This window comes from Aulonocara sp. 'chitande type north' Nkhata Bay, linkage group LG10 (assembly GCF_057382095.1).
Source record: "Aulonocara sp. 'chitande type north' Nkhata Bay isolate Kocher_YH1m ecotype deep benthic linkage group LG10, A_spYH_male_GT1.1, whole genome shotgun sequence".
Classification (NCBI taxonomy): domain Eukaryota; kingdom Metazoa; phylum Chordata; class Actinopteri; order Cichliformes; family Cichlidae; genus Aulonocara; species Aulonocara sp. 'chitande type north' Nkhata Bay.
The window spans coordinates 24,876,963-25,106,302 of NC_141353.1; the positions used below are offsets into that span (position 1 = coordinate 24,876,963).

At 38.6% G+C, this 229,340-nt stretch overlaps 11 protein-coding genes and 3 long non-coding RNA genes across 26 annotated transcripts; 10 read left to right on the forward strand and 4 right to left on the reverse strand.

The window, feature by feature from the left end:
• Positions 1 to 1,028: 1,028 nt before the first annotated feature.
• LOC147320965 (uncharacterized) lies at positions 1,029 to 8,273 on the reverse strand. The gene is made up of 6 exons (XM_086307536.1): positions 8,186 to 8,273; positions 7,267 to 7,587; positions 6,661 to 6,927; positions 6,067 to 6,333; positions 5,701 to 5,826; positions 1,029 to 2,459 (listed from the first exon to the last, which is right to left on the reverse strand). Exons 1-6 carry the CDS (start codon positions 8,271 to 8,273, stop codon positions 2,359 to 2,361), a joined length of 1,170 nt encoding a protein of 389 aa, XP_086163662.1. The 3' UTR covers positions 1,029 to 2,358.
• Positions 8,274 to 15,530: 7,257 nt separating this feature from the next.
• On the reverse strand, positions 15,531 to 36,210 carry LOC147320966 (uncharacterized). The gene is made up of 5 exons (XM_086307374.1): positions 35,991 to 36,210; positions 34,615 to 34,893; positions 16,361 to 16,627; positions 15,888 to 16,019; positions 15,531 to 15,622 (listed from the first exon to the last, which is right to left on the reverse strand). The coding sequence occupies exons 1-5, from the start codon at positions 36,208 to 36,210 to the stop codon at positions 15,531 to 15,533; spliced, it is 990 nt and encodes a 329-aa protein (XP_086163500.1).
• Positions 28,646 to 30,452, forward strand: LOC147320967 (uncharacterized). Its single transcript, XR_015131160.1, has 4 exons — positions 28,646 to 28,814; positions 29,174 to 29,323; positions 29,418 to 29,532; positions 29,670 to 30,452. It is a non-coding gene; the product is annotated as an uncharacterized LOC147320967 (long non-coding RNA).
• Positions 36,211 to 36,815: 605 nt separating the features above from the next.
• On the forward strand, positions 36,816 to 44,619 carry LOC147320968 (uncharacterized). Its single transcript, XR_015131161.1, has 3 exons — positions 36,816 to 37,522; positions 44,185 to 44,393; positions 44,487 to 44,619. It is a non-coding gene; the product is annotated as an uncharacterized LOC147320968 (long non-coding RNA).
• A 1,768-nt stretch (positions 44,620 to 46,387) lies between these two features.
• Positions 46,388 to 55,768, forward strand: LOC147320969 (organic cation/carnitine transporter 2-like). Of its 2 annotated transcripts, XM_086309247.1 has the most exons (11): positions 46,388 to 46,638; positions 47,654 to 47,836; positions 48,377 to 48,480; positions 48,917 to 49,071; positions 50,544 to 50,715; positions 51,529 to 51,655; positions 51,915 to 52,015; positions 52,380 to 52,594; positions 54,548 to 54,730; positions 54,862 to 54,997; positions 55,506 to 55,767. In XM_086309247.1, the coding sequence occupies exons 1-11, from the start codon at positions 46,432 to 46,434 to the stop codon at positions 55,573 to 55,575; spliced, it is 1,653 nt and encodes a 550-aa protein (XP_086165373.1). In that variant the 5' UTR covers positions 46,388 to 46,431; the 3' UTR covers positions 55,576 to 55,767. The 2 variants fall into 2 exon arrangements, with proteins under 2 accessions (XP_086165373.1, XP_086165374.1); XM_086309248.1 differs by lacking the exon at positions 50,544 to 50,715 and having other exon boundaries at positions 51,525 to 51,655; positions 55,506 to 55,768.
• A 156-nt stretch (positions 55,769 to 55,924) lies between these two features.
• On the forward strand, positions 55,925 to 66,114 carry LOC147320970 (organic cation/carnitine transporter 2-like). The gene is made up of 11 exons (XM_086309249.1): positions 55,925 to 56,293; positions 57,798 to 57,980; positions 58,108 to 58,211; positions 58,933 to 59,087; positions 59,183 to 59,354; positions 62,715 to 62,847; positions 63,042 to 63,136; positions 63,707 to 63,921; positions 64,101 to 64,283; positions 64,441 to 64,576; positions 64,832 to 66,114. The coding sequence occupies exons 1-11, from the start codon at positions 56,087 to 56,089 to the stop codon at positions 64,899 to 64,901; spliced, it is 1,653 nt and encodes a 550-aa protein (XP_086165375.1). The 5' UTR covers positions 55,925 to 56,086; the 3' UTR covers positions 64,902 to 66,114.
• LOC147320971 (organic cation/carnitine transporter 2-like) lies at positions 63,200 to 78,310 on the reverse strand. Its single transcript, XM_086309246.1, has 10 exons — positions 76,753 to 78,310; positions 76,233 to 76,336; positions 74,885 to 75,039; positions 74,610 to 74,781; positions 74,248 to 74,374; positions 72,282 to 72,379; positions 69,636 to 69,850; positions 69,218 to 69,400; positions 68,574 to 68,709; positions 63,200 to 67,641 (listed from the first exon to the last, which is right to left on the reverse strand). Exons 1-10 carry the CDS (start codon positions 77,230 to 77,232, stop codon positions 67,578 to 67,580), a joined length of 1,734 nt encoding a protein of 577 aa, XP_086165372.1. The 5' UTR covers positions 77,233 to 78,310; the 3' UTR covers positions 63,200 to 67,577.
• Positions 78,311 to 81,171: 2,861 nt separating this feature from the next.
• slc22a5 (solute carrier family 22 member 5) lies at positions 81,172 to 86,365 on the forward strand. Its single transcript, XM_086309250.1, has 10 exons — positions 81,172 to 81,874; positions 81,967 to 82,070; positions 82,614 to 82,768; positions 82,866 to 83,037; positions 83,156 to 83,282; positions 84,231 to 84,319; positions 84,475 to 84,689; positions 84,776 to 84,958; positions 85,228 to 85,363; positions 85,622 to 86,365. The coding sequence occupies exons 1-10, from the start codon at positions 81,485 to 81,487 to the stop codon at positions 85,674 to 85,676; spliced, it is 1,626 nt and encodes a 541-aa protein (XP_086165376.1). The 5' UTR covers positions 81,172 to 81,484; the 3' UTR covers positions 85,677 to 86,365.
• A 5,559-nt stretch (positions 86,366 to 91,924) lies between these two features.
• On the forward strand, positions 91,925 to 99,526 carry slc22a4 (solute carrier family 22 member 4). Of its 4 annotated transcripts, none has more exons than XM_086309252.1 (10): positions 91,925 to 92,408; positions 93,736 to 93,839; positions 93,913 to 94,067; positions 94,440 to 94,611; positions 95,553 to 95,679; positions 95,926 to 96,026; positions 96,129 to 96,343; positions 97,225 to 97,407; positions 97,966 to 98,101; positions 98,212 to 99,526. In XM_086309252.1, exons 1-10 carry the CDS (start codon positions 91,980 to 91,982, stop codon positions 98,288 to 98,290), a joined length of 1,701 nt encoding a protein of 566 aa, XP_086165378.1. In that variant the 5' UTR covers positions 91,925 to 91,979; the 3' UTR covers positions 98,291 to 99,526. The 4 variants fall into 4 exon arrangements, with proteins under 4 accessions (XP_086165378.1, XP_086165377.1, XP_086165379.1 ...); XM_086309251.1 differs by having other exon boundaries at positions 98,209 to 99,525; XM_086309253.1 differs by having other exon boundaries at positions 92,269 to 92,408; positions 93,678 to 93,839; positions 98,209 to 99,524.
• Positions 99,527 to 99,987: 461 nt separating this feature from the next.
• Positions 99,988 to 125,008, forward strand: LOC147320974 (uncharacterized). The gene is made up of 3 exons (XR_015131162.1): positions 99,988 to 100,086; positions 100,391 to 100,456; positions 123,964 to 125,008. It is a non-coding gene; the product is annotated as an uncharacterized LOC147320974 (long non-coding RNA).
• Positions 125,009 to 126,092: 1,084 nt separating this feature from the next.
• irf1b (interferon regulatory factor 1b) lies at positions 126,093 to 130,089 on the reverse strand. Its single transcript, XM_086309255.1, has 10 exons — positions 129,934 to 130,089; positions 129,223 to 129,315; positions 128,643 to 128,742; positions 128,377 to 128,544; positions 128,198 to 128,238; positions 127,851 to 127,977; positions 127,646 to 127,747; positions 127,481 to 127,509; positions 127,170 to 127,293; positions 126,093 to 126,956 (listed from the first exon to the last, which is right to left on the reverse strand). Exons 2-10 carry the CDS (start codon positions 129,307 to 129,309, stop codon positions 126,847 to 126,849), a joined length of 888 nt encoding a protein of 295 aa, XP_086165381.1. The 5' UTR covers positions 129,310 to 129,315; positions 129,934 to 130,089; the 3' UTR covers positions 126,093 to 126,846.
• Positions 130,090 to 141,066: 10,977 nt separating this feature from the next.
• On the forward strand, positions 141,067 to 180,956 carry acsl6 (acyl-CoA synthetase long chain family member 6). 4 transcript variants are annotated; one of them, XM_086309257.1, is made up of 22 exons: positions 141,067 to 141,384; positions 141,575 to 141,699; positions 152,930 to 153,165; positions 154,433 to 154,547; positions 156,128 to 156,192; positions 158,909 to 159,010; positions 159,167 to 159,266; positions 159,870 to 160,048; positions 165,517 to 165,549; positions 167,407 to 167,458; positions 169,005 to 169,078; positions 169,285 to 169,362; positions 171,997 to 172,131; positions 172,532 to 172,666; positions 173,478 to 173,573; positions 173,758 to 173,830; positions 175,453 to 175,541; positions 177,195 to 177,311; positions 177,427 to 177,570; positions 177,757 to 177,858; positions 177,960 to 178,031; positions 178,526 to 180,956. In XM_086309257.1, exons 2-22 carry the CDS (start codon positions 141,654 to 141,656, stop codon positions 178,664 to 178,666), a joined length of 2,184 nt encoding a protein of 727 aa, XP_086165383.1. In that variant the 5' UTR covers positions 141,067 to 141,384; positions 141,575 to 141,653; the 3' UTR covers positions 178,667 to 180,956. The 4 variants fall into 4 exon arrangements, with proteins under 4 accessions (XP_086165383.1, XP_086165382.1, XP_086165384.1 ...); XM_086309256.1 differs by having other exon boundaries at positions 141,067 to 141,699; XM_086309258.1 differs by having other exon boundaries at positions 141,070 to 141,699; positions 152,930 to 153,150.
• Positions 180,957 to 182,421: 1,465 nt separating this feature from the next.
• Positions 182,422 to 186,914, forward strand: LOC147320977 (uncharacterized). 3 transcript variants are annotated; one of them, XM_086309262.1, is made up of 9 exons: positions 182,422 to 182,698; positions 183,043 to 183,146; positions 183,683 to 183,983; positions 184,068 to 184,202; positions 184,536 to 184,593; positions 184,682 to 184,737; positions 185,823 to 185,854; positions 185,981 to 186,198; positions 186,330 to 186,914. In XM_086309262.1, exons 1-9 carry the CDS (start codon positions 182,602 to 182,604, stop codon positions 186,418 to 186,420), a joined length of 1,092 nt encoding a protein of 363 aa, XP_086165388.1. In that variant the 5' UTR covers positions 182,422 to 182,601; the 3' UTR covers positions 186,421 to 186,914. The 3 variants fall into 3 exon arrangements, with proteins under 3 accessions (XP_086165388.1, XP_086165386.1, XP_086165387.1); XM_086309260.1 differs by having other exon boundaries at positions 185,981 to 186,914; XM_086309261.1 differs by having other exon boundaries at positions 184,554 to 184,593; positions 185,981 to 186,914.
• A 348-nt stretch (positions 186,915 to 187,262) lies between these two features.
• fnip1 (folliculin interacting protein 1) lies at positions 187,263 to 226,453 on the forward strand. 4 transcript variants are annotated; one of them, XM_086309266.1, is made up of 18 exons: positions 187,263 to 187,438; positions 202,063 to 202,192; positions 205,597 to 205,734; positions 206,066 to 206,166; positions 206,472 to 206,546; positions 206,703 to 206,794; positions 207,774 to 207,857; positions 209,789 to 209,860; positions 210,956 to 211,091; positions 212,401 to 212,602; positions 212,976 to 213,061; positions 218,984 to 219,130; positions 220,917 to 221,086; positions 221,908 to 223,615; positions 223,750 to 223,915; positions 224,269 to 224,469; positions 224,604 to 224,719; positions 224,965 to 226,453. In XM_086309266.1, exons 1-18 carry the CDS (start codon positions 187,347 to 187,349, stop codon positions 225,041 to 225,043), a joined length of 3,795 nt encoding a protein of 1,264 aa, XP_086165392.1. In that variant the 5' UTR covers positions 187,263 to 187,346; the 3' UTR covers positions 225,044 to 226,453. The 4 variants fall into 4 exon arrangements, with proteins under 4 accessions (XP_086165392.1, XP_086165395.1, XP_086165396.1 ...); XM_086309270.1 differs by lacking the exon at positions 187,263 to 187,438 and adding an exon at positions 193,135 to 197,865; XM_086309267.1 differs by lacking the exon at positions 187,263 to 187,438 and adding an exon at positions 193,135 to 197,796.
• Positions 226,454 to 229,340: the final 2,887 nt, after the last annotated feature.

Sequence of the window (229,340 nt, forward strand, 5' to 3'; positions counted from 1 at the left end):
AGGCTTAAGTTACTGTTACTCCACCTGGTGATATATACTGAAGAACAGCGTGGCAGACAGCCTGAACCTGTGCTCTTCATCACAGGATTAATGTCAACTGTTTATTTTGCTTTTTTATGTCCTGCAATGTACATTTGTCAATATAATCTGCATCACAAAAGTTTGTGAAAAGAAGCAAAAGGAAGTATCAGTTAACAGCCTGGTGTGAAAACCACATTAGATTAAAGTCACAACTCTTTCTTTTTTTAGTGTGTCGGTTAAAGACACACTGACATGTATGTTCTGATGTACTGCGTGGGAGACAGCACGAACCTGTGATCTTCATCTCAGGATTTAGGTCAAAAGATAGAGAAAAGTCTGTTCACACACATTTATGTATAAACATTTGCTACCACAGGAGTGAAACAAAAATCACATGTAAAATGTGACAGCTGCAACTGATGGCTTGTCTTTTTTCTCAGCAGCTTCAGAAAATCAGCCATTTCTGTGCACATAGTTACAGATTTGTCTCCACATTTACAAATCATTTACTTTTAAATCTGAGTGAATTTCACAAGATCTTGCAGATCACGTGCTCTGCATTTTCCTGCTTTTAGTTAACTGTAAAAACTTTGGCTCCACCATGTGATGAGTGCTGATACTATGCGTTTTTACATTTACTACTAAAGGTTACAGCTTTTACTAGATCATCACAGAATTATCACTAATCACCAAATAATACATGTAAAGGAAAACACCGATTCTTGTTTAATGTAAGGGTTATTATAGCGTTGTCCCTTTCTACATTATGCTTGACTTAAACGTAATGGTTTGTATGATTGAGATACATACAGAGAATAAATGTAACACTTTGAGACAGATTTATGTAAAACATGAGGAGAGCACAGATTTTATTGTAGTTAAAAATTGGCATGGGATCACAAAACCTGACAAATATTACTGGAAATCTAAATGTTGGTCAACAAGCTTCAAAGCATTTATTATCATTGCATTTGAAAAGACAATGAATTTTAATTGCATCACCAGGTTGCCGACCAAACACACATTGTTATACGTGTCTCACAAAGTCCATTTACTGACTTTTTCATACATGTCAAGCATATAACATAAATTATTGATGAATTTATGTCACTTTACACAAGCTATTCATATCAATCACACTTTTCATTAAAATACTGCTTAGAAGAACTGCCTGCAGGGGAGTTTGTGCCCTTCATGTTTTTGTATTGCTTGATGTCTCTGTTGGTTCTCAGTCATCCAAAACACAAGCCGAGCAACAAAGCATATGCTGTGCAGTACAGAGAACGTGACACAACATAGAGGAGCCACCACGACAGGTCAAGACTCAGCTGTACCTCTGCACCTAAAGGACAAAGTCACTCTTTCAGGGATACCAATGTTCATATTTTGGACTGAAAAGACAGATGGTTGGTTTGAAAGAGGAGCAAAAGAGACCATCTATGTCCACTGTGAACGACCACCTTTGAACAGAGCGAGCAGCTTATGACACCAACTGTCAGCTACCCACAATGCAGTCCTGAGATCCCTCAATAGGTCACATGATAGGGTAAAGGTCTTTCAGTGGTTTCATCCAAAACCTCTGATGGTAATGGCCCACGCCTTTTTACACACTATGGCTAATGTCATGTCGCAGATGATTAATAGTGGGTCAATGATCACCTCCTAAGGGTTAGATAACTGGGACTTTCCACCTGATGAGAGGTAAAACGTCTTCAAAAAAATTTAAAGCTTCTTTTCATGATCTTAGATCTCTTAAGTCTCTGATTAACAGCTGTGAACAAACAAGCCAGTGTTTTATGCATTATACAGTTTTCCTTTCTCGATGACGTCTGTGCAGTTTAGGTAATGTCACATGGTTTAGAGGTTTAGCAGCTCAGTGAATACAGGATATAGTTTGTGGTTTTAATGTCATGACAACACAGAAAAAAGTAACCATGATGCTTCACTGTGTTTTTATCTCAAACAAAAGGCACAGCCCACGTCTGCTGAACACAACACAAGGAAAGCACCATCACTGACCAAAGCCTTTTATTCAATCTCCAAGGCTAAATGTAAAATGTTGGTTGGAACTTTTACAGGGTTGTTGTAGTTTATTTAAATTATGTTAAATAAAATGTAGTTCGAATATTAAGTATTAAGTATTTAATTTAATTTAATTTAATTTAATATCTCATTATATTAAATGCCTTCTAAATTCCTTTTTTATCCCTTTATGTTTTCTTCAAAATTAAAGTAATCCAGTGAGTACTTGTAAAATATGTTTACCTTTACATTAACTGCACAGCTGGAACTGCTAAACTGGCATAGTTTTATTAGCTACTTGACCAAAAGTCAACGTTAACTTTCATCTTGATTTGAAATAGGTGGTGTTTCTCTTGTTTCTCTTCCATCCTGCTTCAGTCTAACATCTGAGTAGACAACATCCACTTCAGCATCATCTGAAAGAAGTAGAAAGAGAAATCTGTGTCTTGTGTAATCAAAGGAGATTAATATTGTACATCAAAAACCTGTAGCAAGAAAGTTTTCACAAACATTCACCATGACACAATATTTGTAGCTTTGGCTCTGTGCATTACCACAGTGGATTTTAAATCAAACAAAAAACTGTGATTGAAATAAAGCATTTAGTTTTAATTACCTTTAATTTAAGGCATTAGGCCCAAAATTGGATAATTATTAGGGGTGGCAATTTAACGCGATAATTGTGATTAATTAATTAGAAAAAAAAGGGGGAAAACGTATTTATTCACACTTTGCATTTCAAGCAAAGAGGAACTTTTGTTAATGTTGGATTTCCTGGTATACCAATTACACTGATACACACATCAGAGCTACGAGGAATCAGAAGAAAGCATGTTGCTAGGACTGATCGGAGGCAAATTTCATTTCAAAAGACTACCTGACAGAAGCCTTGAAAAAAGCGTGGTTTTGTGCAAACTGTGCAAAAACCTTATGGTACCATCTAAATGCAAAATATGTTGCAGCGAGCACAGAAACTGTGGGAGCTGCTAGCTCCAGCAGTGTCAGTTTGAGTATCAACAATTTAACCTTAACTTGATGAAATGACTGGCTTCAGGACCAAAATTAGCAAGTCAACATCAGACAAACTTACAAGTTCTCTCGCAAAATGGCTTGCTCTGGACTGTAGACCACTATCAGTGGTAGAAGATAGGGGGTTAGAAAATTTGCTACAGTTAGCATCAGGTGATCTAACTTTCCAGCTACTTTTACTTGAAGACTATTTCAAGTAAAATTCAACAGCTTCATGACACTGAAAATCAAACAAAATTAGATGCATTACAGACAGCCCTGCTAATGTGGAGGAACTACACCAGGAGCAAACAAGACTGGGGCAACAGAAAGAGCCACTTATACAGGATGTTTCCACACGGTGGAATTCAACAGTGGATATGGTTTCTTGTCTACTAAAAAATCAAGAGGCTGTTTTTGCTGCTTTGGACAAACAAAAGCACAAGCTAGTGATTTTAACTCCATCAGAGCTGGTAAACCACAGTCCTTGAGCCATGCAGGTAAATAAAACTATTTTTTAACTTATTGTTACTGTTTCTTCAAAAAGATCCATAGTTAACAGTTATTGTGTAGATTAATAATTACTTTCTTGAGCTGTCTACTACAGATTTGTGACTGAGCTTCTTGGAGGTGAGACATATGTCTCATGTTCAGTGGTTTTACCTGCTTTCTGCCACCTGCATCACACCGTGGAGGTCTCCAATTATGACTCAAACTACATGGTGAAATTTAAGACTGCCTTCACAAAGGACCTATCCCAACGTGTAGCTACACTCAACCATCAGTGGCTCAAGATAGCTACTGTGCTTGACCCACGCTTTAAGGATTTCAAGTGTGTTGCGAGGGGAGAGTGAGAAGAGGTTTGAACCAGCCTTGAGGCCCTGCTGCAGGAATAGTGTAAAGATGCCACCACAAAGGAGCCAGCAAAGACAAAGTGCCTCCTCCTCTCTTCATTGTCTTTAGACTCTGATTCAGATGAAGAAGCCCTGAGTAACAGGGCCCTGAGTCTGTACAGAGCAGAATCCACCATCAGCGACAGAAAGACTGCCTGCTGCAGTGGTGGTCAGTCAAGCAGGGACCCACCCACAGCTGTCTGTCCTGGCCCACAAGTATCCTGCCACTTCTGTCCCATGTGAGAGACTGTTCTCACTTGCAGGTCACACGTTTCTACCTTATTTTTTTAAGAAGAAAAACTGCACTTTATCTTGAAATTTTTATTATTATTATTATTTAAAGACAATACCACTTTGAAAATGTATGTAAAGGACTTAAAATAGCACTTTCTTTTTAAGTCTGCCCAATTTTGGCCAGGGATATTATTTTTTGTTTCTCTGTTTTGAATTTAAATGCAGTTTAAACCCTATTTTTTCTTTCCAGAAATTAAAAGAGGTGGAGTTTACAATGTTAATGTCCATGTCTATTATTTGATTTGGTCACCTAATAAAACCCCTTTAAATGAAAAAGTATGGCGCCTTGGGGCAAATTTTCTTGTGCAATTAAATGCGATTAATCAAGATTAATTACAAAGCCTCTAATCAATGAATTACACAATAGATGGAAAAGTAGCATCATGACCAAGTTCTGTTTCTATTTTATTTCTGGAAAAATGAAGCAGACATCATATCTAAAGTCATAACAAAGCTCTAAATTTGTATTTTATAGCTTTTTGATGTAATTTTAAATATAATGCTCAAGTAGATGTCAGTATAAGTAAAGGAGGCCATCATTCTGTGGAAAAAGCACAGAAATAAACCAGAGAGATGGCAAAACATTTAGGAGTGGCCAAACAACTTTGTACATTCTTAAAAATGTACAAGGTTGAGCTGCAGTTGCCATCTCAAATATACCATTCTTCTTCTATCCAAGAGATATTCTCTGACCCCCACCTTGATCCCATCTGTGATGTGTCACTCCAAAGAACACGTCCCTGCTCTAGAGTTCAATGGTGGTGTGCTTTACACAACTGCTTGCAACACTTTGCATCAACACTTTGCACTGGGGCTTGGAAACCCATTCCATGAAGCTCTCTATGCACTTTTCCTGAGCTAAGCTAAAGGCCATGGGTTGAAGGCAGTCTTACTGCAAGACTGAAGTATAAAACTGATCCTTACACTTTAAATCATTTTAGTTTTCTAGTAAATTTTGGTTCTCTGAAAACAAGAGACTGGAAAAAAAAAAAACCTCCACTGGCCAGTGGTACCCTCAGCGTCAAGGTAGATAGACCTATGTTCTAACTTTCCAAACACGTCACTTTGTTCTCAAAAGTTATGATTTTTTTTGTAGATACACGAAAGATATCAATTGCTTTATTCTCGAGTTATCACAATGATAAACCCACCTGCCCACTGCTTGTCAGGATGACAACAATAACCCATCAGCCTTTTACAGCTGAGGAGAAAATGACTGTAATTACTAAACATTTAATAAAAAGTTTTGTAAAACTCATTGAATTAAAGGTGAAAATCAGCATTTCAATCACATATTGATTATTTTACTAAAATTTTACTAAAATCCCTTGTGGTCCTGTACAGAAGCAATACAAATAATGGCGCTTACTGTAAAGGTTTTATAACAATTTGACATACATTCATGTGTGGTACTCACTGAGATAAAATTGATAGCAGCAATATAGTTAATTTAAAATATTACCTTCATTAACAGTCATAGTGCCAGTCTTTTGGAATTTCCGGACACCAAGAAACACAGCCAGAATGAGTAGAATGGCAATGCTTCCTACCACAGCCACAGTCACGACACAGTGGTCAGAAATATTACCTAGAAATTGAATACATTAAGAAGAATGTACTGAGATAATGGGGATATAATGGCCTCAAGTCACTTGCAATTTATGCTTCAGTATCTATAAGGTAATTGGTCTATAGACATATAAGATTGATTTTTTTTAACTCAAATAAATAACTTAATTAGAACAATGCCTATGAATACATAAACTAAACAAAATAATTAAAAATATAAAATAAATGAATATCTAAGTAGAACATTTTTTTATATTACCTGTACATCTTATAAGGTGGATGATGGTTTGTTGTCTGCTTATATTGTTCTGGACAATACACATTAGCTTTCCCAGCAGTTGACCATGTAAGCTGATGGTAACATTTGAAATGTTGTGGTTTTCTGAAATGTTGGGTTGGGTTTTTATCAACAAGTTATCATCTAATAAGAAGATGAACTCTACGTCATCTCCTTCAGAGGAGCAGCTGACTTTCCTTTGTTCTGGCGACGAACACACCTGAGATACAGCTGGTTTTGACACAGGAGCTGAAAGACAAACATGTGGTCACATATGTATGCAGTACGAATTGCAATTTAACATCCACTGCCAGCTCTGCAAACTATCATATATGTCTTCAGAAACTCTGTTTTTAGTGGTACCTGGTAAGTTATTCTAGTTTTTACAAAACTGAATTTTGCAAAAAAAAGAATTATCTTTGGGAGACTTTGTCAGCATAGATAACTTTTAAAAACAGATCTATGCTACTTTTGAAAAATGTTACAGGTTATTTATGTCTTTGATTATCCAAAGATATATTTTAGCTTTACAACACATTTAACATGTTCATTTCTATTACATATATTTTACATTACCTGTACAGCTTGTAAGGTGGGTGATATTTTGTTTTCTGCTGACATTGTTTTGAGCAACACATGTCAGGTTTTCCATCAGTTGACCAGGTAAGTTAATGGTAACATTTGAAATGTTGCAGTTTCCTATACCGTTGGCTGTAGTCTGTATCAACAACTTATCATCCAAAGACAAAATGAACTCTACTTCATCTCCTTCAGAGAAACAGCTGACTGTCATCTGGTTTGGTGACAAACACATCTGCGTAACAGCTGGTTCTGACACAGGAGCTGCAAAAACAAACGCATAGTCACATATAGACACAGTATCAACTGCAATATGACATTCACTGCTACTCTAAGGAGTGTAAATACATATCAATACAGGCTTTATGTAAGTGCTTACTCATAGCTTACTTATATAAAATGTGTGCATAAAATGAATGATAATTTTATAACTCACTTACTAATATATAACCAGCAATAAGAACAACGATAAATGCAATCTATAAACTGTTCATGTAACTACCTGCTTTTTAAATTTCTGGTTTTAGCTCTAAACCACATTTTGACATGTACATTGTTATTACACAGATGTTATTCAATAAGTCAATAAGTTGTTGGTCTTACCGAGTATATGTAGATGGATGTTAACTGTGTGCAATAACACACCGTCAGTAGAACTGTGTGTTTCCATGCTGTACTCTCCAGAGTCATGTTTTGTTGCTTTGTTGAGCTTCAATGTTCCATTTGTGGAGACTGTAGTACGATTCTTGTATTTTTCATTGAGACTAATTAATGTATCATTTATTAAGGTTAAAAAATTTTCTGTACTCTTTTTCAAGCTTGTCTTCATATGTGGTTTAGTAGGTATGTAAAAAACGAGTGGTTCTCCTAAAACTCCAAAACACGTCTGGGGTCCAGGTTCAGTTAGATTGCATTCTGAAGACCCTGGTAAGAAAATGAATAAACAAATGTATACAAAGAGGGAAATTAATAACTATCATGTAATTGTACTAAACAGAAATCCATAAACTTTGTATCTATGTAACCGATTAATAGTTACTGACAAAATCCATGTGTATGGAATTTGAGCAATAGTATTAATGACACTGTTGTCTGATGTACTGTTGTACAGCACTATATCAAAGAGAAATGTTCTCTCATCAGACAAAACATTTAAATGCTTTAACCTCGTAGGACATATGTGGACATCATTCAACATTTGGGTTGTCTAGACCAAAATGCTGAATTTTACTCTACAAGGCCTGATATCCACTTACGAGGACATTAGACTGCCACTGAACTATTAAAATTTAAAACGAATGTCCTCATCTGTGGATCTCATTTTTCTCAAAAAAAAAAAAATCAGGTAAAAAATAAAAATTTGGTAATTCTTTGTTTTTACATTCATCGGGTCCCAATCAGCCCAAATAGCAAAGAGAAATTAAAAATGCATGCCATGAAAGAGTTCTTAGGAGGTTAATAATGACTTAACATTGTAGATTTGTTTTGTTCTTCTACGTACTGTTTAATAGTTGAAGTGTACCTTGTGCCACAGCGGTCATTGCTGGAGTTGCGATGATGATGTAGATCAAAATCATCTTCTGTTTGGACAGAATCAGATTATTTTGCATGTGTAGTGTACTATCAAACGTGTGGATTATCTACATAATGGATAAATAGAAACTATTCTTACTTTGGAAAATAATGCAACAACTATTGACATACTAGACATTTGCATGCTTTTTAACTAATGTCGCCATAACAACAGTCACTCACCACATTTAAAAGAAGATCACTTCTTACTCTTTGGCATGTGAATTCACCACTGGCACCTGGATGGTATATTTCTGGTCTTTTTTCCCTTTCATGAAGAAAATCGAGGAAGACATTATTTGCCTTCAGCACAACCAGAGCATTAGACTCAACGTAAATATTAAATAAACTTGTTTTTATATAGCACTTTTCCACTTGAGCACTCAAAGAACTTTACAACATGTTTCATACACACACAATTTTTTGATCTTACTATCTTACAGTTGCACACACATTCCAACTCTGACAAACACACTGGGAGAAACTTGGGGTTCGGTATCTTGTCCAAGGATACTCTGCAGACTGGAGCATTCACCAATGTTCCAATTAGGAGATGACCTGTGCTACAGCTAATCCCGTGAGAGCAGTTACCAAGCTTTATGTCAGATTCAATGGGTGTTCATGTTAGCCCACAATGAATTAACAGGAGTCACTCTCTGACATTAATCAACAATGCTGCTTCTTGCTTTTGTTTGTGCACTTTTTATTTGCATGTACCAAGACAAGAATGCACATGAACATGATGATGAGAACTGGATGATTAAAAATGCAAATATCCAAATTAGATTATAAGATATAGTTGACATGTTCATCAAAGATCTTCCTGAAACATTTCCACAACATAAAGTAATTTAGCAAATATGTAGTTACGAAACAGAAGGATAAGAACAACATGACATGTTTAGAATCAAGTGCTAACTGTAAATACCCAGCGGTACAACAGTACAACGTTTAGTTAAAGTTCTGTGTGCATATGTGTGGGTTGTACCTGTATGTCAGACACCCACAGTATAAAACTTCCTATTATTTTAATAAGTCAACAAATATAATTGTTATATTAATTGTTATATGGCTGATAATTATAAATATCTAGCTTAGAAAAACATTTTTATTCTTTACTTTGTTTTTTTTCTGTGCTCGCTGGTTGAGGCCACATTTCTTTTTTTGAACACCATATTAGGGCTATCCTATCAAACAAAATATTACTACTTTTAAAATCTTAGTCTGTTTTCAAATCGCTACTTTAAGCTTAAATTTTGTAGTTCTGGTCAACAGATTTATGACATTGTTTGAACTGTGGACACCAAAGCTATGGTGACCAATCAAAAGGGTTTCGTAACATTTCTTCTTCTATTATCTAGTATTTTTTACAATCATAATCAATGGATCTTTGAAATCTTTTTAAAATTGTTTTTATAGTACAGTAATTTCACCGATGAGAATTAAGTTTAGCATTACTTACCAGCACCTGGAGTTCTTCTCTGTGGCGGCAGGCATGACGGGCTTTGGGCTGCTGTGCTTGTCTTGTGGTTTGGACAGAAATGAGTAAGCATGTATTTAAAGTCATGTTAGTCAAGCATTTAGTGTCTCATCATACTTGTCTTTAATTATGCAAACATGTCAATATAGTAATTAGACAAATTAGAGTATTACTTTTGATGATATTCAGACATTTTATTTCTCATGTTCTTAATATCAAGCATTTTTGAGCTGCTATATGGATGGAATTTAAAAAGAGTAACTTTAACTGTAGCCCAGAAAATCATCTCAAGGTTAAACTGTTGGTAACAGAAGAGAATGCTTTAAGGTGTGCTTTAAAATATATGCAAAAAGACAGCATTGAGGGTTCATTTAAATCATGGAAAATCATGGAATATGTCCCAGATAATCCCATATTATATTCTCATTAGACAGACTGTGATACCGCATGCTTCTCTGAATCTCTGTAAACATACCAATGAAGCACTATATGCCTTTAAAGGGATTTTATTGTCACGTCCTGCAATTTGAACTCATCAACATGGTCTACAGCAAGTATCGGTTGACACCCTAATGTGGGATGCTAAAACTATGTTAGGTTAAAACCACAGCTCTTTCTATTTTATATTTGTTGCAGATGCACTGACTGATTGAAGTTTATGTTTAAAAATACAAAGAAAATCTACTAGCACACCCACACAGAGTGAGAAAGAGAGGGGTACAATATCATATAAACTACAAGGAGAGAGATCTGATTATAATATATTAAGGTTAGTTAAATGAGCGGGTATAAAAGTAATAGAATAATATTAGTGTAGTTAGAGTTGTTTATACTTTTTGGGAAATTACTTCACAAAGACACAGTGAAGCTCCTTCCGATCGTCTCTATACTTTTACATCAACTCCCTGAATGCAAACTGTATCTGTAGTGCTCTTTCTTGGCATTGCGCTTAACTGTTGCTCACTCGTCATTTTCTCTCTTATTAACCTAGCTTCAAAACTTTCCTTTATCATCATGGTATGGCTCATCCACTTCATCCTTCTGTACGTTACTAGATTTATTAAAAGACGGTACCAGTGCAATTCTCCATTCCTCAGCCATCCTCTCACTCTACAAGATTGAGTTAAAAAAAAAAAAAAAACTAGTTAAAAAGTCTATTTTTTTCTGTCTGTCTTACACGGATAGAATCAAATTATCTGCAACACACTGCTTTAATGTTTTACTATCAGTTTCAGGTGCATCACGCTGGCTGCTAGATAGGTGCTGAACCTACCAGTTAGCTCATTTCTGTCACTTTGTATATGTGTTTGATAGCTGAAGCATAAACTGAGCTAGCAGTTGTTGCATTAACAATAAGAGTCCAGCTTTTACAAAGCTACACTATACTTAGACTAAAAAATGACATAAACATGTACTTACAGCATACATGTGTAGTCTCCCCATGTAAGTCTGCTTTGTATGTATGCAACTAGCACTTGGTGCATACTAGGCAGCTGGTGGCTAAAGTCACTGGTACTGGCGCCACCTGGTGGTGAGCCTGTAATGCTTCATCCCAGGGTTAATATTAACAGACAGTCTGTTGAAAGAAGCTGTAACTGAGGAGTTTTCATGTGTTTTCAGTGCTTTGATGTCATGTCAGCTAGTAAATTATTAATTTCCATTTTATTTTATTGCTTCCAGTTATTTGTACATAACACTGGATTCATGAGTTGAGTGCTGATCCCTGCATTTCTTGCAGCTCAAACTTCTCAAACTGTTTTTACATTTACTACTAAAGTTTACAGATTGTTCCAGAATATGACAGAACCACTAATCAGAAGCTAATATAAGTAAAGGAAAACAATCATTCTTATTCACAAGTTGCAGGCTGATACATACAATACTGAGACTCTAAGCTGCAAGCAAAAAGCTGTATGCACTGAAAATACATGACTTAAATAACAAACTGTAATAGAAGCACAACTACAACTATTTCTAGAGTAAATCTTTCATGTTTTTTGTATTGTTAGATATAATAAGTGGACATTTTGTCATCTGCTGTGATTCTTAATAGTAAAAAAAACAAGCCAGTGTTATGCAAGACACATGTATAGTATGCACTTTCTCACCGTGTGCAACTAAGTTAGTATCACATGGTTTCATTGTTTTACGGTCATGACAGACACAGTGAATATTAGCTTAAATGCTCAAGCTATGAGATGATGGTTGATGCTTGACTCAGCTGTTGTCTTAGAGAGGCACAGCTCACCTTTGCTGTTATCTGCTATATATACAAAGCACAGCACAAGAAAAGCACAAACACTAATGACCACAGCTTTTTAAATCTCCAGTGTTATATGTAAGATGTTGGTGAGAGCTTCTAACTGAAACTGCTAACTTGGCATGAACAGGTTTAAGACTGGTGCTAGGTCAGAATGCATTAGGGACAAGCTAACTTGCATCTTGATTTGAACGTGGTGTTGCTTTTCTTGTACGCTGTTTCACTTTAACATCTGAGTAGATGATGTCATCTTCAGCATCATCTGAAAGACATAGAAACAGAAATTGATTTTTAGGTAGTCAAAAGATTTTACAATTATATATGAAAGACTTAACAATAATGTTAAGATACTGTCAGATTCAAAATCTTTTGGACAAACAGTTTGTGCTGTGTGCACCACCACAATGGATTCTAACAAAACAATCAAAATATGACTGAAGTCTAGATTTTTTATGAGTTGGATCTATTTAACCCTGATGTTAGATGGCATCCCAAAGACCCTGATGACAGTATAAGTGATGCATACCTCCACCTCAGAGGCTCAGAGAGATCCCTCATGTAATCCCACCCCCACTTTGACCTCCTTCCTCACACTGCACTACTGTCTCACTGTCTTCGTACATGTCCTGCACCACCCTCGTGTAGTTCTTGGGCACTCTTCTTCCTCATACAGTGCCCTGTTTTCTCTTGATCCACCAAGGTGCAGTGCACCTCCTTCTGGCCATCTCTATACTTCTCCATCAATATTGTCTCATTGGCTGTATCCCAATTCAGGGTCTGCAGCCTTAAAGTACGCAGCCTCAACGGTCCTCAAGGGCCGCGTACTCAAAGACCGCTAAGGCCGGAAGTGTGAGGCTTGTGAAATGGGACGGTCTAGCCTCCGTCTCGCTGCCCAGGTTGCCTAGCAACCATGATAGCGGGAAACGTGTGGTTGACAGAAATGAAGGAGAACATATTTTGTTCGTTTGTTTCTACATGGGCTTTGTGTGATTCAATAAGTATCTGAGGCTGAGACCACAGGACTGTAAAACATGATTGTTGGGCTTCATTTCTGTACTAGTAAATAACAAATAGTTAATGTTGTTCATGAGACTAAAGTCAGTGTAAATATGATATGACCAATATTATAGTTATTATATTAATCATTATTAGTTATTACAGCAGTGAGTTTGAACTCTCAAATCAAATGTGCAGGTACACTGGTACAGCACATGTGAGTGAAATTCATGTGAGTGAACTCTGTGTCAAATACTGAGCTTCAGTAAAGATTCAAGTTGCAGCTATTCATATGTCCTATCACCTTAAATCTTCACTCAAAGACACTCAAGTATCTATATATAATATAGATGTATTATATATGAGTCAAATGTTCCTTCAATATGTTGGCATTACTAAATTTGGCTCAATGCTTACATATTTGTGTAAAAAGCAAATGTACGAGCTGTGATAACTGTGTCTGATAGAATGAAGAGTAGACTGATATATGAAATATTCTTTTATTGGGTGAGAAAATCAGACCATGTCATAACTGCTTTAAGTCATACAGAATAGATATCAGAGCCTTAAACAGGCTGACTTCTGCTAAATGGGTCAAACTGGGCAGAAAGTATACAAACACATAACATCCTTATAGAATATGATGTAACACTATAGATCAATTTACCTCAGAATATATAAAGCATATAAACAATTACAGCAATATGATGCAACAAACACAGCAGTGCTACTAATCCAAAATACTCAAAGCTTCATAGAACTGAAACAAACATTTATTTTTAGCTCCATTCTGCTGCTGGTACATACTTTAGGTTTCTGAATATTAAACTTGTTGCTGCCTTTCATAGTGTGTAACTTGAAGGCCCTGAGTACTTTCTCCCACACTGAAAACACTGGGACGACAAAATTATTTGAACATTACCTAATAAGACTGATTCAGCACAGACAGTTAAACTTTCCTAGCAGTCCTTCACAGACAGGGAACAGTCTGTCTATTCTCTAGATCTGTCAGCTGCTGCTGGCTCTTCCTCCTCCTCTTCCTCACACACTGCTGAGTTTGTCCTGGTGGATCATCAGGGGTGCAAAGCCTCACAGATGATGTGCAGCAGTGGGTCCCTCAGTCTGTCCTCACTCTGGACACTTGCAGTTGTCACACATGGAAATCAAATGTGTGATACATGTTCATACTTTTATTACACAATCAGAGAGAGATTTTACCTTTTAACTTTTTCTTCTTCCTTTTTCTTCTTCCTTTTTTTTTTTTTTTTTTTACAAAGTTCAAGCTCTCATTACAGATGCAATAAAAATATTGTATAAACATGTGAGGAACTAAAGGGCCTCAAAAGCAACTGCAAAAATTAAGTAACTGAAAAAAAAGTTAATTTCTAATACTTGCTGAAAACCCTTTGCTGGCAATGACTGCCTGAAGTCTTGAACTCGTGGACGTCACCAGATGCTCGGTTCCCTCGTTTTTAACGCTCTGCCTGGTCTTTCCTGCAGCTGCTTTCAGTTGCTGTTTGTTTGTGGGCCTTTCTTTCTGAAGTTTCATCATCAACAAGTGACATGTATGCTCAACTGGGTTAAGGTCAGGTGACTGACTTGGCTATACAAGAATATTCTACTTCGTTGCTTTAATAAGGGCCTGGGTTGCATTGACTATATGTTTTGAGTCATTGTTCATCTGTATTATGAAACGCTGGCGAATCGATTTGATTGCATTTATCTGGATTTGAGCAGACAGGACATATATGGGGGTTGCAGTCATGGTGCTCTCTGTCTGACTTGGCCTTTTGTATCTCGTTTTAAATACACTGTTCTCTGACAGGAACAACCGATAATCATTTTGTGTTTAAATTTCAATTTTGAATTAAAAAAACACATTGCAGTGCCATCCTTTCATGTTCAGAAACACGTTCTGCAGTAACCACAGAATTCAAGTGTCACTTGTTTCCTGCCATATCTTGCTTGTGCAGTGTGCACAACCTCTGTTGTTATATTTATAGAAACCCTGGTTAATGCAAAAACATGCATGGATATATGTGTAGAAAGGTGTAAATGAATGAACTTCCATTAGCACTGCGTCCCCTGTGTATATATATAAATATAAAGCAGAAAGTTTTTGTTACCAAAAACAGAAAAAATGTCCTGTGTTATTTATTTATTTATTTATTCACTTTACTGTGTACACATTGTTTTTTTTTTTTTTTGGGGGGGGGGGGGGGGGGGGTTTAAAGACATTTCTATTGTAAATAGGGAAAAATAGTGAAAAAACAAAAACAACAACAACAAAAACAAACAAACAAAAACAAGGTAAATGTGCTGGTTCTTATATAGCACTTTTCTACTCTATCACATCACTTTATACAAGTTGCCTCATTCACACACAGCACTTTCCATTCACAAGATTCATACTACGATGCATCACAGAGCAACTTGGGGTTAGCATTTCACCCAGTGATATTTTGCATGGAAAGGAGAGAAGCCAGGGTTTAACCTTAAGCATTTGCTATGTACAGAGAAAATATATGTAATTTAATTTTCTCATGTTTCATTAGAAAATTAATTTGCATTTTGATGTGAAGTGGTTGTTGTTTTCTTTGTTTGTTGCTTAACTCTGACATCTGAGTAGACTACCTCCTCTTCTGCATCAACTGAAAGAAGTAAAAAAAAAAAAAAAAGACATTTTAACTATGCATAGTTAAAGAATAATAATATTGTTTTGTTGTTTTTTACATTATACAGAATGGTAAAATAAGGTACATATTCCCAATACATAAATGCACACTTTCCAATTTCTATTTTTTTTTTCAAATATTTGTATTAATTATTATTGTTTTCAGAAATGTCAAGAAAACTGTCCAGGTTTTTATACTAGTTTATAAAGACAAGAACATTAAGTGAACATGTATATTTTACCTTCATTAACGGTGATGGGGTTAGTTGTCTTATTGAAACATTTCATACCAAGAAATAGGGCCAAAACCAGAAGTAGAATGGAAATGCTTGTCACCACAACCACATTCACAACAGAGAGGTGAGAAACTGTATCTAGAAGATATAAAAAACAACATTAATACGGAACTGAGATAATGCACTCTCATTTAGAGGGCTACACGACCTCAAGCCCAAGATGCATACTTGAATTTGGTGCATAGTAAGTGAAAATAAAATAAACTAAAATAAACAAAAAAAAAAAAAAAAAAAGAATTTGGTGCATAATACTGTAAACATCTATAAACTAAAAATGCAAGCTAGATCATTTTCTTTCTTTTTTTCTGTAAAATGAATCAAAGCACACACTTATACCAAATAGCTACAACAAAATACACAAACCAAAAAAATATATATTTTAAAAGATATTCAGATAAAATAAAATGTCATGACTCTACCTGTACAGCTTCTAAGGCGGATGACTCTTTGTTCTCTGCTGACATTGTTTTGAACAATACATGTCAAGTTTCCCATCAGCTGACCATGTAAGCTGATGGTAATGTTTAAAACGTTGTGTTTGTCTGTTTTCTTGGGTCTGGTCTGTATCAATGAGTTATCATGCAACGACAAGGTGAACTCTACTTCATCTCCTTCAGAGAAGCAGCTCACTGTCTTCTGTTCTGGTGACAAACATGTCTGTGATATAGCTGGTTCTGACACAGGGGCTGAAAAAAATATATATAGTCACTTAAAAATGTGATGCCAACTGGAAACTGTTGCCTAGAAGAACTAGAAACTATTAAACAAATTACTTCTTTAGAGACATTAGTTGATAAATGTACTGCATAACTGTAGTTTACAAAGTATGTTTAAGAGCTGTCTACAGTAAAAGATGCAACACAGCAGTTGTATATGTCATCTATGCAACTAGTTATTAAGTGTATAAAAAAATAAAGAGTAGTATTACATCAAAATAATTGATATAAAAATACTATAGAAACTCTGCTTCCAGGGACTTTGAAAACTCACTAAAGAAAATGCAGGTGGCAAATTTTAACTTTTAGACAAACTGCTTGAAAACAAACATTTTTAATCTAGGCAGGAAACATTTAAAACGAATGGGGATTTGTAATGTACCCCAAAGGGTTGATTCTGTTCATCTGGACGGAACGTTTTCAAATGTTTCTCCCACTGAAAACGGTGAGCATGCATCAAGACATTTGTAATGAAATTTGTTTATTTTCTCCTTTACAGTAAATCTATATCATATGCATTATTGCTGTTACACATATATTATATGAAGAAAATGGGAATTGTTGTCTTACCTAGTATGTCCAATTCTACAATTATTTTGTGCAATGACAAACCATTAGATGAGTGTTTTTCCATCGTGTACTCTCCAGAATCATTTTTTGTTGCACTGCTGAGCATAAATGTTCCATTTGTGAAGAATGTAGAACGACTCTTGTATTCTTCATTTATATTTAGTAAGGAGTAATTTTTTAAGCTTAAAATAATATCCGTATTCTTCTTCAATCCGGTCATTGTGTTTAGACTAGTAGGTAAGTAAAAACTGAGTGGTTGTCCCAATATTCCAAAACACTTATGGGATCTAGGCTGAGTTAGATTACACTCTGAAAACCCTATAGAGAGAAAAAAGAAAAATATTAAAGAAAAGTAAAAACCTAAAAATACAAAAAGGGAAAACTGTTGTTTTTAGTTACTTGTGATATACTTTATGAATACCAGCAACTATTCACTAAATTGAAAACCAGATACTTTGGATAACTTTTAAAAAATGAATAACAGCAACTGCAAATGAAAGTTATTTATTTATGTATGTATTAATTTTTGCATTCATTCGTTCGTTATATTTTAAATGCCTGAGGCAATGCTGCGTGAGTATCAGTATTAAAGACATAGTTATCTGGCGTTACATAATACAGCACTGTATTAAATATTGGTATCTTTTTTTAATGTTTATAGTAATTTTGATGAATGACATAGTAGTTTGTAATTGTTGAAGCATACCTTGTGCCAGAGGAGCAGTTGTCAGAGCTGCAATGATCATGCTGGTCAATATCATTTTCTGTCATGGCAGAATCAAACTCTTATCAATAGTGACATGTATATCGGACAAACTACGAGCGTTAGGACCACATTAAAAAATATATATTACTGATAATTTTGAGAATAAGTTGCAATTCTATTTTGATTAAAGAGTCGAAATACTATTGCAAGAAAAAAATCAAAATGTGGAGAAAACAGTTGTTTTTCAAGACAAATTGCTACAGCTGCCATACCTCTACAAAACATCTTGTGTAGATGAGTTTGAGTTTGTAACAAATTGATCAGCCGATATATTGTGTCTTGTGATATAACATACATCCTTGGTCATTTTCCAGCCAACTCTTCCACATTTGTATATGTTTTCCCTTTTCCCCCTTAGTAATTCAACTTTTTTTTTTCTCAATATACTACTTGGACTTTTTTCTTGACATTTCGACTTTATTCTTAAAATGATCAATACATTTTTTTTTTCTTAATGTGGCCCTAATACTCAGTCAACCAGATTCAGGTTTACTTTTGTCTAAAAAACCACTTTCATATTTGCAATAATAATATAGAAATATGGATAATGTTATTCATAATTTGTGGATTATCTCCATAATTAGCATTTTTGAAATACTAGAATTTTGTTTGTTTGTTAATTGATGTTGTAATTGGAACAGTCAAAACTGTAAAAGGTACTCACCATATTTAAAGTACGAGGTCCTTTTTGTTGCTAGAACGGACAGTGAATTTCCCACTGACAGCTGGGTGGTATATATGTCTTCTCACTGTCTTGTGTAGAGATAATTGAGGAAGCAGCTATTTTCGTGCAGTTCTACTAAAGTCCTGAATGTGTTACTGTCATTATGGTGACAGTGGGCTGTTGTAATATTCATGTAGTATTCAGAAACAGTGGGTAATCATTTTATAGTATCACAACTTTACAAAAGCCTTGTGAAATGGTTCTCTCTCTTTATTATCAGTTTTGCAAAATTATTATTAAAGTTATTTTCCAACAGCATCTTTATGTTTTCTTTTATTCTTTCTGCAAAGAAAAATAGCCGAAGGACTCTGAGCCATGAGCAAATGAGAAAAACACAGATATCCAAATCAGATAGTAAGATATTCCTGATATGGTTATCAAAGATATTTTTGAAACAAGATCATGTCCATTCTTGTTTTTACTGGGAATTCAACTTGACATAATGTTGCTAGCATGTATTTACAAAACAGAGACAAGGGAATGACTGGATGAACAAGCATTTTTAACAAAACTTTGTTTAGTTTGTAAAATATGATTTAACAATAAAAAAAATAAATTTAAGACTTGTTTGTGGTTGATGTAATACTTGGTCCACACTATCAAGTAAATGATATTATGGCAACATAATTAGATATACATTTAGAAACATATAGATTATGAAATGAGCTAGTTGTTTGTTTAATTGAGATTGTGTTGAAAGTGTGTTAAGTAAGCTGTTATAACTACTTATTTGTAATAAGTATTTGTAATTCTTGGTTAAATATTTTGTGACCACATTTAAAGTCAGGATCTTCCATGCCTCAATAAAATTGAAAACTAAATAGGACCTCAAGACTTAAAGTTTTACCTGTCTTCACAAGAGAGTGTTACTTGATCAAAGTATCAGCTGACCTGAAAGAGAAGATCATGGCTAATGTAGTACAGGAACATTTCTAAGCACAAGATCCATACAGTCTGGGGTCTACCACACAGACAAGACCCCAGGTGCAGGCTATGCAAAGGTGCCCCTGAAACAATCCAGCACATAACAGCAGGATACAAGATTGTAGCAGGCATGGCATACATGGAACATCATAACTAACTGGCGGGCATGGTATACAGGAAAAATACCATGGCGAGTATGGCCTAGAAGACCAAAGGTCAAAATGGGATGCGCCCTTAGGGTGGTTGAGAATACCCATCTAAGATCCTGTGGGATTGGGGACTTCCAGATACAGACAGAAAAATTGGTGATCACTAACCAACTGGACATAGTTTTACTAACACAAATTATTGGGACAGAAACCAATATTAACTTAGAAGAAGAAAAATGTATGGAGAGAAAAGATGATCAAAACCATGCTACCCTGAGTCTGTGCTTGATTGCATATTAGTATATTAAATATAACAACAAAGCATCAACTGTGTGTTGTGCAGTAAGAGTTGTCTTATGCTCTAGGTGTATAAGAGGGGGTTCATGTCCTGCATGTGAACTCAGCAACATTAACAAAGTTTGCTAAAACAAACAAACAGGAAGTAGACAGTAGAAAAAACAATGCATGATAGGATCTATTTAAGCCACAACTTGTTCCATTCTTACTGTCCTACAACGGTAACAAACGACGGTGTTTATTTTTATCTACATAGATACAAAAACAACAGAACCGCTACACAGGATGAAAGAGAAAGAGATGTGGTTACAGTCCCTTATATAGAATACTTTTTAGCATGTATGTTCCTTATGTGCTGGACATCATTTTCAGATGTACTCATTTAGACTGTCAAGGTAGGCATTAGCAATACTGACTTTTAGATTTGAAGCAGTGCTATGTACAAGTCTAGTATCTAAAGGAAAAAAACACCATTATAAAAGGGGAAACAGGCTGTAAATTCACAAAACTGCCTTTGTTTTATTATTACAAGATCAGGCTTTATGATAGGTAGTAATATATGGCCTGTATTTATATAGCGCTTTTACTAGTCCCTAAGGACCCCAAAGCGCTTTACATATCCAGTCATCCACCCATTCACACACACATTCACACACTGGTGATGGCAAGCTACATTGTAGCCACAGCCACCCTGGGGCGCACTGATAGAGGCGAGGCTGCCGGTCACTGGCGCCACCAGGCCCTCTGACCACCACCAGTAGGCAACGGGTGAAGTGTCTTGCCCAAGGACACAACGACCGAGACTGTCCAAGCCGGGGCTCGAACCGGCAACCTTCCGATTACAAGGCGAACTCCCAACTCTTGAGCCACCGCTCCAAGTGGCTATATATGAGAAATAAACATGATTTTTAACCCTTTCATTAAAAATTATCCTTCTCGTTTTTCACTTTCATCTCCATTTTTTTATTAGCCACAGCAAGTTTCCTTCAAAGCTTTGTTTTAGTACATTAGCACTATGATTAATGATAAAATCGATGCAGACACTAAAAATCGCTCATTACTCATTAACAGCATCAGCGACAACAACAATAAACTGCATTTTGGCTATTAGTAGAGGTGTTAGCTAAGTACACTGATTAATATGAAGTCTAGTCTTACTCAGCCAACATGGGTAAAGCAACATTTAGGTACTATGCTAAAAGGAAATTATATCAACTACTGTACATGTTATGCATGTAGTTGATATAAATTGGTTTGATAGTTAATGGATAATCCATTAACAATCCGGGAGAAAGACATGCTTGGTGGAACAAGACAGACTGGGGAGACAAAGGGAGGAGACACATAGAATTGGGAATAGGAATTTATAAAGGTTATTTTTAGAAAAAAAATAAATAAATAAACACAATTTCCTCCTCATGTAAAAATGTAAAAGTCATTTACCACGTTTAACAAGGTTACTGGCTGGCTTTTGAATTTAGCATTTAGATGTGGGTGTTTCTGGTCTCTTTTGTTTTGTGTTAAGAGTATTAAGAAATCAGTCCATTCACTAGTACTAGGGCAATTGTCAGGACAAATAATAGGTTTTATGTAGTGTTTAGCAACAATGAGTAAAATGAGAAAATTCCTTCTACTCCGCTGAGGGTGCCTGTGGCCTGGCCTTAGGTCTTTGGGCCAGGCTGGGCCCAACATGAAAATTGCAAGCCCTCCTGTAAGCTTCAGTCACAGAAGAGAATGTAGGTCTTCAGTGCTTTGTAGATCTGTCAGGGTCCATGTGGTCCAAATCGCAAATATTTTTATAGGGACATGGAATGTCGCAATGATTGCTATACAAAAAACACGTTGCACTGCAGCATGTGACAATGATTAAAAGCTACACTTTGAAGGCATGGTTATGGCGCTGAACTGAACATCCATATGTTCCATATGTGTTCCGTATATTCACTTTTTGTGAGCTCCTGAAAATCTCTACTCTAACTCCAGAAAGAGTAGAAATTTAACACCTGTGGAGATTTATTATTGTAACCTGCGAGAATATGCTGGCGAAGAAGGCACATAACAAAGTTAAACTAACTTTTCTCCAAATGAGGAAGACGGCGTCTTGTATGCTAGCAGCCAAGCTAACTCAGCAGATGATGCTAGTCCCAATGTTACTCTGCCACTCGACTAGATCAGAAATGACTTTTCCAATTGATGTGGTCTTGAAAGCAATTCAAGATGTTAAGAGGGATGTGCAGGACTTCTCGGCACGCATGGATGAAGCTGAAGTGCAAATTAGCAACGCAGTAGACACAATTAACTCAGAGAAAAACAAGTCTGATGCGCTAGTTAAACACACAAATAAACTTGACAAGCTCGAAAACCGCTCTCGCTGATCCAAAGTGCCGGCGAAAATGCAAGGACATGATGCGGTGGCTTTCCTGGAGAAGTGGCTCCCTGAGGTTCTGGGACCTGAAACATTTCCGACACCACTCTACATTGAAAGAGCACATAGGTTGCCCGACTGGACACATTCTAATCGACCCAACACTGGGATAAAGTCCGAATGATGCGAGCAGCCAGGCCCATAGGCAAAGTTACGCATGACAGGCGGGAGATTTTGTTTTTCTGTGATCTATCGGCAGAGCTACACCACAGAAGGAGGTTTTTCGACAGGGTAAAACAACAGCTGAGTTCGATGAACATACGCTACAGAATAACTTATCCAGCTAAACTCAGAGTGCTGTCTGATGGACAAATACGTGAGTTTGAAACCACAGCAGAGGCTGAGAAGTTTGTCCAAGGATTAAAGAGTGTAGCGGTATCACAAGGTGAACTGATGACTTCTTGAATGTCCGTCAGTATCCGCTAGAATTGGTTATCATGGGGATTATGAGCCAATGACATATTTGCTGAGGGGTTATAATATGTTGTCAATTCAGAGGGACATTTCAATGATCAGGCAGTTGTATGACCTTCTCCATTTGATTTGAAAGACACTGATTTTGGGCTAAAACGATACGAGAGAGCTCAGGGTCATTGGGGTTGACTTGGGAGTAAATGTGCTGATGCCCAGTGGGGTGAAGGGGATGAGGTGGCTCCCACATGTTTCAAGGGCCGTGGAGACTGTTCTGAAACCAGGGTAGTGTGAGATTATTCTGTTATCATATGCTATCTTATATCTGTAGTTAAAGTAGTTGAATTATGTTCTGACTTAAAAGAGTGTGAAAATCATTATATCTATTGGATTGACCTGTATTATTTGACACTGTTGAATGTGTTACACTGTTTCTTGACATTTCATACTGCTGAATCATGAAGAGAATGTTGTGTGCAGAGGACCTTGTGCCGATAATAGAAGAGACAGACCACATTCCATACCCCCACCTTTACAGAGAGCAGAAAGACAGGGAGCCGAGGTCATAACTTAGGCGCCGTAACAGAGAAAGAATGTGAATGTTTAGGCTTTTACGACTAGGTGGGGGCCACTAGAGGGTATAAGAAGCTGTGAAATCTGCCACCATGTTGAGAAATGCGGCTAACCCTCTGTCAGCATCTCTCCCGTCCGGACGTTTTAATGCTCTTTGTGTTGAATTGTATGGAAATAAATGATTGTTGATTGAGCATTTATACACCGAGTATTGTCCTTCCTTCAGCCCAAAGATTAAAAGAATTGGGAGATTTCAACAACTTGGTGCCTGGTGACCCGGATCTTTGGTGTGCTGAGGAGGGGCAGATTTGGCCTGCGGTGAGATCGTGAGGCGAGGCGAACAGAGGACCGGTCCAAATATAAAAAGGTAAGCACAGCCTGTTGTATTATAAATACCAAATGTGCATATTGGGCTTTCCAAATTAATCTGTTCGCTGAGTTACACGTATTTTCACATTAAATTTGTCGGTGTCTGGTTTTTGGCGCAAGATACTAACAACATAAGTTGAGGCTGAATTCCAGTGTGTTAAGATAAACTGCTTCTACCAAGAATACTAATAATACACTACGTTGAGCTAGTTGCAGCCACTTTACCTTCCACATTTAACTTTGTCTAAGACTGGCTTCTGTAGCAATAATACATTAGAATCTCTTTTGGAGATGCGGTCATAAGTCCAGTACATTGAATAGAGGTTTTGAAGTTGGTTTATGGCGTCGGTTGAGTCTTCGTTGATGCGGTCATAAAATAAGTATAGAATTAAGGAAAAGCAGATGCTGGCTTACGGTGCGGTTAAGCGCTGGCAACGCGTAAAGCGAAACACGTCCGTAGGTTTTGGTTTATGATACGGCCGTGTTCTGGTGATGCGGCCGTAAGTGCAGCAGTGAGGGGTTGCTGAGTTCAGCACATTGAATAGAGGTTTGACGGTGATTTATGGTGTCGGTTTGTGCATCGAGGGCTGCGGTCATGAAATTAATAAGTAAAAATTTTTACTTGGTATGAAATAAAAGTAAAGCAGACGCTGGCTTATGGTGTCGGTTTTGAGCATCGGGGACGTGCATCACTTTTACGATGCGACTTTGCCCCGTTGTGGCGGTCATAAGCGCAGTGAAAAGGGTACCTGGTGGTGGTTGTGCTTCGGAAGAGTTCTAACAGTTGAGCTTAGAGGTTTCTGTGTAACTTTCCGCCGATGAAAAGCGCTCTCTGTGGGTCTCACTGTTGGTGAAACGCGCTGTGTGTGGGAGGCGCGCTTTGGGTGTGTTTCTGTGTGTGAAGCGTGAACACAGTCACAGTGACGGTTGATGTGTGAATAGGGGGACATTAGTGCGAAGAAAATGCTTTAAGATCAAAGGTTGACGCCTAGTGTACCTGTGGAAATTAAGTTTGTTCATGGTGTGGCAACCCCCCTGGGTGCCGAGGTGGTGACTTGGGGATGTGAGAACCCCCGCATAGCTACAGAATAACACTGGAACGGCCGTGTAATCACAGGTTCACATTTATTCTGGAATAGAACAAGAAAATGCTTTCACATCTAAGGTTGAGTTCTATCATAGGTGAAATATAAAAAGGTTGAATTCCTCGCTTCAGTGGTTGAAATTGCTGTTTGCCTGTCCCCTGACGAGTGTGAAATTAAATAAAGAGGGAATTTGGAGCCACATAGAGATAGACGGGCAGAATTGGGTGTATTACTCTGTGGTGTAATTTTAAAAAAAAAGAAAAAGAGGAGTCAAAGCAGTAAGAGGTGAGTAGTGGTGTGAAATATGTTGGGTTTTAAATCTGACGTAGAGAAAGGTGAAATGGAGGGAGAGTGGAGAATTATTGAGAAGCAGAGAGAGGAGTGTGTTGGGAGACTGGCATGCAGTCTGCACTGAAAAGCTGGGCGTGTTGCCTGCTGGTCTATTTAACAGTGATGAAAATGATATTAAATAAATCTCTTAGTGTGTTAATACAGGTGGCTACGGGCCTGGACCAACTGCCCCCACAAGCACAGCGGCTGAAGCAAAAGTATAGTAGTGGTAACCACACCCAGCAAGAATCAGCAGCTGTGGAAAAGACAGCAGCGAGGAGAGAATTAGAGGAGAAATTAAGAGAAGTTTTAACACATAAAATTGGGGCCAACAGACTTGTGGAGGTTGGGAAGGCGTCCGGAGCATCACAACAAAAGGTGAAACAAAAACACACACAAGCAGAGAAATGTAAGAGAAAGGCTCCTTGTAAGGTAATGCCTTGTTTGAAGAAAAAAAAAAAAGGTGTTGGGGGGGGGGGAGAGAGAAGGCTGACACAGGGCCTGTCCCGGTGTTTCTCCCCTCTCTTTGTAACACAGCCAACACAACATCATTTTCCTGTTCGTTTGTTTTTGTTTTGTTTTTTGTTCTTTCTCTTTATGTTTAATTACAGGCTGCTTTGCCAGCCCTGGAAGCCGAGGCTTACCTGGACTCCTGCTCTCCCCTCTACCATCTTCGATGTGACCCTGACCAAATGCCGCAGCAGCTAGACACACCACAACAACCTGAAAATGTCAACAATGCTGCAGGAAAGCGATCTCATGCAGCAGAGACGGAGAGCGTTAAAACCAAGGCCCATTTCACTACACGGGGGAAAATTCTCAGACAGCTTCAGCTGACAGAGCTGTGACGAGACGCCCGCCAAGCCCGAATGAAAAGTAAGGCCGAGCAAAGGAATGCTGACCTTAACAACTCTACCTTAACATGGTGCAGGACAGTGATGGACCAACACGGATGATCGGGCAGCAAAAAGGGCGTGACCGAGACAGGAGGAGCAACTGAGGTCAGAAGGCACCTCAGAATGAACAAAAACACAGAAGAAGATGCAGGTTTCACCTGCGGTGAGCATGGACACTGGAGAAAGGACTGCCCCAATTGGGGTCAGAACCAGGATGGACAGAACTTTGAGCAGCAGCAGCAGCAATGGTCGCAAACAGACTGAAAAGGAGGAGGGCAGGACCCCAGGGCACCCCAGGGCACGCTTCTGGTGTCTTGTTTTACCCAAGACACCAGAACAGGGAAGTGATGAACACACACACACACGTCTACACACACACCGATTCAGAATGAAGTGAAATACACACATGAACACATGTGCACTCGTTGATTGAGTGAGAAATGACACACACACACACACACCTAAATTGAAATGCTGAGTCACTGAGAAGTGATGCACACACATATACATGCACACGCTTGTGCAATGAAGAGTGATGCACACACACACACACACACACACACACACACACATGCTGATGCAATGAAGAATGCTTTGCTAACAAATGCTTATGCTGATATGCAAAATGCTGCACACAAACATCCCAATACATAATTTTTATGAGGAGCCATTGATTACTTAGAATGTGTTTTATGACACCCAGAGGACATTTATGTAGATTTAAGGAATAAGGTCTAAAACAGTTTGGTTATGAAAACAGTGTCTGTGCGTGGTGTCTGTTTATGGCTCAAGGCCTTGATTGAATTGTTTATTGTGCTTCACATAGCCCTGGGGAGGAACAGTGGCACAGAGTGAAAATGATGAATTAATAGAGTAAGTTTTAGGTCGGAGTACGGCATTTTCTGTGATTGAGATTTAATTCAAGGAGGAACGAAAGGTGTTACGGCACCTGAGGTTCTTGTTCCCATATTGTCCCAGGAGAAGCAAAAAATTTTCTGTGAATTTCTGGTTGATTTTTGGGTTTTTGCTTGGCGCTAGCTTGATTTTATCAGTGAGCTTTGGGTTGTGTTCTTTCTCTAAGAGAGAGACATGTCCCGTTCTCTAAGAGACGGGACATGTCCAAGCATGGCCCTAGTATGTGTTATTTTAGTAGTATTTTGTTGGTTACGTCTGTTTTCGTTTTTGTTACAGTGCACTGAGATAAGAAAATCTGAGAGGTGTGATCCACCGGTGATAAATGTTGATATTTTGTGAGTCCATGATTTAACAATCAGCTCTTTAAACCAGGCCTGGAAGATTGAAATTTAAAGCGCTATGAAATATTCTTACGGAAAACAGTTGCAAAGTGTGTTTCTCCATGATTATAATGGGCTTGGGAGAAATTCACTTATATGGGACACTGATCACATGAGAAGTCCTGAGTCTAAAAGGATTGCAGCGAGTCAATCCAGAACAAAAGAACAAAGAATTGTTTCCTTTTAAAATGATGACATCATCTTGCTGTGTACCACCACATGGACTATTTGGCAGGTTCCTCTGCCAATGCAGACATTGCAGGCCGAGCTACAATGTTCAGTGCATTATTTCAGAATATTCTTTTCATTACAGCCACTTACGCAATTTTTATTGACTTTATATTTTTTAAGAATCTTGATCATCAATGTTCTAGGTGACTAAATTTTATTGTTGTATCATACAGGTTAAGAAATCAATGGAAGATGCCACTTCTGTGGCCTTTTGCTATTTTATTGTAAATGTGTTCAGTGGCATTAGTAAGTTTAGCCTCCTACTTCAGAGGAATGATATTATCCTACCACAGGTAAGGGAGATGAAGTAGGATGTGTAAATTAGAATTGTGTTTGTGGTCATCTTCAACTGTTTTAATAATACTGCACTGTTATACCTAAACTGGCTGTTTGCAACCTGGAACAACTGCTGGTGACCACAGAGGAGATGGTTGCAAGAACAAGACTGTCTGTCGGGAACTGTTTTTATCATTTAATATTTCAAAACTCAGACTAATGGTGTCAAAGTCTGAACTTATTCATGCTTTTATTTCTTCCCGTTTAGACTACTGTAATAGTCTTTTTACTTGTTTTAACAAATCATCCTTAAATCGTCTTCAGACTGTGCAGAATGCTGCAGCACGTCTCTTAATCAAGCACCAAGAGAAGGTCTCATATTACTCCAGTTTTAGCCTCATTTCACTGGTTGCCTGTAAGTTTTAGGTTTAATTTTAAAATTTTAGTTCTAACCTTTAGGGCCGTACATGGTCAAGCTCCCCAATATTTATCTGACCTACTGAAATCGCATTCATTTTCCCGAGCTTTATGGTCGCGCACTCGTTTTAAAACTCGTGGTGATTGGGCCTTTCAGACAAGGCAAGGCAAGGCAAGTTTATTTGTATAGCACAATTCAACAACAAGGTGATTCAAAGTGCTTATAGACAGTGGTACTACGGTTGTGGAATTCTCTTCCACTGTCTCTACGCTGTACAAACTCCATTGGTTCTTTTAAAAACAGCTGAAGACATTTTTATATAGAAAAGCTTTTGATTAATTTGTTCTTACGTTGTTGATTTTTTTTATAGAGGAGGCAGCAGCATGAAGAGGGTGAAATGGCAATCTACAAATTCCAGGTAGGCCTACATGTGGCTGTGTCTTTTATATAAACAGAGAACACTATTTATTACTTTATTATTATTTTTGTCTATTTGTACAAATATTTCTAATATCAAACTCACAATCCCTATTCATGGTTTATGCATTGCACAGACAATAACACTCAAAGGTGGCAAAAGATGGTGTTACTTCCACTAAGCTTAAAAAAGTAATGGATGCAACAATCTAATCCACTGTGAAAAATCTCAAAGCAAGATTCAGTAGTCTCCTAGGCAAGTGTATTAAATACATGTAGATAAGAAATGTTGTTATTATTGTTAACAGGATTGTTATGTTGTTATTTTCATTTACTAAAATGTATTCGTTCTGACAACAGAGAGTGCTTCTGAGTCAGCCACAACCAAAGCTGTCACTTGCTTCAACATTTTCAATCATGATAGCTGCCCAGAGAACCAAGAGATTTAGTGGACCATGGTGCTGATGACCTTGCATTTCTCCTGGATCACTTCTCCACAGTCAAGAAAAGGTAGCTGGTGGATTACTACAATATCATGTGTGCTGGTTGTAGATATTTTGTTCATGTGAACACTGATTAGCTGTGTAATCCACATCATTTTCAGAAATGGTGTAAACACAGAGCTTGCAAAAGAAGAGTTTATAAGTTTGAAGCTGTTAATTGCCAGGATGTTTTGGGAGCTCATGTTGAGCAGAGAGCCGTACTGCTCAGAGTACAAGGTCAGTTTTTGTTGGTGTTCTTTCCTAAGATTGTGTGAGTTTTGCTGTGTAACACACTGCTTAAATAAATCTCTTGAATTTATTTTTCTCTCTGATCCTGCATCTTGTAAACATTATGCTGGCCCTACCTGTCTCAGCTTCGGTATGTGAAAGAGGGTTCTCTGCACAGAAGAATTAAATCAGACACAAGAACATCCCTTCATTCAGAGACAGTGGATGACCTGATAAGAATAAGTGTGGAGGGGCCAAGTCTGAAAGATTTTGAAGCTAGAGAGAGTGTGGCAAGCTGGTTCACCCAAGGCGAAAGATCAAGAAGGTCAAATTACAGGAGTTGGCCATCTGAGGGGCATGTGGCTGCAATGGAAGAGAGTCCATAAGATATCAAGCTGTTCAGATATTGAAATGTTCAGTGTGAAGCCTTTGACACTTTGAGGGACTTTTGATTTTTTTTTTTCAATTGAATATATCTTGCGATGTTTTAAGTTTAAATTTCAGCTCAGTGAAGCACATTTAAAGTTATCTTTCTTGTAGAACTTTGCTACAAATAAAGAGCTTTGTGTTGAAAGGTTGTTAGTTAATCATTTACAAATCAATATTGTCTGTATGGACAGCAAATTTTCTCATCTCGACCTCCTTCTCCAGCCAGCTGTGCAAGTCAAGGACACGGTGGTTGCTCCACGGCCCTCCCCCAGGGAGCCGGAATGGGTGTGGGCTCCTGCTGGGCACCAGGCACTTCCACCCTGTCATGGTCTCCGTGGCAGGCCATGGCAATGTGGAGAATGTTAATACAATAAATCCCAGTGCGTTCCCTCAACTCCTGTGTTGTGTCTTCTGCCAAAAGTCCGTGTTTTGTGCTCTCCACTTCTTTGTTTCCGCACGCCAGTGAGAGTGGTGGCGGTGTCGGCCAGGACCGGATCTGAGCTGCCAGACTCGCAATCCACTGCATCCAGCGTCATAACATAACAAAAATAACCCCAAAAACAGTCCTATTGAGCTCAATATTTCAGTTGTCCTTTTTTGGTCATTATTCAGGTCAGGATTCGTTATTAGTCCAGTTCTTTTTTTTCCTTGGTTTTGTGATTTGTGTGTTACCACTTTGATGCCTCTCTTAAGGGAGAAGAATGAGTTCTTCAGCAACAGTTCAGTCTGGGCACAGGTGATTAGGAAAAGACCTTCAGAATTTTTTGACATTTGGAAGATGTTTTTTGGAACTATTAAAAAATGGGGAAGTTGACGAAGTGGAGATAGAGTGAGGTAATGAAAACTATGTAACTAAATTTGGGAATGTACGCAGTAACCTGTACTGTTTTTGGTTTTTTTGTTTGTTTGTTTTTTGAGTGTCTTGTGTTTTTATTGCTTTTATCCTGCCATATGTGCCATGGAATGTATATGAATACAAAATCCAATGAAAAAGGTGTTTGTTTTTTTTAAAGCTACACTTTAGCTGTTTGACGTGGCTCATGGACCAAGTAGCCATCCATTTTACCTGAATCCTTGAATCTCTCCCTTCCTAATTATGTGACTCCCTCTATTCAGTGGCCAGGGTTCCTATGGGTCATTCAGTGGGTTGTTCAGCAGGTTGTAAAAGTGGGCCCATTCATTTCTTATGGCGGTCATGTTGAACCGGAAACACCACAGATGTAACAAAGTTGAGTGAAACACTCAAAATTCAACGAAAGAGGTGCTCATCACTTTTATATGTTCAAGTGCACAGTTTGGAGGATGTCGTAAGGCTTTGAGGCAATCGGATATAAAACACTATAATTATGAGTTTTGTTAATTTGTCAGTCAGATTTGACCCTAAAATTGTTTCTTTACAGACCTTTACAGTAATGTCATTACTTGTGAATCAAAAAATTGCAAAATCCTGAAAACATAACAAAGCTATGTGGCATGCTGTACCAGCTAGTGTACCAAAGTTTGGTAGAAGATGCTAACAGGAAGTTTCACATTAGACATGAAAACCAAAGACGTGTTTGTGTGCGATGTGTGCTTAAACCACAACTTGTTCCATTCACACTATCTCTGCTTCAGGTGTTTATTTTGATCTACGATGAAACAATACAACACAGATCTACTGATAGAATGTAAGAGAAAGAGATGTGGTTACAGCAAAATCTCCAGTGTTAAATTAACACTAGAGAGTGTCTATATGGGTCCACACCTCTGAGTGTAAAATACAACACTGTTGAGTGTTAAATTAACACTTTTGACAGTGTTATATGTTTAAAAGTAACCTAGTCAGTTTTGAAGATTAACAATGGCTAACACTGAGCAGTGCTGGTTTTCTAACACTGGAAAATAACTCAAAATGTTAGAAATATTCCAGTGTTAGAAAATCAGCACTGCTCAGTGTTAGCCATTGTTAATCTTCAAAACTGACTAGGTTACTTTTAAACATATAACACTGTCAAAAGTGTTAATTTAACACTCAACAGTGTTGTATTTTACACTCAGAGGTGTGGACCCATATAGACACTCTCTAGTGTTAATTTAACACTGGAGATTTTGCTGTTTACACTAAGATTGACTGAATGATTAAAAAAATTAAAAAGCATATGCAGAGTTTACTTTTGAACATTAAAGCTCCTCATGTTACGGACAGACTAGAGACGCAAACAAAATAACACCACAGTAAAATGAGGCAAAATGCTGTAAATTCACAAAAATGCCTTTTAATACAAGATCAGCCTGTCATCTAGCAACATGTAGGATCCCCTGTTTTTCATGTATAAAAACTCTTTCATCTTTTTGTTTCAAAGATAAAAAATAAAGGTTTAGTAATATTATAGAAGATACATACATGTATATGTGTATATATGGGGAAGAAAAGCATGCATTTGTAGATACATCTGTAGAGACAATAGTAGAATAGTGATACTGAAGATCTGTATCCCATTCTGCAAAAATAAAACTTATAACAAAAAACTAATTTCTTAAAAGTTATTAATTTTCAGTTTACAAGTTAGATTCAACCAAATAAGTATTTGGGATAAAGTTTAAGAGGTTTTTTTTAGTTCTTTTTACAAATTATTTAGATTATTTTATTAGAGCTAGTGAAAGAAAATATACTTTAGAGCCTACTAATAAACAAAGGGTGTAACAAATAACACAATATCTAATATCTTAATCATTTATTAATGAAGGAGAACATTATGGAAAATTTTTAAATAAAATTTGGATAAAGTGTGGTGTTACTTGTTAAAATGAATTAAAATTTAAAAACAACATATGTTTGAAAAAAATAAGCACTCATTCTGTCACTGTAACCGGAAGGTCGCCGGTTCGATCCCTGGGCTCTCTGTCCTGGTTGTTGTGTCCCTGGGCAAGACACTTTACCCTACTTGCCTACTGGTGTTGGCCAGAGGAGCCGATGGCGCGATATGGCAGCCTCGCTTCTGTCAGTCTGCCCCAGGGCAGCTGTGGCTACAACTGTAGCTTGCCTCCACCAGTGTGTGAATATGAGAGTGAATGAATAGTGGTATTGTAAAGCGCTTTGGGTGCCTTGAAAAGCGCTATTTTGAAATGGACCACACAGCTGTCCAAAACAAGATAAGAAATGCCACTGCACTGCTCCAGAGCTTACCATTTATTTGCTTGGAATAGTTCGGCACAGTCTGGACTGTCTGCTCAGATCGGCTACAGTGCTACTCTGCACAGCCAGCAACCAGCAGCTAGCCAGTTTTCCATGTATTAGAACCAGCTGAGCATGCTGTGGCAGAGCATAATCTGCTCTGGACATAGCATAATCTGCACTGCCATTGCTCAATATTCTTTCCATGACCTCCAGTCCATAACATTTGGCCCATGTGGCTATCTGATAACTGCTAATAGCTAATGTTAATGTTGCCGCCAGGTTGACATTCATGATAACTGTTTAATACTTCAGTGTTGTTGAAACAGAAGCTTTACAGGAACATTAACTGTTATGAACATTAACTATTTCAGCTGTTAGTGAGGAGAGGAGCTGTGTGTCTCTCTACAACGGTGACAAACGGTGGAGGTGGCAAAAGATTACACTGTTTGTTGCAAATGAATATTGTACATTGATAGTATTGATTAATACACGAGCACTGATTTTCTTGAAAACTCTAATGTCACAGTATGACAACACTTTCAGACCATGTCCACAGCAAATTTTGTGAGTAATTACCAATAACAAAACAAAATTTGAAAAAACCCACCCATACATCTTAACTACATAACCACTTCAAGGTCAGGGCTGGATCCTCTCCCAGCTGATTTTCCTGAGTTGGGTTTATTTCATTTGATATTTCCTATCGTGCTAACATTTGTGTTTGTTGCAAATGAATATTGTAAATTGATGGTAATATTGTAATACATGTCCACAACAATAAACATTATTCATCCTTGTTACCTGTTTTAGTTGTTTAAATTGCTAAATTTTAGAGTAATTACCAATAACAAAACAAAATTTCGAAAAAAAAACAAACCCATCCATACAACTACTTAACCACTTCAGGGTCAGAGCTGGGTCATTTCCCAGCTGATTTTCCTCAGTTGGTTTTATTTCATTTGTTATTTGCAATCACTCTAGATAACATCAGTGCCAAAGTTACCTGCGGAGGAAAATAAACAAAAAGTGTATTGTGCTTTGGATGAAGCTATGTTGTTTAAAAAAAACCACATTTTTCAAAGCAAGGTTTTAGATACTTCACTTACCTTCATTAACAGTTGTCGGTCTTGCTTTCTTACAAAAATGTTCTATAACCAGAATCAGAACCACAAACAGCATGATGACATTGGTTACCAAAGGTACTGTCAAGGTTGTAACAGAACCTAGAATGCAAAAGCAAATGTCAAACAATATTGAATATCATGACAAATTCCAAAATACTAAAATGCTTCCAAATAGTTCCATTTGCCATCCATTTCTTCAACATACAGTAACATCTGAAGTCACAGGAGATGTGTACTAATTTTTCCCACAAGAATTCACAGGCGACAACCAAAACCATATGGTAAATTATTTATTTTACTCCATATAAATTCAAATCCAATTTCCCTTTGAAAGAAAATATGTAGTGTTGTCCCAGAAAATCTTACGTTTAAATACTCTACCACTGCAGGCTGCCAGGGGAATAACGGTTTCATCTCTGCTGACATTATTCCAAACTTGGCACATAAGGTTTCCAGTCAGCTTTCCATCTAAGATGATGGTAACATTTGGAAACTCGGCTGTCCAAATGGTTAGGGACTGGTTGTGGTCATTGCTTTGTATAAGTATCTGACCATCCAAACTCAAAATTAATTGTACTCCATCTCCCTCAGAGAAGCAGCTGATCTTCATCTGTTCTGGTGACAAACACATCTGAGACAGTGTTGGCTTTGACACTGGAGCTGGAAGACATGTAATCATATCATGTAAGCAGTGTAGAAGACAAATAAAATATAGTATAAGTTAATTTGCACTGTATTTTTTAAGTCACAAAAAAGGTTTCTAGGGAAATATCACCAAGTATTAAGAGAAATATACATTTAATTTGTCCCACATTTGGGGCAATATTTTTTTAAACAGCAATTTGACTAATAATAATAATAATAATAATAATAATAATAATAATAATAATAATAATAATAATAGATGAATAACATTCAAGGGTTACAATTTTGGATTTCCAGGTTTAATTTAGTTATATGTATACAGCATCAAATCACAACAGCAGTTGCCTCAAGGTGCTTTATATTGTAAGGTAAAGACTTTAATATAATAATGCAAAGAGATGTTTCAGTGTCAGATATTTCAGTGCCATAAGGGTTTTGTCATGCTCCTGGGGCCTTGACCCCCTGAGCAGGGGTTGGGACGTGCATCTGTAACTGGAAGGTCGCCGGTTCGATCCCCGGGCTCTCTGTCCTGGTCGTTGTGTCCTTGGGCAAGACACTTTACCCTACCGCCTACTGGTGTTGGCCAGAGGGGCCGATGGCGCGATATGGCAGCCTCGCTTCTGTCAGTCTGCCCCAGGGCAGCTGTGGCTACAACTGTAGCTTGCCTCCACCAGTGTGTGAATGTGAGAGTGAAAGAATTGTAAAGCCCTTTGGGTGCCTTGAAAAGTGCTATATAAATCCAATCCATTATTATTCAAATTTTGATTTAGTATTCAGGTTTTCTCTCAAATATTTGTTTTGCTGTACATTGCATGTACATTTACATTACTTTTTAAATTTGCACAGTAAAGTATAAAGGAGTAAAATATTTTTGCTTTTGCAGATTTGAAGATTAAAGCAATGAGGTTTTTTATGGAATTAACATTTAATTTAGTCTCATTTATATGTATATATGTAATATCCAATAAAAAAACAACTATACAATTAATGTACTTGGTTTACAACATCTGCTTTTTTAAAACTCCTTTTAATAAAACATAGCCATTCATATAAATCAATAATAACGATTAGCTTGAGTTTGAAGCAAACAACCGAATAAAATAAAAACTTACCATATATTTTTAGAGATACATTCGCTTTTTTCAGTAACTTTCCATTAGAGTCATGTTCTTCCAACTGGTAATATCCAGAGTGTTTCTTCATGGCTTTACCCAGTTTCAGTGTTCCATTATTTATGCCATTTGGTTGATTTACATATTCATGATTTAAAATCATAGCCCCATTATTGTGAGTTTTTACAACCCAGTTTTTGTTGTCCTTCATAACTCCCATTGTAGTATCAATTTTATGTGACAGATGAAAAATTAGCGACTGACCTACGGCTCCAAAACAATAATGGGTTCCAGGAGATTCTGAGAAAATGCATTCAACTGACCCTAAAAGAAACAAGAAATAAACAAAAATGTAAAATATGGAATAAAATGAAACAGATTCTATAAACAAAACTGAAATTTACAAATTCAATCAACATTTTCTGTATTGAAAACAGTACAATATACTATAAAATTAAATACCTTTTGCCAGGGCTGTTGTTGCCAGAATTGGGATGCTGATGTAGATGAAAATCATTGTTTCTGTAACACATAGGTGAACATTTGGAATCATGTCACACTTTTTTGGAAGGTATGCCTGCCCTAGTTTATTCTACGGATTCTACTTCTACTTATTCTATTGATTTTGAAAGTCAAAATTTCTATATAAAAGTCGAAATCCTATTTTGAGAAAAAAAAAATTTAATGTGGAGATTAAGACAAACCTATACCCTACCCTCTATAAAATGCCTTGTGTAGATGAGTTAGTAAAATCATACTTCATAATCTGTTTTCTGCACACTAAGAATTTATCACATAAACACAGTGTGGTGATCAGTGTTGGTCAAGTTACTTGAAAAAAGTAATCAGTAACTAATTACTGATTACTCCCCCCAAAAAGTAATCCCGTTACTTTACTGATTACTTATTTTCAAAAGTAATTAATTACTTAGTTACTTAGTTACTTTTTAAAAACACGATTTACAACCTGAAGAGGTGATAAAGTGATAGATCTTTCAGCCCAATTCTACTTTTTCTACATAATCCATCATACAAAATGTAATCAAATGGAAAAGTCTCTTTTTTTTAACTTGTTTTATCAGTTTTAATCTTTTAACTTTATGCATCAAGCAAAACATTTAATTATATGCAACATTCTCTGACTTGAATAAATTAGTTTAACATTTAAACCTATTTTCTACACATTCCAGCACATAAAATAAAATATTTTTTGTGTTTTCACTCACTCTTTCAAACAGATGCAAGTAAAACACAGCAGAAAATAAATAAAGTCAAAGACTCAGCGGTCCTTTTGCTCTATTTTCACCTGTAAAGCAGGAGCAGGGTAGGCGGAGGGTTACCCTGGTGTAGGTGTGCTGCGGTCAGTTGAAGAATCCGCGCGAGTTTCTCTGTGAGTTTCCCATCACGTCGTAGCTACTCGGTGCTTGCTCGGAAGTTTAGGGGTTTTTTTCGCTGTAAAAAGAAGTTTTCTTCCCACGCACGATGGACGCTAATGTTTTTGCCACTTTTTATGGAATCAAACTCAAAGTAAGGTCAGTACTTCCACACTTTAAACGCTGCACGCTCATACTCTCTCCCGCACTCGATATATTATCCATTGTTGATCTGCACACAGCTGCTGTCACCAACGTCGCACTTGCTTACGTCACTGTCATGAGACATTCTCGCAAAAAAAATCACGGTTTTAGTAACGCAGTAACGCAGCGTTCCTACGGGAAAGTAACGGTAATCTAATTACCGATTTTGCAATAGTAATCCCTTACTTTACTCGTTACTTGAAAAAAGTAATCAGATTACAGTAACGCGTTACAAGTAACGCGTTACTGCCCATCTCTGGTGGTGATAAGTATAAAGGATGTAAAAAGATGACAGAAAAAGGAAAAAACACATAAATGTTGAAGAGTTGAAAGAATGAAATGCCTCCCAGTGGACAGATGCAGGAATATCGATGACTGCAACCTCGTGCAATGAAGAGGATGTATGTTGTATCACAATACACTATAAGACGGCTGATCAATTTGTTTCACTAATTCATCTACACAAGGCATTTTGTAGAATGTATATAGCAGTCATGGCATTTTGTCCTGAAACACCTGTAATCACCAAATTTGACTTTTTTTCTCAAAATAGAATTTCAACTTTGATCTTGAAATTCAACTTTATTCTCAAAATGATCAATAATATTAGTTTATTCTTAACACGGCCTTAATTGTTCTTTGTATTATTTAAACATTTGCCACACTGCACAAAAGGTTGATTTCACAAATTAAAAGTTATACAGTCTCTATGAAATAGTATACATGGATTATTATTTATAATTTGATTAAATAAATTTTTACAGATTTTTAGTTAGTTTTAATCAATATCAGCCTGCATGGATTAAAATTATAAGCTTTCACTCACCGCATTCAAAAGGGGATGTTTTCTATATGGCAGTGTAAGACTGCACTGTGAATGTTTTACAAGCAGAAGGCTGGTTTATGGTCATTACAGATGGGCGGATCAATCTAAATATCAATAGTATTGATACCAATGCTGGTTTTGGTATTGGATTGATAGTAGCATGATAGAATCAATACTTTGTTTCTATCCTCTAAGTTCAGTATGTTGCCAACCTAACTGCATAAATTATTTATGGGGAAATACAAAGAAATATTGTATGTGTAAACCTCGTTGTACTGAATGTGATCTCAATTTGATTTATAGCCTACAGCACATTTAAACAACAGAAGAGTTGTTTAGAAATAGGCACATTTATATTTTAGGTTTCCACAAAACCCAGTTTCAAAAGTATAACCAATTATTGTGAATAGTAAAAGTCACTGTGATTTAGTGATCATTAAAATGTGTTCAGAATTTGCTAATCGATCATGAATCAACTCATAGGTTCAAGGTTCAAGGTTCTTTATTATTTGTCACATGCATAGTTATACAAGTATAACACACAGTGAAATGTAGCCTGACACGCTCCTCGACACGTGCAAAAATTGGGGGGGGGGGCTGTAGAGGAAGAACATTATATATATATATATATATATATATATATATATATATATATATATATATATATATATAGTATATATATATATATATATATATATATATATACATATAGTATATACACTGGGTGAATGTGCAGTAGTAGCAGCAAGCAGGTGAATTCTGTACATTAATATTTATTTATTTATTTATTAACCTTTATTTAACCAGGAAGATCCCATTGAGATTAAAAACCTCTTTTTCAAGGGAGACCTGGCCAAGATAGGCAGCAGCAGATGTCTCACAGTTACAGAAATTACTCAAACACAGGCAGCAATAACACACATGCAACAATAAGTGAAAGAATACAAATAAAATAAAAATAAAATTCAATAAAATTCAAATAAAATAAAAAGTCAGTTAAAATGACAATCAATCTAATTGAAACAGTTGCATGTTATGGACTTGGCCTCAAGGATTCGTAGTTTAGATTTAAAATCACTTAATGAAATGAATTCAGTCATTTTCCATTCCTTCTGCAGTTTGTTCCAGGCCGAGGGTGCTAAATGGACAAAAGCTCTTTTACCAAGTTCAGTTCGGGCAAATGGAACAGAAAGCAACAAGTAACCATGCGGACGAAGAGAATACCGACCAGCATGTTTCATTACAAGCAGGGAACATATATAAGAAGGCAGCAACCCAAGTATCGCCTTATATATAAAACTGTATAAATGAGAGTTCCTCCGACTTACCAAAGCAGGCCATCCTACCTGAGAGTATAACTCACAGTGGTGAGTCTGAAATTTACAGTTAGTGATGAACCTCAGAGAAGCATGATACACAGAATCAACCATTCGAAGACATTGAGCAGAAGCATTCATATATAGAATATCACCATAATCCAGCACAGGCAAGAATGTTGCAGCAACAAGCCGCTTCTTTGTATTAAAAGAGAAACACAACTTATTTTGAAAATAAAATCTCAGTTTTAACTTCAGGTTTTTCACAAGATTCTCTACATGTGGTTTGAAGGTAAGCGAGTCATCAATTAAGATTCCCAGATATTTATAGGTGTGAACCAACTCTATTTTATTACCTTCAAGAGTGGTTACTGATGGGATTGTTTGGGCTCGTCTCCTTGATTTAGAAAACAACATGAGCTTTGTTTTGTCTGCGTTGAGAACAAGTTTAAGCTGATGTAATGAGTGCTGGACAGCAGAAAAGGCTTTCTGCAAGGAGTCGATGGCTTGGACAAGAGTTGAACCACAGCTGTAAATAACTGTATCATCAGCATAGAAGTGCAAGTTTGCATCTGGCACATGTAGACTAAGATTGTTTACGTAAATGATAAATAGAAGGGGACCTAATACAGAACCCTGTGGCACTCCGCTGTGCACTGTAACAAAGTCAGAACATAGACCGTCAGATTTAATCCTGTTACTGAGGTAGTTTGAGAACCATGCCACTGCTCTCTCAGAGAGTCCTGACTGGAAGAGTCTAAGTTTTAAAATACAATGATCAACAGTGTCAAATGCTTTTGACAAATCAATAAAAAGGGATGCACAGTGTTGTTTTTTATCAAGTGCAATAGTAATATCATTTACCACTCTAATTGCAGCTGTGATAGTACTGTGATTCTTCCTAAAGCCTGATTGATATTCAGATAAAATGGCATTGATGTGCAAAAACTCCTTTAACTGCTCACACACAAGAGCTTCAAGAACTTGAAATATGAATAGATATCTGACTATTTTACAGGATAGACAATATAAACATATTTAAAATTAAAGGAATTGAAATGTACATTGTGCCTTGGTTTAGTGTCTGGAAGAGTCCTGTCTCAGTCAATTATAGATGATGTGAGAGGGCGGGTGTGTGTGTGTTTAGGGCACGGATGGCTTGGGGATAGAAGCTCCTCTTGAGTCTCTCTGTCCTTGCCCGGAAGATGCGGAACCTTCTACCAGATTGCAGAAGTTGGAACAGTTTGTTGCCAGGATGGGACGGGTCCTTCAGTATCTGCGCTGCTCTAGTCCGGCATCTCCTGGTGTAGGTGTCCTGAAGCGGGGGGAGAGCAATCCTGCAGCAGCGTTCTGCTGTACGGATCACTCTCTGGAGAGCTTTTTGGTCCTTCACACAGCTGTTCCCAAACCACGATGTCATGTTCTGTGTGAGGATGCTCTCCACAGCGCCTGTATAGAAAATCCTGAGGATCTTTGGAGAGACCCTGAACTTCCTCAGTTGTCGTAGGTGATACAGGCGCTGCCTAGCCTTTTTGGTCTGGACCTGAATGTGGGCAGCCCATGTCAGGTCTGAGGAGATGTGGACACCAAGATACTTGAAGGACTGCACCCTCTCCACTGGAGCTCCATTGATGATAATGGGCTTGTAGTCTCTGTGCTGACCCCTTCTGAAGTCCACCACCAGGTCATAACACACTGCTCTCCTCTACATTAACTTTCTTTATAAGTTAAAAGTGTTGTTTTTTGCATTGTGTGGGGAATACTGGCCCCACATTTAGTTGGTATCTGATCGATACCAAAATTTAAAGTATTGCACAGCACTGATGGTTATCCTCCTTTCTTCTTCTCTGATAAGAATTAAGGAAGGAGCTTTTGTACTGGTTCCCACAACTGTACAGTACAAATTGGTCATACATGCTTTAGTTTTTAGCCCCTTTTGTCAGACTGGTTCTGGCAAAAGGTGGCTATATTTGCTAAGTGTCTATTTAGAAAAGCTGCAAAACCGAACCTCACTCAATCATGTTTGTGGTGCTGGTGTTTTCTGTCGTTATCAGACCAAAAGTATGGCTTCACATTTGGTTAATTATACTAACAGGCTTTTCAAAAGTTTTATGCTCCTTTTGTTTTGTTCATTTGTTCTGTTTTTGTTGTTGGAGGTTTTTTTTATCTATTCTTTTTTTTTGTCTGCGGTCAGGGGGACCGATATTGTTCTAAGCCAGGTAGCTTTAACTAGTAGTTCAACAATTCAGGTCCTTAAGAGAAACAAGATATAGACGGTTATTGTGACAATCTTGATCTAAGAACAGCACAAACATATAAATTATTTGACTTTTTGTGAATGCTGTATTTTTATGCGTGAAATTATTTTTAGCTTTCACACAATCTAAAAGGATCCAGAAAGTTACAGTTTTATTTTATTTTAGAATCAGAATCAGATATTTATACATATTTCTTTCATTTATTTATTTATTTTCACAAATTGTGATACTAGATTAGTGAAGTTATACAATGTTATGTATTTTCTTTGGTGACACTGGTGTATTTTTGTTTTACCTTTTAATTTTCATAAGGGCTGGCATTTCTGATGACCATATTGTCTCTAAAGAACAGCTTGCTTATTAATGCTATTATTGTGACCTTTATTTTATTAAAATCCCCTCTGGATTCAAAATGTTTGATAAAAATTGTGGAGTGTGGGCATTATAGTTTTCCTCTTCTACTCTAAAGGGCAGTGTGAGGGTTTGGGGCTTGCCAGCAAAAGACAAAAAAACATCACTCACACAATTGTTCAAGTTTCTCACCGACAACAAAGGCAATAACAAATTAAGCCAAGCGTGAGACTGACAGTTAAAAACCACAGCTCTTTTTCTGTTTCCGTCACTGTCTCATCTGTAGCTTTTAATGTGAAACTCTCAGGGGAAACTTCTGAGTGGGGAAGACATACGGCATAGGGCCGTGGGTTGGACTCGAACCCAGGCCGAGTCCAACCCACAGGCTGTGTGTGTCTCTGTCTATCTGTTACTCTGCTGTGACGGATACGTGTATGCTGCCTCTTTCCCAAAGTCAGATATAGGTTACACCTCCTGCAACACTTCATTGGATAAGCAGCTGAAAAAATGGACGTCCTCCAGAACTCTTTATCAAAGAAAAAAAACAAGTTGTTAATGCAATCCCACAACTGTCAATGATTTATTCTCAATCTTTTTCATAATCTTTTTTCATAAGATCTAATGTTGGCATTCCTTATACCTCACTGCATATAACGTACTGATTACCACATATAGCAATCAGAGTCCTTTCTATTTCAGCTTGATTAAACAAAAGCTAACTTGTTTTACATGTGTCAAACAGGTGAAAATGCTCTAATTGCTTAAATTTGTGTTTTTGTTTATGGGCCACTTTGCAACCAACTTATCCACATTATTCAGAGACTGACATGTTGCTTATTATTTAGTTTCTATCATTTTCCTCATTACATTCTAAGTCAGAACACTCAAAATTGCTCAGTCCTCTTTGTTTTGTACAGCTTTCATCAGTCTCTGGGTTCTTGCAGTTCTGCTTCAGTTCATCTCGTCTCTCAGGGTTTTCCATAATTCTCTCCAGCGATGTAACTGGACTATCATTTCTTTTTAAAATGCAGCCTAGAAGCAAAAATAAGAACAGAAAACAATGTTCACATAAACAATGAAGGACTGGCTGAAACTGGGAGTAATAGAGTTAAGATGATAGTAAGATGATAGTAGTTGCAGATATCCATTGCCTGCACCACAAAGTCATTCCAGTGTTATTATTGTCGGGTCTACCTTACAATATAGAGCCTTGAGGCAACTGTTGTTGTGATTTGGCAATGTATAAATTACACTGAATTGAATTGAAATTAAATTGAATTGAATTGGTGATGAGGTCATCCAGTCATGTTTGGTATTCTAACTGGCAAACTGTCAGGTCTGCGTAACCAAAAACTGTTAAATTTTGCAACGAATATAATCATTGTAATGACTGGTTCCCCAATCCCTGTAATCGCCTTCCAGTTAGCAATAGAGAGAGCAAACAAGAGGGAGTGCAGTAGCAGAAAGCAGAAGAGGAGGTACAAGACAGCAAACCAGCGATACCTGAGTAGGAGCGTGTTATTTGTTTTTGTCTTAGTGACTGTATGGAATACCACAGCAGGATACCAGTGAGGTTAAACAAAAACAAATATATGCGTAACAATAAAAGAGACCACTGAGAGAATGTGCACAAGGAGAGAAATTAGAAGCATTGCTAACAAATATTAGCAAACAAGTAAAACCTGTGCAACTGAAACAACATAAGGTATTTTCTCAGGGAAATGTAACACGAGCAGTTTTCTTTCAGACATGTCTTCACACAACCTGCCTGAGGGTTTACACTTAATTCTTTACATTTTTCAAATGTAAGGATCAGACATTTAAATTTAACTGTCAGACTGAACTATAATTAGTATTTTTCTATAGTCTGTGTTACAGAGTATAGCATGGTGGATGTTGGAGGGAGGACTCATTCTTATTGGGATGTGAGTGGATGTGCTGGAAGGCAGGAAAACAAACACTGGACTGGAGACTCTCTGTGCCCCTGACAAGGAAACTGGACCAGTGTTGGGGAAGTTCCAGCTCCCAGGATGTGATGTGGAGACCCAGCCTCGAATGAAGTCAGGCCTGAAAAGGTGGGTGGCAAGCCTTTTTGAGGAAGATGCAGGATTGATACGTTTTGGCTGCTTGTTCTTCCAAGTGACCACCTTTCCCCTGTTTGTAACCAGGCTAACAACCCTGACCGTGGTGGCTTTGGGCCTTGGATTCCTGGCCAGAGTTGTGTCTTCAGCCAGTAGTTTTACCCGGAGAAAGAACAAATAAATCTTGTGTAACCCATTACAGTGTGCGTGTGGTGGTTCGTTACTGGTCAATATTAGAGCTACTACTTTCTTGTACGGAGGCCATTTTGGGCCTTACGTAACATTGCACAATTTTAAAATATAAAGGGCCTTAGTCCTTATACTGAGTAACTAAGATTAAACAGGCAGGACAGGTTCAGTATTATGATTGATATTGTAGCTGCACCTTCATGACTGACATGACACCAGTGCTTCACCAGACTCTTGCTTCTCACACTTAGCATATTATAAAGTTATAACTGACATTGTTAAATCATTTCATAACGTTAAATTTGTTTAATAATGTTAATGATTATTATCAATCTTATTTTCTTAGTTTAAGCTAGGGCATTATGTCCCTACTGTATTTCAGAGTATTTGCGTCACTTAATTATGAACATACAGTGTAATGCACACTGTGAAAAGCTAGAGGGGGCAGTTTTCAAATTGACTTCACTACGTTAGAGCAAATTCTGTTTTGTTTTCTTTTATTTTTGGTCTTTTTCTCAGTCTCATTGGCATGACAGCTTTTTCATTCTTTCCAACCTGCTGTGGAATAATAATGCAGCATTAGTTTATATTAACTGTAATGGAGCTACAACATTATGATTTACAAATAGCAGAGAGAACATTTATATTTTACACCTCAGTGAATTTTAGATTAGTAAAAGAAAAGATTTGGACATATTTAGGATCTCTCAGGGATGCCTGCCTGAATTATATTTAAGTCAGTGGCTCAGTCACAATTTTAAGACATTCCAGGGCTTCTTCAGCACTGCTGAGCTGTAGTGTGTCAACCACAGCGCTTGAGGCTGACTGATTAGCCTTATCTCGCCAATCCAATTGCAGCTTTGAGTGAGAGAAGTGTCAAGACAGACAACAGGTTAAAGTCATGAACTATAGCTCTATCAAATGCTCGAGAAAACCATTGTAGCATTTATGACATTATATTTTAGATAAACATGCATATAAACATATGGCACATAGGATATAACTGTACCTTTCAAAGTGTTTTCACTACCCAGCCTACATTCGAGCAACAATGCTATTAGTCACTGGTGTTCCAATATTAGAGCCCATAATGATAGGAATGGCTGATTGCACATCTAGATCTAGATTAACTTTTAGTAACAGCCATCTTGTTTTGCTTCCTAAATTTAGCCTCCCTTATATTGCTCTGCATACTGGAAACTCAACCCTGCTTGATGTGCCTGGCTCCAGGGTGCACTCTCGCAGCAACAGCTCGGGTTTCTTGCCCAGAGCTGTGCAGCTGACACGGCCACGCCTATATGTGTGTGTTTGTCCTATGAAACGCACACAAGGTTCTCCTTATTATCCTATAGAATAAAGACCGGTTTGTTAGGCAATCCACACCCTGTGTGGCAATAACTCCACTAGGCGCTGATTTCTGCACTGCACCCACTCCTCCTACTGCAGCTAAGGCAAAACTATACCCTAGCCACAATGATACAGTTACTTATGTATACTCCTTGTCCAAATCTCAGTTATATTATATACAAGTATGTTATTAAATGTGTATGTTCACGTATACAGTGAAAAGTTAACTGGAAAAAAAAAAACACAGATGTGTCATTATGATAACATTAGTCACTCCTGGAAACACAGCAGCTTGTGAAAGTCACAGTTTAAAAATATATAAATAAAAGTTTAGAAGGTTATTTTGAACAGTACAAAAGAGGTAATAGGAGCCAGGATCTGTGTGTGTTTGGGTGGAGTACATGTAAGCACAGCCAACAGGTGTGGCTGGACACAATGCTGTTTCAGGAGGACAGAAGAGTCAGCAGCTTAGAAAAAGGGTTATAATTATTTGACTATGAGAGATTATGCTGAAACCATTGGTTTTCTGGGGCAGTGGGGACGTTTCCAGCAAATTGTCTTCTTCTCGCTCGTTGCCACCATTATGCCAAATGGATTTGGTGCTTTCACTCTCGTTTTTCTGACTGATACACCGAGTCATCACTGCCTGGTATCTGGTATCAACCTCACTGAAGACTGGCGTAAAAGTGTCATCCCAATCAAAGTAAGTGACTGCGAGAGCCCCAACTCTGTGATACAGCACATCAAAGAAAACATTTAAACTACTGATGCAGTTTTTCAGTGATAATTGAGTTTGCTTCAAATATTATTCCAATAATGTAACTCAAAACATTTGTATTTATTCGAACACATTTATGCTTATTTCAAAACAAAAAAAACATGCTTGGGAGAAGTAGAAAACTACTTTTGGGAACTAAATGAGTTTTTATGTTGCTGGTAGTTGAAAGTTTAAAAAAAGCAGTGTAAACAATACATTTAAACTAAAAACCATTAAATCTTTATGAAATGCAATAAAATATTGCAAAACAGAAATAGGAAAAAGCACAAAGTTCAAGTTCCCTGGTCGTCAGAAGATCCACATTTCCAAGAAATAGAAACCGGTAATTGTGTATTTTGTGAAACAGAAGAGGAGGATTTGGACCATCTATTCTTTTTGTGCAATTTTATACAAATATTTTGGTTGGAAAAAGCACAAGGGAAGTGTTTCTGGGGAGACAATAACCCGATGTACCAGTTGCAGGAACCCAAAAAATAATAGGTGTGTTTTGTCATGATTCATATAATAGTGATGATGGATTTTTAGGCTAATAGTTAGGCTAACACACTTTCCTCTCATCTTTTCTTTCCTTACAAAACCATAGATCCTCCACTTCTTGGGCTATTTTGGTTCCTGCAACTGGTCCGTCAGGTTATTGTCTCCCCAGAAACACTTCCCTTGTGCTTTTGGAAATCTGTTTTTTCCTATTCCTGTTTTAGTTATTCCTATTTCTGTTTTCGTTTGTACTATTTCCGTTGTATTTTGTGTGTTTTCGCAGCATTTTTGTTATTGCTGGTGTTTTTTTAAGTTGCAGTCCATTTGGCCTCTCAGGGCCACCGTATAGGCCCATTGTTGCCTCAATATTACATATTTTTGTAAACACTATGACATCCTACTGAGTTTTTCTTAAATGTCTCAATACTAATAACCCTAAAACTGTTTGTATCCTTGTGACTATGAGGAGGTGGATGGGAAACAGGAGCTGAGCAGATGCAGCAGATACAGGTTGGATGTGGTCAGAAATCTCTCTGCTCAGGGATACATTCCTGGCAGGGATGTCAACCTTACAGACCTGGAGGAGGAGGGCTGTGTAGATGGGTGGAGCTATAGCAAAGACATCTATGAATCCACTATAGTTTCTGAGGTATGGTCAATCCTTCTTCTACATCTACTTATTTTTCATGTAGTATTTTTTAGCAGCATCAGCTGTTTTTTCTTGATGTTGCAGATATATCATTAAGTCCTTAGTCTATGTGGCTCCTTTCCTCCTACCCTATCCAAGACAGGGGATTTCAGCCCATCCATTTATTCAACAGTTAGGACAGAACACACCTGTGAACATACAGTAGGTGCAGTCAGTCAACATAGGAACATGATATAAATTCCTCTAGAAAACTCTTTCTCTACTGTTATCAACATGGCTTATTTCTCATTATCTTGTTGTAATCTTGTTGACCTTTGAGTCTTCAGCTTGTCATTATTTTGTCAGTGCTTAAAGTTCAAGGTGCTCTTTGGGGATTAGTTTCTGCACACCAGGAAAGACGCACCCTTTTTCTTTCTACTTAGAGTGAAAAGACATTTGAATACAGCCAGCAACAGTCAGCACAAATCACACTGACTTTAACATTGTTATTTCCTGCATGCACATATTCAGTCATTCAACTGTTAATATCTCATTTTCCAGTTTGACTTGGTGTGCAGTAACCAATGGAAGCAGCCGTTCACATCTACTGTTTTCTTCGTGGGAGGACTCCTTGGATCGTTCTTGTCAGGCCAGCTGTCAGACAGGTACTGACATGAGATTCATGTGAAAGAGACCAAACACCACACCATTCTTTAAAGGTTCAGGAAAGGCTTCCGTGTTTCGATATTAAGATTGTCTTTATTGTAAAAAGAAATAAAAATGAAAATCATTTAAAAAGATCATGTTACAGTATACACTTATAATAGTCAGTAATATAAAAGACATGTATTATGCCGCTGAAAATGCTACATCCAGACGAACTTTTCTGTGATTTTAATTGATGATGGAGTTGTATTTTTACCAGTATAATAAGAAATAGAGTGGTAGAACACAGTTATTATTTTGAGATATGTACTTATTTATTTTCAATTTGTGCTCCTTCCATCCAGATTTTTAGATGCAATTCACACAACTGTATAGGAAGTACAACACTTTTTATGCATGTATATGTTTACTAATATATTTATCTTCTCTGTCTAGATATGGCAGAAAACCCGTTCTTTTTGCAGCTTTGGCACTACAGACAGTTTTCACCTTTGCTCAAGTCTTTTCTGGTTCATGGATTATGTTCCTCATCATCCTCTTCATCAACGGTTTGGGACAGATGTCCAACTTTGTGGCTGCTCTTGTGTTGGGTAGGATGGAACATTTATTTAGCTATGATGCAAAACTAAGGGCCAGATTTATAAGAGGGTGTCATGGTCCTGTGTCAGTGACCCAGTGTTTTTGAGTTTTGTGCTTTTAGTTTTTGATTTCTTGCTCACTTTAGCTCCTCAGCCCTTTAGTATTTCTTGAGTTCTCATTTCAGGTTTTGTTATGTGGCTTCCCTGTGTTCTGCGTTTCCTGTTTTACTTTTAAGGTCTGTGTCTCTTGTCTCGTCATGTTAATTAGGATCAGCTGTGCCTCCCTCCTGTTTGCTGTCCCTTTTTCCTTTTGTGTGTGTATTTATAGTGTGGGGTTGTCTTTGCTCACTGTCTGTGTTACTCGGTGTATCTCTGTGGCTCTCTGCTCTACATTCTCTGTGTCATCCCTGCTCATCATCCCGTGTAGTTATGGTTTCAGGTTAGTTTTGGTAGCTCCCCATTCTGCATTTCCTGTTTTTTGCCACTACTGTAAATAAAGCTCACTCGCATCTCAGCCTGTACCTGCATCTTGGGTCCTTACTCTCACACACCACATGACTGCTGCCGCAGCCGTGACAGAGGGACAAATTGTAATGACACCACAATCCTAAAAAGTGCCAATGGGAGCGTTAGGTTCTACTGCTGATCTACTAACATCATGCCAATTAATAAATGATGCAGTTTGAAAGATGCATTTTGATGCAATCTAACACAAGGAGCATAAACTAGGGAGCCAAGAATAGAAAACACCAGAGGAATGTCTAAGTGCAGGTTTTACACGTGTGCTTTGTACAGCAAAAAGAGCAGCAGATGTTTTGATATAAGTGCAAAATTAGTCAGAAACTGAAGTCAGGTGACAGCTCAAATGGAGTGAAGGAGTCATTCAGAAGACAGCTGCTTTATTGCAGATCATTCTGCTGTAACTCTCAGCTAACCTGTCAGGTGTCACATCACTCACATATTTCTGAGTAGTTTCTGCAGCCTCTATGCTTTTATTCAGTTTCTTAATGCACACTGTGTGCGTTTAGTCTGTGTGCCATATATACCCAATGGCAAGGTGCATTTAATCCTCACAAAAATCACTCTGAAACACATTTTGACAAGTCTTTACTGGCAAGCCCCCGCTGCCTCCAGCACTTTCAGTCTTTCCAGGGGTCTCAGCACACTTTTACATAAAATAACAGGCAGTGATTGGCAAATTTGCTGCAGATGCGTGAACCCTCTCAGTGGACAGTGCTTCTAGAAGCACTCTGTCTCACGTGTCCCTTTGCAGCTGAGCCACAAACCACACCTCACTGCCATAAACAAATTCAGATGTTAAAAAAATATACATGAAAGCTTATTTATTGTGGGGTGGCACTCTGCATGGTGATGATAACATACAAACAGAGTTTTTTGTGCAATCTTCAGTTTGTTTCCTTTTTTTGTTTTGTTTTTTGTAACACATAAGTTTTTATTCATCATTACCCCCTCTTTTTTTGCAGGTTCTGAGGTCTTAACTGGCAAAGTGCGTGTCCTTTACTCATCTTTGGGCACATGTCTAGGCTTTGCTATTGGATACATGATACTTCCACTCTTAGCATACTTTTTAAGGGACTGGAAATCACTGTCATTGGCTTTATCTTTGCCTTGTGTGGCCTACGTCCCCTTTTGGTGGTAGGTGGCACTAGCTCTAGCATATCTATCTCTCTACATATCTTTATATAGCATTCCCTGTAGGAACTGAATCAAATGTATTGACTTGCTTGAAACTGTGGTGGACATTAGTCAGGGGGGAGTTTCCATAGACTGTGACATACACAGACGATATTGTTATCTAAAGAAAGAGTACGGTGTAGGTGCAAGAGAGCCAAGCCAGGTGGAAATATGGACTGCAGGAATGATAGCCAGTAGAAGAATATGTATGTGAACGAGAGGGATGCAGTTGGAATGGTGAAGATGCAAAGAGAGGGTAGTGAGGCCTGCTGTAATGTAAGGTTTTGACACAGTAGTGTTTACAGAAAGACATGAGGCCAAAATGAAGATGGCAGATTTTTCAGTTACTAGAAGCAGACAAGATTAGATATAAATATTTCCTAGGGACAGCTCAATATTTGGAGAGAAAAAGAGGCAAGGTTCAGGTTGATATGGTTTGAAGATGGACAGAGGAGAGATAGCTGATACACTGGGAAAAGGATGTTAAACATGGAGATGGCAGACAGGAGAAGAAGAAAATCACAGATAAGGTTTATGGATGTAGTGAACGAGGAAATGCATGGGTCAGTGTGATAGAAGAGGATCTTAAGGATAAGGTGTGACAGATGAAGATGATCCTCTGTCACAACCCCTAAAGGGAGCAGCTGAAACAAAAAGAACAAACTGTTCCCACTAACAAGTTTATTGACCTTATTTCACTGTCTTTTTTGCTTTGTCTCCAAAATCCCTCTGATTAAGTCTGCATCCTTCTGTTTGTGTTAAATATTAAGCCAGGCTTATGCCAGAGTCTCCCCGGTGGTTGCTTTCTCGAGGCAGAGTTGAGGAAGCCGAGGCCATTATAAGAACTGCTGCTAAGTGGAACAAAGTTCAAGCTCCGAGGATCATCTTTGAAGACTGTGGTGTAAGTGAACTTTCACTTAAACATTACTGGATTAACCCAAGATGCAGAACACAGTTGTTATCATTTGAAAACAAGTTCAAGTTTTACAAATAAATAAATATATTAATATATATATATTTTTTTTAATATATTTGACATTTGACTGATATTATTAGTATAAAAATGCATGAAAAAAAAGAAATCTTAAACATTTTTGTGTTTTAATATTTTTTGAAAAAGCCCTGCTCACACAGTCAAACTAATTTTATGTGTCTTCCAGACAGAAAAGATGCAGACACACTCCAAGGAACATTACAATGTCTTTGACCTGCTGAGGCAGAGCAGCATCAGAGCCACAACACTCATCCTCTGCTTTGTGTTGTGAGTAAACAGTGAAGACAGTGTGGTACATAGCGACTTAATGAGACATCCTCAGATTGAGAAAATAATGAAACAACGAGAAAATTAACAAACAAGGAATTTGCCGGATTCCTCATGGAAATCAAAAGGAGAATTAGCAGATAAACAGCTAAAATGACCTGTCTCTTAACTAAAAATGATTTTTTACTAAAAGAAAATTCATTTTTCTTTTGGTTTTTCATGTATTTCTGTTTCCATAATATAAGATCTGCGATAGACAAAATGATTACGATTTGCATTTGAAAAAAATGCATGCATGCAGAAAAATCTTTGGAAAGTTCACTTAGATGAAAAAAACGCTTTCATTTCCCTTTGATTTTCCCAGGTTCACTATGATTGTTGGCTACTATAGCCTGTCTTTCAATACAGCACAACTCCATGAAAACCCCTACATCAGTTGCTTCATCTCAGCAGTTGTAGAGATTCCAGCATACATTTCCAGCTGGATGGCTCTGCTATACCTTCCACGACGCCTGTCTGTGATCCTTACGTTGGTCTTCGGAGCCGTGCCACTCTACCTGATTCAACTTGTTCCAGATGGTAAAATTTCTTAAAAGCAAGCTGCAAGAATTCACATTAGAACAATTGATGAGTCATATATAACTTACTTATTGCTTAAAGTGCCCATACTATAATTATTCCTTTTCCTTTGATGAGTGATACACACTACTGTGATTTTTTTTTAAATTTATTTATTATGTGCTTTCAAGGACCCAGACTTTCTTGTTGGTTTTTTTGTATTTTGTCTTGGTCTTCTAAATTTCAGTCATTGTAATTGTCCATTTTAGGGAAAAAATGTTGTTAAGCCACTGTTAAGCATTGATTTATGAATCATTCAAGCATAACAGGGCACCTAGCTCAAAGCATGAAACACTGTCGTGTCTACCTACAACTCATAACAAAGAACCTAAAGTATTGCTTTAGGCATTCGTTACTAGCAGCCTGCCATTGAAACGTGTAATTTGTTCTCATTTCTTCAGTGGAATCTATAAAATTTCAAAGATAACAGTTTGACAAGGATGAAATTATATTTTTACAACAACAAGATGCAAAGAGTGATGTTTGCTGAAAATGCAGCATAAACTGGGATGGTGTGCAATGTATGGCTGTCAAAAAAAAACATTCCTAAGGAGGGTAAACAAAAAGGCTGAGATATACCAAAATCCTCAAGAACTGGAACAAAAATCATTTTTAAAACTTTTGGTTTAAAAGTACCTATTATCTGAAGGACAACAGCTTCAACTTTTAGCATGCCAATATAGTAAAAACATACCTATATAGAAAAACACGCATTGGCTTCCTTACAGCCTGGACCCCAACATTATTGAAACGGTCTGGGATCGTCTTGACAGAGAACTGAACAAAAGGCAGGAAACAGACAAAGATGTGCTATCTGGAACCAAATATTGACTTTAACCTCCTTTGTACTATACAAAGGAACCTATATTCCCATATGGGTTTGCACATGTTCTAATAAATCACTGCACCTGCTTCCCATCTTCCAGGTAACATCTAAAGAAAAAGGGGACCAAAAGTCCCAAAAAATTATTTTTGGAAAGCACTGTAGCTATTTTGCACATAAAAGTTCTTCCAGTTACAAATTATAAAGCCTCTGGCAAAGATAGTTATTCTTTCATACATATAAAACACTGAACCTTTCTTTGCCTGACGTAACTGATCTATCATCAGTTATCTGCATGCAGTGACGTGTCTGCAGAGCAGCTGTTTGGCAACATTTTCTTCAAAGAACAAGAAATTGACTCAATCCAAATGCAACAGCTGCCTTAGAGCCTGCTAAAATTTTCGCATTAGAGCCCCTTCTGCTAACTCTAAAATGTCTCAAAGCATTACAAAAGTTTAGGATTACTTTTTTTTTTGTAATGTAATGTATCCTGGAAAAAGGTAGCTTCCTGTATCTTTAGTTCTAGCCTTGTCCATGGCTATTGTTGTTTACATTAGCATTAGTACTGACTGGGGGATGATTATTACAGTATCTTTCGGCCCAGAGAATGCATGAATGCATTTCTTTCTGACTTTCTGCTGGAATCCACAGTCTCTTCTGGTTCATTGTGTATCAGGAAACTACAGGTGTATGTTAAGGGCAGATAGCTTTCAGGAGACTATGCCAAAGTTGCCTTTGATGAGCTGACAAATCACAAATCAGGCTTTTCTGGAGGTGGGGCCCTTAAAGGGACAGAGGTTGAAAAGAGGATGGAAAAAAACCCAAAGCATCAGTGTGCATTGTGCGAAATGTGATACGTTATTTAACATTGTAGGATGTGAACCAACAAAAATATGAACATGTAAATAATCATAATAGAAGAATAGAATTTGTTTTTGTGATCTTTTCGTGTTACTAGGCAGGAAGTGACTATATGATAGGTATATGCAGAATTACCATCTTATATAAAACAAGTTTCACAGACTTGATTAGAGTTTTGTCTCTTACTGTTTACTTATATCTACAAACTAAACAAATGTATTATTCTTTAGATCTATCAAATCTGGCTCTTGCACTGGAAATGCTGGGTAAGTATTCAATCACGACCGGTTCCTCCCTGATGTTCGCCTACACCGCAGAGCTTTACCCAACAGTGCTCAGAAACACAGCAACGGGGATAAGCAATACTGTTTCCAGAATTGGAAGTTGCATTGCCCCTTTATTGTTAAGTCTGGGTGAGTGCATTGATTAATATTCATTTAGCATTAGTACTAACTGTTTCTGACTGTCTGTTTTACCTCATTTGATTAATGCACACTCATAAAGGAGTTTTCTCTCATCCTAACTTCCCCCTCTGTGTCTTCAGGTATGTATTATAAGTATCTACCTTATATTATATTGGGGAGTCTGGCTGTTGTGGCTGCCTTTGCAGCTCTTTTCCTTCCAGAGAGTTTTAAGAAACCTCTTCCTGAAACTATTGAACAAATGCAAAGACGAGAAAGGTAAGCTACTTTCATTCACAGTTTATTTTACTTTCTATGAAGTAATAAAGGCAATTGTAATTTTACATTCTTATACAGCAAGTTCTTTAAACATGGTACACAGTATGCAGAAAAGTATGTTGTCAGGTGAGTATCTGTCATTTAGGGAGTTAGTGAAAGTGACTGAGTAGAAGTGAAGTAGAAGTTTCAGGGTGACTCTAAATGTATCATCATGTTCAATTTAACTTTAAATGTTGGGTATGTAAATTTAAAAAATCATTGACTATCACTGACTATCATTGACCTGAACACGACAGGAAGGTTAAGAAGTGAGATTGCTATTTATTTCCAAGTGAACTTTACTGCCACCAAGTGGCCAAATGTTTTGTTTTGGGGGTTTTTTTGCAGATTGAATGAAAGCCCTTAGCCAATAGTACAAAAAATAAGTGTTCACATCTTATAAGTAATAATGATAATGAAGTTTATCGCTGAAAATAAAACTCGTGTTTGTCTTTCCTCTTTAAAACAGGGTGAAGTGCCCATGTCTTACAAGAAATATGACGCCTGTACCTGTGGTACCAATGGACAGTTCACTATGACTATTTGTTTGTCCTGGTCTAGACAGATGTTGTTGTTGTTTACAGTCTTTTATATTTACATTTTGTTTGGCTTTGTTGTCTGTTAAATGACTGAAAGCTGTATTATATATAAATAGTCTCATAACAAAGATAAACCTATAATTTTCTTTTTTTTGTCTTATTTAACCAATAAATCCTCAATAGATGGTTAATAATAAATGCTGTCTTGCACAAGTTGGAAGTTTTCCCATATTTCTTGGAAACCTATTATGCAAGTGATGGTCAAAGATTATCTTTCAACATCTGAGCATTTTGTTATTGCCTTTGTAATCTATAACCCAGTGGTGACTATAAAAAGTCAAATTTGGAGTTGATACCTTTAAGAATGCACACTACATAAAAGCTCTGCAGAGTTTCTGGAGTCCTCACTTTCAGAGTAGCACTTGTTTATTTATGCAACTTTTTCTTTAAAGAGTATTTTTTACTTTCACAATAGATGAAGAAGTGATTTAAAAGACAGAATTCCAAGAGTATGCAGGATTATGATGAAGTCACAGCATTTCTTGGTCACTGGGGACATTTCCAGCAAAGTGTTTTCTTCCTACTTTGTGCCAGCGTGTTGCCAAATGGATTTGGTTCTTTTTCCCTCATCTTCCTGACTGACATTCCCAGACACCACTGCCTGGTTCCTGATATTAACTTGACAGAAGACTGGCATCAAGCTATCATTCCAATGGAGGTAAAGAAGTATATTAATTAAAAGAAACAAGAAGAGCTGCATGTAATCTTTACAACACCAATACAGATAAGTTGTGTCAGTGTTGCAATCAAATCATCTAAATCTAATATTTTCTTCAAAGGTATTTAATGTATTTAGTCTGAAATGTCAGTATGAAATTTGAGTCGTGAATTACATAACCACAAGACCAAGAAAAACTTCACATAAAGCAAAAATTTAGGTGAAAAAGAAATAGTATTTTCACTCTGCAGCTTTGATACACAAACTGGAACATCATTATAAAAGTCTGGCTTGTGCAAGATAACTTCTCGACAATGCGTTCTGTAACTAAGTCGTTATGACAGATGAGTCATGATAACAAAATTTGAATCATTTAAGGTGGGGCGAAATCTGCTTTGGATTTGTATGACAGTCAGTGGCAAAGGAAATGCTGCATGGCTGGAAGGAATGATAGTTCCCACTAAAAGTCTGTGAATGTCACTCAGTCATTCAGCCAGCACAGCATAAACGAAAGCTACATTTGAAATAGCTTCCTTCTTTAGAAACAGAGTTAGTCAAATGCAATACCAGCCCAATACCAACACTTTAAAAGGCATATACAGTAACACACAATTATATATTATTTATAATCACACTCAGACCCATTTAATGGGCAGGACAGTTAAAGCGAATTCACAATTACTTGTAATTACCTACTTTTTTTCTAAGACAACATGTTGTATGTTTGAATTAAATGTTAATGTTGGAGGATGTGCAAATTTTTTAAATGTGTGTGTCTGATATTTACTTTAATGATCATATTTGCAGCTTTGTAGATGTATTTTCTTTGCATTCTGCAAAGCCAGCTTTAGCTTTAAGCTCAATAAAGTAGAATGGCCATATTTTATGATAGGGTATATATTTATATGTGTGAAGGGTTATTATGAGCACTAAGTGGTCAAAATACTGTCATGGTTTGGGGTTTTATGATTTTGGGCTTTGCATTCTTGTTTATTTTTAACCATTCTTTATTTTAGCTTTAGTTTTGAGTTGTGTTTTTTAGAGTTCTTACAGGTTTTAAGATTATCTTTACAAGAGTAATGCCTCTGTGTCTAATCTTTAGTTGTTGAAACTTTGTGATCTTGTTTCTGTTGGTTTTTTGAATTGTATTGTGATCGCTTGTGTTTTACTTTGATCTGGCCCTTCCAGTGTACCCCTGTCTCTTTTAGGTAATTCCCCCCTAGGTTACTTCCTGTTTTATTTTGAAAGTATTTTGTTTCTTGTTTAGTTTCGTTTTTTTTTCCTCTTTTGTCAATAACCTAATTCTCCTGTTATCCAGTTCTACATTTCAGTATTTGTTTGTTTGTTTCTGTTTGCTTGCTTTTTTGTTTGTTTTGTTGTTGTTGCAGTTACTTTAGATTTGTTTTTCTTTATCTTTCTAGAGCATGCTATTTCCTTTATAGTATGGTATTCAACACAATTTCACAGAAAAGTAAATAAATTAATGCATTTATTTACCTGCAAGATGGTGAATGGGAAGCTGGAGCTGAGCAGATGTCGGAGATACAGGCTGGATGTGGTCAAAAATCTTTCAGCTCAGGGATATATTCCAGGCCAGGATGTTAATCTTACTAACCTGGAGCAAGAGGGGTGTGTTGATGGGTGGAGCTATAGCAAAGACATCTATAAATCCACTATAGTCTCTGAGGTAAGTGTGTAATACAGACGATATTTGAACAATGATTGACAATTGAAAATTAAGATCTGACGAGGCATAAACAGCACCTGAAGTCTTTGTATTGTTTTATTCAATTTTTTATGCCTGGACGTTTCAGTTTGACCTGGTGTGCAGTGAAGAGTGGAAGCAGCCGTTTACTTCCACAGTTTACTTCATGGGAGTTTTAGTTGGATCCTTTTTTTCAGGACAGCTGTCAGACAGGTAAAGTTAAAAAAATAATACTTGTTTCCCCCTTTTAAGCAGCACAAACTGTATATTGATCTTTTAAATTTTTTCTAGCTATCATTACATATTAATACTTTATAATATGGCTTCCTGTAATTAGACTTAATTTCAATTTATTTTATTTGAAATTAAAATGTACTTATATTTACCTACAAATACTTAAAGTTAGGTACACTAGAATACGTACAATTCTTACAAACAGTAATAAGTACTGTAATTTTACAAAATACAATTTAATTTTGTGGAAAAACAAACAATATTTATTCATTGTTTATTTCTTTTTCTTTTTTTCCCTGCAAAACCACAACTTGTTATCGCCTTATTCTAGTGTACATACATTTAAGACTGTAAGTCAATGTAATTCTTAAAAATATATATATTTTTTAAATATTTTAATTATTATAATTTCAAATAAAATGTGTTTAAATTCAATTTAATTACAGGCGAATTAGACTCTTATATAGTTAATAGTTTCAGGCCGTATTATAAAGTGTTTTTAATTTCTACAATTGCTCTGTTTAGCATGTAATAAAAGTCCTCATTACATTTTTACTTTATTGCAGAGTATTATATTGCTATTACCAATAAACACACAAGTATACTTTTTAATAAATACTTTATAATAAATACTTTATGATACGCAGTATGTCTTATTTGTTTTTTTACACTTATTTCATCTTTTGACTTTTCGTTGTAGATTTGGAAGAAAGCCAGTTCTGTTTCTGACCATGGCACTTCAGACTCTTTTCACTTTTGTTCAAATCTTCTCATCATCTTGGACAGTGTTCTGCATCCTCCTGTTCATCAGTGGTTTGGGACAAATCTCTAACTATGTTTCTGCTTTTGTGCTCGGTAAAGGCATATTTTTGGTTCTTTGGTTACTGCAACAATGTGTCCAATAACCTCCATTACCTCAAAACTTCTGTTGGCTTTCTCTGTGTGTGCAGGCACTGAAATCTTCACTGGCAATGTGCGGGTCCTTTTCTCATCCATGGGTGTATGTCTTGCCTTTGCCTTTGGCTTTATGATGCTTCCTCTCTTTGCCTACTTTTTAAGGGACTGGACATATCTCCTGTTAGGTATATCTCTCCCTGGCCTTCTCTACCTTCCTCTTTGGTGGTAGGTTGTTCTTGAAAAAAATAAAGCTGCGTTTGTGTTAAGTTTATCTTCTCATGAATTCATTAGACAGGGTGGGCCATTTATGGATACACCACAATAACATGGGAATGGTTGGTGATATTAAAGTCCTGTTTGTGGCACATTAGTATATGTGAGGGGGCAAACTCCTCAAGATGGGTGGTGACCATGGTGGCCATTTAGAAGTCAGCCATCTTGGATACAACTTTTGTTTTTTCAATAGAAAGAGGGTCATGAGACACATCAGACTTATTGGTAATGTCACAAGAAAAACAATGGTGTGCTTGGTTTCAACGTAAGGCAAGGCAAGGCAAATTTATTTGTATAGCACAATTCAACAACAAAGTGATTCAAAGTGCTTTACAGAGACATTAGAAACAAAAACAAATAAAAAGCATGATTTAAAATTGATTAAAACAAGCAAACAAACAAACTAACTAAACACACACATTTCACACCTGTTCGCGCGATCTGAACCCTTATCGTAAGGGGAGCTACCAGTCCTTCTGTGGACGAGCTACTTTCTATTTTAAATTCCCTGAATTTAAAATACTCTCTAGACCCAGTCTAGACCCAGTTGGGGAGCTACCCAGAGCTCTAATCCCACACCTGTTCGCGCGATCTGAACCCTTATCGTAAGGGGAGCTACCAGTCCTTCTGTGGACGAGCTACTTTCTATTTTAAATTCCCTGAATTTAAAATACTCTCTAGACCCAGTCTAGACCCAGCTGGGGAGCTACCCAGAGCTCTAAACCCACTTAACAAACAAACAAACAAACAAAACAGTATATAAAATCAAAACAGATAAAATCAGAACAGTAGATAAAATCAGTTTTGAAATTTAAGCTTAACAAACAAACAAAACAGTATATAAAATCAAAACAGATAAAATCAGAAATAGATAAGATCAGTAGTTAGTGTAAGTTTTGAAATTTAAGCTTAAAAGTGTGGATTTGGTGCTTTATTCAAATGCAGCTGAGAATAGGTAAGTCTTCAACCTGGATTTAAATAAACTGAGTGTTTCAGCTGATCTGAGGCTTTCTGGGAGTTTGTTCCAGATATAAGGAGCATAAAAGCTGAATGCAGCTTCTCCATGTCTGGTTCTGACTCTGGGAACTGATAAAAGACCGGATCCAGATGACCTGAGGGATCTGGAAGGTTCATACTGGGTCAGGAGGTCACTGATGTATTTTGGTCCTAAACCATTCAGAGCTTTATAGGCCAGCATCAGAACTTTAAAGTCTATCCTCTGACGGACAGGCAGCCAGTGTAAAGACCTCAGAGCTGGACTGATGTGGTCCACTTTTTTGGTCTTAGTGAGGACTCGAGCAGCAGAGTTCTGAATGAGCTGTAGTTGTCTGACTGATTTTTTAGGTAGACCTGTAAAGATGCTGTTACAGTAATCAAGCCTACTAAAAATGAATGCATGGACTAGTTTTTCCAGGTCCTGTTGAGACATCAGATCTTTTATCCTTGAAATATTCTTGAGGTGATAGTAAGCTGATTTTGTTATTGTCTTAATGTGTTTTTCTAAGTTTAGGTCTGCATCCATCACTACACCCAAATTTCTCGCATGGTTTGTGGTTTTTAGATGTATAGATTGAAGTTCTCTGGTGACCTGTAATCGTTTTTCTTTGGCGCCAAAGACTATTACTTCAGTTTTGTTTTTGTTTAGTTGGAGAAAATTGTGGCACAACCAGTCATTGATTTCCTCAATGCATTTACCAAGAGCCTGTACAGGGCCTCGGTCTCCTGGTGACATTGTTATATATATTTGTGTGTCATCTGCATAGCTGTGATAGTTTATTTTGTTGTTCTTTATAATCTGTGCCAGTGGGAGCATGTAAATGTTAAACAGAGGGGGTCCCAAGATGGAACCTTGGGGAACTCCACATGTGATACTTGTCTGCTCGGATGTGAAGTTACCTATTGATACAAAGTATTTCCTGTTTTCTAAGTATGTTTTGAACCAGTTTAGTACAGTTCCTGAAAGACCTGCCCAGTTCTCCAGTCGTTTGAGTAATATGTTGTGGTCAACTGTATCAAATGCTGCACTGAGATCCAGTAAAACTAGGACTGACATTTTTCCACTGTCTGTGTTCAGACATATGTCATTAAACACTTTTGTCAGAGCGGTTTCAGTGCTGTGGTTCTGTCTAAAACCTGACTGGAAGGCATCGTAGCAGTTATTCTGTTTTAAGAAGTAATTGAGCTGTTGAGAAACTGCTTTTTCAATGATCTTACTTTAAAATGGGAAATTTGAGATCGGCCTGTAGTTTTTCATTTGTGTCTTGTCAAGATTGTCCTTTTTCAGTATAGGTTTGATTACAGCCGTTTTTAGTGGTTCTGGAAACACACCTGACATTAAGGAAAAGTTGACGATCTGTAACAGGTCTGACTCTAAAGTCTTTGAGACCTTTTTGAAAAAATGTAACTTTATTCTTTCATGAGTTATTTACAAGTTTCTCTTTGTTCACAGCCATTGACATGCTGTGGGTCCATTCTTCATCAATGGAAACCTCAAGGCCACTGGATATTTGAAATTGCTACATGATGATGTGTTTCCCTCTTTATGCACTGAAGCTGGCACGTTCCCTGAGTTTTTCCAGCAGGATGGTGCACCACCACATTATGGGTGCCAGGTCCGAGCAGTCCTAGATGAACAGTTTCCTGGAAAGTGGATTGGTCGTCGTGGGCCAGTTGAATGGCACCCAAGGTCTCCTGATCTGACCTCCTTAGACTTTTGTCTTTGGGGTCATCTGAAGGCAATTGTCTATGGTGTGAAGATACGAGATGTGCAGCACCTGAAACTACAGATACTGGATGTCTGTGCTGGCATTTCTCCTGCGGTGTTGCTATCAGTGTGTGAAGAGTGGGAGAAGAGGGTTGCATTGACAATCCAACACAATGGGCAGCACATTGAACAAATTTTATAAGTGGTCAGAAACTTGTAAATAACTCATGAAAGAATAAAGTTACGTTGAAACCAAGCACACCATTGTTTTTCTTGTGACATTACCAATAAGGTTGATGTGTCACATGGCCCTCTTCCTATTGAAAAAACAAAATTTGTATCCAAGATGGCCGACTTCTAAATGGCCACCGTGGTCACCACCCATCTTGAGGAGTTTGCCCCCTCACATATACTAATGTGCCACAAACAGGACTTTAATATCACCAACCATTCCCATGTTATTGTGGTGTATCCATATAAATGGCCCACCCTGTACAGTATATAACTTCTGGCCAAGCATCAAAGAGAGTAATAAGCAATACTATAACTTCTGTTCCACCAGATCCAGGCTAAATCTTTTTGTTTCTTTGTGTTGAATACTGATGCAGGTTAATCCCAGAGTCTCCTCGGTGGCTGCTTTCACAGGGAAGAGTGGAGGAAGCAGAGAACATAGTGAAATATGCTGCCAAGAAGAACAAAGTAGAGGCTCCACAGGTCATCTTTGATGATTATGATTCACCAGTAAGTTGGCTTTGAATTAAATCATTCAGGCACGTAAAGAGAATCTGAGGAAGACACATAAATATCTCTCGCACTACGCACGACAATACCCAAATGATCAGAAATATTACTGTTACCAAAAAAGGGATAGAACCCTGGAGCAACAGATATTGCCATATGTACAGATGCTGAGACTGGGATTTTGTGTCTTTTAGGCAGATAAGACTCAGGCTAATGAACGTCACAGTATCTTCAGCCTGCTAAGGACTGCAAACATCAGAAACACATCGATCATTCTCTGCCTTGTGTGGTGAGTAGTAATTCAAAGCACTTATATTTTGGGGATGAATAGAATATCCTATGTGTATCGCTGAATTCCCATAAATGATGAGAGAACAGAAAAAAAGACAGTTTTGTTTAGAAGAGCAGTGTTTTGCTCTAAGCCATATTTATTCACATTATATTTTTACAAGCACTTGCAGCACCATCACCCACTGCAGGCCCATAATCACCAGAGAGCTGGCTGCACTGGCCTTGCAGACACATAATTCCTGCTGGTTTGGCACTCATTGAACACAACTAGCAGTATTCACTGGTGACAAGCGTTTGAAGGTCTTTTTCAATGCAATCCCAATAGTCTCCCAGAAAAGCTCCTTACTGGTAAGTCACTGGGAAGAGTTGGAGTGTAATGCATTGTAACGTAACACATTACAGAGATGTGATTATTGATTTTGGTAGTGAGAAGTGCAGTAGTAATATGATTAATAACAAAAACCTCATCGTTCAATTGCATGAATAGATAATATAAACCCACTACTGCTAATTCCAAGCAGATTCCTTTTCAGATTGCTACCATGTTTTATTTGACATATGTTTACAGGTTCACTCTAAGTACTGGCTACTTTGGCTTATCCCTAAATACATCTCGACTCCATGCCGATCCATTTATCAGCTGTTTCATCTCAGCAGCCGTGGAGGTTCCAGCATACATTACCAGCTGGCTGGCTTTGCAATACCTTCCACGACGACTCGCTGTCGTAAGCATCTTGCTCCTTGGAGGAGTATCACTGTATTTCATTCAACTTGTGCCTCATGGTAAGCAGAAAAAATGCACCATATTGTGTCCATAGGAGTGTCAGAGGTTTTATTTATTTATTTATATGTCTGAGGTTTTTTTCAGGCAAATCTTATCTCAAATACCGACATTAGAAGTAGGTACTGAAGCAAATTAGTATATAGCCTTATACAAATCTTTAATTTTTTTTTCCCTTCAGGTCTATCATATCTGTCTATTACTCTAGAGATGGTGGGAAAATTTGGTATTACCACCGGTACTGCCCTGATGTTTGTATATACAGCAGAACTGTTCCCAACAGTACTCAGGAATACTGCAACAGGAATGTGTACTACTGTATCCAGAGTGGGAAGCTGTATTGCACCATTTTTGTTAAAGCTGAGTGAGTGAAGGAATGTTTCTCAAATCTTCATAAATAAGCATTTTATCAAGTATATCTAGTGGTCTGTGTAGACTACAAATTCCCACACTACATTACGTTGCATAAACACAAGGCCAAGGCCTTTCTCCAATCCTAATTGCTCCCTGTCTTTGTGCAGGTCAGTACTTTAAATATCTGCCTTATATTACACTGGGGACTCTTGCTGTTGTGTCTGCCTTCGCTACTGTGTTCCTACCAGAGAGTTTCGGACGGCCTTTGCCTCAAACTATTGAACAGATGCATAAAAGAGAAAGGTGAGATCAGTTGGAAGAACATATGTAATATTTATTGAATGTGAAACTTGTCATAAAAACTTGACCTCAGACGTAGATCTCAGACTTGTGATAACGTAGTAACTCTGCAACTACAAAAATTGACTCTTAGTGTGTCTTAAAAGCACCAAAATAGCAATAACTAATTTGGCAGTAAACACAAAGATGGTGACACTTTTACAGACGTCCTTTCTGCAAAAACAAAACTGTGTTTTCTTTGTCTTTTGTCCCGCACAGAATGAAATGTCCCTTCATTACTAGAAAAGGACACTCAAAACACGTGAAGATTTTTGAAAGTCGACTATGATTGTTTCCAACACCGATGACTCACGAATATATTGTTTTTACTTCCTGTGTCTCACTGCTATGTTTTTGCTGTTCTTTGCATTGGAGTCAGTAATAACATGGTAATAAAGTTGAAGAAAACGAAGTAATTACACAATTTGAATCCAGACGATGTTGTTTTAACAGTGTGTATGACTGAAGGTAAACTTAATGTAACCAATATTTTTGGAGCAGCAGCTTGAATGTCCTTGTTGGTTAGCAGAACAGGCTGTCAGCAATTTTGCTATGTAATTTGGTTAATCTTGAAACATAAAGCATTATTTCATTACATGTTTGCATTTGTTTAATATGCAATATTTTCAATAGGGCACGTTTGACAAACTCATAATTACTTTATTACTTTATGAACAATTTTCTGTAACTGAAGTCATAATTTGTGAAGAATTAGTGAATTTGTTGTTGTGTGTAAAGAGTGAGTACTGAAATAATGATTTAGTAATGACAGAAAATCTATCTCTTCTACCTACCCTTTCTTCATTTATTATGCTACAGCCACAGAAAGCACAACTGTGATTGGAAACTGCAGCATGAACAAAGTTACTGCAACCATGTGCAATAAACTTCATTTCACTTCATTTAAATGGTTGATTTAACCCTTTCATGCATGAATTATAACAACCTCAATCAGGTTTTTTTCTTAAATATTTATATTCATCATCATGAATGAATGAATAATGAAACACGTCATACATCTATAGTAACATTAAACGTTCAGTGGGTGCCAGGGTATGGAGTGACACATCAGTGTCCAATGTAGTGGTTTATGTGCAAGTATACCATCAACACTGACACACATACAAGAAAACAGCCTTTGAATAGCTGTCCACTGTAGTGACAACTATGCATGAAAGGGTTAAAGACCAGGAACCATTCACATTCAATTGCCTTCAAAGCGACCTTGGTGCATCAGGATGGTGAAATAACAAAAATAAAACAGAGCCAGTCTATTACTTTGTTATTATTTGGTGAATGAATGGGGTTCCTAAATTAGACAGCAATTATTTTCAAACCTTCACCAGTTTGCCTCTGTCAGTGCGCCCCAGGGCAGCTGTGGCTACAGTGTAGCTTGCCATCGCCAGTGTGTGAATGTGTGTGTGAATGGGTGAATGACTGAATGTAGTGTGAAGCGCTTTGGGGTCCTTAGGGACTAGAAAAGCGCTATACAAATGCAGGCCATTTAGTTCACCTGAGAAGGACTGCAGTCAGTCTGAGTCAGATGGTGATTGTTCATGACAGGTTGGCTTGTAGGCCAGCTGTGCATTCACCTTACTCTTGAAAGTGGCCCCCAAAGGCTAAAGGCTGGCTGACACAGTTACTTGTAGTCAGTTCCCAAATATAAAAAAAAAAAAAGAAAAGAAATCAGTGCAATCACCAGAAAACCAAACATGTTTCCTAGTCACAATCAAATTGCTGCCCTATTTTTACTCTAGTGCACAGGTGTCAAACTCCAGGCCTCAAGGGCCGGTGTCCTGCAGGTTTTAGATGTGTCCTTGATCCAACACAGCTGATTTAAATGGCTAAATTAACTCCTCAACATGTCTTGCAATTCTCCAGAGGCCTGGTAATGAACTAATCTTTTGATTCAGGTTCGTTGACCCAGGGTGATATCTAAAACCCGCAGGACACCAGCCCTTGAGGCCTGAAGTTCGACACCCCAGCTCTAGTGTGACTGAGTAATTAGTTAGCCTATAGAACACAGATGTCGAACTCCAGGCCTCGAGGGCCGGTGTCCTGCAGGTTTTAGATGTGTCCTTGATCCAAGACAGCTGATTTAAATGGCTAAATTACCTCCTCAACATGTCTTGAAGTTCTCCAGAAGCCTGTTAATGAACTAATCATTTGATTCAGGTGTGTTGACCCTGGGTGAGATCTAAAACCTCCAGGACACCGGCCCTCGAGGCCTGGAGTTTGACACCCCTGCTATAGAACTTCTTCTGACCTGCAGCACCATGTAATTGGTTGCATCTGATTAACAGCTGAATCCAAAGAAAACATTATTTTTATTACATTAGATTATAATGGTTACTTGTTTGTGTGTTTGTTTTTACAAGTCCCCCTTAAGTTGTGGCCTTGAGCTGATCTACTATTTTCTACTATCAATCTACTACTAGCCGGTCTACTTCCTGGTGTCTTATCATCACAATCAGAATTACTTTGTGGTATCTGGGTATTTTATGGCATACTCATGTATGATGTCATTCAGAGTGGCAGATCATGGTCAGATCATGGTTCATGGTAAGCAATTAATGAATAAACCTTCCATTAAGAATGCATTAAATGCATTATGTATTCCCACTATATTCTAAGCAAATTACTGAATTTCTACAAACTTTCTGCAAGTTACTCTTTCAAGTTTCCTACTGTACATCCTAATGTTGTCAAATTGGTGGTGAGTATAAGCTTCCTTTTATAATATTTTTTTTGCTATAATGTAAAAAAATATTTTCCAGTTTTGTAAGGAAATTACCTCTCTGGTCCCCTTGAACTGATATAATTTTATACATCCAGTGACAACACAGCAATAATTTTACCTACGTCCTTAAAGAGGTCACTTAGTGGAAACGAGTACACAATCTCTGCTCATCCAGTGATTCAAATCAAGTCAGATTTTCACTTTTCTCCTTGTTTATGTAGTCTTTCATTCAGGAGCATTTTCCTCTTCTCTCATGTGTGTGAGAGTATAAGGCTTTCTCTGACAGCATCTACAGAGAAGGAAGAAAAAATAAAGTCATAATCAAGCATTTTCTGTTGATTTTCTGTCCTGGACTAAAGAGGAAGTGGAAACACTTGTCAAACAATTATCTGATTCCCACTAAATGTTTTAATATCTGTTATATGGGATTGGCTGACCAGACTGGGCGAATCTGGGTAAATTTGCGAGTTACTAAATGATAGTGACACCAATAAAATATTGTAAACTATGGTGCAATTGTTTTGGTTATCATTTCAGTATATTGCATACACTCACTGTCCACTTCAATAGGTTCAACTGCTCATGAACACATATATCTAAGCAACTCAATGCATTTAGACATATAGACATGGTCAAGATGACAGCAAAGCACAGTCAGTCTTTTATGCAGTGAGCTTTTTATCATAGTTTTTTTTTTTACCTTTTCTGATTAAACACAATTGTAGCTATGACAAATATATTGAGAAATATATATTACATGACGATAATCCCTGATACTAACTGCATGTAGGCAAGATGCAGGGCAGATGAGGGTGTTTTCAATATATGCAAATAGACATTACTTATTAAACAAGCAAGAATCTAATCTTTGCACATTCAGTTTAGCTGTTGTGAAAAATAATCAAAGGGCAAATGTATTTGAGCTTGTGAACTAAATAACACACCAAAAATTAACAGAGTTGGGTAAAAGAGTAATCTTTCAAATTTAAGCAAACACATTTTTTGAAAAAAAAAATATAATGGCATAAAATTGTGATACAAGAAAAAAGAAATTTAAACTTTATGTTTAAAACTATTAAAAATCGAAAGATTGGCCCCTCTTTATAACACCGGAAAGTAAAACTACCAAACTACAACAATTGTGAATTTAAACTACACTGAAAAAAATAGCAAAATAATATTTTTACCTAATCTCACTCTATAATGAAACTCTTTCTTTACCCGGGAAAGTGCTGCATGTGATCAATGGTCTCAGGCAAAGGCATTCCAAAGCTCTCAGGCAGCAGGAGACTCAGCAACCCTGCTAAGGCTGTAAGGCTTCCCATAAGGATGTAAGGCAGTGAAACGGAATAGCTTCCTGTGGCAACATATCAAAGGAAGTTAAGAAAGTCAAAAGCAACCTTGCCTACAATGGTTACAAAAAAAAAATCCCTTAAATGCTAAGAAACTTGTAAATTTTAACTGAAGGCTGTTGTTTCCTTTCTGATTGCTAATCAAGTCTTCTATTATACTTCAGCTGGTGGTATTTCTTGTTGTTTAGTTCTAGTTGGGACATTTCTAAGTTGCTATGTTCTCCTTGGACGTGTGTGGTCTGGTTTCCTTGAGGAGTTAGTTTAACTCCAAACTTCAAAATGCCAAGTTATCTGACTCTGAACGTCTAAATGATCAAGCCCTGTGACAGAGTATTTACTAAAATAGATGAAAAGAAATGCATAAACACATCTTCATTTAACGAGAAACTAAGAATAAGCTAGATGTAATGGCAGGATGCTTAGCATATGTTCTCCTCACTTTAAATGTGTTTCTTTTTCATCCTTATGACCAGTGATTAACACAACTTTAAAGAGAGGACAGAAGATCCTTACTTAAGTAAATGAAGAACGGAGCAGTAATGCTTCCTATTCTGGAGGCCATAGAACAGGCACCGAGAGCTGTATTTCTCAGCACAGTTGGGTAGATCTCAGCTGTGAAGGCGTAGACCAAAGAATACGCTGTCGTCACTGCAAACTTCCCTATCATCTCCAGTGCTATCGCCAAAGAGAACAGATCTACAGGGAAAAACACATTAAATTGTTCGAGGTTTGATGTAAGTTATTTGTTCAAACAGCGGTATAGTTTTGCAAAAGATTGAAAATGACTGTACTTAATCAATAAATATGAGAACAACACTCAAAATAGAACATGTGAACATAATATATAATGATATAAAAAAAACTAGTTAAAGATTGCCAGAAATTACAGCTATAATAAATCAGTTTTGAACAAAACATTTAAGTGCCATACGTGTTGGAATAAACTGAATGAGTAGCAGAAACAACCCTCCCATGGACAATGATGAGGACAAAGTCAGCCGTCTGGAACACCAGCGAAACATAGTCCATGACAAAATGTAGGCTGGTATCTCCACCAGAGCTGACAGGAAACAGTTGAAGTGCACATTCCCATGAAGGTTTGCCGTGTTCAGGGAAACAGCAAAGTAGGCAATGGTCAAGGTGTTCCTGTGAGGATATAAAGTGTCCTTTTTGTATCCTTATTCTGTACATCTCAATAGTATGGCACTACAAAGTAGTCAGAAACATAACGAAACATTGTATCAACAACAGACTTTAGTTTTTTGGTGGTTTGACACTGTAGATCAGGGCTGCCCAATCCCAGTCCTCGAGAGCTACTATCCTGCAGCTTTTAGATGCATCCCTACTCCAACACAGCTGAATCAAATGGTTTGATTACCTCTTCAGCATGCCATCGTGTTTGGCAAAGGCCTGATAACAAGCCATTCATTTGATTCGGGTGTGTGGGAACAAGGATGCATCTAAAAGCTGCAGGACGGTAGCTCTCGAGGACCGGGATTGGGCACCCCTGCTGTAGATGTTGTGATGGCAACATCTACAAAACCTCCACTAAAAGTGAGAAGTGGTATAGATGAAAGGCTAAATCTAGTATTTTAGGTGGTGTAACATAAGTTTGTCATAGCTTTTTAGAGCTTCATAATGTTTTAAGAACATCCATTTTAGAATTTTGTTTGACTTTTAAAAGTGCAGATAAACACAGTTAGTGAGTGTCCAAGTGGTTCCTTCAAGTGCTGAAAAACAAAGCCAAGATGAAATTTTCTAGGGTCAGTTGATAATGGCATCAAAAGCCCTGAAGTACTTTACTACTGAAGCATAGAGCTGCCAGCCAGGCAAAAAATAAAATAAAATAAATAGAGCTATATCACGTTATAACGTGAAAAGTTTATTTTTCTAACTATATACTTTTCATGTTTGTACAATATCCTATAAAGTATTACAATATACATAATTATCACGTTATAACAAAAACCTTTCACGTTCGTACAATATAAATATTATATTGTACAAACATGATAATTATGTATGTTGTAATAACGTGATATTATGTTGTTCAAACGTGAAAAGTATTTTGTACTAACGTGATAGTATATTGTACAAACATGAAAAGTATATTGTTAGAACAATAAACTTCTCACGTTATAACATGATATAGCTCTGTTTTTCTTTTGCCTGGGTGGCTGCTCTACGCTTCCGTACTTTACAGTTTTTATGCCTAGAAAGAAACAAAATAAACCTAGAGCTATTTTTTTCCTTTTATATTGATAGGGGACTTAGTTTTATTTTTGTCTTTTTTCAAAAGTTGCCTTAAGCCTCAAAGTTATGGCAGATAAGGAACATGGTTACACTGAGTGAGCGGCATAGACAGTTTTAAGATGGCTGCAGCTACTGCAACTTCATCCATTGATTTCTGAAGAATGTAGGCTTCAGTCACTTTTGTATTGGCAACATTTTTTCAAGCTACATCTATGTTTTAAACTCGGTTCCCAGCTCTAGGTTCCCAGTTCTGTGCCACATTTCATTTAAGCTAATTAAAGTCACTGAACTGAAATTCTTTTTTTTTTAGTATGTTAACACTAACTAACAGGTATCTTTGTGTGTGCAATGCATCTATAATGTGTATGGATATGCCTTGCTAACCAAGCTAGCTAGCATTGCTAGCTTGTTTAGCACATCAACGTCCAAAAATTGACAATTTTGGCTAAAATAATAAGACTGCAACACATAAAACCACAACTTCAAAGCAGATAGAAACCATTGCAGTCTTTGTCCATTTTTTAGTTTATGGTAAATGGTAAATGGCCTGTATTTGTATAGCGCTTCACCAGTCCCTAAGGACCCCAAAGCGCTTTACACATTCAGTCATCCACCCATTCACACACACATTCACACACTGGTGATGGCAAGCTACACTGTAGCCACAGCCGCCCGTTTATATACAAGGTGACTAGCTAAATATTATAACAGCAAGCCAAACAAGAACCACAACTCAACCTTATCTTGGGTTTCCCCTACAGGAACCCTAAAGCACTCAAAACAAGTTTTTAATAGAAAGAGAAATGAAAAATTTGAGTTTTATAAGTCAGTTATTTGTAATATGCAATGTGTGAATACATATTTATTCCAATTGATATTTTCAGGATATGCATCCTAAAAATATTTTCATATTAATATTTTTAACTTCAGAGGTTAAGAAAAATATAATCTTATCCACTAGCAAAGACTTAACTGTGTAAAGCTAGATTGAATTGTTTCCTGATCAAACAGAAATGCAGCTGCATCTGTTTTCGGACTCAGCAAGGAAGCGTGCACAGGGCGAATACAGGCATACTGTGCAGTTACGCAAAACCTGATTTTGATCTTAGTTGCAGGCTTCACAGCACCCGACAGGTCATTATTTGTTGTTAGTGAAACAGGCTGACATGTGGTTAAAGTGATGCATGAACAGGTTAAAACTTTGTATGTGAATGTGAGCAGTTGTGTGTGTTTATGCCTACATGTGAGTGCTTGAATGTGTGTAGCTGTGTGTGTAGGGTCACGGTACCAAATGTGAGGGTCAGGTGGGACAGCAGGGACTCACCAGATCAGCCACAGCGTGACAGAGATCCAGCGGATGTTTCGAGAACGAAGCAGGTCACAGATGTTGCGGGCCCTTCTCTTCTCAGGCTTAAGTTGTTCCTGCAGGGCATCGATGCATGTGGAATAACAAACACTTAACAAGCAGAGCCATCAGTCTGGAAGTAATGTAACGAGAGAGAAGCTTGTGGGTTCAGGGTCAGATTTTCCATATATATGTATATATATATGTGTGTGTGTGTGTGTGTGTGTGTGTGTGTGTGTGTGTGTGTGTGTGTGTGTGTGTGTGTGTGTGTGTGTGTGTGTACAGTATATTCAAATGTGAGGATTTTAATTTAAATGAGCCAATATTTATGTGTATAATAATAAAGTTGGGGGAGGGAATGCATTTATATCCCCTAAACCGCATATTATACTGCCATTTGCAGTAATACCACATTTGTAAGCTAATCATATCCCCATGGATTGCTTGAGACAGATGTTTATAATTTGAAACAGACAGCAGTCAAGTATTCCGCTTTTTATTCCCCCCAAAAAAACAATCCCTCAAAAACCACCATAATCCACTCCCAGTTTCCAGAAATGACACCAAATAAATGCTAACTCTACACATTTTTTAGCAGATCTGTTCACAAAAATTAAAAAAAATGTGCATCCATAAAGACATTGGACGTCTATATTGTTCTAGACCTAGTTACAATAAACAGATAGAGAAAAAAAAGCAACATTTTGTAACCCATGCAAAGGGTACATTATCTCTAAGGGGGAGAGATTGCTGCGCAGGATAAAGTTCATGAATGTGGCAATTTGGTTTCTTGAATAGAGTTCAAGAAACCAAAGTTGAAAAAAATAACACAGAGGTCATCTGAATGGAGGAATGCATTGTGGAAAAAAACAGACCCACTTTTTAAAGTTCTTTTGTAGAGTTCAACTGGTAATTTTCCATTATTAAGCATGTGATCTTTTTTTTTTTTTTTAACAATGAACACTATTACTGCAATTAACAGTTTGATTTATTTCATGTTTCAATCTCGGAAATCTACCATTTTTTTGGATTTAAGGGTTCTTTTCAGTTTCTTGGTAATGGTGTCTTTCATTTTTAATAGACAGTTGTCTATGAAGTGAATTCAGGTAGACAAAAACCAAGGTAATATTAAGAAACATGTTGTCTTCACAGCTTCTTTCATAAACTTACCTTTATTTGCAGTTACAGGTTTAATCAGTTCTTACACAATAGACACTTTTGTTCAACTGCTGTTAAAGTTTAGGCCTTACAGGTTTAACCATATACTCAACCATTTACCAGCTAACCTATCTAACCTATGCACATTTAGGCTCATAACACATGTATAGCTGTACTCAAGCACAATATAACAGTGCTTGGTGTTCTTTTCAGCACGTTGAAAACTCCTTGTCGATTAAAGTCGACTTCCTTCAATAGTTAAAAGGCACATTATCCAGTGCAAGAGTGCAAGAAGGAAAGGTGTTAATTGAACCTTGACAACATGTCTGTCTGTTAGCCGCCAGATTAACGTTCATTCATGCAGAAAACAGGAAAACAGTAAATGATTACCTCTCAATGCACACTGAGCAGTGAACCTGAAAAGGTTCATGCTTCTTGCCCTTTCACCTAGAAATACTGAAAATTCAGTTGGAACATTAAAAAACATAGTGACATGGTTTAATTGTAGGTGTATGCATTGTAATTTTCCTGGAAAAGAAGAAATATTTACCGTCTTACTATCTTGTTCAGTCATTAATATTATAGTGTCTAAGTGATTTCTGAAAACAAATGAAAAACGGCAATCCTGTCTCCAGTAAAACAGCCTTCTTTCTAAATTATTTGTGTAGTGACAGTAACAGATTTTCAGTTACAGAGAAAACACTGACAGATAAGGCATTTTTGTCTTCCCTAAATATTTTAAAAGAACTGCCGCTTCTCTAGCACTGCACCCAAAAAAAGGTCTCACCTGCAAGAGACTAAAGATGACTGATGGAGGCTCCACCTTGTTCTTCTTAGCAGCGTCTCTGATTATGGCCTCAGCTTCTTCTATCCTTCCCTGAGAGAGTAGCCACCGAGGAGACTCTGGGATAAACCTTTTTCATTAAACAAAAGAGGGGGCAGAAACAGAGGCTCAGTCTTTTCAAACCAAAGAAAGCGCAGTCAGGACATCATGTAAATGTTTTGTCAATATTTTGTACTGGCTTCATTAAAAAGGATCCAAGGGAAAATAATTTGATTACCCTAAAAAAAAATCCTAACACTCCCCAGATGTACAGCTGTGCATTATCAGTTACCGTAACATGTACAGTCACACACACACCTACCTACCACCAGAGAGGCACAAAGAAGAAGCCAGGCAGTGAAATGCCTAAGAGGAGCATCCTCCAGTCCCTGATGAAGAAACCAAAGAACGGCAAAAGCATGTAGCCCCCAGCAAAGAACAGATTCACACCCGCCGTGGTATAAACAGTCCGCACATATGGGCTTAATATCTCCGCTCCTTGGAAAATTATAAATAAATAAAAAACATTCAAATTACAAGTTACATTACATAAAAGTTTTGTATTATAAAAAACATATCTGAAAACTTTTGAATAGAGTACCTAACACAAACGCAGCCACATAGTTGGAAATGTGGCCCACACCAACGACAAAGAACAGGGCGCAGAACGCCGTCCAAGATGGAGAGAAGACCTGGATCAATGTGAATACCGTCTGAATTGCCTGAGTAGCAAACAGAACTATTTTTCTCCCATACCTGAAATTGAAATACAGCAAGACTGAACAAATCAGCATGTTTTATAAAGTGGGAGAGTCAGTCAAATTCACAACAACAATAAGGTCTCATATATTCTTTTTTTCTACGTGTACTTCAATGAGATGACATGTGCACTTAATGACTACCAATACCATATAGACTGACCAATCCCCTGACACTGCATCTCTTTGCTTCTTTTTAATTACAATTTTGTTTTACAGCAACTTTACTGGATAGTTCATCCTCGCCCCAGCCATTAGCTTCCGTCCAGTACAAATGAAATAGTCTGAAATTGTGTGGTTTTCTGAGACATAAGCAAACAATTAATTATTTAAGTTTGCCCCCCCCCCAAAAAAAAAAATCTTACTCTAATGAGTAACAATGGATTTCCCCTTTAACCCAACTTGGCTTCTGAGTTGTGCTGGAAATGTGTTTAGACTTTGTGAGGGATTATGCAAGAGCTGCTTTCAATAAAAACAAAATGCAATGAGTTATGAATCATCTAAATTTGTTCTAAGGCCTGTTTTTCTTTTTTCTTTTTTTTTGCAATACTTGCAATAGTTTGAAAAGAGAGATATCTTGCCTTGCATAGGGTCCTTTCTTGTTTTATTTTTTTTGTTTCATAGTACAGCAGAGCTATAGATAGCTGGTCTCGACTGGAAGCTGACCAGTTTAGTATCAGGACACGTGGTAAAACATTTGTAGCATGTGGTTTGACACTGTTTTGCTAATAAATATAAATTTATGTGTTTTTAAAAAACTAATCTGGATGATTAACATGCGGCTCAAAATTTTATCATTTTGTGATTCACTGATGCTGTGACACGGAGTTGTGGAATGAAAAGTGTATAATTAACTTGAGCATCCTGATTAGCCTACTGTATGCAGTGACTTTTGTTCAACAGCTTAGTTCTGTAGCAATAGATATGAGCTTAAGGGCATTTATTTCTATATCATATCTAACACATATTGTGGTAGGATTAGCTATATTAATATACAGCTGGGCATAAAAGTTTTTTTAAAAAACTATTCCTCAGTAAATACTAGATTAGATGTGCTAGGTCACATTACTCCACATGTGTTCATTCAGTAGATCAATAGTACTCTAGCTCAACTTTGAAGCATAGGACTAGAATTTAAAAATTGATAATAATAAGTAGAATTTAACTGAATTAAGCTATCTTGTCCATAACCTGTCAGAGAGCTGTCCTGAAATGAAAGAACCGGTGAGAACTCCACAGAAGAAGAAAGAAGAAGTCAGTGGTTTCTTCCAGCTTTCATCACAAACCAGGTCCCACTGAAAAAACACATAGAAGATATATACAGTGCAGATCACACTCTATATACAGTGCAGACAACAACAAGTTGTTGTTGTTGTTGTTGTTGTTGTTTTCTCTTCAAGAAAAAACAAACAGCCCAGTGTGTTTCAGATGTTAAACAACAATCTAAAAGCATAAAACAGCATTGTTCCTGTAAACCACACAACCTAGGGCCAGTTTTCCACGAATTAGAGATTTTGTGTTATTTGAGAAAATGTTGCCACATCTTGTTTGACTTTGTGATGAATTCCCATAATAACACGAGTTTAGCTAACACACTTCCTGTATATCACAACATTTAACCTATACGGCTATACACAGTCGCCTAGCTCTACCTCAGCATAAAAGCAGAAGCAGCCTTTTCCGCATTTAGAAAAAAGGTGTGTATATATACCTCCGATATGATTGTAGAAATGTAGATGCTCTGGTCATACTCCCATCCGTCCAAGCAACTTTCTTTCGGCACAGTAGACAGATTCACATCAACGTCGGGCAGCAAGCCTTTTTCAGAGAAACTGAGGATATCAACAAGTTTGTATCTGGAACACCTGCTGCGCACCAACGCGCCACCTTGGCTGCTCTCTTGCTCCAGCGGGATGCTGCTGTTCCTCCACGCGGGGGTGAGGTTGAGTTGCGCGGGTATGAGGCAGTGGTGGGACGGCGTGTCGGCTAGGAACACCGTGGAAAGGCCAGTCAAACCGTTAGGGATGACGGTCAAAGAAAGGAGGAAAAACACCTGCTGCTGGAAACATCCCCACTCTCCGAGGAAAGCCGTTGAAGTTTCATAGTCCGTCATCTTACTGGTTTCTGTCGGCTCAGGGTTCACACAGTGGGCCAGAGTTAAGAAAAATGAAATGGTGACTGGAGTGGGCATTTCTTAAGCAGAGCTTTTGTTTCAACTACTAAACCATCCCTCCCACCTCGCGCCGTTTTAATTATTGTCCAAGTTCCCCAAATTAACTTGTCTTTAAAGGGGCAATCCGTGATTTAAACTGCATGACGCAATAATACATTGTTAAGCCCCCAAAGGTCTGCTTTTATCTGTACTGAACTAAAAGAGGCATACGTTGTTATTCCTAATATATGTATAGAAACTGTAGCCATATCGATTTTTATTGCATTTTAGTCCACGTGCATTATGACAGCTACAGCATCTCTCATTTCTATTTCCTAATACTCAAAAGCACAAATAAAACATTACTGATTTTAAAATAATTTCAAAGTAATAATGACAGCAAAATACTTGATTCGATTTACACAAGTGTCCTTTTGTATATGCTTTAATTAGCTGCCATGATCTATGCTGATTTACATCAGCCAAAGCTTTTTTCCTGAGGTACAACAATAAAATGTGCATTGGATTTATCTGCTAAGACAGCTGTTTCAAAGAGCAAGCAAATCACTGTGACGGAAAAGTCCATCATTAGGGACAGTCCAGAAAGGACAACGTCTTACCCCTGCACTGGAAGTTGTGTTTCCAAATTCCTTACTTTAGTCTTGCCATACAGAATGCACTCTGGACTCTTTAATTATCGTAATGACACGTATGAGAAATTATCTTTAGTCCAAGGCCAGATAACGATGCGCGGTATTCTCTTTGGTTATAGTTCCCTAAAGTCTTCCCTCCCCAAAGACCAGACACCTTTTTTGTTGTACTGTGTCTTTCTCCTGAATCGAACTGCCACAAAAAGACCATGAAGTCGAACACTCATAATTTCCTAAACATGATTGATTACGTAAGCATTATGACCCTTGTTCAACATTTTAGGTAACAGACTTATAGAAGGTGGATACCACTAGATCAGCAAATACGGTTCCAGCCACCACTCACTTACATTCCAGCTTAAATTGTACACATTGTTCTACATTAGTACCAAAAACCAATGAAGAATGAACACCGTGTATCAGAATGTCTGTCAATTATTAAAATTAAATGAAAAAAAATTACAGCTAGATAGAGGGTAAATGAGAGGGGGGGGAGAGCGCATTGCTCTTGTAATTTTCCCTCTGCTCAAAGAGTAGGATAGTCTTACCGCCATATCTAATCTTTATACAAACCATTATCATGAAAGAACTGTCACATGCATGTAATCCCAGCCTCTGCATTTACTGATTGTGTAAAACATGATCTCCTCAATGAAAACCTGCTTGCCGGTAAAGCTTGGGTTAATGATTGTGTACACTGCTTTATGCATTTGTTGTAAAAAAAAAAAAAAAAAAAGACAAGGAATATGCTGTTTTTCACCCAAGCATTAACAAGGAAATCATGCAGGCTGACACTGGAGACACATGCTCTTCATTAACATCGGTGACATTAATTGTTTATGAATTAGATTAGAAAAAGCCAGCAGTATATTTACTATTATACATGATACATGTTTTAAAAGCCTTATTTGATGTTGCATAAGTGTTTGTGTTTTCCAGGCTTTATTAAGTAGAAACATAACTGTTCATTGCAATGTTTCAAATGCATGTTGCTGTTTAATCTATGTGGTCTTTTCAACATGTGTGACCTGAGGAGCTGTAAGTCCCTTTGTTAGAGCTGTTAAGCAAGACTCTTTATTCCACCTGCTGCTGGACTCTCACGTGATTGTTACAACTTGATATGTTTTTAAATGTTGTTATGCACTTAGAAGGAAACTTGTCTGTAGACAGTAAATAATTTCAGCTTTAAATTTTCATCTATAGATGAGTATTTTCACTTTGGGAAACGATTTATCTGTATACTTTTGATCTTTTTTTTATGTATACAGGGGAACCCCGACTTACGAATACCCCATGTCACGAAAAATTCAAGTTACGAAGGCGCTGAACGGCAATATTTCTGCCCGTGTAATAAAATCTGCTGGCTCTGATTGGCTAAGCCTACAATCCCCACAATGCCTTCCGAATCATGTGACAACCCCTTGCCTTTCGTAATTGCGCTTCGCTGTTCCACTTGAACGACGTATTGTTGTTCTAGTTAGCAATTAGCCTATAGCCTATCGTTCAGCATCGCCTTACTCAAAAGGCGCGATGGGTGCTTCGACTTACGAAAATTTTCGACTTACGAAAGACCCTCGGGAACGAATTAATTTTTTAAGTCGGGGTTCCACTGTATAATGAATAAAGACCAAACAACCTTTCTTATGTGGCCTGAATTGAGTAAGTGGTTAAGAAATTGAAGACTGGCCCAGCTGGAATATTCATTATTATTTTCTTGTACTTTATTTACTGTCTTCACAATATATTGTTTCACATCTTAGTTTGGTTTCTATGCATGTCAAATATACAGCATTTGGTTCAGAGACAGCCAATCAAAAGATCCAGTTCAACCCACTGGGGGACTAAACAAAGTGTTTTTCAAAGAACTTCACAGTCAGTAATGATTTGTCCAATAGGATCGTGCAGTCCTATTAAGACTGGCAAGCTGTCTGATGGATGCACATATTATATTGGCTATATTTTCATCCAAACTCAAAGTCTATATCATTGTTAATATTCAGACTCGCTGCTGAAAAATAATAAGGATGTTGGTTCTGTGCCACGGCAAGGATATTGCCGTTCAGCGCCTTCGTAACTTGAATTTTTCGTGACATAGGGTATTCGCAAGTTTGAGACGAGGTGCCGACTTGTATTCATACAGCAGTTTTAACAGTCTGACCCGTTAAGGATCAAACTGGGTTGTGTGTGGCCTATGAACAAAGATAGGTTTACTGACCTAATTTCTGAATGCATTGACTCAACAACATGCTGAAAACATTTCTCAGAGTTTTTGTTGCATATTAAAATGCTGTCATGCCTTGGCTGCAGAATCGTTGGCTGCACAACCATAATACACGTCCTATTCAACAACATCTCAAAGGTGCTCTATTGGATTGTGATCTGGTGACACTGGAGGCCACTTGAGTACGGTGAAGCCAGTTTGAAATTATTTGAGCTTTGAGCGTGTTATCCTGCTGGAAGCAGCCACCAGATGATGGATACATTATCGTCATAAAGACAGCAATTCTCTGTAAACCCTGGAGATGTTTGCATGGGAAAATCCCAATAGATCAACGGTTTCTGAAATACTCAGATCAGCCTCTTTGGCACCACCAACCATGCCATGTTCACAGTAAAAGAAAACACTTAGAGTTTGATCATCAGCGGTTTGTCAGTAGTGAGTGTACATTAGATGGATATCAGCAGCTTTAGCTCTAAAATTAATTACGATAATGCAGGTGGTGCAATTCTTAGATGAGCTAAAAACATACAAAATTAATCACTAAAAATTGTTTAAAAAGAAAAAGCACTCTCTGCACGATCTGGGTTTTTGTTCTTAGAGTATAAAGATTTTGCCTGTAGGTTTTGTAATTTTTTTACTTTAATCATTCCTCTTTATTTATTTATAAAGAGGAATTTATTTATTTATTTATTTATTTATATATTTTATGTCTTATTAAAAATGCAATTGAACTTAAGCTGCAATACAGGACCCCAATCAGTCTCCAAACCATGTACATGATGTAAAAGTGGCTAAATATAAAAATCTGTAGTAAATTTACAAAAGCATGATCAATAGGTGCACACAAAAAATCTTTAATCTACATGAAGTCATGTCTGCCTTAACAGAGTTTCTTAAAATAGTCCAGTGAGAGACCTAATTCTTCTTAGCAACATTTAGAGTACAGGCACGTGGACTTCTTGGGAGTATTTAATAGAGTGGAATGTTGTTTAGAGGAAATTTCCACAGTAGTGAGGGGGCTGGGTGAGGGGGCTGGGTAACTATGAAGCTTCTGGTTATTCTTACTTACAGTAAATCAAATCCAATCAAATTACCGCATGAGCTGTCTGTCATTCTTTAATATTCGATTCATTTTCTGCCTTGACTGCTTATAAGAATAGAGGATCAACAAGAAGTTTCACATTGCGATGAAAATTTATCCTTTAGAAAGGAGGTTTAAAACTCAGCACTTAAATTTAAAGTTTAACTCCGTCCCACCAAGAGACCGGCTCACTCTGCCTGACAAAGAGCTCAGCTCTAACACTCTGACACTAAGCTGAAGAGTTTAAGAAGAAAGCCAGCTCTGAAGAATTTTACAAGACTTTGCCTTTTTCCCTTCAGAGCAGGGAGGTATTTTTTGTAATATACTTATATATAAAGAATGGGAGATTATGATGACGATACAGCATTTCTTGGACAGAGCGGTCCTTACTTCTGGACCACATTCTTTCTCCTAAATGTTGTTTTTGTGTCAACCGGATTCAACGGGCTTTACATTGTCTTTGTTGGAGCAGCTCCGAAACACCACTGTTTGATTCCAGACGTCAACCTGACCGAGGAGTGGAGAGATGCCATCATTCCCTTTACGATAGTGGATGGTGAGGAAGTTCAGAGCCAGTGCAGCAGATATAAGATAGACGTGGTTAGAAATCTTTCTGCACAAGGATATATTCCTGGAAGAGAAGTTAACCTGACAACCCTGGAGCAGGAGGGATGTTTAGATGGATGGAATTACAGCAAAGAAATCTACCAATCCACTATAGTCACTGAGGTCAGTATTATATTATTATGATTACTAACATGAAATTCCAGTTTTGAAAGCTTTAAGCTGTCTTTTTATTATGTAATTCGCATCTTTTACAGTGGGACCTTGTTTGTGACAACCAATGGAAAGTTCCATTTGCATCCTCGAGTCTATTTGTGGGATATCTCATTGGGTCCCTAGTCTCAGGACAGCTTTCAGACAGGTACTTTACTCCTAATTATCCTTTTTCTACTTACCCTGAATCCACCCTGTATAATTATACCTACATTGACTTAATTATAAGACATTTTCTGTCATTTACTATATACTACAAGTCTGTTAGTTTCTCTAAATCAAGTCTGTTCATACAGTGCTGATTACAGTAGTGTCTGAAAAATAAATAGCTGGCAAATGACACTGATTTCGGAATAGTTAAAAAAAAAACCTATAGCCACACTATATAGTGGAATTAATGACAGCAGCCCCATCTGCTGTTATAAGAGGGATGGTGCTAACACACGGGCTAATATAGTTTTGTATTTAACATAAATTTTTATTTCCTTATTCAGTTTCTAATGTTTCCAATTTCGGTTCATTTCCAAAGAAGGTTTGTTCATTTAGCTGTGATGTTTGTTTGTTTTTTTAAACCTTAACTGTAGCTATTTGATTGCATTTCCTCACCAAACGAAAACAAACCACATGCATTTATAAATGCTCTGTATCTGTGAATAAATATCTGCGATATATATGATTCCTTTCTAATCAGGTTTGGAAGGAAGAAGGTTGTTTTTATGTCTCTTGGGGTCCAGTGTCTCTCCGTCCTGCTTCAGTCCTTTTCTCATTCGTGGAGGATGTTCTGCATCATGTACCTCTGGGTTGGAGCCTCTCAGATATCCCTCTACATTTCTGCATTTGTTCTAGGTTTGAAATATAATTTAAACATGTGTTTGGTATGATTCCTCTGTCTGCCTTCAGTAACAAGCTTGTCACTAACGATTTATGATTTCATCTTGGATAGGAACTGAGGTTTTGAGTAAAACTATGCGTGTGCTGTTCACAACTCTCGGAGCCTTCCTTTTCTACTGCATTGGGTACATGACACTTCCTTGGATTGCATACGGCATCAGAGAATGGAGGACTCTGGTTGCAGTTCTGTCAACAACCTCTCTGATAAACTTTCCTCTGTGGTGGTATGTTTTTTATGATATCCAGTGATTTTTATTCCAATATTCATGCATAAATGCAAAGTCAATTACACTGTCAATAACTGTGAAGAAAATAGACTCTAAAACTATGTTGGTTGGGCAGGTTTATCCCAGAGTCTCCTCGATGGCTGATGACTCAGGGGAGAGTCAAAGAGGCCGAGGCCATTGTCAGAGAAGCTGCAAGTAAAAATAAAGTTCAGGCACCACCTGTAATCTTTAAAGAATCTGAGGTGAGGTTCATTCATTGTTATTAATATTAGTATTAATATATGCATTTGTCTAACATTCAGGTCCATATCTAGTATTTTCTAAAAATGGAAAAACAAATTTAGGGTTACATTTCTGGAAATTTGACACACAGAATGAGCCACAACATTAAAACCACTGACAGATGAAACAAATAGCATTTGTCTTCTCATTCCAATGCATTATTTTGCCGGAAAAACCTTGGGTCTTGGCATTCTTGTGCATGTTACTTTAACATGTATCACCCACCTAAATGCTGTTGCAGACCCACTCCCCACATCGTAGCAACACTCTCTGACGGCACCGGCCTCCCTCTGCAGGACAGTGCACCATGCCACACTGCCAAACCTGCTTAGGGGGGTACCACAAAGAGCCCAAAGTGTTGACCCAGATCTGAGTCCGATCAGATATGTGGGATGCAGCGGAACAAGCCAGATCTACAGATGTCCAACCCTGGAACCCAAAGGATCCACCGCTAATGTCCCAGTGCCAGACATCACATTCAGGCCTTCAAGGGTCAGAGCTGTTTTATTGGCATGAGGGGCACCTGCACAATGCTACATAGGTGGTTTCAATGTTGTGGCTGACAGGTGTACGCTGGTAGTTTTAATATTCACAGACTAAATGTAAAAATGTGACTCTAGAGGCCACATTGAATATTTTAGTCATTTACATTTTTTTGCCCCATAATGTTTTATTATAAGTTGCTTTCTTGAATAGAAATCTAGTGCTAGTGTTTGGAATTAAGAATCATTCCTCAGATTACTATAAGATTAAAATACAGTACAATCTCACCCATTCATATCCACATAATGCTTTTTCCTTGGACAAAGCCCACATATAATCTGCTTATGATATACTGACAATAGTCTATGTACAAAAGTAGAAGTTCAAATCACATAAATTATATTCTGTCTCCATTTAACACCCAGGAATTGCCTCTTTTCAAGACATATACCATGCTTGATATTCTGAAATCCAAGAATCTGAGATGTATCACACTGATGTGTCTCCTTTTATGGTACGTTTTATGGTTGCTTTCACCTTTTTCTGACATTTTAGGTTTTTGTAATTCAGCAAAAATAGTCAGTGTGAACAGATGGCTGACTTGACCTTTATATAATAACACAAATATTGGTAAATAATGACACTGTACTTTTCTTTTTGTATTTTCAGGATGGCAATAAACATTGGGTATTTTGGTTTATCGCTGAACACCTCCAACCTCAGTGGCAACCCATTTGTGAACTGTTTTTTGTCTGCTACAACCGAAGTCCCCGCTTACATAGTCTCTACGTGGCTGCTAAAAACATGTCCCAGAAGAGTGCTCCTTTCATTGTTCCTTATCATTGGAGGAGGAGTTCTTCTGCTCATCCAGTTCATCCCTGACAGTAAGGTTTCCCTTCTTACAAAGTAAAGCTCTAATATCATGAAACCAAAAAACAATTAAGTCTCTCTCTATTTCTTCTCTCCTCAGCCCTTCACAATGTTGCTCTGGCATTAGAAATGACTGGAAAGTTTGGCTTCACTATGGCCTTCAGCATCGTGTACATCTACACTGCTGAGATTTACCCCACAGTACTCAGGAATATTGGCATGGGGATGTGCTCCTCAGCTGCACGTGTTGGCAGTATCACAGCACCTTATGTCATTTTTTTAGGTACACAGATGTTAGATATCTCACACAGACACTGCATTGGCTTAGTCATACAATGATATAGCGTAGGTACCTAAAAAACCAGCACAGAAAAACAGCAGTGGTATGTAAAAATATTAAATAGTCAGGTAAAAGTATGTCTTGCAGCATCTCATGTAAACTTGAAGTAAACATAGATTTGTAGATGCTTAACATTTCATGAGGTTATACATTTAGGTATCTAAAAGTATGCCATTTTCTAAAGTTGACTTTTGTTCCTTTATTATTTCTAGGTACGTATAATAAAGTTCTGCCTTATATTTTAATGGGAAGTCTCACAATTGCTTCCTCTGTGGTTAACCTCTTCCTTCCGGAGACCCTTCATAAAGATCTTCCGGAAACCGTGGAGCAGATGCAAAAATGTCAGGGGTGAGGGCAGTTCACGCATCACATGTAGATATGATCAAAGTGCTAAATGTCTCACATGTGGGCTGTAGAACACATCAGAACTTGATTTTAGTATTTGTCAATGCATAATTTCTGAGAACACTTAGATTGATTGACTTCCTGATAAGGTGATGTGCATGTTGTAAAAGGGCAATATATTTTTTTATGCTACATACCTTCAAATGTGAAGAAATAGAAAATAACATTTTTCTCTTTTTTTCACTTTTTTTGTAATTTCAGGCTTTGCAGTGGACCAAAAGAAGAAGAAATGCATAACAAATGCAGCAATAGTTAACCCACCCATACCATGTGAGGCCCATTCTGATGGGCAAGCTCTTTCTCTTTAGTTTATTTGATGTTAAGCGTCTTTTGCGTGAAAGTGACCATCTGAAATCCCAAAATAAAATCCCACAAGCATGCTAAGATTGTGAATTCAAGAATTCCTATAAGTATTTAGACATATTGAAAATAAAAACATTATTCATTTTTTACGGAATTGAATGGTCACAAAATTCAAGTAAAAAATTAACATTTGAACCCTATTAGCGCACAGTTCTGGTTTTGTGTTTTAACAGCTAATACCACATTTAACATCATTGTCTATTTTATTGTTTTTACTGCCAGTGAAAAGTTTGATTTACTGTAATAAAAAGCATCATGCTACCATACTAATAAAGAAAAGGGTACAGTCAGCAGGTCTTAAGCTTAGTTAACATAAAATCTGGAAATGGCTAGCAGTTTGCTTGATTATGTCCAAAGGTAGCAAACTTCACCTGCCAGCATATCTGAAGCTTACTAATTAACTTGTAATATCTTGTTTGTTTAAGAGAAGACAGAGCAAGGAGTTCTGGGATACCCCAACCCCCAATATTGAAATGGGGAGACTTGAAACCATTTAAGTGTTACAAATCTTTGACTGAATCAATGCACAAGATGTTAATAGATTACATGTTTGTTTTACTGTTTTTTCAAATAAATTGTCATTGAATATTTGTTGTTAAATGTTGTTTGTTTATTTTTATGTCTTTTTTAAATATATGCTCTCTATTAATTCGTTGGGCCACTTCAAGCTGTTTTGAAATGAGAAATATAAACCACATATTGATACATACCACTTGTTCTACAATACTGTGATTATGAATTGCTATAAAATGCAGCGAAGAAATCAGAGGTTAACGGGAGATGGAACCAAGCAGTGCTGTTAACAATGGTGTCTCTCTAAGCTGTCATATGCTCCAAGCCTATTTAGTGAATTCTGTCATAACTGTATCAAGATAAATTCCTCTTGAGTTGCTGTCCCACATTAAGCTTTTGAAGCTCTAGCTTTAGCTTTAGCTTTAGCTTTGGAAATGTCTCAGCTGTCATTATGTAAAATGTATTAAAAACCTGTATGAAACACAAATAGAAGAGACCTAAAAAATGACACTTTACATAACTATCTGACCTCCTAGATTAAATGAGCTATATATAAATTCTGAGCTCTAAGTACTAAGAAAACGTTTTGCTTTAAATGTTAAGAAATTTAGTCACAAAATGGACAGCATAAAAATCATGACACCTTCGCAACTGGCCATCAGTATCCTCCTGAACAGATTTTTTTGGCACCTTTTATTTTATGTAATTGAATGATTGCACAAAGTACATTACTGATCTAATAACTAGAAATTCTAACTTAACCCTTTAAGACCTACCATAGAACCAAGTCCGCCAGAGCTTATAGTATATTTTTACATGCTGTGGAGCCATTTTTTGGAGCACTTCAAGTTGCTATACATCAATACAACCATTATAGCCCACATTTTAATAATATGTCTGCATTAAGTGCATAGTAATTACGTAAATTGCAAAAAAAGTTTTGCAAAAAAAAGTTTTAAATCGTTTTTGATTTTTTAACATATATTTCTAGTTAGAGAAATGTAAGAGGCTTATCCCTCAAAACTGTAAATACAAAAAAGTTGCACAAACTAGTTTCCCACCAAAGGAAATTTATTTTAAGTGTCTTCATAGTTTTATTTTTGAGATACACCAATTTTCATATACTGCAGGAAAAACAAAAAAATATATTATAGTGCAAATTTGCAAAATAACAGCATATGCATCAAAATAAAATATTTCCAGCAGTGCAATATGAGTCCTAAGCATCCCAGAAACGACACAGAAAGTCATAAAGTCAAACATAACTTTTAAAAACACAAGTATAGGCTCATAAGGCCACGATGGTAAAAAACTACATTTCCGCAAAATAACGTCACTTCCGGTTTCGGGCAGGTCATGCCGGACATGTGATAGGAAAACCTCCTGTGTTGTACCAGTGCCAAAGACTTCACGCGTCAAGGACCTCAACAGCTATGGGCCGGTGGCTCTGACATCCCACCTGAAGACCGTGGAGCGGCTGGTCCTGGCTCAGCTTCAGCACCTGGTGAGCTCATCACTGGACCCACTTCAGTTTGCCTACCAGCCTGGCATTGGAGCGGATGATGCCGTCATTCACCTCCTACAGAGGGCCCGGTGGCTCCAGTGTCCGGCAGCCTCGCCTCTGTCAATGCGCCCCAGGGTGGCTGTGGCTACAGTGTAGCTTGCCATCACCAGTGTGTGAATGTGTGTGTGAATGGGTGGATGACTGGATGTGTAAAGCGCTTTGGGGTCCTTAGGGACTAGTAAAGCGCTGTACAAATACAGGCCATTTACCATTTTACATCGTTCCCTCGCTCACCTGGAGACCGCTGGAAGCACTGTGAGAATCAGGTTCTTTGATTTCTCCAGTGCCTTCAATACTATTCTTCCCTCGGTCCTGAAGGACAAGCTGGAGAACTCAGGAGTGGACCATCACCTCACTACCTGAATTCTGGACTACCTCACCGACAGACCACAGTATGGGAGAACTCAGGGCTGTGTGTCGGACAGGGTCGTCTGCAGTACGGGGGCCCCACAGGGAACGGTTCTGGCTCTGTTCCGCTTCACCATCTACACTGCAGACTTCTCCCACAACTCCACCCAGTGCTTCCTGCAGAAGTTCTCTGATGACTCTGCAATAGTCGGCCTCATCACTGATGGGGACGACAAGGAGTACAGAGGACTGACCCAAGACTTTGTGGACTGGTGCCAGCTGAACTACCTCCAGATCAACGCCAGTAAAACCAAGAAGCTGGTGGTAGACTTCCGCAGGCACAAACATCCTTGAGGCTGTGGACAGCTACAGGTACCTTGGTGTTCATCCGAACAACAAACTGGACTGGACTCATAACTCAGACGCCCAGGAAAGGGCAGAGCAGGCTGTACCTGCTGCGGAGACTCAGGTCGTTTGGAGTAGAGGGCCCACTCCTTTACTCAGTTGTATACAGCATTTGTATTCTATTTTATCCTATTGTATATTTTATTCTATTTATTCTACTGTATATAGTATTTTATTCTATTCTGTACAGTTGTGTACAGTATTTTATTCTTATTGTATTCTAATTTTGCTATATAACTTTTGCACTGTCCACTTCCTGCTGTGACAAAACAAATTTCCCACGTGTGGGACTAATAAAGGTTATCTTATCTTATCTTATCTTATCTTATCTTATCTTATCTTATCTTATCTTATCTTATCTTATCTTATCTTATCTTTAGAGAAACTATAATTGTCAAGGCAGCATCAAGATATTTTCCAGGGAAACTGGTTGTGACTTGATGCTTAAGAAGGTTAGATGATGCAACAAATCAGTTACACTGAAGTCAATCAGCAACAAGATGGTTGAATAATATTTAAAAAATCAACGTGTATGGTCGTGGCTGTAACTCAGGAGGTTGAACTGGTCATCCGGTAACTGGAAGGCTGGTAGTTTGAGCACAAAGTTTTGATGTCAAAGCATCTTTGGGAAAGTTAATGAACCCCAAGTTGGCATCTGAAATGTTAATGTTCAATAGAAAGCATTTGGTTATAAAAAATAAAAAGTGCTTGTTTGAATGGGTGTCAACGCATGAATGAGACATGTTGTATAAAACACGTTGATGCTCCAGTAGAACAGAAATACTGTATAAGATCCAGTCCCTTTTCCATTTACTAAATAAAGGTAACACAATCATATGAAATTAATAAGCGATGGTGATGGCTTAATTTGTGACTGTTTTAAAGTGATTTTAAAGTAAACTTTAACATCCTATTTAAGTTTTTCTTTGATGTGTCCAGGTCATCGTTTGGTTACATTGATATTGTCAGATATTGTAGTTATATTGTTAGTATTGTTGTCTTCCCATTGGCTGCTCTCTCAGGGAAGCGTAAAGGCCATTCTGGAAGAAGCTGTTAAGAAGAATAAAGTAAGAGGCCCCTCAGAGGCTATTTCGACCCAAGCTGAAATAAGAGTCTTGGAAATATGTTGTTTGTTTGAATATGTGATCTTCACAATCTGCAAAGGTGCTAAAAAGGTCAAAGGTTCTAAAAACTAGATGAAAGATAATTTAATTATGATGTAGTTTCATTGGCTTGGCCTTTTTATCATCTGGAAGTAATATAGCAGAAGAGGCTAGAAAAGGCTGTAGGAGGGCTTTGTGACTTTTTTTTTTTTTTTTTTTTTTTTGGTTAAATCACTTTGTACCATGTGTGCAGAAGTCGTGTTTCATTTACAGATCTAGGATCCAAAGTTTAACTACAGTTTCATCTTGTTGTTTTCCTCCCCACACCTTGAAGATTTGTTGTCTATGAAGAAAAAAACATTACATTTCTGTGGTATGTGTACAGTTTCCACATATAATGTGAAAAGTATTAAAACCAAGAGATGAAAATGTAAACTTTAGTCATATGCATGAGCTAGATACAGTACAAACGTTTGGTTATTTAAGTCTCGAAACTGCACCTAATTCGTTTGATATTTGGTTGTGTATTTTGCATTTCCAGTCTTACAATTTTACTCTGAAGTCTCTACACTGTAAAATCTAATTATTTCCAAGAACTTCAAAAAATAATGTAAAACTCATTGCCTCAAAAAAAAAAACTAAGCTTTGTAATTGAAATAACTAAATTAGGGTAACTCATTCGTTATGAGTATCTGTCTTAGCAGGATCGCTGTCATCATCATTAACTACTACACTTCAACCCCTAACACATCAAACCAGCATGTCAACCATTACTTAAGCTGCTTCTCATCTGCTGAGGGAGGTTCCAGCTTACAGAAGTGTCTTGGTACTGCTTCAGTAATGCTCCAGAACCTTCTCCGAGTCTTCAGCTCTCCTCCTCCATCCTGATCCTCTGTGTCCACGCCATCCCAAGAGGTAATGCTTCAGAAAAATGCATTGCTAGATCATCGTGTTCCAAAGACCCTATTTTCTTAACTTAATAAACAGCATACTCACTCTTGGCTTGCATTGTGATTTTACTTACTGTTCCCGACCCATGTATCTACGCCTTCCTTCGTTCGCATGCAAGTGATGCCTTGGGTGCACATTATCAGATTTGCTTGGTGCCCCGGTTAAAGTGGCACCATCTCTTAGCTAACCTTTGGTAGCCCACTCTACAGAGAGAGTATGTGCAACCTGTTCAATTTGCTTCAAAAGCAAGGCTCGTTCCTGCCTTCAGCTCTTTTGCAACCACTCCTGTCAGCCACCTCTGTATTCCAACTGCATTCCCTCACACATTTTCTCAGACAGACAGACATTCCCAATTTATATATTGTTTTTGCGTGAAGTACTAGGCACAAAAGTTAGCTTGTTCTCAGGATTCTAGTTCAACAATCAAAAAGAAAGGGCTAATCGGGAGCTTAAAGCTGCCCTGTGCTGTATCACTACCTCAATCCCTCCTTCTGAAGGCCCCATGGTCCTTAGGTTAAGTATGCTCACTAACCGCCTCACCATTTGAAGCTTCATTGGGATGTCAACCGTCTTTGCTTCCAGTCCAGGAGGGGGAGACTGTGGTGCTCTCTTTACAACATCCCCAGCATCATTAACACATCAGCTGTCTATCTCAAGCTTCCAACATCTTTTAAGATCCAGCCTACTTTTTATGTTTCCCAAATGAAACCTTTTCTTCCAGCCCTTTTTGCATGCTGGCCCATCAGCATGTACCCGCCCAGGTAGTGGACAATAAACCTGGTTACATGGTTCACAGGTTTTTGGGCATTCAAAGATAAGGTCCCACCTCAATCCTTTGCAATATTCTCTTTGTAATGAAAATAAATAATTCTGAAATATTCTGAAATAATCCAATTTATTAAGTCATGGTATCTGTTCTATTTCAAAAGTTCTATTTTACTTGTTTTTGTTTTGAAATTTTATTCTGTGCACAGTATTTGGTATGTCTAATTTACCTAACCTACTGTGAAGAAAACATCAAAGTCATTGAAAATATTAAAATCTAAATAAAATACTTTTCAAAATCTTGTGTAACTGTGGTCATAATGCGCTAGTCTCCTCAGCTACAGGATATTCACTTGTTTAGCACAACAAAACATGTGCTAAAGCTCAAATAGTGTTGTAAAAAAAACTTTATGTAACTGTGTAACCTCCCATATCAGGTGAGGCATATAAAACCTGAGCTCAGCTTTACAGTTCACAACCTCTGAAATCTCTTAGACCAATAGTGCTCATCCAATCTTCTGGCTATTCAGCACTGACTCTTTTAAGTATGAAGGATTTTGGTGAAGTAACGAATACGGTAAAAATCAGAGACTATGACACCATCACAGCTTTTCTTGGATCTTGGGGACCCTTTCAGCTCAGGATTTTTTTAGCACTGGCCATAAGCATTCTCCCAAATGGATTTATTGGCGGCTATATAGTATTCATAGGTGCTATTCCATCTCACGAATGCTATATTCCTGAAAACTACAACATCAGCGAGATGTGGAAAAACGTGACAATCCCATTGGAAACTGTTAGTGGCAATGCAAAGCGGAGTTCCTGTTCAAGGCTTAACTTGGATGTGGTCAGGAACTACTCTCAGAACAATATTATCCCAAATGTCGATGTGAACGTTAGTGAAATACCTTGGGAGAGTTGTATAGATGGGTGGTTACACAGCAAAAGCATCTACCAGTCAACTATTGTTACCGAGGTGAGAAATTTGTCATGATTTTATTTAGCATCATAGATTTATCTAGAACATGCATGCACAAGGTATAGCATTGATCTGCCAATCTGGTAACTAGAAAGTCTTATCAGTGTTACCAGATGTGCTTTTAAGTGAAGTGCCTGGCATGGAGCTGGATGTGAAGAATTTCAGACAAGATAGTTTTACATAGACTTTTCCATGACATGATTAAGCTATTATGCAAAGTAAAACTAATTCATGTAAACTGCTAAACTATGGCAGCCCACCAGGTACAACAACAACAGGTCAAAATGCCAAACTTTAATTTTCTACTCTTATACACAGGGTTCATGGTGTGTGATATTATTATTAATGGGAAATTAAGCAGCAACTAGAAGTCGAGCAAGTAATTATTTGTACATTAGTGCCGTAAAAAAACAAACACAAATGCTTGTTAAGATATAATCTTGCTTAAAGATGACTGTTTCAAGAATTATGCAGACTGAAAGAAGTCACACAAACACTTGAATTTACTCAGCAACCAGCAGCATCCTGCATCATGTTTTTAATGTTACTGTCAATTAAAGTTGCATTACAGTTACAATGGATTTAAGATTAATGCTCTTTAGTTTATTAGTCCTTTTCATCTTATTCAAACATCTCTCTCATGCCACAGGTGAGGATTTTGACTTACATTTTTTATAAAGTTTGACAGTTCCTTGTTTTCCCCAGTGATTGCAAAGCATTCAAGCATCAAAACAACATCAAACCACAATGTTTCCTCTACATCATGCAAATAAAAAGACTAAAACAATAACTATCCTAACATAAACTGATTTTTTCTCACTTTCTATCAGTATATGTGTATATGAGTTAAAAGTAGGTGTTTTACAAATTGTACGTGTGATTAAATTCTCCCCGTACTGGGGAGACTAACTGATAGTTATTATGAAAAATTAATGAAGTTATTGGTGTTGTTGCACAAACAATTACCTGGAACTATTAAAAAATAAAAGTTGTTCTACCTGTGGGAGAGTTACTCTTACTTTACATATTCAGAAGTCATAGATACTGTGAGTTCTTATTCTATTCTTGTCTTCAACTAGTTACTGAGAATTCCAGTCAGTAAAATATCAGCATATCATGAAAACATCCTCCAAGATGTAGCCCATGCAGGACCCCGTTGCCTACAGTGGGATTTCAGAACTTATCACCATATTACCTTAGATTTATAACCTACCACTAATTTAAATTGTGATCTGAGTCACCTGTCATTTCTTTATTGGTTGACAGATTTGCAGATGTATACCACAAATTGTAAGTGAGTGAAAACGATGTACTGATTTTGCAGTGGGACTTGGTTTGTGAGAATGCATACAAACTTCCACTCACCAGCTCCATTTATTATGTTGGTGTGCTACTGGGAGCGTTGATCTCAGGTCTGGTGTCCGACAGGTCTGTACTCCACACAACAATGTTTGAACAGTATTTGTGTTGATCTAGTCTACTAGACTGTGTTTCCTTACAGATACGGAAGGAGACCAATACTCTTTATCATGATGCTGCTTCAAACTGTATCAATCACAGCACAGATATTCTCCCCGAGCTGGGAGATTTTCACCTTCATTTTCTTTTTGGTGGGTGCTGGGGGATTCTCCAACTACATCATTGCATTTGTGCTAGGTATGTTTTCCTAATAAGGAATGAGATTTTTTATGCTGCACAGACATTAAGTAATTTTGTCTGTGCATGAAGTACAAGTCAATTGCTTGGATGTACAATAAAATTTAGGAAGCCCTAAATGAAAGAATAAAGAAATCAAGAAATAAGCAAACATAATTCCTAACTGTTATATAGACATACTATGTATCACTTATGCACAACTCTTGTTACAACCTCAAAAACTACATATGAATTGTGCTTCATGCCAGACCGTAATGGTTTATCTGATTTGATAAGTAAGACAGTAAGACAGACTGCACTAATGCTCAGTTTCAGAACTTTCCTTGTAACAATATTACAAATTTTCCAAAATGTTGTTTTTGACATTTACAGGTTCAGAAATTCTAAGCCCAAAAACCAGAGTGGCGTTTTGTTCTCTTGGAGTTTTTATGGGCTCAGCACTGGGGTACATGGCAATGCCTGGAGCAGCCTACTTCCTCCGGGAATGGCAGTTGCTGCTGATTCCAATGGCTGCCTGTGGATTGATCTACGTCCCTCTGTGGTGGTGAGACTTTTTCATTTGTTGCATTATGGCTTGTGTCCTGAAAGTTGTTTTCAACTCAAGAAAAAGATATAATTTCTTATTGAAGGGTAATACATTAATTTATAGTTCAAGATAGCAAAACACCAGCTTTTACTTCATAGTTTGTTTGTTTAAGGTTAAATACAGTAGGGGGTAACACTGTCATTTTCACTGTTATAAACCATATGTTTGGAACAGTGTATATTTTCATTGCCAGTATTAAAACTGTCTAATTTATAGAAAAAATGTTGCATACTCTTTGTTTCATTTTTCCACTTAACTTGTCAAAAACATTAATCCCCTAAGAGAAAAGGTTCATTTTACCAGATTTAGCTAATAGCTAATTTTCATCTTGAAAGGCCAATAAGTAAAATATCAACTCAACTGAAAACATCCTCCAAGCTGTAGCCCAGGCCAGCTGGATGTTTCTCCGGTTAGTTTGTTAAACTCTGACTCCAAAATATGTCAGCATATTAGAAATTTACAGCCTTATATGGTAAACAGACCCAAAATTTGCAACGTGATCTGAATTCCTTGTCAGTCATGTTGATCACTTGTTTTGTTTTTTATGAATGGTGTGCTGCCTTGAACTGTGGGACATGATCATCTCCTTTCTTTTTGTGAAGGATAGTCCAGCATATTCTACACTAGATGGGCAAATAGTGAAATCACTGAAGCACTTTTCCTGAACATTTATACAGATCAATCAGCTCTTGTCATGGCTGCCATTCAGATACTGGGTCATTTCACTACTTTAGGATCGTTCCTAAACAAAAACGACTATTCAACCTCAACCAACAAACAGCTAACTCAACAAGATGTTTTGGCAGGGATGTCGTCAATGTCTTGCTTTACTATCAGATTAATGATCAAGTTTGTGTTTCTCTGAAAATATTATGTTGCCACTGTGTTTGTCTGCTCAGGATAGTCCCAGAGTCTCCTCGCTGGCTGATCTCTCAAGGAAGAGTAAACGAGGCTGAAGCAATCCTGAAGCACGCTGCAAAGCTGAACAAAGTAGAGCCGCCACAGGCAATTTTTACGCAAGCTGAGGTAAGTGCATCAGCAAGTTGGTGATTTTAAATCAGAGTGTGTTTTGAGAAATGTGCATTAGGTTAGAATAAAACTAAAACCTTTGACATTTGCACCATGATTATGCTTGTCTCTTGGCTTAGGTTTGCATTTCAAGTTAGCCTATTTTTCTTTATAAAAATTCATTATATGGCTTTATAGCACATATGCAGAAGTCTGCAGGTCCAGGATCCAAAGTTTAACCACTTTGTCTGTTTTTTGCCACAGATTGAAGATGCGCTCACAATGAAGGAGGAGAAGCAAAACATTTTGGTCATTGTGAAAAGCTGCAATATATTCTCTATTACACTGATATGTTCACTTCTGTGGTACATCTAGAATTTGCTCATATGATTTAGGAGATTAAAAGATTTAAACCAAAATAATTGCTTGTTATGTCAAATTAAGTTTTGCTTTGAATTTCTGTGCAGGATCATCATCACCATCAGCTACTATGCTTTAGTCCTCAACACTTCCAACCTGAACGGTGACCCTTACATAAACAGCTTCTTGTCTGCTGTCGTAGAAGTTCCAGCTTACATAATTGCCTTGGTACTGCTTAAGTACTGCTCCAGGCGCTTCTGCCAGTCTTCCACGCTCTTTCTCGGGGGTGTCATGATCCTCTGTGTCCACCTCATTCCAATAGGTAATGATTAAAGTGTTACAAGCAAGTCACTTGTTAATGAGTTCACACTGTGGATGAACAAATGTTTGCACTTCGTCCTCAGAAAATGTAACAGGAACAAAACCCCATTTACTTACCTTGATAAAATAAAAATGTATTCAGAATGCATGTGACGTGTTATTTGACCAAGTTGAATACTTTTAGCTTCCGCTGTGACCAAATCGGACATGGGTCTAAAGGGCATTACAGACTGAGCGTGTGCAAAAAGAAACACAAAGTTCTAAATTTTCCAAATGCATTTTCACCAGAAAATGCACTGAGACAAAATAGGGCAGTTGAGCAGTTTTAGCACTTGTTGACAGAGTTGGAACCACATCTGAGGAGGCAGAGAAATAATTTCAGAGGGCCATTGACCCGGAGCAGTGTCTACTGTAGCTGTTCGTCTGATGTAAAATGGTATTTTTTAGTATTTGTATACTCGGTAACAGTGTCCGTTTTAAGTTACAATTGCACCTGTTGCCAGATGCAGTGGCCTGACTGGTCAGAGCTATTTATTTGGAACTGACAAAAAGTTTTTTGTTCATTAAACTAAATCCTGGCAAATCGTCAAGTGAAGTTCTGCAGTCGGTGAGAATTAGAACAGATATTTTAACGTGCAAAATATTTGGACCGATCTAATGCATTGTGTGTAAAGGCCTTAAGTGCAGTCTCTTTAGCATGGCTGCATTGTTTAAAAGTGCATATTAATCGACTGCTCATGAATATTTAGCACTAGCACAGCTCGAATGATTAAGTAAGGTATATTTAGCTACATGAGGAAGTTAGAAACAACACTTAGTTATGTGCATCTCTTTTGACTTTTTAGGTTGTGCTGTAATGTTAAATGTTTTTTACTTCCATAGGTTTACCAGGTGTGGCTGTTTTTCTTGAGATGTTGGGAAAGTTTGGCATCACATCAGCATTCTGTGTGGTGTATGCTGTCACATCAGAGCTGTTCCCCACAGTTATCAGAAACACAGCAATGGGGATTTGCTCCATGGCTGCACGGATTGGGACCATCATCTCCCCATTTATTATTTACTTAGGTAGGATTTTTTGTTTGTTTTACTTCTTCAGGCATTTGGCTTTTACCAGGATTATTTTTAACAAAGTATTTAAAGTTAGCTGGCTTATTATTATTATGGCTTAGTACCTTTTATTACATAGTAATGCTACTGTCAATACTATTCTGTCTTTCCAATTCCATTCAATTCATTTCACAACAACAGTTGTCTCAATTGTAAGGCAAAGACTCCACAATAATACAGAGAAAAAGTCTTAACAACTTATAGTACAAAATCCCAAAGTTTTGCCCTTATTCTCTCCAATTTGTCTGCTTAACAATGCTACCAGTTCAGCTGGAACTCTGGAAAATTAAGCACATTTTTCAGTTCATAATTTTGTTTACATTCTATTTATTTATGTATTTATTGATGTTTTTGTTTTTCAGACTTGAAGTTGTATTAAAAGGTCAAGGTTTATGTTCTTTAACAAGAAAAAAATTAACTTTTGCTTATTTCTTCTTCTTTTTATTTTACTAGCAACAGATAGTCTGTTTTTGTTTTGATGTCCTTATCATTTTATTTTGCATTTTCTATTTGCAGGACAAGAATTCAAGGCACTCCCCTACATACTAATGGGAGTTCTAGCAATATGTGGTGCTGTCTTATGTTTGTTGTTGCCTGAAACAAATGGAAAAATCTTGCCAGAGACTATATCACAAATGCCACAGATATGCAGGTACGTTTAGGCATTAATATATCTACAATCTTTATGTTTAATACCTATTTTGTCACAGTTAAAAATTTTATGTCCCACTGTTGCTAAATGACACCTTGTTGTTCTAGCAGGAGAAAAGGAGAAAAGGAAAAGGAGGCTGAAAATGAAGCGACTCCATCTGTTTGCCAGCTCAAAGAATCTAAATTATAGTTTGGCTTCTCTATGTTTTTATTTTTTGGTTTGTTTGTTGTTTTTTGTTTTTCAGATATTCAATTGCTGCAGAACATCATGAAGCAGCATGACGTTCTGCAGTTAAACAGCATGTTATACATTTTAAACCTTCTTTTCAGTATTTTTGTGTTTTATGTCTTTTATTTTGAACTATTTTGTAATGGTACTGTATTTGTTTGTTTAGCTTACTTGTGTTATTGTGATGTTTCTTGTCATCAGCAGATGTAGCCACCTCTAGAAATTTAGGAAATTTGCTGGTGTGGAGCATTCAGATATGTCTCCATCCTGAGTCCCAATGGACTTCAAATACATCTCTCACCACCTGCAACAGGCAGCGTGCAGAATATGCAGCACAATGCACACTTCTCCAAAATCCTCTGTCTATGTGGCAAATAATGGTAACGTGTTATTACAAAATAAATAGTTTAGAATTAAAATACATTTCCTGGCAGTGTGGTTTCTACAGTTACACACATTTTTGACATAAAAGAACTCCCCACCTTCTTCAGATATCAGTGGGGTTGCGTGTTAGGAGTGTCAGTATGGGGACAGCCAAGCCTGAGCCAAAGGTTCAATCTCTTTATTTGTCCTGGAAACAAGTCAACTGATACAGAAAAAATGATTTAGTATACATATATAAAGCCCTTAGAATCATCACTGCATTACTCCCTCATGTGGAGGCCCAGGAGAAAGCTTCTTCTATTTAGTAACACATCAAAAGAATGAAGGTGTTGCAATTACCGGGTCAATGTCCAGACCTCGACCTGATTAAAATGGTGTTTCTGGATCTCAGGGACAGCTCTGCATAAATGAATGTGCACAAACCTTATTTAAAGCAATGCTTAAATGCAATGTAGTATTGCTGACAGGTAACACTATTCACCTACTGAAATTCTTCCAGCTGCTTCTATCCTTTGAGTTGCCTGATTTTAATCACTCTAAAATGTCTTTTGCCATGGCTTAAATCCTCCTACTGTACAACTGACTGCTCTGGTGGGTAAAACATTACTTAAGGTGCTGTTGTGGTGCCAAAAGCTGTATTTAGACAGCTGAACCTGAGCTAGGCAGAGAGGAGAGGTGACTTGGAGGACTTCTGCTGGGTAGACCTGGTAATGCAGGAGGAGATGAAATGAACACAAAGCATCACTGGTGTATCCTTTTTTAAAAATAATAATAATAATAATAATTATTATTATTATTATTATTATTATTATTATTATTATTATTATTATTATTCACTGCGTTTTACATCTGCACAAAAAAGCTGAGCTTTCTGTGATGTAATAAATAGTTTCCCCAACTTCTGTATGACCTTTCTTTCAATTCCGTTTTTGTGATGACAGAAAAATAGTGCTAATATTCTGTCTCTCTGGACCCTGTACGAACTATTTAATTGTGGTAAATGGGTGGGATAACTGATTGATTTTTTTTTTTTTTTTTTTTTTTTTTTTTTGCTACTTAAAGACAAAGCCACCTAGACTAAGATGAGTCTATTTTACTATTTTTAATAATTTAGGTTCCACGGGTAAGAGCAGTGTGAACAGGGACATGGATATTTAATAAAGTATCATTTTAATTCACCCTCACTATAATCAGATAATACATAGGTATCTCTGAATAAGACATAAAAAATGTGCGTGCTTTCACCAGCGCTTGGAGGCAACGAACAAAAACAAAAGATCCAGGAAACCTTGGTGTCGCAGCAGTAGGCTATTATTACTGCGACAATGAGACGCCTAGGCTACGTGGGGCTGTGTGAGGACACAGTGTGTGATGTAAGATGCTTGTACATATTTTTGTTGACACATTTCATCGTTGACATTAGTTAACTGCTAATTAATTATTTTGTGCGCGTCTTTTAAAAGGCCGCGGTGTTGGCTAGAGTTTTATGCGTTTTTTAAATAAGCGTTTTGTTTTTTGTTTTTTTAAAATGAAGCGTCATCAGTTTCCGGGGAAAGTCCGCCAGCATTTCGCTTTCAATTCAGATGCGACGGCACGATTTAAATGTAAACCAGTGTAATTGTTTTACATTTTATTACAAAACGTAAAAATAATTAATATCGACTGTTTGTATATAAGAAGCTGGATTCGGGAAGCTGCAAGAACAAAACTGACCACAGCGATGAACGCAAATCGGAGTTACTGGTAAGTCTTGCGTAGGAATTGTGCCTGAAGGGCCGAGCAAAGTAAAAGTGAAACCGAACACACAAGCTAACTGCTTCATTCTTTGCTCAAATCCACTCGAGCTTTAATTCATATATGGATGGATTTTTTTTTTCATCTTTTATGCGGAATATATTGATGGAGGCACATGTTGAGGTGAGTTTTTTCTTTTAATCTGCATACTCGCATCATTTCGCCCCAGATGGCGGCAGTTCTGTTTTTTCATTACAGCCTTGATGTAACTGGAATAGCTGGAGCTTACATCACTTAACAGATATGAAATCGGAAATCAATGCAACTTTCTCTGTCAATTCTTGACGTGCTATTCATTAGAAAATTATAAAGAAACGCGATATGCACGATATGCACAGAAAACAAAACATGAATAAAGGAACACCAAAAGGTAGGGATCGTCATGCTTCACAGACAGAAGGTGAACTATTTTTTCCAGCCCCATCTTTTCCCCTCGGTGATGAATCTTAAAGAGTATTTATTCGTTACTATTGACTGTGCTCAGTATTTAATTCCACTTTAATATTTTAATCCACAAAGGCCTAAATGAAAACATTTGTGCCTTTTATGTACATCTTGACTGACACATACATCTGTTTTCAGTATGACTCTTTAGATTCTCGGAAAGACGGAAAATTGCTTCCTAGGCCCTTAAGTAGCAAAACCGCTGAATCAAACTATTCCTTCATTACACTGCTAATCTTAAAGGGTTTTTTTTAGCAATATATTAAGAATATCTCATAGGTTTCTTTCAGTTTCCAAGGAAAAAGCCTCTGGGTTTGTATTGTAAATCTTCTATAGCTGGGACTGTTTAAATGGCTGCTCTCAGGCAATCCCCTATTTAGATAATACTTTTTGTACAGCTGTACTATATATATTTAACCGCTAGTTGTCGCCATAGTCAACTATTTCATTTTTTTATTCGTTTTGTAATATGTCAAAAATATTCAATGTGTTTAACTTACGCTTATTAATTTAAGCATAGTGTTTAGATTTATGCGAATTTCTACTGTTTTGTAATTAAAAAAAAGTTACAAATAATTAAGAACAATATATACAATAACAATATAACAATAATTTATACCAAGGGCGTAGATTTGGCATGGACGGAAGGGACATGTCATCACCAGTATCCAGCGATTATTGAATTGTCCCCACCAATAATTTAATCGCTTCAAGTAAAGAAAAACAAAACCGGCAGAAAGAAAAAAAACGATCTGTCAACGTCTCAGTCACCTAGCGGTGCAGAAAGAGTTAAATTACGTTCTCTCCTGGAGTCCTACCTCATGTGACAAATATGGCCAATGTGATTGGCTGTGCCTTTCAGGGAGCTCTGTTTAGTTTTAGCAGCGGCAAGCCTGCGCTGCAAGGACCTGCAAGGAGGAGAGGAGCATGGCAGGAAAAGGAACAACATAGATATAAGAAAGTATTTTTGCACAAATTGACAGAAACACTGAAGCAGCTACACATTTTATTCTTATTGTCATGTATGTCCTATTTGTCAGGTGACAGAAGAACCAACACAAAGCTCAGAGAGCAATGGTGACACAAGATCACAGGTGAAATTGGATGATGACTTGGTGGGTCATTACTGTATTTGAAGCTAATTTTATTTTTGTATGATACCTGATTTATATGGAATATGGCTGAAGTAAACTAAAGTCTAAAATACTTAGTCGTTTGTTTAATAGTAATTTTACATTATATAATTCATATTCATATTTTTGTTTAATTTAAGACTAAAATTAAATTAAATTAATGAGAGGGGTCGGGACAAATAAGTGTATACTTCTGTCTACTCCTTTTCAAACAAAAAAATGGAATGATATTTTGTAATGATTGTGAATGTACATGTTTAAAATAAAAATGAACTGAACTAATTCACATATAAAACTATGAATTGAAATTTTAAATGGTTTAAAAGCATGTAAAATAGCATATGTAGGCAAGTATATTTCTCCTTTTTTTATCAAGACGCAAAGACGATAAGGAAAAAGAAGAAAAGAAACGGGGCAGTGTTCGGTGGTTGAATCATCCATCCCCACCAATGCCAAAACCAAATCTACACCCTTGATATACACAACTGTGTATTTCATCTTATATTAGATAAAATATTTTGCGTAGACGAAGTGGTCGAGGATTTAAGGCTATGAAACAAAGCTTTTGCATATATTGTTTACTAAAGTACACCGTTTTTGGCACCATGTGAAAAACTCACATATACATATACAGAAAATCAACAAAATAGGATGCTGTAAAACATAAAAACAGATTGTAATGATTTGCAAATCTCATTAACCTATATTTTATCCACAATAGAACACAGAAAATATATCATATGTCTAAAGCTAGACAATGTCCCACGTTTAATACAAAATGTAACATTGAATGCATAACTGATGGTATGTGGATACATGAAATTGGCAGCTTGTATGCCTTGTAAGGCCCCAGCTGTGCTGAAAGGTATATTTTAGAGCTTTTAGAGCAACATATACTCCCTTCCAGATGAAGTATTTTTTTATCACAATAGTATGACTTTGTGGAAAAATCTGTTTACTGAACTGACCTGCCTGCAGCCCTGGCCTTTCACCAACTGAAAACATTTGGACCATTATGAAATGAAAAGTATTACAAAGACCCTGGACAGTTGAGCAACTAGAGTCCCAAAACAGGCAAGAATTCCTCTCGCAGAAGTCCAGCAGCTGGTCTCTACAGTTCCCAGACACTTACAGACTGCTGTCAAAACAAACTAGGATGCTACACTGAATTATAACACAGTTATAACTGAGTCTTTTTGTAACTTGTACATAACAGAGTGAGTTTAATATTTTGGCTGCTCGCTCCACTACAGGGCTATGTAGCTTGGCCAGGAAATGTGGAAAATAGAGATATAATCTTTTGTTTGTTTTTTGGTTTAAAATTCATAGATTGCTAGCTGAAGAGCTCTTGCAGTCTAAAAGTGGAAAATAGATTGTTATTGGCTGATTTTTTTTTCCTGGATTGTTTAACCCTGCGACAGACTGCCAACCTGTCCACAGTGTACCCTGTCTCTCGTGCTGAGACAGCTGGGATAGGCTTCAGCCCCAGAGTTGATGGATGATTTTTTTTTTTTAGTTAGGTGGCATACCATTTGAGTGCTTTTCCCTTCTGGACTTACACAGGAACTTTCATGACATTGTATTTACTTACTTAGATTAATTCTATCACTTACAAAAGTTTTGAAAGCTTCAAAATAGTACTACCGTCTTACTTCCAGGTATAGAAGTATTTTACTCTGAAGTATTTTCACTTGAGTATTTGACACTTTTGGCACTTTCTACACCGTCCATCCATTTTTTCCCACTTATCCAGTTCAGCGTCCGGGTGCAGCTGAAGTTTATGCCAGCAGTAAAAAGGGAAGAAATGGGGTATAGCCTTGACAGGTTGGCTGTATAACTCGCTAACACAGAGAGAGACAGAGCACCATTAACACCAGCACCCAGTTTAGAATCACCAGTCAACTTAACATGCTTGGGTTGACCAAGGCCAGTAGATTTGAACACCTTGCTGTGGCATAAAAGTGCAAATAACTGCCGCACTGTACCACTCTACTTTTTAATCCATTACATCGATTTTATAACTTGGACCTTTAATGACTGTGATGCAGACAAATGAAAAGAATTAAAACAGAAAACATTTTTTTATATTTTTAATAATTTCTTGGAAGAAAAGCTACAAGCCAAAAAAAGTGTATATCTCCCCCCCCCCCCCCCCCCCCCCCCCCCCATGAGGTTTGCCACAAAGTAACTGCTGACACATAAATGCACAAAACATCGGAATTCCAATTATTTTCCTTTAATTATTTTGATAGGTTATGTTTTCTATAAACATAACATTCCATTTATATTTGTATTCCAACACTTATTAGCACTAAAGCATACCAAAACATGCTGATACATTTATTTTAAATTCTTAGTACATTTAGAATAAATTTTATCAATTTGACTAAAAAGTCTCAAAATGTTTGTTTGTTTGTGCCACTCATCAACCTCACAGGCCAAACATGCAGTTTAATAAATGAACACCAGATGTCACCATTGGTCAAGACTTAAAGAACCACAACATCACTAATAACCAGTAGGTGGCACTGGAGACCTAGTTAAAATGGCTTTGGTGACTGTGTTCTGCTTATGGCATGAGAAAAGGAAGTTTTGTGGTTTGAGTGTTAATGATGAGCTGAGTACTTGCCCTTGTTTGCTAATCATCTGACGTTTATATTTTGCATGTCTGCTAACATATGTACAAGGCAACAATTCGCCACATAAAAGCAGTCTTAGAGCATACAGTTTTCTTTGTTTTATTACAATCAGTCTGCAGAGCAGCATGATGAGTGTCCTACATTAAAAACAGGAAATGAATCGACTGAACTACAGCAGCGATAGATGTGCTACTTTGAACCCAGCCTGCCAGCAGCGACCTTTACATAACAGAGTTACAGGAACTCTTGTAGCAAAAACATAAGATGAAAAAAACTTCTCCATGCTATCACCAGGCAAACCCTCTGCTCTGAAAGCCTTCCAAAAGCATTCAAAGTAGGCAAAATATATTTAACGCGGCAAAATACAACACTTTAACTTAAGCAGACTATGTGTATCAGCGTCACGGCATAAGAATACTTAAGCTTTAGGTATGCTTTTGTCTGGTTTCCATATAATCTGATTTGAAGTGGAATGCTTCCTTCAACACTTGTCATCAGATAATTCATGTAGATAACATGCAGCCATCGGGGGGGGGGGGGGGGGGGGGTTCCATTTTAAGTTTGTGACACCTAGGAGGACTGAATAAGTCATTGTGGTAACAATCCAAAAGTTTAGCCATTATTTAACTGTGAACGTGCAGCATGCTTAACCCAAGAAAATGCCAGTATTGAGTGACTTTTTGAACCCTAGAAGTTTTAAGTTCTCTTTGATGTTCATGTGCACTGCTAAGTGGTATGACACCTTAACTCAGAGACACACCACAAATGAGTGAGTGTGTTGCATGCCATGATTTTAAATCCCAGTATGGTCACAAATTCAAGGGTTTACACTGATCATTACTCGTTTAGTAAAACCATGACTGCACGACTTACAAACAGCTGGCAGTGAGTGGGTGGCATTCACCTAGAAGTACTGAACCACAAACAACATGTTATCTAATCATTTATGATCTTGCTAACTGGCATTGCGTGTGCAAAGAGTCATAAATACTATGATTCTTACAGTAAAAAATACATGTGTACCAACTCTCAGGTCTCAACATTTGGTGATACATCTCCTCCTATGAGATAAGGACCGCAATCTCAAATAGGCCAGTAACTCACTCGGGTAGAGTTTGTTTTGCACTGTTTCTTATGTGGGGTTTTTAATTGCTTTTTTTAGTTTGCTGTAATGGAATGATAGAAAAATCATACCCTCCTTCTGTTTTGTGTCATTTTTCTGTGATATCTTATAGACCACTAAGCTAGTGTGTAGTGATGCAAGGATGTCGGGCACTCAAATGCAGAGGGTCGTTTGCAAGTATAATGTTACCCATATCTGATGAGCAGAGAGTAAACTTGAGTCCGTGAGCTCCTCTCATCATCACTAAAGATGATAATTCATAAAAGAAGTGGTTTATTTAAAAGAAGAAGAAGAAAGAAAGAAAGAAAGAAAGAAAGAAAGAAAGAAAGAAAGAAAGAAAGAAAGAAAGAAAGAAAGAAAGAAAGAAAGAGGAAAAATAGCATTCAGTTCCCCCCAAAAAGCAACTCTCCTGCAAAAAATGCTTTGAGATGAGTTTTTGTTTTGATGCTGTGGTTTCTGTGGCTTCTTCTTACAAAGCTGAAACTTTAAAGCCTGGTGCAAAAAAAGCAAAAAAAAAAGCAAAAAAAAAACAAAAAACATTCCACTGCGGCTAAACCACAGTTCAAATGAAAGCATGAAAGGTGAAGCCTGACTTCCCAACTCCAGGCGGATTTATTAGAAATGCCTCGCCTTCTCTCTGAGCAGCACCATCTACTGGCCAGAGGACAAAAATGCAAAGCATCTGCTTCTCTCAAGTCACGTGATTTAAGAGAAATCGAGCCTCCAGTTTAGAGCAGGTCACATTGAGGCTGACACAGACCATGAAAAGGGCTTGACTCAGCAGGTGCTTTTTTTTTTATTGCACTGGGTGTTCGTCCACTTTTATTTCGCTTATCTGACCATTTATATGAATTATCCAGTGCATATTTTCAACTTTTAGCTCTGGAATTACTTGACATCTGTCACAGATGGCAGTTTTGGGTTCAGTTATTGGGGTTTGTTTAATCACATATGTGTAACTGCATGTGTAGAGGTTCTCTTGCAGCACACCCAGAAATAAAAAGTTGTACTTGCCATTAATTTGCTATGCTTTCAGAGTATGATAAAGTGTATTTCTTTAATGTCACGCTACTGTTGGCTGACATTAAGGAAATACATATTTTAAAAAATATATTTGGAGGGATTAACTCACAGTTGTTAATGTTAGCCTCAGGCATCCAGCCTGAGGCTAACATTAACAGCATCCAGGACAAAGAATAACACATATGTCTGCTATGTCCAAACAAACAAAACTATGAGGTTTGTTTTTTAAACCTTCATGTTTATCTTTAACCCTGTTTGCTGTCTTTGTTGTTGCTGTTTTGGCTTCATAGCAACAACTTTGTTCACCTGTGGCCACACCCACAGCAGATGGCACGGCAGCACAAAGACATTTAGAATGATGGGTGATTTCGGGTAAATGGGATATTTATTGTACACACAGGCTCGAACACAAATAAAGAGTGTATATTGCTTACACCAAGACCTCAAAGTTGGCACATCACATCAAAGTATTCTTGATCTCATTCTCATGCTGACACATTTTTAAAAAAATTTTTTTTACTACTATTATGTTTTATCAGCAGTAGATTTGATATCACGAAAAGGTTCTGGAGACATTGGAAAGTGGATTGCAAAAATAGGGAAAAAGTTCATTCAGTCACTGGGGCGGTGGTAAATGTGTCTAATGGATCCTGAAGTGTGCGGAAGATATTATGTTCTCGAGGAATATAGAGGAACTTCTTAAGCAACACATTCCTTGGGAGCTGTCGTGTCCTGATGCTCAGGAATGCCAAAATTGTCCAAGACGGTTTACACCCTGTTACATCCGCATAGATTGTTTTTCAGCTTTACCGTGCCAATCACTATAATACACATACGTGTTTGTTAAAGCAGCTCGGCAGGCTGGATAATAACAGCATTCCCTGGCTCATAAAACAAAAGATATTTTTTTCTCTGTTTGCATGCCACCTTAATGGAGAGTTGTTGGCATTACACACACAAAATCTGTGATGATGCAGGTTGGGCTGGTATCATTAATTTAAACAGACAAATTACAGGAAGAAGGTATTGCTCCTCTGGAGATCACCAGCTGTCACTGCTCCTAGGCCTTTAACATTTTAAGTTAACTAACAAAATAAACCACATTTTGCTCTTGTTTTGTTTAGCACAGCACTGTTTCTGTTTATCTGTGTGACTTTATCAGAAACGATTGCAGAAAAACATGCATTTTCTTGTAGAAGGCATATATATAACTTTATTGAGAAGACCCACATGGCATAGTAAGCCTTTAGATGATGGTAGTCTCAAAGAGATAAGTCATTCATGATAGATGACTTGTTTGAGTTGTGATTTAACATGACTATTTTTAGTGCACTGTTGATTGTGAGTTGCACTCCTAAGAAAAGAAGTCATCAGGATGTTTTTCACTTATGGTAACCACATGTGACTATTGATTAACATCCACCTGTTGACTGGGCAGAGCAGCATTTATTTTGCAACATAATGTGGTAAAATATGGGCGCTATATCATCCTGCCACTAAATGACATCCACTTCCTTTGTGTGTCTGTGTGAGAGAGCAAGAGACAGAGAAAAGCAACAGAAAGGATTTTGGTCTTTCCAGTAAATGAGCTAACTCTAGTAAATTGCCTTCTCCTTTGTCTCATTTCTTTCACTCATTTAGCTACCCTCCCAACCAAAAAACAACATGCATGTGCATACACACACATACACACATACACACACAGAAGCTTATAAAGCATCGAACCAATATGTGGCCAGAAGACAGCCAAAAACAGCCTTGGCTTATCACACTGTCTTACCCTTCCTCACTCCATCCAAATCTCTTTATCTCTGTCACCCATGCCTACAATGCACCCACTCCTTTACACCCACATGCACACTTGATTGCTTTTGCACATCGTCAACTTTTTTGGCATACAGGTAACTCCTGTTTACAAAGGTATGACAGTCAAACAGGATGTGATTCTACTGAATATGAATGCTTGCGTGACTTCTCTCTCTGTGTTATGTATAATTAAATTGAATTTTATTTTATTTTATTTAAGGCACTTTGTAAGTAAGACCTAGCTGCGTGGAGAAAGACTCAAATAATCCAAAAATCCATTTTGTGCAAGTCCCCGGCAACAGTAAGGGAAAGAAACGTTTATTCAAACCAGACTCGTGAAGACAGTCCTTCTACCCTGACTGTTTGGGATTAGATAAAAGTGAAGAAAGAAAAGAAAAAAACTAAGAAACAATATGAATTATTAGAAATTAGAAATATTGGCATATAAAAAGTACTCCAGTGCAAACTTTGCATCTTTGAAAATGTAACCTGTGAGAATTTGGAGAGTATTAGTACCTTTAATACTGAAATTAACCATGCTAAAATTATTGAAATGCAACTAACTCACCTTTATTATCGTGTTATGTATCATATTGTTGGGTTATTATAAGTGCAATTATGTGTAATTAATTGTGTTAAATAACTATAGCTATGACTAGTAAGCATAAGGAGTGTAAATCTGCAAAAAACAAAAAAGTTAAAGTTGGTCATCAAGAATTAAAAACAGGAATATTTCATATTAACGCATGAACGTGTTTGAATTTTAATGCAAAGATGGAAATAGAGATGAAGAAAGACTTTCCTTTTTTACCGCTTTGTTCGAAAGACTGCGGCACTGAGAAATATTATTAAATATGTAAACAAGCATTGACATGAATGAAGACCATGATGGAAGCTTTTTTATTTAATTTTGAATGCCATCCAATTGAACCTTCATTCAACCTTAGAAATGGCATCAGCTTCAATGTGATGTGGCATGGAGGCTAGGTTAAGATGTTTTTGAAGTCCGGGTTGTTTTCATACCAGCCTTTAGCTTTTGCATATTTTTGAGCTGGGTGTTTCCGGCTTACTCTTGACAACACTTCACAGATTCTCTATGGGTTAGTCAGGTGAGTTGGCTAGCCAGTCAAGTGCAGTAATAACTTGAACAGCTACCCTTGGTCATGGTTTTGACTCTGTAGGGAGGTGCTAAGTACTGCTGGATAGGGAATCAGATGGAAGAATAAAGTGCTCTAGAGTCTCCTGGTAGATGGATGCTTTGACTTGTGGATTGATAAAACAGTGGACGAACCACCACCAACACCAGCAGATGATATAGCACCCCAAATTATCACAGAGTGGGGAAGCTTCACACCTGACTTGCGACATGCTTCTCCGCCCTTTCTCCTCACTCTAGGAACTTGATTTTCAAATTACATACAAAACATACTCTCACCTGAAAAGAGGACTTAGAACCGCTGACCAACAGTCCAGTTCCTCTTCTGTTTAGGTTAGATGCTTTTGGCATTGTCTCTGGCTCAGGATTTCCTTTTTATTAGAAATGATGGTGGCTCTTCATGCGCTGACATCAACCTTAGTCACTATTTAATCACGCCACACATTGCCATGATGAAATTGATTAAATTGAATTCAACCAACAGATTTTCATGTTAAATGAACACATTTCTATTTTGCAAATCAACGATGCACCTTAGCAGACTTTTTTCAGCAACGACCCTTTTGTTGCTGCTTTTGTTACGCAAATGATATTCAGTTGTATGTGTCATTCAAAACCCAGAATAGTGCCAAACTACCTGCCCCCTAGGAGTACGTTAATGTTATAAAGAACTGGATGGGAGATAAGTGTCTTGTCTTTACATGCCTGAAAGAAATGAAGTTCTTATCTGTGCCTCTGACAACTTGGTGTTTTCTTTACACTGGCTCCCCTTTAAATTAGGGTAAGTTTAGCATTTCAGTGATTACTTTCAGCGCTCTTCATGGTCAGATGCCTCCCCACATCTACTACATCCATTCTTAAGTGCTAGGACAGCTGATCAGCGCTTGTTGCCGGTAACTCGGCCCAGGTAGGGGCTGTGTTTTTGAGGATGTGGCTCCCAAATTGTGGAACTCGCCTCCATTGGAATTAAGATATGTGGACACTGTTGATAGCTTTAAAAAAGAGGACCTACCTGTGCAGGATTGTTTTTTACATTGTTTTATCCAATTATATGGTTTTAATTGTTATAGTTTATACTGTGTAACACTTGTTTTTTATAAGTGCTATATAAATAGACTTACTTCTGGAACTTATAATCTTTATGGATGGTGTAGATGATCATCTTCTGGAGAACTGTCAAGTCAGCAGTTTTCCCCGTGATTGTGGTTGCCTCAACTGGACTAGACTGAGTGATACACAGTATTTATACTGTTTGAACAGTAATTTACTTGTACACACAATATTCTAATATTCATGGGTACCATATTTGTGACTTTTATGACTTTGTGACTTTTATTAGTTATACAACTTAATCATTAAAATTAAAACAGAAGCCAAAAAAAACCCTACCTGAAATCTTTCACTTTAGATATAATACTTACTAAATACAAGGAAGGTTCCCTTTCTTGATCAAACATTTTTCATGATATTCTAATTTTTCTGAGATGCACCAGTAGTCTTTATGTATGCAATCGTATCTGTGTGTGGATCATTTGGTTCAACGTCCAGGTAAATGCAAATTTCTTTTAAACACCTGCACCTTTTTTTATCCGTGCATGGTGTTGAGGCCAAGGATGCACAGAAGACAGATTCAGAGTTTAAGGGGTTTTTGTTTGTTTTTTTGCTATTTGGCACCTCATAAATGTGTAGAGCACTCATATTTGTCTGTAAACTCTGTCACACCGAGCTTTATCCCATTTAACACTTGGCAAGAGGTAGAGTACAGCTTTGCACCTTACATTGCTTACATTACACCTACAACCATCACACAAAATGGGACCAACCGGCTAGCAAGTGTAAACCCACAGCCTTCTTCCTGTGACATGACAGAGGCCACCTGCTCACCACCATGGCTGTGCACCACCTAGTCTTTGATTTACCTCAAAAAATATACACTAATAATATATATGTTTTTAAAACAGAATTGCAGAAGTTAGCGATAAGTTTTTCTGCTCAGTAGCTGTAATCGTTTAATAATATCCTTATTTAAAGCAGCAGTTTTTAGCAACTTTTTACTAGCCGTAGCTGATATAAGTGAAGTATACATGCACTTCTTTTTCCAGTCTGTTGTGATCCCACTTGACCCACTTGATTGGTTAAAGGTTAAACTGGATATCATAAAAATGTAAAGCCTTGTCTGATTTAGATTAAACTCTGGGAGATGATATGGCTCGTATTTCGTTTTACAGGGTGTTGTATCCTGAAGGTTTACTGCAATCATCTTTTGTTTGAATGAAACCACAGGCAGTTCTGGTGTTTCCAGTAAATCAGCCGACCAATATTTCACTCTCTGTAACACACAGTCGCTCTTTCATTCCCTCTCCTTATCTCTATCAGACACACACCCACATCCACTCACTCACAGACACCGGCATACCCACAGCGTGCATAAATCAGTCTCAGAGCAGTCTTTCTTCCTCTGCATATGTGACCAACTACCAAAGTTCAGTTTTTTTTCATACGTCACCAATTTGCAGCAGTTATCTCGGGGCACTTTGTTATTATTATCTTTATTTTACGGTAAACATCTTAGAATAATAAAGATTGAAATCAAATGACTGCATGTATCGAGGCATTAAAACATTATGTTTTAATAGGATGAAACCTGCAGCAGAGCCAAGCTCGGGAAAGTCAACTAGCAGTTAAGGTAAAGGAAATGGAGAGAGAGAAGAAAGGCAATAAAAAAAGACAAAGGAGACAATAAACAAAGTAATAATAAACATTTTATAGGTGAACGTTCATTCATCAGTTTATCTTCATGTACATATTGATGTATTGAACCGCTTTGGAGGTTTTGAATTAGGTTAGGGAGAAACCTACATGTTTTGGCATCACATTATCATGATCTGATCCCAAAACGTGCTTCATGATCTTAGCAAGTGTACTTTGAGAAACTTTTAAAAAGTTTACTATGTTAATTGTGCATTTTTGCAGTTGGTTAACAAAACTCTATTTTGCATAGTAATAATAGTAACAATAGTAATAATTAGAAATATTGTTTATTTTAGGTGCATTTCAAAACATTGGAGGTCACCCACATATGCACATACATGCATACATAGAAGAACAGAGAATAAAACTATCCGTCAAGTCAATGAGACAAGTTTACAACATATTAAATCATTAAAAACTGAGGATTCATGTGACAGGATGAAAACATGTTAACTGAAAATGGTGGAAGGAAAGAAATTGCATCAAAGGGAAAACAGTTAATAACAAAAACCAAATATTTATCTGAGCAAAATGCAGCACCACTTGTCTCTGTAGCTCACAGACAGTAAGAATCTGGGGTAGTTGCTACAATCTAAACAGTCTAAAGAGCAACCAGCATTAGGTACTTTGAGTCTGCTTTGAGGCCAAAGTTACACAGTAGTCTGTACTTCAGCATACAGGCTTGAATGAACCTTTTAAGACAAATACATCAGTCACCATCTGTGCTGTTAAAAGGTGTGAAACGCAAGATACTAGAGTTCACAACTGTTCAAGTAGGTCAGGTCAGGCACTTTGGTAATCTTTAAACAGGCATCGCTACCGGGACAAATTCTGCAGTCCAGACGTCTAAGTAGCCCACTAAATATTTATAATTAACTTCAATGTGTCCGCTTTACATCACCAGCAGTTACTTTTTCCTTTGTTGCTTGTTGTTGCCAAATGTTATTCACAACATATGGTCTCTAGTTATGTTAGACAACAGTAGATGAAGCGGCTGTGTTTTAATTTTATTTTTTTATTTCTCTTTGAGCCTACAATTTGGTTGGCAAATTAAATTACTTCAAAATTGTCTTGGAATCAGATAATTAGTAATATGAGCTAATTACATTTAGCTCATATTACTAAATGTAGTTTGACATATATGAGCCTCTTTATCCAATGTGTATTTGGGACCTTGCCTGTACCAGGTTGGACCCCATGTTCAAAGGTGCCTTAAATCGTCATCACATAGATTCAACAGATACTGGTACTGGTTACAAGATCACACAGTTGCTGCAAATCTGTCAGCAGCACATGCAAATTTCCTGGTCCACCACTCCCAGAGGTGTTTTATTGGACTGAGATCTGATGAGGCTATTTGAATGCCAGGGAACATCATGTTCAAAAAAACTGTTTGAGATGATTATGAGCTTTGTGCCATCACAAAGCAGCGCAAACCACTGATACAAGACAGGACAATCCATGCTTTCGTAGTTTAAGTTCTGACCCTACCAGCCCAATGTTGCAGAACAAATCTGGATTCATCACACACATTTTCATGAATTGTTTTGAAATTTTGGCGACCCTGCATGAATTGTAGCCTCAGATTTCTGCTCTTAACTGACAGGAGATCCACACAGTGTGGTCTTCTGCTGCTGTAACAAATCTGTATAAAGGTTTGGTGTTGCTCTATTGCAGGGGTGTCGAACTCCAGGTTTTAGATCTCACCCTGGGTCGACACACCTGAATCATATGATTAGTTCACTGCCAGGCATCTGAAGAACTTCAAGACATGTTGAGGAGTTCATCAGCTGTGTTGGATTAAGGACGCATCTAAAACCTGCAGGACACCTGTGCTCCAATGCATAGGTTGGTTGTGATGAGTGTTTAATTGAGTGACTGTTGCCTTCCTTTCAATGTGAAGCAGTCTGGTCATTATCCTCTCACCTTTGACCTCTGACATTCACTGAGTATGTTCTCTTTTTTGGACCATTCAACTGGAGAGACGGTTGTGTGAGAAAAACCCACTAGATCCCAATCTTTACAATGTCTACATGCGCATTGCAATGGGCAAACAGCTGTTGCTATGTGATTAGCTGATTAGATGTTTAAGGTAATGAGCAGCCAAAGTAGTCTATATACATAAACGGTTAGGATCAACTCAAGTCCATTCTTAACCCAGTGACGCCAAATGGGGATTATACTTCCATAACTACACACGCTCAGTTTTTATTAGCTCTGTGTCCCGAAAGTGTCAGGAAATACCTTTTAGCTCTGATTTCTCTAATCCAACACCAGAACATTAAATCATCTAAAAAATAATCTTAATCCAGTGCATGATGAAAACAAAATCTATTCTACCAAGCTATTTTCTAGGAGCGGATGTTAAAACATGGAGCATGGATCACAACGATAAGCCCACCAGTTGGCCATCTACTCCTTCTGCTTCCTGCTATTGTTTTCAGCTGCTCAGAATGAAAGTAACAACTTCTGCCAAACGAGTGCTGGGATACAGAAGTTATGTCAATATAGTTCCTCCAAATTGTCTTCTAGATTATGTATTGTAAGCAGTTCTGCTGCAGAGAATATGGTTTGTTTGGGTTAATGTAACAAACACTCCAAAGCCTACATAGAGCTGAAATCGAGCACCTTAAAATTATTTTAGTCCTGCATCTTGTTTCACTGGTTTCATACAAAAATTAGGTGGAGCAAATGTTTCCAGAGGATACTCCAAGTATGAGTGGTGATTGTTTTGGAATGTGTGTGACTTATCAGTATCATGTAATGAGACAGCAGAGCCTTCCAGTTTGACTCACTGTGAAACTAATGCTTAACTGCTGAAAACTTGTTTCTTTTGTTGGCTTCAAAGTCTTACTAAGAGTTGAAACCCAAATTGAAAAGACACCGACTGGGAGCGAGAGGTGACGTCCTTTTAAAAATCAGACACTACACTGGCACACAGTCCAGCCTGTAGCTCAAGATGTCTGATCAGCGATGACTATTTCTTTTAATTTGCATCTTTTTTGTTAAAGAAACAAAGCCACTTGTGTAACGAGTGTGTTCTAGTTTAAAGCATCAGTGACCTACATTTTTACATTTGCACATTAATAAGAGCAGTTTGTTCCCAAGAAACACTTTGTCGTTGTTGGGGAATTCAATTTCTGCCAAAGTAACTGAACTCATGCAAGAACACCTTTAATTGCAAATGCCATGTCAATCATTTCAACTTTTATGACGGTTCTACCATCATCCATTTGTGTTTTCTCTTCGGGCTGGTATGCATGTTACGCATTCGTTCCACCAGAGAGCTTAATCCTGACGTTAAACCACACAAGCTGACATCGTCAAACCTGAAAATCCACCCGCTCTGGTTCGTTCCGTGTTACAGATGTTTGGCTTTTCTCCTTTTGTCTTCAGGCTTCAGGTACTAAAGATTTAATTAATCCAGGAGTACCACACCCCTGTTTAGTTAAAAGTTCATTTATTATTTCTAATATTTCTAAAAATGTGATTAACAAGGGCAAATTCTGTGCACACTGGCAGTAAGGTGGGTCATGATCAACACTGTTGCATAACAGCAAAAGGGTCATGATTTTAAAACTTTCGTGCTTTTTGCCTGTTCTTCCCATAGTGGAACACGTGCAAGATAGATTCTTGCTCTCAGGAGTTTCACTTCCTGGTTTAAATAAATAAACTTATAACTCATTCTAATCTGGCGCCTTTTTTTATAATGCAGAACATGCACAGTACAGGGTGGAGTAAAACGCAAGTGAATGATTTCATTAGTAGGCTAATCACTATTGAGTGTACATGTATGTAGCTATTTGTACAAAATCACTGTCATTTTAAATCAAAGCAATACAGAAGTAGAATTCATCTATCTGCAACATGCAACCTCTATTTTCTGCAAAGGCATGCAAAGCATGCTGGTGATTTTACAGCAGTTACAGTAGTGTTTATGAGACCAAACATTATGTTTTCTGGTGAGAATCTACACTGCTGAGAGGGGGATCAAATAACAACTGTGCAGCAACCGCAGATGCTAATGTTGGACTTCCTCAACGGCTACAGTAACCTAATTCTCACAATGAAAAGAAGCTCTATTGCGGCGTGATTATGTGAATACAAAACTTGACAATTTTTTACGTAACAACTTGATCCAGATTATGAGAAAAAACACACGACTTTTCCCTGAGGCAACTCTGCAAATTCTTTTGTGTACGGTGTGGGTTGTTTGACGCAAAGAATGTTCAAAACATTCGTCCTTTACAGAAACTCCGTATTATGTCTGTGAGTCAAATCACTATGTCTTTCATATGAATCACGGCTGATGATTTGAAAGAAAAGATAACAGAACTGGGGCAGTTAATTAAGCAAAATATGCATGGAGCTCATCATTACATGTCTGAATAGCTCCAACAGCAGATTTTCAGAGGCACGGTGTAATGAGAATTGGAAAAAAAAAACAAAAAATGAAAACTAAGACATTCAACCTAGACGGTGAGGGAAGAAAGCTGACTGACTGTTGAATGACGCAGTTTCCTGTTAGAAAGTAACAAACACAGGGCAAAGAGTGACTTAATAGGTGGAGTATAAAAAGCTGCAAACATTGCAACACTTTACCTCCTGTTGATACAGTCAAGCCCTATTTACTTATGATTTGCTCTTTGTTTGTTTTTTTTTATTAGGAATTATTTTATTTATCTTTTGATAAATTTGGAACCAGAATACGAGAATTATGGAAAAGGCTGTATTGTGCAATCAAAGGAAACCAACACAAGATGGCTTAAACTGTAGTATTAGTAATGCTAATGCTGTTTTTGTGTAGTATAATTCTACAGAGCCCACAAAAGGCCATAGTTTGGAGGTTTATTCTGGATTATTTCTGCATCCTTTGCAATAAATTTCACATGCCGTTTTATCAGTGTAAACAACATATTGTATTACACTCAGCCAGCAGTGCACCCACACAACTGCTACATGCAGTCAGTGTTACACTGTTTAGCTGCTGGGTCACACCCACAATCAAAACAGTCAGAGCTGTTAGGTGCATCTGTATGGTTTGATGTAATCACAGCTCTGAGAGTGGCCATGGACAAAGCTGGTGAACATGCTTCTATAATGTTATTTCTCTCTGTAACAGTGTAGACTTTTAGCTGTCTAAGCAGCCACAACAGTTGGTTCAGTGGCACATTCAGCAGCACTGGTTGATCTGTTGATAAGAATGAGTTTTAAATTTCTTTTAGTAATTTTTCTGTGAGGTCATGCAAATGTAATCCAGAAAATATAATTCAGTTAGTGACATTATGGGGGTTCCTTATCATTATGATGTATTTACCATCAGCTGTGTAGACAGTCATCACCTAACGGATGTTCACCCAAACTGTTGAATGGAACAAATACGTTTTAGCATGTCTTTAAAGAATGGTAGTTCATTCAGCACAAAAAAATCTCACCTCAAGCCATTTATTTTTAAAAAATAAGAAGTAGAAATGCTCTTAAAGGCACCAACATTACAAGCATCAATAATTCACGCTTTGATTCATGGTATCTGGCATGATACTTAAACAAGGAGTCTAGTGCACCCCCAGTAGTTACACCAGGGATGGGGAACGCCAGGCCTCAAGGGCCACATCAAAAATCTGCAGGTTTTATATTTGCTCTGTATCCATAATTTAAAACACCACTACAATTTATGTAATTTATATAAGCATTCACCACCTGTAGGGCTATAGTGATTAAACATAAAAAAATGTTTTAGTCTCTATGGCCGGTGTAAATATTTATTAAAAGTTCTATTCTGCTCCTATTAAGTTTTAACATAAGGGTGGGTTATTTTTAGAGCGAGCTTCAAATGACCATCTGAGCAGCTGTGATTTTGACTAAGTCTACATTGGCTTCATTTATCTGCTCCAGTTTGCAGCTTTATGTTATGAGCGGTGGTGAAAAAACGTATATGTGCCTCCAAGTTATGAATTTGGTTGGGAGGATATTACTGAGTTCACCCACACCCACAGGGAAAAGTACTAGGAAAATGTCAATAACCTGCATAACCTACAATGTTTGCACTCGACTTGTGGTCAAACCATCTTGACCATCATAAAAGTCTTTTAAGCAGAATAAGATCATTTATTTCCTGGTCTCATTTTACTCAAATACACCACAAGCTTTCTGAGCCTCGGTGTGTGAGTGAGTGGTACAGCACAGATTCTGGCATTAATTAGGAAATATTTTTCAGATTGTCTTCCATCCTGAGCCTAAAAAAACATTTTGCCAATCTTTCTATTTACTTATTTTTATGTGTATTAAGCAGATTATTGAAAAGAAAGACAAAACGTCACACATATATTTATCTATATTCATAAGAATATGAACACTACAAAACTGGAAAAGCAGTAATCAGTGAGAGAAAAAGAGATAATGATCAAACATTGCCTAAATTCCTCACAACGGGTTATAGATGACAAAACAAGTTTCTGCACGCTGTCGTCGTATATCCTTCTGAAACATGGATAATTGTGTCTCTTATTTGCTTTTTTTACGAACCCTATATGCAAGACGGTCTCCTAAAAACTTTGAGCTGGGACAGCTAGAGTTTGTTTATCGACCACTAAAAAATCTTGGAGAATTTGCTGCAATGAAGTAAACCTGGAGATAAATAATTGTTTCATATAATTCACTATCAGACAGTGAGTTGTCATGCTTGTGCAATGGGACTTCCTGTGTTTGCGTTTCCTTGTGTTCATTATTGCCATAACATTAAATTTTCTAAAATTAGAATATTACGTATTCTATTTTCTACTGTACTTGTGAAACTAATTCAAAATATCTGGCTTTTACTCTTACTATACAGTCATAGTAAAAAGAATGGACACCCTTTTAAATTCAGGAGTCAATCAGGAGACCGTAAAAATTCATCAGGTCCTTACCAAATTTAAATAATATTAAATACAAACTCAGATTAACAACAAGACATATTACATCATGCCATTGTTTCACAACAGCGAAGCCAATGTGCAGACGCAGTGTGTGGAAAACTAAGCACAGCACATGGTTCAGTAGCTGGTAGAAAAAATTTTAGCTACTCGGTGCGACTCTATCAGTGTTTCACATCATTATGGAAGAATTTTGGCCCGCTCTTCTCTACAGCGTTCTTCAGTTGATTAAGATTTGCAGGCAAGCTCTCTTAACGTCCCACCGCAGCATTGCAGTCCAACCAACGTCTGAATTTTACCTGAAGCAATGCAACATCTTGATTATTTTCTTTCTCATCTCTCACATTGTGGATTTGATGATGTGCTTGGGACCATTTTCCTGTTTTATGACCGAGTTTTCGGCCAGACTTTTGCTGTTTGCCTAACATTTGCCTACAGAATCACGGACTGCAACGTGGCCAATTTCTGTGGCTGCAAACCAAACCCAAATTATCACCCCTCGTGAAGTGTGCTATGAAGTGTTTTTCTGCTGATAAGCTTTGTATTTTCTAACTGTGGCACTGTACATTAGCGCCAAACATCTCCACGTTGGTCTCATCTATCCAAAAAACGTTTGTTCAGATGCAGCTTTGCAAACTTCAGCTGTGCTCCCAGGTTCTTTTTTCAGATAAGGCGGTTTCGCCTGGCAGCCTTTCCAAACAAGCCATACTTGTTCAGCCTTTGTTAAATTAACTGTCACAAACTTAAACATTGACGTCTTTCCTTTTTGATATCTTGAAACACACCTGAATACTCCAGACCAGCAAAATGCCACAACTTTAATTAATTAATCAAGCGCATTTGACTAGCAGCACCGGGCTGCAACTTGCCCTCTTTGGTTCTACAGTTCTAGTTTTTCACACACTGCTTCTGCATTTTGGCATGACAGCATGTTATGCTGCATGCTTTTTAGTTCATCTGAGGTTTCAGTTAAATCATATTAGAACCTGCTAAGAATTGGTTTATTTTTATTGATTTCACAACAACTGCTGCTTCGCTGTAATATTAATAACTGTTAATGTTTGAGTGATATTAGTCTTTGTCACAAGACTGAAAATCCTAGGGAAATGCCAAGCCAGCTTGATTTTACCCTGCTGGTTATTGTGGTATGCATGTGTCTACAAGTGCTTTGAGGAAGTAACTTCACAAACACATCTGTGTCGTTAAAAAAAAGAAAGAAAGAAAAGAGAAAAAACAACTTTGGTTGAGCTTCACTCAAAAGTGGTTCAGGATGAAGCATCATTAAAATTAGCACAAAACAAGTCTAATGGTTATACTTGTTAGGTGGAAAGCACCAGAGATTCACCAAGTGTATTACCAACACATACAGTCCCCTCCCCCCTCGGCCCTCTCTTGCGGTTTTTGCATGTTAGATCTCTTCATGGCCGTGTCATCTATGTAGGGAGGAACAGTTTTGCATCGTCTGCATCCCTCCCTGAGTGCTACACCCTTTCCTGGCCGTGGGACAGTGTTAACGCCTATATTTCTTTAGCACGTGATCGGAATTTTAAGCACATTTTAGTGTTTATCTTTTTTTTAACATCCCAACACAAACCATTTTCTCTTGGCAAGCACATTTCCAATGTGCTCTCCAAAGGTGGACCAAAGAGCTTATTTATCTTATTTTGCACCTGATGTGGCTCTTATGGTTGCCAGTGAGTCATCGCCTGAAATTTTAGGGTATTACAGCCAGCCATGGCACCAGTTTGCTTTTTTCAACAGACAGAGTTTGTGGCCTCAATCTGATGTATGTTAGATTAATGTTGTATTAACTTTATCTACATTTGTGCAGCTTAAAACAGAAGCGAAACATGAATTGTGTTCATTTTTTGCGCATCTTATTGGTCACTTTTTACACACAGACTTTATATACTTTGTAATAAATCAGCCAGGTTTTAGATTAGGCTGAAGTTTCTCCTGAACTCTCATATTTATCCAATGATTCCACACATTCATTCGAACAGTCACAAGCAATTTTTTTCAGCTTTATGTCAAAACCATCACTTCTCCTTCAGCTGCCTTTCACTAGTCTGAATCATCACTGTGCCACAGTGCTCCTAAAATTGTTAAAATTAAACCAATTAAATTAACTAATTAAAATATCTGCCATCTGGTGCTTCTAGAGTTGTCTTGAATAAAAGCATTTTTGCCATCCGTGTGTCAAAATTTAAGGTTAGATCACAAAAATTTCAAGTTAGCTCTTCAATTTTGAGTCATTTTCTCAGACGTCAAAATTTTGACATAATAAGCTTAATTTGGTCTTATGTATTGAAAAAATGTTTTTCAGTGGCAGAAACAAGCTTCCATACCCTTGACAGTCAGTGGTATCAACATTTTATTGAAACTGACTGTGCTTCTGTGACATATTTAAGCTTTTCTAAAGGGATAACAAAGAGAAAAAGCATTTATTTAAGAACTGCAGACAATAAAGAGAACCGCATGCTTTAGACAAAATCACAATGGTGTCATGTAACAGGAACTAAACTAAAAATGCACAACCTTCCCACCTGGTGATTCACTACTGTTTTTTTCCTCTTTGTATGCACGATGCACTTTCAATTAATTCTGGTAAATCTATGTTTAGACTGGGGTCATGTTAACAATCCATTAAGATTTGTCTTATATTCAACAAGATCATCAAGGTCAACATGATGTTTTGGTCAACAATTGACAGAAAGTTTTACATTTTCCACTTTTATTACGTAAACAAAGTATATAAGAACTAGCAGAACAAACAAGAGGTCATGTGTTGCGATAGCACGAAGTGAATTATGTAGTTACGCTCGTATATAACAAGTAAGAGTCGTTAATGATCTGTCATACTGGCAAGATAAGAACGCCATTTTTTTCCATTGCCTTTCACCCAAATATTTTTGTAGAGAGATCGATTAAGTCATTTGCTGATATTTAATTATGTTAGTAAAAAGCCAACATGACTTTCAGAAGATAAGCTTCATATTTACCCGTACTTTCCGGGATATACCCGAGATGTAGAGATAGACGCTCATGTTAACAGAGATACGCAGGGTTTGTGAAATGAAGCAGCAACATCCTTCCAAAAGAATGTTATAACCGTTTAACTAATGCATGTACAATGTTCCTGAATAAGTATATATTTTAAACAAAATAAACATGTTCCAAACTTTTTTCACTTCATATTTATTACTAATCATTTAAACAAATGTTACCAAACAATGCAATGTATGCTTCACACATACTCTATCTGCATAAATAAAAAAAATAATTGTGCTCAAATTATGTCTAGTATATATGAAATGGGTTTCAACCAGTCAAATAAACACTTTACACTTTGTTAAAATGTGTTTTAAAAGAACAAAGGGGACAAAATAATATATAGAAAATACAAATAAATCCCCTTAAAAGTAAATACTGCCCAGAGAGTGAGCTGCTGTGGTGTAGGTTTGCGTTTGTTAGAAGGTAGTGCGTCTTGTTTGTGTGCTTCGAAAGCAGCAAACTTGATGTTCAGCATGGGTGTCCTGATAAAATCAGCACCTATTCAGCTCAGTTTACCAAATTGTAAATAAATAAAAGAATATTTGGTACATTCACAGTTTGGAAATAATATTCAACTAATGATAATTAGTCCACTCTAAACAGGTCTCTACACTGTAATAATGTGTAACCTTTTGCCTATATAATCAGCATTAGATTCACCACTTTCTTACTGAAACCTTTCAGTTCTTGATACATTATAAAGTGATTCCTTAAATTATGTGTCTGCACCGAAACTGGAAATTTTGTGGGTAGGAAACCTGAATAAAAAGGGTACAAATCTTATATAACCAGTCACCCTGACGTTTGTTGGTTAAATGCTAACTAATTGCAAAGGCAATTTAGCTTACCAGCTTGTGTAAATTGGACTGAATGCAACATAGATACTGTTCCTTGTTGTACCGGGGAGCTAATAGTGTCAGGAGTCCCAGCAGAAAATCTAGGTTCAAATGCATAACAACGCATTACTTACACCATATCTGCCTCTTGCTAAATGCTTTTTCTTATTTGCCTTGACTTGTCATTGCGCCATCTTTGACCTCTAAGTGTTTGTTTTGCCATTACAAGGTTTATGTTGGTACTAAGCAGATGCCATTATTTATTTTTTGCTATTCCTGCTGGTTCAAATCATCTTTTCATCATTTAGAGACTGAACACAACGACAGCAGTTAAATTCACGTGGACATGATTTAACATGAATAGTGCCTGCATGACATAACTGGCAACATGGAAAAGATTCTTTGTGTTGTCGGTGTTTATACATTAAGTTAAATAGAGTCAATGTATGCCATTTATGTTGGACGTTTGCCTTAAGATAAGCTGGAATTGTATTTAATCATTATTCTTTGTTCTCTCTCTCCCCCTTTTTGTTTGTTCGTTTTCTTTGTTTTGTTTTGGTCTTGGTGTTTTTCAAAGGATGATCTTCAGTGGATCAAAAGTAGCCCTGGCATGGTTCACCTCTACATCGAAGATCAGACAAAGGAAGGACAGAGTCTGATGGTTGTCTATCGACAAAGGAACTATGCCTTCAGCAAAGAAGGAAACAGACAAAGACATGTCTAGAAAAATATATGTTCATTTCAACATACAGAAAAATGAAGTCTGCAGTCTGTGCTTATAGTTTCACATCTTTTTTTGCGTGTATGTGTGTGTGTGGTTTATTTCCCAGATGGTATTCCAGTCTCGGGTTTGAAACCACAGAAGCTCGCACACCCTCTTTGTATCTTCATGGTGTAGCTTTTGACTGTTTAAAACACGATGTGTTTAAACTTCTGCTGCTGATGCCGTATTGTCGCGGGACTTCGTACTCGCAAAAAGTCATGAACTACAACATCGTAAACCGAACAAAAGGTGTTATGCATGAGCAGCTGTCATCGGGGGGTGTCATCAACCTGACCTCTTTTGGATTAGTTAATGATTATTTGTTTATTATGTAGTCGAGTTGTTGCGTGACACCTCGCGTGTAGCCATTTTTTTTAAAATGACAGAAAAAGCTGTATGCAAAAGACCTCGCTAACGTGTAACTCAAAGCTGCTTTGTTTCAGTGAAGCCAATCATGTTCTTCTACTATGTTTTGGACAGCATCACTACATAAAGTTATTTTGTGCTTTTTTTATTATATTATACTATATTATAATTTCCTATACTTTATCTAGTCATTAATGTCGGTAACTGCACTAACAGCTGCAGGTCATTTTCACAGGTGTTTGATTTCAAAGGACTAAGGAAACATTGTTGTATTTCCGAACTCCCATTGAACTACACTTTTATACGTTTATCAGCACGTTGGAGGCCATAGCAGCTGTCACAGGGTGAGAGGTGGGGTACATTCTGGAAAAACTGTCAGAAGCTTTTAAGATAACTGTAGATTTTGGAATCACCTGTAATTGTTTCTAATTGATTGCACATTAGAAGCAGGTGAGTGTTAACATAAATGTTCATTTATACATTTTTTGTAATAAAGTGGAATAAAAACACATACTGGAGTCTTGTGAGATTCAGTTTTTCATATTGTGACTTGTGAGATGCTGTTTGTGGATATAGCTGTCTCTGCCTCTCTGCTGAAAAGTGAATAATTGTGCAGGTATTCCTTCAGTTGTTTGGATGAAACCTCAGTGAATCATTTGAAAGGCGTGATTATTGATGCTTAAGCTGTAAACACAATGTTTTGAATTCCTTTTGTGTTCGTTGTGCCTCGGGAAAAGAGAGTAATCACGTCACAAAAGCCTTCATCAAGAAAAAAGATCAAAGCATTATTTATATATTAAAAAAAACGTATGCACATAATAAATGACATGAAGTAATTTACAATACACATAAAGACTAAATTACTCTTTTTTCCCTTTGACATAACCTACATAACCTCTATTAAATCTGGAAACTGGATTGAAAGCAGGAGCTGAGAAAATCTCATTGTTATCCACAGAAAAGTCAATGACTACAAAAAAAGTTTGAACACATTAAGTGTACATTTGAAAGTAATTTTTAATTTAAAACGTAAACACTTCAAAGCTTATTCCATAGTTTTTATGTTTAAACAAATGAGCTTTCTCATTGAAAACCCTTCACCTGCCTCAAATGAAGTCACATGATTTACTGTAAAGCAAGGCTTTTCAGGTCCCAAAGAAAAGCATGGCTATTATCTCGTTTTCATCTCTAAGGATGTTTGACGAGTCTACTTCAACAGTCTGGACTAACCTGAAAACATACACGAGATAAAAGTAAAGAATCCCATTTGTGGGGTCTCCTGCAGTAACAGCTCCTTGTCAACGAGCCAGTTTAGAGTATGTATAGCGTGCAAGTGGGTATATTTTGCAATGACACTATTTCCTCAAACTGTCTGGGGATTATCGGGGGAACCCGAGATGAGGAAGAAAAAAAACTGATGCAACTATTCACAGTACCACATACCACAACTTTTTTTTCTGCTCTTGAGGCTCAATGATTTAAATTGCAGAAATACATCATTAACTGCATGCTGTGATCATTTAGACCAGCGTGATTAGAATTCTTCAAAATATTTTAGAGTTTATTGTTGCTAGTTCTAATTTAAGTTTATTAACTTGCTCAAAGAGATGTTACAAATAGATGTTTTTTTACACAAACATGACCTACAAATGATCAGTTTCATAACAGGAGACCATTTAAAACCACTTGCTATAGGAATGAAAAAACAAAAATTCTTTTATATGTTTCATATTTTGTTTATTTTATTAAAAAAACACGCGCACACATTACTATTTACAATATAGAAAAGCTTTCACCTGTTGTTGGGCTGTTTGTCGACAAGATGTAAAGATGCATATAATTCACTGGTACATATAACGGAAAAACAAAGAAAAAAAATATGTGATTTTTTTTACACTGTACATTAACTAACTTTCACAAGCACTGAGTGCGAGCATATCTGCAAGATGAGGTTAATGACAACTATCTTGTAATTGTCAGAGGTTGTTTAAGATAATGGAATTACCATGCCTGAGCTTAACAGAGAAAAAAACGAGCAGCATGGTGCCTTGAACCAGCCAAAACTATAAACAATGTTGAGCATGTGAATTCTTTTTACACAGCAGTGCGCTTTATAACTTCTGTTCACAACTTCACATATGGGATGAGAGCGATGAGGGTGGCTCTGCAAACTGCTTCCAAACATCAAACACACAGTAGAAGTCCGGATGGTGGGATGGTGTCCTAGCGAAGGGATGATTTAGCTGAGAGGTGAGCTCTGATGGGAGAAGATTTCAGGAGCTTCTTAAAAGTCCAGTGTAAAAGAATTGTCCTGTCATGTCCTTTACTTTTTTAAAGCAAAAGTGGGATCTGTTGGCAAAAGCTGTTCCAGAATTCATCTGTGGAATTTGGGATGTCTGCAAGAGTTGTGTACTGTGGCCGTGTGTCGTCTACATCGTCGACTGCAAAACAAAGAGCGAAATCCAAGGTCAGTTAAACCAAGTCATGTGACTTAAAACTGATAGCATTATTTTGATTGCTAATGTAATATACAACAAAATCTAACCATATTCATTGATGCTGACTAAATTCTACAATTAAATTCTTAAATTGCTGGCATGGACTGTGGTGTTTAAGCAGCAGCTACATGACAGCTTCCAACTAGCAACATTTACCTGATGAAGACTCACTCCACTGGCTCCCTGGACTGGTGCATGGTTCATTGCACAGGAACCCCTTGTCGTCTAAACTGCTTGTTGTCATCCAGTGTGAAGTTTCTTTCTCCAGTTTTCTGCAAATCTGAAAGAGTAACACTGGATTGAGTATGGCTATATTTGGCCCAACTAGTTTTTCAACACAAAACATGCTTATTAGTGTTTTGGGTATTATTGCATGAGCCAAACCAAGCAGAATAAGACAAACATGGGTATTCCTGTCAATGAAATGTTGCTTTCTAACTAGGGTAAGACCTGTAGGTTATGCTTACCTCAATAATATCTTCTGGACAGTCGTAGTCTGCACGATCACAGCGATGAGAAGGGGAGAAAAACAGAAAGGAACATGAGTATTTAAGTTTCTATTTAAGTTGAATTATTCCAAGCTAAGCCAAAGTCATTTACTAGCAAGTATGAGCTATGTGTTGTTGTCTTACCGGAGCTGTGATCAGGTGAAACCTGAAATCTGTTGATGAAGGAGTCAGGGCCAATCTCAACTGTTGAAGACCAATCAGGAACCTCAGTTGGAAAGAAGTAATCTGCAAAAATGGCAAACAAACGTATTGAGTACACTTTGACTTTTAGATTCAAACACACTGTTTATCTGAACATTTTCGGTACAGATTTTTCAAACTTGCTCACCTGGCTGTTCTGTCTGCACTGTGCTGTCAACTCTGTTTTCTTGTGTGCTTTCTGGCACCAGTGCAGGGATGGGAGACTGAGTGTCACTGTAGCTGTCTTCCCTCTCTTCCATCTTAACCACTGAATTCTGCAAGAACAAATCAAAGAGAAATTAAGTGAGATGTTTGAAATGAAAATCGAGACATTCAAATCCATATATGTATGTCTGTTTCCTGCACAGCTACGAAGTAGCATTATTTTACAAAGCTATACATTCAGTATCTAGATCAGTGTAAATGAGGAATATTTTGAGTATGCTATTTAAAAACAAGTGTCACTAGAGCTATAGTAACAGTGATAGCATTTACCTTCTTCCTTCCCTTCGATTCCCTTGATTTAGTCCGTTTATCTGTGCAGAGGAAAGAAAAACATTTTGGTCACTTACTTTCTTTACCACTGAGACTGTAGAGCACATGAATTGAAGATACTGAGCGCAATGTTAATTCGCCAAAAAGAACAAACGTTCATTTCCTGTCAGTTTTCTCACCTTTAGATTTTTGACTAGCAGGCAGCATCCTGAAGACGCGCATAGCTTGGTGGCCTTTGTTAATGCTTTTGTCTTTCACCTCCTCAATGTCAGGCAGTGAGTTCATTGCACAGCGGAAGTTGGCTTTCCATGTCTTGGGGTCACAAACTTGGCCCTCTGAATATTTCCCTGTAAAATGCATTGGCACATGCTAGTTTAGTACACTTCCTCATCCTGTAAAGAAGAGTTGTTCTGAACAGGTGGCAGGCTTATTCAGGCTTTCTCACCTGTGTGTTTGGCCCACTCTTTGAACAGACATGCATCTTTGTCCACCTCCCAGCCATGTCGAGCTGCATGCTTCCAGGGGATGGAAAACATTGTTTTCTCCTGGGAAATATAAAAATTTTTATATATATTAAGTTGGATCGTGGGTAATTGCGCTTACTGAGAGAATGTAATGTGTTATCTCCCAAGCAGAAACCAAGCTTCCGTTCAGCTACCTCATCGTGCCTATTTTCACCTGTTTGAAGTGCCACAGGCATAGCTGTGAAGTGGCTTTAACTATAGCACGCCTCAAAGTAACACTGCAACACTAAGACCCATCCCAAGCTAGTGCTTCAAACCAGGTCAATGTTTGTAACACGCTAATACTGTATGCACAGCAAGGGGACAACTCAGCATCAATAAAAACATGTGCAGCTTTGCAGAAATCACTTCCCTGTCTCATGGGGAGAGGCATCAATCCTACAACAAATAGATTTCCAAATATCTATTCCTGTACTCTGAATTATCATTACTTATTTGCAGGCAGTTCCTATTTACATGAACCAGTTCACTGTATTATAATAGGATAAGAAAGCTTCTCACCTTGTCAATCCAAGCCAGACCCCAAACTGTATTGGATTCGATCATCTTCTCCAGCCATGGCCTCATTCTCATCCTTGACACTGGCATGTTTGCCTAAAAAATGCAGCAGCAGAAGAAAGTTTAGAGAAATGCTGTAATGCAGCGTGTGAAGCGCAGCGGTAAAAGGAAATAAACTCCTCGGCATCTCAGCCCCGGCTTAGATTTACTACTGCTTCTTTGCTGCGCGGGACAGAAGAGTTCATGGCCAGGGCAATCAGCGCGCTCAGGGAGGTGTTTACGTGTAGGAGTCAACGTTAGTTTAGAAAGGTTGGAAGGAACAAGAAGAAAAAATAACTAAAAATAACTAATGCAGTTATGCAGTTATTTTTATTAATTCTGTAGCGCAAAAGTTTACAAATCTAGAATGGTAAGCGAATATTCCCCCCCTAAAAAAGGTTTCTTAATTCCTTAGAGCAAACGAGCGCAACTCAACACAGGCTTGGCAAAAATGTCACAGAATTAAAAAATTCGAGTTTGAAATGTGCATTAAAAACTTTGCATCTATTTGCATGTTATTTAATTCAATGTTCATTCTCAAACACACAGCGTGAGAGAAAGACAGACTCCTAAAGTAATAATAGATCATATTTCTTTCAAAGAAATCATCCCAATAACATCATTTAGCTTTTAAAAAATAGAGCAGGGATGTTAAATTGATATCACTATACTTACAGATTAATTTGCTTTGTGATTCCAGGAGGAAAAAAATGCAACAATAATCCCGTTGGTTTAAGAAAAGCTTCTTCTCGTCTTTAAGTGTTCCACTTGTAAACGTTTTCTGAGTACAAGTGAGTACCGACAGCTTCGTGTGCAGAATTTATACACAGCCACTCCAGTGGCGGGTATTCCCCGGCAGGAGGCTTGGTGCTATAAAAAATGTCCTCAGTAAAAAAAAAAAAGTGAGAGGTGTGTTTATCAAGCCTTTGAAAATGTATTGGTTATTTGACGATAACCTTGTAGTTGTTTACAGTAGCTACTTTATTAATGTCATATCTGCATATTTGCGCATTACCACCCTGTTATAACTAAAAAAAATACAATTTGAAGGTTTATTATTGAATTGACTGAAAGTCCTCTTATAATAGGACTGACCTTTTTTACAGTGTGTTTGGAGCATGCGCTGTGATCCTTTGCTTCAGCAAGTAGCAAAGGATTTCCGAGAAATCACGCTGTTGAGAGCTAGAAGGAAGTTAAAAAACAACACGCGTGGAATACAGTTGATTGCTGCACGTAGACTAGATCATCAAACTAAATGACCCAACTCATGTGTCACTCGAGTTTCTTTCCCCGCTCCCTCCTTTGTAAGCTATTCACCTTACAGATAGTGCTTTGTGCAAATAGTGCAAATATTTGCAAGTGGCAAATTATATTTAACTCACATTAAGATTTGACATTAAACCCTAACAGCCGACTTGTTATATTATCGCAACCTGTTATGCACCGTATTTCGATTATAGTGATCATAATAACGCATTCTTATAATAATTTTGCTTTGGAGGTTGTGCAAAGTTAACACTATTAAAGTCTGAGAGCGCGTGCATTCATTTCCAAAGCACGCGCGCACGCATTCGTCTTCCACAAGCCAAAAGTCTCCCCCACAGTCTGGCATGACAAACATGTGCATGGGACCAACCCTTTAGTATAAACAGCGACCTGCCTGAGAATTCAGGCATTTACAAGAAATGGTGTAGCAATTTTCAATGGCCGCTGGGGGCAGTGTGATACCGGCTTGCTGGGCGCATGGATATGGGTCATGCAGACTGAACTCTTGTACTGCCTTGACAGCGGGAAAAGAGAGCGGCATCGGACGATGCGGAAGCAGCAGCAGCTGTTTATCTGCAAATACAGGACCTGCGGAGCGTTTTACACAACACATCCTGCATGGGCGCGCGCTCGCAGCAATATCAAGCATTCGCGAAATTCAACGTAATGAAACAACGGGCACAAAACTGCGGGGGTGAATAGAAATATGGCAATCATTCATATCGTGTGTCGTAAATATCGACTCAGTCTCTTAGCTTGATTGCATCAAATACACGCTGAAGGTCATTGTAGTTATAATCGTGTGAGTTCACTTGGAGGGAAATTTGGCAGAGTGAATAGAAATATGACCATTAGTAACCTGTATCCTGAATTTCGGTGCTTAAAAATAGCGTAACTGCACCTGATAGCGTAACTGCACCAGCAGGTCTTTTTATGTAACGGGGTGAGTTCACTTGGAGGAAAATTGGGAAACCCCACACATGAAGCTTTGTCTCAGATAATGTATCTGTCCATTTAGGGGCTTCCCGTGTGGTGTGGCGAGTTCGCGTGCTCGCGCATGCTTTACGTGACGCTCGCCTGCGCGTACCCGCGAGGGAATTGCAGGGAGTTTTTCCCGCGGAGTTTTCACCGGTAGCGGGGGTCTGTGGGATTTCCCAAACGAATACAGAGATCTGGATTGGAAAAGGGAAAGTCATCCCGTTTTTCCCACCGATTCTTCTTCTCTCTTTTTTGGCAGGCAGCCTGTGTGCCAGTGTGCAAAGAAACAGGTGAATTATAGGAATTCACTGCAGCTGGCATGAAACAAAACCAGCTCCAGCATCATCATAGTTTAGTTAAGAGAATCACTTTAAAAACAAATTAAAAAAAAATAATAATGTTAAGTTTTTAAGGATCTTTAAAATTGTGCAGCGTTATTATGCAATTGATGTGAACCAATTTTTCTAACCCGCATATATATATATGTGTGTGTGTGTGTGTGTGTTCTTATTTAAAATCCATTATACCTGAAAATACATAACTACAACATGACAGTTACCTGGTTCATCAACCTAGCCCCTATACCTCACCTTAATTCTGAAACAGGCTTTCAGCGAACACCAGTGACTGATTAAAACACTCCACTGTCTGTTTCAAACTGCATCCAATGTGATTTTACTCCCAACTGACCAAATTCCTCTAAAATCTATTGCACTCTGTGCTTACCCCGAGCTAGTCTGGACATTAAGGTCACCTACATGCAGCAAGAAAATTTAATTTAAGGCTCTAGTCACCAATCTCGCCTTAGACTCACCTTTTGACAGCTTACCTACACTGGAGCGATTCAAAGCCTTCCTTCAACTTTAGCCAAAACGTTAAACTGAAGGTGCAAGTTTTTCTTCAGCTTTTATAATTGTGTTTGTTTCACCGGCAAATCCAGTTTGCTTGTCTTTTGACTGCAGTCAAAAGACTTAACTGTGAAGACTGTTCTGTCTCAGGTGATTGTTTTCTTCTGCTTCTTTTCTCACATGAGTAATCTTCATGTCAACTACTCCCAATTGTCACCTTCCAAAGGACATGCAGATCGCAGTTCTTTTTAGTGGGATAACACCTGTATACTTTACTTAGCACCTGCAAATTAAAGTATTATAGGTATATAATAGAAGGCAATTAAAGTGGGGGAGAAAAATAATATAAAGATATCTTGCCACTATTTGGTAAGGGAGGATGAGTTTCTATACCAGCAGACATGAGGAAGCATGTTGGCTTTCCAAGATCAGCCTAAAACTCAGCCCTCAGGTCAACTACTCAAGTTTCACCCAAACAGGCCTCCTGAATCTGTTTCACACAGTGGAGCTTTATAGAGTTTAGCACCCCCATCAGGCCAGTCGCTGTACTGCTTGAAAGAAACATGTTACATCAGACTTTGTAGGCATTCAACAGTTGATTTGGAATTTCAAATTATAGTTTAAGTATAAAAATAAATCAATGAATAAGAAGTGATGCAAGCAGTACTCGGAGCCTTTGCTCTGTTGCCAATACAGTGTACTTTCAAAGGTGTCCCCAATATTACTGCTTCAAATGTTGTATATTCTGTAAATTCCTAGGAATTCCTATTTTTGATATCAAGTCATCCTAAAATGTTTCAAAATTTGAGGGCCGTGAGTCATATGACAGGAAGAAAGAAAAGCTGTCTTTAGCGACACACTGGATTCATTGTTCAGACTTTACTCCTTCCCTTTTTGTGAAATAGTCAAACGTTTTGCCTTTCAGGGCCTCCAACAGTTACATGAACTAAACATTTTTAGAAATTGTGTTGGGAGGCAACTCTCATGTTGAGCTGCTTTTATCTGAACTTGATCATTTTCAGAAACATGACAGGGGAGCCCCACTAGACTTCTTTTTTTTTTTTTTTTTTTTGCAGTGTATTCTATGTGATAATCTTCTGTATAGGTTATGTACCACAGGTTTTTAAAGTGGCTGTAAATAAACCATTGCTTTAAAATTCTTTACTTAATTCAACTATCATAGCCAACTCCAGACTGATTTCCAACCAGGGGCGGATCTATAGGGGGCCAAGGGGGGGCAACTACCCCCCTGCTGTAGAGAGCCCCCCCTCCAAACTCTTACTGGTAAATAATACTGATAAAAATTAATTGCTGGTTTGTCCAAAAGGCTCTTATAGCCTTTGTTTTCTTTGAAGAGATACAATAAACAGTTTTAAAGTGTTTTTGTGGATATTTTGTTTACTTCATTTCAGGGGCGATTTTAGCCCATTTTTGGTAATGGGCTAAAATCAAAATGAATCAAAGCACCCCCAAAGATTTCTTACTTTTCTGACAATATTTGCTGTTTGTGTGACACACTACTGAAAATGTAAAAAGCATACAGTACTTGGTTGAGACGTAACATTTTAACAACAAAAGTATAGATACCCCCCCCCCCAAAAAGAAAAATGGTTTGTTCCAGCTCGCCTCTGAAAATGTGTTTTCTGATGATATTTGCTACCCTACAATCCGTCCTGCTCTGTAGTAAAATCAGCAACATTTGACCGCCCTGTTGCTCCCATTGAAATTTATACAGCCTATTTAAAATCTAAAACTTATAATTGTCCGTAGCCTGCTGTTGTTGCCACTGTCCTGTTTGAAATGGAATGAGAGAAGCTGGTCATTTTGTCATATGTGCATGTGCCGATATTAAGCCCAGGAGCCACATTCAGGTACAAATGTAAGAACAAATGATCCGTCAATAAAGGATAATGTTGGATCAGTGTTTCAATATTTATATCTTTTATTAGATGTACATGTGGTTTGGTTATTTGCCTTTTGGTTGAAAGTACACTGAGAAAGGACTTTTTTTATTAGTGATCTTAATAATATTTTTTTTTCATATCAATGTAATTTTTTCATCTAATTGAATACCATCTATTGTGATTGTCAGTCCAAAGAGGGAGAGAGGAGGAAAGAGGGGAATGTGAGGAGAAAGTACAAGGTCAGGAAGAACCAGGTAAGAAAACAGACAGGGAATAGTGACAGGCACAACAGAAACTGTTAAACTGCTTGAGAGAGTTGACCACCAAAAGTGATAGACAGATTTGCCAACTTCAAGGTGAGGCGACATAGGTTAAAATAAAAGAAAAAAATCTGCAGAGCCATAGTAGTATCTGCAGTAAAGATCTTTTCATACATTGTATACATTGTACCATAGGCAAAGTTGGAGTGTATTTTTATATATCTGTACTGTATTATACATACACATTAAAAGTGAACCTCTGTCCAAAAAATACACTCAGTTTACTTCTCATTTACTATGAGCATCATTTTCCCCCAGTAATTAAGGTTAGGATATATATTTTTTTAATCCAATCCATTCTTCATTTGCAGCATTTAAATAACCTTTATCTGATTTGATGGTTTTGTTACAGACTTTAAAAAAGTGTTTTGCTTTTCTTTCACAAATGTGGGGATTCAATTGTGTTAAAATGTACAAAACAATGATGTCATGTTTTGTGACGAGGACCCAGGCACAGAGAGACTTGATGAATTTAAGAATCTTATGATTTAATAAAGAAATTTACAGACTTGCACAGAGATGGTAAAATTATGATGACTAATAACGGAGATGAAGACAACAGACAATGAGGACAGGTTTAAATGCACTAAGGAGACACTCAGAGGGAACTCAGGACAACTGGAGACATTTAAGGATGCAGGGACTGACAGAAACAGGGAAGAAGTCTCATTGTGACGAGTAAAGTTTATGTTGCCTGGCTGGGCAGCTCTCTGGGTGCTCAGCACCCCCAAAGCTCTGATCCTAAAATCAGCCCTGCTTCATTTACATTTCGGTGATTTTCACATATACGTCACAGAAGAGGTATGTGCCACCCTGCCTAGACCGCTTGCCCCTCCTTGTCCATTGTTTCCAACCTTCCTTTAGTTTCTAAAATCACTTGCAGAGCAATGGTTTATTAGAAGAGTTTCACTCAAGATTTAGAGGTTTTTATTGACAGTAATAATATTATTTTGGTGTCTAACATTGTACTTGTCTCTGTGCTTGTACCGCTAGACCCCAGTGCAGCATTCAATGCTGATAATTCTGTTCTCTTGATTGTGATAAAGCTCAGGTTAGCCGTAAAAAACATAGAAACGTGTTTTCTAGCCAGATGCTTTCTCTGGATGGCATGGCCTTGGCCTCCAGCAGCACTGTGAGGAACCTTGGAGCCAATTTTGATCACGATATGTTGTTCAATGTGCAAACAAATATGTAGGACTTCCTTCATTCTTCTTCATTTCTTTCTGAATGGTATTGCCAAAATTAGAATGTCCTGCCTTAGAGTAGCGCTGACAAGTTAGTTCATGCATTCATTATTTCTTTTCTGAATTATCCCTCGAAAGCCTTCAGTTAATCCAAAGCATGAATCACAGAGCGTACTGGCAGAAAGGGAGATCATCTGTCTCCCATATTAGCTTTTTACCATTGACTCCCTGTAAACTCCAGAATTCAGTCCAGAATTGGGAGGCAGCCCCCCTTTCTGCTTTTATGAATAAAACTCTTTTATTTTAAAGCTTCTGGTTGGGGCTGAATCAGGTGACCCTGAACTATCCATTAGTTAGCTCATTAGCACTGAGCAATTCTCCTCTCATCTCTTTTCACTGCTCATGTGTTTTTATGCCACCACTGCATGTAATTAAATCTTCTCTTCTCTTCTTGCTCCCACAGTTGAGTTCATACTCTCTCTTCTTATTCCCCTCAATCCAGCCGTTTGTGACAGGTGATTGCCATTTACTAAGCCTGGTTCAACTGAAGGTTTTCTCCTGTTTAAAGGGAGCTTTTCCTTCCCACTGTCACCAAGTGATTGCTCATAGGGGAACGTCTGGATATTGGGGTTCTCTTGTGGGGCGATTGTGGCTCAAGAGTTGGGAGTTCGCCTTGTAATTGGAAGGTTGCCAGTTCGAGCCCCGGCTTGGACAGTCTCGGTCGTTGTGTCCTTGGGCAAGACACTTCACCCGTTGCCTACTGGTGGTGGTCAGAGGGCCCGGTGGCGCCAGTGTTCGGCAGCCTCGCCTCTGTCAGTGCGCCCCAGGGTGGCTGTGGCTACAGTGTAGCTTGCCATCACCAGTGTGTGTGTGAATGGGTGGATGACTGGATATGTAAAGCGCTTTGGGGTCCTTAGGGACTAGTAAAGCGCTATATAAATACAGGCCATTTATCTCTGTAATATTTTAGGGTCTTTGCCTCTTTATAAAGCATCTTGAGGCAACTTTTTTTGGCAAATGGTGCTATATAGATAAAACTGAAGTGAATAATGGTTTTTGTTATGCTAACATTTATCTGAAAAGAACCTACCAGTTGAAGCTGTTACTTCCCACTGAATTGTAAAGAATTTTAGGTTATGTTGTGCACAAAAAATAGATACTCCATTTTAAAATATTAAAAATTTAAGTAGGCAAAAGTGTTTTTAAAGCTACTGTGAAGAGGATAAAAGAAGAAGAAGAAACATTCTTAAAGTAAAAGGACCAACCAAATACCTCATTAGCTGATTGCCACCATTAGCAAAAAATGAATAAGTAGGCTCATTTCCTTCATTATTTAAGCAAAAGTGCAAACATTTTCTAACTTATCAGCTTCTCAAATTTAAGGACTTTTTGTCTCATGTGCTGTGTTCTTAAATATAGTGACACTTACTGTATTTTTCGGACCATAAGGCACACCGTCGATGAACGAGTCTGTTTTCATGCATAAGGCGCACCAGATTATAAGGCGCATTAAGTGAAAAAAAACAGTCAGAAAAGTCTGATTTTACTCAACTCATTCTTCTTGCTTCCTCCACTTCTGTACCATCGATTCATTAATATTAAATTCTCTCACAGCTGCTCTATTCCCATGTTGTTGCAGTATATTAATGACTAACCTCCTATTGTGGATGGATTATCTCAGTTGCTCTACTGACTGAAGTTTGGTTTGTTTACAGCATCCTGCCATGTGATTGCATTTGTACCATCGGGAACTCTCGTGTTAACTTTTATCGAGTGGAAAAGGGTTAGGGTTCATCTTCCAGCTTCACTGTGTTTGTTATGCTAACATAGCTGTGTTGCTAGCGATCACATAGCACATTAATATATACCAGCTAGCCCAACTTCAGTAACCCTACAAACATCACTGCTGTTTAGTTTTCTGTCTTCATTTATGTTGGAAGTGATAGCAGAGCTGTACGTTTTAATTTTTTCACAAATCTCTCAGTCAGAACATGCTATATCATACTTAGGTGGAAACTAGCGAGCTAACTTCCTGCTAACTTCTAACTCTGTTAAATTTAATAAATTCTGTTTTCATGGATGCCTGGATGTTAAACTTCATAGTTACACCTGGTAAAGCAGCAAAACTGATCATTTTATTAAAGATGAAAGAATTTAGACAGTTTTTAACTCTCAGTGATGCCGCAGTGTTCGCTTGACTTTGGGACCTGAAGCGGACGGAGTTTTGGACCCAGATTACTCTGCGAAGCTCCTGACTATGGTAGCCTTAATGCGCCAACAATCCATCAAGCGGTACGCTTTCCTAGCTTACCAAAGTCATACTAAAACATTTTTTGATAGATTTTTGAGCACCGTGTACCACATAAAATCGGTTTGACGTCAGTAAACACAACTAGAATTTATACATAAGCAGCTCAGGGTTATAAGGTGTACTGTCAATTTTTGATTAAAAAAAATTAAAGGATTTTAAGTGCGCTTTATAGTCTAAAAATTACGGTCATAGAGAAAGTTAGAATGATAAGATTATTTAAAATATAAAAAGAATATGTAACATTCCCAAGCCTAAAACCCTAAAACAATAAGGTACCACTATGGAAATAAGCCATGTTTTATCCTGCATTATGCCTCATTTTCTACCCATTACAGTTGACTATTATTGTTTTTACATTGTATGCATCCATTTATGTGTGTGTCATCAAAATATGGTTCCAAAGCCAACTCATGAAGAGTCACATGGGGGGGCAATAATTATCTGAATCCCTGTGGAATTTTTACGTTTTCTCATTTCCAAAAAGGAAAAACAGAACAGTCTAATTTTTATAATAGTTTCATTTTAATGGAGAGACAGAATGACGGGCTCAACAAGAAGCTTGATGACAAGATGCCAAGCTTCTTGTTGTGATCATTTGGAAAAGGAAGAAATATAAAATGACTATCAGTCCGGAGATCCATGCAAGGTCTTGCTTCATGGGGTGAGCATGACAATGAGAAAGATGTCCAAAACTACAGGGATATGCTAATGATCTGAAGGCAGCTGTGACTCCAAGGTCACCCTGCTCAACATGAGTTTGCCAGTTAACACCTGCAAATCTGACAGAAGTCTGCAGGCCACAGCCAAGAAGAAAAGAAGTGGGCCAAAATCTCTCCTGAGATGTGTGCAAACCTGGTGACCAACTACAAGAAACATCTTACCTCTGTGTGGTTGCCAACAAGGGTTTCTTCTGGTGTGTTTTCTTCTGGAGCCATAAAAGATCTCCGCCCCACCCCCACCCCTAATTTATCCCTCCACTTACATCATTTCTGGTTTATCTATCCCAGCATCCATGATCTTTGCCCCATTCTGCATCTGGGCAATTCTGCTGGTTGCTTTGTGTAAACTTGTATACTGCTACTAATAATAATAATAATTGTCTGACTGATGAAGGATAATAAAAGATACTAAATAATATGAATGCATGCAGGCCCATCAGACTCAGTTGTATCAATAAAAGGAAATAATATCCATAAACTCTATAATTCCACTTGATTACATGACATAAAAGTATCCCATCTGGTCATTCAGCAGAAACACGTTCACCTCTGCTCTTATTGATAAAGCAACAGATGATTAAAAGCGCAGCAGAATAATAAAGGGAGTTATTAACTTTATTGCTGTAAAGTTAAATATGTGCCTATAATGGAACGAGAGGCTGAAAGATTTTTTAAATCTTAAAATAAAGATTTCTATTCCTTTAGAGAGCCTTTTCCCCTCTCTATATCAGCTTTTTATTCCCTCTGACTCCTTACTAATCACCCCATGTACTGTTCTCCCTATGTGTTGAACTCCTTGAGCGTGAACATTAATAAACAGCCAGACAAACTCCTTTTCAAGAGCCAGGAAAGAGAGCGTGTTTGATCCTTTAATGACATGACATAATGAATTGACATCAATGAACTGGAGTGAAACTAGAAAGACATATAAAACAACTCTTAATAGACTATCATATTATCTGCACATAAGTATAGTTATCCAATAACACAGTAGAATACAAAATCAGTATCCTATAGATATGCAATCTGGTATTAATATAACGGACAACAAGCTAGCAACGGGTAAACATACACTTGTATCATTAGCTTACAGGCTAAAAATGTCACAAAACACACTATTATTAATTTCTGGACATACAAGGTACTGATAGAACTTACAGCCTTTGCTTTCTGAAGGACTCATCTGAAGGATTGTTTTGCATTTAACATAAATTGCCTAAAAGGTGTAGCCATGCTTTTCCCACTGTTTTCTACACTTCCCGTTTCCTGTCTATCCAAATTTAAAATTAAAACTTTTGACATTTTTGAAAATAAATAATAGAAATACAATTTTCATGGCTACATATTTGTACACCCCATGTTTCTGTAAGTATAATATAATTATATTCCATAATAGTATATGCTAACTTTTGATGATTTTGCAGTGATATCTTTTAGCTACTGAACTGTTTTTTCCCTTATTTTTTCCTCGTATGTGTACTTTGATCCCATTGCAAAATAAATAAACTCAATTCCAGTGACCTCACCAAAAACTCCATTCGTCCTCCTCGTGTCGTGCAGCTGACACACCACAAGTGACATGATTAGTTTTTACAGACCACACTGAGATTAAAAAGACATTCACAGTCTTAAATTTGATTTCATCCTCTGTTTGTGGGTCTGCTTGTTCATTCATCCACTTTGAATAAATGGACCTGGCTAATTTTCCCTCTGAAGGCTCGCCTGCTCTTTGCCTCATCAGTGTCTTCTTCGCAGGAGGAAGAGAAAAGGAGAAGGTGGCATTGCTGGGAGTGACAGATTACTGGTCGAGAGGAGTGACCCATTTAATAAGGTTAGTCACATGATGGCAACACCATAAGCCTGTTGGTCACTCCAGTGGTGACCAGCCTGCTCACTGAGGAGTTATGTGTGAAGATGAATTAATAGCATTTAGGCCACTATGTTACCAGAGACACTTATGAGGGTTTCAGTTTTAACTAAACACACAAAGAAAAGGTCAAATAAAAGTAAGAGCCTCCAAAAATAATCTGTGGTGTAGTTACATATGAAGATGCTTAAGATAGCAATTCGATTATTTTAAAGAGCACGAGAAGTGCCCTCTCTGTCTCTCTCTGTCGCTCTGTCTGATCATCTCTTTGTCAGCCCTTTCTCAAGGTTACTTTAGTTCAATGGGAGTGTCTTATTTGGACCACGTGATCCTGATGCAAAGTTACTCTGTGTCAAAGCTGTGCTCAGCTGCAGGGATGGCGTGATGTACCAAATGATACCCCCCTAGAAATAAATCAATATATAAAATAAATAAATAAATAAACACTGGGAGAAAAAAGATATAAGCTTTAGCTGAATTTATTTAATCGGGAAATTAAAAAATGTGAATGACCGAAATGCATCATGCAGATGCAGCTTTAGACACTTGCGTAGTTATTTTGCGACAAATGAGAGAAGCAGCTGACCACTTAATGCGTATGAGCATGCAGCGAGAACGGATAGTTCATCCCGAATAACCTTGGTGTCGATCGGATCTTCCCGCACGACCTACAAGCCCCTCATATTCAGCAGGGGAGTCTGCCATTGCGCAGCAGCCAACTGGGTGAAGGTGGGAAATCCACTAAGAGCGAGGATGCTTCTATAGGGAGTCTGGGTTTATTTCCTCAGTCAACATTTTCAGTTTTTTCAGGCGAAATTTACGCTGCTGGAAATCGCCATCCCCTGCCCGGCTCCCCCACTGTGGTCTGTCTCAGTTATATTGTCAACCCCCCCTCCTCTCTGCCTCCTTAATCTCCCAGATTGTCGGCGACTTGCTGCAGTCGATGCTGCAGTTCTGAACCGCTCCTGCGCCGGGACAGCTGACTCAATGAGAAAGACATGCTCGCATTCGTTTTGGTCTCTGGGTCTCTCTGGATTATATTAGGTGAGTCGTGAATGCCTCTTTGTCATTTTGATTCATTTGAACGATTTAGCGTCGCTGGGCTGGAGGCCAAGAAAAAAAGCGGATGCACCTGCCGCGCAGTGGGCCGAGGCGCATTCGTGTCTCATTCATTACCGGCTTTTTTATTTTTCCGAGGCTGTGCTTGAATATTTCAGTTTTTACAGACGACACTGCAAGAAGCTTTAGTCGCGATCCATTGCTGCATTTGGCGGTTTGCCTGCACCGCAGGACGCGGGTGACATTTTTTCATTTTCTCAGGCTACACGTGTGTTAAGTCAGCCCGGGGGCAGGCGTTAGCATTTTACCCTAGCGGGCTCTAGCTCCAAGGAAGCGCAGGGCTCGGATTTCTGGTCAAGAACTCCGAGATTAACAGGCCAACATCATCGAGGGATGCATTCAGGTGGGCATTAGCTACCTCTAATCAGGTATGGAGTGGGATGGACGACTGGTTGCCATGCGGCTGGGTCCGCGCGGCTGTTCCGGGTATCAGGGTTTTAATGTAAAAGTGTGTGCTTTGTGCTTAAATCCAACTATTAAAGACAAGGCTGGAAGCTGGAAGAGATGAAAGGGGTACATTTAAGGTTGGACCGCCGCTAAGGTCGTATGACATTGTGCGTAGAACCCGGACACACGTCATTTAAACCCCCACCCCACCCCCTGTTAGCTCACGTCTCCCAACAGCCGGCCATTCACACCCTCGCGTCTGCTGTGCGCCTCTACTTCAACCTCGCTTTCAATAATCTCATATCAAACACATCAGATGGGCAGAAAGCCGGTTTTAAAAGTCATCATTTCGCCCATGATGTCGTCCGCCATGCTTCCGTGATGGAGGATGAGGGGATGAGGAAGGATGAAGACCGATGACGCGCTTCAAGTGGCTGCCGCTGATTGGACGGAGCTGTCCATGAGCGAGCAGTGCTGAAATCCTGCGGCCTACCGGCAAACTACCGGGCACGGCGTGCTCGCTTTCACCAACACGACCCCCACCCTGGTTTTACGCACCGATTCTTAGGGGTGTTGGAGCTGAGCAGAGACACCATTGCTTGACATCCGAATAAATAATATCAAAATAAATAAAGTACTTAAAAAAACATCAGTTTCGAGCTGTGATGTTAAAAACTGAGGGATTCTCATATGATGAAAGAAACTGCAGGTAGTGAAGGCTGTTTGTTTGTTTGTTATTAAAGGATTGTGGCGGTAGATTATGTGCCAGCTCGGTAGGTTTAATGGCAAATAGGCGGAGGTTATTAATCCTCCAAAGAACAGGTCGCACCGCAGCGACGAACATGTGGTAACAGCTGGCGTTTTGACTGGTGCGCATTAATATTCCATGTTGCAGTTACAGGTTTGAATGTGCTTTGTACGCAATCACTTGGAGTCTGTGATCCAAATTTAAGATGAAATGAATTGTTCGCTTGAAAATAAAGATCCCCTGGGAGCACTCAATGCACCTCTCACCTGTCACCACATCCCAACGCCCTGCTGCTCCTTAGAATAAATAATGCATTTTAATCAACGGCTAGTGCAGCCCTACACATGGTGTAAGCCTATTCTTTTTCCTCCCTTAATATTTAATTAAATAGATAGGGGCGGTTTCACCCCGCCCTTTGCCAAGAAACAGCCAATGGTGTTTTAGTATCCAAGCAGAGCAGCTCCTCTGTTTAACGTAACACAAGCCTTGTGCACACCAGGGGACTGCTGACTTGTAATTGGATGACTATCCAGTACATCATCATGCTCTTTTTTTTCTTTTATTCACACTGAGAATCTTTTGCCTCTTAAATTAGAAACGACAACATGAAGGAAGTTGCACTGTGAAAATGCTGAAATGAAATTCCTCTAATTAAAGAAGAACTGCATGACTGGGCAATCTTATAAGACAAATCTTGAGGGTTAAGTAATTCCTGCTGTGCAATAATAACTGCTTGTTACTGACCACTTTCACTGAATCCTAGAAGTGAGGTGAATTCCAGGAAAGGTCATTTTATTTGGAGCGGTGGATGGAAATTTGCTAACAAGCATGACCTTAAAGTGGTGCATAGAAGATATATTAAACAAATGCAACACCTTAAGTACATATCCCCGAAGACAGTAATAATAAAATTAGGCAGTCTGGGTGTTCTCAGGGCCATATGTCAGCATGGATTTTTGCTGTTTCAGCAGTCTGTGCACACTCTTCCACATATTGTGGGATGATGGGTGATGGTTCAGTATTAAGTGCTGTGCAGCTGTCTGCCTCCCTCTTTCTCATATACATTTGTTTTTTAAGTGGTGCAGTACTGTACCGTACTCTAAAATGCTCCATCTTTGTTGACTGGATATTGCCTGTCATGAGCCTTAAACGAATCAACTCCCTTTCTGATTAAAGACTTTAAAAAAAATTTGTGAGCATCTACAGCTGCATGCTGGTCAGTAAGAAAGTGTTCTTAAACAAAATAACAGCCATTTAGAACATGTTTTCGAATATACCTATGTTTCCTCGTTCCTCTAAAACTGTATGTGTGCAAGGAGAACACCCTCTCTAAAAAGGAGTGAAGGTGGTTGTCTTTGCCTGGAGTTCACAGACTGTAAAATAAGGCTGTAAAAACACAACACTATGCATGTACACTGTGGTTAACACTTTTGCAAAAGTGTTGTTTTGGGGGTTTTTCATCTTTCTGGAAGAAGTTTCAGTTAAAGGGTGTTGCTCTATTTTTTAAAAATCATATATATACACACACAGACACACAGTGACTTGTTAATGATCCTACCCCTCCAGCTTGAGATCTAAAAGTCTGCTTTCTCTCTCACTTTGATAGTCAAATTAAACTGTGAGCAGCATCAGTTGATGTGTGTGTGTGTGATTTGTTTAAATGCGCACGGGTTTCTTTGCATATAGGTGGGTACGCGTGTGTGTATTGTTTGACACTATTCCAGGCCAGTGTGTGTGTGTCATTTCCACTTACTGAAGGAGAAGTTGAGTCTGCATGTTTAGGCAGCGAGAGCCAGAAAGAGAGACACACATACACACACACACACACACACACACACACACACACACAGCATCAGGGAGGAGGGGTGGGTGGGTGTGGTGAGAGTGTGCAGCGTCTGTTGAGCCGAGGGTGGTGTGATACGGAAGCCAGCCAGGCTCAAACGAGGCCAAAACGCTTCTCGCTTCCCTCCTCTTGCTTGCCTCAGCTTAATCTGGCTGTTGGCACTGGCAAGGTAATCACTAGTTTGCACCGGGCAATGTGATATCCGCCCGGTACCCCTTGACACACATCACCTGCACACACACCCACCTACACAGACACACATCACACCTCACCGGCTGCCTGGCTTCCCCGACGCCTTTGTAAGTGCCGCTGACTAGACCACATCTGCTTTTAGATCTGCTGCCTGCTTTGTTTGCTCGATATTTCTCTTTTTTATTACAGTGCTGCATTTTTTTAACATATTCTGTATATGTTGTATATTCCAGTCCCTTCTGCTCAGTATATCCATATTACTTATTTATTCTGCACCTTATATCTTTAAATGTTCTTGCATGAGCAATACCTGCTCTACCCCTCCTTGACTGAGATGCAGGAGTGGGGGAAAGGATCATTCTTCTGCACCGGATATTACAGCATCTCTGCAAGTATTCCTTATTGAGCATGACAGAAAAAAGTTGTGGTTTAAGTCATGAGGTGTGGGCAGAAAGAGATATGAATGAGTGGCTAAAAGAGAGTGACTTTAAGCAAGGGTAGGTGGTGTTCTGGGATGATTAAGCACTGATTAATTGTTTTTATTTATTTATTTTAAAGAAAAAAAAAGAAAAGCATGAGCAAGAAGAGCGATACCGTGCACTGACGCGAGTGACACTACAAAGAGAAGGAGGTGAATTTGAAGAATAAGAGAAAGCTGAGCAGGATGTCTTTAAATAGAATACTGTAGTGAGGTTACTGCTGGTCATCTGTCTCTGTGCTAATAGGTTGTAATCTCACCAGGTTGGACTCTAATCATTGGTGATGTCCCTCGGATGGGCCGATGGGGCGGGACTTAAGGACGAAGGGTTGTGTTTCCTTCACTTTAAGCCTCAGAGGTCAAAGGAAGTCTAACTGACCCATTCACTTCCCCTGATCACTGCATAGATTGCTGTGCCCCTGCACCAAAATCTTTGCTAAGTGAAATCTTCCTGAGACAGGAAGGGAAGGAACCTCTGGGGCTGAGGTGGTACGATAAGGAGCCAACGTTTCATGCAATTTCACTAATCTAACTGGTTAAATAAAGCAGCAGAACTCCTTCGCATTTCTGTTTTCCGTCTCTATTTAAGGGAACTCTTTAAAGAAACTATGCGAGGGAGGCTGCAGTTGCGAATCCCCTTTGCTCCATGTAATTCATCTTCAAATCAGTGAATCGCAGTTCCGTTCATTTTTTTTTTTTTTGCTTAAAAATGTGTACTTCAGTATATCCAAGTGAGTACATATGTATGAAAAATTACAATGTTTATTTTTGTAACCCAGCTGTTCACGCGCAGCATGTGCACTAGACGTTTTGTAACAGATACGTTGCAGTCAGTGTTATCTTCTTTCAGTTTTCTGACTGTGCACATCTGTCAGGCTTGCAGCCAAGTGTATGTCTGCTCATGTCTACTCATTTTCTTTTTCCTCCAAGCATATTTTTTCACACTCTCTATTCAATCTGTTTTACCTCATGAATTAGGGCGCTTGCCTCACTTTCTCACTTTAGGTCAGATTGCAGGGTCGATCACTGGTACAGATCTGAAGTCCTGTGTTTTAAAAATGACATATGGTCACTTGATGGTTATTGAATCTGTTTCATATGGAAAATCCCAAGAAGTCATCAACAAAATGCTGAGAAAACCAGAGAAAATAGAAGGCACATGTATATCATAAGCTCTGCAACCATTTACAGCAGTGGGACACTTTGCTCAGCTTTTTGTTATACAGTATTACCCGATTATAAAACTCAGAAACAGCTACGCTATCTCCACGACTGTTGGAAGCTCAGCCATAGCTTTACAGCATCTCAGTTGCAATAAACCCTTATCACTATTTTATTGCAGACATCTGTCCACAGACTTCCCTTGCAGTGGCTCAGGAGAATGAAGGTTTTTGCAACCTGCTAACTGTAAGATTCAAATGACAATGCTTGTCAAGCAGCCTGAGCTGTAAATGCAACAGAGTTGCATTTACTTCCTTGGGTTTTTGAGGGTGCAATGTGTTTGCCATTGTACAAATTAAACAGAGAGGCCTTTGAGTTCATATGCTGATGCTGAAGGTCACTGCTGTTGCTGATGGGGTCTCTGCTGACCTGCTGTTCTCCTGTCACGACAGCTGAAGCAACACTCTTTGTAGGAGGCAGCGGGGAGGAACTTAATGGCTTGTATGGGGATGTGTTTATTTGTGTGTCTATATGTGTGTAAGTGTGTAGGGAGCAGGTGCTTTGGTGGTGTTTCATTGAGGTTACCACAGGACATCCTATAGCGAAGACTTGACCCTTTATATAAAAGTATCATGCAAACCAAAGTGCACAGCCTGATCTTAACTACGGAAAATTATTTTAAAATGTAATTTTGCTACTAAGATTAAATGCTTCTGGACCTCGTAGCTGTCAGAAGAGTGCTTCTCTTCCACCATTTGGAAAAGTGTACCAATAATTCACCTGGAGTGAAGGATGCTGCTTGTTATCTGGATAAAAACTGAAGAAGACAGCATGTACTGAAGGAGCCTCCTGAATGACTGGCTGCCCAAGTTTGTTGTATAAGGACTTGTTAGACCGCTTGCTGCCTCTCAAACCTTTTCTGTTGCTCTGTAGTCTGGTATCACTTTAAATTATCCGATATTGTCATGAAAACTTACAAATAAAGTTTTTTTAGGACAGTTTTCAGCTTTAAAGATGTCCTGCTATACTTTGTTTTTATTGTCTCTTTCATATTGTGAGAAAACTGGAACTTTTTTTCATTGGCAGTTAAACAGGAATATACAGAAGAGAGCAGCATATAATAAAGCAAGAAATAACAATGGCCAATTAAATGTTTGCATCTTTGCTTGAGGCCAATTAGATATCCGGCAGGTTGTGAGTCACCTGCAACTGTCGAGCTATTTGAGGACAAGATGACGTGGCATGATAACATGTGTGTACTAAAGCATTCGTTGCTTTGCTTAAAGTCTGCATGAGTGGCCTCAGTAAACAGATGCCAACAGTGGGTGTCCGTAAATGATAAGCAGATGTGGATTATTTGCAGATGTAGCCTACCCCCCTTGTTTTCAAATCCTTGCTTGACTCATCTTGCTATTAACAGTATTTTTAAACCTGCACCAGACAAAATAACCTTGATAATCTTTAAGCGCCTTCTAGTTTAAGTGGACTAACATGGAACTGCACCTCTTTAAGCTTCAACTAGCCTGTAACTCGAGACTTTTCCTCATCGTAAGTCTTTTTAGATCTGATGTGTAGAAGAGTAAAATGAAATCTGATAAAGAATGTTAATTTTAGATTTATGAAGTCATATTTTTAGTGATATTCACCCACCCTCAGTGTTCCCAGTTCTGTCTAGTCTTCTTTATTGTCTCCAGATTGAGACGGCGCGTATCTGTGCGTCTGTATTTCTGCATCACTGATCCCAAAAAGTTGATTCTGTTCATCTGGACGTAGCATTTTGTAGTGGGAGAAGTGTTTCTTCGCTCTTCCAAGTGACTACTTCAGTCTCAGGCTACACCTACAGGCCAGTGACCCCTCTTTCAATGATGAGGATGTACACATCCTGGACAGGGAGGAACGCCGGTTTGAGCAGGGAATCAAGGAGGGCTTTTACATGAAAAGGGAAAAGACCATCTCTGAATCGCAGAGTAGGCCTAAGGGTATTTCTTTCGCCATCTTACAAGGCTGTGATTGCTTATCAGTGGTCATGGCAATTTGCATATTAATGATCAAGAAACTCAACTCACAGCCCATTATTCATCACTGGTGCTAGTTTCAGTCATTATGCAAATATACTGTTTAAAAAGTTGGGGAAACCTGCAGTTAGCTGAGACCGAAGAAGACGACATCTGCACAGTGATGCTTTTATAACCAGCCACTCTCTCTTTTCTGCCTCCTTTATTCCAGCTAGCTGCACAGTGGTGTCAGTGTGTTATGAAGTCTGTCTATATTTAGAGCAGGTCGAATGCTGTTCCCCCTCCGCTGCCTCTCTTTGGAAACGCCACTCCACCAATCCACTGCGACTCTTCGCTGCAGCCAAGCCACATTAGTCACAGGACACAAAACAATTCATTCGTGATACAGCCGCAGTTTGATCTAATTACTGCCTTGGCGGTCTATAAATGTTTACGGAGGTCTTCTGGACTTTGGTTTCAAAATCTGTCAACAAGACACAACAGACACATCTCAGTCCCCCAGATGTTGTTTAACATTCATTAAATTTCAACCAGATTTGGACCAGCTTGAAACTTCCAGCCTTCATTTAAATTACAGAAGAAAGAAATCAGACTGTTTCATAATGAAATGTTTGGCTCTGTACTTTGTGATTTAGAGGTGCTGGCAGACATAAGTTACATTTTTCTGTCTGTTTCCCACCCCCCAGTGAAGCTCAGAGTAATGCTTAACAGATATGAATGGTGTCAGTGTGCACATGTAGTTCTTAGGAAGAAGATAAATAAGAGTATTTCCCAAAATATATTCCCCTAATGGTTAATCTTTACCCAAACATAAAGAAAAACCTTCTTTCTTTTTGACATGTAAGTATTTGTTTTATAATTTTACCTCCATATCTAATGATTTTTAACTTTTAAAATCTTCTGTCTGTCTTGATTTTTCAATCAACTTTTACCGTCTTCACTAAGATCCAGTCTTACTGAATCCAGCTGCACACAACAGGCAGCTCAGTGGCTCTGGACATTTAATTATAGAATTAGCTCTGACAATCTAACTGCTTTAGTATCCACACAAATGCGAGCAATCAGTGCAGTGTGATTTAGAGCCATTATGAAGTGGCAGCTTTTACTTATTGTGCTAAACTTTTCCCGGTAGTTGAGCTGCTTTAATTTCCCCCTCATTATTACTGGAACATTTCAGATTTTAAAAAAGGCCAACAGAAAGAGAGAAAATATCTGAGAAGTGCGGCAGAAAAAAGAGAACTACGGACAACTGCGTTATTACAGGGCCGGTACTGTTTTCAGACACGAGAGGGATGCTGCGGTTTCTCACTTACAGGTGATAGTTTCTGTGTGAGCAGAAACTGGACTCAATTTAGAGGACTCTAGCCAAAAAAATAAAAAATAAAAATGGGATGGCAGTGTCAGAAGAGATGAAGACATTGCGCAACAGGCCTGAATTAAAGCAGAGGAAGTGATGAGTACCAGCTTACTGTATCTTAACGTGTTGTCATATGTCAGTGGGGCTTTACAAATGACTGTAGCAACTGACTGCCGTTAGCATCAGGGTGTCGGTGTGTTTTTGCGGTTGTATCAACTGAAAAATGATACTGTAGGGTGAAAGTGTGGTCACGGGGTTGTAATAATATCTGTGAGCATGTATTCATATATAGCAAGACTAAAAAGGTCGAGTTTGTGATGACTTTGTGACAGTAAAGTATATCATTTAAACTTTGAGTAGCAATACAGCTGCATGCATGACCCTGGATGAAGTGTATTTTGAATTTAAGCTTCGTAAGAGAAACTTATGACTATTTTACACTTACACACTGTCAGTTGAGGAGACTCACAACGGGTATTAGGTGTTACTTTTGAAATTTTGACTGTTAGTTTTGTTTTCCGTCATCAGCCTTTTGAAATGATTGCAGCCAGCGTGACTCATCGGGTGCAACACCTATAGATGATATCTCTTTGATGGGAATTTAGTAACCCAATGGAAATGTGCATTATGCAAACACTAAGTGGATATTTGGCTGCTTCACACTTTTTTTTTCTTACGTTTAAATTTGCAGAAATAGATAAAAGATTAATTGCTTCATAATCTGGACTGTGTACCCTCCAGTGTAGACGAGGTTTTTAAAATGCACTCTCAAGTCAGGCTATTCAGGGGATACAATAAGCCCATTATTTACTTTTCTCCCTTTGTATTTTTACTATTTTGGATAAATAGAAAAAGATGGTAGTTGTTTTATGTCTTCTAAATTCAGCTAATTTTTGGAAAGTTTTTAAAGCATCATGTGGGTTCATGTGATTCCGCCTCACTTTAGTAGTTTAGTGCACAGAATAGTGGTTCCGCTCTAAAATGACAGGTGAATGAGGAAGTCAGCGTTCCCACGACCTGATGTATTTATACTTACCAGCTTCATTGTCTGTTGGTGTTTGTGTCTGTGCATGCATGTCGGGAGAGAGACATGCATGAGAGTGAGAGACAGACAGACAGACGGTGAGACGAGACAGGAAGTGTCTGATTGGCTGTTAATTGTAGCACTGCCCCGACAGTTCATTAGATCAGATGGTGCTGTCTCTGACTCATGTCCTAGGGGAGGGAAGGAAACCCCCTCCCCACTCAGCACTACAGCCAGCCGCCCCCTTGGATAAATTATGTATTTCTTGATATGTGTGTGTGTGTGTGTGTGTGTGTGTGTGTGTATGACTGTGCAACTATTCCACTACGGTTTAACCGCTGTCCTTTCTAGTCATCAGTATAGATAATCTCTCCTGGCCTTCTTTTACAGTAAAAATGAGAAATGTGGGGGTGAGACCCCTCAAACACCAGCTTTTGAGTATAAATTAAGTGTTTCAGGTCATTTCGCTTCGGTGAAGGAGTAGCGAGGTCAAATATGCCCACGTATAGCCACAAAAACCTGTCATAAAGTGATGGAAACAAGTCTGAGAAATTAGTGGGAGGGATTAATTTTCTAGTTGTGTTTTAAATGTCTCAGTCTTCATCTTAGGAAGCTGGTTCACATGTGAAGTTGTTAAAGAGCTTACATGATCACATCCTGAGCAAGGCTTTCTTTTCAGTGGCATGAAATGTGAACTGTTATGTGAAATATGAAAAAGTCTAGAACTAGCACTCAATAAAAATTTGTATAGTTTCACGCGTGTTTGAGAAGCTGTGATTCACAAGACCTTGATTTAATCTGAAAAATAAATACTCCTGTTTGGTTTTAGGTAACTGAATAGATATTATATAGAGATTCGTTAACAAACTGGCATTTGACCTCACATTAAGCCCGAGAGTATACTTTTAATGTTCTAAAAAAGACCATAGAGACATGGAGAAGACGAATAAGAAGAAGAAACAAACCAATTTTTTTAAAAGAAAATTCAGATTTAGCTTCACAGCTTGACTGTGGAAGTGAAAGATTAAGTATTTTACACCTCTTTAATTTTTATGCTTATTGCTGCAGACTACTAACAGCTACCAGACAGTGGTTTTGTCTGCTTTAACCCTTCTTCCTTTTTTCCTTGAAGCACAGACATTCTGTGTGGAAAGTGCACATGTGGGTTTTCCTCACATGCAATGAAAAAAAAAAAGCATAAGTGCCATCCCTTGGTTTAAAAAAAACTAAAGAGTAGGCTTGCACATATTAGTATATGTAACAAGTAGATACTGCAGTCAGTGGCGGTTTATCTATAAGCAGCGTTAACTGCGGACATCAATATGAGGATGCAGAAGAAAGAGACTTGAGACAGAAATATGAGGTCATGTTAGTGTATTGTTTGCCTTTTTCAGGCAAGTAACAAGGATTAGTGCCCAAAAATGTGATTATCTGAAAGCAATACACCTGTCAAATCTGATTTGTCATATAAACAAAACAATCAGTAGCACTTTATTATATGGCTCATATAATAATATATGATTCCTCTAGGATTACAGGCAATCTCATTGTGTTTTACCTAAAATTTCATGTAATTATATTTAACTGCAAATGCTTCCAGGAAGTGAAACACTACTTAAAGTTACAGTATAATTATACCTTTCCTGTGAAATACCAGAAGTTACACACTATTACGCTACTACTTACAATATAATTATTTCTTCATACTTATTTTTCTTTAATTATTACTTAATGTATTGACCAGCAAGGATTTGTAGGTAAGTATACATCATAATTTCAGCTAAATAGATTTAAATTACTTTTGATTCCAGGGGAATCGATCCCACCAAACATTGAGTAAAATATTGATTTACCCTCCTCCTTAGCAAGTTGTGTTTAAGAAAAATGAATAATGGTTTGAAAGGCGTTGTAAGAAATCATTAGTAAAAGACTGCCTTGTCCCTTCTTCAGAGCTGAGTTCCACCCTGATGGAGAAGATGCAGGCCCAGGAGATGATGAGTGGCCTGAGGATACCGGAGATGGACGAGCTCGGTCAGTTCTTCCGCTCCCTGCCGACCTCCACGCTTGTGGGCATCGGCGCTCTGACAGCTGTGCTGGCGTACTGGTTAGCCACCAGACCCCGTCCCATCAAACCCCCTTGCAGCCTTCTGCACCAGTCTGAGGAAGTGCCGGTGAGATATTCACAGGTCCATAAAAGCGTTAAGTTTTGCATTCCCAAATGCTTTCAGTAACATAGACATGTTTGGACATTCAGGCACAAGTAGTAGATATTTTTCATGTTAGTCTAGTCCTTCACAGTAAAATGGGGTCGATCAGTACTCTCTGTGGATTTTCTTTTGTTTTGTTTTAATGCACTCATGTAGGTCACCTTCAATTGTTAGCAGCCAGTGACGACACTAGGCTTTGTGTCTAACAATAAAGGCTAGTATTTTAGTTTTCTTTGCCCTAGCTTATACCTGTCAGGTTATTCTAAGCATCTGAAGCTCGTTACGACAGATGGCCTTCTGATCTCCTCCTCTTCTTTTCTAATAACAGGCAGTAATGGAAACCACAGTAGTACAAATGTAAGCAAAATCAAACATCGAAAGTAGCCTTTCATGCCTTGTTACTGTAACAGTTTCCATAATATGCCAAAAACTCTCGTACTGTAGCTTTTAGCAGATGTGTGGTTTTTATTGTTTTGATTGAAACACAGTCCTTCACAAGCATACACTACGCAACTTCCTGTATTTGGGAAATAGAGAGCTAAAAGACAGAGCAACCAACAAATTCTACTTCTACTTGACTTTTAGTTAATACTGAAGCGCTAAGGGGAAATTGTGCCCTTAGTTTAAACCCTTTTACTGGTTTAAACTAACCACCATACCAGTGAAACCAAACACTAGGTTTTTCACCCATACTTTGCACCACAGGCCTCCAAATACCAGCCTTACCCTGCAGCATCATGTTGTAGTGTAATGTGAAACCTCGAGAGGCTTGTTTTCTCTTTTTTCATATACATATATATATATATACCTATACGTGACACAAGCCACAGTACAAGCATGTAGTGTACAGTGTGTCTTGAGTCCTGGCTGCCTAATCTGTTCAGTCCTTTCAGGCTAAATGACTCATTTACAAAGTGGAATTTGCATCTACTATTGTTTTCTTTATGGGAATGAGCTCTAGTCATCCAGAATGTGTCTGCAGTCTAAACACAGAGGAAGCTTAGCAGCTCACATATTTTTATAGGCATTTGTTAGCTGACAAAAGAGATGGATTATCTCTTAGAGGAAAAGTTAGACAAATTTCTTCCTAAACTCCTCCACGCTCGGGTATCTATTTGACAGTGTTTTTACAAGGGAGAAAAATTAGATCTTATACCCTCAGAATTTAGAGGGAAGAAAAAGCCATAGAAATGACTGATGGTGTTGCACTGTTTTCTTTGTCTGTCGCTCTTTCTCTGTGCATCAGCACGAAGATGGGGGTCGCAGGTCTATGATGGGTGACCCCTCCAAGCTGCTGACTCATTACCATGATGACGCCAAGACCATGTATGAGGTTTTCCAGAGAGGACTGCATATATCTGGTGGGTAGGATGTGAAGTGGAAACATTTATACACAAAGCTGGAGAGAGCTGGAGCATGCCAACTTTCCACGTTACTGGACTGGCACTTGCAGATTGGCCTTTACATAAAGGTTTTGTGCTCTTAATGACCACTCAAAGTGCTTCAGACTTCAATGTAGCCTCTGTTCCTCTAGAGTTGCTCAGCTTTTCTCATAAAGAGTCATACCTCTTTTTTTCATTCATGTTCTCATGTACATTTTATAAACCACAGGTTTAATAACAAGTAATGCAGATGATAGAAGAGGTCAAAACATGTAATCTCACTAAATACCACTTGTAAAACTGACATGTAGCCATATTAGTGTCATTCATCCCTTTCTGTCTGTACTTGTATTTACTAATCCTGTCTTTCAATCACCCGAAGACTCTTTAAAAAGACTATGAAGAATATGTCCATATACATTTTACAGTGTATAACATAGGCTGTCATAATCTCAGATTTTCACACTGCCCAAAAATCTCCCTATTTATGTGTTGTTAGTATTGTGTTACTTTAAACAAAAAAATAATAAAACTAAACACGAGCCGTGACTGTAAAACGTTAATGAAAATTTAAAACCTCAAAGCAGAGCAAGGAGCTCTTACAGCTCTCACAATGAAATAGATGTTTTGTTTTGGCACTGTTTTCACATTGATTACAACATAATTTTAAATGATCTAATCTTATTACAATATTAGATTTCCATTTGCCCAATATACAAAACCTGGTTTGGGGTTTTAGCTTTCCAGAGACCCTGATGAAATAAACATCTGTAGCATACTACAGTACAACATAAAGCAGGCTATAAATGTAAGAATGGAAATACAGTTATCTGATCTGAACTCAAACCGTGTTTAAGCTGCCAGACTTGCAGTAAAAATTTCCCACACACGCAAACACACAGAAGTGTGATACAGACAGCACAGTGTGACAGTGCAGTTGTCTGATTGTAAAACCTCCAATCATAGTGTTTCTCTGCTACTGGAGATAAAATGAATCCTGTGGTTGCCAAGGCGATGGCTAGCGTTGCTAATGGTAACAGTGTCAGGGCTCATGGCCAGCAAGTTTAAGACACATAATTGAGTGACTCACAATGCAGAGATATTGCTCAAACCACACCTGCCCCACACTTGTCAGAGTGGGCTCTTCGATAATTGGCCAGATCGTACAGCCACAAGAAAATGACATCAGTTGGTCTGAAGTAGAAATGAATTGTTTTAGTCAGTTTGTCTAAGGCAGTGATAGTCAAGCAGTCTGGGTATTTCACAACTATTTCAGAGATTAGAGAATTAGATCGATTTTATTTTGAACATGCAAATGTAACTGAAATAACAAGAGAAAAAAAGCAAAAAACAAAACTTAAAAATCATCAAGTTTTCATGTATATATCTATGTCTACAGAATGCCTGTGCTCGAAATTATTTCTGCATTAGAAAGGGTTATTTTCACCTTGGTGTGAGCCTGAGGTGTTTAAATTACTATTAGATTTAAAAACCTTAATGATGTTTATGTCCAGTCACATAAGTTAATCATTTGTTTGTCTCCTTTCTGCGTCCAACAGGTGATGGACCTTGCTTAGGCTCACGACTCCCCAACCAACCTTACAAATGGATGTCCTATAAGGAGGTTCGTGCCATTCAGGGGACATGTTTTTTCCCTGTAACAACAACAGCTGGGAGGAGAATAAAACAGGGTGACCCCTCAAAGGGGAAAAGTACCAAATCCTTATGCTACAAAATGCTTCCAGACTTCTGATAAAGCAACATTTATAGGAACTATTTTATACATTATAGCTGCTCAAGCATGATTTTCTGCACCTCACACTTCTGATGCCAAACATAATCATTACAGTCTTTGTAATGGCAGTTGATTGACTACAGTATAAACTGTGCAGACTAGTCTGTCATGTGCCAGTGTAAGACTACAGTCAGATGACGTTTGCAGCATTTACACTGCAGAGACTCTGCAGCACCCACTCTGCCTTAAAACCAAATTTGGTACCATCAAGAGCGCTACTAAATAACTGCAGTCTGCAAACCTTGCTATATATAGATATTGACTGGGCTAAACAACACTTCTACTTTATATGTGCTATAGGCAAGTACTGCTTTAAGTCCAAGAATAGATCCCACACTATGACTTACTTTGTCTGATGTTAACTGGCATTTTTCAGATCAGATCACTATCATGTCTGCCACCCTAAGTTGGCTAAGACGTTAAGAGAAATGATTGATGCTATCCTGCTAGAGCAGACTGACTCTATAACTGCTGTTCACCTTCCATCCTGCAAAATCTGCACAGCACACACGAAAGCTGCAAGCTACTTTGCAGAGGTGCTATTGTTGTTCGTATAAGTTGCTGAATAAGAATATTACTCTTCAACACAGCTAAAGACTTTGTCCCTGGAGGTGAGGTTTCAATTCACATACTTAATGTAGACACACAGAAACAATCTAAAAATACAAGTATGATTATATTCGGAAGACCTGAAATGCAGAGTACATCATTGGCAGGGGTGTAAGGTGTGATTGGCCACCGATGTGAAATAGCTCACCACTTCAAAAGCAGCACGTCCCTTTATTGATTTCTTATACTCTGACTGCTTGCTAACCGGATACACAGCTTTAACTTATATATATATATATATGAAAAATTAAATAACTAAACTATTTTTGTCCCACTTAGTCATGACAGTAACAAAGAAGAATACGGCTGGGAGTTGTGTTTTGGATCTTTGTTTTTTTGCCAGTAAATTTAGATACAAGGTTACCAGTTAATCAGTTTTTATCCTGCTCATTAATTTCTTTCATAAACAATAAAAAAAAATTACATTCCTCTATTTATTCCATGTTTATGTAAGCAGTAGAGACGTTTTTCCACAGCCAGTCCTGTATATTATAAAATTTCAGTCTCCCATCCCGCGTGTTAGTTCCAAGAGCAGGAGATATAATCACTTAAATGGTAAATGGCCTGTATTTGTATAGCGCTTTTTTTCTAGTCCCTAAGGACCCCAAAGCGCTTTACACAACCTGTCATCCACCCATTCACACACACAGGTGATGGCAAGCTACAATGTAGCCACAGCCACCCTGGGGCGCACTGACAGAGGCGAGGCTGCCGGACACTGGCGCCACCGGGCCCTCTGACCACCACCAGGCGGCAACGGGTGAAGTGTCTTGCCCAAGGACACAACGACCGAGACTGTCCAAGCCGGGGCTCGAACCGGCAACCTTCCGATTACAAGGCGAACTCCCAACTCTTGAGCCACGATCGCCCCACTTATGTCATGACTCAGCGATGACTGTGGACCAACATAGATTAAGATAGCTATACAAGGGTATGATATTATTTCTTATAAATATAAAATCAACCAACTGACTGGGGAAAAAAGGGAATATATTAACTACAAAGTCTTGGTCACTTGTATTATACTGGCTGATTTCAGCTGCATCTTCAGGGCCATGTATGAGCACTGGTTTGTATATAATAATTACACTTCCACCGCCTTCTGCGCTTCTATGTGTGTGTGTGTGTGTGTGTGTGTCTTGGATATGCCAGTGATTGCAGCACAGTTGGCGAGACATGTGGAAATAGTTATTAAAAGCAGAATAACTGAAAACTTCCCATCATCCAGTAAAGCAGTTTCAGGTTCCAACAAATCTGTGAGCACAAGACACTGGCACTCTCTTGGAAAGTCACTGAAGTAATGCTGGTAGCTGGAGGGAATTTTCTGTTAAAAGCGATGTCAAAATCTACAATACACATGAGATATACGACACCCTGTTTATCTGTGACATCATCGTATTTTACAAGAGAAAAGTGGGTGGAATTTTTATTTTTTTTTTTTGTCATTCACTCCAATTTCCAGGTGTCAGCCAGGCAAATCTGGACTTGTCTTACAGACTCATTGAGAGACTTAAAAAGCACTGTGAATTTTTTTTTTTCTAGAATGGAAAATAAGGTTTGCCTTAGACCTTTGCTGAAACACGAAATCAAGTGTGTTATTATGTAAGTTTCCACAGCTGTATTAATCCCCATTTACTGTGATGTCTTTCACAATCATGGTAATTTGTAGAATGTGAATCATCAGTATACACAGCAGAATATTGCTTTAAAATCAAAGTGTGTTTCTTAACTCTCTCGAACTAAAGAAAGATGACTAACACAAGGTTGGGTTTCCCTTTTTTCCAAAATTAGAGGTCAGTTTATTTAGCTAAATTGCACAATACTACCAGAAGCTGAGCAAAGTTTTTTTTCACTTGGAAGATTAGCTCAGGATTTGTATGGTTTTGTTCCACTTGGTCCAATCAGTTCTGACTTTTTATTTTCTTCGATTGAATAGGTGACAGCCCGGGCAGAGCATCTGGGCTCAGGCCTTCTGCACCAGGGATGCCAGCCCAATCCGAATCAGTTCATAGGGGTGTTCGCTCAGAACAGACCCGAGGTAACTGGCACTCTTTTTGCTCAATCTTTGTCTAATCTGCGTGTAGCCCTAATTTTAAGTATATGAACTTAAAGTTATTGAGGTTTTCAAGTGCAGGATAAAGTCCGACCTCAGATTGTATTCATTTATTTGTATTTTTGTTCTGTTTGACTGTAGTGGATCATCTCAGAGCTGGCTTGCTACACATATTCGATGGTGGTGGTTCCCCTTTATGACACGCTCGGCCAAGATGCTATAAGGTTCATCATAAACACTGGTAAGAACACAAACATGACAAAGACTGTAATGACTTCACAAGCTTTGAGTAGGAAATGTAAATTTAACAGCTGTCAGTCTGCAGGCTAATAATTGTGGGGCATTGTGAGACATATTAGAACATGTGTGTGTGTATTTTTTTAAACAGGAACTCGTATCAGTGTGAGCCGTAGAGCTCCCCTCACTGGTGGCTGACTGCATCTTTGTCACATTCATACAAAGTGCTACTTCCTGGATTTAAGCTAATGTGTCATTAAAACATTTGGTAATTGTAACAATAAGTAATTCTGTTGCAAAGGAACAGATGATAGGAATTTCATGTGGTGTAAAAGCTAGTGCTTGAAAAAAGAAAATAATATATTGGAACAGTAAAATCATCATAACTTTAAAAATAACATATGTATTCAAGATTTTACAGCAACCCAAATGATAGCTCTAAAATCGATTAACGGGATTATTTTTACTTTGAACCCTTCTAAATTCAAGATGTGACCAAATTCCAACTGATTTCCAACTCCACATTTGTTTGTGTTCCTTTTTATTTCTTACTTTGATGATGTTCACACAAGGGAGCGTGTGCTCTTGTGTGCTTGTTTCATTTCAGCTGACATCTCCACAGTCATCTGTGACAAAATGGACAAAGCTCGGGTGCTTTTAGAGAATGTGGAGCGGAAGGAGACCCCCGGCCTGCGAAGAGTCATCCTGATGGACGCCTTTGACTCTGACCTCGTGGAGCAAGGCAAGGGCTGCGGTGTCCATGTGCAGGCCATTAAAGAAGTGGAGGTAAGACATGTGGGACTCTGGTATGCCTGTGACACGGCACACCATATGTATGTCAAGTATTTAGACTGAGGAGTGCTAATCTATTATATATATATATATATATATATATGTATATATATATATATATATATATATATATGTATATATATATATATATATATATATATATATATGTATATATATATATATATATATATATATATATATATGTATATATATATATATATATGTATATATATGTATATATATATATATGTATATATATGTATATATATATATATGTATGTATATGTATGTATATATATATGTATATATATGTATATATATATATGTATATATATATATGTATATGTATATATATATACATATATATGTATATATATATATATACATATATATATATATTAGGGGTGCAACGATACACAAAATTCACGGTTCGGTTCGGTTCGATACTTTGGTGTCACGGTTCGATATTTTTTCGATACAAAAAAAATGTTCATGCCTTTTTAATTTGTCATTTATTAAAATTATAAATATATATTTTAACTCAAAAGTACAGTTTTTAAATTTAACCCTAACCCTTGTGCGTGTTTTTTATTTTGACAGCGAATGCGCACCTGCGGACCACTTATGTGCAGCCCTGGTTATTTAGCTCGTCATATTGCAGCCACAGAAATTCTTTTGTCCATGAAACCATAAAGCTGCACTTTCTTTTTGCCTTATAGTCTGATTTGTCATAACTTCTCCGTTTTGTGGTAAGCTTTTCTTTGGCTGTCACTTCTTCACCCTGACCTGTCTTATTTGGCTCAGCAGAACTAAAATATATATCTGTCTGTGAAGGTTCTCAGTCATCCAGGTCATCGTAGTCAAATATAAATCCTGCTGCTTTTACACACGCACTCACATAAGCTCAGCGATTCTCTGCGCGATCAACCTCTCACATGTTTAAGCTGCGGGAGATTTCACTTGTCATGTTTGCACAGTAAGCTAACGATTGATAAGACGATGTCAGAGGAATTGGTGCACAAATTATCATCACTCACAGATCAGTGCTGTCGCTCTCTATACACAGTTCGCACGATTGCAAAGTGAAAGCAAAAAAACAAGCGCAAATTCAAACGCGATTTCAATATGTCACATATTGACAGTGGCTCACCGATGCCAATGACATAATTACCCAGCTACATTTCCGAAAGAATGCAAAAGCATTGACATATATTTTTCCTACAATAGCCCGACGGGCAGGGCAGAGATAGATTTTGGTAGCCCGACTGAAAAAAATCGCTAGCTCCAGGACGTTGGGCTAGCGATATTGCGAGCCCTGTATCTGATTGAGGAATCACTCATCTTTGGAAAAGAGAGTTTATTACAGAGAAATGTCTCTTTCCAAAATAAAAGCTATACTATCCGCTTCTTCTGGGCTATATTCTCAGCAGCATATTAAACGGCTGTCTAAATGACTCGGCTAAAGTTAGTAGCATGCTTGCTTGTTTTTTTTTCTGCTTCCACTTGTCTTTGCACTAGGATGATGTCGGCGTAAATGTGCAGTCATATTCGTTGTGTTCCCACTAGTGCTTTCAGGTTAATCTCGTTGAAATGACCTTAACGCCACAACACGGCAAATCTCCGTTAACGAGCTACCGCCGATCGCCCCGTGCATGGGGCTAGACGGCCAACACGTTAACGAGCTAACTGCGCTAACACACTAGTTCCCACCCATGTAATTGAGCATTGCATGGCACATCCAACATACTGTTTTACTTTAGTCCATGACTCGCTTACCTTCAGGGTCATACGTCACATGAAAACCAAAATAATTCCAACGCCAGATCTGAATGAGAGTGGGGGAGGTCTATGTTGTAAGGAGAGCTTAACTTCTGTCTCGCTAGCTTGCCCTGCGCTCTTCCTTCTGACGATGCTGTCTGTGTTGAGCGCTCAGTGAATCTGCGTTCGACTACTCCGCCTAGGCTGCACTGTCGACCCTAGGCGGAGTAGTCGAACGCAGATTCACTGAGCGCTCAACACAGACAGCATCGTCAGAAGGAAAATTGATAAAATAAATTACAAATTTTGTATTGTTCGATACATATGCGTACCGAACCGAAAGCACTGTATCGAACGGTTCAATATCGATACGAATATCGTTGCACCCCTAATAAATATATATATATATATATATATATATATATATATATATATATATATATATATGTTCAGTTCAGTTCAGAAACTTTATTGTCATTGTCACGAGAACAACGAAATGAAGAATGGTCCCCGATCATTGCATCATCCCTAGCAATATCAAAATATAAATTAAACAATAAAATTCAATAAATTAAATAGATAGAATACTTAAAATACTAATAAGATGTAACAGTAAAACATTCACATACATTCCCACACACATGCTTCAGGCCGTGCATAGATTAACACAAGAGTGGCGTGATGGACATTTTTTTGTAGTATTCAGATGTGTTATTGCAGTTGGATAACAGCTGTGTTTGAGTCTATTAGTCCTTGCTCTGATTGCCCTGTACCGTCTGCCTGAGGGCAACAGTTCGAACAGGGAGTGGCCAGGGTGTGAGGTGTCTTTTATGATGTTTTGGGCCTTTTTAAAACAGTGGGCATTGTGTAGAACTTCCAGTGTGGGGAGAGGGCAGCCAGTGATCTTTTGGGCGGTGTTAATGATCCCTTGGAGTGCTTTCCTCTGAGCCCCTGTGCAGCTAGTGTACCAAATACATATGCAGTAAGTTAGAACACTCTCAATGGTGGCTCTGTAGAAGGACACCAGCAGTTTCTGTGTGATGTTATTCCTCCTGAGAATTCTCAGGAAGTACAGTCTCTGTTGGGCCTTTTTCAGCAGCTCGGAGGTGTTCACACTCCAGGAAAGGTTCTCCTCTATATTGACTCCCAGGAAGCGGAAGCTTGCCACCCTTTCTACACAGTCCCCATTTATGAATAGTGGTTGGATCTCTGCCTTTTTCCTTCTGAAATCTATTATGGGTTCTTTGGTTTTTGAAGTGTTGAGGAGGAGGTTATTGGCCTTACACCATGACGTCAGCTGCTCCACCTCGTCTCTGTACGTAGACTCGTCTCCCTTGGAAATGAGCCCCACCACTGTGGTGTCATCTGCAAATTTCACAAAGATGTTGCTGTGGTGGCGAGGAGTGCAGTCGTGTGTGTAGAGAGAGTAGAGCAGTGGACTGAGCACACAGCCCTGGGGTGAGCCAGTGCTGAGACTCAGGGCTGAGGATGTGTGATGGCCAACTCTGACTCTCTGTCTACGGCCCGAGAGGAAGCTGTTGATCCACATGCAGGTGCTGTATGGAAGCCCCAGGTCTTGTAGCTTGGCCACCAGTTTGTGTGGAAGGATGGTGTTAAAAGCTGAGCAGTAATCCACGAAGAGCATCCGCACATAGCTACCATGGTGAGTTAATGCAGCATGGAGTGCTGTGGCTACAGCGTCTTCCGTGGACCGGTTTGCTCTGTAGGCAAACTGGTGTGGATCCAGGCTGCGGGGCAGGGCTGCTGTGATGTGTCTGCGGACCAGCTTCTCAAAGCATTTCATTACCACTGGGGTGAGTGCCACCGGTCTGTAGTCATTCAGGCCGGTGATGTGGGGCTTCTTAGGCAAGGGGACTATGGTGGAGGACTTCAGGCAGAGTGGGACAGTCGCCTGTGCGAGGGATTTGTTGAAGATCCTGGTGAAGATCCCAGCCAGCTGTTCTGCACAATCCCTCAATATTCGACCTGGCACACCATCAGGACCCGCCGCCTTCCTCGGGTTAACAGCCTGCAGCATGCGCCTCACCTCGTGCTCTTCCAGGGTGAGGGTGGTGCTGCTATGGGTGGCGTGTTGCTGCTATGGCTCCAATACCTCCGGTACCCTGGTCTCAAAGCGGGCGAAGAAGATATTCAGCTCCTCTGCCAGCTCCAGGTCACCGTCCACAGCTCCGAGATTGATCTTATAGTTGGTTAGGTGCTGGATGCCTTGCCACACCTGCCGGCTGGTATTACTCTTCAGATGGTCCTCAATCCTCCTCCTATAGTCCCCCTTTGCCTCTCTGATGCCTCTCTTCAGGTTGGATCGGGCTGTGGTGTAGTAATCCCTGTTGCCAGACCTGAACGCAATGTTCCTCTCCTTCAGCAGCTGCCTGACCTCCCGGGTCATCCAGGGCTTTTGGTTGGGATAAGCCCGGATCCGTTTGACTGCTGTAACAGTGTCTATGCAGTGTTTTATATAGCAGAGGACACTGTCTGTGAACATTTCCAAGTCCTGATGTTCAAAGATATCCCAGTTAGTCCTGTCAAAACAGTCCTGCAGCTGCTGAGAGGCACCCTCTGGCCATATGGTAATATTCTTTGTGATGGTAAGAGCAGTTTTCTTGAGGGGGGCATATGCAGGGATTAGAAACAGTGACAAGTGGTCAGACTGACCCAGATGTGGCAAAGGTCTGGCCCTGTAGCCCATTTTGATGTTGGAATAAACTTTGTCCAGAATCTTGTCACCCCTAGTGGCACACTTGACGTGCTGGTGGAATTTGGGGATTGCTCTTTTTAAGTCTGCGTGATTGAAGTCCCCTGCTACGATATGTACAGCGTCAGGGTAGGTGCTCTGTTTATTATTGATGTTTGTATGCAGGAGTGCGATCGCCGAGTTAGCATTAGCATCTGGTGGTATGTAAACAGCTGTTATTATGACAACGGTGAACTCCCTAGGTAGGTAGATGGGCCTGCATTTAACAGTCAGATATTCAATGTCCGGTGAACAGTGACGGTCTATTATCACTGTGTTGGTACACCAGCTGTTGTTCACATGCATATATATATATATATATATATATATATATATAGTCTTGGTGTCATTAGCTCGTAATAAAACGACATCTTAAACAGATCCTGTACAGCAAAGAGAATTTTAACATATATGCTGTATTCCTTGCTTTGTCAAAGTGATAAATCATGCAATATATGCAGTACGTGAGCTGCAGAAGGTTAGCGCAGTCTCTGAAAATGTAATCTCATTCTCAGTCTCATGTAGAGCACGCATAACTTTGTTTTGTGTTGTCCTCATCCAGCAGATCTCGTTTGCTAGATGCGTGACAAGAAATGAAAAGACTGAATGAGTTTGCTGATGATATCAATCACAAACTCAGCAACAAAGCATATAGAAATGCATAAGTGTTGACAGCTATGACCTATAGTTTTAAATGACTTGATACCAGTATGACCCACATTGATTATTACTTCCTTCTTTTCAGCCATGCACAGCTGCAAATGATTGGGGCTTATAGCCTAATTGTGGTAACCGCTGCAGGCTCTTTTACAGTGTAGCAACCTGGATTTAGAAAAGTCCTCAACAGAACTCAGAAGACATTAGTCCATATTATAGGATATCACAATAAAGCTATAATGTTTAAGAGCATTATACAGTGATTTAAAGTTGCTTTCACATTGTTTCTTTACAGGCCCTGGGTCGAGATCACTACAGAAAGCCTATAGTAAGTAACTATTTCAAAACTTCTAAAATAGTTTCAAAACAACTGGTTTTAGGCATGCTAGTAAAGTTTGTGGACCAAAATGGGTCAAATTCTGAGTTTGGTTTGGTAAAGCTTGTGTCTGTGAAGGTTCTCAGTCATCCAGGTCATCATTGTCTAAGGGGCTTGGAAAGAAAAGCACCTTCTGTAAAAACCTCTGTAAGTTGCTTGAAGACGTTTCACCTCTCATCTGAGAAGCTTCTTCAGTTCTAAGGTCAAATGGTGGAGAGTCCCAGATTTAAGCCCAATGAGAGTGTCCCCCCTCTGTGTTTAAAGGTGGTTGTTCACAGTGGACATAGATGGCTTCTTTCACTCCTCTTTGAAACCATCTATCTTCTCTGTCCAAAATGTGAACATTGGTGTCCTCAAACCTTTGACCTTTGTCCTTTAGATACAGGACAAAGGTCACGTTGAGGTGGATCTTCTATGTTGTGCCTATAAAGCCACCTCGACGGGACAAGATTCGGCGGTCCATCTGCATCTAAAGGCCATCAGAGGCGGTGGTTTACGACACCAACTGTCTGCCATCTATAATCCAGTTTTGAGATCCCTTTCCAGACGCCTTAACGCCCACTCACATCCTGGGCCTTCTGACCTCAGGAACTCACATGATAGGGTGGGACTAGGTTACATAGTGAGTTCATCCGAAACCTTGGCTGATTGTGACCTACACCCGTTTTCACACCTTGGCTCATGTGATTAGGTAGAGGATCATTAGGGGGTCCATTGTCCCTTTTGGGGTGATACTCCCACAGGGCTTAAATCTGGGACTCTCCACCATTTGACCTTAGAACTGAAGAAGCTTCTCGGATGAGAGGTGAAACGTCTTCAAGCAACTTAAAGAAGTCCAGACGCTTTTCTTTCCAAGCTCCTTCAACTTTTGTAAAGCTTGGCGAGCATCACATGATGATTGCGTGCTATGGCCGTATCAGTCCAGTTCACTTCCCAAGGCCTTGGTGAGCATGGTGAATATTTTTATCGAAGTCATCGTTAGCCAGTATTCTTAAATGTACAAACATTATGCCAAATTAACACTTTTCCCAATCAAAACAACAAAGATGGCAGCTCACCAGCCTCTGCCAAAGCTGACTAAAAACCTGCAGTGATCAGGAACTGCTTAAAAAAAAAAAAAAGAACTTCCAAACAACGTGAATTATTTTAAATCACCTTCTGCATTGCTCAAGCATCTCCATTTATGTAAATTACACAAAACTGAGGCTAAAATGGTTGCAGGATGTCTTATTTTGATTACAAGTGAAGTTCATGCCTGTTTTTAGTACAAAATATCGCATGATCTCCTTTGGATTAACTGCACTTAAGTCTGTCGGGTGATTTGTCTAATAATGGGTTATGTTCACATATGAACACAAGAAGACAGCAACCTATTTTTGTTGGCTGTATCTGTGTATGTATCATAACAGCTCTGACAGTTTTTCATCTACTTAGTGTTGACAGGTAAAAATTTGAACACTGACACGCAAGCACCAGCCCTCTGGCTAACAGGTATTGACCAGTCAAGCTAGTTTTTGCCTTTTGTTCAAAATTAGAGAGAGTGAGGGCACAACTGGGTTGAGCATGCAAAACAGATGCCGTAAAGGGCTGGGTGCCTGGCTACAAATCCACCCTGAGGGCAATTACCAGGTGCACAAAGGCAAAAAAAAGCCCCCCACCCAAACAAAAAAGGATTAACATATGGAAATGTTTGTTTTCTAGACTCACATGCATTGGTTCAGCTTGCTGTTGAGGAAGCTGCTAGAAGTTGATCTCATGACAACCTGCATGTCATCTGACAGTGTTATGTTGTTGTTTTTTTCTTCACAGCCACCATCCCCAGATGACTTGTCTATTGTGTGTTTCACCAGTGGAACCACAGGTAGTAAATGTTTCTGATGTTATAGAAATATCATATGTGTCACATTTGCAGTTTGTGATATAAAAATACTCCATTATTAAGTAAGAAGCACATAGGATTTGTATTCTCATCAAACTGTGTTGGCCAGTGACTCCAGAAGCAGCAGCAGGTCACAGGTAGCGCTTTTTCAAACCTTTCCTGTTAAAAAACAAACAAACAAATAAGGTTCATCTATTTGGACTTATTGCACGGCAGGGAGGTTTATCACATAAACCACAAGTCTTGTGTTTTCTAAGAGCTTTCTGAGTGCAAAGCATGTGCCACTGCCTGTGGTGAATATGAGGAGTGTGACAAGAATGCTTACATTAAAAGCACTCACAGTGCTCGGTGCTGCTTATAAGCCACACGAATAATAAATATAAAAATAAAACAGTGTTGGCCTTTCAAAATGCCTAAACTAACTAACTTTAGATGCTTTCACATAGTATTGTTTAAACACTTAAAGCGCTAAAATTATTCAAAGCAGTGATGTTTTCAAAGCCTTAAAGAGAAAGGTGTACAGGAGACATGATGCTGGTAAGTTATTAAAGTCAGTCCACAGTGCAGTTTATTGTAACTCGTGTTGTGCAATTTCTATTTACTTTACTTTGAACTGTATCATTTACTGTAAACCCAGGTTCTTCATTGCAGCACAATAATCCAGTAGTGAGAGAATCATTAACCCATTCCCCTCCCCAACCTCCTTCATTACATAAATGTCATGGCTTAGGCCACAATGCTCCGTTTTCAGAAGCTTCACCCCACAGCACCATCGACCACTTAAACCAACAGTAGGAGGGAACAAAAACAGGGTCATGTGAGGACCCACTAGTGGCAGATTGCAAATTGCAGCTCCCACATCCACGGTCTGTTGAAAATCCTGCCTCCTGCTGGCGTTAATGACAAACACATGCAGGCACTCCAGCAGAGGATTCGTTTTCCTCACATCACTCTCCGTTTCTTGAGAATTCCCTCCCGCGCTGTTGCGACATCTAGTCTATACTGAGCGTACAAGATTGCTTACAGCTGTTTGAGTCAGCTGACATCTCAGAAAGAGGAACCTTAGTTTCTAATAACCACTCTTTAAAATTGTGAAGGAAGGACTGGGAATGAGAATAAGATTAAGAGGGCATTACAGTAACAGAGAGTACTGTTTTTTCAGTGCTTATTAGGAAATGCCAAGAGAGGAGGAAAAAAATAGGAGAAGTTGAGGTTGAAACTGTGATGTAATTATTTCTATATGCTTTAGAAATAAACCATGCAGTTTGCATGGTTTGTGCAGACTGGCATGTGTTTTTGCAATATTCATAATACTGGATTCTGTTTAATAACCTAATGTATAAGGTGCTGCGTTAACACGACTCGTTTCTGGCTTCCAAGTTATAAATAAAATTCTGCTGAACCAGGTCTTTCTTTCCAAGCCGAATTCCTTTGGTGTTCACTTGGATGATTGTGTGCTCCTAGTGAGGAAATGTGTTGTGGAATCTGTTGGGCAATTTCATTATAAGTTTTTTTCCTGTTCAAACAGGAAACCCAAAAGGAGTCATGCTCACCCATGGAAACGTGGTAGCTGATTTCTCAGGCTTCCTTAAAGTAACAGATGTAAGTCACCCTCTCCTCTCTGAACCTATGCTCAGGAAATGTTTTCACACCTATCCCCCAGTCGTTTATGGTCTTTTGCTCAGTGATTCATTAGCCTGGTTGCAATGTGTTCATTTTCTCGTCCACACAAATTCTTGAAAATCCAAGTTTCTGTGTCAAAATAGCATCTTTAACTCATTTGACTGTGTCTCTTGTGTGTCCTGCAGAAAGTAATTTTCCCCAACCAAGATGACTGCCTCATTTCCTTCCTGCCACTGGCTCACATGTTTGAGAGACTTATTGAGGTAAATGTGCCGAACTGTCATCTGCAATCACACTAATGGGATAGTAATGAGCTGAAGGATGTTTGTGGGGGAGGAGGAAGGAACTTCCTGTAAGAAGTATGACACTGAAGGTGGGCACTAATTACTGTAGGATTGGAAAAAAGGGAGAAAGAAACCACCCCAACTTTTCCTTCCCTGTCATCAGTTTTGCTTTCCATCTCTACAAAAAAAATTGGCATTCCTGGACTTTATGGGAAGTGAAGGCACGTTACATCATTTCCTAGCCCAGTGAAACAAACACACACACACACACACACACACACACACACACACACACACACACACACACACACACAGATGACAATCTTCATTAATATTTGTAAAAGCTTTGATAATCAGTAATCAGGTTAGGTTACTCAAAGACAACATCTGCATGCACATGATTTACTATAAAAGCAGCGGTTCCCTGCAGCCTGCAGGTCACTGATAGTATTTCTCCTTTGCCCTGCAGCTGAGCAGACTTTCAAAATACGTTTCTGTGGAATATTAGGACTGGCAACCACTGTAGGGTATTGCAGTAAGCTTTACAAAGAGCCCACTGTCTCCTGCCTGTGGAAAAAACAGAGTTTCATTTTCATTTTTAGTCACAGTCTTTGTACAGTTACCTTTCTGCCCATCCTTCCACTGGGATGCTTTCTCTGTCTAGAGGTTTGCTTTTCATAGGCACATCTCCCACAAGAAACCCTGGGCATGTTCCTGCCAAGAAATGAGGAGTGTTTTTTAAATTAGGTGTTTATTTACATGTTACTTACAAGAAGCTCTATAGCTTCCTTTATGCTCTCTATGCCATCTCTTTCAGTTACAAGCCAGATGTTATTTCAGGCCTTAACTAAAAGCTGACAGCGAAGAGAGCAGTTACAGTGTAGACCTCAGTGAGGTAAAGTGGCAGTAACTTGTGGCCCTTTACTAAGAAGCTCTGAGTGTGTGCTTTTGCTGCTGCTCATTAGTAACTCTGGATTCATCTTCAAGCCTAACAGCAAATATTAAAAGGTGATCAAATCTAAATTAAGTTGGGCAATAAATGTGTAGATTCAACTTAGATCATTTTTGTGTTGCACATGGGTGTGAGCGGTTAGGCTGCATCAGGTTGAACCTGTCTGGTAAGCTGCTGCTAGCAGCACACTTGTAGACAGCGTGAGACTCAGACACAGGAAACCACCTAATCTTCCCAGAGAGCAAATACACCAGATCACAAAATAGAGCTCAAGTTCAACAGTCGCAGACAAACACAAACACACAGCTCTATATCTGATGCTGGCGAAGTCTCAGTCAAAGAGAGAACACAAGGCGGTCCCCGTGTTTTGCATGTCCTTAGATGGTGTTAGAAACCGGAAAGCAGACACTTGTGGTGCCCTTTTTTTTTCAGTTTGACAACAAAAAGAGGCGCGCTGAGTTGATAGTCAGTTTGTGGAAGTGTCACAATCTGCATATGATCTAGAAAGAAGCATGCGGTGGTGTAGCCGCATGAGAACAAGAACTGCGAAATGAACTTGAGCATTTAGTAATTCTCTTTCAAACACTTTGTGTATTTCTATGGGACGCAGTTCTGGAACCCAAAAGTAAATCCTCACTGCATAATGAGTCACTTTCTCTGCTGCTAACTATAATTATTAGAGGTAACACAAAGGAGTCATACCTGCACTAATACAGATTGTAGTGTTACATAAAAATAAATCAAGTCGGGTTGTTTAAAGCCACTTGAAACAAAACAAAACAAGGCTGTCCATCATGTCTCCACGCCTCGTCCAGTCTGGACTCATAGTTACTGGAACGATGACATCACACGTGACACTCTCTTCTATTTCACTCACCTTGAACAGCTGCCAGAAAAAAAGATAAAACTCCACTTGGACCAACTATAACTGTAAGATGCTGTGTAAGCACTGACTAATCATAAGTGAGTCATGGGTGCTATTTTTCCCCCCAATCAACTACTTTTTCATTAATACTTCAGACACATTTATCTGATAAGATCTCTGCAGAGGTGTTGCCTGAACATGCCTTGGAGCCATTTTGCATTTTTTTATACCCTGTACTGGTGTTTTTACGCAGCTAAATGAAAGTCTTCCACGACTAAAGTCTTTACTACATTATATTTATCATACAACGTGTGTAGACCTTTGTTTGAGCATAGGTTCTGACATAATGAGAGCAAGATCATGTGCATGACAATGTAAAAACACTACCGAAATAAACGTGCAAGCTATGAAGTTCCTCTTTTTGCTAAATGACATTAAATGAGTTGCGACTGTGGGAAAAACAAGCCTTCCGACAAGTATGATGACTGGTGCAGCCAGTATTTCACGCGGGTGCCCCTCAAGGGCCAGTATTTTTTTTTTTTTTTTTTTATCAGAATTTACTCATTAGTGATGCTTCCCTTATCATCTGTATTACAGTTAGGTGAATGAGGTATTAAATGTTATAGAAACCTCCCTTATGAGTGTTTGCCAACATTATTTATTGGTAGTAATGTGACTTTATTTTTAATATTTCATGATTAAAGGCTCCACTTTCAGTGCTGGTATTTTGTCTGCAATGATATCAGAAAGTTAGGAGTGTTCATTGCTCAGTTGTGTTATATATGTCTGTCTGCAGTCTGTGGTGTACTGTCACGGAGGACGGATTGGGTTCTATCAGGGCGACATCCGTCTCCTCCCAGATGACATGAAGGCCCTGCGGCCGACCATTTTCCCCGTGGTGCCTCGACTGCTCAATCGCATGTATGACAAGGTGAGATGAACAGATACCAAGACTGCTTTTGTTTGAAGCTGTTGTTAGTTCTGACTGAAGCAACCTGTCCATTCCACTTAGAATTACAAAAGATGTTTGGTCCTGTAACAGGAAAACAAGCACCTAAACTGGCAAATGTTACAGTTTAAATGTGAATGTAGTTTGCTCTAACTCTCCAGCATATACCATTAAATCAAGTCTGCTCAACCCTAGAACCTCTAAATTTCAAAGAGAGCCATTAGGGGGTAATAATGTGAATGGTGGCTATTTGTTGGTATTTCTTGCTAGCAGATAATTTTGCTAATTATCTACATAAATAGCTGGACATGTTTTAACCGCTATATCAGCTGAGACAGGGCTGTCGTCAACTAAGAAATGTGTGTTTTCGCTTTGTTACCAGATTTTCAGCCAGGCAAACACCCCGTTAAAGCGTTGGTTGCTCAACTTTGCTGCCAAGAGAAAAGGTGCTGAAGTCAGCAGCGGGATCATTCGCAGTGACAGCGTCTGGGACAAAATCTTCTTCAGTAAGATTCAGGTAAACGGTGTTTCCAGCACCTAAGCCCTGCGCTACTATGGACAGACTCTACAGCTGTTCTTATAGCCATGCTACATCATATTATATATGCTACGCGTGGTTGTGAAAAAATGAATTATGATCCATTTTGATATCAAAGTTACATTTATACATATGTTCCTGTGTGTTTTTAAAGAGAAACAAAAACAGTTGCATAACTATCATAAACAAGTAGGTTAACAGGACAAGTAGCAGGGAAGGACGTTTACATCCAGACGTACTTCATTGTTGCGTTTAAGCCTCTTGGTATTTGTGCTAGTTATGCAACTTACCTTGAATGTCAGTCATTCCCCTTTGAATCACCTTGTTGTTGAATTGTGCTATACAAATAAACTTGCCTTGCCTTGCCTTGCCTTGCCTTGCCTTGCCTTGCCTTATTGTTACTACTTATTTTAACCATCCTTGATTAAAATCTCTTAAAATCTGAACTAATCTGCTTCTTCAGGACTGTGTTGGTGAGATTGTGTTTGCATTTTATTAGCCATGCACTCAATGAAACAGTCTTTGTCCTACCAGGTCACTAGTGATTTAATCTCAGTTTATTGAGGTGTGTAAGTAACACTCCTGTGAATTTAAAAGTAAAAAGTCCGAAGTGGCACATGTGAGTAAGGCTAACTTTGCACAATGTCCCGAATTCTTGTCCTCGCATTGTTCGCACATCATGTGTGGAGGTCAGAATGTGACAACATCCGGACTGGTGCCGTGAAGCTTTGTGGTTTATTTTTAAAACAGAAAATAATGAGCCTTCTGTATTTACAATGTGTTTCTGCAGGCTAGCTTGGGAGGAAGGCTGAGGATGATTATAACAGGAGCAGCTCCTACCTCACCCACTGTCCTGGGATTTCTCAGAGCAGCTCTAGGATGTCAGGTCAGACCCATTAAGTGTGCCCTTATTTCTCTAACAAGCCCCTGTGATATGAGAATAGGTCTAGACCCTTAACCCTAACCATAACTTTACAACTGTCAAGTTTTTTGCTGTCAGTAATTTTACAGATTTTGATTCACAAGCTAACATCTACATTTGCTTCAACATCACATGTTTCTGCGTGCAGGTGTATGAGGCATATGGCCAGACAGAGTGCACAGCTGGCTGCACCTTCACCACACCTGGAGACTGGACCCAAGGTAGGCGACAGTGATTGTGCAAGCATGTAGAAGACAGATCACAAGACAGATGTATCCTTATCTGTCTTTGAAGCACTGAACCTGTTTACGTGACTCAGTTCAAAGGTTTTAAAGTGTTAAAAATGGGTTATGATTTTAAGGAATGACCAACAACCATAAACCTAAATAGATCCCTAATTACAAGTCTTTCACAACTACTTGGCACTGTTAAAAAGCTTAAAACTTTGTGAGTGAGCATGCAGTTTTGAGCTGATGTGATGGCATAGACCCTCAAGGAGTATCTGTTTTGCACCCAGGTGGAAAAAAAGCATAGGCTGAGAGTGTGTGGCAGGCTGAGGAAGAAACGAAAGGAGAGTACTGTTAGGAAAAAAAAACAAGTCTGGAATTGTGAGCAAGACAGGAAGGAAATAGCTGTTAGGTCATATTGCAATAGTTAACACTGCAAGTTTAGGTGATTTCCAACAACAACAAGCTCAAATAAAAGACCAATATCTGCTATAAAGACCCGTTTTTACCCTCCAGATTGGGTGTATTGTGGCTGTGTTATTTTCAGCAGCCAGGCATTGCAGGTAATTTCCAAGTAACCTCTATGCATTCATATATGCGTGAAACTCTGTTCTGATTGGCTGTCTAAGTCAGTATAATGTGGAGCTTTCTCTGAGAGAGAAATATATTTGCTGCACGCAGTTAAGAGACAGTTGAAGCGAAACAAAGTGCTGATTTTCATTTTAATTACTCATTTTCCTTTCCTAGTTCAAAAGTGATTGGAAAGTTTTTCATACATATAAAAAAATATATACACTGTTCCCTTTTAACAGTGCAACACAAATGCAGAACAACAAGAAGACTGTAAAAACAACAAAAGTGACAAGTTAACAATAGAAAAAGAAGGCAGAAAAAAAGAACATGTGCATGAATGCATGAAGCCATGGGCAGGTGTTATGCAGGGGTGCGTGTCTGGATCGGTGGGTGGGTTTGCTAACAAACATAAAGGGTAACACAAAAGTCAAAGAAAAAATTAAAGACTAATATTATTTAAAATGATGTTAAAAACTACTAAAATAAATCTAAATTATACTAAATTTAAAATGTTATTACAGCTAAAGAACTGAACATGAAGCACAGAAAAATAGGCTGATATTATTATTATTATTATTATTATTATTATTATTATTATTACATTATGTTAAAGTAATCAACTCAAAACCTCCTTTTTGAAAAGTAAAAGCTTTCCCTGTGTTTATGGCCACATATTTTTTGAATTGATTGTATTGCATAAACGAAGGTCTGAAGCAAACAAATGTGCTCTAAGTGTCAACCTATTGTGAGACAGTGTGAGACAGAGCTTCATAATACAGTCAAGCATCACCACCTGCTGTTCACTTCTGATAATTCACAGATATCTGTAACGCTGTCCCAAATGATGACGACTAGTTTTCCTTTAGATTTAATTAGTTAGTAAAAATATCGTTAATTAAACCACTTTTCCTCCTCACATAGAATTGATGCTCAGTGTTGAGCATTTTATCAATTTGTAGTCCTCCTTTTTGTTCAACAGTGGAAAGTGAGGAAGGAAATCGAGTTGTTGTGTTTCTAATGTTTCTTCTTGTACTGACCAACAGGCCACGTTGGGGCTCCGCTGCCATGCAACCTCATTAAACTGGTGGATGTACCTGAGAAGAACTACTTCGCCTCCAAGGGAGAGGGAGAGGTAAGCAAAGCGATTTCAACAGAAACACAAGATGCACTTAGAGAGCACAAACCTAAATTAAAAGCAGCATTTACTTTCAAGGAAATAGTATTGTATTTTTGATATATTCACTTTCTCTTCTTTGTTCTTTTTAAACGTACTTTAAGACGTTTGTAGTGCAATAAAAATCACACGGGGGGGAGGGGGGGTGACAGAAGCTTACTTTGACTACACAACCATTATATAGTAGGTGATAATGGATAGTAGGTACTGATTTGTAAATAACTGAAGATAAACAGCATGAGCTTATTATTAGTTATTATAAAATTATACTATAGTTTATTATAACTAACTAGGCAGCTCATTCACTTTCTCTTCACAACACTTTATTTAAAGATAGAAAACACATTTTGGGGTCAGCTTGAAAGAAAGATAGATGTGAAATGTAAAGGTAAGGCCTAAGGTCCAATGACTTAATGTTTGGATGCAAATGCAATATAATCTAATATCTAGAATCCCCATGCACCAGTATCATTTCCTAAATTTTGTCAAAACAAACAAAAGCAGTAGAATTTTAAGAACTGTTTAATGATTTAATCAATTTTATAAAAGTTTGACCTTAACTGACCTTGAAGAAGTTGCCAGAGGTCCAAAGAAACGTGATATTTGGAATCCCCATATTTTGCTTCCTATATGCCTATATGTTGTCAAAAAAAAAACAATAGCATTTAGAAACATAGCTTTAAATAGCTCTATTATCACTATTATCATTTTGGCTTGTAGATCAATCTACTGGCCTTGAAGGAGAGGTCAGAGGTCAAATGTGACATGATATTTTAAATATTTATATAGCACTTTCTATCTGTTGACAATACACCCCATACTTATAAGAGTCATAGTTTTAAGTTATAAGGCTTTTTGTCCATTTTCAACCAATAAATTATTAATTTGACCTTCATGACCTTGGCGCATGTAAGGCACATTTCAGTGGCTTGTTAACAAGACGCCACTCTACACCTCTACAACGTTTTACGAGAATTCATCGAAAACTTGTTTATAGACAGAATGACACGTATGCATGCAAATGCAACCAAAAACGTAACCACTTTTGTGGTAGAAATAAGTAACATACGTGCATATGTAAGGATGTGTGTAGGTCTGTAGGTGTGTTTTCACTGTATGCCAGAGAGTAGTTTTTACAGCTTTGACGTGAGCATTTTGAAATGTCAGGAAATGAGGGCAGATGTGAAGTGTGTTATAAAGATCAGAATTGAAAACTGATTACCAGCATACCAGCATATAGGGGTTGACACAGAGGACAAATACAGTAAAGGGAAAAAGAAAGTACACATTTCTAAAGTTTTACATGTCTGCATATAACCTCGCCAGGTTCTGAAATTAGGTAACTGCACCTCAGATGGAGAACCACACATGACTTATTACACTGTTTACACTTAATTTTGGAATCTGATAAGAACCGGATATTTTTTTTATTATGTCCTGATATGTAAAATGTTAGAAAGATGTACTTTTTTTCATGTGACTGTACATGTTTATAGGAAGGGTAACGTATACAATTTTCGGACTTTATAAACAACGTTGCATGTGTTTGTAGAGGACATGTGCTTAACCTCTAACCCTGACCCTGTTTGACTTTTCTAATCTGTCAACCAGATTTGTGTAAAAGGACCAAACGTGTTTAAAGGCTACCTCAAAGACCCAGAGAGAACAGCGGAGACACTGGATGCCGATGGCTGGCTCCATACGGGAGATATTGGGAAATGGCTACCTGTACGTATACGCAGCTTACATTTGAGACTAGTCATGGATTTTGAAAAATCCCTTGTGTTTATATGAGAACAATCCATAATATTTTGTTTAAAATGATATTTCTCGTTTTCCGTAGAATGGCACGCTGAAGATCGTTGACAGGAAAAAGCACATTTTCAAGCTGGCGCAGGGTGAGTACATCTCCCCTGAGAAGATCGAGAACATCTACATTAGGAGCGAACCTGTGGCACAGCTTTATGTTCATGGAGATAGTCTGCAGGTAAGGACATTTAATCATTTACAGGAAGTGCAATGTGAAGTAGAACTCCTGCTCAAATTTATGTGTTCCAAGGCCTGGTAGTCATCTTTGGCTCCTAAGAGCCTGCAAGTACATCTGGGCTATGTGTTGCTTAGTGTTGATTTTCTATTTTGATCACTATCCAATACACCTTGTTTTTTTTCTCAGTCCTGTTTGGTAGGAATAGTTGTTCCTGACCCTGAAACCATGCCTGAATGGGCCAAGAAGAAAGGTATCTTGGGCACCTACGAGGACCTATGTAAAAACACTGTAAGTGGCATATGGTTGTAACACTTATAGTTAATATTATTAAAACCTACTGGAAGTTATTTAGAAATGTAACAAAGCTCCCTCTCTCCTTTGTTTAACAGGAGTTAAAGAAGGGAATCCTTGAAGATTTGGTGCGTCTTGGAAAAGCCAGTGGCCTCCATTCTTTCGAGCAGGTAAGTAGGAACTTAACTGTTTGTAAGTGTATTTTTTCTTGATACCTTAAGACATGTAAGATAACATTTTACAGTATCTCCATAAACAGTATGTGCCTGAAGTAACATCTTTTAGATTAGATTTTAATGTCTTTAAGTAATCTAGTTATTCACAAATCCCTCCAAGCAATACCACAATATCTAAATTAATGAAATACTGCAGATACAGCTATGGTAATAAAATATATATGTTTTAAAATAATAATTAAAATATTAATGTTTTAAATTATTTCAAAGGAGATTAAGCCAAGTGAAACAAGAATGCTACTGGCATAAATTCTTGTGCTGTTTGATAAGTTATATGCTACATTTATATACTATCAGGGATTGGTCTTGTGATTCCTGCAAGAGTATTGGCTAACAATGCATTTGTGGCTATAAGATGAAGTAAACTTAAGAGCAGTATTTATCTCATTCACCATCATGTTTTTTTCTTTTGTTTTATTCTTCTAAAGGTGAAGAACATCTACATTCACAATGAGATGTTCTCCATTCAAAATGGCCTGCTGACTCCGACGCTAAAGGCTAAAAGACCGGAGCTGAAAGAGTTTTTTAAGGCGAAGATTGATGAGCTCTACAACAGCATCTCTATGTGAAGGCTGGCGGACCTGAGTTTTCTTAAAGCAATCAAACAACAACAACAGACGCTTTGTCCAGCGACCTGCAGTGGGACAAAGATGTGTCACCTGACGCTTAACGTGCTTTTGGAAAGCAAAGCAAAACTGGCCCAACGGTAGATGATTAAAAATGCCTAGATAAAAACAAATTAAAGAAATCAATAAAGCGAAATACAATGCACATTGTCATATGTATTTCCTTTTTATGTACGCATTCACTGTTTCATAATTAATTGAAAACATATTTTAAATCGACACTTAAAAATTTTAGTCCATAAAAAGGAACGTATTTCTTTTTCGTGTGACATGAATTTCCGTCACAAAACAAAAACAATTTCAGGGTTAGCCAGCAGAGGGCAGCATGGAGTTACCCATAATGAATGTAAAGAATGGTTACTGGGATTTTATAAGGGGGTGAAAGGAAACTTGTTCTTACTACAAATGAAGACGCATCATAAATGCCAAAACTCTCCAATTATTTAGGGTGGAATGACTCAACCGTTTTAGGGGTATGGCAATGTGTTGACTTTATTAGCTAGCATTAGCTGTAGGGATACTGCTACTTACTGTGAATTAAGTTCAATTAATCAGCTGTCAGTTTATTAGGGGACAGGTTAAAAAGCTGGGGGAGAACGTCTTGGCACAATTCACGTGATGTGTTGATAGCTGATTTCTGTATGCATACAGTAAACAATGATTTAAAGGAGGACAACAAGCTAATGCTAGCAGATTCCCACATGGTAGGTAGAGTCTTATTAGTACATCACTAATACAAATATCAACTGATTAAATTCAAAACCAATGTCTCAGTCAGTTTGACTCACGCCTATTAATTTTAATGTCAGATGGAAAATCATGTCACCGAAAAACTTTCCATTATGTTATTTTAGAGTTTAGTTTTTAACATTGGCTTCTCACATGATTCACACTGTCAGTGAATACAAAAAAAGATAATAATGTCCACGAAATGGTGTGTATTGTACGATGTATTTTTGTTTTCTTTGTTTTAATTGAGGCATTTAAAATCATCCATACATTGCTACCTGCTATTGACCCAAAAACAAATACACCCACTCCCCAGCATCAGAAACTCAGCATCATCATTCCCACTTCCTCAGCTCTTCTTTCCTCTTTAAATCTACCAGCCAAACAAAACTCATCTGTTTTACAAGAGTAACACAGTCATACGACAGCAAGTGTGATGTTTTAGTGTATAGTGTAGCTCCAGGAGATGTCAAAATGTACATTAATGCTGACACCTTGTAGAATTGTAATGGATTTCATCCCCAGTGGAAAAAGTTAGATTTTCTTTCAATAAAAAAACGGCGCTAGTAAGGTGGCTGATACACCACCCCGAACAGATACAAGAATTAAAGTTGGGTATAACCCAAATATGGTGCAATTAGATGAAATTACACCCTTCTGTTTGAAAGCAGATTTACAATAATAAGGTTCAGAGAGAGAGCAGCTGCCTTTCAAATCATCGCTGTCCACACTGTCCCATGTAAAGCATCTCATTGTCTGAGCCACACCCAAATTACACTTTGTGTCATGTATCCGCGCACTCATTCATTATGTCAGTTCAACATGGCTGCAGTCAGAGGTTTAGCATGCATGCTCCTTGTTTATGTAAGGGCCGGCGATCTGTAACGGTCATCGAGGTTCAGACTTCTTTCTCACTCATCTTTGCACAAAGAGAATGTCAGGTAAAAGAAAACAAAATATCTAATGCAACACCAGGCCTTGGGGCAATGCATGCAATTTGCCCTGTAATGCTGGGACCATTGGCATTTAACGAGAAAAAAGACAAGCATTTCTTTATGGTCATTAGGAGCCGGTTGTATCTAGCTGCTGACAGCCACAGCTGCAGGTACAGGGCTGTTTCACTTAGAAGAGCCAATGATGAATTCCGCTAGAACAAACATCAACTTTTAAACAAACGATACCATGTTTTTTAAAAAGGTTTACACGTAGAAGTAATGTATTCGCTTTTTAAGTTGATTACCGTCCCAAAGCATAAACAATGCGGATGTACATAAATGAAGACAGCTAGATGTAAGCATATTTATTGAATCAATGGTTTGAATGATTTTTTTTTCTCTCTTATTGCGTGTAGTGAGATGAACTGTACTTATTTATTTATCTATTCTGCTGTAAAAATGGAATAAGCACCATATCCTGTAATGATCAAGTGCAGCAATCGGGATGAGGGAGGTTGGGGATTAGGACAAGGGCAGTGAAATAAAAAATGTTCTGGAATGATTTTCAACTAGTGTCTTGGTCCTTTTTTAATGATGTTGAATGCAATTTTTTATGTCAGGATGGTAACATGAAAAAAGACTGAACTATCCTCCAGATTAGCAGTGATGAGAGGAACTCATAAAGGACAGTACCAACCACAGTATCAAAATACTCCATTACGTAAAGGAATAGGAGTATTTTAAGCTTAATGCACTTCACAAATCTATTTACACTCATATCAAAATATTATTTTATTTTCTAAAAGGTAAGTAATATTGTTTTTAGATGCAAGAAAGACTGTGTTCCTTTGGCCCTTTGTCACACAATCAATCTTAATATGTGATGAGAACGGCTCTTAAAGAACAGTTGAAAGGAAAGCTGGGAGAGAGCAGGGGGGAAATGCATCAACCCAATGAGCTAAACTAGCACCCGGAATAGTGGTCAAAATGGTTAAAATATCTTGCCAAAGTTCAAACTCAACATCACAATGAGGACGAAAGGTAATTTAAATGACTTTGAACACGGCATGGTTATTGGTGCCAGGTCTAAGAATGTCAGAAACTGTTCCCTTACTGGGGTTTTCCCACAGAACCGTCTCTAGGGCCTACAGAGACTGGCCTGAAAAACAGAAAATATCCTGCGAGCAGCAGTTATCTGGGAAAATGACTTGTTGATGCCAGAGGTCAGAAGAGAATGGTGAAATTGCTTTGAGCTGATAGAAAGGCAACAGCAACTCAAATAACCACTCACTACAACCAAGGTATGCAGAAGATCATCTCTGAATGTGCAACACACCAAACCTTGATCCAAATTGCTACAATAGCAGAGGACCACAACTGTTGTCACTCTTGTCAGCTAAGAACAGAAAACAGAGGCTAAGATTTGCACAGGCTCACCAAAACTTGAACAATAGTAGATGCATGTATGCATCCTGCCTCTGCTGGTGTAATATTAGGGACATTTTCTAAGCACATGTGAACTCCTTAGTACCATAATTTAAATGCCACAGCATACAGCAGAATTGCTGACAATGTCTATCCCTTTATGACCAGTGTACCGGTCTTCTGGTGGCTCTTTGCAGCAACACGCTACAGTATGTCACAAACCTTTAATCACCTCATGTTTCTTACTGTACTCATATACTTTCCAGCACCTTGCTGAATTTATACCACCAAGAATTAAGGCAATTCTTAAGGCAAAAGAAGAAGCTTAGGGGGCTTTACCTAATGAAGTCTATCAATGCTATGTTAAGCTAGGCTGAGTTCTTTGTGTCCATTTCTGCAAACGAACTTTAAAACTGACCCAATTTTACTATGGCAGGGCAGTGATTTCACTTTTATCGCATCTGTCAAGGCATGGCAAGCATGAAGGTTGACATAAACGCTTACCAAATCTTTCCAGAGTTTCTAAATAGCATGCAAATGCGAATAAATCGCTTCAGTCGTGCGTTAAAAGTGGTGATTAGCAGCTGATCACATATTCTGCAGGTGTGCTTCGTTGCTAAGTAACGCACAGAATGGTCAGGGGACGATAAAGGCAGAACTTGAAGCATTAGATTAAAGACACTCTCTCCTAATTATATTTTTTACTAGTACCATTAGCTGAAGCAGTTTTATAGTGTAGCAGTTCACTGAATGGCAAGTGATTTGGTCTTTAAGTCAGTTTAATTGGAAATGGATCGATACAAGCGCCAGATTAGACTCCGTTGTGACAGTGGATTACCTATCAAACGAGATACACCCGTGAAACCAGCGCTGACCAGACGAGACCGTAAGAAAAACACTGTAATACACATTTTAACGCAGTCTACATTAAAACGTTAAACTTCAGGTGGCTTACTTGTTTATTTAAAAGTTAAAGGTTTAATCTTGGTCTGAGCCTAGTTCTCATTGTGAGGGCAAAAAGGTGTTGGGAAATATATTATGAACACCTTCATGTTTCTTATCTCAGGTTTTAACTGCTTTTCTAAATCTGTTAAATCTACTTAGTGTAAACCTAAGAGGAGATCTAATATATCTATTGATTGTACACTTTTAAAAAAAGTGTAAATAAAGGCAAAGCCATTTTCTGTTCTCATTAAATTGTTCTCTGCATCCATGCTTTCAAACTTTAAGAGCACAGGAAACTTCTATTCCGCAAGCATTATGAAGCTTTTCCAGAAGAACCTGAGAGGGAAGTCACGAATGACTCCACTGTCAAACCAAAGAGCCCAGTATCTGTAAGTGTGCCCAGATGTTTTTTATTCATGTAAGATTAACAGTCACTGATATCCAATATTTACTAGTTCACAATTATGGGTGACGAGAAGAAAATATGAAGGAATCTACGTGGAGAAAAAAACAAGTGAATGTTGATGCTGAAGCCACAAAGAGTCCCCCAATAAACTGGCAAGAAGTTAAAGTGACATGTGCATTTTGTTCTATAGAACACATACATCAGATCATGTGAGAAAAGAGTGAAGAGCAATTATTCAGAAAATGAGGAAATTAGTGTTTGGTTGACGATTTATTTGTTGTAACAGCGCTTCTTGGCGATAAGTCTTGAGTATGTGGGTGAACAACCTGCCAAATTTCTCTGCCAGTGCCAGACGGATATATTGCCCTGAAGAATTATTACAACAAAAAAATCCACAACCAAAGACAAATTTGACTGAAGAGTTTAAGTATAAAAAAGCATTAGAATCAGATGCTATAACCTTCAGTCACCAGATTCGTTTTATTTCCTCCCCTTTCTATGCTTATTCTTTTCACACAGGCCAACACTGTACACCATAAATCTACTTTTAGCTTAAGCACTCCTGCATTTACTGAAACTACCAGACACAAAGCAACCTTACCTGCCATTCAGGTGACTGTAGTAGAGGCTCATGAAGGTGATGAAATGTCGGGTAAAGAAGACGAGCAAAGCTTGGCAGTGACGCCAGAAAGCTTCACATTATCTAGCATGGAGACTGCCACAACTTTCAGCTCTGGTGACACAGAGGATGAGGACTTTTTGGACTCTGCAACTTCTAGCAATCTTCCCTCTCCAGAGATCTTCAGAAGAGAAAACAAGGGTGTGTCTGAGTGCATTTGTATGTGTACATTTTTGTATGTCCACAGCCACACTTGGTCTCTCACTTTTATTTTTGTCTTGATAGTGGAAACCTTCAATTTTTCCATTGAGGAAGACCTGCTGGATCTCCATCGTCACATAAAAAACTCCACTTTGTTGGATGTCAGCCATGCTGAGAGCATACACATGCATCATCCCCCTAACCTTTCTACCATCCTGGGTAATACTGGGAAAAAATCTCAGGCACACTTTAATTTTCTCTCTTTTTTTCAGTTCAATAAATTCCACTTAATTGAACAAAGGTATTAAGAGTATAACTTTATTCATACTCAGTCATGTTTGGTACGTCTTTTTTTTGCAAGCTCCTTAGACTCCATCTGATAATTACATTTAAAATGTTTCTCTTTTAGAAGTAGCAAATGAACAAAAAAAGGAACAGTAACTTTGTTTTTATAGCATATTTTAATGTTCTTAGAAAAAATGCCAAGTATGCTTTAATTAAATGCAGTCTTATTTACATGCGTACCCAAACCATACCTGTGTGTCTGAAAAGGAGTAACTCTGTCTGCAGATGCCTCCACTATTCTTGCTGAAAAGACCTGTGAGATCAGGTAAGTCTTCTCAGTTGAATCTCAAAGCATTTAGTACTTGTGGCTCACGCAATTTAACTGCTTCATTCCTTATTATTTCTTTATCAAGCAACAACAGAGAAGCCGGATCTGCTGCTAAAGTACAAAATGACTCGTTGAAATCAGGTAAAGGTTCTCATTTCATAAGAAACATATCTTCCTTAAGTATTATTCAGAGCATGACTATTATTGCAAACTACGCTTGCCGACCACTTTATTAGGAACGCTTGTTCAATTCCTCACTAAAGCAAATGTATAATCAACCAATCACATAGCATCAACTATGTGCATTTAGGCACTAAGATATGATCATGAAGACCTGCCGAAGTTCAAACTGAGCATCAGAATGGAGAAGAAAGGTAACTTTGAAAGTAGCTTGGTTGTTGGTGCCAAACAGGCTGGTCTGAGTATTTTATAAATTGCTGATCTACTGGGATTTTTCTACTGGGTTTTACAGGAAATTGTCAAAAACAAAGAGGGAATATCGAGTGAGCAGCAGTTCTCTTGGAGAAAATGCTTTGATGCCAGAGGTCAGAGAAAAATGGCCTGACTGCTTTGAACTGATGGGAAGGCAACAGTAAACAAATATTTAGAGCATTGCAACCAAGAGGATCTCTGAATGCAGGGCTCACCAACACTGAGTAAGAGAAGACTGGAGCAATGTTGCCTGGTCTGATGAGCCTCGAGTTTTTCTGCACAGTATTCACAGGCTACAATCAGATTTTGGTGTTAACAAAATAAAAGCATGGATCGACCATGCCTTTTTAGCAGCAGTTCATGCTGCTGGTGGTGGGGGTGGTGTAATGGCATGGAGAATATTTTTCTGGCACATGTGGGCCCCTTAGTACCAAGTGAGTATCATTTAAATACCTGATTTCAGTCTGATAGAGCACCTATGGAATGTGGTGAAACAGGAAATCCACATTATTCATATGCAGCCAACAAATCTGCAGCAACTGTGTGATGCTATTATGTCAATATAGGCCAAATTCTTTGACGAATGTTTCCAGCACCTTATTGAAGTCAAGGAATTTGGGCAGTTCTGGAACCAAAAAGGCGCCCACAACTGTACTAGCAAGGTGTACCTAATGAAGTGCCTGGCAAGTGCATATATTTCATATGTATTTTAAAATCAACTCCACACACAGAAAATAAATAGATATTGTATAATTATTACGACTACTTTTGTGGTTTCTGTCCTAAATTTGCAGACAAAACCTTTAAGAGGAAAACCCCACCAAGAGTAAGAAGTCATCTGCCCATTTATTTACATCTGTTTAAATTTGATATGATGTAGCTCATTTTTATTTTGTTAGAAACAAAAGTAAGAGGGATCACAGCCATGATCAAAATGACTTTTATTCCACAGCTCAGCTACAGAAGACCCATCTTGTGTAAGAAGAAGGTTTCATTCAAAAGTCCTGTAATTGCTGAGACCTTTGATGGAAAATGCATACCAGCCTCAAAGTTAATGACTCCCAGTCTCAACAAGCCATTGCAAATGTCCAGCCCACCTGAGGAGTTGAAGCCTGATGCAGAGATCAGCTCGGAAGAAGAAACATTAGCTCTGACCATGTTGCTAAAAAGGTCTGTCAAAACTAGTCATAAGAAACCCAAGCTCTTTGACTTTGCCACCGACAAGGAGAGAGATACTCTCTTTCAGGTCATGAGAGAAAGATGTGTGAAACTCAGAAGTGTTACTTTATTTCCTTTCACAGCTGTTTAGTGCACCGAACCATCTTTCCTGCCACATTTGAAGCTAGAATAAGAAAACAGAAAACTGTGGCTTTACCCCCTCATCTGGATTAGATTAGTCTAATTGTAGAAAGTCCTATATGAAAATGGTCTGTAACTACTTAAAAGAAGGAGAGAAGAATCTATGGAACAAACTTAAAATAACATTTAAGAACTAATTAAAGAGACATGCTAGACTGGCGTTTATGTTCATATGAAAAAAGTGTGATGTGAAATGACCACTAGATGGCACATATGTATTTACCTTTAAAAACCATTGTCTGTCTTGTCCATACAGTGAGCTTTTCCACCTTTAAATATGATATATGTGTGTCTATATATGTGTGTTTTTTGCTTGTTGTGCTTGTCCATATTTGCATTTATTCTCGTGACACGTGTTACTATAGACTTTCTAAATGAAGAATGATTTAAAAGCAAAGTTTAAATGTATAAGATATGTATTTTAAGTATACTCCATCTATATTTATGTATATTTGTCTTTGTCCTCAAAATCTGCATATGTATTTGATTTAGAAAGTGTCTAAAGCAAATAAAAATACATTAAAATGCCTCTTGTGGCGATCCCTCCGTTCTGTGTTTGATGCGTTTCTTACACTTAATTATTTTCTCAACTGTGTCTTTCAATAATATCTGAAGTGTGTGTGTGTGTGTGTGTCAAGCCGTTCAGCAGTCGCACTTAGATAATTTTTTAGTGTGAATAAATTTCATGCTGTCACGATCCCCGACAAAACATCAACACAGCGAATCCACTCACCACGTGGTACTTATACCAAAAATATCAGCCAATCGGGTTATTTGTTGTAGCAGCATTGGCGCCCGGTGAGCCAATCAGAATAATGTAGTGGGTTACCAAGCTGTTCCTGTGACTAATGCGTGTCATATGACTGTGACACCCATGGAGACAGTTACAAGGAACAAGATTTGGTCGTGGATTTGAAAACGGAAAGAGACTTTCTGTACCGAATTCATTTTGGTACAAGATGCCTCCGACTCTCTTTCAGAAACTTTTTAACAAGAGAAATGCGTTTTCATCGCCGCCCCCGAGGTGTAGCAAAGAGGACCCAGCTTTCAGGTAGCTTATTGTGTGCGTGCGTGTCCGTTTGTGGTTTGTGTGTAGGGTTGTGCGTGTGTACGTTAATAATATTTATGGCTTTCGCTTTGACGTCTGAAAGGAATGACAGTGTATTTGGAGCAACGCTTATATTGAACTCGAGGCACTCTGCAGATGAGCGTTGTGTAGTTTGGCTGATTTGACATCGGTGTTGGAAAAGTGTAGAGTGACGTGAGAGACGTGTTGTGCCTTGTTGGTGCGGTTAGCTACATGCTAATGCTAGCTGTTGGACGTTAGCGAGGCTGCTGCACGCGCTGTCTTGGTGGGACTTGACTCAGCTTGTTAACCATCACTTTTTTGCTCATATAAGTAATTGTTTATGTCAGCTTATAAGTGAAAAACGCTTTATTGTCATCCCGAAGATAGTCAAATGGTGCTTGCAAGTTACAGTAGAAGTATCTCGCTTTCTCTTTGTCTCTCCCTTGCTCCCCCCTCCTCTTTCCCCTTTGTTTCTGTGGTAACAGCATTGTGGCAAGAAAAAACGCACGTGACAGTATTGTCGCGCTCTTTTGTAGCTTATCTTTGGCTGGATCCTGATAACTTGGAGCTAATTAGAAGTAGCATCCCTCGACTTTGCCTCTGTTACTGTACTCTCCACCAGACAACAGAGCAGGACACCGTGGGCTCTTAATGGAAGCACATGTGATCGCTTCATTCGGCCGCTGACGCATCCCATACCGTGCTGCTGTGTCGGTAGACTGTTGATGCACAGTGTTAATTTTACTGAAATAGCGCTACATGGCGTCTGAATATCACCTAACATTGCAGTGATGTTAAATAGACAAGTGGCTGGAGTTTACTTAGAACACCGATGCTTAGAACAAATGCAAGATGGCTTGTAGTGATTATAATATTTCCTGCACGCGTTGCTTGTGTTCCACATCCACTAAAGCAGATAATCATGTCATTTCCCATGTAGCTATAGAAAACATTTATCATTTCCAAACACCAGTGCTCTTTGATATTTACCCTATAAAGATCTGGTCATGTATTTTAAAAATTAAAGGCAAGTTAACGCAGTATTGCGGCGACATGTTGCCCAATACTGTCAGGCTTGCAACTGGGCGTCCTTAGCATATATAATGTTTCCAATCATAATCTTAAAACAAAGTTTTATTTATGTATGGAGTATAAAACCGATGTAAGCTGCATAAGAACTCTAAGGTTACATTCAGCCTGACATGGCAATGAATCATTGAGCTGAATGGGAGTTGATTTGCAGTCTCCCTGTGTATTTTCTCTCACACCCTCAGGGTCAGGTCTGCCACCATTGGAAAAACGTGCTCTAAAGCTTTAAATACACTGGCATTGCACAATGTTTCTCCCACCTTGTCACTCATATGGGGAAGATATTTACCTGAAAGCGCATCTCCTTGTGGTGCTGCTTGCACTTTGGTCCATGCCTGAGCCAGAGCACGTTCCACTGTCATAAAGGTGCCCTGCACCCAGTGATATAAATGCAATCTGTGTGTGTGTGCGTGGAGGGGCGGGGGCTGACTGGCATCAATCCCAGAGCAAACAGGCAGGCAGCAGGCTTTTCTGTTAGCTCAGTGGTCAGCTGTGCTCTTCATACCTCTGGCATAAGCTTCCCATTCATCAAGCATGAAATGCTCTAGAGAGGACAGAACTGTGTGGAGACATGGTTGGAGAGGGACACTTGTGTGGTAGCAAGAATAGGCTAAGATGCAGCATTAGGAGTTTCTGCATAAAAGAAAAATGGTTAAAAGGAATTTAAAAAACACTGAGTTGAGGGTCTAAGGGAGGAGAATCTAATGGGACAGGGTGGAACAAATAAGTTGGAGGATGAAGTGGTTAGCAACTGAGTATGCAAAATTAAAAGATGGACAGAACAGAGAATATAACGTGACTGCAGTCCACTGGCAGAGGTGGCCTGCAGAAATGATGACGTTAACAGTATTCTGAAGTAGAGCAGGGCGATATGACCAAAAAATTTATCACGATATACATTTGAAAATTTGCGATAACGATATAACTGACGATATAATTGACACTAGACAAAATACTTTACAACTCCTCAACTTTATTAGTGCAAAAACCCCCCAAAACATCAACGTATTTTCACTTAAACAGGCAGCTTTTTTAAGTGCATTAAAGTTATATAAAAAATTAACAGTGCAAATGCAAATTCCTTGCTGACAGTTTAACCAAAAGGCATTTCCAGTGGAAATTGGCCGACATATCCTCAGCATAACCATGTTTAATATCCACAAAACTTAAAAAGAGGTTATACACACACAATACGTAATATTATGTTGAAGCACAGTACGTATCACTCCGCGAGGCGCCTGCCTACGATAGCCGTAATGCTCCGACAATCCATCGAGCAGTGCGGCTTTGTAGCTTAGCAAAGTCGTACTGAAACATTTGACAGATTTTCGAGTGCCATGTACCACATAAAATCGTTTCGAGGTCAGTAAACACAACCAGAATTCATACATACACACGGGATTATAATCTGTCGACTTTCAGAAAAATCAAAGGATTGATTTTAAGTGTGCCGTATTTTCCAAATAACACGGTAATAACGACGGCCCGCTAGCATGCTCTTACCAAAAATAGTGCTTTGTTGTGTATCTGACGGATGAAAGCCAAACCAGTTCCACACCACTGAAGTTGGAGCATTTTTACAAACCTGGTTCATCTGTTTCATTCAACGATCCCCTTTCGCTCTTCTCATTCTGTGTCGCCGCCATGTGCGTATGTAAACAAACGCACTGCGCATGCGCGTTTTACCCTTATTCTATCGCGATATTTCATTTTCGTATCGTTGCCCAACATTACACCGGTATTACTGTGAACAGTATGATATGGCCCAGCCCTATTCTGAAGTATTTTTTTAAAAAGCACTGTGTGAGAATTATACCATGAATAAATTTGGCTGGGTAGGATGCTGCAGTCAATTTCAATCAAGACGTTAAAAGAAAATGACCTTAAAAACCTCTGACAGGTTGGGGGGGGAATAAGCAAGCCCAATGTGACACCAGAAATAGCTTTTTTTAGTTTGTACATCAGGCTTATTATTGGCATTTTCCAGTCTATATTTTTTAATATCCAAAAGAGATGAAGTCTTTCCTGTTTTGCAAACCTCTGGCCTGCATACTGCATCACCGACACCATGCACTGCCACACCACTCCACTGTGCCCTCCAGAATACCATAGAGGGCAGTAGTTTGGCTGACCCTGAGAGGAAAGCCTAAAAAGACTCCTGTTTCCCTGGCTGCGGCACCTGACTGGGGACGGCATACTGTACATTACACCAAAAGCCTTTGGCTCATCCTGTAGCCAGTCTGAGACCTGATCATTAGCCAGTAGCTTTGTCCTCCCACTCACACCCAAACTGCTTGTCCTGGCAGCCTGCTGAGGAAACTTCCTACATGACCTGCACTAACAGACAATATACGAGTAAGAGAGTAAAAGCAGATTTACTCAAGTTTGACGTTTTCTGTTTAATATATAGATTCGTGGAATTAAACTTTTTCTATGGTAAACTAGGACTCACCTGTTTCCTTTTCAAGTTGATATAAAATGGTCACAAGTCTAGAAAATATAATAAAACTTTGGTGAATTTAAAATAAATTAAATTAGTACAGTGTATTCATGTAGATTTAGTAAATCATGTTTGACAAGCTTATTCATTACAGCCTGTGAAAATGCATGACGTTGCATTTGCTGGAGTACTACTTTTTTTTTTGTTTCTCACACCGTGGAATTTATCTTTAAAAATGTTTTATTTATAGTTTGGGAGAAGTCGTGTCTCAGGTTCCTGATTGGCAAGGCGTCCTTCCTCCATTGCGTACTTTCATAACTCGGTGTGTCATGTGAGGCTTTCATCAATCTCAGGCTGTCATGTTTGTTGAGTGATCACATGGTTACCAAAGTCGCTGGCAAAAAAAACCTAAGCATCTTTGCAAGTGTTGATGAAGATGCACACTTTGTTTTTTTTGTTTTGTTTTTTTTTTAAGTAATGCTCTCTTCTCTTTTATCCTGTTGCTGTTTATCTAAAGTTATGAATCAACATGTGATCACTCGTACTGTCTCAACCCTTTTATCGCATCACTATCTTAAAAAATTCCCAGCTTGACTCTAAAATGAAAAACCCATCACAGCGTTTTTATGTATGCTTGTTCTGCTCTGCTCTCTGTTTGATTACTTTCTTTTTAAGCACTCACTGTCGGTAAACTGACATGGATTACTGTGAATGTTATAGCTTTATTTTGCAGGGCTGCTTTCTTCCCTCAGTGCATGCTTGTGTGAATGCTGCAAGCGTGCCAAGGTTCTGTAAAGACAGCGGCTGTCATCGGGTTCCTATCGGGGCTATTTCAAGTGGCCACACTCAGGCTTCTCAGAACTGCAGGGTCATAGTAAGGATATAATTTGATGTTAAAGTTGCAGGGGCATCACACACTTTACAGCGGTGTGCAAACGCGTTTGTATTCGTCACAAACTTTTCAGAATGTGCCCTTTAGCTTGATATTAAATTTCTATTACGCTCTGTGAGCCAAAGGGTCAGTGTCTATTCTACTATTTAAGCACAGTGTAATTATGTCTACATGTGCTACCAGAATGAAAATTATAGCGCCAGAGGTTGTATCAAAATGTTTTTGGCAGTGAAATAGCTGTTCTACATTACCTTTAGTATCCTAGCAGGTTCAGCCGTGAAATCTAAGCAGGGCTATTAAAGATGTACTGGAGGCAAAGGTAGAGAGGCAAGTTTCAGATGGAAGGAATATGCAGAGGGCGGGTAGTGGAAATATTAGACAAAGGATGATCAAGATGGAGGGGCCCAGCAGGTTGAAAAGAAGAAGACCACAGAGGAGCCTTGTGGATACATATATTAAAGGGGGACATTCAGATGGTTGGTGTGACAGAAGAGGATGCAACGGAGAGGGTGAGATGGAGGCAGATGATCCATGGTAACCCACGGATCGAAGAGAAGAAACATAATTTACCAGTTAGAATGTGATAACTCAAACCACAGGTTGAATTAGGAGTTTTAATTGGCCTTCGTGTGTCCAGAACATGCGACCTCCCTGCAAACACTGTATGGATCAATCAGCTGTCTGCCATGTGAAGCTCATACTCAGTTTAAGGACCTAAAGTTGTTGTCATTGGTAATCGCCTCGCTGGTACCCCTAGCCTCAAAGTTTTATATAATGCTTGCTCAAATTGCGTCACCAGTAGTTGTTTTGTCTGTGGTTGCTTGAAGATAAGGCTTTTATGGTTTCTGGTTACCAAGTCACTGACATTTCCAAATGAATGCTAGGATGATGACTTTACATTTAGCTAGGCCTGCTTATCCTGTGGCGTATACGCATTAAGGAACTCCCTATGTTATTTGCATGGTACAGTGATGAGAGGAGTTATTAGTTTATTTTCTATGACTGATTTGTTGTTTGACATTTCTACTGTATAGCAAGTTTGCATGTGACCTTACCAATACATTACAGATGTACCTGAGAAGATCAGAGAAAATTACATTTGCTTTTTTTTTTTTTACACTGGATACTTGGGGCTGATGCAGAGACACATTTTTGGGTATTGAAATTCTTTTTTATTTGGATCATCATCATCATCATCATCATCATCATCATCATCATCATCATCATCATCATCATCATCATCATCATCATCATTTATTTATTTATTTATTTATATAGCACTTTAAAAACACACCTGGTAGACCAAAGTGCTGTACAATACTAATATGCACATAGTAATAGACATAGCAATAAAGTTAAAAAACAATAAAAAAAATAAAAATAAAAATGTCAGTTACCCACAGAGTTAAAAGCCAGGGAATAAAAATAGGTTTTTAATAAAGACTTAAAAACTGGCACTGATGCAGCCTGTCTAATATGGAGAGGAAGGTTATTCCAAAGCATTGGCGCGGCAACAGAGAACGCTCGGTCTCCTCTAAGTTTCAGCCGTGACTTTGGGACCGAAAGCAGCAACTGCTCAGCTGACCGAAGGGAACGAGTGGGGACGTGGGGCTTCAACAAATCAGACAAATAAACAGGTGCCAGACCATTTAGAGATTTAAAAGCCAATAAAAGGACTTTAAAACGGATCCTGAATTCAATTGGAAGCCAGTGTAAAGAGGCCAAAATCGGAGTGATGTGATCAAATTTTCTTCTACCAGTTAAAAATCGTGCCGCAGCATTTTGCACTAATTGCAAGCGTGACAAAGTGCCCTGCCCAACCCCTGTTAAAAGAGAATTACAATAATCTAAACGTGAGGTAATAAAGGCATGAATAACGCTTTCCAAGTCACGCTTGGAAAGAAAGGGCTTAACCTTTGATAAACGTCTGAGGTGATAAAATGCTGATTTTACCACCCCGTTTACATGGTCATCAAAGGTGAGTGCAGAATCAATTTTAACTCCGAGATTTGTGATCGAACTCTTTAGTTGGGAAGTCAAAGCTGCAAGATCAACATCCAGAGTATGAGAAGAACGATTTGGGCCAAATAAAATTGCTTCTGTCTTCCGATCATTAAAATTTAAAAAGTTGTTTGCCATCCATGCTTTGACATCAGTAAGGCAGTCAAGCAGAGGTCCAGTTGGGAGACTATCAGAATGACTAAGAGGTAAGTAGAGCTGGCAGTCATCTGCGTATAGATGGAATGGCACTTTATGCTTTCGGAAAATCGCGCCAAGGGGCAAGAGGTACAATGAAAACAATAACGGCCCAAGAATAGATCCCTGTGGAACACCCCAAAGCAGAGGGGCCACAGAGGATGAAGCCGACCCCAACTTAACACAAAATGTCCTATTTAAAAGATAGGACTTTAACCACATGGATAAACATTTTTTTTTTTTTGTAATTTATCCTAAATGTATATTTAACTCATTCACTGCCATTGACGTCTATAGCCGTCAATTGCAGTGAATGGGTCAATGGGTTTAACTCATTCACTGCCAATGGCTGGCAGTGAATGAGTTAAGAAGCTTTTACACATAAGTGAATTAAAATAAATCAGTAACTTAGCACCACATAGCAAAGGTATTGATGAGACTGAATATTCTCAGATACGAAGCTGTGGGAGTAATTTATTGGAATTTTGAAAATCAGAAAATTCATATTAACTAATTAGCCTACATTCAATCTCTAAATGAGAAGAGTGTTGAAAGGAAGAAATGACAGAAAGCATGGTGAGGGAGGTGTTTTGATGCAGTGAAATGATATTTGCTTTTTGAGGCGAAACTGAATCTCTCGATCATATGATCTTTTTTTTGCTTATTAGAATTTGATTTACATGTGCAGCACTGACCGTTTACCCCGATTTCTACGTGACTTCCACCAGTACTCTTCAGCTTGATGTTCCGTTCATGTGATTATTTGTGAGAAATAGTCATACACTCGATACTCCCAACTCAGCTGTCACTCATTTTCTGTCATGTGTTGCTGATTCAGAAGTTGTCACACAGAGTTAATCCAGAGTGTACACAACCTCACTGGGTAAAGATAAATGCAGAGGATGTGTATAGTAAGAAAAGTTAGAAGTAAATAAATAAATTAAAAAAAAAAAAAAAGTGTTCCCACTGGCTAAACCTTCCACATAAAACACGAGTGTTGTCAGAGAATACACTTAGACTGGGCTACTTTTTGCTTTACTTGTGACCTTTTATTCAGATATGGTGTTTACAGCTAATTGATTATCTATTATATCTGCCTACTTTAATCAGCTAGTCTCTGTGTGTCTATATTGTAGGTGTGAACCGTCATCTCAGGGTGTTCCAGAAATGCTCTCAGTATCATGTGACTGCTGGAATGCAGAAGTCCTCAATGCTACATAATCAGCACAGAAACTAGCTGATATGCAGGTAGTCAGGTGTTTTCAGAGCGTGTGTGACAATATGTTCACTGTATTGTAATGGTAGTTCCCCTCTCCTCATAAAAAAAAAACTTGGACCCTCAGATTATTTTCAGTAGATTAATTATTTAATAATGAATAAACAACTTGTTTACCTTAATCAGTTGATTAATGAACATTTTTCCCATGGAGGTTTCTGTTGGCTTTCTCCAGCAGCAGAGGAGTGTTGTTTCTGTTGTTTGTTAATTTTCAGACTGTATACCATTTCACAGATACACCAATTCCTGCAGGGAAGGTTTCAAATTTGACAACTAGGCAGAAGTATCTTCTACTTCTTGGGAAGTATTAGCACTTGTCTGAGTTTCTGAGAACATATGTATACAATATGAGCTGATGAAAGCTTAGATATGTCTGAAAGATTAGATGTGTTAACTGCGTTTCAGGGTCACATAGTGATTTATGTATTTATAGTTGTTTGTATTGCCTATGTGCCATGCTGGAAAGTAGCACTATGGCACAGAATGACCTATAGCTCACAACTAGTGGTGCAGCTGGTACTCATACATGTTTTACATTGGGGGTTTGTGAAGGTGCATGAGCTGTGTTAGGAGCTATATACAGCTTTCCTATGCTGTTAGTACATGCATATTGATACATGACTTCAGTAGTACTCCTGTGTAATGATCTCTAAAGTCATCACTGAGCAGGCTTCCCACATGGAAAGCTCTCTCTACTTTATCTAGATTCTTCTTGGTGTGGTTTGCTTGCTATTACACACAACCTTAGGGTCAGCGGTTTCAGTCTTTACGCCTGACTTTGGTCATATGTTGCCGCTTTACTTCCCTGTTTCTGTTCAATATTTGCCAAAATGCACTTTGTGCTCTAAAATTTCAAGCAGGGATTTTCAGCAAATAGTGTGCAGTATGTTCAGTGTAGCTGCCTTTTCAAGACAGTTAAGCACCTGTTGATTTTAACATGCTATGACACCATCCAATATTACCCAGTGCTGTAGCCTCCACAGACGGCCCTCTGATGGGAAGAGGTAAAAAAAAAGAAAAGAAAAAAAAAGTGAGGTGGAAGCAGATGAAAGCTGAATGAACAAGAGCAGTCGTGCCTTACGTTCATGTAGAAAATTAATGGTTGTGTGTCCGCAGTCTTCGAGTAAACCTATAACCACACAGAACCAGTGTGTAACCACATTAAGGAAGGAAGGCTGCCTCTGCTAACATTAGCTACACTGAACAATCGTGTGTGTGTGTGTGTGTGTGTGTGTGTGTGTGTGTATGATGTCATGTTATGCTACACATTTCAGCTCGTAATTTAATGTTAATTTTGAGTTCACATGCCATATTTGTAAGTTCTACCTGGGCTATCAGATTGTGATCGATTTTAAGTTTCCTGAGCATTTTCTTACTTTTAGATGAGTTTTTAAATGACAAGTAAATTAGTCATCAGGATTCAAGCACATGCAGTGAAATTCCAACTAACTTGAACTTGGGCTTTCAGTTAAATGGCAAAATGCTGTATGATGGGGAAGTTTTTTTTATTTGTTTTGTTTTTCATTGTAGGAATTGTCCAGTTTTATGACACTGTTGACCCTCTTGTGGTTGCTGGCTGCAGAAATGTCTTTTTAAAACACAAGCTGCTGCACTTATCGGAACCCTCTGTCACACACAGCCGGAAGAACGTCACACAGCTTAGGCAGAGGGGATGTTTATGTAACTGTCTCTCTGTCTCGAACACACACACACACACATTCTAGTGGCATGAGAGAGTGAGAAAGCTAGGGCTCTTCGAGGTCAGTATAGGCTGATGTTTGATTCAGTACAGTCTAGGTAACAAGGCTGCCACGTTTTGACCTTTATCACTTTACACCTTCCACGGAACAGCCGTGGAAGGTTTTGCGTCAGCGTTGCAGTTATATCAAGTTAATATGAGTGGAGAATATGTGACAAGGAATGTAGTTTAGTATTTAAGAATGGGACGGTGACCATTTTTAGGTTGTGAGCAGCCTAAATAAACTGGTCCATTTCTCTGAAGTTCAAGTTGTGGGGAACTTCATTGACAAGATTTGGCAGCTTTATGCTCTTTCTTACCCCAAATGTTTTTTATATGCAGTTTGTTCTACAAGAGAAAAAAATGCATGTTTAAATTAATTGGAGAAAGAAAGAGAAAGCTGATGAATAAGGGAGAGAGGGAAAAAAAAGAGCGGGATTCAGAAACAACAGACGAACAAGTCCCTACTGTCACTCTCTTATCACAGCGCTTTCTGGCTGTCAGCGGTCCAGACTCAGTGCTGTTGCCGCCTCGGTACTGTCCAGCACACACAGTGTTCCTGCGATCACCTGATAGTCTCATGTTGTTGTGTGAATTTAGTTCACCGCTATTCTTAGAACCTGGTTTGACTTGGAGAGGAGAAGCAAGAGAGGAATAGAGAGAGGGGAGAGGGCTGGGGAAAGACTGGCAGACTCGCAATGATGCCCAGGTAGGAGTCGGTAATGTTTAACCTGGCCTTTATGCATCCAAGTGGGCACGGTGGTGTTCGTTAAAGGAGGTTTGTGTACAATGCTTGTGCTGTTACCCTTAAGTTTGTTTTCTGCCCGAGTGTTGGGAGCTACAATGTGCCAGCTGGCTGTTACAAGCAAGACCGTAAGAAAGGCAGTCGCTTTTTAACTGTCAGCCTCAGTGGCATTGAACAAGATTGATTCTATCTGTTGAGGTCAAGTTACATAATATAGATTACTGAGTTTGTGGTGAAGCATGCCTGTTGGTTTTGGGTGAGGGGAAAAAACACTGCTCATGTATTTGGGTGGAGTTTCTGTTTTATATCTATGTAATGTCAAATTGATAACTGTTGCCACAAAAGAAGGTGATTCACTCATTTTACATCCTGATTGTTTCCATCTTGTTTTGTTTAGTTTTCTTTGTTGTTGTTTTTTTTTAATGAAACATGCAGAAAACATTCATGGGTGGAATGTTTTTTGGGGGTTTTTTTTTCTATCAACAGGTTGCTCAAGGAAATGAAACCTTTTTACACCTGTGGTGCTCAGAATTTGAGTCACTTTTGGTTCAGACAATTGCGGTCACAGCAGTACAAGCATGTAACAGTCATGAAGTCATGTGCTGCTTTTATGAATGACTCCCCTCTCTCCTCTGTCAGTGCTGTGACTGTCACAAGCTCACTGATGGGGTACTTCCTCCTTTGCACTAATTTTCCTTGTCTTTCGCTCAGTGTTGGGTTTTGTTTTGTTTTTTTGTTTGTTGTTGTTGTTTTTTTGTTTTTGTTTTGTTTTTTTCTTTGTCAGATATCTATCTTTATCTCTTTAGATTTCTGGATTTTTCTAGGTCTGTTTTCTTATTGTGATCTGTTTGGCTTTTGTTCTTTGTCTTTCATGCCTGCTCTTATTGTTAAGTGCATCTTTGGTCTTTAGCTGTTTCTTATCTCCTCTTTTGAGTTTATTCTTTGTTTTTTTTTTTGCCGGTGCTTATAAAAAGATTTGGCCTTTTTACATCTTTTTGCTTTCTGTCCTATCTTTATTTTATTTTTTTTCTTTGCTTCTCTTGTCTTCTTCACTGTTATTCTTAAAACAAAGGGAGCACTGAGCCTGGCGTCAAATTATGCAGATTCATTCTGGGTTGATCTGTAAACAGCACGTCATCTTATTTTGTAAATGTCGTACCCATGTTATTTAATTGCTGTCATTTCTTCCTTGTTAGCTGTGTTAGCTATTTAAGCTCTGGAAAGATATCCGTTTGTTAAAGCAGTTTGTGAGAGTTGAAACTTCACATCTTAGATATTACTCTTAGTGCCTCTTACGTAGTGGTGTCAACCAAATTGATCTAAATTATAAACTGTTGTCATATTAATAAATTAACCACACATGAAAAGCAGTGATCCAAAGACATATGTGATACTTAGATGAGCTAAATATTGATGCTATGCAATTTGAGGCCATTATGTAGGCCATAGAGGAATTATGCCACCAGTTTGGCACGTAGACTGAACAAATAATTGTTTTTTTCCCCCTTGGATAAAATTGGAGGTGCAGCTATTCATTTATTCTAGTATTCAAGTATCCTATCGATTACTTGATTGATTGATGGAACAATCAGATAAGAAGTACTTTTGTCTTATTAAGGAGTAATAACAAGTATTAAAAAGGAAAAACGCAGGTCTGTCAGAATGAACTGATCATTGGTTTCCAGTTTAGAAATTGCAATGTTTTTAATAGTTTAACTTCTTATGATAGCTGAATGAAAACTAAACCTTTTTACGTTGATGTTTTTATGTGTAAATTATGGCCATATTAAGCTTTTCATAAACAATCACAAGGACAGAATTGTCAGGGTATACATGCAAATTAAAATGATAAAGTAACTAAAATAGCTGTTACTGTCTTTTTTTGGAAGGCTTTTTTAATAGCAGACAAAAAAAAAAAAAAGAGTTCTCACAGCATTGTCTCCAAGATGGGGTAGATTTGTTTTGTGTTCATTTGTATATTCATGTAAATAAATGTTACTAAAGCCTTGAAATAACAATGTTTTTCTACACCCCATGGCTCACTTTAGTCTCGCCCCTACTTGTTCCAGGTATTGCTGGAATATAAATTTGGGTGGCTGCCGACAGCCTTCATCAGGCTGCCTAATTTAAGCGCTGTCTCTCAGACCAAGTAAACAGTTCATCTGCATGTTTTATTTTAATTTCTGTAGCTTACCTTTAGTTTTTCGCTGTGTAAAACAAATAGCATTGGATGGGAGTTCCCCTTTCTTGAGCACTTGGAAGGATCAAAGCAAATTATTTTTACTTTAAGGGCTTTTTTAAATAATTGAGTTTTCCGAGTTACCCAGTGAGTCATTGCAGCCTTAGATAAAATCATATCGTTAAAAAAAAATGCTGAATGCTGGCGATGCATTTCATTGTTTAGTGCCGACCATATGGCTCTGGGCATGGTCTCCCTCCTGTATTTCTACTTCTCAAAGCACCACATGACTTTGGTTTGACAAGTTAACACTAAGGCTGCATCATAAAACCCCCTCCTCTTGCTACTCTGCAGGACTGAATAAGTTAGCCTGTCAGAATGCTGGTCATATTTTGACATTAGTGTTTGGTAAATAGTAGCTCACATGCAAGGCATAGACCTTTTCTCTTGGACACATCACCATGCATGACAACACAGGTATTCCCTGCCCCATTGAAGTTCACTTCCTACAAAAATGGAATCCTGCTTTTGAATGTGTGTGTGCTATTTTGATGGCAAGATTGATGGACTTAACAGTTCTTTTTCCACCCCTCCCCGTCAGCCCATTTACTATAAACACTTGTGTTTAGGGACACTCCCTGCTCCCCAATAAAAGGCTATATTTAGGTCAAGCTCTGTGCCCATCTGCCTGACCCATCTATCCTTCAGATCAGAAAGAAATCCCCTACCATCATTCAGTCGATCCAATATCCTGTCATCTTTATAGCTGTCACTAAATCAACCAGGGGGCCGAGTTTCCCCAAAAGCACATGAGGATTCTGGGAGCCTAATGAATGGCAGCTATTAGTCACAGTGAGTTGTAAATATACAACATCATCCTTCAAGTATTACCTGAGATGGCCATCATTAATGAGATGAGCTGAGTGAAACCACAGGTTACTTAGCAACAACCATGGAGCTCTGGCTCCCTGTAAATGGCTTAACTGTTACTTAACAGCGGTCCAGCGATTCCTGCCAGAAGAAGAGTACTGGCATGAAATTTCACAGCAGTTTACAGATACTCTAAATTTCCAATGTGGCTCAAAGTCTTATTAACTATTTGTGTATTGTAATGATCTTAAGAATTTGCATTTGTGAAAATGACTTTTCATTTAAAGAAAGCCAAAAGTTGTATTTGTGCTCACAGTTTTTTAATCATGCTGTAATTCTGGCAGTGGATGATGGCTTAGCAACTTGTCAATGACGAATCAAGTCATCTAGTTGAATTGCAAAGTGGTCACACAGGCTGATTAGTTACATGTGCATCTGTGAAGGTACGTGCTGGAAAGAAAAGGCATACTTTGTATTATATTGTTAATGTGTTTGCTTTCTTTAATCCAGTTACATGACTGTCTTGGGTGACTTCTTTCTAGCTAGGTACACCATGAATCCGTTAGGGTTAGACTGGTAGTACGTTCTCATGGCACACTTTGTGTCTCCCTATTGACTCTGGTATGACATGGGTGAATGACAGCTGTGGCATGGAGAACACTGGCTCTGCCATAGCTGTGGGATGAGTGACGGCTTAAACTGTGCTTATTACAAGGTTGAAAGCATGTCAGATTTACATTTTCTCTTATGCACTGAGCTCTTCCAGTTTTCTGCAAATGAGAATTTTGCTTTGCAACAAACTCAAGTACAACTCCAAAACATCAGCTTCAAAGATATGCTTAGGATCCACAATGTCAATGTTCAAGTTGCATTACTGCAAATGTTCTTTGCAACCTTTACAGTAATGCTGTAATGTCTCCTATGTTTGTAATTCAAAACATTAGAGCAGGACTGCATCTTGTATGTGATTTTGATTTTATAATCCACAAAGTTATGTTTTTGCTCTGCGTATTAGTTTCTGCGCCAGATTGTTTCAGAAGGTATTTTGTTACCACATTATGATGTTGTTATTAATGTACAGGTTTCTTGGATATGGCCCATAAACCATCAGGTGTGTAGGTGTGTGTTAATTCACTCCCATGTGATCCCACTTTTCTCTGTCCATTATTCCTCCCATTTAGCTGGCCACTTCCCCAGTTGGAGCCCAGTCAGATCAGGCTGATAGTGTACCAGGACTGCGAGAGGCGTGGCAGAAATGTCCTGTTTGACTCCGCCGCCAAAAAAAGGGCTACGGAGGAAACCCCCATTACTGTAAGTCGTATGTCGTTTTTGTTGTTGTTGTTTTCGTTTCCCCCTTCATCTTTATGTGCTTGTGAGCTGCTGACATTTGGGACATTTCCTAATTGCTGATTTTAAAACAAAAAATAAATAAACAAAGAGGTTCCCACGGGAACAAATGATGCACTAAAATAGCTACAGACGCTGTTGCAAAGTCTAAAATTTTTGTAAAAATTGATGTATTTACAACTACTAACTTTTTTTTAAGACCGTAAAATTTGACCTCGAAAGCTCAAAGAAAGTTATTGTAGATGAAGAAAGATAAAAGCAGTGAGACATAGGCAGGCGCAAAACAGAAACCAGTCACGCTGCCGTGACATACAGAAAGTCATGTGCCTGATTCACAAAGTCCAGAGGACACTAGCTGCACCTTAACCTGTACTACACCTCACTTCCCCACAGAAAGTTAAAAGACAGGGAGTGCACCTGGTTGGGCTGTTTGTGAGTTTGTCTTTTTGTTTAAGATAAGGAATTTCTTTTTCACAAAAAACCTGCTGAATGAATACTTATAAGTACTCTTATAGTCAGCATTCTAGGGCAAGAATGCCACAAAGGCCATTATTACCTGAAAACTCTTCAAACAGGAAGTGTCTTTGTTTGTGTCACTAAGCCTAGATTTAGATTTAATTGCCAGCACACCCATCTAGTGAGACTTGAAGATGGAAACTAACTAACTTATGCCATATAACTACCAGCTTTGGGTATATTTTTGAGTTGGTCACAGTCACTGCTTTTACCCTTTTTATTTCTTTGTAACATAACTAATATTTTTATACTGCTGCTGTTTGTTCCTTTCTGGCCCTGACCGGTTTGTTCTGGTGCTGTTATCTCCACTAATAATAATAATCGCGTCAGCTGACAGCCCATGTGTAAGCAGCATTCTTTCATCCTCACATGACAGCCATGTCACTCAGTTTTCTGTTGTTGTTGTTTTTTTTTTTTTCCTCCTCCCTTTCCTTTGTATTTATCTTATTTTGTTTCAAGCATTTTAATTTATTTACCTAAATGTGTCATCTCTGCCTTCTCTAGCTGCCTCCTTTTAATCTATATCACTGTGATGGCCTCATTAGCATCCTCTGCTTTTTCTAAAATAATCTGGTTGTTTTTGTCCTCTACATTATCCGTGTAACAGTTTTATATATATTTATAAGTCACTCTCTATCTTTACAACTGTTAGCTGCAGTCAGATGATATATATATACGTGCACTTACTGGCATTTAAAGATTGTTTTAATATCAAATCTCACTGGATCATCTATTGCTGTTATCACGTTCACCTGTTCTCACTTGCTCTTGCATATGAGAAAATGACTTTTCTCTACCATTGCTTCACACATCTGTCTTAACCTGCCTAATCTTTCTCTGTACCTCAGCTGTCTTTCTTTTGGTCCTTGTTGTCCTCCATAATATACCCTGCCTCCCTTCCTCCTGTCTTTCATGTCTTTTGACTTCTCATTATACACTTCCCTGTTCTTTCTCCTCTCATTTTACTATCTCTTCTGTTGCCTCCATATTTTAGGACTGTGTTTTGCTTCCCCTTAGGTTTGTTTCTTTGTCTGCTGACCAGGTTTCCTCTGCTTTGCCATACCTTCTCTTGCATGACTCATCCACTTATCTCATTATCATATCTATAAGTTTGACATATTGCAGGCACACGTTCACTTCCTGCTTTGCTATATGGCCACCTGACATTGAAATTAGGATGGTATATTTGCTTAACTTCCTGAACTCATTCACCTCAACTTATTGAAGCGTTACATTTAAATTGGACCTGGGCCACGTACTGTATACAGTAACAAAAGCAAGAGTTATGTTGTGTGTATGTTTACATGTCTTGCAGAGTGACATTTGTTTGCAGTGAGTACATAGATACTGCACCGACCCTGCTTACTGCATTATGTGTTTGTTGCTTGGGTTTGAGTCAATATTTTTGGTGCATTCTGCAGCATTAGGCCTTTGCCAGTTACTCTTTTCTCACATGACAGGTTTTTGGCAATTCGGATGAATTTATTTTTGAGAAGAGATTACAGCTGCAAAGCACAGAAAAACAGAATGACTAATAGAGAAACAAGGGACCAAGCAAGAGAAGCTGGACAAGGGGAGATATATGTGATGGGGTCAGCAAGAGTCAGGAATGAAGAGAAAGAGGGGAGATAGTGGGGAAGAGGAAACTGCAAGAAAATGGAGAGGAAAAAATGGAAGACGGCACTTGTTCTGATATAGAAATAGATTTTCAAAGGAGAGGAAAAAAGCTGCAGAAATTGGAGAGGGATGAAGTTAGAGCAGTTGAGGGAGTGGAGAGTGGAAGGGGGAGGGAGGGAATGATTGCAGTGCTGCTCAGTCACGAGTTTTCGAAAGAGTCATATGACTGGCAGTCACATGCTTGCGGAGTCTGTGTACATACCTCACACTGCACTGCAGCAGACACACACACACACACACATCCGTGTGCCTGTTTGCCACATGCATGTTCGCAGTGGCTTCATAACCGTGTCTGTGCTGCAAAATGACCTTTATAAGTGAAAGAAAACATAAGCTGTATGCAGCAGGATTACGTAATGAAGCACAAACCGTCCTTCTACTTCTTTGCCTGTTTTCCTTCTCTCCTTCTCTCATGCTGTTTTTCTCTCACAGCATCTCATATTCCCTCTGTGTTCTTCTCTTTTTCACTGTCAGCAACAGTGGTTTCAAGTGAGCCATTACCAGAGCCTAGTCACTAAAAAGAAACCTCACACACACCCTCTCCCTCCCCTTCCACCCTCCCTAATGCATTCCTCTTGAATAGTCTGCCAAGTTAAGAAGGCACATGACACAGGCTGATTGAGATCACATTGCTTTTAGCTAGCTGTTTATACAAGTACCTCTAGATTGGGTTTCTGTGGCTTTTGACCTATAGTTTAACTGTATTTATGTTTCTCAACTAAAAGCTTTACTTCTTATGATGATTTTTGATTGTAAGAAGTCAAGGGTCCAATTTGAAACTCTGTATAAAATGGATGAAGAACACTCTTGGATATGTACTCTCTTTATGCTTACGTTAATAGTGGTCTGTATAATTGATAAACACCCCACAATACAATCTTAATGACCTCGTCTCTATTTCCACATGTGCAATTTGTTGCTACATGAATGTCATTAAGAGCCAAATATGTTCAACCCTCCTGTCTTGTGATTTCAGCTCAGGGTTGTAGGTCATTTGCAGTAGATGCTTCATATTTATGCTGCTTTTGTTTTTTTGTTTGGTCTCTAATTAGTCACAAGGATGAAAAGTTGCAAAACAAAAATCAACAACTAATTGTAGAGGTAAATAAGTCTGCATTCTTGGCAGTTGGGTCTATAATATTCTATATTTTGATTTTTTTTTTTTTATCTTGCAGAGCGCCGAGTCCCAGGTGAAGATGTTTGGAAAATGCTGCCAGCTTCGTCCTACAGGAGGCAGCAGCAGTTCCCTGGACAGCTCCTCTTCCTGCACCTCGGAAACCAAGGAATCCAAGGAGCAAGGCCTCCGCTTCCCGGTAACGCAGGACTGAGATTGTTTAAATGAAGTGCTCTTCTACAAAGACATATCCATAAACACACAAATGTAAACTGTGCTTGTATACTTTATGGTCCTTGGGGAGCACTCTTCAATTTAGTTTGAAGTTTGTTGCATGTTTCAGTCACAAGTTTTGATTTGCTGGTATCATTTGAGATCAAACTGCTGAAGTAAATTGTGTGCAATCTCCCCCGTTTATATTAAGTGCTAAATGAATAACTGCTATGATGCCTTAAGAATTTGCACAATGTGATTGTGTCGGTGTCTAATGCCTAGAGGTTACAATATCAAAATATTTCTTTCCTTTCCAGGGTTCAAGGTGTTCATCAGATGTGGTTATGCTGGGTGAAATGATGTTTGGCTCTGTGGCCATGAGCTACAAAGGCTCTACACTTAAAATCCACCAGATAAGGTAAAAAGAAAAGGAATGCATGAATGACTTTCTCCTCACTGCTGTTTCCTGAGTTAAAAAAAAAAGCAAACATTAAATATTCTAGTTCTGAACAAAGGGACTTTTAGAAACTTGTTGAAACTATGGGATATCTGATCCTTACGTTTTCTGAGACCAAACAGTTTTAAGGTCAAGTGAAGGTGATAATAGGATCCAGGAAGAAAATAAGTTGTGAATTGATTAGGTAGAAGAAGAAACACACAACCATAAACATGAACAAAGCACATATACTAATGATCTTTGTTCCTGCACCATCATCATATCAGATCACCACCTCAGCTGATGCTGAGTAAAGTCTTCACTGCCAGGACCGGAGGCAGCGTGTACGGCAGCCTGAACACGTAAGCATTTGCAAGCTTATCAACACACGCTGTGACTCCTATGCAGAACTCTGTCATAAACCAAGATATGCCAGTATTCTCCAATCCACAATACAAGTGTTGTTGGCAACAATCCTTATAAATGTTCTGCTGGCTTTCTCTGTTCGTCCCACACAGGTTACAGGACAGCCTGGAGTTCATTGGACAGGACAACAACACCCTAAAGCCTGATCAAAACACTGGGCCCAACAGTCTGCTAGGGAACATAGGTAACCATGGCAATCTAGTGCCGTGCCAAACCTTTTATTTTTGTGCCATGTGTGATCATTTCTCTTCCTCTGTACAAATTATGAGTAGATTACCAAGTCACTTTTTCTTTAATGTAATCATAGAGAGAAATTGCTCTATATCTTTATGTAATGTGTTTGTTTTTGTTCATTTTTTGGACTTGTTAAATATATACAAATGCATATTTAATTTTACCTTCATGGCATTTTGTTTGAAAGGCTCAACTCTGTAAAGTGTTGAATTTTGTTGCTTATTTATTTTATCGGAAGTTGAAGTTTTTCACCTTTAAGCTCCACCATTGCGGCCTCCCAGGGCGCTCTTTGCCAACAGCTTTTCTTTACAGCTACGTCTACCCTAAACTGGCGCAAGATTTCTCAGTTGGTAAACAGAATCGGCCATTCTATGAAACACTTAAGGCATTCTAGTATTTGTGCTCTCGTGCTTCACTGATCCTTATGATGACCGACTGTGCTACAGGTGGTGAAATTTGAGTGTTGGTTTTTGATGGTCAGTACATTGTCTGTGCAGCCAACTGATTTAGGCTTAGGCTGTGAAATGCTTCTGCTACAAAGATGAACATAAAAGCCTGATTTTTAAAAAGCTCAAATGAAGAACTGTTGGCGAAGTTTCTAATTTGTGCAGATTCTCTGTCATCCTCACAGAAAAGACATCTAGTTACATACATCAAAGCTGAAAATCTAACCAATTACGAAACCTGCTTTAAAAAAAAAAACCGTATATGGTGCATTTTCTGTGAGCGATGCCACCTCTCTTGTCTGCCTGGTTGTTTATTTCATTTCAAACTAAAAATTTCCTGTAACTAATGAGACTTTCAAACAATAGGAGGCAGTGATATTTCCTCCTCCATTCACTAATCATGGTTCGTGTTTTTTGTCCTTTTTTTTTTTTTCTTCCCTTCCTCCCTTTCTTCTTTTCCATGTTTTTGTTTGTGCTGCGCAGGATTTTCTCAGCTCTGCAGCCCTCGACGGGCCTTCTCTGAACAGGGCCCGCTACGCCTCATCAAGAGCGCTTCTTTCTTTTCAGGTTGGCGCTCAAAACTGACCATGATTGCTGTGTGTCAGTTGCATGCGTATCTGTAGACTGAAGTTTAAGTAACGGTGGTTGCATTGGATGCCTCTCAGCAACTGCATGCCTGGGTAGTGATTCTTGCATTAGCAGTGATAGTATTCGAGACATAGCTTGCAATGGCACTAAGCATCTGCAAATAACTTGGGTCAGATAGGACGTGCAAAAAATTTAAAGGCAAGTGGCACTGAGTAAATGAAAAGGCAGTTCTTTAAACGAGGATTGAGGTGTCTTGGAGCCATACTCAAAGACACCTCATGCCCTTAAGCTTCATCTCTGCTTCTTCACATAAACCACAAGGAAACTAGGAAACAGTGGAGGGAATGTGTATTCCTTCAGGCATTTGCAGCCTCACAAACAAGAACTTGACTCATTAGCCATAAAGCTGTCTCAAATCATGTATATACTTTATCTGACCCATGTCTGCAGGTGGATAACACACAGGAATGCATGAGGGTTCGCTGGTGTCGGTGGCTGTAGTATTAGTTATTTTTACAGTTTCATGTCCTCCTGTTTCTGTTATGTACTCACATACTTTTACTAACATGTTGTCTTTGACAGTGCCTGTCATACTTGGGCAATGCTTTTAGGCTTGATGTGCAGTGGGCTGTTTTTAAGTTCTTTTTTCCCCCCTTTCAAAATCTTTTCTCATTTACGCCAATGAAATTGTAGCAACAGTCTCACTTCCTGGCTGTTGTGCAAAGTAAAATAGCCATAATGAAGAATTTTCTACCATCTGTGTCTATCACACACGCTTAATATGCAACTTGAAGCTGTTCCTCACAGAATAGGTCTTGTTTGGGGGCTTTGTTAATCTTTGATATGCTGCTGATTAAGTTTGGGACCAATCAGATACTTCCTTGATTGTATTGAAAGTTGTATAACCATCTAAATCAAATCTCCAAACATTACTGTATTTTACATTGCAATCAATACCTTTGCCACACTTCAGTAGTGGTTATCACTACCTCCATGGTTCCCATTTGGGGTTAGGCAACCTTTTTCCATGGTAATCTGGTAAGAGTTATAAAAAAGTGTTTTACTTGGCATGCAATATTTTTCATACACATCCTTCTAAGGACATCCTTGCATTTGCGCTGGTATGCAATATTGCAGTGATTAAAGAGCACCAAGATCATTTCAGCCATTTGCGTTTGTGGGTTTCACCTCTCATTTTTCCTATTTTCTTTCCGTCAGTATGTTGACATTAAGTGCAGACACACTCTGTGATATCTGTGTTACGGGGTTGTTGTAGAGGGAAGTCGGTGCTGCAGCAGATGATGTTGATAGTGACACCGAGTGAGCTGTTGAGTAACAGTCTATTACAACAGTAGTGCTTTTCACCTTATTTGTCTTCCTTGTGACACTTCCTGTTTTTGGAGTTGGAAAACAAAGGTTGCTAACTAATGACATGAGAATCAATCGGGAGCGCCCACTCCCCAGCAGAGAGTAGTTCAGCACCTGCTGGAGGTTAAAGCCTTTTTTATGGAGTTCTGAGTACTGCTCCGTTGGCTATTTTAAGATATTTCAACCCCATCTCTGCTGTATTGGCTCATTGCACTCATTATTTTGATTCTAATCAAGAAAAACAACTCTTCTGCTTTGTGGTTGCTAGTCCAAGAGTTAATGTTACACATCTAAAAGCATTAGCATCTTGTGTATTATAATGCAACATTGTAAATCTCTAACATAGTGGCGATAACAGCATCTTCAACATGTTTGGTGCTCCAGTTCGTTAATAACATTTTTCTTGTTCACACAGGTCATTATTTTATTTTTTATTTTTTTGTTTATTATCCTCCCTTATTTCCATTTTCTGCCCTACTTTCTCTTCACCCACTCTCACCCTTAACTTTTCCCTTTCTCTCTCTTTCCTGTTTTTCCTCCAGGCCACAGTCACCCTATGGACATGCCTGGCCGAGGGCTGTACGACGAGAGGGACAGTGGCATCGCCAGGTCTGGTACGTTAATGAGACTAGGCGCCAAAGCCTGGATTGACCTACACTCACACCACCTTCAGTCCCACAGCTGAGTTTTGAATTACGCCTACATTTAATCTGATCAAGACTAAAGAGGTCAAGGAACAGAGAACATTGAGAGTATGTCAGGAAGATACTGGGTCATTACACTCTACATAAAACCACACAGAAAGAAATAAAAGCATGGTGGAAGATGGTGTTGAGGTGAATACATAGCTTCTGAAGTCTGGAAAAGTTTGTCCTGTGGAAACTGACCCCTGTCTCCCAGGCTCTCCTTTAGCCCCACCCCTTCAAACATCACCACGTCCTATTGGAATGACTGGTACGAGGAGAATTGTACATTCAGCACGAGACCCATGTTTAAGCAGAGAGTTAAATATATCGTCGCTCGATACTAGCTTTTCTAATTTAAGAACTCTGCGTCTTTTTTTGACTTTCTCCACCTCTGTACTGTGGTTAGGCTGGAGAGGGTTTTTTGCTGCTGCAACACTCTTATCAGTTTTCTCCTTACAAGATGTACACATTCATTCAGTTATCTCTCTTTATCTCTTAAAACAAACACACAATATCACACACCAACTAAATGGTTCATGTGACCAGTGATCAGTGCGTCCTGTCAGGGCTGTAAATAACCCTGTGATCAAGGCCTGTAGAGAGAGAGAGTGTGTGTGTGTGTGTGTGTCAGTGTCATTATCATGCCAAGCTTGGTGTAAAGCCAGTTTGTCAAACAACTGCAGCATGTGACTATGAGCAAGCTTGCTGACATTAGCGCTCATATCAAAGGTATTCAGTAATTACAGTCTGCGTTTGTGGAAACCAAGAAAAAAGATTGAATGTTTGAGGATTCATTTGTTTGTTTTCGGTGTACCAGTTTTCTTTTCTTTTTTTTTCTCTCCTTCTCTCTTAGATTGAGAGCACTGTTTTCAAGTCTGTCTGGCTGTGTTTTTGTGTATGATGTCTCATTGAAACTGAGTACTCTACACACTTGTTGTCTGACTAATTTGTGCCTTTTTTACTCTTCTGTCTCAACCATTCCCTCTGTCTGTTCCCTACTCCTTTCCTTATCTTTCATTGTAGCTTCCTTGAGCAGCCTGTTGATCACTCCCTTCCCATCCCCGAGCTCGTCCTTGACCAGCAGCTGTGCGTCCAGTTACCAGCGCCGATGGCTCCGCAGTCAAACAACCAGCCTAGAAAACGGCGTCTTCCCCCGATGGTGAGATGCATGCAGACATACATCTGTTTAAAAAAACAAAACAAAAACAAAACAAATATTAATTAAAATAAATATTCCAGTCAATAAAAACTGTGTAAATGAGGAAAGACACAACAGAAAATAAAGCAGGGCAGTTTTGCAGTAGAAAAACAAACATAAACCATTTGCCAGACATGCAAGCAAGTACACAAAAACATTAGGGTATCAGCTGATGACTTCTCCATATTTAAAAAATTGAGACTTCATTTGATTTCACTTCAACATTTGTAAAGTTATAAAACACTTAAAGGAAATGAAAATGTCCATCACAGAGTTTAAGGCTCAAAATTATGTTTCTGACCAACTTGGATATAATTACATTCATTACCACAGAAAATTCTAGCGATTATAAAAACATACAAACAAAAGAAACAAACTTAAAAGCTAGAAGGAAAAAAAGATGATCAGAAATGGTTTCTGAATTAATTATTTACTAGTAAATTATTTGTTTTGTTGATTTGCCAGCTGATTGACATGGTTTCACTCTAATCCAGATACACAAGTCAGCTTTCCCAGAAGTCACACTCAGAGTCTCTCCTCCCAATCACAAGCACCCAGTGGTCTTTCACCCCTATTCAGGGCCCCTGTCTGGCTTTTGTAAAGTTTATCCTACTAGGACTTCCTCCGAATCCAGCAGGCAGCTGGGAAAAACGCGCACACACTGCTGCTGTTAGTAACAACACTGTGACTAGACGGGATGCAGTATTGGTCTGCTGCAATCAAAGTAGCTGTCAGCCTCTGGTTGTGCTCTGGTTCACCCGGACCACCAAGTCTCTTTGTGTTTTCCAAGTTTTTTTCCTCCTTTTTGGTGGCAGTATATAGAATTACCTATACTGTACTAATGATGCATAAGAGTATATAGTTAAAACACTTTGCTCCAGCACTACCTTTGTACAGACACAGGGTTGTAAATAATCAGTAAAACTTGGGGCACCTGTAGGGATTGTTAACATTAACTTTTCAGTTAATCTGAACTGAATAATCTCTAACCTCCTAAACACTCTGATTTTAGTTGCTGCAGATAATTTACTCACTCTGAAGTCATTAAATATTACAAAATATAAGTAAATATAAAGAAATGTTGATGGGTTGGGGTTTGTTTTTGTTTTTTTTTGGGGGGGGGGTTTGCCAGTAATGAATGAATGTTTTATGCAAGGTGAGATGTAACAAATTTAGCTGGATTTGGATTCACAAAGCGAAGTGTTATATACACATTTCCTCCTCTAGCCTTGCTGTAAAGTTGACTCCATGCGAATCCTATCCTCCTTAGGTCGGTGGAGGAGAGCTTCAACATGTCGGATGAAAGCGGCGGTCCAAGTCTGGGTGTGATTCGGAAGAAGAAGATAGCCATAGGTGTCATCTTCACGCTGTCCCCCAATGCTGAGGAAAACAGCCGCTTCCAAGATTTCTTCTTCTCTCACTTTCCACTCTTTGAAAGCCACATGAACAAACTAAAGAGTGCAATTGAGCAGGTAAGTTAAAGGGATGGAATTTCATTTGAGGCCAACTTTTTATTGCAGTTTTAAGTTCCTATCCACCTCCCTGAATGATGATGTAGAGATAAGTTTTCCTGCAAAATCTAATGCATTAACAATGACATGAATGGAACAAAACATACAAACCAGCACTGTTTGCTGCTGTAATGAGCAGAGCTGCTGTCAGATTGACCGGTCAATAGTCATGCCTTTTTATATCTGCGGTTCTGTTTACTGGTGTCTGTTGTTGGCACTGTAAGAGCTCTGGTAGATTTCCAGTGTTAGCCAGTCTTCTCCTTTACAAGTTCTTTAGTTTGACAGCTTTGTTGCCAAATATCTAAAAGTGCATGCGTGTTGTGTCGCTCTCAAGGCCATGAAGATGAGTCGGCGGTCAGCTGATGCCAGCCAGAGGGCTCTGGCTTACAGCCGAATGGTGGAGGGACTCAACGAATTCAGGTTGGACAACATATTCTATTTACTCACTTAAATATATAAGTGATCTTACAGAGTGTAGTTTCTCTCACTTTTTTAATTACAAGCTTTTGTTTTGAACACTTCTTAAAACAAAGCTGGGTTTTTTTTAGGAAGTGTTTATCCATGCAATAAGGGATGTTACATAACAGGGCAGAACTTAAGCATAAACCCTAGTAATAACTTTGAGTGACAAAAACAATGTATACAAGTGCTCATAGCTTTCTTAAAACAAAATGGTTGCATTGACACTGTAGGCTCTTTCTGTTAACCAAAGTCAGCTGTTTAATCAGTTTCAGTCATTTAATATACATTAATATACAATGTATTTGGGAAACTGATGATTTTTTTCAACTTCTACTAGAGCTGGGCGATAGAACGATAACGATATGTATCGCGATATAACTTTTACTCGATAGAGAAATTAAGCTATCGCGATAGACCTCGCCGCTCTTGTCCTCTAAAAAAAAAAAAAAAGGTCAGCCGATCCAAATTCAGTAGCGCAGAGCTGAACCAATCACAGCCGCAGCGTCACGTCGCGTGACTTGCTACGTACAGCACAAGTGCCAAGCCGCACGTGTGTTTGTTTGGGAAGCAGCCAGCGGGTAATGGAGCCAGCGCATAATGGAGGAAATGAGTGTGCCGACTAGAAAAATCAACCGAGCGTGACCGAAGAGAAAACCGATGATGGTTCCAATGCCGGAGAGATTGTCGAACGGAAGAGCCATAGAAGTTCCGTAGTTTGAAGGTATTTCGGCTATTTCAAGTCTGACAAAAAACAGAGTAGCGTGCACTGTAAATTGTGCCGAAAGCAAGTCTGGAAATACAATAAACTGGTGCATGCGTCACACTGTGCGCCGCGTTATTGTTTCGGTGAAATGAATTTCTACAATACTGTTACTGTTAATTCTACTCTGCAGTGTTTAAATGCTTACATATACACACAGTTACTGTCCCTCCACACATATGACTCGGTTCTGCTTCTATGCCGCAGCTTTGTTAACTTTTTCCCACCGAGGCTTCTAGACTTCTGATTGGCCAACATTTCTGCACGGTTAGGAATCTAGCGCCACCTGCTGCTTTGGCATGTTCATAGCAGCGTTTTCCTTCATTTCTGCCTTTATGTGTGAACGGGATTATTTTTTAAAACGAAAACGGAAAATCTCCGTTTTCAAAAATACCCGTGTACGTGTGGACGTAGCCTCAGTCTCTGACTGGAAGCGCTAATTCGTCATTCGGCTTTTGTCAGACTAAAGTAACTGTTAAAACTGTTTGAAAAGCTAAGCTATACAACAAGGAGAGATTGAGAATTTCCTTTTAGTTCTCAGTTTATTTGATATTGACAAAAGTTAGTCAGTTTTGTCTGTTCTTCTGTAAAACAAACTAAGATTTATTTTTAGAATTAATATTTTGTTTCTAAGTGGAATTGACAATTTAGTCTGTTTCATTTGTTCTATTTTGAAACTTAAACGCTTTAGCGGCTGCCTTTTGTGTAGTTTGCAATATTTGCCTTTATTTATCTGAAAAAGTCTCATGTTCCTTAAGTACATCTACCCTGTTGAACTTATTATGGGAAATAAATATTTAAAAACAAGCTGCTGATTATTTCACATTTTACTTGTGAGCAACGGCACATTTAAATCTTACAAATATAGTTATTTGGCTTATATCGTGATAGATATCGTTATCGCCTGAAATGAAAAAAACATATCGTGATATGAAAAAATCTCATATCGCCCAGCTCTAACTTCTACAAAATAAAACTGGATGCAAAAGGATGCTCTGAATCTTGCATCCATCTACACATCATGGGACTTGGCCCATCTTATTTAAACATATTTAAATCATTTTATTTTGGAGGCTGCAAACTGCAGAGCCACTGACCCAGCTCCACTTCGAGGTTCAGCCCTACATGAATACTGACAGAGGAGATCTGGACTTGGTCAAACTTACTGGCATTGAGCACCACTTATTTTGTTTTCTGTTATTGAGGCCATGTAGGCATGATAGGCTGCAGGAAAGTAGCTGTGAAGGAATGGAAAAAGAGGGGTAATATATTCCTCTGTTTAGGAGACAAGGAACTGCTGCGTTGATGAAGGAAGGTACTCTATAAAAGAGGCAGTCATTGTTATATATTCTGCAGAGACTCAACATTTACAAGGAATCAGATGACACAGATTTATATCAAAATAGTTTATCAGACTTTTTTTTTTTTTTTTTTTTTATCCAAAGCTGCTGTTGGCAAAGTCACGATGCTTTTGCAAAGTGGGTCACCAAGTACTGGTATCCATTTTTATGCTGGTGCCGACATTTGGTCAGCTTTAATTACCTGAGAAGTATTTTATATGCGTCTTTCATTCCAAGCTTGGTTTGTTAAGCTAGTGGGTTACTAGGGTCCTCTTTCAACATCAAGCAGGCAGAGAATGTGAGTGTGAGACCTGGGGTTTACCAGCTAGGGTGGCTTGCGTTGAAAATACATGTGACATTTAATATTTACTGGCTGCAACAGCGAGTGTCATAGTTTTACCTTGTGAGTCTTTGTTTATGCAATCTCCTTGAAAAAAAAAAAGTTCTGGGAGCAACAAATGTAGCGGGAAATGGGTTAAAGGTCATTTGTAAACTGAAATCTGCATTTATTTGCATATAAATGCACATTTGCTGTTTTGGCCTTGACCAAATCAAAGTTGTTACTTTGTTACTGCAGCGCACACAGGAGGCCTTTGCTTTGGTGCTTTGACTAATTTTAGGCAGGCTTATTTGATCACGGTTTTAGAAGCTACATCTCAAATTATGCATCACTGCATACTTTGTTGAGAATTATTTCTTTAGACCTTTTAGAAACATCGGTTCCAAGAAGGATTCTGTCTTTATTTGTGATGACATGAGTTATGAAATCATAAATTTGTGATGATTGGCCTGTAGGATTGTTCGGTATGTCTGTCTGTGTGTGGGTGAGACATGCTTGCCATTATTGTGTGACTCGTAAAATGTTCGACTTACCGTATATAATGTGCGTGCGTGTGCCCACCTGCTTGTCTCTGCCACCACTTTCACTCTCCACATACACACTGGCACGCAGTTCCCTGTTTGACGTCCCACTCATTGCTGCAGTCACACGCCTGCTGACAGCCGGCCTCAGCAACCCAAGTCTCCTGAGTGTCAGCCCTATCTATCTCAGACAACTGGTCATGAGCACCAGAATAGTAAATAATATGCAAGTGCCAGGAGGAGGAATGCTGATCCCCTGGACTCACTAAATAGCTGCAAAACCACCTTCAGATATAGACTAAATATAACAGTAGTCACTTTTGCCATTAAGTGGTTTTGACTTAATGGAACATTGCAAGACGTAACTGGACGAAATGCCTTTCTGTGACGCTGACGTGGCTTCAGCATAGCTGGAGGGTGGGCACGTGCACACACCCTGCATGTTGGCAAAGATAAGGTTAGTAGAAGCATCTGGACATAAATGTCACAGCAGACTATATTGGGGTTATGCCAGAATTTGCGGGTTAAGTTCGAACAGGATTTCTGTGCAAAGCAAAACACCTAACACACCGGAGTCTTAATTCTCATTCGGGCACACATACAGTGAAGTTGGGAAGGTTTTTTTTAGACACTGAAATTGAGTGTCAAACATAAAGCCGTATGTCCCTGAAACTTTCTAAACAAAAAATACATAAATAAGTAAGAAGTCCCTTGAAGCACTTGGGTAAAACTCCCCCAGAAACTGAAATTTAAAGTCGGTAGGTTGGTTCCATAGATGATATTGACAAAGTGAGCTGACATGACAGTAAAAGGGCAATCAGTGCTCTTAAAGTCTACCCTGCCTCCATTCTAGTTTAGCCTTAAGCATCTGAATAATGGTGGCAAAGAGTTTTCCCTGTTTGTATAAAGGTTACTCCCACAACCAAAAATCTTATTATTGGATTTATAACATGTTAGTCTCTATAAACAGCTTAACTAACAGTATTTATGATGCCTCTTAAAGTCAACTTATGAAACCAACTTAATGAGGGCAAATGCTTGGACTGTCACTCACCATAGTGAGGTAATTTATATCTGGGTCCTCAGCCCGACACAACAGTTTAATTCCACATCACAGCCGTGCACTTTTAATGTTCACCTAAACAGCTGATGCGTGGAGGCTGAAGCTAGATTTCCCCACTCATCTAGTGCCGGCTTGGCCTCAGACCTCTTTCCAGTGGCAGGCTTTCAGTAATGTACACCAGACACCGGGAACAAGTGGGGCTTAGGAGAGGCCGCAGGAAAAAGTCAACCCGTTTATAATACAGGAGTGAATAAAGTATTATTAGTTCATTTGATGCCACAGTCAAATGATGGATGATCTTTGCTGCCCTGCAAACAAGAAGACATAATGAGATCTGGAGATGTGTGTCTGATTTATTCCAAGTTTATTCTGCTTCACCGATTGATCGTTGATCTTCTTGCTATTATCACACATTTTATCTGTCAGACTGTTACCTAACGCTGTGATGTTCTAGTTTAGCACGATTTGTTTCTGCGCTAGTACACTGATAAAGACTCGTTATGTTGGTTCAGTTAGTGACAAAACAAGACTGCCAGCAGTTAAAATGAAATCTATAACACTAAAGGGTCATCTAAAGCAACACTTAGCTCTTTTTGTTTTCTTTATAACAACTAAATATTTGGCATCTTTCTATTTTAACATTAGGAACTCTTGAAACTTAGTTTTGTAGACATGGATTAAGCTGGGAGGTCTTCACTGAGTTTTTCTTTTAGTTGAGGATTAGTCAAAATCCACATGTAGGAAAGTGGCTGTTTGTCACTCTGAGCTTGGGTTTAGGGATGGATTTATTAAAAATCTTACTTAAAAATAGATCTGCGTGGCAGTGCTGTTAAATTCACCTAGAAACAGTGAGGCGCTAAGTTGTTTTCTTTGGAAAATTACGCAATCCTAAAATAGCTTGAATGTCACTTCCACTGTGTGACACCTGTGTTTTCTCACAGCCTGCGTCACTCCTGTCACCGGGTTCATGATAGGTCAGAGAGGTTGTGAGTTTACTGCAGAATTAACCGTGTTTACAGCTGTCCCGAAGCTTCCAGTAAGACTAAATCAAGAAATCAGGGCGGGGTTTTATTGCTTATCAGTAGAACCTACAACCCTTGTGACAGATCAGCCGAGCTGATGGCAGATGGTTAAATCCATTTCAGTTTCCTTGACTATGCTGCTGTTTTAGCTGAAGATTGCAATTGTATTATAGATTCAGGTAATTTGTTTGCAGCAGAACTAAAGTAAGCAGAAAACTTTCTACAGAGCACCTCATCACCTGATAGAAACTGACAGCACTTTTTGTTTTCTTATCTACTGAAAACTGCTCTTTTAATATGGGGGGAAATGGATTTGCTATTTCAAACCCTAAAGCAATGATCTGCAGTCCATATTTTAACCATGACTAAAAATTCCTGATTTTCCACATTCCTACGTCTGCAGAGATTCCCTTCTGCCTCTGTGTCAAAGCTTGGCCTCTGGCCGAGACATGCTCACCAATTCACCCCACGCTCCATGGAAACTCCTGTCCTTCTCAATGGACAAATGCCCCAGCCGAGCCACATACAGATGCATATACACCCACACACTGTACAGACCAAGAGACAAAGTTGGGTGTGTGTGAGGAGGAGAGAGAGGGTGCACGCAAGGTCGTCAGACTGTTACAAACACAGATACAGCAAGGGTCTCCTATGGCCTCAGTGTAGACAGCGAAGCTCTGTGAACTGAGATCTCTTTTGTTTACCCCAAGAGACAATAACGTCCCTGTTTTCTCTCTGTCTGTTTTCTCTCTTTCTCCTTGTTCCCTTTCATTTGGACTGTCCATGGCCTCCCCCTCTTTCATCGCTCCCTCCCTCGCTGTACCTCATCTCCAGGATGACCATCTGTGACCTCTACACCATGCCCCGAGTGGCCGAACCCGTCTGGTTGACTATGATGTCTGGAGCATCAGAGAAGAACCAGCTCTGCGGTCAATTCATGAGGGAGCTTTCTCTGCTGATGGAGCAGGCCTCCAAGAACCAGTTGAGTGTCTCCCTATTCTTCCACCTACTTCACTATTAGTCAAGGAATTTCTATAGATGGCACACAGATTTAGTGAGTCCATGATGTTGTGTCCTAGACTAAGACAAAGATGCGAGGTGCACAAAATATATATACATGTCGCATCTTTCTTTTCTTAGCAACAGAAATGGGGAACATGCAGATTTCCACACACACTTAACTATTCATTCTCTCTCCCTCATACTCCTTTGTTATGTTTAATTGCACACACAGACACTGACACCCTCTTTGCATCTATTTGTCCGTTTTAAAAAGTGCTGTGAATGAGAAGATCCCTGCCAGTCTCTAATTGCTTATTGTTGCTATTACAAAGCCATGTCAAACCACTGCTAATTGTGCACGTATGAATTGGTTGCAGCGCTTTTATTGAACATAGCACCCATATTCAGCAGAGTTAATTAAAGCATCATTCACTGCACTGAACTGAGGTGTTGCATAATGTTTAGTAAGGTGGTAAAAATGCCTTAAAATGTTTTATCAGATCTTAATTAGAGTAACACCACAGTGGAAGTGTTCACACAGTTGAAAATATTAAAACTGTGCTTGAGAGTTTTTGTTTTTTTAATTGTAACTTTTTCTGTATTTTTTTTTAATTAATTTGTCATTTTATCTTCTATAAGCTCCATATCAAAATCTACAACTTCACTGATTTTGTTGAAAACCAAACTATATTTTACTTTTTCGTATATTTTTTACATTCAGTCATTTATACAAATTAGACCAATGAGAGAACATAGATAAAGGCAGATTATCATTACTGTACTACATGAGCCATGGATTTTAAGACATTTGGGACTTTTCTCGTGTTCTCTAATTTCCAGCATGCTCACTGAACTTAAATAGACAGTTTTTTTCCCCCTAAGTAACCAGTTTCTGTATCAGCATCACCACTTAGCTGAAGTCAGTGTTTCCACCACTACTGCAACTACCTCTAAGTGCTGTTGACTCTTGAGTCAACAGCGCCCTGGGAACCAGTGCTTTTACTGTATCACATCACATCTTTTATGAGGCCATCTCATCAGTGCTCCCATGACTGATGGTTCTGATAATTCCAGCAGTCCCGGCACGCGATTGAACTCTGCTAACATGACAGAGTTGAGTCATGAGACAGGAAGGGAAGTAGACACTTGTGGTCAGAACTGAGAAGTGAATCATGCTCATGGAGTGTGTGTGTGTATGGGTGTTTCGCTTAATGTGTACAGCTGCGTATGTTTCAAACTAAGGATTTGTGTTTGTGGTGTCCAGTTCAACAAGAAAGAAATGACCATGGTTTTCCAAGTAATGACAGCACATTTGACCTTACTGAAGTAGGTCAGGAGAGAGACTGAGAGAGAGAGAGAGAGAGAAAGGCAATTTCTGGACAGATGGTAATCATCGAGGGTGATCAGGGCGATATGGTCGTAAGCTGTGCCCATAGCATGGCAGCATGGTGGTTAGCGCTATTGCCTCACAACAAGAAGGTTAAATGTGTTGAGTTTAAATGTTCTCCTAGTGTCTGCGTGGGTTCTCTCTGGGTAGTCTGGCTTCTTCCCACAGTCCAAAAACACGCAGTAGGATTAGGTTAAGTAGGACATCTAAATTGCCCGTAGATGTGCATTTGAGTGTGAATGATTTTGTCTCTTTGTGTTACCCTGCCTCCCGCCCTATGGAAACTGCCCCCACAACCCTGAATTGGATAAGTGGAAGAAAATGGATGGATCGTGATCATGCACTGATTCCCTCTTGATTTATTCCCCCCCCCCTTAGATTCCTTCCCGCATTATTGACAGCGATTCTGACCAATCATCTGGCTTGGGTGCCCACCGTCATGCCAAATGGGCAGCCTCCAATCAAGATCTTCCTTGAAAAGCACTCCTCCCAGAGCGTCGACATGCTGGCAAAGACGCATCCCTACAATCCTCTCTGGGCACAGCTAGGTGAGACGGTCAAAGACAAACACACAGGCAGAGAGACCGAGATGTGCCTTTGCTTGTTGTTAAAGCACCTGGGTGGAGTGAAAGTAAAACGTAACACCTGTGTTTGCTCTTTATTTTCACTGGAACATTGTTGCCATTGTTAATCATTACAACTTGAAGACAAGTTATGACTAGACTATGTTCGCTACCTGCAGCTTTAAATCTGAGTAAGCTAGATGTCTGTGCATCATCCTAAGAGGTGTAATGCAGACATTGTCTTTTAAGTAATCTCAGAAGCAGCGGTCATTCCAGTCCACATTGCATGTGTAATATAAATACTGTTTAAAATTGTAATAACTTGAAGTGAAAACTGGGTATACTGTTAAACTCTCCCTGATTCATGTGAAAAGCACTGCGTTGTTTTACAGAAGTTGAACTAATTGAAGTACTGAGATTTATTAGTAGTTGGCTATTATGTAAAATCCTATAATAAATTTTAAAGGGAAGTCTTAATGAGTCCTCATTTTTACTCATGTGACATGGAATGTAATTAGAAAGTGAGTTAACACTGACACCTAGTGTTAACAGCTGAGAGCTGCAAACAGTCATATGTAAAGAGAAGCGTGAAAGAGATAACCAAGTACAGTATTGTTGGTGTGTATGGGTGTTTAAGTAAACAATAAAGAAGAAAATATGATATTTTTTACTCTCCAATAAAACTTGTATTCAAAATATACATTTCCTGTCTGAGATTAGGGAAACAACGTAAAATTATAAAGCCAAGAAAATATGGAATTAATTAACATATTTGTAAAAATGACTGTTCTTTTATCTTTTTGTAGGGGACCTGTATGGGGCTATTGGCTCCCCAGTTCGGCTGTCAAAGACTGTAGTAGTTGGCCGCAGACAGGAGCTTGTCCAGAGACTCCTTTATGTCCTTACCTACTTCATTCGCTGTTCTGAGCTGCTGGAGACGCACATGCTGGACAGTGCTGAGGACGAGGCCATTGTCATGCCCGGCTCCCTTATAACTACCTCCCTTAGAAAGGGCGAGGTGGAGGAGTCTGATTATGTCTTGGTTACCGTCCACAAACCCAGCGGAGACTACCTATCCCAAGGGGCCCACAGTCAGCAGACTGAGACAGAAGACAGCATCTACCCTTCAGACAACAGCCTGCAGAGCAGCACATTCACAGACAATGAAGTGGAGCACAGTGCTGGAGAGCCACCCAACGAGGAAGAGGAGGAGGATGAGGATGAGGAAGACAGCAGCGAGAGCCAGGGATCGAGGAGCAGTGTGCTTCAGGCAGGACACGGCCAGGGCACAATTCCCATTAACAGGATTGCAGAGGTGGCAGAAGCTAAGGATGTGTGCAAGGAGTCTAGCAGCCGACTGTTCACAGAGGCTCGAGTGGAGACGGTGCTGCACGTCTGCTTGGCTTCCACCAGGGAGCAGGTCTGTGTGCTGGATACAGAGACCAAGGGTGACCTGAAACCTATTGATCCATCCATCCCCACAACCCTTGGATCAGATCCATCCTTACCTGTTCCCACAGAAGTAAAAAACTGTGGGTTAGATGCTTTAATTAATGCAGCATCTGGAAACCAGACCACTAAAGTGCTCCCTGCTCGGCCGTTGGGGATGCATTTGGAGAAGAAGCCTCCAGATAAGAACCTGATTGCTGGAGTATCAGTGATACCGGGAAACTCTGTGATAGGGCCCATGGCTTTGACTCTGCCAGAAGACGAAGAGCCAACAACAAAAGTGACTTTTCTCATTGGAGACTCCTTGTCTCCTGAATCAGACACAGAGAGCCGCGGAAGGAAGGTGGAGGAGGACTACAAGAAACACATGCTGCAGCTGCAGCAGCCATCACAGCATCAACGAGGACAGCATTATCAGCAGCAACCGCAGCAGCTGCAGATGGGAGCCGAGCTAAAGACCAGCTGCACCAGAATGTCAGAGGACCAAACCAAACAGACCAAGGCAGTTTCCACCCTGCAGCGGGTACCGAGCAAGATCTCCCAGTGGGACCTGAACTGTAGGGATGATTTTGATGATTATTTCAACCCTGGGGAAACTAGGACTATAGATAATGTTGCCAAACAACATGAAGCCAGTAGGAACAAGGACTCGGTGGACTTTTCAGCGGCTTCTCGGTATCATGAACTAGGGGATCTTGGCTTTCACAGCAAGGCCAGGGTGCAGGGTTTGGGCCTTTGTTTAGGTCCAGGTAGTGGAGAGATGCAGTCATGCAGGAAGGGAGAGAGGTTGTTGGATATGGAGAGGAGGTGCAGGTGTGAATCTACAGACTCTTCTGACATCTGCGTCTGCAGGGGCTGTCCTGCTGAGCAGGACAAAGATCTTGTGTTATCAGTCCCCGTTCCCCAGGATGCAAGGAGTAACAGCAAAGAGGACCAAAAGCACAAATCAGCGCCCATCAACGACTGGGAAATACCACGCAATGAGAGCTCAGACAGTGCGCTGGGAGACAGTGAGAGTGAAGAGACTGAGGACTGGCAGGAGGAAGTTCTGGTGCCTTTTCCCGGGTGAGTAGAACTTGCTCAAAAACGTGTTTTTGTTTTCAGCAATAGCTGATTAGTTGTTGAGGAATAAAAACTAAAACTATCCACAAAATGTGAGATAAAATAAACAAATTTCTCATGTCATGTTTCATCGACAGGTCAAAGCTGGTGGAGAACTACTCTAAGCCAAGCATTGCTAATTTTGGCCGGTCTCTCTTTGGAGGCTACTGCCCCACCTATGTGCCAGACTTTGTACTGCATGGGATGCCCAGTGACGAGAAGCTACGGCAGAACCTCATGACTGAATTAACCCATGCAGTTCAGGTAAAGACTGGAAGGACTTACTCTTTAAGGAGCCACACGTTTTCCCTGCATAAACAAAAAGCTCAATGGTGGTGTCATACCCAAAAAGGAGGCTTTGCAGCATCAGGGAGTGGGCAGCCTGAGATCATGCCAGTAGTTAAACTTGAACTCTACTTTTCAGCTGGAAAATGATTCTAAGCACACAATTAAATCCAGCAGGAAGTCACTAAGAAATTAAGAAAAAAATGGAGTTGACTTATGCATGTTTGAGAAGTAATAAAATAGAAGACTGGGTCACGTTATGGATATTCGTGCTTTTTGTGCTTTCTATGTGTATTTCATTGGTTTAAATGGCCATCCTTATCCTCCTGTAGCATCCAGTATTGGATGAGCCCATAGCCGAGGCCGTCTGCATTATAGCAGACACAGACAAGTGGACAGTGCAGGTGGCGAGCAGTCAGAGACGAGCCACCGATGTCAGCAAGCTGGGGAAGGAGGTCCTGGTGTCCAACCTGGTGTCCAGCTTATTGCAGTCTACTAACCAGCTTTACAAACTCAACGTGTCCCCCAACTTTGTACGCTAAGTCTTCATCTTTCTGCTTTAGAGTCAAGATCATGTTGACCCCTAATAATTTGTGTGTATACAGTAAATAGCACTTATATTATTGCTTATAAGTCATGCTCCATGTGTTGTTCCTCTCCTCTTCAGTGTATAATGCACCTTGAGGACCGTCTGCAGGAGATCTACTTTAAGAGCAAGATGCTTGCTGAGTATTTGAAGGGCCAGACCAGAGTCCACGTGAAAGAACTGGGCATGGTTTTAGGGTAAGCCCTTTACCTTTTTTCTTATTCTGACTTTGAAATGTTAAAGTTTGTCTGTGTAAAGGTTCATCTGCACCCATTTCAGCCAGTTGTTTTCATCATTACAGCTAGTGACTTGGATACTCCAATCTTAAAAAAAAAAAAAAAAAAAAAAAAAAAATACAGGTCTTGAATAAATTTCCCAGGTGAACAACAGTGTAAACCTTTAATCTAACTTTTATTTATTATTTTATTTGGTATCTTTGCAGAATCGAGTCCAGCGACCTCCCCTTGCTAGCTGCCGTGGCCAGCACTCACTCCCCCTATGTTGCCCAGATCTTACTATGAAACAGTACTGGCACTGAGGTCTCCAACAGTTCGCTTCCTGGGGAGGTCGGTCAGAGCTGTGCGGTGCCACCCGGCCCCAGAAACGGGCCGTCCACGCTCTGCTGCTGACTCTCTACATGGTTTCCTGACCCGCGTGTCTGTGTGGCACAGGTCTTTATGGACCACAGCCAGAGCTGACGCTTAAACTCATTGCTGCTATTTCAGAGCAATGATGACGTTGAACCACAGGGTGGAGTTGGAGACCACAGACCCAGAGATGGAGCGAGGCACTGCGGATGAATGGAAACATCCCTGAGATGACCTTCTCCTGTCGTTGTTTGAATGTTTTTAAATAGGACTCTTTCATTTTAGGACACAAAAGCCAAAGACTTTAATTTTATTTTTCAGCTGAAAATGAAAATCTTAGGGTGTCTATAGTGTAATAACAATGGATTTGTTTCTTCATCTGCTTTCTCCCCCCCTGTACAATCTTAAACCTGGTCATACGAAGTGATGAATAACATGTTTAAATGAAGCAGGCGGATGATTTTAAACTTTCCTTTGAGGTAAATATCACTTGGAAGAGAACTTTATCAATCTCATGCCAATTAAGTCTTTTTGTTTATCGTCAGGACTTTGTTTACAGGCCAAATTTCCCTGAGTTAGATCAAAAGATTTTGCTTTTTGTCAAACTGCAGTGCCCACCTGACTTTTTGTTTTGTTTTTGCAAACTTGTTTTGAAATGGCGAATTAAGTGGCTATGACATTCTTATCACAGGTACAGCACTACCTCAGATCTTCATATGGGCATGTGGCTAACCACGTACAGCCGCCCCATAGAAAACCCTGAGGTACTTTCTAAGCTATTTTAATCATAGGAATGTCAACTGTGCAGACTCTATGCTGTGTTCTCATAAAATTTAAAAAAAAAAGGGAAAGGCTGTGTAATTCCTTAAGATGATTGATTCACACAAAAAAGGAAGAAACTTATTTTTGCGTCAGAATGTGATTAAATGGGGTCCCTTTATACTGTGGAAAAGCTAAACCATGCATTATCTACATCTATTTTACAACCAAAAAAGAAAAAATGCTGAAATATTTTCACACTTTTATAGCTTTGCGACCTTTATACGATGTTTACGGCGTTGATGTTTGCTGCAATGAGAGGAATAGAGGAACACAGTAGGCCTTATAGTGGATATGTATATGTCAGCTGACACTATTCTCAAGCTTGTTTCTATTACAGTTAGACTCACAAAATACAAAACTATAGTAGGACACGTTTTCCTTTTGTTTTCTTGGCATTGACAGATTTTGGTTGTTATGCAGTACAAGCAGGGTGCGATTTGTTGAGAGTAAAAATGCAGGCTTAGATTTTGTGGAATCTGGGACACTCTTTCTTCTTTTTTTCTTTTTTTTTTCTTTTTTTTTTTAAATAAATCTTGAATTGATGGGAAAATGTTAACATGTTCACAAACTGCCTGAATCAGAGAGAGCTTCACATATTTTCTAACTATAGCGTACTTTTTATCCAGCACCTTGGAGGCAGTGGGACAATTTTTGAACTTCTGCAAATCTCTAAGATGAAAATATTGTTTGAGCTTGTTAATGGAAGCGCAGTCTAACTGCATTCTCTGAAAGCAGCACTCTAACCCTGGGAATTCCACAGTGTTTGTGTGTGTGTGTTTGTTCAGCCCAAATCGCACCCTGGGTATAACCCAAGTCTTAACGGAAAAGTGGCATAAATGTATCGCAGGCTTCTGGAGAGCTCGTTTTTGCTGTTATAATTGATATATACAAATATGCTTGTTACTGTATTTGAAGATACTCCGCTATATCAGCCTACTTTTTTTTTTTTTTTTTTTTTTTTTTTTTTGTACAAACCAGCCATTATGTTTAAAGGGTATGGATTTATATCTCCTTTTCCCTCTTTGTATATGGATAAATTATTTAGTTGCCTGTGTTTAAGTGTAACGGTTTGTGTAAACTGTACATATTCAAGTTTATTTCCATGTATTTGTACAGAATGTCTTTTAAAAAATTGTCTCCTCGAATTTATTCTTTTCCCAATTTTATGGGAACGTTGTGCAATAAAGATGCTGATGATGAAAATTTCCGTGCCTCTCTGGGAAAGTTTTTCTGTCTCCGAATTTAACGGACAGTTAGTTGACATGACCCCGTGTTTTTGGTTGGTTTACAAGACATTACAAAGTGGCTTTCTGTCAAACCACAAGCCTTTGAGTCACTGGCGCAGCTCCAGCTTTACGTTTCATCACATCCTTATATTGTGGTTTCTTCTCTCATTCCCCACAAACACTACATAATAAACTATTCCATGACTGCATAATTATGTGTAAACTGGTTTTAGCTTTTAAGGAAAGCAGTCTTTCATTTTCTCTTTCTTATCATATGAGCAATACAAATTATGCGTCATTTTTTTGGGGGTTGGTTTTTTTGGGTCTGTTTGTCTTACACAGACAGTGGATCTAAATCAGGGCAGACTCTACAACAACAGCACTTTTGTTAAGTTTGGCTGTCAGCAGTCACCATCTGGCTTACACGTTGTACCCACCTTTGAATTTCCCACCCTGAAGCTGTCTGCCACTCCACCCAGCCCTCTCAGTGCACGAGGTTAAATGAACAGAGCACGTACGCACACACTGCAGTTATGCAATAAATGAAGGAGTGTCCTGACTCAAAGCAAATACACTGGTGGAAGCTATGTTTCCCCACAGTAGCAACACTGCTGCCATATGTGAATGGTAATTTATTAACACAGGGTAACAAGAATCAGTAGAAGTCGAGGCATGTGCACATTAAAGGAGTGGTTTATTGGATCTAACTCGGCTCTGCAGCTCATTCTCTAAGGGCACGGGTTTAATTATGAAATCTAAGGACAAAAGGAGCTGAAGAAAACTGATTTTTGCCACCTGGAAAAGTCAATAAGTCATAATTGTGAGGTAGGAATCCATAATTATAACACACCAACTCCAAATTCTGAGAAACATCATCTAACTATAATATACTTTGCAATGCCATTTGTATTCTTCAGGTGGCAAAAATCGACTTCAATATAATCCCTGGAGTCAGGTGTTGCGTTCACACGCGTTAGGGTAATCTCAATATTCCGCAAGCAGAGCAAAACTCTGGTTGCACTTTGCCTTCACATGTGTCCAAAGGCAGAGGGAGGATCTATGCTGCGTTTAAGTACTGCTTTCATAATTCCTACACTGAAACACAGCCTGACCCTTCCCTTCTGCTGCACTGCTTTCAGCTTTTATCTGCATTTTCATTTATGACTGTGGTTGTTTGGAAAAGTCCCTGTGGTATAACAATTTACATGTCTTTCTTGTAAATAGCGTATGGTAATGTATTGACAGACAATACAGGTATGTATGGATAGTGGATAGATGATGTTATTCGAAGTTTCCATACACTCACGGGCCTAAATGCCATATTTTGGGTTTTTTAATTATTTCTTTGAGCTGTTCTTTTCTCATGATAGAAATATTTTACACTGACTTAAAATAAAAAGGTTTTAAACATTTTAGGGTTTTTTCAAATCCACACATGGTTAAAGTACACATACACCCCAGCTAATATTTGGTTAAATACCCCTTAGCAATTTGCACCTTGATCAGACATGTTTAGTAGCTTACAGCAAACGTCTGGTTATAGCTCTTAGGATAACTGGAAGAGGTAATTTAAATTGGGTGGTTGCCTTGTATTTTTAATAGGGTTGAGGTTGTGACTTTGGGGAGGCCATTCGGGTCAGTTTTTTCCATGTTTCAGGTAACTGCTGATTTGAGGTGAAGATAAAGAATTTGGAGATTGACCTCCTCCATTATTCCACAAGCTTTGTGCAATGTAGGACCAGTAGGACTAGCAGAAAATCAACCGCAAATCATGATGCTACCACCACCACGCTTGATAGCTGGTAGTGTGCTTAGGCTGGAAAGTCTCCAAACATGCCTCTTGTCGCTGTGGTCAGAGAGCTCAATTTTTGCTTGTCCGATTATAAAACCCTTCTCCAGAAGACATTTGGCTTGTCAACGTGGGCAGCAGCTAGGGGTGCAACGATACTCGTATCGATATTGAACCGTTCGATACAGTGCTTTCGGTTCGGTACGCATATGTATCGAACAATACAAAATTTGTAATTTATTTTATCAACTTTCCTTCTGACGATGCTGTCTGTGTTGAGCGCTCAGTAAATCTGCGTTCGACTACTCAGCCTAGGCTGCACTGTCGAGCGCAGATCCACTGAGCGCTCAACACAGACAGCATCATCAGAAGGACGAGCGCAGGGCAAGCTAGC

Excerpts from the sequence above, each read along its gene's own strand:
- LOC147320965 (XM_086307536.1), bottom strand. The coding sequence starts at position 8,273 with ATGCAAAATAATCTGATTCTGTCCAAACAGAAGATGATTTTGATCTAC. Across the intron at positions 6,928-7,266 it reads CATCCATCTACATATACTCG|CTCCTGTGTCAGAACCAGCT; the intron begins GTAAGACCAACA and ends TTGTTTTTGCAG. Across the intron at positions 5,827-6,066 it reads CCACCTTATAAGATGTACAG|GTAATATTTCTGACCACTGT; the intron begins GTAATATAAAAA and ends TTCAATTTCTAG.
- LOC147320966 (XM_086307374.1), bottom strand. The coding sequence starts at position 36,210 with ATGGGAGTTATGAAGGACAACAAAAACTGGGTTGTAAAAACTCACAAT. Across the intron at positions 34,894-35,990 it reads TGTATCTCTAAAAATATATG|CTCCAGTGTCAAAGCCAACA; the intron begins GTAAGTTTTTAT and ends CATGTCTTCCAG. Across the intron at positions 16,020-16,360 it reads CCGCCTTAGAAGCTGTACAG|ATACAGTTTCTCACCTCTCT; the intron begins GTAGAGTCATGA and ends TATATCTTCTAG.
- LOC147320969 (XM_086309247.1), top strand. The coding sequence starts at position 46,432 with ATGAGAGATTATGCTGAAACCATTGGTTTTCTGGGGCAGTGGGGACGT. Across the intron at positions 52,016-52,379 it reads CTCATCCTCTGCTTTGTGTT|GTTCACTATGATTGTTGGCT; the intron begins GTGAGTAAACAG and ends TGATTTTCCCAG. Across the intron at positions 54,731-54,861 it reads CCCTTTATTGTTAAGTCTGG|GTATGTATTATAAGTATCTA; the intron begins GTGAGTGCATTG and ends CTGTGTCTTCAG.
- LOC147320970 (XM_086309249.1), top strand. The coding sequence starts at position 56,087 with ATGCAGGATTATGATGAAGTCACAGCATTTCTTGGTCACTGGGGACAT. Across the intron at positions 56,294-57,797 it reads AAGCTATCATTCCAATGGAG|ATGGTGAATGGGAAGCTGGA; the intron begins GTAAAGAAGTAT and ends TTTACCTGCAAG. Across the intron at positions 64,577-64,831 it reads CAGATGCATAAAAGAGAAAG|AATGAAATGTCCCTTCATTA; the intron begins GTGAGATCAGTT and ends TGTCCCGCACAG.
- LOC147320971 (XM_086309246.1), bottom strand. The coding sequence starts at position 77,232 with ATGCCCACTCCAGTCACCATTTCATTTTTCTTAACTCTGGCCCACTGT. Across the intron at positions 76,337-76,752 it reads TTTCTACAATCATATCGGAG|TGGGACCTGGTTTGTGATGA; the intron begins GTATATATACAC and ends GTGTTTTTTCAG. Across the intron at positions 74,375-74,609 it reads TTCTTTGTGCCTCTCTGGTG|GTTTATCCCAGAGTCTCCTC; the intron begins GTAGGTAGGTGT and ends TTAATGAAAAAG.
- slc22a5 (XM_086309250.1), top strand. The coding sequence starts at position 81,485 with ATGGGAGATTATGATGACGATACAGCATTTCTTGGACAGAGCGGTCCT. Across the intron at positions 82,769-82,865 it reads CATTTCTGCATTTGTTCTAG|GAACTGAGGTTTTGAGTAAA; the intron begins GTTTGAAATATA and ends CATCTTGGATAG. Across the intron at positions 83,283-84,230 it reads TAATCTTTAAAGAATCTGAG|GAATTGCCTCTTTTCAAGAC; the intron begins GTGAGGTTCATT and ends TTTAACACCCAG.
- slc22a4 (XM_086309251.1), top strand. The coding sequence starts at position 91,980 with ATGAAGGATTTTGGTGAAGTAACGAATACGGTAAAAATCAGAGACTAT. Across the intron at positions 95,680-95,925 it reads CAATTTTTACGCAAGCTGAG|ATTGAAGATGCGCTCACAAT; the intron begins GTAAGTGCATCA and ends TTTTTGCCACAG. Across the intron at positions 97,408-97,965 it reads CCCATTTATTATTTACTTAG|GACAAGAATTCAAGGCACTC; the intron begins GTAGGATTTTTT and ends TTCTATTTGCAG.
- irf1b (XM_086309255.1), bottom strand. The coding sequence starts at position 129,309 with ATGCCAGTGTCAAGGATGAGAATGAGGCCATGGCTGGAGAAGATGATC. Across the intron at positions 127,510-127,645 it reads TTCACCTGATCACAGCTCCG|ACTACGACTGTCCAGAAGAT; the intron begins GTAAGACAACAA and ends GTGATCGTGCAG. Across the intron at positions 126,957-127,169 it reads GTGGAGTGAGTCTTCATCAG|TCGACGATGTAGACGACACA; the intron begins GTAAATGTTGCT and ends TTTGTTTTGCAG.
- acsl6 (XM_086309256.1), top strand. The coding sequence starts at position 141,654 with ATGCTCGCATTCGTTTTGGTCTCTGGGTCTCTCTGGATTATATTAG. Across the intron at positions 159,011-159,166 it reads TCGCTCAGAACAGACCCGAG|TGGATCATCTCAGAGCTGGC; the intron begins GTAACTGGCACT and ends GTTTGACTGTAG. Across the intron at positions 177,571-177,756 it reads TTCATGGAGATAGTCTGCAG|TCCTGTTTGGTAGGAATAGT; the intron begins GTAAGGACATTT and ends TTTTTTTCTCAG.
- LOC147320977 (XM_086309260.1), top strand. The coding sequence starts at position 182,602 with ATGGATCGATACAAGCGCCAGATTAGACTCCGTTGTGACAGTGGATTA. Across the intron at positions 184,203-184,535 it reads TAACCTTTCTACCATCCTGG|GAGTAACTCTGTCTGCAGAT; the intron begins GTAATACTGGGA and ends GTGTCTGAAAAG. Across the intron at positions 184,594-184,681 it reads GAAAAGACCTGTGAGATCAG|CAACAACAGAGAAGCCGGAT; the intron begins GTAAGTCTTCTC and ends TTCTTTATCAAG.
- fnip1 (XM_086309266.1), top strand. The coding sequence starts at position 187,347 with ATGCCTCCGACTCTCTTTCAGAAACTTTTTAACAAGAGAAATGCGTTT. Across the intron at positions 211,092-212,400 it reads AACGGCGTCTTCCCCCGATG|GTCGGTGGAGGAGAGCTTCA; the intron begins GTGAGATGCATG and ends TATCCTCCTTAG. Across the intron at positions 223,616-223,749 it reads GTTCTGGTGCCTTTTCCCGG|GTCAAAGCTGGTGGAGAACT; the intron begins GTGAGTAGAACT and ends TTTCATCGACAG.